This window comes from Peromyscus maniculatus, chromosome 4, assembly GCF_049852395.1.
Source record: "Peromyscus maniculatus bairdii isolate BWxNUB_F1_BW_parent chromosome 4, HU_Pman_BW_mat_3.1, whole genome shotgun sequence".
Classification (NCBI taxonomy): Eukaryota; Metazoa; Chordata; class Mammalia; order Rodentia; family Cricetidae; genus Peromyscus; species Peromyscus maniculatus.
Window position 1 is genome coordinate 128,366,891 of NC_134855.1, and position 288,358 is coordinate 128,655,248.

The window sequence follows — 288,358 nt, forward strand, 5'->3', positions numbered from 1 at the left end:
ACAAGTTCTATAGATTATTGTTATTTTTTTCTTTTCTTTGATTTTTATTTCTTACAGAAACTTGATGCTGATGAGCCAAAGAAGAGTCCTTTATCACTAGCCATGAAGCTTATCCTTCATCATTCAAAATTGGCACACACGGAAAAGACAAAACAAGAAAAGAAAAAAGTCAGCAAACATACTCTGAAGATCCCATAATAATCTTAATTCATTTCTACTAAAAATATGAGAAATATTCAGGAAAAGGGGTTAACAGCATCAGAAGCTAAAAAAGTAGAATTCTTGATTGCAGTCAATAGGTGTTTATTTGAAAGAGGAAAGAAAACATCAGGAAGCTTAGACAGGAAAAAGGAAGAATAGAAATGAACATACTTCTCTCCCACCAGAGGCCAGGCCAGCATCTTAAACCCTAGGTAAGACTGCCCCCACTATGCCCAGGCTTGCCCAGTATAATTCCAGCTGTGCCTCCTCTCATCACCATATTCTGGCCCACACTTCTGACAGAAGCCTCCTACCCCATCAGAGGCCAGCTCAGCATCCAGAACTGCAGAGGCCAGACTAGCATCCTGAATCCCAGAGACCAAGCTAATTCTCTGAAAACCAGGCAACAGCTTCCTACCCCACCAGAACCCAGGCCAGGATCCTAAACTCCAGAGGATACCCAGCCAGATCATAAACCACTATATAGCCAGAACTCTAGCCCCAAATCTGGTTATCAACCCTCTGCTGGACCTGAAGCCATCCAGGCCATCCAGAGTCCAGCCCCCAATATAGATGGAGATTCAACCACAGGCCTCAGCAGCCAAAAGACCAGAGTGGAAACAGAAATCAAGGAAGAAAACACGAGTCCAACAAGGACAAATGCAGAAATTGGCTCCTAGACCTATAATTACTCCAAACTCAGATGCCTAAACATGAGTGAAAGAACAAAAACAACAACAACCAGGGCAATATAACACACCAAAGTCCAGCCATCCCACTACAGCAAGCCCTGGCTATTCCAACACAGTGGGAGCACAAGAAAACAATCTTGAAACCAACTTGATGATGATAATAGAGGTCCTTAAAAAGGAGATGAAAAACTCCCTTAAAGAAATAAAAGAAAAGACAATCAAAAAATTGGAGGAAATTGACAATTCTCTTAAGAAATGTCAGGAAAACTGAGAAAAAACAAATAGTTGACAGAAAGGAATAAAACTGGCCAAGACCTGAAAACGGAAATACAAGCAATAAAGAAAACACAAACTGAGGGAATTCTGGAAATGGAAAATCTACGTAAGTGAACAGTAGCTACAGATGTAAGCATCAACAACAGAATGCAAGAGACAGAAGAGATCATCTCAGGCACTAAAGACACAATAGAAGAAATAGATATATCAGTCAAAAAACTGTTAAATCTAAAAAATTCCTGACACAAAACATCCAAAAAATTTGAGACACTATGAAAAGACCAAACCTAAGAATAATAGGAATAAAAGGAGAATATTCCCAGTTCAAGGGCCCAGAAAATACTTTAACAAAATCATAGAAGAAAATGTTCCCAAACTAAAGAAGGACATGCCTATAATATAAAAGAAGCTTACAGAACACAAAACAGATCGGAACAGAAAAGAAAAACTCCTCCCCACATAATAATCAAAACACTAAACACAAAGAACAAAGAAAGAATATTAATATCTGCAAGAGAAAAATGCCAAATAACATGTAAAGGCAAACATATAGAATTACATCAAATTCTCAGTGGAGACCCTAAAAGCCAGAAGGGCCTAGACAGATTGCTGCAGACTCTAAGAAAATAAACAGTATCTATCCACAAATCCAGCTCTACAGAAGGTACTAGAAGAAAAACTCCAACACAAGGAGGTTAACTACACCCACAAAAACACAGGCAATAAATAATCTTGCACCAGCATAAAACAAAACAAAGAAGGAACAGAGAGAGAGAGAGAGAGAGAGAGAGAGAGAGAGAGAGAGAGAGAGAGAGAGAGAACCACCATCAAGAACTACAACAAAATAAAAGGAATTAACATTCATTGGTCATTCATATTTCAATGGACTCAATTCGCCAATAAAAAGACATGGACTAACAGAATGGATGCAAAAGCAAGATCCATTCTTCTGCTGTATACAAGAAACACACCTCAACATCAAAGATGGTTATTACCTCAGAGTAAAAGATTGGAAAATGATTTTCCAAACAAATGACTCCAAGAAGCAAGCTTGTGTAGCTATTCTAATATCTAACCAAGTAGACTTGAGGCCCAAATTAATCAAATGAGATGGGGAAGAACACTTCATACTCATCAAAGGAAAAATCCACCAAGATAACATCTCAATTCTCAATGTCCATGCTCCAAATACAAGGGCATCCAGTTTGTAAAGGAAATAAACACTGCTAAAGCTAAAATCATATATTGACCCTCACACATTGATAATAGGAGACTTCAATACACAACTCTCACCAATGGGCAGATCATCCAGGCAAATACTAAACAAAGAAACACTGGAGCTAATAGACCTTATGACCCAAATATACCTAACAGATATCTATAGAACACTTCACTCAAACATAAAAGAATACATTTTCTTTTTAACACCTTATAGAACTTTCTCCAAAATGACCACATACTTGGTCTCAAAGCAAGTCTCAACAGACATAAAAAAACTGAACTAACCCCCTTCATCCTATCAGACCAGCATGGATTTCAGCAACAACAGAAGCTACAGAAAGCCTACACACTCATGGAAACTGAGTAACTGTCTACTGAATTATCACTGGGTCAAGAAAGAAATTAAAGACTTCCTAGAATGCAATGAAAATGAATGCACAATGAACACAAACTTATGGGACACAAAGAGAGCAGTACTAAGAGGAAAGTGCATAGCACTTATCACCTTCATAAGGATTTTGAAAGATTTCATACTAGCAATTTAACAGCATACCTGAAAGCTCTAGAACAAAAAGAAGCAAACACACACAAGAGCAGTAGTTGGCAGGAAATAATCAAACTGGGAGCTGAAAACACTAACATAAAAACAAAGAGAAGAATACAAAGAATCAATGGAACAAAGAGTTGGTTCTTTGAGAAAGTCAATAAGATAGACAAACCTTTATCCAAACTAAAAGACAGAGAGAGCGTATTCAAATTAACAAAATCAGAAACAAAAAGGGGAGATAACAACAGACACTGAAGAAATCCAGGGAATCATGAGGTCCTACTACAAAAACCTGCACTCGATAAAATTCTAAAAGAAATGGACAAATTTCTTGATAAATACCACTTACCAAAATTAAATCAGAATCAGATAAAAATTTAAATAGATCTACAACACCTAGGGAAATAAAATCAGTCACTGAAAGTCATGACCCTCCTCCCCCTCCTCCCCCCCCAAAAAAAAGCCCAGGACCAGAAGATTTGAGGGCAGAATTTTATCAGACTTTCAAAGAAGAGCTAGTACCAATACTCCTCAAATCATTCCACAAAATAAAAACAGAAAGAACATTGCCAGATACCAGATTCTTTTTCTCAGGCCACAGTCACCCTGATATGCAAACCACACAAAGACACAATGAAGAAAGAATTACAGACCAATTTCACTCATGAACACTGATGCAAAAATACTCAATAAAATACTGATGAACTGAATCCAAGAACAGATCAAAAAAGATCATCCACCATGACCAAGTAGACTTCATCCCAGTGATGCAGGGATGGTACAACATATGAAAATCTGTCAGTGGCATCTACCATATAAACAAACTGAAAGAAAAAGCTACATGATCATCCCATTAGATGTTGAAAAAGCCCTTGACAAGATCCAACACCCCTTCATGATAAAAGTCTTGGAGAGATCAGGGATACAAAGGACATACCTAAACATAATAAAAGCATTATACAGCAAGTCAATAGTTAATATCAAATTAAATGGACAGAAATTCAAAGCAATTTCACTAAAACCAGAAACAAGACAGGCTGTCCACTCTCTCCATATCTATTCAATATAGTACTTGAAGTTCTAACTAGAGTAATAAGACAACTAAAGGAGATCAAGGGGATACAAATTAGAAAAAAAGATGTCGAAGTATCATTATTTGGAGATGATATAATAGTATACATATACATAAGTGACCACAAAAATTGTACCAGGGAACTCCTACAGCTGATAAAAACCTTTAGTGAAGTGGTTGGATACAAGATTTAAAAAATCAGTAGCCCTCCTATATACAATGACAAAGGAACTGAGAAAGAAATCATGGAAACAACAACCTTCACAGTAGCCACTAATAGTATGAAATATTTTGGTGTAACTCTAACCAAGCAAGTGAAAGATCTGTATGAAAAGAACTTTTAAGTCTTTGAAGAAATTGGAGAAGACATCAGAAGATGGAAAGATTTACCATGCTATGAATCCATAGGCTTAACATAGTAAAAAATGGCTGTCTTATCAAAAGGAATCTACAGATTCAATATAATCTTCCATTAAAATCCCAACACAATTCTTTACAAACCTTGAAAGAACAATACTCAACTTCATATGGAAAAACAAAAAACCCAGGATAGCTAAAACAGTCATGTGCAATAAAGTAGTGCTGGAGGTATCTCCATCCTTGATTTCAAGCTCTACTACAGAGCTATAGTAATAAAAACTGTATGGTATTGGCATAAAAACAGACAGGTGGATCAAGAAATCGAATTGAAAACCCTGACGTAAATCTAAATACCTGTGGAACCTGATTTTTGTCAAAGAAGCCAAAATCATACAATGGGAAAGAAGGCATCTTCAACAAATGGTTCTGATTTAACTGAATATTGGCATGTAGAAAATGCAAATAGATCCATATCTATTACCCCACGCAAAACTCATATCCAAGTGAATCAGAGACCTCAACATAAATCCAGGCACTCTGAACCTGATAGAAGAGAAAGTGGTAAGTAGCCTTGAATGCACTGGTGCAGAAGATAACTTCCTGAATAGAACACCCATAGTGCAGGCACTGAGACTGACAATTAATAAATCAGATGTCATGAAACTGAAAAGCTTCTGTAAGGCAAAGGACACTGTCAATAGAACAAAACGGCAGCCTACGGAATGGGAAAAGATCTTCAACAACCCCACATCTGACAAGGGTTGTCAAAAATATATAAAGAACTGGAGAAACTAGACATCAAAAAAATAAATAATCCAATTAAAAATTATGTACATATCTGTGCAGAGAATTCTCAACAGAAAAAATACGAAATGGCTGAGAATCACTTAAAGAAATGTTCAACATCCCTAGCCATCAGAGAAATGCAAATAAAAATGACACTGAAATTCCATCTTACACCTGTCAAATCAAAAATACAAGTGATGTCTCATGCTGGAGAGGATGTAGAGCAAGGAGAACACTCCTCCATTGCGGTGGGAGTGCAAACTTGTACAGCCACTTTAGAAATCAATATGGTGGTTTCTCAAAAAATTGGGAATCAACCTACTTCTAAACCCAGCTATACCACTCCTGGGCATATACCCAAAAGAGGCTCAATCATACCACAGAGACATCTGCTCAACTATGTTCATAACAGGACTATTCACAATAGCCAGAACCTGGAAAAACCTAGATGCCCCTCAACCAATTAATGAATAAAGAAACATGATACATTTACACAGTAGAGTATTACTCAGCAGTTAAAAAAAAAACACAATGACATCATGAAATTTGTAGGCAAATAGATGGAACTAGAAAAAAAAAATCATCTGGAGTGAGGTAACCCAGACCCAGAAAAACAACCATGATATACACTCACTTCTAAGTGGATATTAGCTATAAAGTAAAGGTTAACCATGCTACAATCCACAGACTCGAAGAGCCTCAGCAACAAGGGCTCAAGGTGAATACTCAGATCTCCCTAGAAAGGAGAAACAGAAGAAATTTCGTGGGACAGGGGCAGGTGGGGATGGGAACACGAGGGATCAGGCTGAGGGGGGAAGGAGGGGAGAGTACTGAAAGAAATAACTGCAAAGTGGGAGCATTTTGGGATGAGGTAGAAACCTAGTGGAAGGGAAACCCCCAGGAATTTACAAGGATGAACCCAGCTAAGACTTCAAGCAACAGGGGATATGAAGCCTGATGTGGCCATCTCCTGTGACAAGACAAGACTTCCAGTGGAGGGATTGGGACACCAACACAGCCACCTAACCTTTGACCTACAGTCTGTCCTGCCTATGGGATGTGCTTGGGTAAGGTTGGCATAGGATTATGGGAGGAGCCAATCAATGACTGGTTCAGCCTGAGACCCATGCCACAAGAGTGAGCCTACCCTTGGCACTGCTTGGAGCACCAGGACCCACAGGCTAGATGATCCAGAGACCTAGGATAGAACCAAATATGACTGGAGGAAAGAAATGTCAATGTAGCGATGCCCAAGGTTATTCGGCTATACACGTAGATTGGTGCCTAGTCCAATTTTCTTCAGAGAGGCTTCATTCAGCAACAGATGGAAACAGATGCAGAGACCCATAGACAAACATTAGACAGAGCTCAGGGAATTCTGCTGAAGAGAGGAAGAAAGGATTGCATGAGCCAGAGAAATCAAGGACACCACAAGAAAACCCATACAATCAACTAACCTGGGCTCATAGGGTCTCACAGAGTCTGAACTGACAATCAGGGAGCCTGCATGGGACAAACCTAGGCCCTCTGCATATATGCGACAGTTGTGTAGCTTAGTCTTCTTATGGGACTCCTAACAGTGGGAGCAGGGGCTGTCTCTGACTCTTTTGCTGGCTTCTGGGACCCTATCCCTCATACTGAGTCACCTTGTCCAGCCTTAATACAATTTGAGGTGCTTGGTCTTACTGCAACTTTATATGCCCTGTTTTTTTCAGTGTTCATGGGAATCTTGCCCTTTTCTGAACAGAAATGGAGAAGGAATGAATTTGGGGGAGGGGAGGAGGGAAGAGGGACTGGGAGGAGAGGAAGGAGGAGAAACTGCTTTTGGGAAGTAAAATAAATAAATAAATTTTGAAAATTGAAAAAAAAAAAGAGAAATGAACAGCATGCAGGAAGCAAGAAGACATATTCTGTCCCACAGAGTGAGCCCAGGTCAAGATTGAAAGCAATGCTACTGTTCTCTGAAATCATCTTAAAGGAATGTGTGCACACTGGTGTGGGTTTATTTGGAGGCAAAGATATCATCTTAAAATGAAATGGTGTCCTCAATTTAAATTTCTCTATTTTCTTTCCTTTTATCTTTTTAGTTGTTTGTTTAATGGGTGTGATGTGGTGTGGTGTGGTGTGTGTGTGTGTGTGTGTGTGTGTGTGTGTGTGTGTGTGCTAGCAATCAAATCCAGTGTCTCTTAGGTGCTAGGCAGACAAGTCTGTCTCCTTCAGCCTGCTTTCCCGACATAATAAATTCAGAAAGTACTTTCCTGTCTCCTTAACAATTCTACTGTAAAATTATTTTTATCGTGTATTTTTTAGTTGATAAACGCATGTATTTATAACACAGTATTTTGAATCATAGAGACACTGTAAAATGACTAAAAATGACTAATTGGAGTATACTTGCTTATCTTTTTTTCAGTAAAAAAAATACAACTTATTTCAGTAATTGTGAAGAATACCATTGGGTCTGGAGGGATGGCTCAGTGGTTAAGAGCATGTTCTTCCAGAGGATCTGGGTTCAATTCCCAGCACCACATGGTAACTTGCAACCACCTGTAACTCCGATTCCAGGGAATATGACCTGTTCTGGCCTTTGCAAGCACTAGGCAGACAAGTGATGGAGAGGTATACATGCAGGAAAAAAACACCCATACACACAGAATAAAATTAAAATTAAAATAAAGAATACTATCCTGTTATGAGGAACTATTGGTTGTCAATGATTGCTAAGGGAGAGGATGTCATTTTTCTTTGGTGGTGTAGCCCATAGTAGTTGCCCATACTCTAGTAAGTAACTCTCCACCCATGGTCACACAACTTGTCAAATAACCATATTTTATTTGTAAGGAACACAATGCATTATGATTAACTCTAGACTCCATGCTGCATGATATAAGCTGTTGAACTTATTCCTCCTCCCAAATGGACTTTTGTCACACTCTTGACTCTAACATCCAAATGCACACCCTCTCCTCCCTGCCTCTGGCCAAGTCACACAAAGCCTCTGGCAACTACTATGACTACAGGGACTAATAATGATGTCAGAGTGAAAAATCATAACCTCTTGTAATAAATTCCTGTCACACTCTGTAGGTTTGGGCTCTAGTTTGTGGTATATGTCAGTGGTAAAGGACCTGCCTAGGAAGTGTAAGGCCCCGAGTTCAATCCCATTTTTGAAAAAGAAAAAAGAGAAAATGACAAAAAAAGAAAAAGAGATCTTCACAGAGCTGAGTCTCTAAGTAGGAACAATCAACTGTGTTTTTGATGTCAAGGCCCATGGGGAATCTCTTATGAGTGCTATGTTATTTTAAAGTTCCCAAATCAGAGTGAATGCCCTCTGTGGGAATACAACTCAATTTAAATACATTGACATTGTGACTTTATCTTTTAATAGTGCCAGACACTTTCCAATTGGCTTTCAAATGCACTGTCTCTTTTAATTCTCAGAACTATGCACAGAATCAATATGTAGTCAGTGTCATTATCAGATACAGAATGGGGAGTCAGTTGTTACTGGAAGCTTCACAGTCCCATACATGTGGACCCCAGGACAACTCAGGAGGAAAAGGTAAAGTATTCCATGGAGATGTTGCTACAGGCTAGTTCTGGAAGGGCTCACCAGAATATGTCTCCACTAGAGCTCAGCTACCCTAACACAGAAGGACCTGAATAGTCCAACACAGCTAAAGCACAAGAAGAGGACCTTAAAACCACCTGTATGAAGATGACAAAGGTCCTTAAAGAGAAAAATAATAAATCCTTTAAAGAAGTCCAGGAAAACACAAACATAAACAAACCCTCCAGTTGGATTGTCTCGTCCAGCTTTGGTGTGGAGGCTTTTACCTTGTCTTGTTGTATTTTGTTTTGTAGTGTGTAGTTTTTGTTCCTTAGAAGCCTGCTGTCTTTTGAATGATGCGAGAGTAGAAGCAGATCCAGGGAGGGAGGAGAAACTGTGGTTGGGATGTACTGTATGAGAGAAGAATTTATTTGAGAGACAGACAGACAGAGACAGAGAGAGATGAGGAGGGAGGGAGGGAGGGAGGGAGGGAGGGAGGAAGGGAGGGAGGGAGGAGGAAGAGGGAGAGAGAGAGAGGTGTTCCCCAAACTGGATTATTGATTGATGGGAATCTTGGATCCTGAATTATAAATTTTTGATCTCCAGTTAGTCATCCTCATTTAGTTTTCACTTACTATACTGGCATGTGTAAAGCAATCTCTGCAAGGGTTTGCAATTCTATGGTGAAAAAAATATTCATGGTAATAGCAGAAGGTCATTTAATAAATACTGTGTTGGCCTTTTTTAGAAATGAGATCACAGAGTAGGTACCAAAGTAGTCTTTTCATCCGTGGTGTGAATATATCATGCATAATAAAACCTATTTCATGAGATACAGAATTCTATGACATTCTTTCTCAGGGAGTGATTTATTTTCCACCCATCTCCCGGGTGCTGAGCAGCAGTGTTCTGTGGATATACGTGGCTCTTCCCCCCTATAATGGAGTTATTTTCTGTTGTCTACATTGTTTATCATGTTTAGCAATGTGGTGCTAAGAGATAAACTGTGGTTATCATATCTGACTAGACTGACCTTTCCCCTGCAGGTTTCCTGGTCATGTGCTTTACGGAGAAATCTCTAAATCACCCCTGCCTTTCTACCTCAATTGGAGAATGTGCTGGTAAAGTTCTCTAGAGTGTACTATATCAAATGAACTTCAAACAACATGTGCCATTGAAACAAGTCATTTTAATTTGCGAGGTGGTGTGCTTCTTTTGTCTAGTGAAAAGGTTCATATTGACACTACTCCCTTTGTGAAAAGGTTCATATTGACACTACTCCCTTTGCTTTCGCTTCCTTTTATATCCTTGAGCTCAATTAACAAGCAGATAAAATAGCTGAGTCCTTTGAGCTTGTTTGCAAATTGTGTGTAATGAAAAGTGAAACAAGAATTTTCAATCAAGAAAATTAGTAAAATAAAATTACTAATTTTATTTTGTTGCTTCATTTGCTGTTGTTTATGTATTGTACTGGCGGGGAGGCGTTGAACTCAGGACTTGATACACACTATGCAAGCACTCTGCCACCGAGCTCCAGTCCTAATCTTACCTTTCTACACCAACAAAGTACAGGTCTTGCTAAAAGATAAAAGACAATTTGAGGAAACAGAGCAAACATCAGAATTAGCCATGGCATATAATGTGATCAGATAAAGACAGTGACCTAGAACTCATCTGTAACCCAGGCAGGCCTTGAACTAGTAATCCTCTTGCTTCAGCTACAATGCTGATATCATACATTCTTGATCACAAACTCCTTTTCCCTTTTCAAAGAGACCTTTTCATTGCACTGTGCACATGTTTAACAAACATGGAGATGGTATTGTGATGACAAACAGGACAAGCCCTGCAAGTGAGGGATGCCTTTGGGAGCTATGTCAATAGGCCTTATAATTTAGGATCTGGCTGCTTGTCACAATGAAGCCCAGCATCTTTCAAAGTAGGAGCGTATAATCCAGGTTCCTATAACATGTAAATCGCGATTGCTGGCATACAACTGAAAAGTACTAGACATACAAAAGAATAAAAATTTTAAAAGCCCAATGGAACTATTTCTAGTCTAGAGAGAAAACAGCAGAAAGAGAAGACCAGAGAAGCACTCTAGGGTTGTCAGCATGCAGGCATTGGCTCATGCTGGAATGGTGATGTCTTGTTTGGGTCTGCAGAACCTTCCCCTGTCCCCACAACTTGCCTCTGCTGTGCTCATGGTCTACACCAGAACTTGACTGTGTTCATCTTTCAACAACAAAATCACAGGCTATGCTAGAAGGCAGCAAGCATCAGAATCAGACACGGCACAGGTGCTAAAAATCATCAAAGAACTAAAAGAGACTCTGACTAATATGCTAAAATCTCCCATGGGTAAACAGTTTGCAAGAACAGATGGGAAATGCAGCAGAGAGATGAAATCCTAAGGAAGAACCAAAAAGAAGTACTAAAGGGCAGAAGCACCATAGAAGACAAGGAGATGCCCTTCTATGGGTGTGTTAGTATCCCCAGCACAATTGAGGACAGGGTCTTTGAACACAAGAATGGCTTGGTAGAAGCTCCCAAAACTAAAAAGCACAGATAAGGCAAATTAAACAGAACAAATGTCAAAAAACTATAGAGTAACCACAAAAATGCAATGAAATACTAAAAGAAGAGGTAAACTGATCCACATGCATATAGCCAAATAATTTTTATAATGAAACCAAGACAGCAGACTAGTACTTTCAACAATGGTGCTGAAGCATCTAGACACTGACATACAAAACAAACCGTGAATCTCCATACAGCTCCTGTATCTTTAATAGCAATTGACTCAACATATATTACAGTCCTAACTGTGCAACAAAGAACTATAAAAACTCCTAAATGATAACACAGGAGATATTCCACGTTACCTTTGGTTTGACAATGACATCAAATCACAGTCCATGAAAACATTAATTGGTAAGCTGGATTGATTAAAATTAATTTTTTTCTTCTGTAAAAGACAATGTGAAGAGAATGAAAAATAAACTACAGACAAGGGAAACATATTTGCTTTCTTTCTTTTTTCTTTTTTTTTAAAGATTTATTTATTTATCATGTATACAGTGCTCGGCCTGCATGTGTCCCTGCAGGCCAGAAGAAGGCACCAGATCTCTTTACAGGTGGTTGTGAGCTACCATGTGGTTGCTGGGAATTGAACTCAGGACCTCTGGGAGAGCAGTCGGTGCTCTTAACCACTGAGCCATCTCTCCAGCCAAGGGAAACATATTTGCAAAACCAGTTCCAACAGAAGACTGCTAATTAAAATGTATAAGAAACTTGAAATCCAACAACAAGCATCTATGACCTAATTAAATAATTTCCCAAAGACCTTTGCCGTACAGTACAGCAGATAAGGCTTATGGATGGTAAATGAGCATATGGAATGTCCTCCACATTATATACCACCAGACAAATGTGAGAAGAAATGAGCCCCACCACCAGTACATAGTTTTAGAATGGCCAAAATGCAGAACACCAACAAGCCAAGCCACAAGCTGGTGACTGTGAAGCCACAAGGACTCTTGTTTGTTGCCAGTGGGAATGCAAATCAACACTTTAGCCACTTTAGAAAACACTTTAATGGTTTTCTCCAAAACCAAGCTTGCTTTCTTATACTGTGACTCAGCAATCATGTGCTTCAGCATCTAAACAAAGAAGTCAGAAACTTATGTATACACAAAACCGATCACATACATGATTATAGCAACTTTATTCATAATTGCTAAAGCTTGTAAGCAATCAAGACGCCTTTCAGTAGGTGAAGATATAAATACTCTGTGGTACATCAGACAATGTTAAAAATAAATAAATTATCAAGACATGAAAAGACATGAAGGAAACTGTGACTTCGCTTTCTTTCATTTTAATGAAATTCTTGAGATAATCAACTTATCTTTCTCATAAGGAAAGATTTATTCTGGTTCACACTTTGGGAGGTTTTAATCCATAGATGATTGCCCTTGTTGTATTGGGCCTGTTATGGTGAGGGAGCACTTGAGGACAGGACCCCATGGTGGAGAAATTCACCCATATTAATAGCCAGGATGCAAAGGAGAATTAGCAGGGAACCAGGGACCCATAATCTCCTTTATTGGTATGATCCCAATAACTTAAAGATCTCCTGCCAGGACCACCCTTTTGAAGGTTTCACCACTGCCTGCAAGTATCACCCTGGGGACCAAGCTATTAGCAATAGGGGTCATTGTACATCCAACTATAGAAGAAACAGAAGAATATATTAGTAAGTGGAGGGAAGAAAATGTGAAAAAGTTACATGCTGTGTGATTCTAGATACATGCTGCTCTAGAAAAGGCACAGCTACAAAATCGTAAGTCAGGGGGAAAGGGATGTGAAAGGGCAGGATGCAAATGATTAAGACAGTAAAGACACTGTATTAAACTCTGTAATGATGGACACGTGTAGTTATGTGATGGTCAAAACCCATAGGACGTGTAACAACCAGAGAGAACCCTGACGTAAACTGTGGATGTTGGAAGAATCATGAGCGTTGGGTTCACTGATTTTAACCAATGGAGATATAGAGGATATTGTGAGAGAAACTACGCCTATGTGTATCAGGGATTATGCTGGATAACTGCCCCTGCTCCACGGGTTTGCAGTGAACCTAAAACTGCTTTAAAATAATAAAGATGTTTTTAAAATAAACCATCAATAATCACAACATAGAAATTATCAGTAAAAACATCTAAGCAGCACTTATAAGTGTCTTTAGTGACTTAAGGGAAACATGAAAATTGTAAATAGAATCAAATGGAAATTCTAGAGTTGAAAATTATAACACATACATTTTTAATTAATTGGGATTTTATAAACAAATTAGATATAGCAGAAGAGCCAGTGAGTTTAACCACAGGTCAGTAGAAAGCATGCTGTCTAGATGTCTCAATCAGCAAAATTCTTTCCACGAATTATGAGGAACTAAGTTCAGTCCTCAGCACCATGTAAAAGCTGGCCATGGGGGTGCAGGGAGGCAACCTCAGAGATGGGAAGGTGGAGGGGATTTCTGAGGCTTGCTGACTTGCCCAGTGTAGCTGATAAATGAGATTCAGGTTCAGTGAAAAATAGGGAATGAATGAAGAAGACAGCCAGCATTGACATTGACCTCTGGCTGCCGTACTCATGTGTGCTCACATACATGAAAACATGCATGCAAAAATTATATTAAAAAGTATGCAATCTGAAAATTAGAGAAAAATGTTTGAAAACTTCAAGCCAGGCACAGACAAACCATGGCATGATATCATCTGTGTAACAGGATTTCAGAGAGAAAGGATAATGAAGATTGGATAGAAAACTATTTGAAGAAATAATGGTTGAAACTGTCTTTAAAAATTGAGAGAAACATCAACTTATAGATAAAGGAATACTGGCACTATCACAAAAATACATACTTGCCTATTTATAGCTATACATATGGGATTATTTACCTAAATGTATCACATGCCATAGTCATTTACCTATGACACATCAGATAATTGATGTAACATAAGTTCTAACTGCCGAAAGAGGAATCAAGTTGCATTAGACAACCTGTCTAAAATTATGTTAAATGTAAGAAAATAGCAACTTCTCAGTGTGACCAGCATTGAGAACAATGGCAATGTATGCATACAGGCAGAAAAGTCAAAGTGCTTTTAGAGAAGAAAGAAGTTAAGAAAACATAAAGTATCTGTACAATACATTCATTTGTAAGTAATTAACTAACATGGATAGACATATATGCATGTATCTTTACAGGATTTGATTTCTTCAAATCCTGTATACAGTCTGGGGGATAATCTATGCTAGCCATGCTTTCAGGTTTGAATGAGTGGGTTTATTAAGTCTATAGCAACCCAAAATAAAAGAATAAATAGCAAGTGACAGATGGATAGAGATAATAGATACATGGTTGGATAACATCAAACAGCATGCCCAAAACATCCAGCAGAAATTGACTAGGAAACACCATTGAGGCTGTCAGTCTATATTCTGGCTTTTCTCTCCCACTGTAGATACTTTTATATCATCGGAAAGTCAAGAGTAATGTCTGTAGAAATGACTTTCCTTCTATTTACATTCAAAGACATGGTGATTTTTACTCGTGGACTATTTTGCTGTTCTCTTCCCTACCAGTCACAGAATTGGTGAGAGATAGCCCATCCTCAAACAAAGGGTCTTGGGAGAGGATTTAGGACACACATGCTTGGGTCTGAAATAGGAGAAGTAATCCATGTGAGCCCAAACAACAAATGAAAACTTACTGGAATAATATACATTACAGAGGAAAATGAGAGTACCCTAAAAATGTATATATATATATATATATATATATATATATATATATATATATTCCCTGTCTGCCTCAATCTTGTGTTCATGTCTAATGAATCTTGGCAAGGGATCTATAAAGTTAATATAAAAGAGGAAATAAAAAAGTAATAAATTTGGAAATATGAGTATTAATGAAGTGCTTGCCCTACCAAATATGAAAATAGCCTCTAAAACTACGGTAATAAAATCTGTGTGACGCTAATAAAGGTCTAAACAAATTGAGAGAACAGATCAGATTGCTCAGAAATAAATTCAAATAACATGTAAGCATAGAACTCTGTTAAAACATTTATTTATTTTTATTTTATGTGTATGAAAGTTTTTTTTTTAATTTTATGTATATGGGTTTTTTATCTTCATGTGTATCTGTGCACCAAGAGCACGCAGTACCCACAGAAGCCAGAAGAGGGCATCAGATACTCTAGAACTAGAATTACAGATTTGTAAATCTTCATGTCGGTACTGGGAACTGAATTTGGTTAATCTGCAAGAGCAACCAGAGGGCACTTGACCACTTACCCATCTCTCCAGCCCTAGCATAGGATTTTTCAAACACGGAAAAAAAAAGACAGAATCCATCTAAAAAATTCCACTCCGTGCCATAGTAGGCAGCATATAAAAGCCCACAGATGTCTATATTTACATGACAAAGGGTCTTTGCAGGTGTGAGTAAAGTCCTGAGTATCAAAATAGTGAGGTGGGTTACACAAAGGCATACAGCATAATTACAGGAGACCTTAAAAGCAGAGGGTTCCTGTCTGGGGCTACGGCTAGACAAAGGGGAGGGGAGGATGAGCTGCTGCTGACATCAAGGTCAGAGGAATGAGTCAAGGAATGTGAGTAGCATCAAAAAGCTAGAGGACAGACCACACAGCCTGGCCTGTGAGCATGTGGGAAGGAAGGCAGCCTTCTTGACACCTTTGTTTCAGCCCACAAGAGCAATGTTGGATTGTTTGGGTTCTACAGAACTTTTATAGTAACTTTGTATTGATTTAAGCCACAAAAATGTTTTACTGATTTATTACAGCCACAAGACACAATAAATAAACTTCAAATAAACTTTGAAGAAGTGAAGAATTCCACTTCAGGTTACATTACAAATGTAAATTCTGGAATAACAAATAACAAACAAAATCAAACATCCGGTTAGACAGAATGCATATGGAGTCACTTACGTCATCCCTAGCAAAAGCAGAAAGCTAGGAGCTTAGGAATGAAGGGATCTGGCACAGGTAGGCTTGCCTGATAGCAGCATCACAAAGACTGCTAGAATAACACGGTCCTACAAAGTCACCACAGCCTCAGACGAAAAGTACCTTCACAGGGACATCTGCACAGGCTGTTCAACCAGAGACTGATGTCGTCTTTGTTATTAACCATGTGACCAAAGCATATTGTTTCAAAGTATCTTGTATAATCCTCCTCAGTTTTGACTTTAAAACTTTGCCTTCCCAATGTGCAGAGATGACCGACCACACTAGTGGAAGCCCATGAACTGTGGACTGGTGGCTGTGGAGCCCCCATGGGACTGGACTAGGCCCTCTGGATATGGAAGATGGTTGTTTGGCTCAAACTGTTTGGGGGGCACCAAGGCAGGGGGATCGGGATCTGTCCCTGGTCTATGGGCAGGCTTCTGGAATCTGGTGCCTGTGGTGTGACACCTTGCACAGTCTTGGTGCAGTGGAAAGGGGCTTGAACCTGCCTAGGTTCAGTGTGCTGGGCTCTGCTGACTCCCCATGGGAGACCTCGATTTGGGGGGTGTGGGGTTGTGGGGTGGCTTGGGAAAGAGGACTGAGGGGTGAGAGGAGGGAGGAGGAGGTGTTGTGGATAGTATGTGGAGTGAGTAGAAAAATTCTTAATAAAGAAAAATGAAAGAAAAAAAACTTTGCCTTCCCCTACCTGAACCTCACTAAATACCCTCACACTTTATGGATGTGTGCCTGTGTGCATTATGATATGCTTCCATCCCAGTTCCGATGCTGTTTCCCCAAAATCAGATTCAGCCTTGAGTTTGACCCCTGTATTTCTCTTGCCCAATAATACTCAGGTGCATACACACACCATTTGTACAATTGGGGCAGAGATAAAAGAAGCTTTAGTAGGATGTGTATATTTCAGTTGAGGAAAAACCTTGCAAGAACACATAAAATCCAGAAGCAATAAAGAAACAGAGGGAGAAATTCTATTTCAAAAAACAAAATTCCTCTGAATACAAAAAAAAAAAAAAAAAAAAAAGAACAAAAACAGATTGAGAGAGAGTCTGTGTTTTACATATGTAATTGGGGAAGTCATCATAGCTTTACCATATAAATCCAGGACAGGAATAAGCAAGAGATGTAATAGCAACCTGATAAGAAAAGCTTACAGAACATAAAACCAAGTCATTTCAAATCAGGAAGAAAATGGACTGCGGGGAATAGAGCTGGAGAGACCAGTACTTCACCCATCGACCTGCGAACCCTTCAGAGATGAGAGCCATCTGCTTCCTTTGTTTGCCCAGCAGGGATTGAACCCTGACCCTGAAGGTACTAAGCAAGAGCTCTACCACTGAGTCACATGCTCAGCAGCCTCTCCCCAACTTTTGGGAATTTTGAAACAGAACCTTGCTGTGAAGCCCAGGCTGCTCTTGAACTGGCCATCCTTTCACCTCCTGAATTGCTAGAATTACAGCAGTGTGCTCACCTCACCCCCAGTTCACTTAATGGTCAATGATTGAACATGACATTTGTTTTTCATGCATGGTATATAAATAATCTGAAATAAATATAAAAGTGAAACAAAGTGCAGCAAATCCTTTCAGTATATACTTTATGTCACAGTTGACTAATTTGTTTCATTTCTTTTTATTAGACAAGATAAACCTAGACACCCACATAGACCTGTACGTACATGCATCAGAGCAGATGAGCTAGGCTGGAGACACCAAAACCCATGAATAAGAAATCAGTGCAGCCTGCCTGAATCTGCTATTTGTGGAGAGCCATACAAGTCCACTCATATTTTTGGATGTGAAAGGACTCTCTAGAGGGATCTTTTCACTTCCACCAAGGTCCCCCTGCCCTGGACGCTGCCTCTGTGAATTCTCCCATACACTGGTAGGAGTACTTAGCTTACACCCTTTTTTCTTCCTTTAAAGATTTGAAGGGATTCTACAGGAAGAAGAGATGCAAAATTGATGGCTATAAAAAGGTAAATACATGGTTTTGCCTTCTATCCATCTAGCCCACAGGAAGCAGATATTGGAGACCGAGAAAGATAACCTCTACCATATAAACCACACTCAAGTGCAAGGTTGCAGGTGCTTTGAGAAGATCGCAGTCTGTTGTTTTTTCCAGCTGCCACCAAGCATCCCTTGTTTAGGAGTACCAAGAACTCAAGATATGTGGGATGAAGGCAAATATCAAAGTTCATCTCAAAATAAATTATAGAGCATAATAGTCTTTTAGATGTCAGCTACAGATGCTTTATTGGTAAGATTATTTCGCTTCTAGTAGTATAGGAACATGAATCCTCAAAAATGAGCAGAAAACATGCCACCGTACTGAGGAAGCACAGATCTGTGTTTTGCCAGTACAGAATGCTGGATGATATATTTTTCTCTGAGACTTGGCTATCTGTTTTATGGGCTTGCTAAGAGCATGAGGTGAATATATGTAATACTTCTGACACCTAACTCTTAATGAACATCTGTGCCTTCTCATTCCTAGAACCTCTTTCTGGAGTCAGCACACTAGCCCTCCTCCTGCTTTAGTAACTAAAAGGTCATGATTCACAGCCTAACTCATTTGTTTATGGAGTGTCTGTGGCAGCTTTTGTTTTGAGTGGCAGCAAAGCTGCCTATTTGCAGTGAAACCTCAAATATTTACTCTCTGGTCCTGTAAGAGAAACTCCTTGGACTGTGCAATGGTCTCTGCCACCTGATTTCCTGTGTCATAAAGCTATTTAGACACATAAGGAAGGAAATATCAGTACTAATTGCTCATATGCATTTATGAATAAGGGCCTTCTTTACACCTCCATTGCTAATTATATTTGCAATTTCATCTAAGTCTTTTTCTATGGAAAAGAGCTCCTGCATAGATGTTAAGAAACTGAATTTACATGTGTTTTATATTTTACACATCTTTTATAAGAAAGACCCAGATTCTTTCAGCATGTTCCTAAAAGGGAAGCTTACGTTAGGGAGATCTTAGCCTGTGGGATGTGTTGGCTGCAAGTGGTAGAACTGACGGCTAACTGTGGTTCAGATCAGCTTGGCTCAGCTCTAGTAAGAGATGGGTTACACAGTGTCTCCAAGGACCCTGATTCTTTCCATTCGTATTCTAGGCCATCCTATGGGTCTGGGATTTTCATCCAAATACATCATTGCTTCATGGTAACCTCAAGACAACTACTACCAGAAGCATGAAGTGGGTGGGGTAAGGAGAGTGACAGCAAGACAATGTTCCTCCTCCTTCTTCCCTCACTGAATAAAGAGAGATTTTCCACCACCCAGAAATTCTGCAAATTTCCAAGTTACTAGTCATTTGGCCAAACCTGAATCACAGGAACCCTCTTTCCTGCCAAGAATGCTGGGAAATGAGCATGTATTGTTTCTTCCTTTGTGTTTGGCATCTACAAAGACTGATCAGTGCCGAATGCCAGTTTCCAGCCCAAGTAAAGACATGCCTATTCAGGTAGGCCATGCATCTCAGGGTCTTCCTCCTGAGTAGGCCCTTGCCGTCTCCCTCTGACATATCTACCTGGAATTGAGGCCACTAGTTTGCAATGATCACTAGGAGGATCTCCTTGATGTGACCCTTCAAGTCCTCTACTATTTTGTCAACTGGATTATTTGATATTCTGAAATGAGATGAGCAAATCACACTTTTAAAAACTCTGATCATGGAGAATTTCAAAGGTAGTCTCCTGTAGCTAAGAACAGCCAAATTTGATGTAGCTAATTTGATCCTAGTACATGGAACTCAAACAGTTTTTTTTTTTGTGTGTGTTATTCTGTGCTTTCCTCATTCATTTCCCTGAAGTGAGAGGACCCCTCACAAAACACTGGGGCCAAAATCAAGAGTTCCTATGCCCAGCTCCCCAGCAAGGAAGTAGGAATGCCTTGCTCCCTCCTCACTCAACATCCTCTTGTTCCTTTTAAAATATGACATTCTAATAATTGTAACAGATCCCATGGCTCTCTTTCCCTTTGATCTATGATTTTTGTTTAAACAGACTTTTGCTAATTTTGGCCAAAAATCTTCTTTAAGATTTGTAAAGAAACTATAGCTCTCCCTTCAGGAACCCTGGGATACTGATTACAGGATACTGATTCACAAAATTCATCATGAAGGATCATGTCCCTTATCTGAAATAGTATAGTATACAGAACCCACACACATCTTCCCGCAATCTTTAAAACGTGTCTAATCTAATCTTAATTATGGCTCATCTCTCTTTGTACTTGAGACCACTGATTTTGACACAGTCAGTTTTTAAGTCTAATCACTTACAGTGCATAATATATTATAAATACCATGTAAATATTTGTTATACTGGGTTATTTAGGGAGTAATGATGGGATGCTCGTTAGAGGTGCTTGCTTTCCAATATTTTCAATCTTTACTTGGTTAAACTTGTAGATGCAAAACTTGTGGATACAGAGAATGAAGTTCACTATCTCTATGATACATAACAATGTAAAAGAGACTTCCAGTGCTTGGAAGTGGCTCTCATAGTAGAGATGAGGTTAATTCATAAGAGGAAATTTGGCTTGGTGACCATGAGTTATCAAATCCTGTGCCTCATCTCTGTTTGTACTTGAGGCCACTGGTTTGGGCCAGTTAGGAAACACCAGTCTTCAGTATGAACACAGCTCCTCTGCTCCATCAACTGGAGCTCTTGGTAGTCTGAGAGGAGATGAGCCAGCCTCTCATTGCAAAGGAATCATGCAAGATTCCTAGGGCCTCTTTTTCTCTGTTTATTTTTTTTAATTAAAAGCAATTTTTACTTTGAACAATTAATAATAATCTGATAAAGTGTCACCAACAGAATTAGCCACAAATGTATCCCAGGGCAGATGAGATTCAGGTAGGATGGAACCACTAACCATATTTTCTGATTAAAAATAAATAAATAAAATGAGGATATTGCTAGGGAACTAATTAGTGGAGAAAATTCTAGAACCATGACACATTTGGCATAAAATCATGACAAAAACCAGAGTGTTGATTTACCCCACAGCCTAAAAGAAATCCCTTCTGCCTTTTTTCTAGAAATGGCATCACGACAGAGTTATTGGAGAAAAAAAGCCCTCTCTTCTCTGCTGTAATCAATCAAACTGAGCCATAGCCAGTTTTTATTGAAACCATATATAGTTAAAAAAATAATAGCTATCATTTGCTGAGAACATACTTCACCCATTTCAGAGGTGTACTTAACCCTTCACACACATGCCTTTGATTCCTACTGAGAAAGAAATGGGTACAATGGACTTGCCACCTAACTTGTACTTCAGCTTAAAGTCTACCACTTCTCTGATTGCTTCTAAAGTTCACATTTTTTCTATAACTTGTGAAAAGACTCTTTAAAAATCAGGGTCATAATCCAGACATGGTGTTCATGCATATCTGTTATCCCAGCTAGGCCAAGGCAAGAGGATCATGAGTTTGAGTCTCATATAGTGAGACTCCTACACACACACACACACACACACACACACACACACACACACACACACACACACACACACACAAAGAAAAAAATACACATAAGAGCTAAGGCTGTAACTCAGTGATACAGCACTTGCCTAGTAGTGAATATAAGGGCCTAAATTCATTCCCCAAAACTAAACACATACAAGTAGCTCCACAATGTCTTCTAATTTGTTAAAGTTTCTTGGTTAATGTATTGGTCAGATCTCTATTAGCATAGCAAATGCCTGAGATGGTTAGCTTATAAAGGTAAAAGGTTTGTTTGTGTTTACAGTTTTGTAGACTTTACTTCATGACCACATACCAACCCATTGGGTTGGTACTGTGTTGACACAGCAGCACACCATAGTGGGAACAAGTAGCAAAAGGAGCCTTTTAACCTCAGGGCTGGAAGTGAAAGACAGAAATAGGAAGAGACTGATGTCCCACAATCTATCTCCCCCACCTCCCACCCCCAGCCAAGAGAATGCATTCAATGACTTAAGACCTTCCACAAGACCACTACTTCTTAGAGTTTCCAACACCTCCAAATAGCACTGTAAATTGGGAACCTTTGGGGGTACATTGGCTTCTTGAAGACATTCTAAATCTAAACCATGTCATAATGCAATGAGTTTAGTAATTATTGGTGATTTTTCTTTTCCCTGTCAACAAACACATGAGACAAATATTTAAGTATAGGAAGGGAAGTTGGAGATACACTCTGACTTTGGTTCAGCTTTACTGAGATCATGAGCAATTGTAAGAGAGCTTCCACATCATTCATTCATCATCCAGGGCCTAGCACTAGCCTGCAAAGCTTTGGGAGAACTTAATGTCTCTGTAGTTCACACTTCAAAGGCAGGTATCCTGAAGAACATACTTCTTAAAGACGTGGTGTCTTAGCATACTTCCCACACTACCCTTATCCCAGACAGCAATTTGGTGAAGGCCCTGATAGAAGTGACAGTGATCCCTAGGTGGTTCTTCACTCACTTACAATGTGTTGGGGTCTGATGGGTCAATTCATCCTCACACTGCATCAGATGGGATGGCTGAATTGAGGGAGAGGAATCCACCTGTTTGCTGGCTCCTTTGCTGTCTATCTGTTGATTGAAGATTACTATGGGCTGAACCTGAATGCAGCCTCTCGGTAAAACTGTTTAATTTCCTCATGGCATGGTTTATTCTAAGACCCTGTATGGTGGTTTCCCAAAGAAGCTTCCTAATGTTTAATAATTTTCCCACAGGGGTTCCACGGCTTTACTGTAGGTTCAAACGGAGGAGCATTGTATGGTGTGCAACCTGGGGTTTGGGGATAGTGGTACAACTGGCTCTGCAGAGTACCAACTGACATCACTGCTGCTGCTCTGAAGTGCTCCCTCCAGCCCCTTTGCAGGGAGCAAGCACTGCTCATTAGCTGTGCTGCTAAAGACACAAGTCGGAGGGCAGACAGGCACATGAACCAGGATGGAAAGGGAGGGTGCTAGTACCATCTAATAGCTTGTGCTAGTATCATCTAGTCGCTTGATTCTCAATGCTCAGGGAGTGTACATGTGTTGATTAGCTGGGAAGTCACTCTCCTTCCCCTGTAGTCTTTACTTAGTCTAGAGGCAGGCCACCCTCTTGTGATAGGTTCAAGACCCTAACTGACCCAATTGCAGAAGGTTAGAAGTGTCTGACTCTTCACTGAGCCTTTGAATGCAATGTCACTTTCAGTTAAGGCCAATTAATGTGATTTTTGTTTCTCTGTCCAGGTAACTGAAAGGAAGACGATAGTATGGCTACAAATCTGGAAAAATATCAATGATTATTTTGTCATCTGCTGTATCTTTGGATCAATAAACTATGTGCCATGCATTGTCATGTGATTCCAGTCACAGTGGCCACTCTGAGTATTCTCATAGCAACATGCATGCTGTAGAAACTTAGGGGTGAGGCAGGGGAGCCTAGCTCTTGCCTAAGATTATAAACAAAGCACTCAGAATGCAAACCTTCTTTAATGGGATGCTAAATATGTCATCTGTTCAATGAACTGACTGAAGAATGGAAAGAACAGCCCAAGAAGGAAGATGCAGAGTCCCCTTTAGAAAAGACTCCAGGTTACAAACATGGTTAAGCCATCTGGCCAACATGGCATTCATGCCTGGGGAACCATTTAAAGGGGTCTGTCTTCATGCTATTGCCACTCCAGACAGAGGCTTTGATGTCCTCTATGCTCTGGAGGGTACCAGGGATGGTTTTGATTGAGAGCCCTGGGCAGTGTCTGCTGAATGCTTTCCCAGAGCATCGGCTCCTGGAAGTTCCTCTCTAGGTCTGCAGAGAAGCCCTAACTGCAGCACCCTAGCTTCTTGCCTGAAAGAAGAACCATGCCTTTCCTCACACTTATCAGAGTGAGAACAAGGACTCACTCTGCATGCACATACCCCAAAACTTCCTAGGTAGTAAACTGGGGTCATATAAACTTACTTTCTGTAAAAAGGTAGAAACACGATAAACAGCATGCATTATTGAAACTGAAGACTGAATTCAACATCCCCACATAGGTGGCCAAAGCCCACCTTTAAGCTACCCAGTCATAATTATTACCATCCATGTGAGCAGAGGATATAGAAAAAAATAATTAAATTCTAAAATGTCTCTTTTTCCTGTTATTTTGGCATCCAATGCACCATATCATTGGTGAACTGTTGCCCACCTCCTACTCATGCATTCTATGTCAAAGAGTCACATCTGTCAATCCGAACAGTGTCTTTCTAATCTTTTCTCTTTTTTTTTTAACCAGTATTAGGCAAGTACCAGAGATGACCTTATTTACCAGGCAAACAGCTCTGGTGAGAGGCTATTATCAGATGAGGACTTCAGAGAGCCCCAGTAGATAATCTATGTAACCATCATGCCCAGGGCATGTCTGGGTGTTGTCTGGCTCTGAATGGGAAGGCAGGGCCTCTCCCATCTGTTAGGATCTAAGGAACCCAATTGATTGGGTGTACTGCCACAATATGGGCTTTCTCTCTGTCCATATGTTGTATGCTTAGTACATGCTAATAAAGAAATCGCCTGCCCTGTCTTGACTAATGGGGCAGTAAGAAGCACAGAACAGAAATAAAGCTTCCAGCTAAAGCTGTCTCAGCCTAGGGAGGAGAAATTCTGCACAGGAGAGGCTTACTGGTAAAGGAAAGAGTGTAAGGGAGTGATGCCAGAACTCAAAGACTTGAGCCCATTTTTCCACCATAGCAGTTTATGACCTCTTTGAGCTTCTGACACTTAACTATGAATATGGCTCTCCACGGGAACTTCCTCTGGGGAAATTTGAGTGAATGGAGCCATGCACATGAAGGATGCTTTTGGAAATAAGCTTTGATCACAGGGAGATGTAAATAAATGTCAGCCATGGCTGGGTTAGTACTGTCCAAGCACAAGCACTTGTAGGAGCCAGTGGGACTGCTGTAGGGCAGGCAAGCTTCCTTTTTCACTTAAAGAACTTCATCTAGAACATTTTCCTAGAGCCAGACGTGGATGTGGCAGAACTTCCTAGAAAGTTCCATCTGTTTCTTTCTCCACAAACTGAAGGCTACAGGTGTAAGATGAGCAACTCCCTAGGCAACAACAGAGTGGAAGTAGCCAACTAAGTGCTGTGATAATGTGGAATGATCTCCCCCAAAGTTTGCCAGTGACCTTGGGAAGCTGCATTAATAACCTCTTGATTCTGGTTTGTAAGCACTAGATTTCCTCTCCGTGAACATTGCTCTCTTGTCTGTAACAAACTTAGAACTAAGGACTCCCTCCCCACAAGATTCCAGCCCTATCAGGTAGAACAGATGTTCACTGCTTGTGGGTCAAAACCATGGCCTCTCACCTGCATCTCTTTCCTATGACATGAACAAATTCCCAGATGAGTGTGAGGAAACCACTCATTTACTTCTCCCCATGTCTTTCAATGATAGTTAGTCATCATGATGCTGGGTCCTCTGCTTGGGGCCCCAGAAAGGTGAAGACTGCCAGCAGAGAAAGAGTGTGCATCCAGAGCTGCTCAGGCTCCAGATATCTTCATTCCCACTGCTCTAGGATCAGGGGTCTGAGCTTGTCTTAGGGTTCTCTCTAGGCTTCTTATAAACCATATCAAAATTCTCAATACATGGCCTTCCACTGATGGAAGGCTTGTCTTCTGTTGAATCACTTCAATTTGTACATTCCCGACTTGCTTCTCTTGCTGTGGCCTGAAGTAAGATCAAAAGGCCCATCTGGGTGTGTTATGATGGACAAGCCCCCATCCTGAAGTCAATGCTGCATGACTCCTACCATCTCTGCAGAATTCTCACTGGCATGACCTCCATCCATGTCCTTCAGGGGCTTAAGGGAGAAGAACACAAGGGAGATAGATGGGGTCATCTCAGAATTCCACTCCCATGGCTTGCAAAACCTATTTAACATACTTCAGTAAAGGTACTGAAAAGATTCAAGTCACATCAGAAAAAAAAATCAATTGCTAGGTCCCTCTTTCCAGGAGACAAGATTTGCAAATGTCCCCAGCCTTAGGCTGGCTTCCTCAAAGTGAATGGATCCCCACATTCAAATAGTAATTCCTAATCCTGGAGATTGTGGCCTGCATACTTTAGGATAGAAGGAAGGGCATATACCTTCTACCAAGTTTTTCTTTGGATGATTCTGGTAGCACCAGTGGGTGTTTTCCTCTGGGAATCATAGAACTAGTCTGCACACCTGGAGGATTTGTCAAGAGTGGGCATAAATGGCAGCACCACCATGGAAGTTCACCTGGGAGATCCCTGATCCCCACACAAGGGCACTTCCAGCACATGCCTTTCCTTGGATTAAGGATACTTACTGCCTGATAGAATGAGGGGTCCAACAATAGAAAGATGAAAATCACTGCTTTACCCAGAAGAAGAAGCAGCAGATGATTTTCATATCTCAATATAAAAATAAGTATAAAAATAAGTTAATAAGTAGCAGTGGTCTATAAAGATGGCAGTGTATTTTATACTATAGAGACAATTTATAAGTTGAGTGAAGAGGAATCAGAGAGTCATCAACAGATGCCTTGAAACTCTCAGTCAATAGATATCAGCTGAGCCCGATAGAGCCCGCAGGAGCACAGAGAGATGAGAGGCCATGACAATGACAGGCAGCACACGCTGAGAGCACTAAGACATACATGGTCTCCTGCATTCATAGGGAATCTGGAAGGCTGTAGATGACAAGGTGTGTTTGAATCCGGGCTTCCACTTCGCTCCGAACTTCAGCAAAGGTCCTTGTTGAACAGCTAGCATGTTAGCAGGCTTTATTCACATTTGGGATGCTCTCTACAGCTGATTCCTACTCAGCTGTACAATAGGACAAGAGGTTGGCCTTCCTGGGCTGGGTGACTAAGGTCACTATTAAAAACTAGCCACTCATAAGACTTCATAAACAGTTTGTAAGTGGGATGTTATTGAAATATTAATTCATGCTTTGTTCTGGTTGCTAGTGAGCCCTGTCCTCTCCCAACCCCTCCCAAGAAGACAACTACACTTGGAGCTACTTGCCCACAAAAGGGAAGTAGAGAGGACTTCTGGTGGGATGCAGTTGCTAGGCACCCAAGAGAGATCAATCCTTTTTTCTGTGTTCTAGAAGTCCAGTGGGTCTGGACCAGACAGGAATGAAATTTGGATCTTCTCCCAAGCCTGGAAAAAGATCACCATAAGGGGCATTTCAGACAGGCACCGAGTGGATAGGGTTGCTTCCAATAGTGACAACATGACAGTACTGAAGCTGATGGCCCCTTCACTGACTTTGGTATATGGCCTACATACCCATGGTGAATTTAAGAGCTCCTCCTGGCTGAGAACAGGAAATCATCCATCTCCATCTCCATCTCTGTCTTCCTGAGCAAGATCCTGATGGCATGTAGTGGTTGCAGTGGTGTCCACTGCTAATGTCACCACCTTTAAAAAGACAGGACCTGGACAAGGTGGCTTGATTGATAAAATATTTGCCATTAAATGAAGGCCTGACTTTGGATCTCCAGCACCCAATAAAAACCCAGTAATATATGTCTGCAACTCCAGGTAAATCCTTGGAGCTTGGTGGGTAGTCAGACTAGCTGAATAACTGAACTCCAGGGTTAGTGAGAAATCTTATCTTAAAAGTGAAGTGACAGAGCTGGAGAGATGGCTCAGGGGTTAAGACCACTGGCTGCTCTTCCAGGGGTTCTGAGTTCAATTCCCAGCAACCACATGAGATCTGGTGCCTTTTTCTGGCTTGCAGGCATACATGCAGACAGAAAACTGTATACATAATAAATAAATCTTTTTTAAAAAAAAGTGAGGTAGACAACAACTGAGGGAAAAAAACCTGCTATTTACCACTGGCTTCCATATGCATGAATGAACATTTACATCCATAGCTACACACATGCACACATACACACATGCAACACATGCACACAGAGACTGAACTCATTGGAATGGCAGAGCCACAGGGCCACCGTCTCTGACTTTTCTGTGATGTTCATATTTGTAAAGGGAGTCAACCAATACAAATGTGGCTTCCTCGGGCTCAGCAGTGCCCTCCACATCATGCACCACTGATCATTCCACTGGGTAACTTTCGAATCACAGAGAAACTGGTGGCTATGAATATGTATCATCCTGCTCCCTCCAACACTAATTACTCTGGATAACCAAGCAAAGCAGTACCATAGCTGCCCAACACAATGCCTACACACATGGGCATGCCAACAGTGGTACAAGACCATCCCTGTGATAAATGGGATGTCACTGACCCAGCCTTCTGTGATGGACTATGATGTAGAAGAATAAATTAAAAAAAAAAAAAAAACACTTTCCTTCTCAATTTACTTTTGGTCACGATCTTTATCGCAGCAACAGAAAACAAACTGTAACAGGTACCTTTGCATGCACTTAGTGTTGTTCTGAGTCCTTATAAATAAGAGCCGTAGGCCACCAGCTCCAGCCACAGCATGAAAGAGAGAAGCCTTTCACTGCCCAGAGTCCTGGTCTCGACTCAGCAGCCACCATCTGACCATTTCTCATCTCCCATCATTTCCTGGGTTTTCTCCTCAGGCCACGAGCAAGCATGGGGCTCAGAGAACCCTACCTGGCCATACACAATCACTGCTATTAATCACCTCTACACACTGCTGTGCAGGGAAAACAACGCATAAGCAACCCATGGGGTGCAAAGAGGAGAAGGCAGCCAGCAAATATTAACAGCCCTTGGAGTCATGCCAGATTGCCAACTTTATGTTTTCAATTGCAGTGAGAAAGAAATGCCCATAGAAAATTCACCTAAGGTGTCCTAAAATGAGACTTTTGCTGTTTGATGGTAGTTTTTGCCTATGGATTATCTCACACTGCCACTCTCTAAAGATATCTCTCCCACATACACTGATTGTCTTTACATTTTTATTTTACTCTATTTGTAAGTATTCATAAGAACACACATTAAAACATGAAGCAAATCCCCTCGTGCCGTAATATGAATAGCTTCCTCAGAGGTCAGCGACTCACATCTTGGGCAGCTGAGTTCAAAACCGAGGTTTGAAGGAATTCTTCCAGGTCAAGATGAGATGGGACTAGCCAAAATCCAGCTGTTCCCTTTCCTCCCTGCCATGCCCTATATCTGGTGCCAAAAGGCCCTTTACATTGCTCTTTCCTACAAACGATTACCTTCAGTTCCAACTCAGCCTTCCATCTGGCCCACCTGCCAGCATTTCCCATCTGTAGTAGTCTATATTTTTATGTCAAAAACATGATCCCACACAAAGTGAGTTATAAGGAAAAAAGACATACTCGGAGTTCTGCCCCAAGGTCATGGGTCAAGAGCTGGTGATGGCTTTCGTGCTCATGGCAGAGTGCTGAGGTGACACAGGAAAGCACATGGCAAGACAAGGGGAGCTACTCAGGAAATCTAAGACCCAGATTTTAAAAAAAAAAATGTCTACCTAACATGGTTAGCTCTAAGACCTCCCTTTGCCATACCCATCAATGCAAAACTATTTTGCATAGATTCTGACCACATCCAATCAACTCACTTTCAAAGGGCTGCTTTACTAACATGGTCACCTGGCTAGATCCACTGGGAGCTGGTCTGTCTACTTATCTTTTTCCAGGTGATTGTGAGGAGTTGGGAGTAATCAGTATCTAGATGACTATTTTTTCTTAGGGCTGGTTGGAACAGGTGTTCAAGATTGATTTCTCCTGCCCCTCCTCCTCCCTCCCTCCCTCTTTCTTTCTTAGTATTGGGGATTGACCCCAGTGTCTCATGCATGCTAGGCAAATGTTCTACCACTGAGCTATAGGCCCACTTGATATGTCTCACTATATGATGATACAGCACAAAGGACCTGACCAAATGCCAGTACCATTGAGCTTCCCAGCCTCCAGAACCAGGAGCTAAAAAAGTCTTTATAAATGTCCCAGTCTTATACTCTTTGCTGTAGCAACAGAAAATAAACTAAGAAAAGATTTTTGTTTATTTTCATTGTGGTTTGTGGTGCTTTAAGTCAGAATTACATAGACAGGAATATGAGTAGAAGTAGCTTGAGGCTATATTCTTCCCATGGGATGTCCAGATAATCGGTGTTAGGAATTGGCATCTCTGAACATCCTGTGCTACCTCAAGGCCTCTAGCATGGACCACTTTTCTAGAATGTGCTAAGCCTTCTTTTAACAAGTGCTATTTGTGGAGTTTGCAAGATGGCTCAGCAGGTAAAGGCACTTGCTGCCAAGGCCAACAATCTGTAACTGATGCCCCCACATACACACGGTATAAAGGGAGAACCAGTTCCTGCAAGTTGTCTTCTAACCTCTTCGTGCACACTGTGCCATGTGTGGGTGTGAACACAGATAAACAAATGTTTAAATAAACAAGAGAGTTGCATGTAAGTACAAAGTATGTACACACATGCATACACATACATGCAAAGAGAAGAATCATGGGCCGTGAAGCAAGCTCTAGAGGGTGAGGGCCTGAGTGCCGTCGGTCTTTATGCAAGCCATCTTATAGCTGGTCATGCTACAATGCAGGGCACTTCGAGAGCTTTCCAAGCTGTTGTTCAGTGGCTTGGGTCTCCATACACTTTCAGCAACTCTGGTTCTGCTGGCAGGATCCAAAATCATGTGAGCTCCCCTGCCTGGCTCTAGCCCTCATCCCTTACCTCCTGCTACAGCACACATATGTGTTTCCCAGAGTACTTCTCTCCCCTGTCTCTCATGTTACAGTGTTCTTTTCAACATAACACTGTCAGGTCTGGCTCTTACTAATTTTTTTTCTCAACATGGGACCAATTTCTTGCTTTTCTAGGACATTTTGAATCCTGCCAAGTTTGGAGAGAAACTTAGTACACACTCAAATTCTTCCCTGCCCCAAATTCATGATGGTATCTAACTAAATATGGTACCTATGCCTCATGGTGGTGGTTGGTTAAAAAAATATATGCCCTGGATAAAGTAATAATTGAAAGAATACGTTGAGCTACACATGACAGCAGTGAGCTCCTCATACCAGCTTGCCAGCTACTGTAGCCACCTTTCCACACACACTCAAGCATATGTTCACATATGCACACTAGAATTTACACAGACATGTGTTTACTCACATGCAGAAATGTGCACACCCTCTCATATACAGTATTATACAACATATTCACACACCTCTCACACTCTCATACACAATGACACACAAATACACACTCACTGTACAGTCACTCACTCTCTATGGAGACTTCACACACACACACACACACACACACACACACACACACACACACACACACACACACACGCGAGCCCTTCCATACACATTTTGTGTTCTGTATCAGAGGTTCCTCACCAGGTCTGGATCCTGGGTTCCCTCACCTACCTCTGCTCTGCCTGCAATCCACCCTCCCTCCTGACTCATCTTGAAAAGAGCCCAATCCCTAACCCACTTCTCTAGGGGAGAGCAGGTAGAGTAATTGCCTTTATATAGGACAGCCTCTGGCTGCTCTTGGGAAGCGCCCTCATTTCCTTCAGGATAGAGGATACATTCACCCTCTGGCCCCACCTGGCACTAACAGCACAGCTTCTTCCTGTCCAGGCCTACAGTGAGCCCTGCAATGCTGTTTGAACTGCTCCAACACTATGGGGAGCAGGGAGATAGTTCAGCAGTCCTCTCATATCACCTGTGATGCTTAAGAGATCCCTTCCCACATCTTCACCTGCTATCAGAACACTCTCTGAGTTCTTCATGGTTGGCGGAACACGTCTAGTTCTTCCGGCCTTTACTGGGTCACCATCCTCTCACCCCTGGTCTTCTTGGTAGCCACGTGGCTGTTTCTCCTGTTCCCTGAGGTGTACTCTGGAGCAGCAGCCCATCCCCAGCAGTGGCCTTGCTAGATAGGTCCGGTCTGGAACCTGTTCTGTTGAGAGCCCACCCGAGTCCAGTTTTCAGCCAAGGCTTCTTAGTGTCATACCATCACCCAAGTCTTCGCTATACCCCCATGAAGTTCTACCCAGATGCCCATGTGCTCTCTAGATGCAGAGGAGCCAGGCAGTGTAGCTGGTTACACTGACTCACCTGCTTTCTGTGCTTCAAAACAATCCCAACTTTTAATAGCCACAGGACCTCTTCCCTGCCTTCTGTTATGTAGTTTTTCCTAGGGAAACAAGCATCTATTCATCCTAAACAGGGCACTAGTAACAGACCAAAGAAATAATTCCACCCAAGTCAATCATAGTGAACCAGTGTATTGGGGTCACTCACAGGAATATGAATGAGTCAAAGGCATCTGCGTCACTGAAAAGCCCACCCTGACAACAAAGCTGTATTCCTGGAGGTCCCTGCATGACTTGCAAACAGTTTCTCCAGTATGCCTCCCTCTACCCAGCAATTGTTACTGGTTATATAACAATGAGAAGGGCTTTGTTAATCTGTTCAGCTTAAGGGGCCTCCTGAGTTATAAATTTTATTCATTTCCTAAGTCTTTTTCTTACTTAAGAATTTTTTTTATTCATTTTACATACGAACCACAGATCCCTCTTTCATCCCTCATCCTGCTCCCCCACAGCCTTCCCACCCCCACCTCTATTCCCTCCTCCAAAGGCCTCCTATAGGGAGTCAGCAAAGCTTGGCACATTCAGTTGAGGCAGGACCAAGCCCCTCCATCTTGAATTAAGGCTGAGCAAGACATCCCACCAGAGGTAATGGGTTCCAGAAAGCCAGCTCATGCACCAGGGATGGATCTTGATCCCACTGCCAGGGGCCTCTCAAACAGACCAAGCAACACAACTGCCTCCCATATGCAGAGGGCCTAGTCTGATCCCATGCAGGTTCTACAGCTGTTGATCTAAAGTTCATGAATTCCTAAGAGCTTGGTTCAGTTCTCTCTGTAGATTTTCCTGTCATGCTCTTGACCTCCCTTGCTCATCTAATCCCTCTTCCCTCTCTTTGACTGGATTCCCAGAGCTCAGCCTGGTGCTTGCCTGTGGATCTCTGCATCTGCTTCCATCAGTTACTGGATAGAGGCTCTATGATGACAGAGTATTCACCAATCTGATTATCAGGGTAAGCCAGTTCAGGCACCCTCTCCACTGTTGCTAGTAGTCTGATCTGGGGTCATCCTTGTGGATGCCTGGGAATTTTCCTAGCACCAGGTTTCTCCCTGACCCCATAATGTCTCCCTCTATCACGATATCTCTTTCCTTGCTCTCCCACTCCATCCCTCCCTCAGCTTGACCATCCTGTTTCCTCATGTTCTCAGCCCCCATCCACTCCCCTCTATTGTCCTCCCCCATTGTCACCAGTTTACTCATGGAGATCTCATCTGCTTTCCCCATTTCCTAAGTCTTAACAAGCCTCCCTTCAGTGGGGTGCTTCATTTGAGATGAAACAGCCACAGGACACCTCCCCTCCACCTGGAAGACATATGGTTGCTTCTTGGAGCTCGGGACTGAATCTCAGGTCACTTCCCTTAAATCTCCTCTCCCCAGATTTGTTCTGTACATCATTTCCTCTCCAACCTTCTCCCAGTGTGTGCTTAATCTTAGTTATCCTTTTCTTTCCCCCATCACCCGGAAGTCCTTGAGTATGGGAGCCCAGTCACTCCTATATGTATTTTATTTCTAGAATTCAGACGTCCCTGGCACATACACGGCAGTCAAAAAATATTCGATAAAAATGAGTGATTGAATAAATGAGTGACAAAAGCCAACCTTTTCTGCAAGAGTCTCTTGACCTTGGAAGCACATTAGCATCACATATGAGGGTCAAAAAATATGAATACCAAGGTTCCATACCCAGAATTCCTGTTTTAATTATTCTGGGAAAGGTCAAGGCATTAATGTTTATTAAAAGCTCTAATCGGAATTAAATGTGCCCTCAGAGTTAAAAGTCAAATCCAAGTAGGGTCTGGTGGCATGAGTTTATAGTCCTAGCTACTAAGAAAACTGAGACAGGAGGATTTTGAGATCAATGTCTTCCTTGACTACACAAGTTCAAGACCAGCCTAGTAAACTTTCTGAAAATGAAAATTAAAAAAAAAAACCTGAAATTATAGGGAATTATAGGTCAATTGTAAAGCATTTGCTTCATGTGTCTTAGCCTTTGGGCTCAATATTTAGTGCAGAGAAACAGAGGGGGCAGGGAAACAGAGGAAGAAAGGAGAGAATGGCAACTTTAACGCAGGCTTCTGCCTTGGGAAAATGGTGATCTGGATGCTGATGATTCCCAGTTCCTCACAATCACCCAGGAAAGGACAGGCAGGCAGATAGGCTACCTATGAGATTATTGAGATGATTAAAATAGTAGAGAAGCGCCTACAAAGTTAGCAATTGATTGACACTGGTGGAGTCAATGCAAAAAAGAGGTTTCATAGAGAAACACGATGAGCAGACTGAATCTTAACTTCTGGCAAGAGAGATTTTCTTGGAGCATTCATTCAGATGATGGGTAGTTTGATTATTTTGCTTGGTCTGATGTCATTTAACACAGAGACAAGGAAGCATGTTGGTGAAAAGACAGGCTTGGGAGAAACTTTGATATACCAAAAAAGAGGAGCACTCAAAGCCAGATGTATGATAATTACTGCACTCTGGAGACTTAGGCAGGAGGATGGCAAGTTTGAGGCTAGGCAGAATTGTATGGCAAGAAACTATCTCCAAATAAAACAAAACAAAAGCTACATTCAGAAAACGTAGATGACATCCAGCTAGTCACAAGGAAAGAGGAGCAGGCACTGTGCAGGTGCTTCACCACCAGCCCCACCCAGAAAGTAGAATTTGGAAGTTTGCTGGTCTTTGGAATGCACTACTCATTTTTATTTTAATATGAGATCATTGTGTGTTTAATACTCTAACTCAGTCTATTAAGCACAGCTTAATGAACCAACCTAATATTTTTGTGAAGAGTGAGACACATTACAAATATGAATTAGTAAATCCAATGATTTATTCTAAATAATGCAGCACAATGATGCTGCATCCAATTAGAAATTAAGATTAGGAGACTGATTGCCGACATTCATTAAAAACGCTGATTTTGTTAACTGTGTAGATGGAGATAGGGCTGGGATAGAATGTAGTAATTTGTTTCCATCAGTGCTTTGCTGGAGGATCATAATAGTAGAGGGGAGACTGAAAAAGCCTGCATGAGCAGCATCCTGTACCATGCTCACAAAGACCCCCTGCCATATCCTTCCTCAGAAGTGTATGGGGGAAAATGTTGGCAAACACCAATTTAAACCTCAGCAAATACTCAATCACTTCCCTGAATATGAACTCTTCTTCATCATATTCTTAAATTTATGATCAAATAAGTGAGGGTTCTTTTTCTGGGAAAATGTTTTATATCAAAAAATCTTCAAATAATCACAAAATTAAATTAGAACATCATAAAACATATGATCTACATGTCTACATGGTCTACTGTGTTTCTAAACTGCTGAGGATCAACCCCCAGATCTTTACATGTACTGGGCAAGCGCTCTACCACTGAGATGCACCCCCAGCCAAGTAGGTGTGGTTTTAAACTTTTGCTTTTTTATTTAGACCAAATGCTTAATAACAAAATTGTTACATGATCACAAAGGACATGACTTCAGGGGTATGGGGTTGTGAAAATGAGCATCAGCTCCTTCTTTTGACAAAATTAGTGATTGCCTGGCAACCCAATGCCTGGGTCAGACTCCCTGTCTCTATGGGTTGGGGCTATGTGTGACACAGTTTCCATCCTGTGACACTCAGACCCCCTCTGCTCTTCCCCATTTCTTTGGAAGTGAAATAGTCACTCTGGTGGGGAGAACCCTTAAGGTTCTGAAAATAAGCAAAACTCACAAGTCTCAGGAAGTTCTTGAAACTTTCAGGATTCATTAACCCCTCTTCAAGGTCGTGTAAGGGTAAAAGTTGCTAAGGGGAGAAGACTCTGTAAGCAGCCTAGGTGACTACAAGTTGTATAAAGAGCTCAAGGGATGCAGGACTCATGTGTCATTGCCCATGCTGCAGTGGTCTTTCCTGGGATGCACTTGCTCTTTAGCCATCCATACTTCTGTAAGCAACCCCTCACCTATATTCCTGTAAGTAGCCTCAGTAAAGTCACTTGCTCACCAAGCTAGACTTGGATGAAATCATTTCTTTGGTCTGTCACTGATGTCCTGTCTTGGGTGAACTGATTCTCATCTGTGTCTCCACACCTTTTTCTTCTTCTCGACCCCACTTCTGGTTGTAATTCCTTGCCATGGCAGCTGTGTGTTGATCATTTGTCCTCTGTGGCATCTTGAGTTAACTGTTTGAGTAGTGAGTTGGGACTCTTGTCTGCCTCCTGATCTGAAGGCAGGATATTTGCTGTGGCCTCCGATCTCACTTTTAAAGGCACGCTTCACTTTGGGGATTGCTCATGTTCCTGCTCATAAACAGCTGGCAACTCAGCACTCTCTGGAAAAGTATGGCCTGCCTTGGGAATGAAAAAAAAAGGAGACAGGAAAATATTGTAGAAAATAGCAGTTGTCTTCAGCCCATTGAAATTCTGAAGATTCCCTGGGGATTTATTTTCTAAATGGCTTCTAATTTCCCTAAGTGTTTTGTCCTTTCTTTGCTTATGTGCGGGCATCCAATAAGCAGGCTCTAGTGCCATAAATTTCTGACATTCTCTCCCTGGAAAAATCCTCTAATTATAAAGCACTGCATGGCTACATAAGCCAGAGGGAAAAGAAAATTATTTCACTTTTGTTCCCACCTTGAAGTCCAGAAGTGGACACCTACTCTGCTCATCCTCCACAGGCTAAAGCCTTCCTCTGTTGACTGTTGTCAAAGACAGGTGCTGATGCTTGCTCTTCCTACTCTGTACACCAGAGATGTCTGCCTCTTTTTGCATCAGGAAGGTTCTGCATGCCTCCAGCTTCCCTTTGCAGGATATTAAGGGCAGCATCTCCTGTGGTGTGAGACTTTCCACCTGTCCCCAGCCCCAGACAGCCAAAAAGGATCTGCTGATGTTCTGGAATGGGAGGGTGGAACTCCACTAGGTACATCCTCAGGTGCCTTTAGGACTATAGTTTTAGTGAGAAAAACAGAAAGGGCAGAGTGGAGTGCATAGCAAAACCCATGTATTTTGCATGTTAACATAGGGTTCCATAGCGAGCACATATGTGCAGGATGCTATTCATCCTATCTACCGATCTATCATGAAGGGATGCTATTGTTGTCCCAATTTGTGTGATCAGATGAAGCACTTTTCCTAGGTGTTTTTCCCCCAACCTCTTGTTCACTCTCGTTCATTTGCTCTCACTCTCGCAACCTCAGGTTATCTCTTTCTCTAGCTCTTTCACATTCTCTCACTCATTCTCTCTCTCATACACACAAAGGCACATACATGCACATGGATAGGGTTACTGGTTGTAAACAGCCATTTTTAAAAGTAAGTGTGTGTGTGTGCATGTGTGTGTGTGTGTGTGTGTGTGTGTGTGTGTACATACGTGTAGCTGTTACAGGAGGCTAGAAAAGGGAGTATGATCCCCATGTTAGAGGCAGTGGTGAGCCACTTGACATGGGTGAGTTCAGGTCCTCTGCAAGAGTAATATGCATTCTTAGTCACAGAGCCATCTTTTCAGGCCCCTGAACAGCATTTTGACCCCATAAGTTCTAAGTTATGAATAGGATAAGGCCAAACTATCAATAAGAATTTTCCTTTGTATCTGTTTGGTTTCTACTTTTTGAGTATCACTTTTGAGATATCACTATGTAGGCCAGGCTGGCCTGGAACTTGCCATGCTCTTGTCTCTGTCAAGGCCCCCTCCCTCCAGCACTAGAATTACAAACGTGTGCTCCTATGCCCCACTTTTTGAATGGCTCCCTGAATGTGCAATCTGCACCGGTGCCTGGTGGAAAGGTAGTTTCACTGCCGCTCGGCATGATTCAAAACGCTCTTCTGCTGGAGCAGAATTTATTTTGAGTCAACACATCACCATCAAGGGACACCCCAGGCATCCTGAATATGCAGTTCCTACTATTTATATCTTCCAGCTATTGACATAGCACCTTCCATCACACAAGCACCATGCAGAAGTGCAAGCTCATTGATTCTCCCAAAGCCCTTGGGTGTTAGGAAAAATTTAAAAGTGAGTATCTCCATTTGGCAGATATAAAAGCTGACAAATGGATCAACTTGCCACTCCACAGACCTGGAGCAAAAGCAGCTTTTTATTGTGGGTTTTCTTCCGTAAGAGTTTTAACTTCCATTCCTCCCACCAAACCTGTAAGCCACTTCTTCCCTCCCCTGCTCTCTGGACTCTCTCTCCCTCCCTCCTTCTGTCCTTCACTTTCTATAAAAACGAATGGTTCTTTCTCTGAACAGAGTAACAAATGAATATATAGAGGTACAGAAGTTTCACAATGGACCGGAGCTGGTGTGCCTACAGACCGGTATTATGCCATGGTGCACACACCCAGGCACTTCCCGTGAGCACTGAAGGAACGGTACAACAGCTTGTGTACATTGTCCCTGACCCAGCCAGCAGGCCAAGTGCCTGTGCAGTGTCAATGGCCTGTGAGTTGTCATTTGTTCACTCTTGTCAAAGGCAAGATGGAGCCCCTCGAGGTCAGGGAGGCTAGCTTAGGCTTCTCCCTACCTAGGCTGTGGACAGAAGAAAAACCCGTAATCCAAGACCTCAGTTACACTTTCCACATGTGGGTCACCAGCTCTCAGTCCTAAAGACCAAATGGGCTCCATGTGCTATAACCCAACTTGTTCCTGCAGATGAAGAGTTCTAGGGCCAGCAGTTGATCAACCCCAGGATTGTTGGCACAAACAGATCTGAGACAGGACAATAAGCCCAAGGCCAAAGAAAGCAGCGAATAAGCAGATCAGTCGCTGGAGGGTAGAGGTCAGAAGGATGTGGACAAACACTGGGCTGCGATTTAGAGCACATCTGCTTTTTCTAAATGTGGGCTCTACATCCCCTAACACCTGGACCAGCTCCAGGAAGGAGTCTTAGAGACTCCACTACCAAAAACACAATATCTGTGTGGCCCTATATCCATCTCTTTGGACAGCAGATGGACAGCCAGCCAAGAAGCAGCTTAAGTGTAGGACCCAGATGGTAGTGAGCTCCAGGATTCTGGTGAGCCTGGGGCCTCAGAGGCTCCCCTTCCCACCAGAGGTATCTGTGAAACCAACAACAATGTACAATGAGAACAGAGGCCTGTACTGGGCATGCTGTTGGTAACAGTGCTATAGACATCCAGGTATTCGTCCTTTCAAACAGTGTGGGATGTCAGCTGCCTTTATACCTGAGGGTACAGCAGTCTGGAGCAGGCAGTCAGGCCAGCCTCTGCACTCCTGGATAGCAAGTGCAGCTTGCTCTGCCCTGTCCCATCAAGGCCACAAAGGGAGTGCCACCAGAACCTGCTGTTAAAACAAGAACAGTCAGATTGTTCTTATTTTGCTATTTCAGTTTTAGCTTATGAGCTATTTATAGGACAGTGAGAATTCAGGGGCCTGAAGACAGTGGCAGGCTTGGATAAAGGCAAAAGCCAATGATTTTTTTTCTTCACCAGCAGGACAGCATTGTTGCTAATCCACTCAGCTGGCGAAATGTCCCACATGCTCAGCTTGGAACTTCACTCCTTGACTTGTGCTGACCTTTTTCTGTCCGTGCCCTCTTGGATGCTCAGCTGAGAGGTCAGGTGTACATAGTCTGGAAAAGCCCAACAGAAAACACTGGGCAGGCACAAACCCACACTACTCATTGAGGAAGCAGAGCTGACAGGAAGGCTGGACAGGAGTGTAGCTGATCGCCTGCAGCACTCACATTAGCTACTAGACACCATGTTGTGCTGTAGATTTGGGATTGTGAGACTGTCACTGGTCTCAGCTCACAGCCCTTTCCTAAGGCTCTGTCACCCACACACACCCTGAGAAGAGTACTGGAGGGTGGGAGAACGGGGGAGGGGAGGTTCCTGTTTGTGTTGCAATAATGTACCTCTCTTAATAATTGGGGGGGAGGGGTTGATACTGTCATTGATGCAGCAATTGTTGTTTGGGCCTCCATCCAGTTCATTTGTTGGAGTTCTGCTCCCCACATTGTGGTGTTAGTTAGGAGAGGAAGGATCTTTGGGAGATACTTAGGATTAGATGAGGTCCTGAAGATGGGGCTCCCCAGGATTGGGTGAATGTCTATACATAGAATGAAAGACAGTGCAGAGGTCTCCTACAAGCCAGGAAGCATCACCGGGAACTAATGCACCAGGATCAAGATGTGCCTCCTCTGAATCTTACACTTCAGCTTCCTGAACTATGAGAAAGAAATTGTTTGTAAATACTTTGTATCTATTCTGCCAATTTTTAAAAACAAATTTTGCTTTATTTATTTATTTGACTTATTGACATGACAAATTATGTTATCATTAAATATTGCAAGTTTTTAATATACTTATAAATGAAAGATGCAATCCAACACACACACACATTCTAGGTAAGGAGAATTTCACAGGAAAACGTCCCTAGATATCATTGGAGTGCCATGTCCAGCTCTCATACTTTTTCACTCAGGATAGACACTGCTGAGATGGAAAATGCAGCCCTGAGTCACTCTGTGTGATTTCCAGTGCTTATCCTTATATATGTGCAAGCAATTCTACGCACTAGAGCACAAACACATGCAGCTATGTGTGTTCCTTATGATATAAGCGTTTTCAGACAGTGATGCAACCAGGAAGGTAGAACAGAAGTAAATTCAGGAAACATTAAAAAAAACATATTGCAAGCCGGGCGTGGTGGCGCACGCCTTTAATCCCAGCACTTGGGAGGCAGAGGCAGGCGGATCTTTGTGAGTTCGAGGCCAGCCTGGGCTACCAAGTGAGCTCCAGGAAAGGCGCAAAGCTACACAGAGAAACCCTGTCTCGAAAAAACCAAAAAAAAAAAAAAAAAAAAAAAAAAAAAAAAAAAAAAACATATTGCTAGGTGAAAATATCATTGTAGATGCCAAATAGTGCCCTTATACTCAACTAGAGGACATAGTATGCAATGGCCCAGGTTACATAGCACAGCTGGTTCAAGTTAATATCATGAATGTCATAGGCAACTGTAATACATTGGTACCAACCAAACTGGAAAGGAAGTGAAAGGGCCACCACATGTGCACATGTGTACACACACACACACACACAGAGAGAGAGAGAGAGAGAGAGAGAGAGAGAGAGAGAGAGAGAGAGAGAGAGAGAGAGAGAGAGAGATGATTTTCCTTTGGCAGGCTGAGGGCATGGCTCAGCTACTGAAATACTTACCTCACAAGTGCAAAGAAGGATCTGAGTTCAAGCTCCAGAACCCACCTAAAAAAGTCAGATCCTGAAGCATATGCTTCTAATCTCAGCATTGGGCTGGGTATGAGGGGTAAATACATGCAGATGTTCGGGGCTCACTGGCCAGCCAGCCTAGCCCACTTGATAAGTTAGTGGCCAGTGAGAGTCCCTGTCTAAAAATGGAAAGAAAAAAGTGTGTGTGGCAGGGGAAGAGCATCTGAAGATTGACACCTGATATCCCCATCCTCCACACAAAGATACATACATGTGCTTCTACACACACATGGCTTCTACACACACATGAACACATTATATATATATATATATATATATATATATATATATATATATGTAGAAAAGATTTAGAAACCGAATAAGTGTGTATGGTATGTCCCAAGAACAAATGATGCTGAGCCTGAGGTGGCTCCGAGGCATGAGTAGACTTGACCTACACCACTGCAGATATATCAATGCTGTGTCTAGGCTGCACTAGACTTATTAAAACATCTTTTGCTCTTCAATGATAATTAACTCGAGATTAATGTAAGTGTATAAACTTTTGTTTTATAAATCCTTTTATCTCTTTCGTCCCACAGCTTGGCTCAGATCACAAACACCCCAGAAAGAGAACTTTTCTACTTTCTGTGAACCCACCACTCCAGTGCTTATTTGATCCATTGTGAGTTGTGTCAGAGGCTCCAGACAGAAAGTGGCTCCACTCATAGTGAGATCAGGATGTAGGTACATCCTGAGGAAGATGACACATAACTATAATGTTAAGAAATACTTGAAGTTCTAGCTAGAGCAATAAGACAACAAAAGGAGATCAAAGGGATAGAAATTGGAAAGGAAGAAGTCAAACTTTCACTATTTGCAGATGATATGATAGTATACATAAGTGACCCCAAAAACTCTACCAGGGAACTCCTATAGCTGATAAACTCCTTCAGTAAAGGGCAAGATACAAGAACAACTCAAAAAAGTCAGTAGCCCTCCTATACACAAATGATAAAAGGGCTGAGAAAGAAGTCAGAGAAACATCACCCTTTACAATAGCCACAAATAATATTAAATACCTTGGGATAACACTAACTAAACAAGTGAAGGACCTGTTTGATAAGAACTTTAAATTCTCTGAAGAAAGAAATTGAAGAAGATATCAGAATATCGAAGGATCTCCCATGCTCATGGATAGATAGGATTAGCATAGTAAAAATGGCAATCTTACCAAAAGCAATCTACAGATTCAATGCAATCCCCATCAAAACCCCAACACAATTCTTCACAGACTTGGAAAGAAAAATACTCAACTTTATATGGAAAAACAAAAGACCCAGGATAGCTAAACGAATCCTATACGATAAAGCAACCCTTGGAGGCATCACCATCCCTGACCTCAAACTCTACTATAGAGCTATAGTAATAAAAACAGCTTGGTACTGGTATAAAAACCTACATACAGACCAATGAAATCGAATTGAAGACCCTGACATTAATCCATGCACATATGAACACCTGGTTTTTGACAAAGGAGCCAAAACTATACAATGGAAAAAAGAAAGTATCTTCAACAAATGGTGCTGGCATAACTGGATCTCAATATGTAAAAGATTACAAATAGATCCATATCTGTCACCATGCACAAAACTCAAGTCCAAGTGGATCAAAGACCCAAACATAAATCCAGTTACACTAAACTTAATAGAAAAGAAAATAGGAAGCACTCTTGAACGCATTGGCACCGGAGACCATTTCCTAAATAAAACACCAACAGCACAGACCCTGAGCACAACAATTAATAAATGGGACCTCTTGCAACTGAGAAGCTTTTGTATAGCAAAAGACACAGTCAATAAGACAAAAAGACAACCTACAGAATGGGAGAAGATCTTCACCAACCCCACATCTGACAGAGGATTGATCTCCACAGTATATAAAGAACTCAAGAAACTAGACATCAAAATACTGAACAATCCAATTTTAAAAAATGGGCTAAAGAGCTAAACAGAGAATTCTCAAAAGAAGAATCACAAATGGCTGGAAGACACTTAAAGAAATGCTCAACATCCTTAATCATCAAGAAATGCAAATCGAAACGACTCTGAGATACCTCCTTACACCTGTCAGAATGGCTATGATCAAAAACACCAATGACAGTCAATGTTGGAGAGGATGTGGAGCAAAGGGAACACTCCTCCACTGTTGGTGGGAATGCAAACTTGTACAACCACTATGGAAATCAGTATGGCGGTTTCTCAGAAAATTGAGAATTGATCTACCTCAAGATCCAGCCATACCACTCTTAGGCATATACCCAAGGAATGCTCAATCATACCACAAAGATACATGCTCAACTATGTTCATAGCAGCACTATTTGTAATAGCCAGAACCTAGAAACAGCCTAGATGCCCATCAACTGAAGAATGGATTAAGAAAATGTGGTATATATACACAATGGAGTACTACACAGCAGAGAAAAACAATGACAGCATGAAATTTGCAAGCAAATGGATGGAACTAGAAAATATCATCCTGAGTGAGGTAACACAAACCCAGAAGAACAAGCATGGTATATACTCACTCATAAGTGGATACTAGATATAAAGCAAAGAACAATCAGACTGCAACCCACAGAACCAGAGAGGCTATATAGCAGGGGGGACACTAGGATGACTGTGGCTTATAATAAGTTTTGATTTTACTCAATTACTGTACAAGCCTCGATGAAACATTTCACTATTAGGATAAGAATTTATACTGTATCAATCTGATAATACAAAAAAAATAAATAAAAATTAAAAAAAAGAAAATTAACACAGTAACAACAACAAAAAGATGAAAATGAGGCCATGTTGGAGATGTGCCTGTGGCCATGAGACATCTCCCTGAAGAGTTGCCCTGCTTGAGAGTCCAGAGAAAACCAGGAGCACAGCCACATCCATGGTTTCAGGTGTTTTGTGTGCAAAGCACACTGTAGAAAGTATGTGATAATGGTGTGTGGCTATTTTGAGGTTGTCACGAGAATTTTTTCTGTGGACCAACTTTCTGTGCTGTTTGTAGAAATTTACTCAGCCTTTCCCACATAGATCTAACTCTGTAAATATGTTAGTAAAAGTGGATAATGGTCTAGAGTGAGGACCAAGCCCCCTTAAGCCTGACATGAGGCCTCTTGTGATCAGACCACCAATCAGCCTATCCAATCTCCTTTTATACAACCTACATTTTGGTGCTTTGTGCTTCTTCAGACTTCAAAACCAGTAAAAACAACTTGACTCATGTTCTGCTCTGTATTTCATTCCTGTGATAAACTATTGACTAAAAGCAGCTTGGGGAGGAAAGGATTTATTTGGCTTACATGTCTATGTCACAGTCCATCATTGAAGGAAGTCAAAGCAGGGATTCAAGGAGTAAGCTGGAGGCAGGAACCTAAGCAGGAATCTAGGCAGAGAACAAAGAAGAATGTTGCTTGCTTGTTTGCTTTCCATGTCATGCTTAGCTTGTTTTTTCACACAACCCACAATTACCTTCCTAGGCACCACAGTGGCTGGGGCCTTCTACACCAAACATTAATCAAGAAAATGCTCCACAGACCTACCCACAAACCAATTTGATGGAAGCATTTTCTCAGTTAAGGTTCCCTCTTCCAAAATAACCCTAACTTGTGTCAAGTTGAGGCGGGTAGGGAATACCACCAGCAGAACCAATAAGAGTATCACCTTCTCCCTCTCCCCTGTGTGTCCCTACTTAGGCATTCTACATCCAGTTTTCTTGATCACTCCTTTCTTCCTGCTCAACTGGGACCCTGGCATCTTCCCTTTAGAGCAGTTGGCAGGCTACAGTCATTGCTGTTTCTGCCTGTGGGTAGGGCTGTGCCCTCAGGATTCACCTATCACTAATCCTCACCTGCCCAGCAGGAGACCCCAACAGATGTTGTTCCAGGAGAAAGTGTGCAGGCTGACAGCCTCAGAATGTTGCTTTATCACGGGGATACCAAAACTTTTCCAGTGCATGCATTCATGTTGTGTATGCGTACATGTGTGCAGATTAGTGACCAGAGGCTAAGGAGGACCTCTAGTGTTTCCACTACTACTTCCCTTTGTTTTTTAAGACTGGGTCTCTCACTGAACTTTTGAAACTTACGATTTGGGGATAAGCTAGATAGCCATTGAACTCCTAGGATCTGCCACCCTCTTCCATGCTGGAATCATAGCACATGCAGCCATGCTGGCTTTTCATGTGGGTACTGAGGATTTGAACTCAGGGCCTCATGCTTTCACTACAAGCACTGTTCACCACTGAGCCATCTTCCCAGCCCCAACTTTATTATTCTTTCTGGATCATTTTGTTTTACTCTTCCTTCCATGGCTGTGGTGGAAGGACATTCATCTCCTCTGACAAGGGGGTCCTTAGCTGGTGAAACTCTTTTTGGTGGGTGGTCATTGAACCAAAGGGGCCCTACTAGCCAGAGTATATTTACCCTGTACTCCAAACTGGAGAGAGTCCACTTTGCTAAGCATGGTACCTACTGTGGAAGGTGACCCTCAAGAGACTATCTTCCAAGTCACACAAAGAGGCCCTGGAGGCAAGGCATGATGGTGCACAGTCAGGGTCTCTGAACAAGTGGGGAGCCGCAGCAGGGGAGACAGGTGTTTACTGTTCTTTGCAGACACCTGTCTGAGTCCCTTTGTCTAGGAGTCATTCTTCCCCTAGAAAGCAAGACACAAACAGAACCACAAAAAAGAAACTGCTTACCCTTCTGTTTTCCCTCCAGCTCCCTCCGCATCCTCCAAGAGTACAGAAGATTATTTTTGCAATAGAACTTTCTCTTTTTTTCAGGGGAAAAAAGCAAATGCAGCAAAAAATATATTTTTCTTGAGCCCAAAATGAGTTCTTGGGCCTTCTAGAAATTGCCAGAAAAATCACGCTAATAAATAATGACACGTTTAAATGGGTATTTCTGCACCAGCAGTGTTTCCAAGAGTCCTCAGCTGTCAGTCCTTCACCTCAGACCTGATGCAGTGGCAGTGCGTGGACTCCTGTCACACAGCAAGGAAAACATGGCCTCATCTCATTTGAGTGAGGAAACAGAGGGCTCTGTCCACTCTAGAGCATGGGGTGGGCTGGATGTCTGTACCTACTTTTTTTGAGGTTAATGCTTTTGATTCCATACTTCAAATTTTAGCCTCCCAGCCTGCCCTGGTTCGTTTTTACTGTCAACTTGACACAGCCAAGAGTAAGCTGAGAAGGGGGACCGTGTCTCAATTGGGGGATTGTTCAGATTGGGCTATCCTGTGGCCATGTGTGTGGGGAACTGTTTCAGTTTTTAACTGATGTGGAAGGACCCAGCCCACTGTCAGCAACTGGTCCTGGGCTATGTAAGAAAACTTAGCATGCCTAAGTTTTAACCAGAGGGAGCAAGCCTCTGAGTAGTGTCCTTCCATGATCTGTGTTTCAGTTCCTGCTTCCAGATTCCTGCTTGAGCTTCTGCCCCAACTTCCCTCAGTGATGGGCTGTGACCTAAAAGTACAGGCCAAGAAACCATCTCTTCCCTGTGTTGACTTTGGTGATGGTTTTTTATCACAGCAACAGAACTCAAACTGGAGCATGGTTCATCCTGGTGGCAAGGATTTCTAAAGTTAAGCTTTTCTTTCTTTATTTCCCTCCTTTTCTTTTTTCTCTTCTCTTTTCCTCTCTTATTTTTACTTCTCCTCTCCAAAAGCCCTGGGAACGGTCATAATTTCCAATTTTGAGGTAAACTGAACGTTGTTAAATGATATTGATGAGAAGGATGCTGCCTTCTGTCATAAAAACAGGTATGAGTTTAGAGTAATCAGCTGGACCATGGAAATTATTAACTAGGAATCCAAGAATAAGTCATTAGCCAAAGCAGAACCAGCTGAATCAGGTAGATGTCTGGGGCATGCGGAGAGCAGCCACACAGATGACCTAAGCAGGCCACAGTCTCCATTGTGGGCAGGCTGTTCCTTACCTGCCATAGCCAGACACATTCAGGAGAATGGGAAGCCTGATCTGCCTGTGGGTCAAGTGACTAAGAAGGAGAAGTGAGTGAGCAAGGCTGGGAGGGAGCAGGATAGCTGCAGGTAACATGCAAGCTGGATGACCATGGAGAGATGCGCAGGCTGGAATTCACCATGGTGCAGGCCTTGAACTTGACTCTGTTACAGTATTCCCAACTATTTGGCACATAAAGGACTGTCCCACGGCAAAGTTCCAGAGTCTACCCCACTGGGCAGAGTAAATCAAACTTCTTCCCTTCATGATTATCTGTCATAACCTGCAAGGTTTTGAGCAGCTTTGAGTCCAAGTCGAAACACAGAAAACCTCTAAAATGTAAGATCAGGTGGACACCTAAGGCCTGGGGCAGAAGTGTAAATTGTGGTGGTCAAGTACTAGGGATAGAAAGGCAAAGCCTCCCACATGCTAGGTACACTGAGCTACATCCTAGGTCAAGAGGACATGTGATTAGCATATGAATACAGGCATTCCACACAGGAACGCAAGACAAACACCCTGGCTCCTAGTTACACATTTCTTATGACAGAGAACAGCTGCTTGACATACTCTAGGCCTTGCTCATGAAAGTAGCTGCTTGGCTGGGGAGGCATCTCAGTGGTTAGAGCACCTGTCACTCAAGCATGAGGACAAGAAGTCAGGTCCTTAGAACTCACAGAAACTCCAGGTATGTGGCGGCACACTTGTAATCCTTCTATTCCAGAGGCAGAAACGGAAGCTCTCTGGAGCAAGCTGGCTAGCCAGGACTAGCCATAAAGGTGAGCTCTTGCCTCAGTGAAGAAGGTAGAAAGTGGTTAAAGAAGATACTGTCAACCAGACACATGTTCACACACATATGTGTGCTCCCACACATGCAAACATGCATATATACACATGTGGACATCATACACACATGTGAATGAAAGTAAAAGAAATGTGAATGTTAATACCCTTTCCACCCCACAAACAAAGCTGGGGAGAAACACTTCCTCCTCATCTCTTGGCAGGGTGATTCCAAGAACCATTCTCTTAGGGATATTCCCAGGGTTGGAGAACTGGCTGTTCATGTGCAGGTTACTGGCTCAGGTGTTCTTCCATGTACTTTCTCCTTGTCCACCCAGTGGCCCCTCACTTCTTGGAATTATTCCCCAAATAAATGACCCACCTAAGTTCTAAAACTTAGGAAAATAGGCCAGACCAGGCATCATCTCCTAAATATTGTCTCACGTCTGCTTTTTCGAGAGGTGACAAAGTTTATCCAGTGAAGGTGTGTGAAGCTGTGAGCTGGACTGAAGAAAAGCATCCCAGCATTACGTGGGACAAGAAAGCCAAGCCAAATGGTAGCAGAGCCTATGATTTGGGCTCCATCAGGTCTTGAGGGAAGAGAGAGGCCTTGGAAGTATATCTTTGTCAGTACAGCTGAGCTCTGAGCTCAGGAAAACCACAACTTGTCTTCTTCACGCTTGCTGACACAGGTTCCTGAACCTGTCCTCACTGTCAATGTCATGATGAGCATTCTACAGATTCAAGGGCTGATGTTTCTACATGAGGAGATGGCTGAGTGTTGGATGAGTTGGTATTCAACCCAGCCCTGCCTGACTTGGGAACCTGCATCTTCTTTCCGACACCAACATAGGTATGTCAGGCTGTCTGTCTCTCCTGCTCTGGTTTTAAAGGGCTAGAGCTGTGTTTGTGTGTGGTGGCAAATGACTGTAACCCCAACCCTGGGAGAAGCAGAGGCAGGAGGATCAACACAAGTTCAAGATCAGCTTGGGTTAGTGAGTTCTAGGAGAGCCATGGCAAAATAATAAGAGAGGGGGGAGGCAGGGGGACTAAGGATTCAAATCCAACCTGGGCTATATGAGACCCTACATCATCTCTCCCTCCCACACCCCAAGAAAAATAAATAAATAGAAGGTCTAGAGCTGAGTGGAACAGAGCACAGGTCCTTGTGCTTTCCTAAGAAAAGTTACCGTGGTCTCAGGAGTAAGAGCAATGCTGCGGGGACCAGCAGGGCCAGGCCACTGATGGCAAAGGACAGGGAACAGGCATAGGGAATTGGCCAATTGTAGCTGCAAGTGCCTAGGCTGACGTCTTGAAAAGGAAGATCAAAGATGGAAGATGTCAGCCCCCCACTCAAAGGCTCTAGGCTTCTTATACTCTGAAGACATCAGGAGTCAGCAAGGCTTTGTGCCAAGGATCCATAAGGTACCACCAGTCCCCTTTGCTTCCCGGAATAAAGCACTCAGTAGCCTACCATGCTGTCTTTAAGAACAATAGCCAGTCAGATCTGCTCAGGAAAACACAATGAGTGCTCTCAACAGCTCCGCACAATGCCAGGCAGGTAATATCATAGCAATCATTCATATTTAGATAGAAGGAAACCTGGCTCTGCCAGTCAGGTCAGGGAGAAAGAAGGGGGCAGACACTTACTTCGGGGCCCAGGTTTGTTTTCCTCCTTGAGTTTCTAACCTTGCTGGTGTGCATTTAGTCAGCCCTTAGTTGATGCCCTCCATTACCACCCACCATTGTGTTGTTAAAGAGGGCACAAGTGAGCTATTGTACCACAGTTTACAACTTCTTAGTTCTTTGAGGTCATTCTTGGGGCCCCACAGAGCTCTGATTAAGAGTTAATAAAGAATTGAGTGTGGGATTTACACCTCTAATCACAGCATTTGGGAAGCTGAGGCAGGAGACTCTTAATGAGTTTAAGGCCAGCCTGGGCTATAGAGTAAAATTCTGTAACAGACAAACAAAATTATTTAACATGGAGCTGGAATATGTTGACACTGGTCTGTAAAATTAGATATTTAGGAGGTTGAGACAGGAAGAATACAAGTTAAAGACAGCCTGTGCTAAATAGAAAGTTCCAAGTCAACCTGTGCTACATATTGAGACCCTTCCTCAAAAGTGAAAAGAAGGCTGCTGGATGATAGTATGTAACTATAGTGCTTAAGGCCTGAGATTCAGTTCCCAGCACTGAAGGGGAGAAAAGCCATATGTATAAAGAACTCATCTCATTCCTGGGTGTGGCCCACTGCAAAACATGTCATTTCTAATGTCAATGTGACTTCTGTGACTTCGCCAGAAGGTGGAAGCCATTTCTCCCTCTTCTGATCCTGGGCTGAGTGACTAGCTCTGCTTCAGTGAGGCCCTGTGACATGGGCCAGAAAAGGCACTTGCAAAGGAGCTTGCTTTTCTTCCCTACTGTGGCAGACCTACACTGGTGAGGTCTGAAGACCCTGGCCCATCATGGAGCTGAACCTGAAGTTGACCACACCCAAGACCCAGCTCTTTCGTAACTGCTTAAACTGGGATACCAGGCGTTTGGCTAGATGATGACCGCATTCAACTAACATTCTAACATTCTATTTCAGTTTGTTTACTGTCCTAACCTCATGTCACCATTGTCTCTGATTTCTATTTAAAAGTTAGAATGTTTCCCTTTGTGTTTGGTAGCCATCTATGTCCCCTGTACAGGTTGGCCACCATGTTTATTAACATATCAATCACTGGAATGGCTATCTTTCTACCCTCCAAGTAAATAAGATGTAACCTTTACAAGACAGCCCAACCTTTTGATTCTTGGATCTCCTAAACTCAAGACAAACAACTTAATAACAGATCTTGGAAGAAGAGTGTAGTGATATATTACACAGGGACCCCGAGGGTATCCCAAGTATTCAGGGAGACATACTGGCATGCTGGGCAGATGACATGGAGGCTGGCAGGTGACCCACTCCATGTGTGCATGGCGGTGATGTGGCTGGTGGACATTTACAACCCAGATGCTACATCCACACAGAAATGGTTTGTTATAATAGAGAGATGGAGAGAAGACAGGAAAGAAGGAGAGAAGAGGGAAAGAGACAGAGGCAAAAGAGAGAGAGGTCGAGGGGTGCACACCTCGTGGGAGTGCAGAGAGAGAGGGGGGGGGAGGGAGGGAGGGAGGGAGGGAGGGAGGGAGGGAGGGAGGGAGGGAGGGAGGGAGGGAGGGAGGGAGGGAGAGGGAGAGGAAGAGGAAGAGTTTTTCCTTAAGAAGAGGCTTCTATGTTAGGACAGGGCAGCCCCAAGGTGGGGGATTTCAAGGGAGCAGGTCAGAATATTAACAAAGAGGAAAAGCAAACAAACAAAACCCTACCTTAGTGGCATAGCTTTAGAACTGGGTACAATAAAATTCTGATTTTATCTCCTTTGGCGTTTTGGTCAACATGAGGAGGCTGAACCTTTCTACCTACAATCTAAAGATGTTTTCTGAATGAATGCTGTTGACACCTAGACATGTGGCATAGAATGGTATGATACTCTTTATAACCCTAAACTCTGAACTTTTTAGTTGAATACACACTAAGAAATGTTTTCTCTCATCAAAAAACAAAAAACAAAAACAAAAACAAAAAAGAAACCTCTTAAGTCTGTGTTATCTTTATCATGTCCCCTATCTGTGCCATCCAAGGCTTGACAGCTTGTTCAGCACCTGAGTGACAGTTCCTCACAACACAGGGACTGGCCCCACTCACCTCTCAAAGCTCTGAGAATCCTGTAATCTCCTCTCAGAGATAAGCATTGTTGAGAAGGTTAGCCAATTTCCGGGAGATTAGCAATTTCTGTGGAGTCCTGTTCTAACCTGATACGTGACAGCTCTTCAGTAACTTTCTTGAAAGCCTTTATTTCGCTGCTATATTACAGCAAAATAAGCTATGATCACATTCTGAACAACAACCAGGGCTTTGCATGTAGGAAAAATTGTCCTACACATGTGCTAGTATACCAAATCAACTGAGGAGTTCTGTCATCTGCCGGGAACAGGTGGTCCCCCTGTTAACACATGATTCCTGACCGAAAAATACAGATTTCTTTTGAAACAAAATGAAAGGCTCATTTCGATCGCATAACCCTGTGTAAGTCTGTGCTTCCGTGTGTTTGCAGGTGAGTGCTGAGGAGGTGCTGTCAGGAGGAGATGGCAGCTAGCTGGGGTCTGGAAGCTAAATGAACAGCACGGGATAAATGGTGTGTAATTTTTTTTTCAAAGTGCTCATTTTCTTTAGTAGATGTTGATGTGTGTGTGTGTGTGTGTGTGTGTGTGTGTGTGTGTGTGTGTGATACTGGAGATGGAACCCAAAGCCGCATACATGGTAGGCAAGTGCTCTACCACTGAGTTGCACCCTACTCTGAATTCTACCTTTGGCAGTATAATCCAGTGTGGGTTTATTCATCAAGAACTATCACTAAATATTTATTCAAAACAGGGTGTGGCCAAAAAAGAGCTGTACTAAATATAAAATGCAGTCACTTTAGGGGCCATCCTTTAATTGAGAGATGGACATCCACTCCACAATTAGAAAGTAATATATTAAATGGCAAAGTGGATAAGGCAGAGAATTAAAGTCTTAGAAATCCTTTTTCTCAGAAATCCAAACACACACACACACACACACACACACACACACACACACTCCATTTTTTATCTATCTACCTATCTTTCTTTCTTTCTATCTATCCATCCATCCAATCAACCCAAACACTAGATAAAACTGTCCATCTGTGGATAAACTTCTGTGCTCATATGCCCTGGAAAGGCCTAGTAAAGCATCCATTGGAAACCGTTCACAGTACTAGAGCTCATGGAGACAGGTCACAGGGACTCAACCCTGGAGGACACTGCAAAGGTACCATCTTCCTTCTGCTCTCAGTTTGGAGGGAAAAGAGCCAACGGGGACCTGTGGTCAGGCTTAATACTGCATTCCACAAGTTACTTGCCTGCTATATCAGGGAAATTCTATTTTAAAATTCAAGCAGTCGTAAACCAGGCAGGTGCTCTGACAAAACTAAGCGTACCTCTAAAGCCAGCCTAAAGTCTGGCTATCAAGAAAGCACTGCCTTAAATATGGAAAATGAAGGATAGTTGCAGGTGACTCATGCAGTCTGGGAGCCATGGGGCTCCCAGTCTCTGAAGCCTCCGTTTCTTCAACTGACAAACAGCAATGCTGATTCTTCACCTCCATGGGTCTAATGATAAATGCTCAGCCTAGCAGTTCAGAGGAGAGGAGAGAAGATTCCTTTCAGGAAAGGACCAGAGACTGTAAGGTGTTTTACAGAGGCAGGGTTGGCATTTTCCTTCAATTTAAGAGCTGCTCAATGGGGGGGGGGGGGGGGACCACTCACAGTGTCCTTTTCAGGCCATCCCAGATAACGGCGTGTCCACAGCTAAGAGCAATCAGTGGAAGCAAGCCAGGCAGGCGCCTAGCTGCTGCAGAGTTGGGAATGAGTGCGATATTTAGATGTAAAAACCTTCAGGTGAACTCAAGCAAGGAGCTGCTGTGAACACACCTGGGTCAATTAATCAGCTCAGCCTCCTTCCTATGTCACTTACATTTGATTATTCTCTACACACTGCTGAGGGTCCGTGGAAGCCAAGGGCTGCGGAGGGCTCAACAGGCAGGACCAGAACCACTTTCCAGTTCTGGAGACTGAAAGCCCACTTGGCTAGACGCAGTGGGTGTCTGGGGCAAAAACCTGGTTTTCAGGCAGGGGGCGGGCTCTCTGTCTAAGAAAGCTATAAAACCAAGGAACCACTAGGGATAAGCAGCGTCGACTCCCCCAGGACAAAAGCCTGGATTTGACTGAGCTGAAGTACAGAGAGTCTTCCACTATTGGTGAAAGGGGGTCGCACAGACAAAACAACTTTTGATCCTGTTTTTGGCAAATTTTCTGGTTCCTTCTCTGTTAAATCTATAACGAAAACACACCCACTCGCGCCTGATTCCCTCAACGTTTGAAATGTAGATTGTCTCCGTAGGCGGCTCTCCTAGGGCTCCCCTCGACCTACTCCAAGCCACCACTCTGCCCCACCCCCAGCCCCAGTTTCTTTCCAGTGGATACTACTCTCAGGCCACCCGCAGTGCATCTACACCAATTCTAGGTCCGGGCTGCAGTCTGAGTCTCAGAGTATGGACTTCACGATCGCCCGCCTCTGTCTTTAATCCTGGTTCCGCTGGTCAGGACTTGGGCTTTCTCTGAACCTACAAAGTGGGTTCTTTTGAACCTCCAGTCGACCTGGAGCCTAGGGAGGCCTTTTAGGACCAAGGGAAGCCATCATTTCCACAGTCGGAGGCTAATTCCTGTCCTCCTAGTCCCCGGTGGCAGTCCCCCTCCCCCCAGCCTCTGTCGCCCCAATGTTTCCAGACACCCGCCTCAGGCCACCAGCCAGCCGTTATCACTGACGAGGGCACGGCTGGCCTGGGGCAAAGTTGGCGGCCACCTTCGCGCACGGCTGCTCCCTCTCCTCCTCCTCTTCTTCCTCCCCCGGGTCCCGCGGCCGCCTCCTCCCGCACGCAAGTCGCCAGGCTCGGTGAACCCAATTGAGTGGAGCGGCGCACTCCGGGTCACCCCTTGCTCAACCCGCGCCCTTTCTGCTCCCGGGGGCAAGAGGACCCAGCTCGGCTAGGGCGGCGGCGCTGCCCGGCTCCTGGAGCTGGGGAACCGTGTGCGCGGGGCAACCCGGGGCGCTGGCTGCGATCCAGGGAGGGGAGCGGCGGGGGAAGCGGCGCACAGGGGAGGGCAGAGGCGGAGAGCCACGAGCCCAGGAGCAGAGGCGGGCTCCGCACCGCACCGCGCCCCGCACGCTCGCCGGCTCCTGAGACGCGCGGGCGGCCGCCTGGGCGCACCAGCCGGGTCACCTTGTCCCGGAGGTAAGTCCGAAGCGCCGGAGCGGCGCGGGAAGACCGGGGGCTGCGGGAGTGGGCGGCGGCGGCGAGCGGGCGGCGGGCGCGGGAGGATGCCCTGGCGCAGGCGGGCGTCCTGCTCCGCCTCGCAGCTCGCAGACCAGGCGGCGGTGTGCCGGCCGCGGTAAGTCCCGTTGGGTCGCGGTCGGGGAGACACAGTGTCGCCCCGTGAGAGGGGAGATGGCGCCTGGCGGGGAAGATGCGGAGGACAGGAACCAGTACTATCGGCCCGGGCTGCACCTTGGCGCCTCGCCACCTTGGGTACCCAGGCGGCGTGAAGGGGCTGCTGTGCGACGTCGGTTAGAGCTAGCTAGTGAGTCTGTGTCCTGAGTGCGACGAAGCCAGGCTCTCGGAGCCAGGCTGGGGTACAAGAACACCAGCCTCGGTGATAACGACCAATCCATGGAGCGACCTAGCTGAGTCCAACAGGGACTGGTGAGCAGGGCACCCGCGGAGCTGGCACTGAGGTTCACATGGGACAGAGAAGGAACGGGCCAAAGGAAAGGAAAGGTAGAATTCAAGAGAATCTAGATGAGGTGGGGGGCACAATGTACTACCTGGACGGAGGACAGGACTTCTAGCGCCCCTTACCTCCGGCCAGGAAGAGATCGGGTTTTATGAGCTGTCCGGCCCCTGGCAAGCGCGACAGTCTGCAGCCTCCGAGCCGCCAGTCCTGGCGCCTAGATGGGGGCAAGCAGATGCGCTAACGGGGTTCAGAATCTAATTTTGTTGTCCCCAAGCGTGATTTCTACACTTCATTCGCGCTCTCCCTCTATATACTGGAGAAAGAGTGGACCACCCATGGAGTTGGACACTTTCCTTAAGAAAGGGCTTTGGGCATTTGCCTGTTCTGAGGACCCTTCCCTAGGCGTGGGGAGCCTTCCCTTGAGCTTTGTGGAGGCAGCGATCGCTTGGCTTTACTAAAAGATAACAGGAAGGGGTCTTCTGGTAGTCCTCATTTCCTGTAAGGTCTTCTGGCTGCAGAAGCTCTGGCACGCGGCACCTCAGACTTAAGGTGCGCACCACTCTCCTGCGGTGTTAGATGTGGTGGCGGCGCCTCTGCGCTGCGGGCAAGAACTGGGTTGCCTGTGCCTTCCCTAGCCTCACCAGGTTTTTGGTGCAGCAAACGGTGGTCCCCGCTTATCTGTTTGAGGGACGTAGGTTGGGGAAATACCGAGGGGTTCTTTTTCTGTTTAGAATCAGGCAGTGGGACGTGAGTCTGTGAGGACCTCTTCTACAGACCAGCGAGTTTGGTCAGAACCCTAACCCAGGGGAGGTGGCGAGCTGCACAGACCTGCAGCTTGAGACGGTTGGGTGACAGCCTCCTAACAAACCTCAGAGCCAGCTAACTTTCCTCTGTCAAGGTTTCTCTGCTGGAGCAGCAGGGGTGCGTGCAGAGAAGTGGTTTGAAAGAGGAAAAAGAGGGTCGCCAAAGTAGCGTCAGCAGTCTGGTGTCAGTTTGGAGGAAGGGAGTAAGAAGCTGAGCTGAGCGGAATTTTCAGAGGAGTTGCATGTACCTTTGACCGCCCTTTTGAAGTTGTAGACCACAGGTGGGGGGCCTGTGGATGTGTGAGGAAGCACCTCTCTTTTTTGCTTGCTTTCCTCATGCCTTCAAACACGTTGGCCCTTTGCTAGGGCGAACTTGGCTCTGTACGTGATCAGGTGCCCGTCTTTCTCACCCTGCCCCCAGTGCCTGCCTGTGCAGAGTACTCATAAATTAATTGGCCCTTTTCAGCTAAGGGTGTACTGCGGCATGGGGGCAGAGGGAGCGGGGAAACATTTCAAACTTTTCTATTGCAGAAATTTTCAGTGGTATAGAAACGTAGAGAGATGCCACGACCTCTCCTTGTTTCTCAGAGTACTGGAGGCCTTGTTTGAATAAAGACTTCAAAACCCATCCACCAAAGGGATGAGATGTGAGGGGAGAGATATGCTAATTAGCCTGATTCAGTTATTCCACATCATACAGCTAGATCATAACATCACTTTGTGTCCTGTAAGCTTATACAATTATGAATATATATATATATATATATATATATATATATATATATATATATATATATACAGTAACCAATAAAGCAGCAAATTCATGGGTTAAAAGTAATAAATTACATTGCTTTTTCAGTTCATTTTTAAATGACCTAGCAAAGTAATATGTTTACTTTGTACAGAATTTTCATGCATGTTTCATTTTGGTTTTAACCTTAAGAAGAAAAAAAGGAATTCTTAGCTGACTTCATCTGTCTGCACATGGTCCTGTCTCTGAGGCTGATGGCAATTCATGGCAGGTAGGCCTGGCCATCCGAAATAACCATTGTGTGTGTGTTTTGTTTCTATGCTGGATTGGATCCCAGGGCCTCACCACAAATGCAAATCATGGCTATATCACTGAGTTATGTTTTAGCTCCAAAATATGACTGTTACTAGTGACCCCAGTAGAGTACAGATGATGTTCAAATACAAGGGAAGGCATTGTTCTCCCCATTTATATCTTGGGGAGTGGGGAGACAGTCTTCTATTTTTCCTGGAGAACCAGGGAAGGGGCATTACAAGAGGAAAAACAAATCCAGCTACTAAGGAAAAGAGGCTTTTTAAATTTCCTGTACCTATCTACCCGGGGGCATGAGATTCTAGCTGACCAGTTGCTGCAAGAACAACAAAATAATTTTTAAAAAACGGTAAAAACTTTACTCAATTCATAAGTCATAAGCCATTTCTTCCACAGTTAGCAGTGACATGCATGTAAGGGCTGCAATGGACTTAACTTGTCCTTCATATTAGCCTCCTCGAGTGAGTCTTACTTGCTAGGAGACATTTGCTTATGTAAGTTTTCTCCCAGAGACATCAACTCCTCCGCTGTTGCTGTTGCAAGGCTCACTGAGAGTGCTGCATGCTCCAGGTGTTCGTTAAGAAACCTTGGGTGGGCATTCCTGTCACCATTACTGGGCCCTCAGAAAGGTGCCATGCCTGGAATTTGGTATCCAGTGTGGTTTTCGTAGTATAGAGAGGTGCCACACATACCAGAGAAGGCCAGGAGGGTCTGCAGGAGGAATGCCTTCCCCTGCAGATCCCCGCTGTACACCTCTCTATTTTCTTTGAGATAAAAGCCATTTCTAAAAATGTCAATGGCCTTCTTGGAGCTGGATAGACTTTGGAATACCTTTGTGAAGAGCACTGTATAAAGGGATCTTTGGTCAACCTTTTGTTAAGTGATCAACTGGCATGTGGGTGAGCGCGTTCACCATGTCCTCCCAGATAAAACCTTGATATTTTTGTTTCATGCCAGTGCAGGCCTCTTTCTCACATTGTCCCTTTCCAGTTTCCCCTGCCTTTTGGAGAATGCAGATCCCCAGGGATGGTAGGGATTGGCACAGTTTTGCAACCTGTGGTTTGAACAATACCAGATTTTAGAAACACCATGAGATGGAAGGATGAGGTGTCTACTTGTCAGCATCAGCTGATAGAAGCAAATTGGATTACATTGGAATGTTACATGGGGCTGTTATATACAGAAGTGTGCTCATGTGAGATATTTTGAGGGGCATAGCTTGTGCCCTAGTTTCACTGTACTGGGGACGTGGAGGCACAATGTCAAAAAGGTGGAAATATTCAAAAAAAATTGAAGGCAGGCTAACCAGTCTCTTACCCATGCTACCAGAAATGTAATAATGAAGATCAGCAGGTGGTTTTAGACGTGAATTGTCAACATTCTCTGTGCAAGACTCTTGTATGTTTCAAATGATTGCTCAGAGCTTGCAATCCTGTTTTAAAGAGACTTCGTGAGCAGCTGAGCACCACTCTGCAGCCCAGTTCCCTGGCCAGCATTTCTTACAAACATATGGTGTACTGGGGGCAAAGGGAAAAGTGAATCTTCTGTCCCCTGGTTGTCACTCTGTCCCCGCAAAACTTTCAGGTGCACCTGACCTGTGACAAGGTCAATCTTTCAAACTCTGGGCTTTCCCATGGAGCTTTGAACTACCTTAAAGAAGCCTCTTGCCGGGCGTTGGTGGTGCACGCCTTTAATCCCAGCACTCGGGAGGCAGAGCCAGGCGGATCTCTGTGAGTTCGAGGCCAGCCTGGGCTACCAAGTGAGCTCCAGGAAAGGCGCAAAGCTACACAGAGAAACCCTGTCTCGAAAAACCAAAAAAAAAAAAAAAAGAAGCCTCTTAACTTTTCTGAGATTCTGTTGCTTTTCAATCACATTCTCCTCAGTATTTTGAAAATAAATGTTTATGGTCATCACTGTTTGCTAAAGGAAGAAAGAGCTAGCTAAAGGATGCCTTTGAGTCTTATCTTAGTGGTCTATTACTGTGAAGAGACATCATGACCATGGCAATTCTTGTTTTGTTTTTCGAGACAGCATTTCTTTGTGTAGTTCCTGTCCTGGAACTTGCTCTGTAGACCAGGCTGGCCTTGAACTCACAGAGATCTGCCTGCCTCTGCCTCCAGAGTGTTGGGATTAAAGGCATGCGCCACCACCGCCTAGCCCCAGTGGCAACTCTTAACCAGAGGTTTGGTCCATTATCAGCATGGCAGGAAGCATGGCTGCACTTAGACAGACATGGTGATGGAGGAGCTGAGAGTTCTACATCTAGATCCACAGGCAGCAGGAAGGAGCAGTGAGAAACTGGGCCTGGCTCTGGCTTCTGAGACCTCAAAGACACCCCCAGTGACATATTTCCGCCAAAAAGGTCACACTTACTAATCCTTTCAAATACACCCCTGCCACTCACTAAGCATCCAAATATATGAGCTTTGGGGAGCCAATTCTTATTCAAACCACAAGACATTTTTTTTATTTTAAAAGAATTTTAAATTCATTTTGCATACCAACCAGAGATCCCCCTCTCATCCTTCCTCTTGTATTCCTCCCCTTCCCCTCCAACCCACTCCCATTCCCTCCTCCAAAAGGGTAAGTCCTCCCATGTTGTGGGGGGGGGGCAGCAAAGCCTGGTACATTCAGTTGGGACAGGACCAAGCCCCTCCCCTCTGCATCAAGGATGAGCAAGGTGTCATTCCATAGGTAATGGGCTCCAGAAAGCCAGCTCATGCATCAGGGATGGATCCTGATCCCGCTGCCAGGAGCCCCTTAAACAGACCCAAGATCATGATGGGTCAATCTTTGGAGACAACTGAACCAAGCTCATACAAACCACCACAAGCCTTAACTGGCTGTTTCTTTGGGCATGCTTACAGTCACTGGCTAGATGAGAAAACAGAGTGGGCCTGCCTTTTCTGTATCTGCATCCTATAACTGCTGCCTGGCAGGGGTCACAAGAGGACAGTATCTACACTTCCTGAGGGCAGACCAGTTCTCCCACAGGAATGTGTGTGAGACAGTCAACAGTCCTGTCTGCTAAAGATTTTCAGGGGATGTAGAGGACAGCCATGTGAGCAATAGTGTTTGAATATAGCTAACTTAACTAAAAGTGGATTCCTATCATATTGTAAAGCTTTCCCCATTCCTTGCATAAAATCCATTGCCTAAACCATCATAAGTCAGATTACCAATGAAAGTCAACCACCATGTGGAACGCATGTAAGCCTCCATGTGGCAAAGAATCTATTAAATCTATTACCCAAAATAAAATAAAATAAAATAAAATAATAAAATAAAGCAATAGAGAAAAACAATGGATGAGCATTGGGATTGGAAGAACAGTCAGAACCAAATAACCATAAATGGAAAATCTCTCAATCTCTCTCCCCGCCTCTCTCTGTCTCTGTCTGTCTGTCTGTCTGTCTGTCTGTCTGTCTGTCTGTCTCTCTCTCTCTCTCTCTCTCTCTCTCTCTTACACACACACACACACACACACACACAGAAAATAAAATAAAAGCCAGATCCCATCTCAAATGAAAAAAAAAATAAAAATAAACTAGGGATATAGCTCAGTGGTAGAGTGCACAAGGCCCTGCGTTCAATTCCCAGTACCACAAACAAGCAAATATTGCTTCAGAAAGCACAGAGACAACTTTGAAACCTCAGTTACATAAAAACAGTGTGTAGAGTCCAGTTAGCACTACTACAGAGACAAACATTTTGCTGCTGAAATTCAAGTGTGTGTTGGGGGGAGGGGGTCCTGTGTCTCTGTGTGTGTTTAAATGCCTTTATTGACTCTTTTTTAAATCTTTATTTTTATGTGCATCGGTGTGAAGATATCAGATCCCCTAAAACTGGAGTTACAGTCAGTTGTGAGCTGCCGTGTGGGTGCTGGGAATTTGGTCCTCTGAAAGAGCAGCCAGTGCTCTTAACTGCTGAACCATCTCTCCTCCCCCCTCAAGCGTGGTTAATGTGAATATTTTTGTTAGCTTTTAGTTCCTAGCTGGGTTTCAATTATATTACAGAGCACTTTGGGGATGTAACTCAGAGAGAGAAAAGTTAGATTGAACCTAAGATCCATCTTTTAGAAAGGATTTGCTGTTGAAATTCATATTTTGAACAATCATGATGTCTCATTTGAATCTATCGTTTGATAGATTGGGCTGCCATTTCAGATGTCTCTATCGGTTCCTTCCTTACTTTTTTCTTGGTCCAAAAGTATTTAAATCTAGAACCCAAACATGTTTCAGACACTTAGGACCACTACAGTTGCATTCCACTGCCTCAACTTTAAACACACTTCAGAAAGCAGAATGCGATGTTCTCACCTCCAACACATTTGGGATTCAGCCTTCTCCCTTAGGAAATTAAAACAGTGGATGTTATATAAACCTATTCCTCCATGGTGGGTATAATATGCATTTAAATGAGTTCCTGTGAGCTTGGTCCTCACCTGGTGGTGATGACTCTGAGCAGGAGCAGGTTTGAAATAAGTGGGATTATGTCCCAAGATCCACTCTCTGGGATAGAATTGGGACCAGTGCATATCCATGCTGAGAGGCAAGCTCAAGACTGAGTTTTAGTAGATTTCTAGGATACCCAACTCATCCTATGAGAGACTGGCACCAGCCCTACACTTAATGACTTGCAGAGTCTAAAAATGCATCTAGTAAGATAGAGGCATTTCTACACCCACCTTCACCTCCAAAATCTCACTTTCAGCCTGTCTCCCATATGTTTTCTTCAAAAGGGACCCTGTTTCTACCAGCTGAACACACCACAGAATACTGGTGCAGGGCTTCAGGGTGGTGAGAAGAGGTGGAGCCTTCACAGAACAACAATAGCAATGTGTGGTGACTGAGGTGGATACAGCAGGGCTGGCCGGAGCTTGCAGGTCAGCCATCCCTAGATAGATTTCTGAACTGTTTATCTGCTCTGCATGACCCAGAAAAGCTCCCTGAATTCAAAGTGACTGCAGAGAGGACCCGGAGGCTGTCCCCCACCTGGACCCCAGCCTTGAGATGCCTGTATCTGATCCGGCCTTTTCACTTCTCAGTGCCATTCCTCCCATCTCCCCTACACAGAACCAGGAACTGGCTGATTATTGTGCAAACTACTCCCCGCCCCTCCACTTCCAGGGCTTGGGTTCAGTCATTTCAGGGCTTTGACATAATATAATTCTCTAAATTCCCTGACAGAGATAGAATTTTTTTTTTTTTTTTGGTTTTTCGAGACAGGGTTTCTCTATTCCTCTATGTAGCTTTGCGCCTTTCCTGGAACTCACTTGATAGCCCAGGCTGGCCTCAGAGATAGAATTTTTAAGTTTAAGTACAGGGAAATAATTGGGTTTATTATGTCCTCACTCTCTCCCTTCCATTGGCATCCTGACCCCGCCTCTGTATGCGTACACATTTGTGTGTGTGGGAAGGTGGGAATGTGTATGTGTGTAGATGTGGCTTCTCTGACAACCAAGGTTATGTGACCTGCAGTACAGCTTCCACCAAAGGGGTCAGAAGCACCACATCCTGAGCCCCTAGCTACTTTCTCTGAGCCCCTTGTCCAGGTCCTGTTGTAATGCTCTTTGGCGCCATTGCTAATCTGACTGCTCCTACTGACGTGTCTTGGCTATGAAAAAGATCCCCAGATGTGTTCTACAGTGCTGCAGTTTATTCTGTTGTTGACTCAGAACTCGTAGAACGCTGTAGTTCCCTTTCTCATTGCTCATTTTCCCGGTACCTTTCGGAGAACTGCACACTTCAGGACCCTGAGTCACTGAGTGTATCTCCATCCCACATTTCAACAACTGCCCTGTTTGATGTGCGTCACCTACCTACATGGCCATGGACACAGGAAATGTTGGTGCAGACATGACTGGAGCACTGTGACCTCGCTCCGTCCATGCCTGGCCATGACCCCAGCCTCCACCACTCTCTTCTTTGTTAGAGGATGAACATTTTGAAGTGTCCAGGTTTTCTGTGGCCTCAAGACTGCATTTGGGAAAGTTGAAATTTTGATACTTGCTTCTCATCTTACTGGTTGGCCATTTTGGCTCCCCACACTAAGAGGCTCCTTTGCAATCCACTGATCTTTTCCCCTAGCCCTAGCCCCAACAGAAACCTGCACTGACTGTCTCCAGCCACCAGTCTTACCCAGGTACACTGAGGCCCAGAGGAATCAGACACATAGATAGCTGGAATATTTGGTATAATCTGTAAGCTAGCCCAGGACACCCCTGCCTCTCCTTGTCTTGTCCTCTAGCTATTGCAGTGACCTGTGGAGGCTTGCATCCAGTTTAAGACTCATCTCTCCCAGGGTTGGACAGAAAGACTGCCTGACAGGTGGGATCATAGTATTTCAGTATCTGGCATGCTTACTCCTCCAGGATCAGGACCCAGGAATGAGGGACAGGTTAACGGTAATCAGCTCATTCCTTAACTGGTGCTATACACCTCTTCTTAGCTACTAGGGCACCTCTGTTGCCTTGGATACTCAAATGCACAATGTAGATCCTTCCATCTACCCCAAGGACCTTCCCACAGCACTACCCTGCTAGGAAGTTCTGCTTCCAACCTGGGGTCCCATAGCTTTGGTGTCCTCTACTGTCTTTACACAATGAAAGGGTAGCTTAAGCACTAACAAAAACTTCACACTAAGGACTGGATATTTCTGGGATTCTCTGTTGCCTCCAGTGAGAAATCAGTCCCACCTCTTTAGACATTGTCCTCCATCTGAAATATATGTCTGTCTGCTGAGTGAGGGTTGAGGCAGCTGTGTGTTCATGAATGTATACGAAGGGACTTGAGGATTGGCAATGTCAAGGGAGTGGGATAGAAATAAGTGTAGTGTGGAGAAGATGGACAGGTGAATGGTGCCATGGCAGGGACATGGTGAGCCTTGATGGGGTGCATAGCAAGCGTCTCCTTCTATCTCAGCACCACTGTACCGTGGCAGTCATGAGGTTATCCAGGTGTCATAGAGCTAGGTTAGGGAAAACCATGGGCCCTCCATAGAAACTGAGCCTGTGAGAGGGGCAGAATCCTGAAGGAACTAATGGAAAGCTGGGTGCTGGCTGACAATGGGCCTCAGTCAGTCACTTCTGCATGGTTGAGGATCTTCCAGTCTCCAGGGGTTTCTGATTTTGTTTTCTAACCTTTCTGGTCCTGGGGTTTGTATTCAGGCTGGAGTGGAAATACTGGTTTGTTTGTTTTTTTATGTTGTTGTTTTGTTTTGTTTTTATTGGGGGGGTTGTTGTTGTTGTTGTTTAACTCCTCATTTCAGGGATGAATAGCTGTCTTTGAAGACATGTGGGTGACTTCTGATTTCACATGTGGTGAGCTAATGGATTTAGGAAATACAGGCATTTCTACTGGAGGGGCCAGACCAAGGCTTGTGTGGCTTGTTTGCATCATGTTATAAATGTTGGCACAGGAAAACTAACAGTAGCTTCAACTCTTAGGTCCTTATTGCTAGTGATGTCTCTCCCCGGCCAGATGGCAGGACCAATGAAGGGAATGGAGGAGCGAGAAAAGGGAAGGGGAGACGAGGAGTGTGCCTGTGACTCCATTGGTTCTCTCGGCACACCCTGGAGATGCCCCTCTTCTACATTTGGCCACTTGGCATGACCAAGAGAGCCAGAGGGTGCCAACCTGCTGTCCAGCCTTATGTTGCCAGAGTGGGATACTGCTGCAGAGGCCCGTCTTTAGAGTATCCTTGCTTCTTTGCCTGTCTCTAAAGGCCATGCTATCTCACCCTGCTGTGCTTGGCTGCAAAGTCCTCTTGGTATTGCTGGAACCTACAGTAACTGCTAGAACAGTTGCACATTCTGTGCAGAAGGCAAAGAGATGGAGACTATTCTATCACAGGGTAAATCCCGAGTGGAGCAAAACATACTTAGGTTATTTATCTCTGCCGTGTAGATGGCTTCCATGGGATACAATGCCTACAGAAAGTCATCAAGTGAGATATGGGACGTAGGCTAGGCATGACTCAGGCACTTAGGAGTCCAGGAGAGCAGAAATCACCTGCAGAACATCCAGGCAGCCAGAGGGGAGGTGCCTATCGTCTCCAGTGCCACAGGCCCCAGAACAACAACATAAACTAAACAGCACAGCGGGTCTACGCTTGTTCTTGTCTTGCTCTCGGCATTAATCTTTTCCCAGAAGATGGGATTTTTTTTTCCTCTGCAGATACTGCCCAGAAACACTGGTTTTCCTGGAATTGGCATTCAGAGCCTTGTGTATTTCAGAAATACATTTTAGTGAGTTGGACTCTGTCCAGTGGTCTTTAAGCCAGTACATTTGTAGGGGGGAAATCAGACATGAGCTTGACTGTCTCTGAAGGGCCATATCAAATCACATCTGTTCCTATAGGCTCTAGCTTAGTCCAGGAGAGGACCTTGGGGTCCCACATGTGCACACATCCATCCCTTGAGTCTCCTCCACTCCTGCCCTTCCTGCATGTTGCAGAGCTGTCAGGGTAAAGGGCTGTGGAAGTTATTTGACATCACTGTGATCAATGACTGGCAGAAACAATGTGAGTGAGGATTTATTTTAGCTTACCATCTCAAAGTTTTCAGTCTACAGGCTTTGACTCCATTTATTCTGAGCCCATGATAAGGAAGAGTTCCATGTTGCTGTGACCCACTTTTCCCATCTAGGTACCACCCTTTGAAGCTTTCATAACATCCTAAAGTAGGTCCCTAGCTGGGAGCCAAGGTTAAACATATAATCCTCTGGTGGTGTTTCATATTCAGACCATAATTGGAACTCCTAACCAAGCTGTCTGGTGACATCACTGTTGGTTGTGGATTTCAGATTTTCCTCAGCTTACAGTAGGGGTTCTGCCCTGAGAGACCAAGCCCATGATGGAATATGGTAAGTTTAAACTGCACTGAATACATCTGTATGTTACTTTGCTGTTGCTGTGATAAAACACTATGACCACAAGCAACTTATAGGAGGGTGAGTTTATTTGGGTTTATGGTTCCAGAGGGATGAGTCCATCGTGGTGGGGAGGCGAGACAGCAAGTGGTGGCCATCATGACAGAAGTAGGAAGCTGAGCCCTTGCATCTTTGGTCACAAACATGAGGCTGATAAAGGGGACTGGAAACAGAATAAGGCTCTATGATCTCAAAGCCTACCCCCAGTGATGTAGATTCCTCCAGCAAGGCTGCACCACCCAAACCTCCCCAAACAGCTCCACCAAATGAGGATCAAGTAAGTGTTCAAATACCTGAGCCTATGAGGAATATTCTTATTCAAACCACCACATCACCCAACCTGCCCAGCATCTAAATGGCTTGGCAACACACAGGCTGCATTCTCAGTTGTTTTCCCTTGGCCCTGCAGGACTCTCAGTGGCTGCATCTCTCTGCCCTGGACAGCAAGGTGAAAAAGAACCAGACACAAGAGCACCAGACTGCATAAGAAACGAATTCAAAATCCAGAATGTATTCATTGCTGAATACTTATCACTTCGCATCATCATAGAGTTGGGAAATCCTAAGCAGAGCCACTGTAAGTCAGAGATCACTTGCAGATGCAGCTGGGTCCCAGCTGATTTCTCTGTCCTAAGACAGTGTTCAAGGCTCAGCCTTCAGCTCACTGCACGGAACGCTCCTCAGTGGCCACATTCTCGGCAGGTTCCCTGCCATCCTCCAGCCCTCCTCCAACTTCCTACCTCCTCTGGGAGGGAGCCCACTCCCAGAGGCTTCATTTCTCCCCTCTTCTGGGCATAGATGTCCATCCTACCTTCGTAGCCACTCCTTCTCATGAATACATCTAGACCCATTTCTGTCCAGCCTATCACAGTAGCTTCCTGCAGCTCCTTCTGCCTGCCATCTGGCTGTGAGGATTGTCCAGGAGTAAGCTGGCCAAAATGCACGTTTGCCTCTGGCCCTCTTACCAGCCTTCCCTGGGCGTCTCCATTCTAGCCACACAGGACAGACAATTTAGAGAGGAGATGAAGCTATTGGAACAGTAGCTGTAGGCCCCCCAGTCTCATCAGTTTCCCCTAATACCAGAACATGGGGTTCCTCCTACCTTGTCACGTACTTGTACACACACATGCACCAGTGCATGTGTGCATACATGCCAGATGCCCACCTCCATCCATCTCTGGCTTTGTTTAGCTTCTTCTCACTAACTTCATTCAGAGCTCAACTTGGCTGTCACCTTATCCTGGTGGTGTCCTCCTCTCAAGGTCAGCAACTTCACTTCTGGGTATCTCTGGTACCCGGGCCTAACCTGAACCCTACTGTGGCATTAGCAGAACCACCAAAGATGAGATATCAAGAATTGACTACAACAAGATATGTTTGAGATCCATAGAGTGTAAACTATGTAGATTTCCTCATGGAGTAAGAGAGCTGAAACCCTCCATGGTGACTGGTAGGGCAGAGGCTGTTTAATCAGAATGTCAGTGTTCGTTGCCTTTTAAACTTGATGGTGTGAGTCACAAATTCATGAAAAAATAATGAGGCTGCAACGCTAGACATTTCTTTAAATGAAGAATTGCCCTACCAGATAATACAATCAAGTGGTAAAATCACATTAACTGACCTCACATCCAGGCAAGTTTTAAGAAGGATGTGGAGAAAGTGGACCCATATATGTTGTCAGATTGTAAAGTCAGGCAGCCACTGTGGAAAAGAAAATGGAGGCACCAAGGAAGATTAAACAGCCTTACCCTGTGATTCAGCCATCCTACTTCAGGCTAAGCATCCAGGGAAATTGAAGTCAGAGTCTTGAGTTTTTCATGCCCAGGTTCATAGCCACATTATTTGCAACAACTAAAACACAGAAGCCATCAACAGATGAGTGAGAAAAGTGTATGCATACAACAGAATATTAGTCAGCCTCTAAGAAGAAGGAAGTTCTGACATATGTTGTAGCCTGGAAGGACATTGGGGACTTAAGTAAAATGAACCAGTCACAAAAGACACATACCAGTGGTCTGTGTCAGAAGCTGGAAGTAGAGTGGTGGTTGCTAGAAGCTAGTGGGAGAGAAGATAGTGGGTATTTGTCTATTGGTCATGGAGTTTCAGAATACAAAACGAAAAGGTTTCAGAGATCTGTTACAGGCTAACAAGGTTGCACTTAATGCTATTGCACTATACAGTACAAAATGGTTAAGAGGGGAAATTTGATGGTAGTGTGCTTTTGGCCACAGTAAAAAAAAAATGAAAACTACATTTGAAACTTTTGGAACCTTAGTTATTGGCGAATAGTTTACAGAATGTGCTTATTATCTACTGCTGTGTGACAAACTTGTCCCAACTCCATATTCATGGCTCATTGGATTAGGATTGGAACAGGTGTCCATGGAAACTGTTTGTCACCCTTTGTGACTTCCCAGATGTCTGGAATTGGAGTGTGTTGGTTTGTTCTCCCCCAGAGCTGGGTCAGGGCCGTACATGTTTCATCTCGGAGCTTGCACCCAGCACAGTAGCTTTGGAGCAGTTGATGTCTTTGTGCTAAAGATGATGACGTGTGAACAGGAAGTCAGCCTGCCATAACATGCATCTCCAGTTCATACTATGTCAGCTCCATTCTGCTCTTTCGGTCAGTAGTAAGACTCTAAGCTAGCATAGACTCAAGAAGAGGCAAACTGGACCCTTTAAAGGGACCCTTTAAAGGATTTGCAATTACATTCAGTCTATCATGAGAAAAAATGGGACAGATAAAGCACCCTATAATATATTGCTGGGAGTCCAGTGTTAAGGAAGACAGTATGGGGGCCTGAGGGAAGCATGGAGCATGGAGGAAATAGGTTACTTAGGTATAAAGTGATTACATCTCCCCTCACACCCATCATCATACATTCTGAGTGAACAGAACACCATAGTAGTTCATATAAAGTATTCAGATGGTAAAATTTTATGTGATTTGGATTTTGTCAAAATAAAAATTAAAAACTACATTAGAAACTGTACAAGCCTAGGTACTAGGAAATCATCAACAGACCTTTCTTGTTTTTTGTTTGTTTTGTGTTGTTGTTTTGTTGTTGTTGTTTAGCAAACTGACCCCCAAACTCAATGCATATGGATCTGTGGGTCAGGAATTTGAATAAGGTGCAAGGAGATAGACTGTGTAATCATGTAATTCACAGCTTCTGAGGAATGTAACTCCCATTACAACAATCTCTGAATGAATATAAGAAGCATTAATAAAGGTATGTAGAAGGAAGCCTGGATACGTCCAGCCCGAAGCAGAATACCTTAGCAGTGACGCGTATGATATCATTGATACCATTGATAAACTAAATTTGTATTACATATTCTACATAAAGAACTGAAAGCGAGATTTAAACATACACAATTAGCAGAAATAAGCCCTTGCATCCGTGAATAAGAGTCCCGTTTTAGTCATGCTGTTTGCCCCTGCTCTGTGCCAGGATTCTACATACATCATGTGCTTCACCGGCGCACATACTTCCACCGCGTCTTCCCTCTTGAGAGAGCTGCTCTGGGTTCCCCAAGACTGCAGCCTGAGGGTGTCCCTCTGCTCTGAGTGGGCGTGTGCCTTCTCTTTTCTGTGGTTAGCAGACTTGGCTCACACCCCACAGCAGTGCACTTCCAGAGCAGATTGCTCAGCCTAGATTGCTGGGCTGGCAGAAGCTAAGTGTGGTGTTATGCTCAGAAACACAGCTGAGAAGACTGCGGGACACCCCATGCCCATGTAGTCACACCCAGGGTGTAGGCTGTCCTGCGCTGCCATGAGCACATGTGTAATGAAAAAGGTGGACCCGGGCCTGTGGCCAGATCTGGAAGTAGAATGCTGTGGCAAGAATCAGCCAAAACCTAAACATAAATGTGCTGGACAGAGGAGAGAGTCCAGGCTTCTAGGCAAAGGGAATGGGGCACAGAGGTTAGTGAGGCAGAGTCATGTGAAGTGCAGACTTTTGCGTTGGCTTTAGAATCCATTTTTGCACTGATGATGTGACTCGGGTTTAGGGGACAACATGAGAAACAGCAGGTGAGTCAGACAAGCTCACCCTCCCTGGCGATTTGTCTACTGCTGCATTCAGATTGCCTCAAACTTAGCGCATGAACACCTTGGAAGATCAACCGTGTCTTCTAGCACTAAGAGCATCTGGACCTGGAAAAGTGGGGACTGGGAAAGCTGGGGACCCTTCCACAAACTGCCACCCGAGGGTCCCCATTAGGCTACACCATTCTACCCCACAGCACAGTGTGGCGGCCTTAAGGTTGTGCACTTCTTAAATGACAGTTCAGGGCTCTAGCTCAAGTTTTCTGTCAAAGATACAGGTTACCCAAACTTCTGTTAGTCAGTCTCAAGAGTCATAAATATCACTGCTGGCACCGTCTCTCTGCTAACGTGAATTTCATCTAAGCAGACTCCAGGGGAGGGAGCAGAGACCCATGCCTCTCCCAGCAAAGAGTGCCAGGGCCACAGATAGTACAGATGTGGGATAAGAAATACTGTTCACCTTCAGAAATATGATTGAACACAAATACTACACAGGAAAATGCTAGTGTACACAATAAGCCTTTACATCACATAGAAATGAGAAGAAGAAGCCTTTCCCATCAGAGGATTGATCTAGGTCCATTTTAAAAATTACATAATTTTTCTTAGTCTTAATTATTCTCCAATGTCGGTAAAAATTGTTAGTGTGTCTGATTGTTCTTAAAAGCTTGGTCCAGAGTGTGATGCTGCACTTGAGTTCATAAGTCAGAAACTGGGACAGAGATGAATGGCACCAATTTTACATGCTGTACGAACACATTACTCATGAGAAAGGGAGTTTTAGGTCTTGGAATTCTTCAATTTCATCACTTCCAAATTCTTTTAGTGAAATGATAGATTAGAAAGATGGTGGGAAGATTGGACATGTCAGGTCATCATTGGTCTGGTGCGTCCTTCAGACTTACAGGAATTGGTGTCAATGCCAATTATTATCTACCTTTCCTGGGGTTTGTTGTTGTCGTTTTATTCCTTTTTCTCTTTTCTTCCTACACTGTGAAGTCTCCCTCAAAGCATGAAAATTTGAAACATGCAGATATGGTACAGGTTAGAAATAATAGAGCAAGAAGTTCTGGAAAACCTTGAGCACTCATCCCGTTCAGGAGCTGAGCAATCAAGCTTCTTTTTCCTACTAGATGTGACCCAGTGGAGTTAGGACTGTATCTCTATAATCTCATGGCCTTTCCATTGTAATGTCTATGTGGTTGATTGTACCCCAGATAACACCTATGAGGTCAAAGAAAATAGGGAAGGTGGACAGAACCTCCTAGGAGACACCTTAGCTAGATCCATGGCCACCAGAGGTTATAAGAAAGTATGGAACGAGCATGAAGATTTACCTTTTCTAGCCTCCTGAGGAAGGTGGGCAAGATGAAGGATTGACATTGAGCAGTGAGTGTTGCATTCAGCCAATGCCACCCCCCCCCCAGTGCATAGCCTGGGGCAGAGGTTTCAGGCAAAGATGGGTGTGTTTGTAAACTCAGAGAGGAACCTACTAGTGACAGGCTTGGCCAAAACACAAGGCAAACAGATCTGGAGTGGAAGTTCTCTGTACTTTGGGCAGTGCAACTAGTGAGCATGTGGCCTGAATTTCGCTATGACCAGTCCTTGGACCATACCTTGAAAGCACCCAGGTCCAGAGTGGCTCTCATATTTTGCCGACTGGTAGACTCATTTGGGATTATTTGAAAAATGCTTCACCTTCTGTTACAGTTTGAAAATGCTTACATGTTTCACTCACAGCTTTCTGAGCTAGAAGGTTCATCCCTGGTGTGGTGGTTGAGGTGATGGAACTTTGGGGATCTAATGGAAGCTTGTAAGCCTCTAGGGATGCCATTCTTCAGAAATGGATTAATGCTGGCCTTGCCGAGTGAATTGGGTCTCAGAAAAAAATTAGTTAGTTCCCAAAAGAATGAGTTCTTATAAAAAGTAATCCTGGTCCCTCGGGGTCTCTTGTTCATTGTGTGATGGTTTCCTCTTACATACGCTCCCACTGTAACATCAGCACCCCGACCAGAGCTGGGCAGATTCCAGTGCCATGCTCTTGGCTCTCCAAACTGTGAGCTAATTAGACATTTTTGCGTGTATGTGTGAAGTATCAACCTCAAGTGTTCTGTTATAGCAACAGGAAAAAGACGATGACACCAGAGAATACTGAGAAATACTGGTGGTTAAGTTGGGGAAATCCTGAGAGACTCGCCAGCATCTGTGTTAACTGCTGCAGCACTCAGGAGGCAGCATCTTCAAACCTGTACCTATGCCAGACACCCGGGCTCTGCAGACCTGCAGGCTACAGATTAACCTGTCTGGATTGGAGCCTGATAACCTGTGTCTCTAACAGGTGCCAGGTGCTGTTGGCTCACAGGCCATACTTTAGCAGCCAGGTCCTGAAGGGCTGAGGTGGAGGGGGGACTGGAGGGTAGGCAGGTATATTGGGGATATATTGCCAAGGGAGGTAGAAACCGTTTCAGCTGAAGATGCTGACAACAGCTTGTTGTGTTCCACATCTGTTTTTCCTTGCTATAAAGAAACTCACATAATCTGGATTAGGAGTCAAGGAGTATAATGCATTTGAGGTCATCTTCTGTAAGACTACAATAAAAACAAACACTTAACATCCATTTCACTTGCACACTTGGAGAAAGGGAATGAATGTAGAGTGCAGTATCTCTACTGTTCCACATCTGGTTTGGAGGCAGGTTGTTGTAAGGAGGCTTGTGAAGGACTGGGGCTTCAATGCCAGGTCTCTCCCTTCCCAGCCACACAGCCTACCTGAGTTCATTAATCTCTTTTCTCTGGCTTCTCTATTTCTGAACTTTAGATGAGCCCCATGTTCTCAAAGAAAGGGGGTGGAGGAATACTTGCAAAGACATATAGTATGTTCTTTAGCACACAGTAGAACCAGGTAAATAAATGAGCACAAATCTGCAACACACACACACACACACACACACACACACACACACACACACACACACACACACTGCCACATGTCCATGTAATAACTTCTTGTCCCTTCTGGAGGACTTGCTTCTTCTAGTAATGGTGGGTGACTGTTTCTGAGGAAGGTTTCAGCGACTCAGCTCCCTACTCTGCACTACCAATGCCTTTCATCAAGAGTACTAGTCCACTCCTCCATGTGACCTAGCCTGGGCCCCATGCCTGTCTTTGACCAACACATCTTATTGGAAGTGGCCGTGAATCTGTCCTGAACATAGTCTAGCTGACCATTCTCACTGTCAAACACATTAACGACACCACTGTGTGCCAAGGAGGCATAATAGAGCCCCAAGGTAACTAGAGGAGTGACCCCAGGAGAGATGCCAAGTACCCGGAAGCCCAGCATCACTCCACTAGTTGGGCAAGAAAACTCAGTAGCTGCTGTTTTAACATACCTACTAAGTGTTCTGGTCTATTACCTGGTGAGCGATGGCATATGGCTAGAGAGAAATGCAGTCCTTGGGCAAATGTTGGCAGTGAGCAAAACCTTCATTATTGAACTTTCACACAGACAGTATGGAAATCATTCAGACAGGGTCCTTCAGATCCTGAGTAGATGCTGTATTCACACCCACATAGACTTAGGAGAGCCAAACAGACACTTAACCACGCAATATGGACACAGGCAGTTCCTAGGCAGCCAACACTGATGTCTGTCTGCCTGTAACTGATCATGGCTTTCAGTCCCTGACAGGGAGCTGAGAACAGACTTCTGCCTGTTGAACCAGCACAACAGTGGGGTGGTCATAGTTTACCTGCTTCCTGTGATAAGCAGAGGACACTGTGGTCTCCTCCATACTGGAGCTGTGGCTGGGAGTACTAGCTGAGCCCCACTGTGCTTTGACTGTTTCCTGCCTAGAAAGTGGGTCCTGGTTCCTGGCTTTCGTGAGTACGCTATTCCTCAAGTGACCCTATGTTTCTTATCATGGGTCAGGCACTGTTCTGCTTCCACACGCACAGGGACCCAGGGAGAGCCTCTGCCATGTGTGCTCCCTCAGAAAGGGTGTCCCATTTTCCCAGTCCCTGGAAGGCCTTACAGTTTTCTTGAAGGGTTGAGACTTCACCAAGAAGCAACATTGAACAAAGAAAGTGTGTGCCAGATCCAAGGTGAGGGAGAGTTACTGAGGGGTGACCACACCCTGGGCTGGAGAGGAGTAGGATGGGTGGGTCCGAGAGTGTGGGTTCCACTAAGCTTCAGCTATGGACAAGACACTGGTGGTATCGTGCATTTTCAACCTGTCGGGTAAATTCTCAAATTCCAAAGGAAAAATAAAACAACAAAGCCTAATGGGAACCCATGCAAGGTATATTGGTCTGCTTATTGTACTATAATTAAAGGCCTGAGGCAGGCCAACTTTACACAGAAATATACTTCATAGTAAATATAGTAAATATAGAAATATATTTCATAGCTATGTGGACTGAATATTCACACTGTATTCACATGGCACAGTCTGGAAAGAACCCTGCCAGCAGCAAGTGTGCATGTGTGTGTGTGTGTGTGTGTGTGTGTGTGTGTGTGTGTGTGGTGTGTGTGGTGTGTGTGTGTGTATTGTGTGTTGTGTGTGTGTGTGTGTGTGTGTGTGTGTGTGTGTGTGTGTGTAGTGTGTATGGGGAGGTGAGGATATAATCATTCTGAGTGTCCACACCTTTGTGAGGACCTACTATTAGGCCCAGCCTGTTAAAGATTTCCCACCCACTTCCAGTGTGGAAACCTGGTGTCTGAACACACATAAACCTCTGCAGAGGAAACAACAGACAAAATCACCTATTTTCGTCAGAGTTGGCTTGTGCTGGTCTTTGCATATTCCTCATTCCCCATGACTGAGTATGTGCAACCATTCAACGCAAGTCCTCCCAACTACAAATTCCCTGGGAAGAGACTCACTAACAATCTTAGCACCTGGTAACTCAGAGAGCTTATAAAAACAGTCTTCCTGTTCTCACTCTTACATTAGGTCACATCCGGGCATGTCTGATCCTCCTGTGTAAAAGTAAGGTCCTCTAAGCCTTGAGAAATAACACATTTTACGGAATGGCAGGAATCCAGGAGGTGGACCCAATGTTGAGGCTGTGTCTATGTGGGATTAAGACATTAATTATGATAACTCTCCTCTGCTAACCCCATTAATAATTGATGCAGAGAAAGCATACCAGGCCCGAGGCTGGAGAAGCACTTTGCAAATAGAGTCTATCAAAGTGCTGTGATATCCTCAGAAAATGTAAGAAATCCTTTGGACATTGCTCTGGAAATCTTTCTTTGCCACCGCCAAAGCCAATTGCTTTGGCAGAATTATGCCAACAAATCTCAGTGAATCTGGATCAGTTTTTATTCTGGCAATTAGCACACATTTGTAAATTGACTCTGAATCTTGCTAAAGATTAAACAAATTTGTTTACATGGTCATAAGGACATGAATCTCAATTAACACACAATCTATCTACCCCACCACCACCACACACACACACACAGTGTACTATTCTAAAGTTTTTTCTTGATTTAAGTTGATTTATTTAACTGGATTTCCCTCTGATGTTACATATCCTTTGAAAACAGCTCATTAAAATGCATTGCTACTTGGGAGAGTGGCCCCTACACCTTGCCTGGGCAATACAGTAGAACTGGCCCTGAAGATGTAGGTGTGAGAGAACTAACTCTGAGGACTTGAAACCCTGAGAACTAGCCCTGCCCCTTGCTCATCACTGCAAGGGGTGAACTAGCCAGGGCAATGCTGGAGAGCCCAGCTGGTGGCAAAGACAGAGGAGAGCTGGGGGCTGACCAACCTTGCGACTACCCAGGCCCAGAGCCAGGTTTGTGTGGTGGGCCCACCCCAATATCCACCCCATCTGTGATCTGCTAGAGCATGATAGGGCTGGGAAGAGGTGGGGTCAGTCCTGTGGACCCAGGGCTGCAAGACACAGGGCCCAATGGGATGTCCAAGAAGAGTCCCAGTGAGAGCCCAGCGTCAGTGGCATAGCAGAAACCAGGGGTCTTGAGCCAGCCCAGTGATTCTTTACGATGAATGCTTGCATGTAAAGATATATGAATGAAGGGGTTTACTGTGTGTCTCACTGTGTAACACGGCAGCTTCCAGGATGAGATTTTCCCCTTCTTCCCTTTCTCCTCTTTTTCTCTTAAATTTTATTTTGTTTAATTTTGGGGTGTGGGGAGGATGGGAAGGGTTGGGAGGTATGATATGAAAGACATAAAGAATAAATAAAAAATAAATAAATAGAAACACATTGGCTAGACCTTAGGTCCCAAAGAATCCAAGGACAAAGGGCTTACTGTGGTACCTATTAGCATACCAAAGTGGATGCTAGCCCCAGGCTCATTCAGTGCTTGTGGTACCATCAGCTCTTCTTTCCTCTCCCCTCACCCTAAGCCTCCAGAGCCTGTGGGCTTTGCTTCTCTTCCCCAGCTTCTGATTCCTGTATGACTCTGCCATTTCTGCCATGCACTCTCTTGGTTCTCTTTGCCCTCCCCTCTTTTGATCCACTTTCTCTGTCTCTTTTGTTCCCTCTCTTTTCTCTTCCCTTTTCACTCTCTCCCTCCTCTCCTCCCATGGCCAGCCCAGTTCAGTCTGATGGCCATGTTTAGTCTACCGCTTTCTCTCCCTGCTTTGGATTCTTCTAGATGCCTCTGGCTGTACTCTCCCTCATATCTACACTAAAATCTTCCTCCTCAGCCAAACCTTGGAGTAGTCATATCCTCATTTCATTCAGGAGAGATTTTCAGAACATTCTTCCACAAAGATGTCACAAACAGGGCTGTTTTGACTGGTCCATGATCATTTAGGAGCACTGGCTTTTACTGACAGGACATGACTAACTAAGGTTCAGTCTTGGCAGTGGCCTGTGCCAAACAAAGTCATATAACAGTGAAAGCTTGAGTTTCACATTAGTGCTCATAAAAACCACAAGCAGAGCACATGTGAGCAGGTAACCACTATGCTGATGAGTGTCCCATCCCAGCCAGGTACATGTGTATTCCGAAAAGCATAGGTGGGTGCTTTTCCCAGAGGCTTAGTTTTCTCATCCAACCAATAGATGAGTGATTTGATGTGCCAAGTTTTACTCTGGGTGCATGGTATTCAAAAGTTGTGACTCAGACAGACTCTCAATGTGATGGTGTTATTTGTGTGAGTAGAGAGTTTGAGGTTGTGTGAATACTCAGAAGAAAGTTCACATGGTTGGTAGTTGGAGGGTTTGTAGAACAGCTTATGTGCAAGCTGGGAACTGAGTGTTTAAGGAAATAATTTTGTAGCAAAGATCCTGAAGACAAGAATGATCGCACCTTGCAAAGACATATACAGAGCATCAGAGTAGAGATGCTCAGGCCTTTGTATGGGACCCAAGTGGAAATCCAGATGGTCTGGTGCAGGTGAAAATTGGGCAGAGATGTGGTTGCCACTGGATAAACACACACTTGGAGAACCATCACCCAGCAACAATCATAAGAGATAAGCTCAGAGCATCCACAAGAGGTTAGATTGTCTCCTAGGTCTCAGATAGGCTGATAGGTTTGTACTTCATTCTATGGATATGGAGAGGGTTTAACAGGCTCTTTGCAGGGAGAAGATGGTGTGGTTGGCCTTTCTAAAGTGGTCATGTAAGAGAAGAATGAATATGGAAGTACTGAAGGCAGTGGGAAGCAGAGATCAGGTTACAGGTAATAGATGTTCTTGTCCAGATGATATGGGCCAGGCTTGAAACAGAGTATCAGCTATGGATGCAGATGGGTTGGACCCTTGTGCCTCAGGATGACTCTGGGGTTTCAGATGGAGTGACTGTGTTGTAGTATCTGTGGAGACAAGGATTGCTACCTGTTGTATCTTTTTATTCAGCACCTTGGACCTAAGACTGAGTCCCAGTGCTTAGAAAATGTCTGATGCTTCTGTATAGTTGAATGAATAGAAAGCATGATGAGCTGGGCTGTGGTAGCACACACCTTTAATCCCAGCACTTGGAAGGCAGAGCCAGGAGGATCTCTGTGAGTTTGAGGCCAGCCTGGGCTACCAAGTGAGTTCCAGGAAAGGCACAAAACTACACAGAGAAACCCTGTCTCGAAAAACCAAAAAGAAAGAGAGAGAGAGAGAGAGAGAGAGAGAGAGAGAGAGAGAGAGAGAGAGAGGGAGGAAGGAAGGAAGGAAGGAAGGAAGGAAGGAAGGAAGGAAGGAAGGAAGGAAGGAAGCGTGATGGAGGAAAACAGAATTCCATATTGAAACCTGTGTGAGAACTTTGTCTGAGTGATAATGTCAGCCAGTCATGCTCAGATGGTTGGCATGATTGAATGCTAAATGAAGTATGGAGGAACTATTAGCATCATAAGGGTCCTGGAGCCTTGGACTTGCCAACCTCACCCACATAGAAGAGGAACAGATTGGGTTCCATCATCATCTGAACATATGCTGTCCCAGCAGAAGACTGGCCATGGAAGCTGGATGAAGAACAGTAGATGCCATAGACTCTTGCCCTAAGTGGAACCTAGTCTGCAGGTGTCTTGCTATGGGACCAGAGATTGTATTTAAACATAGCAGAAGGCTCACCAACCATAAATAAGGCAAGGGATATGGCAAGGGAACAATGTAAACATCATTGTCTGAATATACAAAGCACAGGTTGAGTAAGACATGGAAGATTCATGAGGCTTGAGGTTGAGAAGTTGAATAGAGGGTGAAAGATGTATAACAGAGGGTTCAAAGTCAGGAACTGCCTAGCCTTGATACTCAGGTGAGTCAATTAGAAATCAAATATACCTACAACAGAGGCTTTATTAACGTGCAGCTGGAGGAGTCTGAGGTTAGCCGTGTGATGGTTTACAGTGTGATGAGCAGCTGAGGAAGAAAGAAGGAAGAGAGCCTTGGAGGTGAGATACCAAGACCAAGGAATGAGTTAGCAAACCCTGGTATCACAAAATGACATAACTCACAGTGAAGAGAGAAAACGCTAGGTAATTGCGTTCTTTCTTGACACTTGTGCTGACAGTGTGCTGGATAGTGAGCCCTAAAGGAAGCTAGGGACAGGAGGGGAAAGCAGACCCACTGGGACAGGTGCAGCCGACAGGAGAGGGGTCATAGAGTGGACATGGAACCCCAAGGAGCAGGTCTGCTTACTCCCACCTCAGTTCATGTAGTAAGTGTGGTTGGCCACCTAGAGAAACCCCACTTTGCAGGCAGGAGGGACCTGAAATGGCAGGAACCATGTAGTTTTGGATCCTACCCCAGGGCCCTTAGAGAGATCTTACCTAGCTCTATAAGGTTCTGCATCTATTTCCCTTCTTTGTGGGAGAGATGAACACCATTTCATTCAGGGTCTGAGAAACTCTGATGTCTTCTGGGTTTGTTTGTTACATAGATAGTTAAATAATGGCTTGTAGCCACAAAGACAATCATACATGCACTTGCTATGTTATGAATGCTAACAATTGTTTTATGGTATGCTATATAGATTTAAACCAAGACAAGAATAAGATGCCATGGCCCAAAGGGCAGACTTGCTCCACGCCTAGCATGGGATTTTTCAGTTATACTTTGTGGTCTGAACTTCCACAGCTTTCTCATAATCATCACAAGATAAAGTGTGCTCCTATTAGGGAAGAGAACAATGGCATGGTATGGTTTGTCTGTCCCTAGCTTGCTGAAGGTCAGCTCTAGACAACTTCAAGAGGTTCCTTCTCTTCAATGCTTTTTTGAAGAGGACACTCAGCCATCATTGTTATCCCTATCTTAGTTCATATATATATGAACTCCATGTATAATCTGAACCCATTTCTGATTGGCCAGCCAATGCTCTATTGAGTGATGACAGTGATGTGGACATCTCCTAGTCTATGCTTTTGAACTCCTATGCCCTCCAAAGGCCATCATGTAGAGCTCTTAGGAAGAAAGAGAACATGTCCTAGGTGTGGTCTAGAGAAAGGAAATTAGGCCATGGGAGGCTTACCCTTGAAGGTGATATTAGGATCTGGCCCCTTCCCCCTTTCTCTTTTACTTGCTGGCCGCCATGAGGTAGCAGCCTCTTCTGCCACATGGGTCCCTCCAGGTTGTACTGTGCTTCCGCAGGCCCAAAGCTACAGGTGCAAGCTATCATGGATGGAATCCGTGAAGCCGCATGCCGCCGTAAGTCCTTTAAGCTGTTTATTTCAGGTACTTTACCAAGGCTGACTCATTCACTGGGGAGGAGCACGAGGAGGACACCTTTGACTCACTGCACTGTGTTCCTGAGATGCACAGAGTGGCAGCCAACATCAAACTGATCACAGCAAGTCCACCAGAGAACAGCCTTTTTTCTATATACAGGAGGATTTATTTGGACAGAACTAGGCTCACATCTTAGAACTGGCACTCGGGCGTCTAAGTACACAAAGCAAGAGTAACACAATCCTTAAGCTGATGGGGATTCAAGTGGGATCATATCGGCAAAGTCTGTTAAAGCCTGGTAGTATGCCTGACAAATAGTGGCTGCCTGATAAGTGAAGCTTGATGTTATTTTTACCTGAGGAAAAAAAGCTATGTTGATGATAGGGCTCAGAAGCAACCAGAGTGTGACCCTGTCCCTTGCCTTTCCATGTGAATTTGGGGATACACTTGTCAGTCTCTGCCAGCAAGCCAGCTGGTATATCAACAGGGATGGCACTGAACCTGTGGTTCAATTAGAAGTACTGCCCTCAAAGATACAGGCTTTCTTGTTCATTGTCACAAAGTTTTCTACTTTTATTTAGACCCCTGTCATTTATCCCAATGACACCTTGCAGTCTTCAGCATACAGACGCTTCATATCTTTGTTAAACTTACTTGTATTTCTTTGCTTTTTTTTCCTATAAGTATGTATGGATGGATGCACTGGAATGGATGTGAGCTTTGACTGACGCTGGGAAACCTAGATATAGTTATTCACCAGGTTTTAACCCTAGGCAAGATAACTGGCTTCCCCGACCATCTGTTTCCTCATCTATAAAATGGGCACCATTATTCATCCCTGCAGGTGTTGGCAAGCTGTCCACCCAGGATGATGAGTGTCCATGGCTCAGTGATAATAAAGTCTATTCCTCCCTTTACTAGATTGGCCATAAAGCTTGATACTAAATCAAATGCTCCTGTAAAAGTTCTTGGTGGGTAAACGTGTTTGATTCTACACTGGAGATATTTAAAATAGTCTCACACTTACTTATCCTTTGGTGGCAGCCTCTGTATCTCTTTCTAACTCTCAATTTCTACCCACTTCCTTTATATAAAAAAAATTGGGTACTTTTCATTTTCTTCACTCTAAATCCAGCCTTAGTGAGCCTATTAAAGGGTTTTATAGTGTCTTCATAGGCACATGCTAGCTCATATTTTCTTAGAAGTATACAATTTTATTTGAATCTTTATTTTGTTTGTTTTTTATAGAAAGCCTAGGATGGTTGATGTCCAGACCTTACAAAACAACAATTCTGTCTTTTAATTCAGTTTTTTTTAAATCATAAATAAGATCCTTAGATTTCAAAATGATAGTAAGAGACTGAGTACCTGGTTAGTAAAGGACAGGTCTTGTCTTCCTTATGCACTACACTGTTTATACCATGAGGAAGTAACAGACAATTAGATGGTTTTGTAAAATCAAAATTTCCTCAGTACCATTGAGTCTTTGCTACAAGTTGACCTGATACTGAGGCTTTTAAGTAATCCAAGATCCATTGATGCTGAAGAGAAAAAACACAGGGAGCTGGTGAAACATCCCATTGAGGATTCAGAATTTAGCTAACGAATCCAACAAATATTTGAGGATTACACTCTATTTTTGTTTTTCTATATCATCTGTGGATTCGCTTCCACTGCAACTAGATGGGAAATGTTGGCTAAATGCTTACAATTCATGAACTTCCCAGTCTCTATTATCTATCTGTGGTCTTACACTAGAAGCCTCGTATAGGTTTGCATACAGAGAAGGCTTTGCTGTCCATGTGATACACTGAATAGTTATATCAATGATCACTCAACTATTTCTCAGACCTCAGCCCAGGGTGCTTACCACATGGTGATATCAAAGCCTGGACCATAAGAAACCATCCAGCTGGGGGCTCAGAAGAAAAACCCAAAGCACCCTAGTTTATCAAGGTATGGCTGGTACATAGAAAGTTGTGAGCATTGATGTGCCAGACTTGATGGCTAAGAAATATGTGGACCTTAGGCCATCAGTACAAGCTGGGCTGCAACCCACCCATCACTTCCAAAGCTCCCCTTGCCTTCTAGTAATTATGAGTGCTAAGAACACTTAACATTAGATAGTTGTTCCTAGCAAATATTTAGAAGTTTAATCCATATTATTATGTATGATTCAGTAGATATCTAAGACTTGCTCACTTTGCATGAGCAAAACTTGGTGCCTTTTGACCAATATCTCCTTGTTCCCTCCCCTGCAGTTTCAAGCCCCTGTCACCATTCTACTTTTGGCTTCTATAAATTTGACAACTTTACCTTCTCTATATCATGTATATGGTATTTATCCTGTGTCTTATTTCATTTAACATATGTACTCCAGGTTCATCCATATTGCCAATAGTTGGAACTGTTGTTTCTTTTTTTAAAGACTGAATTCTATTCCATCATGTTTGTGTAACCACTGTCTTTATTTTTTCATCCACTGAAGGACACTTAAGTTGATTACAAATCTTGGCTCTTATGAATGGTACTGCAGTGAATACAGAGTTCAGATTTCTGTTTCCAGAGCCCAATTCCATTTCCTTTAGATACATATCCAGTAGTGGGATATCTGCATTGTACAGTAATTTTACATTTCAGTTTTTGAGGAGTGTTCACACTGTTTTCCACAATGGCTGTTCTAGCCGGTGGATCTTGATATTCATGAATGTTGCCATTTGAAGGAGAAGTGGAAATATTTCTTGATCTGATGTTGTTCTGACTGGTTGGAAAGGAACAGGAAATGGGGCTTTGTGTTCTCTCATTATCCCACCTGCTGGCACACAGTTATTTCAGGAAGACATGGAAGATAATTGGTTCACATTCTATGGTCTGCCTCTGCTGCCCAGCAAGGCTGCATCACATGCTGTCCATAAACACAGTTAGGATGTTTACTCAGAGCTGTGGAGAGCTGCCAGTGCCTGCCAGCCTGTAGTGGCATAAGTATTTAAGGCACAGAATTTTTATTATGTGACATATATGTCTTGGGTTGGTTCCTGTCCACATTCCACAGCTTTTCAGAGGAATCTTGTAGTGTATAGCATCTCTTGGTGGCTTGTCTAAGTAAAGCTGGCTTGGTGGTAGAAGAAAAGGCAAAGACCAGATGTATTTGTAATAAATTAAGAAAGAGCCACTCTCCTGTCATTTAGAAATTAGGTAATAGTTGAGATCTTCATGAACAGTTTCCATATATATATATAAAGCTGACTCCTGATTATCAGCCAAGGGACTGAGGATCATCATTGTGTTGTAAATTATGTCATTGCTGTTTGCTTTTATTACTCTAATCAAAGCATATTTCAAATACAGATCTCTGCATTTTGAAGAGTTATGATCACCCTTCCCATGCTTAGTGGGAAATAAAATGACCAGGTGATAGGCATTAGGGATGGAAAACAGAAAGCAAGGGCTGCCTGTCTTCCACTGAGTAAGGTTTGCTACCAGACTCCAGTACTGGCGTCTGTGCATCTGTGCAGGCAAAACACCAGGACAGGCCCACATCCCTGCTGCCCCAGGGGATGTTTGATTCACTCAGTTATATCTTACCAACGGCACATGAAATGATGCCAGATATGATGCTTACATCTTTAAAAGTGAGTGAATACTGATGTAAGGTATTATTGATAGAAAGTGGCAGAAAAAAATAGGAAGACTTGAGATGCTACAAAAGGAAAGAAGGGTATACTTTTGGCAAATTCCAAGACAAAGTGACATGTGGCTATGCACTTTCCATTCTTGCCCCCATAACTGGGCAAGTCCAACTGAAGCCCACACACTCCATGCTTAAGGACCAGAATGAATGCAGTACAACACAAAATCATAAACTCACTTAAAACATTGAGTTGTGTGTGTGTGTGTGTGTGTGTGTGTGTGTGTGTGTGTGTGTGTGTATACAAGTGTGTATGTGTGTGTGTGTGTGTCTTAACCACATCATGTTGCAAGGGCAAAATGCTAAGTACACCTGACCTGAACAGAATCTTGTTTAGGACAGCAAACCTTATCCCTTATCCCTTCTCTAAGATTACCCCAAAAAGTCTCTCTTGGGAGATTAACCCCCAAGCACCTCATGGATGACTTCCTGTCCAATGAGTTGTAGCCCAAGCTTTCTCCAGAAAGTGATGAGGGATTTGATCCTACCTGAGAGGGACCCAATCCATATGTCCTGAGGGTTGTGGACTTTCAGAGGTGTGGAACCTTCAATCCAAAGTCAGAGACACTAAAATTTCAGCATCTGATGGAGAATGTCAACAAAGCTACCACCAAGCATCAACAAGTATCTTACTTGCCACCGAGTACTCAACAGCCAGAGCTCCCCCAAGATGCATTACCTCACACACATCAGAGAAAAAGCATCTCAATACAAAAGCTGAGGCTGCTGAGGCTGGAGGATGGCAAAATGTTCAAGACCTAGATTCCATAATGAGTTCTAGATCAACCAGGATTACAGTGTGAGATAATGGCTCAAAAACTAATCAAATACAAATTATATAGAAAGACCAAAAAATTAAAATTAAAAGATCTGAGGTTGAGTGTTTTCCACCAAAGGCACCTTGAAATACACCTTGGGCTTCACTGAAGCTACTTGTCCATAATGACACCTATTTGTGTCTCATCTGCCAAAGGCAGCAGAGATTTGGTTGCACATGGGTGGCATGATTCTCCCCATGCTGAAGAGCCTTCATGACTTTACAGGTAGCAAGCCCATCACGAGCAGCAAGAATGGCAGTGCAGCTGCAGTCCACTCGGACAATGTGGTCAAAAGCACTAATGCTGATAAATTCCGCTTCTAGGATGCCTCCTGTGGATCCTCATCAGATCTCCATACCACTTCCCAGCACCTACCTGGCATTGCCCACTCAGGTTCATCATGATGGCTTTCTTAGATGCTCTCAGGAAAAGGTTTCTTGGGACCTAGGCCAGCTCCACGGACAGGAACTCATGCCTGGTTCTGTACCCTTGGTCAAGAACCCTTTGCTAGGGAGGTTGTAGGCCATAGGGGAAATCTTTTACTACCAATATACTGTTGTCACACTGCCTTCTAAAGACTCCTGCTTATACCCAGAGACCAGTGTTGTGTCAAGTAGTCACCCGAGAAGATTTATACTGCAGTATGTAGAAACTCGCAACTGGTCAGATCACCTAGAATAGTGATAATAGAGTGTTTGGCATTAACAGCTATAATTCCCTCTCCAAGGTTCTGGAAAATCACAAAAGAGAGGGTGGGGAAAAGGTAAGGATCCAGGATAGGGAGATGTGCAGGAAAAATAAAAGTCTTTTGCATATAACACAGCCATTACACTTAGGAACTTAGGATTATTGTCAATTAACACTTGTTGGGCAGGGCTGTCACGTACTTCAACAGTGTGGCCACAGATAAGTTGCCTTTGCTCCACTGAATAACTTCCCACTCCCTCAAGAAACTAATTAAACTCAGTGAGCCCCAGATAAAAATAAGACATAAAAGCAGGAAGGGGACTCATTGAAAAGAAGAGTACCAGAGGGAGAGAAAGGGGAATGTGGGAGGAAAACAGAAGGTGAAAATAACTACAATTCAGTATATAAAAATATGAAACTGTCTGTGGTAGTTTGAATGAGAGTGGCCCCCATAGCCTCATGTATTTGAATTCTTAGTCTCCAGTTGTTGAAACTTTTTGTTAAGAATTAGGAGGTGTGGTCTTGTTAGAGGAGATGTGCCACTGAGGGTGGGTTTTGAGGTTTCAAAAGATTCTTCCCATTCCCAGTATGCTGTCTCTGCCACCTGCTTGTGGATCCAGATGTAAGCTCTCAAATGCTCTGCTCTGTTACCATGTCGCCATGACAGAATTCTCAAGATCGATGTCACATAAGAATGTGATGGTTTTGGTCATTGGTCTTTGTCAGTTTAGGTGGAAGTTCATGTAGGAAAGGGACCCTTTAGCTCATGGCAACCTGGAGGGGAGGAGGAAAGGGGAGAGAGAGAGGCAGGAAGGGAGGGGTGGGGGCTGTATTTGAACAGCCTCTTCGAAGAAATCTCCATAGTAATCTAACCCCACACCTATCCCCAGGCCACTTCCTAAAGGTCCACCACCTCCCTGTAGCACTATGCTAAATACCAAGTCTTCAACAAATGGGTGTTGGGGGACTTTCAAAATACAAACCATAAACTTATTTTTCCCATATTCTAACTCATGTGTGATACACCTGCAACAGAAGAGGAAACCAGAAACACTGTCATATCAGACATAGCAACACCCTTCATTGGGTTTAACTCAATGACTGGCTCAAAAAAATCCCCAAAACCAAAGCCTCAGTAAAAGCTTGGCTTGTAAATGCTGAACACCCCTAAGTGTCTACTGGGATGACAGAGACTACCTGATGAGGAAGAGAGATGAGGAATGTGTGGTTTATACTCATACCTGTGCAGAGGGAGATCCATTTCCCATTAAGCAAAACAGATTGCACTCCTGATGTGACTCTGACAGCCGCAGCTCCTGCAACTCCAGGGAAGCCCGAGGGGAATGTTTCTTAATTAGTGAAGAAAAATTGAAAATGGAAGAAATAGAAGCAAGAGAGCTCACTGCCATATAAACACACACACACACACACACACACACACACACACACACACAAATGAAAAGAAGTGAGATTTCCTCAAGCTGGCACATATACTAAAATAATTGGAAGCTTTTAGGAAAAGAAATATCTTCATGTTTCTAACTATGAAAACAGTGCATTTGCATATTTTATCTATTTATGTATACCATAGTTTATTTTATGTCTTATATTTCAGAAGTGCTTTGCTTGGAACACTGTACTTCCTTATACATTAAAATTCTTGAAAATTGCGGTTCCCTTGGGATCTAGAATGTTCTCCCTGTGAATCCTTTATAGAGGATCACCAGCCCTGGGGTCACAGTTAGGTCAAGGCAAAGAGCTGGTGGGTATGAAGGTTCAGAACAGCAGAACTATAGCAGATTTTGTCTCAACTTCACAGAAGCCCTATGCCAGCCTTCAGGTTTATCTCAGGCCACAAGTTCTCTTGTAGACAGTCTTTTCAGTAGCTGCATGTCTAATGGAAAGTCATGGGGAGCAGAGATTGGAAAGGAGGCAATGAGCCAGAATGGTTGGGTTCCCCTTCAGTTTTGTGTTAGCTACTCAACCATAAGCAACTGGGTTTACCTCCCTGAATCTCAGATCCTACCATGAAAGTGGTGACGGTGATAACAATGTCCACTTTACAGAATGATGGTGGCATACTCAGTTATAAGTGGCTTTACCTGTGTGCCTCTGATACCATCCATCCATCCATCCATCCATCCATCCATCCATCCATCCATCCACCTATCAGTAGGTTGTATCTTACAAAGTTAACAGAGGATCCTCCAGTGTCTCATCCAAGAGTTTTATACACTAGAACAAATAAGGCCATTGGCACAGGTGTGAATTATAGGTACTCACCTCTGTCAGCCCAGAGCTTCTTACCACTGTTGATCAGGGCTTTCTACCAGGGGTCTTATTTTCAGCAGTGGGAGACTGTCCAGCTCACACCAGTGAGGTACCAGAGTCAGAGATAGAATGTCCCAGAAATAGCTCACATCAGCAAAGGGCAGGAGGGTGGTGGACAGGGGGCCAGCTCTCACATTTCAATGGAATTCCTGAGTGTCATCTTCCAGACTCCCCTGCGGGACTGAATCTGGCTTCCTCAGAACCTGACTGAGCAGCATTTTTTCCTGTGTCCCCCACCTTATACGCAGCTACCTGCTCAGCTTTCTGGACTTGCTTCCTAAGTAAATTACAATCAGCCCTGAGGGTGGGACCCACATCTGTAGATTCAACTCTTTTGATCCAATCATAACTCACAATGTTTAGAAGACAGTTGTCTGTAGTACACATATATAGATGTCCCCCTTGTCATTGTCCCCTAAACTGCAGAATAGTATAGCACCTTCTTACATAATGTATACCTTATATCATATATCACAAACAAATCTAGAGATGATTTCCAGTCTATTGGAAGATGTGTCTCAGTTATATGCAAGCACTGACTTGGTCATCCACTGTCTGTGAAGGTGCTGAGTCAGCCCCACTGGGAAACTGAGGAATAACAGTGTCCCTACTAAAGCTGTCCTCTCCAGCCGACTTCTAAAGCCAGCCCCAGGGAAGCCGAGGGATGACTGACTATCCATGCCCCAGGCCTTCTTTTAGGTCAGCTTCTGGGAAACTGTGGCAACATCCAAGCATAGGGATTGTGGCATTGCTGAGAAGGTGGCCTGTTCTGTATCATCACCTTTTAACAGCAAGTGAATTTTGTCTCAGGAGAAGCATGATCTGGAGCTGATGTGTCACAAGGGAGGCAATGTCACTCGGAAAGCAGGTTTGCTTATGTGGGGCTCTGGCTCCTCGAATTCACGATGAATCACAGTGTGTGGAGAAGGCATGCTTCTCAGGGTACTCCACAGTGAATCTTCCCCTGCACACTCTCCCTACTTCCCTACTGGGGAATAGCACTGCCCTGAAATAAGCACTCTCTCCAACTGAAAAACTATTTTAGTGGCTTTTAAGAATAACAGAATAAACGTCATTCTATGACCATCCCATCTACATCTTTCTTAGGAACATGCAGATCTACTTTCTGGATCAAATGCACATCCTCCATGGTACTCGGCCATCTGGTTTCTGGTTAGCAGGTGTGCAAGCCTGGGGGGGGGATCCTCTTTATTAGAGAGAAAAGAATGCAAAGGCCACTGAGTAAGATAAGAGTGTTGAATTTGGTCAGAGGCAGAGCTCTGGGGTGTCTGGAAAACACATTTGAGGGATTTTCTGCTTATATTGACATTTGTCCTATCCTAAACTTAGACAAGATCAGATCTTCAATAGAAATTAACTTTGACCGAATTATATTTGATAGTCATTCATGATGTCCCAGTAATAAGGCTGTCATGACTGAGCTTGGATAGCACACAAGAGTGGTCCCATTGTCTTTAACTGAGGCGGGTGAGCAAGCTAGAGCCTCACCGTTTCTTCTTGGCTGCCCTTTCCTGATGACCATGGAGACAGGCTGGCTTTATTTTGTTTTTGCCAGGGGCAGCTTGCCAGTGCATAGAAATGATGCTGGGGAAGGGGCTGCTTCTGCCTGGTACTTAACACGCATGACAGATGTGTCAGAATGACAAGATGCACAGGTGACGCTAACAAGGTGGATGGAAGCCATTATGGAAAAATGAGATTAAACCAGAGAGAGGTCAGTATCCCAAATATACACTCTGATGTCCATGGCTGACTGTGAGCTCAGCAGCAGTGCTGAGAGACAATCAGTAGCATGACTCATGGTGTCCAAGTGGTAAAAATAGACCAGAGACTCATGAAGAGCTCATCTCCTTCTGCTCTTGATATGAGGTGCAATGAGCACCATCCCCAGAAACACCCACTGGAGATGCCTCCCGACCCACGCACTCCAGGCTCCCTCCTGCTGCACGGCTTCTCTATGGCTCTTATCCATGTCTCTCCTTACTAAATTCACCATCCGCCTCCAAACTTTGGATGGAGTGCAAGCTTTATGCAGACATGGGCTGCTCCAGCTGAATCCCCGATGACCCTAGAACAGCGCATAGCTGTGAAGTTACTAGGCTGGTGGAATTTCTCAAAAACCATTCCTCGCAAAGTAGATCTACATAATGCATGGCAAGAGGCTTCACACTTGGAGATGCTCTTTCACTCTAGTCTGGTGGCTTGTTTCAGCACCTTGTAGATTGTGACCCTGGGAGCAAAAGCAGGTGGAACATTAAAAAAAAGGACTGCATCAAGGACAAACTGTTTTAAAGAAGATGTTGGTAACTCCTCTCCTCTCCTCTCCTCTCCTCTCCTCTCCTCTCCTCTCCTCTCCTCTCCTCTCCTCTCCTCTCCTCTCCTCTCCTCTCCTCTCTTTTCCTCTCCTCTCCTGGTGGCACTTGCCTTTAGTCCCAACATTTATGAGGCAGAGGTAGACGGATCTCTGTGAGTTCAAGGCCAGCCTGGTCTACATAGTGAGTTCCAGGTCAGCTAGGCTATGTAGACTCTATTTAAAACCAAATGAATATGGAAGGAAGGAAGGTAAACAAACAAACAAACAAACAAACAAACAAACAAATAAATAAATAAATAAATAAATAAATAACCTTTGAAAGAAAACTAGAAGCAATCAGATCAGACATGCCAGCCATATTATCTACCCTAGCCTTGGGTGTCTGTCAATGGCTATGAAGCTGCTTAAGTAAGGTCTGAGTCTTAGAACTTTATTATCCCTATTGTGAAACAGGAGAGCAGTTAGTGTTCAGTTCTTTTCAGAATGCAACAGGGTACACACTTTCAAACTTTCAAATCATAAACCATAATTCTTCAAAAAATGTCAAAGAAGTCAGGCATAGTGACCCATACTTATAGTCAGATCCACATGGGAGACTTGTGGACCTCTTGAACTCAGGAGTTTGAAAACTCCCTGAATGACAAAAATAACCTTCTATCCTCCCAAAATGAAAGAGGGCCATATGTTGGGACATAGAAAGATGGGACCCATAAAGACAATGAGTAGAGAATCCGTAGGGATTGGTGAAGGAGGGTAACATAAGCCACACTAGGGCCTTTGATATGTTCTCCAGGCATGATGTCACTGCAGGAATTGACTCAGAAGTGACACAAGGTCAATTCTATTTCTAAAAGACCCCTGATGTTGTTGCACAAATCAATCATGTAAGTAGGGAGGTGCTAGAAGGTCCTTGATACAAGCTGGGTGAAGGATGATGCTATCTTGGTCTAGGGTGACAAGGGAGAAGAATTGGTAGTTCTTATCAGAGATTCACTTTGGATGGTTCATTAGGAAGGGTTCTTTACTGGAGTAGAATTGAGGTGTGTGTGTGTGTGTGTGTGTGTGTGTGTGTGTGTGTGTGTGTGTGTGTAGTGGATTAATAAAACAGCTTATAACATATAGAGGCTGGATAGTTCAACAATGGCTGCATTCCCACTGAAGAAGATGAGTATATGTTAGGTGTTCGGTACACAGAGCTGGATAGCTCAGTAGTCCCAATATGGTGCTGAAACCCGGGAAGATGACAGGAGTAGCTGCTGGCTTTTAGTCAATACTGGAGCCCAAAGAAACTGTAGTTTGATGGCAGCAGCAGCAACAGAGATAGACCACCAGCAAGAAGTGGAGGCAGACATGCAAGTAGCAGAGACTTTCCTCCAAACTCTTATGATTGAAGACAAGTGCCATGTACATTGGAGGCAGGTCTTCCCCATAGGTAAGCCTTCCTAGAAATGACCTCATGGATCTGTGCAGAGGCCTGGCTCTTAGCTGCCTTCAGATCTCATGTACTTGACAATCAAGATAACTATTACAGATGGAGTGAAAGAGTTGGTGAAAAATAAGCAATGGCATTGACACTTCAATTGGTGTACAGTTGGTGGAGCAGTTCACAGCACACAGTGCAGAGGACCTAGCAGAGGATATGGTGTGTGGTGACGGTCTCCTGATCATAGACACTTGGATCCAGGGAGATGAGAAATCAGAAAGAAACTGAAGCTTCTCGTGTAAAAATGGAGTAGAGGTGTGCGGAGCAACCTTAGTGGGACAAGAGAACCAGAAGCAGGTACAACCATGGTCCATGGCTGATGTATTTCTGAGACATTAAGCATGGTACAGCAGAGGGAGACTTCTCTTGTCTCTTTGATATGTAGGCTCCCTTCAGTGGGATAAGATAAGAGAATCAGGATTGTACCCATACATCCTCACTTGCGATTTGCCCCTAATTCCTCCACCCCAGGAGCTCAGTTTGGGTGGATGCCAGGACTCCACATGGAGTTCTTAGATGTCTAATTTGTGTATTAGTAGAGCTACAATATTTTAATGAAATTTAAATGCAATGTGATCTTAAGGAACTGTCTGTGTCTGTTATGCTAAAATACCCAGACAAAAGCAACTTAGGGAGAAAGGGATTGTTTTGACTCACAATGTCAGGTCCTTTATGGCATGGAAGTCATACAGGAAGAGCTTGAGGCAGCTAGTTACATTGCATCAGCAGTCAGGAGGCAAAGGATGAAATGCTTGTGTTCAACTTGCTTTCTTCTTTATACTCAGTCCAAGATCCCAATCCATGGGAGGATCTCAACATTTAAGGCAGTTTTTCCCACTCCAGTTAATCTCATCTAGATAACCCCTTACTTGCATGCCCAGAGGCTTGTCTCCTAGATTATTTTAGATCTTACCAAGCTGACAATCAATATTATTAATATATTAATATTAATATATTATTGTATATTTGTTGATTCAAATTGACTTTTCAAGTCTGCCCCAGCTGTTTGTGTTGACTGGATGCTTTCCAGAACTCTCCTTAAGGGACAGGGCTTAGAAAGCAGGGGATGGGGGCTGGACTTACTTCAGGATTGAAAATCCAGATATTAGGGTAAGAGGCTAAATTTCACCATTGCAGTACCTGAACCAAAGTGTTGAAACAATCTGTGGATAGTAACATGCCAGCTAAAGGCTTGGAACTCTTAGCTGTCTCCCTCTCCCTATTCTATGAAATCCTCTGGTCCTGTGATAAATGTAGGCCACCTGCATCACAGAGTTGCTGATGGGAGGTCCTTTATTCACAACATGGCCTAGGATGATAGAGCTGACAGAGGGGGTTCATACCATTCAAATGTTGACCCCAACAGCATGATACTCCCCATTCTTGGCTCCAGTTTATATCAAGGGCCTGAATTAGTGCTACAAGGCTCTATAAACAGCTCCAGAGAGAATTTTTTTATTTAAGTCAGCACATCTGTATCTGGGAGCTTACTGTTGCTCTGTTATAAGAGTCTGTTAACCCAGGTTTTTAAAGCCTGGTGAGTTATAGGACAAAATGCATGTAAAATAAAATTAAATGTTCTGTCCTCCTAGACCCTTTCCTCCATGCCAAGGACCAGGCCCAGACCTCACACATGTCAGGCAAGAACTCTGCCACAGAGCTGTATCTCCAGCTCTTGCTGTATTGAGACATCCTGTCTCTATTTACATAGCCCTGGCTGGCCTCAAATTTACTATATAGCCAAATCTGGCCATGAGTTTTCAGTCTTCTTCCCTCAGCTTCCCAAGGGAAAGGGTTAGATGTTGTGGGATATTTATACACCGTATGAAGATGTATTGCTGTGATTCATGTAATAAAGAGCTGAACAGCCAATAACTAGGCAGGAAAGAATAGGCGGGACTTCTGGGCAGAGAGGAATCTGGGAGGTCACCAGGGAGACACCAGCAAGACTCTGAAGAAGTCAGATATACAGTACAGGGCAGGAGTAACCGAGCCATGTGGCAAAATGTAGATTAATAGAGACAGGTTAATTTAAGTCGTAAGAGCTAGTTGGGGAAAAGCCTAAGCTAAGGCCATGCTTTCATAATTAATAATAAGTTTCCATGTCATTATTTGTGGGCTGGCAGTCCCCACAAGAAAGTACTACTACAGTTAGAGTTTTGTACCACCACACTCAGTGGGCATAGGATAAAGTTAATTTTTTTTTAAATATGCCAAGTGTCCGCACCCCCAAGAGGAGAAAAGGCAAGTACCACAGCCTTTTATAAGCAAACCATGCCAGCTACAAAGAAAGCCCCTGAGAAATGGAGAGCCCAACAGTCATCTTTCTTGAGGCCACCGGAGTTCAAGGTGGCCAGTATTTTGTGACTTATTTTTTCTTCTGGAAACTGAAGAATTTGCTCCCAGTCAGCTTTCTGAAAGTCATCTTAAGAGAAAGAATCTGCCATGTCAGGACATAACAACTAGGGCAAAGGAGAATTTGGCTAGAGCATCCAGGATCCACCGTAAGTCAAGCATTTGGGTGCATGTAGCTTTCTGAGAGGTAACTCCAAGATGCCATGGAAGTGAGATGGAGAAGACAACAGGAGAAGTAGGACTACCAGGATACGACTCATTGTTAAGAGCCACCACCATGTCCTGCTGGGCGCCCAGGGAGGCAAGGAGAAGCTCCTCAGACTGACTCTGCCTAGGGGCTGATGACAGTGCATGGTTCTCTCAAACTACCGAGGCCACATCACCGAGGCCCTGGCTTGACAAGCCTACAGGCTTCGATTAGGATAGTGTTTGTGTGTGCCTCAGTAAGACTCTTTAGCATCTCAGTGGCCTTCATCATCTACAGCCTTGAAGCTGTCTGAACATCTTCCTGTCCATCTTGACCCCCCTGTGGTTTCTGAAGGTAAAGGAAGAACAAATGAAACTCGGCACTATTTTACCCCTGGCTGGTGAGAGCAAGGGTCTTGTTGTAGAAGCCATATATAGCACACTGTGGGGCCTCCTGTGTCTAAATCTTTGTGTCCAGATGATTCCTTAATAGCCCTAGGAACCCAGTTTAGTCACAAGTTAGATGCTGCAAGCAGAGAGTCATCTCCAAGAGTGGCTGGTGAGACGTGGGAGACATGACGTCCAACAAACACAAGTGTGATCCACTCCTACAGAACACAACATCAGTGGGTATAGGTGGTCTCCCAAGCAGACTACGGCAGACTGATTGATCTGATCAAGTGCCTGGACCTCTTCGGGGTGCACAACATGATCTTAAAGAGAAAACCATAAGAGAAGACAGTGCTTAATGAAAGAGGGGGATAGTACATAGAGAAGAGGGTGAAACAATTAAGAGAGCAATACTAACAATGTTAACAGTAGGGCAAGTAGGAAATTGATACTGAATGGAATAATAGTGAAATGTCCTGTAATTTAAATGCTCAGATGAATAATGAGGTAAGGATAATAGAAAGAGATTAAAAATAAATGCTAAAATAAACAAGCAAAAGCTCACAGCCAACAAAATTAAAAGGGAAGTCTAAAAGTGAAAGGCTGTATTTTAAATCTAAAATAAAATCCAAATGAGCATGCAAAAGTTAAAACAAGAGCAGGAATTGGAAATGAAATAAATATAGCCCTTCAAAATGATTAAAAAAAATAAGACAAGATTTCACCAGCTCCCACTCCCACCTCCCCCACAGAACATCCTGGAATAATCTTGAGCAGCTATGGAAAAGGAAACTGAACAGAGGGGGAGGCCAGGAGCTTGCAGATTAGCAGATCCCCACCATCAGGTTAGGAAGAAGCAAGAAAAAGTGGTATTGCAGAGTTCAGCTGCAAGGTATGTTCAGAATGAGCCAAAGAAGGATGCAGAAGGAGAAGGCCAAAGATAAGATACAGGAGAAATCTCTAGTGTGAGCACTGATTCGCCACAGTGTTCCGAGTCCCTGGTGCAGATGGCTCACGTTCAGAGGTGACAACCTGATGGGCTGCGGGCATGCTTTATTTAGCCCCTAGAGGCAGAATAAGGTGTGTGTGTGTGTGTGTGTGTGTGTGTGTGTGTGTGTGTGTGTGTGTGTGTGTGTGTCACAGTTGCCATTTTGAAATGTATTTCTAGGTGACTAAGTTCGCACTGTCATCATTCATCTCCTTAACAACACAAAGGACTCAGAACCTTCTCCCCATTTTGTGTTCTCAGTCAGTGTTTCTGCTCCATCTAGATTTTGTAACACAAGTTCATCTCTACGATGGCTGTGGGTGCTGCTTTCTGTGTTCAGGGCTCGCTGAAGAGAACGAGTATTCCTTGCTTCCCTTTTTCTACCTGTGTCTTGTCTTCACTTTCTGTGATGGGTTCTAATTTTGTCTGAGGCACATCCTTTAATTATCCTAATGACAATTTTTAATAATCCTAATGACAGCCTACAAGTGGCTTTTTTCTTGGGCTCTGAACAAAGACATTTGTGAATGAAAGTTTAGCTAGATATAAAATTCTAGATTGAAAGCTTTTACTAAGGAACTTCTATATCATTTTTGAATTTATTTCTTTGTGGATTCCCGCACATGTGTGTATAGTTTCTGCTGTTGAGAAGTGCACTCTTGATGTGTTTTTCCACATAGGAATTCAACATTTTCCCTCTGAGTAATATAACCTTTTAGTCTTTGTTTTGGTGTATTCAGTGGGCTAGCTTTCCTTTGCCTGATGTTAAGTGTTCTGAATCTGTAAAGTACATCTTCCATCAGTTCTGAGAAACTCTCAGATCTCTTCAAATGTTTCATTTTCTCCACCTCTGTGTTCGTTTATTCTGGAATCCCTTCTCTATTCTTTCAGAATTTTTATTACTTGACTGAGAGATAGTCTCACCTCATCTTCCCACTGTTTGATGCATCTTTTATATTTTATGCTAAATTCATAATTCTAGTTTCTTAAGCCCCTCATCAAGTATTTCCTGTTGTTTATTAATGAATTACTATGTGTGAAACTCAGCATTTACTTTTATTTTAGGAAATTCCAATTTTGTTTGCCTAAGTATGTGTGTGTGTGTGTGTGTGTGTGTGTGTGTGTGTGTGTAGTGTAGTGTATGTACTTATGTGTGTCGAAGTGTGCACACCCATGCACTTGGAAATCATAGATTGATGTTAGATATCCTTCTTGACTCTTACTCTGACCCCTGTTTTTAGAGAGAGACTCCCTCATTGAACATGGAGCTCACTAATTTGGCTAGACTGGCTGGTTAGCAAGCAAGCCCCAGCAATCCTCCTGTTTTTGCTCCCTTAGTTCTAGGATTACAGACATATGACATCATATCCAGCTTTTATGTGGATACTGAAGCTAAAATTCAGGTCCCCATACTTGGGTAGCAATCAGTTTCAAGACTGCTTTTTGATGCTGCATTTTTACCTATTTGGACTTACTTTCTTGTGTATCTTGAGTATTCTAGAGCAGACTCATTTCATTCACTACCCTGAAGTTCTGGAAGACTCCTCTGTCTGTTTCTGAATAAGTTTTAAAGTTTTAAGTTAAGACTATCCTCAGTGGAATTGTAACTGAAAATTGTCAGTGGGGATTCCCTGATGTCAGGGTGTGCTTGACAGATACCGCTAAGAATTACTCATTCAAGACAACCTTTTAGAGAGCCTCAGTGTGGGGTTTCCCACCTGAAAATGGCAGGATTTCACACTGTAGAGCCACGTGCTATAGTGTTTCTAGCATAGAGATCTGTTCAGCCAGGCAAGTAAAACAATCTCCATTTTCTCTTCACTGCCCTAATGAGCAGTATCACTCTAGCCACTGGATGGCAAGTTAGCATGCCATTGGTGAGGAAGAGGCATGGGGACCACAGTGCACCTATATTGCTTCCAGTGCAGAAATGCTGGTTATGGAAACTGCCATATCCTACTGGGACACTGTATCATTGGCTACATTTTTAAAGGAAATGTTTTCATTAAATTAAAATCCTCATTTGGAAAGAAAGCTTAATTCTGTTGCTCCAGGCAGCAGGTAATCAGGGGAGCTCTCTAGCCGGCCACGCCTCTGTCCCAGCCCCTGGCTTCCTGCCCAAGATCTGATTCACAGGGTCCTTGCTGCTGTCAGAGGGGTGACTCATCTCTCTATTCACTGTGGAGCATTCCTCTCCGCTCTTCCTTTTCAGATTAAAACACCGTCCACAGAGCAAAACCTAGTCCTCAGAGTTCACCCAATAGAAATCCAAGTTCCTGTCTGTTGGCATGTTTTGTAATGAAGTGAATGAAGGGGCCTGATGTTGAGCTGTACCTCTTGCCTTCCTAAAGGCCTTCCTTGGCCAGGGGTCAGGTTTACCTTGAGTGGACTTGAGTTAGGCAACACATTCCCTGGAGTTGGTGCTTCAGCCCAGTTTGTGTCCTTGACCTTCACACCATCTTTGAAGGCCATCACAGGCTAGTAGAAAAATAATGGTACCATTACAGACTAGTAGCCAAATAATAATAAATGGCTATAGGAATAAATTAAAAATATTAGCACAGGAATGCTGGATAGCACTGAGAATCATTTTCTCATCAGTCAGAACTATGAGAAACTAATTTCAGCTACAGATATTTTCATGTTTCTCAGGCTGAGCAGGCCCTCTGTGCTCCATGTGACAGTCAAAGCAGGGTAAGCATTTACTACGTCAATGCCGTTCTAATTAGAAGGTGAATTCAACCCTAGCCCATGAATTGTGTATTTATTTCTGAATCTTCATGGTAAACAACTTGTAGTTTTGTATTGAACACACACATTTTATAGAAAAAACATAGAATAATGATTTCTAGTTTTATATTTTTTGTTTATTTGGGAAATCTGAGGTGAGGAAAAACCTATGACATAAGAAAAAGCAAGTAACTATTATTTTGTCTTTGTAGCCCAAGGATTTCATCATCTTTATTATTATTATATCACTGTCATCATGGATTGAACCTAGGGCCTGCACTCCAACCACCTGAGCATTCTTTAATAACATCATTTGTGATAGGAATGAGAGGCTGCCTGAATTACCATCTCTGCATTTGTTTATGTGAACTTGGGAAAGTGAGCAGCATGGGACTCTTGAAGCTTCCTTTACCCTTTCCCATGAAGTGGATCCTAGCCACAGCCAATTACATCCCAGGTCTGCCTTGAATATCCTCACTGTTGATACAGAAAGCCGCAGCCTCATGGCCTCTTTGATCTTTGGGTAATTTATATTCTTCATGAAACTGTGTCCCTTGGAAATGGAAAGCCTTCATGTGCCGTGCGCAAGCACACACACACACACACACACACACACACACACACACACACCTCACCATTGCCACAAAAACACTGATAAGATTGTTGTAGATTACACCCATTGAGTAACTGATGCAGACTTGGAGATTTCCTACAGTCTCTGGCTTTATTTCCCATTTACTCCATTTCCTGTTTCATATGTGATTTTTCCAACTCCATCATGTACTTTTATTCACATCCTGGGGCCTGGCAATCTTCATTTGAGCAAGTTCTCCAGTTAGCCTGATGCACACACACACATGCATCTGAGACCTAGTCTTTAATGAATCTTAGCTGAGAACAGTTCTTCGGTCACAGCTTCTGGGTGTGATTGTACCACACAGAATTGTCTGTGTGGTACAGGGGCAATCTTTGGAGATTTTCCTCCAAGCCAACAGTGTCTCACAAAATCCAGGCTCTAATTTTGCAGCAAGAGGATCATTCAGAACATCTAATCAACTTTAATGCCAGAAGTAATAGTCTGCCTGTTGAGTGTTTAATTTTCTCCAATGTATTTCTTTATTTCTAAAAGTCTGTATCTTCTATTTTTAGACACATTCAGCATTGTTAGTGTGTCATCTTCATCTGATGGTGTCAGCATCTGCAGCCTTTGTGCTTCTGATTTGTGGTGTTTTGCTTATCCTTGTTAATTGCATCTTATTTCCTCTTGCATTTAGACTTGTCTTGGTTTGCTCTTGATGCAATCACAAAACACCGCAGGTTAAATAATAACTAATACAAATTTATTCCTCCTAGTTCTGGAGGCTGGGAAGTCCATTATGCTGTAACCTTGGGGATTAAGTTCTATCATATTTATGTTGGGAGGGGGCAATTCATTCAAACCATGGCAGTATTTCCCTCTCTTTAATTTTAAACCCAGGTTCCTTTTATCTATGGAGAACTTCTGAGGCCTATCTCTAACATGCATTTTTCTAGGAGTTTTTGTTTCTGCCATGAACAGGGAAGGGGATTCCTGGCCAAAACATTTCTAAAAACTGAGGATGTGAGGATATCTGAGAGGCTTCCAAGTAGAAAGTCTCAGAAGAGAAGCTCCAAGGCTTTCTCCTTAAAACTAGCTTTGCCCATGAGAATTTATAGACCAAATGGTTTGGAGACCTCTTCTCTCTCTCCCTTGATGGGTAGTGACAGCCTCGCCTTACTGGCATGCTAGTAGCATCAATAATAGTACCACTGTGCACAGTGTATTGACAAGATAACAGGGAATGTGGTCAGAAATGGATAAAGGTTTTCTATTAAAGGTCAAATTGTAAGTATACTAAGCTTTGCAGGGAATATGGTTTCTATCATAACTGTCCTTGTGAGGAAGCTGCCATAAATAACTGGGAGTGAGGTGTTGTGAATATAGTCTAATAAAAGTTTGTTTACAGACACTGACATTTGTATTTGATGGCATTATCACATGCCATGGAGAATTCTTTCCTTCCACCACTTGAAAATGTAAAATCCATCTCCATCTTCTGGGCTTTACAAACACCGGTTGGTATTAGGTGTTTAGTGATAGTTTGCAAATGCCTGGTGATGTGCCGGTGTGGTGTTTGTGATGGTAATGGTGGTGATAATGGTAGGCTGGGGTGCTAGAGATAATGATGGTGGTGAGAATGGTAATGGTAGTATCCCACTGGAGGGGGGATGATAATAGCAGTAATGTGATGGTGATTGCAAAGTCACTAAGCAGTGATGGTGGTAGGGGTAGCATCCCTGGGGGTGGTGTTAGAGGTGGTCCTCGGAGTGGTACTGAGGCTGGTGGTGATGTTGATACTGCTTGTGACAGTGATAGTCATGGTGATGGTGGTGGTGGCACTTCTCATGGTAGTGATAAGTTATGCTCATGGTGGTAGTGAGGGTGCTGGAGATGGCACTGATTGGCATGTGGTACTGCTGGTGATAAAGAAACCTCCTCTGCCCACATCTCCCTTCCAAAATGCCATGCTGATGGAACTGTTAATCATTCTGATTTTGTCTGTTCCGATTGCATACATGTGTTGAAATATCACACTGTGCCCCACACATTCGCATAGTTATGTGCTTATACAATTTTTAAGTTGCTTGAGGAGATAGGAGAAATGTAGAAAATCACAAAGCTATGGGGAGTTAGAATGACTTTTAAAAGCAGCAATGGCCCAAATATGCCAAGTGTCCTTATTTCAGAATCCTATCATAACTGCTAGATTTCTTAACTTGATTTGTTAATGGCCAGAGATGTGGGTTGACCTCTGAGCAGGAAATACCAGGCCACATTGTCTATGTCATTTTCAAGGCAAGATGCTGTTCAGATGTTGGCCCCGATGCTTCATTAACTGACACCCCTACTGAATTACAGCCTTTTCCATTAGTTTGTACTAGAGGCAATTTTTAATAATAATAACACTAATAATAATAATAATAATAATAATAATAATAATAATAACTGACATGGCTTTGAATACTTCATTGACAATCCCCACTGCTAAGTCCCAGGCTTTTCCATGTATTTTTACTAAAGGTGAATTTTCTTTTTTAAATTTTTTATTAATGATTTATTATTATTATTATTATTATTATTATTATTATTATTATTATTTTACAACCTAACCAAAGTTTCCCCTCTCCCTTCTCCTCCCAGTGCCTCACCCCACCTCCCCTCTGCCCTCCCCATCCACTTCTCCTCTGTTTCTATTCAGAAAAGGGCAGGCCTCCCATGGGTATCAACCAAACATGGCATATCAAGATGCAGTAAAAACCAGGCACCTCCCTTATATTAGGGCTGGACAAAGATTGTTGAATAAAGATTTGCATTTTTTTTTTCTTTCAGCATGGGTATTGTCTGCTTAGCTGGAGGGGAGCTGGCTATTTACACACAAGACTTCTAGCAGTGCCAGGCTCAGGAGCAGCTGGCACCTGGTGCCCTTTGCGTGCTTTGCTTAATAGAGCAGCATGAGGCGGGATTCACAGTGTTGGGAGCTAGCCCCGCCCATTACACACCCAGGACGCTGGCTCAGCTAAGCTGCAATTACTTTCATTTCCTTCCTCATTTTCCGGGGTTGTTCCTACCTTCAGCTTCTGTTTGGGAAGCTGCTCCATAGGTTGAGTTTTGTCCACAGAAATCTCTGTTCTAACATTCCTGTCAGCAACAGAGATCTGAACATTAGACAGACTTTCTAACGTTCGCTGAATCCCTCACACAAATAACTCGTCAGAGCACCAGTGCAGGCCTGTCAACCAAGAAAGGAAGGAGACCAACTAGATCAACCAAGAAAAAAAAAAAACAGAAAAAGGGGGAAATACAGATATTTCTAAACCTAGAATTATTGATATCTTCAGAAACAAAGGAAAAGTCATATATGAGTTTTGGTGACTCTGTCTTTACTTTCTTATTCATGCCTTTGTTTGAAAACCATTATTCTTGCAACACTGATTTCCAGAATGTTTATTTCTTCTTGGTGTTTCTTCAGAGCAAAACTTTCTATTGAGCATTAGATCCATGTGTAAGAAAACCAAACTTGGAACATATAATTTTGATTCCTACACAGAGGGGTCCTGTGTAATTCTGCCTTATCCATGATGCAGAATGCTTCCCTGACAGGCTGGCCTGCAGGAGGGTTGCATGCTGGGTATGTGTGAGGAGAAGATGCTCATGGTGTCGAAGGTAGAGGAGAGATTTCAACAAGGACTGCCTTATATCTGCAAGAATCTAGCTCCATAAGGTCACTTGGTGCATGTGGTGTCTGGGTTTTCTGTTTCCTGTTGAGGCTGTGCCTGGTGGGGATGGTGTAGTCCTGCCAATGTTTCAGAGACACACTCCTCCCCAGCTGAGTATGAAGTCTGTCACCTGTGTTCCATGTCATTCCTTCATCCCGAAGGTGTCTACTGAGAATGTTGCAATATTGTTTCCTTTTAAAGATAATTTTATTCTAACTGTATGCCTACCAAAGGAAAGAATTATTTTCTCAGTCACTCACCAGAAGACTGAGATTGTAATTAACTCCATGTTAGTTGAGGATTTAATGATAATAATTAGCATATCCCCCCCCAAGTGAAAGCTGCAACCAAACACAATGTGTGCATACAATGAGATACTATTCAGCTATAAAAGGACCAAAGGGCTGTAGAATGGTCCACACTGAAAGCAACATGCTAAAGGGAAGAAGCCAATTACAAAAGGCTTGCATGATTCTGTGCGTGTGAAATGTCCATTATAAGCAAATCTAGAGACAGAAGAAAAAAAAAAGAGTAGCAGTGGCCAGGGGCTGGGCAAAGGGAGTGAGGTAGCCCATTGGGTGTGCCGTGTTGGGGATGCTATAGAATTAGTGGGGAGAGGTGTGCAGCTCCTAATAGTCCATGCCTAGACTCGGGACTGCACTTTGAAAGTTAGCTAAGCTTTAAGACTCCTGGATTCTGTCTCAATAGAGCAGCTGTTTTGAAGAGAACAAGAACTAGGGATGTGATTCAGAAGTGTAGAACAGCCTAGAATCGCTAGCACTACAGACAAGAAATGAACGCAATTGTTAATCGTGTTAGTTTGTTATTTTGAGCCTGTAATGAAATACCTGAGGCAGTCTATGGAAAGAGGTTTTATTGAACTCAGTTTTGGGGACCAAACACCGTGTCACAGAATCTTTCAAGAGCCACTTTTGGCTATGTCACCTCATAGAAGAGTAATGGTGAGAGAGGAAATGAAGGGATGAGGGTTGGGGGTGGCCATCAAAAATAGAAAGACAGAAAGTTCATGGGTCTGGCTCAAGCTTTTAATCCCATGCCACCACCACCACCACCACCACCACCACCACCACCACCCCGCCTTCTTCTCTTCCCTTTTTTCCTCCTTTCTTTCCTCTATCCTTTCTTCCCCAGGGCCACCTCCCTTAAAGTACCTTCCTGTCTCCCCAGGGTGCTCTGATTTGAACTAAAGACTTCACTAGGCCCCACTTCTCAAAAGTTCTCCCCTCAGTGCTCAAAGGACCAGACTCCCCTTACATAACCCTGGGGACAAACAAAAATACATTCAAGTTCGGGAGCCAATTGAAGTGTCCCACAGGTGTGTGGAAGCATTCATTATTTCAGCAGAGTTGGGGGCCACTCTCAGCCCCACAGCTTTTCAGTCTGAGGGCCAGTGAGGTGGGCTAACCTGGTCTGAGCAGTCCCAGGCTGTTCAGCTGCATCTTCAGAACAGTGAGACCACACCTTGGCATCACATGTACCTGGGTTGGTTCCAGTCCCACTGTCCCTCTTGCTAGCCAGAGTATTTTTTTCTTTCAGCATTTAGATCAACAACTGTCCTGTTGAGGCCTTTGTAGAATCTGAAAGACACTGCCAGGGCCACAGGGAGGCTGCATCCCACAGGTGCCCAGAGGCATTCATTATTTTAGCATTCAGTGAGCTGTGTTTTCTCTTGTGCCTTAAGGCCAGGAGAAAACTGTTGCCCAACCCTTTGCGAGAGAGTGCATCTTTCAGAGCAGGCTTAATTATTCCACCTTCTGAGACTGCTCTGTGGAACCAGAATACCAATTTATCAATTAGTGATGAGGAACTGTCCTCTTGGGGACCGAGGGCACAAAGACTGTGTGACCCCATACACCCTTTCCCTGTAATCAACAGTTTATGAATTTGCAGAGAAAACTTAACCATCTTGCAGACCTGGTTCTGATTTTTGTGGTAAGATGCCAACACCTTCTCCTTCCCCCTGCAGGCCAGCGTTCTTGCTTCTGTTTAAACTTCTGTGAGGTGCCTTCTGTTTGACTGTGTCAGGGTGGCTACTTCTCCAAGCCTGTGGTATCTGTACACATACCGGCCATACAGAACTTGTGGTTTTGCCACTTAGATCTGTAGGCCAGCAGTCTAGTCCCTGGGGCTTGTTCTCCAAAAGGCAAGCTCTGTGTGCAGCTCTACTTCCTTCCTTCCTTCCTTCCTTCCTTCCTTCCTTCCTTCCTTCCTTCCTTCCTTCTTTTATTAATTATTTATTTTACATCCTGATCGCAGCCTCTCCTCCCCCCTCCTCACCTCCACCCCCCATCCACCCCTCTTTTGTAATCACTCAGAAAGGGACACCCCCCCCCCAAGGACTTCAGGAAAACATGGCATATCAAGCTGCTGTAAGACCAAGCACCTCCTCCTGTCAGGCTGGTCAAGGCAATCCAATATAAGGAGTAGATTCCCAAGAGCCAGCCAAAGCACCATGGACAGCCCTGTTCCCATTGCCAGGAGTCTACCATAGAGACCAAGCTACTCAACTGTCACATATATGCAGAAAGCCTAGGTCGGTCCCATGCAGGCTCCCTGGTTATTGGTTCAGACTCTGTGACTTCCCATGAGCTAGGCTCATGGTTTCTGTGGGTCTTCCTCCAATGATCCTGACACCCTTGTTTCCCACAATCCCTCCTTCCTCTCCTCAGCAGGACTCCCTGAGCATGGATCCAATGTTTGGTCATGGATCTCTGAACCTGCCTCCATCAGTCACTTGACGAAGGCTTTCTGATGACAACAAGGGTATTTGCCAATCCTATCACAGGGGATGGTCAATTCAGACTGTGCATCCACTGCAGCTCTAGTTTCTGTTGCAAACACTACAGTATTTGTAAAGAAGAGAGATAAAATTAAGAATAATTTTTAAAAGAGATGAGTTTCTGCTTACATTTCTAGCCCAAGGTAGAGGAGACACATCTTTCTGGCAGAGTCATAAAGTAACACAGAGCACCCATCACATGGCAAGGTACAGTGTGTATGAGTTGAGTCAGTGTGAGAGTGTATGGATTTGTGCTTGAGTGGACAAGGGTGTTAGAGTATATGTTTGTGTATGAGGTATATGTATTTGAGGGTGAGTCAGTGTGAGAGTGTGTATAAGTGAGGATGTGTTTATATGTATATCATTGTGTGAATGAATGTGTGAGCGTTGGAGTTTATATTTCTATGTGATATGTGCATGCATTAATGTGTGTGACTGTAAGAGTGTGAGTATGGGAGATTGTGTAAGGACATAGAGTATGTATGCATGAGAATGTGGTAAAGAGTGTATGGGAGCTCTGTGAGTCTGAGCGAATGAATATGTATGAATGTGTGGGAATGAGGGTATGTGAGTGAGACTGAGTGTAAGAGATGTGTTTGTTTGAGGGTGTTAATGTGAATATGTGTGACCCTGTGAGACTAAGTGTGTAGATATGCATGTTTGAATGGTTTTGAAAGAGAGAAAGTGTGTGGTGTGTGTGTGTGTGTGTGTGTGTGTGTGTGTGTGTGTGTGTGTGTGTGTGTGTGTTTGAGAGAGAGGCGCGGGGAGTATTTGTTTGGGTACATGTGTATGTCCTGAAGTGAATGTCCCTTTTCTTACAAAGCTATCAAGGCTTGATCACAAAGCTTCACTCTAACAACATTCTACTCTTAATTCCCTTCCTAAAGTCCCTTTGTGGTGATATTTTAATTGTGCTGAAATGTGATTTTATTTGTATGTTAAAGTTTGCCTGGAGATCAGAGGTCACATAGCCATAAATAGGTGTCAGGCAGTTGTAGCACATGCCCTTAATCTGATCACATGGCAGGCAGAGTCTCTGTGTGGTCAAGGACATAGCCAAGTGTTGTGACATGAGCCTTTAACCTCAGTACCAACCATAGAGACCTGGAGGTCTGTATAGACAGTCAGTAACAAAGAAGTCATGTGGCTGGGCTTAGAGTCAATGAGAAGGCAAAACAGAAAGGCAATAAAAACACAAGATACCCAGGAAGAAGCTCTCTGGGGAAGCAACGGTGGCGAGGTGGTAAAATAAGGTAGTCATGGCTCTTTGATAGTTCTCTGATCTCTTTGGCTATTACCTCTGTATTTGGCTCTGTGTTTCTTATCTAATAAGACTGTTTAGAAATTCGTCTACATCACTTTATACTCTGCTGCGGGCCGCAGGAATATCATAAGAACTCAGCTGGTTATGGCAAAGTCACTACCTGGAGGAATCAGGGAATTCCTCCAGAGGAAGCCAAATCCCAAGGAGTTTTTGGTGTTACTTGGCTTGTTATATATCAGCTGTATTCTGTTATGAAAATCATGTGTGCCTTCATAGTTTTCCCAATTGATTTTTCCCTAAGAAGGGCTAACAATGTGGACTGATCACTCTCTAGACATACACATTCCAAGCATTTGGAGAACAGCCTCAGGAAAGGCTTTCTCTGGAATCAGATATCTCCCCTAGCCACTTTCAAGGACTAAGGAAGACATCACCCAGGTGGTCACCCAATTTCCGAGGATTAACAGTGATAACAACCCACAGGCAAGTCTCCTGACTTAAGGTAAATTCCACAAGGGGACACCGCCTAGGTCAGGTAGACATTAAGTAATAGCTTTACACAATTTAGCTCAGACCCCTCCTTTCTTACAGCCTTACTAACTTTATAGACCTCTAACTACTTACTTAACCACTTCTAGGAATATTTAGATAACCTTCTGTGCTAACAGCTATGCTCAGCCAGAACCCCAGTTCAAGCCTCCCTGTAATTATCATCATTGGCAGCATCCGGCCAGGTTCATCCTCAGATGGAGGAAAGTGCCTTATCAGAGATACCTCCATACTTTCTAAGAATAGACTTAAACATCCAGGCTACCTGTTTGAGAAGGCCTGGCGGATGTGCCAATTAAGCCTTACTTCCTCCTTTCCCAAACCTTACCTCCAGTTCCAGATCTCCCTTTAACTATCACCAGAGGCATCTAGCTGTACACAGGTTGCCTAGAGACTGGAGCACACTTTCCTCCACCCTGTAGAAAAACGGCAGACAGCTTGGACAGATAGGAGCCACAGGAAAAAAGAAGACAGTTTTATTTTCTCCCATTGACCTAGCAACTTATAGATTTTTAACATCTTTTACCAAACACATTTAAGATTATAGTTGTGCACGTAAGAGCCCTCTTCTTAGATATTACCTGAATTTAGCCTTTAGTTAATTCATTTCCCCATTGGTCACTTCCCTTTGGGGTTGCAAGTGATAATTAATGGTTATTGCCTCCCTGTGTGATTCTTATCACTCCTCCATTTGATCCTGGAAACCTGGCTTTGCACTGCTAAGGGAATACTGCTTGTAAGTGTATAAATACCAGAACTCCCAGGGCACGGGAGGACAGAGAGGAGAGAAGAGAATGGAAGAACTAGACGGGTAAGAACCTGAGAGGAATGAACTGAGATGGGGAAGAACTAGATTGAAGGGCTAAAAGAGAGGACTAGAGGAATGAGATAGAAGATGAGTAAGAGCCAGATGAGAGAGAAGGAGACGGGAGAGGAGCTGATAGGGGAAAGAACTAGATAGATGAGAACCTAGAAGGGACAGAACTAGATGAAGGAATTAAGAAAGAACATAGAGGGGATCGTAGACAAGTGTAGAGAGAAATCAGGCTAAAGATGACCTAAATGTGAGAGCAGAATATAAGCTTGTAACTGTCACAGAATAATAAAGTATATGGATTAAGGAGTTTCATGTACATAGATTCATTTCTTTTCATCAAAGATTAATTATCAGCTGGTTGTAGATTCTTCCCGGACCCTGGGAGGGGACTATCGAGGGGCTGGACCCCCATAGTCCCCGATAATACTCCCCCTATTCCACCCTATAATGTCTCACATTGGGGACAAATAATATAGGTTCCAGAAGAGGCGAAAACTATTTAAACTTCTGCACCCCGAGACAAGAATTTAGAAGGGTTAGGGAAGCAAGGTAAAGAGAAACTCTGAGTCATCCAGTAAATGATCTCCAGGGAGCTGAGGCTCAGGCCCCTGGAAGGCCAGTGGGAGCATTACCATACTCCAGGGATACTGGTGCTGGGCCATTTATCCATTGGCTAGATGAAACTGCAGGAGACACCATGAAGCACTGCTGGCTTGGCCTGGTTGGTGCCATCAGCTCTTAAACAGTGGAGGCTTGGGTATGGAGAGGCTCCAAATAGGTCAGCTCATCCAGTATGTGTGAACTCACCATCATGGAGTCAACTTTCCCTGTCTAAGGGTCTAATCAGAAGCAAGAGTCTTCAACACCCCCCCCCCTTCCTTTACTACACACTGAGAAAGATCTGGGCCTGGGGTGCAAGGCCTGAAGATAACAGGATGATGCTCCTGCCCTCATCTCCACCCCTCCTTTTCCTCCTCCTGGCCGGTGTGTGATCCAGCTGTCCTGGCCTTTTTTCTGTCTGTTCCCTGCCTTAGGGCCCTAAGCATATGGCATGGATCATGCCCTTCTCTTTGTGACCAAACTAACTCCACCCAACCCTTCAGGCCTTTCCTTAAATGCAAGATCTTTATCCGAAAACTAGGTCACTGCCCACATGCTTCTTCCTACCAGGCACATTTCACCTTGTCCCTAGCTCTCATCATACCCCAGCACTTGGGCAAACCTGTCTTTCTCCTATGCTGTGAGCAGCAGCATCCCAGCCAAGGTGTCCATGATCCCTCATCCTGCACTTTCTCAGTTGGTGCCACTAGATGCTTGTCAAGTGGATGCATGATTGTGTCTGCTCTGTCCTTGCCACATGCTGACGATTTGATGCATGGTCACTTCCTTCCTTCACCTGTTTCTGAGGGATAACCTGGAGTCTCCATTTTTACCCTTTTACTGGTGAACTTGCATTGGTAATTGAGTCTAGCTGCGCTATGAGAAGCTGGCTGGGTCCCTCTGAAGCCCATTGTCCACAAAGACTGTCTTTGACTTGCCTTACTTAAGAGATGATTCCCATTTGTAGGTTGATGGCCACCGTTCAGCTTTAGAAAGCTTCTAAAATCAGCACAATCTATGGTCTTTAGATATCATCAGCCTTAAATAAACTAGAGATTTGATGATGCTGTGTTTGAATGTGGTTCATTTCCCAAAGGTTCATGCATGAAAGTCCTTGCAAAGATCCTTTTATTAGAGATACTGAAGTACCACTAATAGGCCAGGCCTAGAGGAAGGTAATTAGGTCACAGGGGTTCTGCCCATATAAACAGGTCAATGCTATCTCTTGGGAATGGATCAAGACTGGATCAGTTCTTTCAAAAGCGTATTGTAAAGCCAAACCACCCTGTGCACTTGACCCTTCCATGCCTTTTTGCTTTCATCAAGAGGCTGACATCATGATATTTAGACCCTTTAGACACCAGAGTCATGAGCCACACAAACCTCTTTTTACAAGCTATCCAACCTCAAGTGTTTTACTGTAACAACACAAACCAGACTAAGATGAATAGATCACCTCCTTTCCTAATCAAGTTCATAGTGGCTTGATGTTCTCTGATGGTATCTGTGCCAACACCTTGTTGATGAAAATCAAATGGCAGCTTTTGTTGCCAAAGGCAAATTCTAGAAGATTGCTTGTTCTAGGAGATTGTATAGTAATATGCTTCCTGCTAAGAAATGCAGAACCTCTGGCTAAATAGCTTCTTTGGAAATGAAAGTTTTATTTATGAATCAAGAGAGGCCACTAGATTTCACAGTATAGTCTGAGATAGGTGATCTATTGCACAGCTCTATGGACCACTTATTGAGCAAGAGGTTTTTCTTCACTGAATAAGAGGAATGCTCCATTTTCATGAGGAAAGTTCTTGACACACTTACTGTGAGATCCATTGTTGACTATCATTGACCAAAGACTGCTTATTACTCTTCAAGCACTTGTGGAGCAAGGTGAAGGATGTAGGGCTGGTCATTGGAAGTGTGAAGGTGGCTGAAAGGGTGGGTCTGACTAGGGAGCTGTGTCTAGGAACATGGAAGGCACATTGTAATAGCTTGAGTGGGACATTGTGAAACCCTTGATGCTTGGCTCTCCTTTGAGAGAAAGTGATGTTTGAGGTGGATCACATGGCAATTACTGGGCAGAAAGAAATGGCATGGGAATTACTGGATGGCAGATGAAGGCAGGGTGGTAGATTCCCCCAAAAGAATCTCTCATACTCAAAAGGCCAGTTTGAAACATATTCTTGCTCCAGGAAGAATGAGCAATGGGCATTCTGAATCTCAGCCCATGAGATAGAGTTGGAGGGAGGTAAAGTTTAATTTGGGGCCTAGAAATGCAGTCATCATTCAAGAGAGTCTCTCAGAAGACCCTATGCCAGGGGGGACCTTACACCCACAGCCCTCAGGAAAGAGACGGTTGGCTTGATTGCCAGTGACCCCAAATGTCATTGTTCATGTATTTTTTAAATTTGCCAACATGAATAAATCTAGAGTTCTTTTATAAACATCTCTTCTGTTAATTATATTTTGATGAATTAAAAGTAACTCTCCCAACACAGAGAGAGAGACAGAGGCAGAGAGGCAGAGACAGAGGGAGAGAGACACACACAGAGAGATGGAGAAAAGGAGATAGACACACAGAGAGGGATGGAAGGAGAGAAGAGGAAGGGAGAGAGAGAGAGACCTGTCCTGTACAGGACAGGAACAGGAGCATCTGATTACCATATTTCTGATTTGTTAAAAAAAAAAAATCTGACCAGCTGGGCAGAGTGAGCTGAGTCTATGTGGCGTCACCAGGACCAAGAACAGGTCCTTGTCCCTGAATGACATCCAAGGGATGAAGCACAGGAAATGACATTTGAAATTAAAGACAGAAGGAGATCTATGTGGAGAGAGAGTCTAAGTCTAGACTAACAGCAGTAGAAGCATCTAGAATAAATAACCAAATATGCCACAAAGAAAAGAAGCAAAGGGGAAATGGAGGGGGGCAAGAACTCTGCCTCTGTCCACTCAGGTGTGTTCAGTTGCCCTTTGTTGCCTTTTATTTTGGTGGGTTTCTAGGGCAGGAAATTCATAACAGGTTTCCAACGATTCTTCAGAAGCAGTCTCAAGTAAACAGTTGCCTTACTAAGCTTAGTAGAAACTGACTGGGTTGGACTAGCTATGCTTTGAGTTTGTCTTTTCTGAACTGAGCCTGTAACTCTGAACCAGTGCACCATGCCTGCCTCCCACACCAGGAGCCTGTCCATGACAGAGGACTGAAGAAGCTAAACTGAGTCTTGTCAGCAGGTAGTTTTGTTCCCTAGGGAATAAGGGCAACTGAGGCGCTGCTCTTCTGGCATTAATCACGCTGGAGGAGACTCTTTGGCTTGCCTCATCATGACTTCTTTTCACATAGGTGGGACACAGAGCACGAAGAAACATTGCTGTGGCTCTCTTGGGTCATATAAAATCTCGTAGGATATTCTGTGCTTCTGAAGTCAGCTGAGTAGTAAAGGTGGTATTATTGTGGAGTACCAGATCTGTATTGGTATACTTTTCCTGGTACTCATTCCTCACACTGCTCACAGACCCACAGACTTGAATGCCCTGTGTGATGAGTGCATCTCACCCAAAAGCCTTTGCAATTCATTGGTTGTCTCTTTACACAGGGACTCAAGAGCCTCCAAGTAGAGGTAGGGAGGCAAGTTTAGTAATAAATTCTCTAGGATGTATCAGATTCAAGCTTAGATACCCAGCACAGAGAAACAAGTAAAGGCCTCATAGAAGACCCCACCCTCCCTCCTTCGTGTCTCGGTCCTCTCTCTGCTTACCTACCAGCACTCCCCTTACCTGCTGGCTTTGGCTTAATGCTGCTCCCTCTGCCTGCAGTGTCCCTTCACACACAGCTTCACTGAGTGGTAAAGATCTTCTTTATGATAGAAAACTGCAGACATACATGGAACTAGAGAGAATTATGTAGCAGCAAACCTATCTCATTGACCAATTTCATAAATTCCCAATTCATCACTAGTGTCGGAACTCACTTCTTCTATCTAGATTATTTTAAAAGCAGTCCCAGGAATCTTAGCTATTAATAATAACTATTAGTAGACTACATCTTGGGGCTGGAGAGATGGCTCAGAGATTTTTTTACTGTTCTTACAGAAGATCCAAGTTCAGTTCTCAACACCCAAGTCAGCCTGTTTACATCTTCCTGCAACTCCAGCACTAGGTGATCCAGCCTCCTCTTCTGGCCTCTGGGGACACCTGAATTCTCATTCATATGCATATATACATACACATAATTAAATAATAAGTCTTTCAAAAATGCATTGGACCTGAAGTGTTTCAGATTTCAGGTTTTTCTTCTTTTTATTTTTAAAACATTCATGCATGTGTTCAATGCATATTTGATCATTTCATACTTGTATATCTTGTGTTTTGTTCAGATTCAGGCTCTCTCTTGCTTCCCTCCCTCCCTCATTTATTAGACTTTTTTCTTTCTAGCTAGTCTCACTCTTATTTACATGTCTTCTGGGAGCAGAAGAGGTGGTTTTTTCCAGGGAAGAGCACACCAATTGGTTTTCTAGTACCAAACAATCATCCCTGAAAGCATCCATACATATAGCATTATATGGCCAGAATAGGTTATATTTACATTATTTATATGATATAAATATGTATATAAATACAATATATTTATATTATGCATGTCATAATAACCAATGAAAAAAGAGGCCATGAATTTTAAGGAGAGTGGGGAGTGGTATGGGGGGGGCTTGAAGGGAAGAAATGTAAGGAGAAAATACTGTAATTATGGTATAATCTCAAAAAAAAGAGGGTAAATAATCAACTATAAAACCAAGCAACTTGTCACATGATGACATTGCTACAGATTAGTGCAAGCTGCCAGGCGGTGGTGGCACACGCCCTTAATCCCAGCACTCGGAGGCAGAGCCAGGCAGATCTCTGTGAGTTCGAGGACAGCCTGGTCTACAGAGCAAGATCCAGGACAGGCACCAAAACTACACAGAGAAACCCTGTCTCAAAAAAACAAAAACAAAAAAGAATAGTGCAAGCCCCCTACCCATACTTACATAGCTCACCTAGCCTTAAGCCTTCATGTGCAGACTGAGATGCAGAAATCATATAAGAATGTAGGTTGTGGTTCAAAAGGTATATTATATTCTGCTGCAGTTTCTGTTCTGCATGTGTCCTGTGTGCATATGTGTGGAGCAGGGGATAGTCTCAGGACCCAATGTGTTCTAAGTGTGCTCTGTCTACCTGAGCTATACCTCAGCTTTTTTACATTTCTAACCAACTTCCAGGAATCACTGAGTCGTCTGTGTGTCAACAACACTTTGAGCAACAAACTAAAGGGATGATGAAAGAAATGCCTCAAAGCACCTTAATATTGAACCCACCTCTAGTTCATGGCCAACTCAGGGAGACAACACCAGGGCTTATTCTAATTGCATAATTCTGAAGACAGTTGACTTCAATACACAGTCTCTGACTTCATATGTGCCGGCTCCATACCTTGTGCAAGAAAGGGAAAATACGCCACTGATTCCTTGGTCGTAACTTCCTGTCTGGGTAGAAGAAGGATGCTGACCTCAGCAGCTGTCAAATTGGCACAGAAGAATGCAATGGGAATCATAAGGGAAAAAGTCAAGAAGTAGCGACCGCCACTCACCAGCCAATGGAAATGTTCCTTCTGGTTGTCCGAAAGCATACAGTTCAATGGATGAAGCTGAAAGGCTGAATTTGAACAAGTGTAATCAGTGTTTGCTAGAAAGATATTTACAAGGTCTGGGTAGATGGAACTCAGGCTGAGAAGCTGGGTCTTCAAGATTTCTCTAGGCTTGCTAATACACCCACCAGACCACACGTGATACAAGGGACTCAGTCAGCAGGGCAGGCCAGGTCCTACTCTGTAGAAAGAGAAAGATGGGACCAGAAACACCTCAGAAGCACATTGTGAATGCCTGGAGAACATGAAGCATAGAGGTGGTCCTCAAACAGGTTACCCTTGGTATGTTACAGTCACCCCTACAGAATCTCTCTTCAAGCAATTTAAGTCAAGATTTTAGTTCCCAAATAGGAATAACATCTCCGAAGATAGACATGTCAAACCCACATAAGCAGAGGTGATGGTGCATTGTGACCCCTCTCTAAACCGTACGTGGTTTCACATTAATAATTCTAATTATTTCTCGGGGCTTATGCTATAGTTTGACCTCGCTATTTGAACCTGATCTCAGAATTCTCAATTAGTCACAAAGGTCCTCTCCACCACTCTTCCTTTCATCAGAGTGCAATTTTAGAATACTGTATTTACCACCACATACAATCAAAAGTCTATAATTAGAAAATACTTAAGCGTTATAGAAAATGTAGTGCTAGAGGAGCTCGAGATGAAATTTTGTGTGGGTATCCATATTCTTGTGCATGTCTGCATATGTGTGTGCATGTGCTTCAAGGTCAGAGCTTGCTCTCGCATGTCTTCCTCAAGCATTGTCCACCTTAGGGTGTTTGAGACAGGGTCTCTCACTGAACCTGGAGCTTGCTGATTCAGCAAGACTGGCTGGCCAGCCAGCTCCAGGGATCCTCCTGTCTCTGCTCCGCAGTGCTGGGATTAGAGGATTGAGCACTTTTCTTTTATGTGGGTTCTTGTGATCCAACTTAGGTCCTCACGCTTGCATGGCAATCACTTTTCTAATTGCGCTGTCTCCTCAGTCACACGAGATGTTATTATATATAATGGCTATTAACATGCAATCTGAGGAAATGCACTTGTTACATTTCCTAGAACTTTAAGCTCTGGTCTTCTTCGTTCTTCCTTCCTCTCCCTCCCTCCTCTTTCTCTTTCTTTCTGCATCTTTTGGAGTCAGTGTTTATTTATGAGTGCAGTGCTCATCCTACTAGGTACACAAGAATGCACTGGTATGTACATAATGTATGTCCTCAGTGTGGAACTGTGCCCACATACCATCTAGTGGCATGGTCTTCCTGCCACTAAGTTTTTGTCTGTGCAGGGTATGGTTTTAAACTGTCTTCCCTTGGTGTGTTTTCCTGCTTGAATGAATGGTTGCATACTTGGAATAGTCAGTCTACACTACAGACACACAATTCTATTTCTCTGTAGACCATTGGGATGCTAATGTGATTGAGTTTCTCAGAGTTTCAAGACGTCTGTTGGCAGGCAGGGGCTTCTGTAGGGCTGCAATAGATCCAGTTCCTGCAGCTTCCCCCATTTGGAAGCAAAGACTTCATAGAGATGTCTTCATAGGTAATCAATTTCTGGCTTAATCTGGATGGCGCACTAATGGGGTCTTTTTGAAATTAACAGAACAGGATGGACTGTATTTATTTGACTCTGTAGCTACTATGCATGTCAAATGACTAATAAACTCTGACGCAATGTGGGTCTGTGTGATGAACTTTGCATAATTTTTACTTTCTCTGTTTCCTGCTCCTTCAGGGAAATGGGTCCTATGGGGCTCGTGTGACCAGTGAATACAGCCTACTAGCCTGACGCCCAGCAGGGAGGGAGTCTACCATGGATGGCATCATTGAGCAGAAGAGTGTTCTGGTGCACAGTAAGATCAGTGATGCTGGCAAAAGGAATGGCTTAATTAACACCAGAAACTTCATGGCTGAGAGCAGGGATGGCCTGGTGTCCGTTTACCCAGCACCTCAGTACCAGAGCCACAGGCTGGTGGCCAGTGCAACACCAGGCAGCCTGGAAGGAGGCAGAAGTGAGCCAGTGCAGCAACTGCTGGACCCAAACACACTGCAGCAGTCCATGGAGTCCCACTACCGTCCCAACATCATCCTCTACTCAGATGGTGTACTCCGCTCTTGGGGGGATGGCGTGGCCACTGACTGCTGTGAGACTACCTTCATTGAGGACCGGTCACCCACCAAAGACAGCCTGGAGTACCCCGATGGGAAATTCATCGACCTCTCAGCTGATGACATCAAAATCCACACCCTGTCCTACGATGTGGAAGAAGAAGAGGAGTTACAGGAGCTAGAGGTCAGAGGATGTCCTTGGTGGAGACCTTCTGGGATGGGGGCAACGGGGTCTGGGGATTACTTGTGAGTGCCCGGGAGTGAAACTGTCATGCAAAAATACAGAAAATGTTCTCGGTGCCACTTTACTCCTGAGCATTTGTGAAGGATGGAAAATGACTGGGAGCTGCACAGTGATTCTGGCCAAAGGTGACCCCTGGCGATAGCCCTGTAGGCAGGGCAACAGACCCCAGCACTGCATGGCTGGGCATTCGAGGATACTGCCACCTATGAGACGGAGAGAGAGACACACATGAGGCTAGAGACATACGGTGTGGGAACAATTGGAGAAGTGTTTTGCTCTCACAGTGGGTCCCTTAGTTTGACATCTGAAGTTTCTACTAGTAGATCATTTCCACCTCACAACTCTCCAGGAGAAACAACAGAATTTAAAAGGAGGAGATAAGGGAATTAAACCTGGGACCTCTCAAATCCTGGGAAAGCATTGGTCCATTGAATTATGTCCCTGAACCCCAACATGCCTTACATCTTTAGTAGTTAAGACAAGTGGGGGGGCATCTGAATGACACACACAGAGAGACATATAAGCAGGACTCTGTGGGATAGGGCACAGAGATTGCCAGCCATGTTATGTGTGAGTCATGGAGGGGCTGCTGTAGTACAGGAAGAACAGCAAACAGAGGGTGTTCACCTGGGGCTTGAGGACAGTGTTCAGGAAGGGAGCTTATGAGGGCCACCAACAGGTCTCTGAATAGCCACCTCCATAAGCAGAGACCTCTATACCATCTTATGACATTAATGGGAAGATAAGAGCATGCAGCCAGCCAGAGCCTGAGGGAAGCTAGATGTTGGTGCTTTGGCTTCTGTGCTAATGCCTGTTGCAAGTACTTGCTGTTTGCCAAAGTCTCGGTGTTTGCCAGTCTTGTATGAATTGGAGAAGCAAGCATCACAAATGCAGTTGGAATTTGACACAGAAATTCTGATGAAAGAGTGTCTCATTGGCTCTGAAAACAGTCCCTGAAGCGGATGTAGATCTGACATTGGTTTGAGTGGGAGGCTGTCAGAGATCATTATAGAAGTGGAAGCACTTTCCTGTATTTTGAGACCAGATATATGGAGGCTTGGTGGGTTATTATGAGAGAATCCCAGCCCTAGGAGATAAGTACAGAAACAGCTGACCCTGAATAGAACTGAACAGAAATGTTAAGGCCTTTGGAGATTGGTGAGTATAGAGGAAGCCTGCCTGAGCAGAAGCAGGGTCCTACCACTCAGAACCTTAATCATCTAAGGGAGACCAGATTCAGGAAAGTCATACACTAAGCTATAAGACAGAAGGGAAGATTGACAAGCCAGAGCTTTCAGGGATAAGGAGCAGGGCTGGGGAGTCCAAGCCTATCTGTATCTTTCATGTCTCTTGACTTCTCTGCTGTGCCACATCCTGTGGGCCAAACATCTAGATTCCAATGTAAAAAGTATGAAGTAGCTGAGAATCAGAACCTTCTAGTGCTTAATCTGCAAAACAGCACAGAGCAAATGGGATACCACATGGAGGACCTGAGGCCTGTAGGCTGCAGGCATTGGCTGTAGTAGAGAAAAATGGAAGATTTCAGGCAAGAAGGCTGTGACAATGTGCTGGATAGTTTTGTGTCAACTTGACACAAGCTGAAGTCACTTGAGAGGAAGGAACCTCAATTAAGAAAATGCCACCATAGGATCAGGCTGTAGGCAGGCCTGTAAGGCACTTTCTTAATTAGTTATTGATGGGAGAGGGCCCAGCTCATTGTGGGTAGTACCAGTCATGGGCTTGTGTTCCTGGGTTCTATAGGAAGGTAGGCTATGCAAGCCATGAGGAACAAGCCAGTAAGCAGCACCCATCCATGGCCTCTGCATCAGCTCCTGCCTTCAGTTTCTAGCTCTGCCCGAGTTCCTGCCCTCACTACTTAAAAAACAAAACAAAAAAAAAAAACAAACATTTTTATTGATTCTTTGTGGATTTCACATCACACATCCAGATCCCACTCATCTCCCCATTCCCTTGCTTCTACCCTCCCCAAACAACACAAAGTAAAACACAAATCTCCTTGTGGAAGCTGTAGTGTGGCCTAGTGAGTCATACAGTATACTCCTTAGTCCATACATCTTTACTTGTTCTTTGCAATAGATTAATGTTTGGCTTGAAGCCTCTGGCTTCTGCTACCCTATTGATACTGGGCCCTCACTGGGACTCCTCCTGGATAGCTTGTTGTTGTCCTATGTCCTGTGGATCTGCAGATCTGGCCCCTTCACATACTCCAGCCATTCATAGATAATGTGGATGTTGTGGTGGGATAATCAACAGCCCTGGTTGTGAGCCTGGGAGGAAGCTGGGTTCATCAGCCAGCGAGTCTCCTTCATAGTCACCACCAGGGTGACCTCTCCAGCATTGCCCCATCTAGCTTGCCCAGTGCAACAGGCAACAAGGAGCAGGGCCAGTTTTCCTGCTCTCACACCTTCAGGTCTGGCTCTCCTGCACTCACACCACCAGGGCCAGCTCTACTGTTTTGCTCAAGCAAGGTGTATGACCTGCTGTCTGGATTGCTGCAGTTGGTAAGACAAAGAGCCTTCGCTTCTGTTCTCATGTCCCAGAAGCTGGTTTTCCTAACTGCCGCAGTTGGCAAGGGGTGGAAAGGGGGTATATTTCCCCCACCCACGTCACTACATGGCATATGAGGGAGGGGGCAGGTGCCATTCTCCTGTTCTCTTGTCCACAGGACCAGTTTACCTGTTCCCCTGCCAACAGGGCCAGCTCTAGTATGATCCCCAGGTGAGGTGCAGGGCCTGCTCTCCCATGTGCTGCAATCAGTGAGGGGCAGGACCTGATCTCCAGCTCCTCATGACCCTGGGAGACAGCTCTCCCATCTGCCACAGGTGGCAAGGGGTAGGGGGCATCTTTCCCTTACCCATGTTACCAAATGGATGATGAGGGGGTGGGGTCAGCTCATCTGTACCCACGCCATCAGGGATAACTCTACTGTGCTATCCAGGTGAGGTGCAGGACCTACTTTCCCGACTGCTTCAGCTGCCCTCACTACCTTTGGTAATGGAAGGTTATATGAAACTGTGAATGAAATAAACTCTTTCTTCCCCAAGTTCCTTTGCTCATGGTGTTTCAGCACAGCAATATTTAATCCTAAGACAGACAAGATGTGTTTTTGAGAAGCTGCTCTAGCTATAGAGTGAAAAGAAGATGTGGGAGAGATGCAGGGGGACAGAAGGAGGAGATACAGCAAATTAGAGGCACAGAGCCATCTTATCATAAGGAATGGCAAGGAAATCAGGACGACATTTGGCAATGGGAAGGGCATACTTCAAAAGTGAAATTTGTCATTGACTGGTGATAAAGTAAGGGGCCCACAGAGCATGTGCAGCTCTGGTAAGGGTTTTGGGAAAATCAGCTCCAAGGTACACTATGTCCTTGTAATTATGGTGTGGGATACTGGCTAGATTGAAACTGTGAAAGAAATTTCTGATTATCTCCATTATCCTTTTTCCTCTTATGCATGTATTATTTCCTCTTCACTCTTGACATATTCATATACTTTCCTTGAATAATTGACTTGACATAATACGTCAAGATCATTGAGAGCTGAAGAGGTAATTGTGTATCTTCTTAGGCCTCAACCAACTTCTTTTCTGAGACTTCAGAAAGGCCTAAGAATTTTCCTCCTTAACACTTGTGTAGGTATCTGATTGAACTTGCAACTAAATGACCAATATTTAAATGCAGTTTGTATTGATTAGTGTTATGCCTGGATCTACATTTTGACAATCCATTACCAGCTGGGCCCCACTTTATTGCAAGTTTTTCACACAATGACCTCAGCTTGTTGTTTGTTTGTTTGTTTGTTTGTTTGTTTGTTTTAGAACTCTGCAGAGATTTGACATCTATCCAGAAAAAAATCTCTTGGGTTAAAAATTAGGAGGTGATGTTAAGGGGGACAGACTCACTTATCCTGATAAGTACAGGGCTTTGATGGGTAGCACAAGGGCCTGGAGAAGTGAGCTGTACCACTCAAGTACTTGTCTCTGCCCTCACAGTGGCCTTGGCAACTGAGAAAAACAATTCTGTTAAGAATCAGGTAACTGGCCAGGCGGTGGTGGTGGCGCACGCCTTTAATCCCAGCACTCGGGAGGCAGAGCCAGGTGGATCTTTGTGAGTTCGAGGCCAGCCTGGTCTACAGAGCGAGATCCAGAAACCCTGTCTCAAAAAACAAAAAAAAACCAAACAAACAAAAAAAAAAAAGGATCAGGTAACTGGAATATTTAGTTGTGGTATTACTGTGTGTTTATATCTTAGAATGGCCTTTCACTACCTAGTCACTACCTGATATTTCTACTTTGGTCAGATGAAGGGCCTTCTAAATAACATTAATGGAACAGCACGGTGTTCAAACTGTTCACTTGGGCATTTAGACGGACTTTCTGGTTAAACTCTAAGGAGCTCACCCAGACTAAGACATTCCCATCCCTCACAGACTCTGAGGACAAGAAATCAGGACATAGTATAGCCACTCTCAATTTCTCAAAGCTGTTTAAGACCCCAGACATGTGTTGGTTAGATTTGCTGTGTAACAAATCACTTCAAGACTTGGTGACTTAAAACAAGCTTTTCTCATGAGGCCAACACTGAGTTGAGCTTAGCTGGTGACTGGTCTGCTGGTCCCTCTGACCTCACTATTGCCCATAGTTAACTGTTGGTTGATTGATTTGGCAGCTGTGCTTGTTAATGTTGGCCACCTGTTGGCTGGAGTGATGGAGTGATAGGTTAGAATTCTGTTCATCAGGATGGTTAAGAGCTGGAGCTCCTGGATGCTGGCTGGCAAGATGCTCATCAGCTCCTCTTTTGTACAAGGCAATCCTAGATGCAAGACAACCTTTCCCACAATTCTGAGACAAATTGTGGAGTCTTCCATTTGCCTTTATGTTTTTGGAAGTGTCATGCATGGGTCCCACCATTAGTTTCAAGAAGACTCATGGAAGGATTTATTGCTCCATCAGATGTTTGCATTATTTCCTGCTACTGGTTACCAAGGGGAGCAGGATGTGGTTTGGCAAGGTATGAGATGAAGCTGAGGGACCTCCCAGGGTTTTGAAGGATTGCTCACTACACATTCACACTAGCCAGGCACCTTACTGGTTTCTTCAGGGCAGTCTGGGTGGAAATAATTTGGCCCAGTGTCCAACCCCTCAGGACCTCCTTTCTGGCAGAAGGAAGCTGCAGGGTTTAAGTGAGGGCTGGGAATCAGATGAAGCAATGGTCACATACCAGGAATTTGGTATTGGTATGTGACCATTGCTTCATCTGATTTCCAGCCCTCACCTAAAACCTGAAGCTTCCAGGAGCACCAACAAGAGGAAGCCACTTCTCATTTCATACAATTAGGCTCAAGCAGCGAGATTACAGGGGCACATAATAAAGCAGTTCTACAAAACATACAATTGCAGTTAAAGCCATGGAGTGAGCTGAAGTGGTTAGAGTCCACAGTAGGAGGGCTTCAGTGACCTCCTGCTGTCATCAGTGATGACCTGTGTCAAAAGACACATCACTGCTGACTGATTTCTTTCAATGCACATCTGTTCAGACTCAGAAGCACATAGAACACTGTCTAAACTGGCGAATGATGTCTGGACCTTCATTTGTAGGTTTCTTTCTTCATTTATTCTTTCTTCATTGTAGTAAAAAGGGAGAGACCAGTGGGAACTCACAGAGCACTGGCTCCATTCCAGGCACTTTGCAAATTGTGACATATAATGCTCACAACACTGGACATAGGGAATACTAAGGTCTCTCCCTAGATGAGGAATGACATGTGCTAGAAGTCCTTCCAGCATCTCAAGGTTGGATTTGCTAGAGCCTTTGGAGCTAAGATAGATCTGCTAACTCTGGGTTCTTGTCTCTAATGACCATGATGGCTTTATTTTTTATTTATTTTTTTCTTTCTGTACTGGAGGAAGGGTATACTATGGCAAATTCTATGTCAGTATTGTGCAGTGTCTGCAAACTGATCACAAAGAGACAGGTCTGGGATTATCACTGGCCACTTCTTGGCTTCTGAGAACCCCCAGCCTGGGCCCTCTGAGACTTTTGTGTTTGTGCTTCCATTCAGAAACTTGTGGCTTGTGTGACTGCAACTACCATGGAGATTTTCTGCAGTCATACATGCTTAGGAAAGCAGAGAGCCTTCAACAGACAATTGAGGAGAACCAAACGATGTGAAGAAGACTGGACAATAACATGCAGATTCGTTGACCCAGAAGAAGCAAAACATATTTAGAAAATGATAGTGGTTTTGAAAATTCCTGGCTTCAGATATGAGGGATCGATCGTGTGATCATATGGAGAGGGGAATTCAGGCTGATTTTGGTAGGGAGTTTTTAGAGGATTTGTTTGTTGTTGTTTGTTTGTTTGTTTGTTTTTGTTTTTTGCTTACATCATTGCACTGACTAGAAACCTTTAAAAAGAAAAGTGATGAACCTTAAAGAATGATAGTTATAATGAACAACTTGCTTTTTTTTAATCTTGGGTGAGAAAGGAAGAGGATTTCACAACTAAGGATGCTGTTAGCTGTTGTAAATATTCTGGTATGCTCTCCACTCTCCTTTAACGTTGTTCTTTCTCTGTCCAAGTTGGATACTAGATCGGTCTCTCAAGTATGTAGATTCTTCTGCCATGTTGAGTCTGTCTTGAGAAAGATTTTTATTATTTTATTTTAATTTATTTCAGATTACATTTTTAGTTTGCCACCTAGTGACTCAATAGTAATTTCTTTTCCTTTACTAATAAGATGCTGAATCAGTGTCATCATGCTCTCTTTAATTTTTAAATATGACTTCCTTTATTCTAGGCATATATTTTCAACAGCTGCATTGGGGTCCTTCTTGTCCTGCCCAGTGCACATCTACCCACTCAGACGTGTTCTCCAGACTGCTTTTTTTGCTCTGAATATGGATCATGCTTTCTAGCTGTTTACTTGGAATGTGGGTTAGTCCTTAGTCCTTTCTGTTTTTATTTATTTTTATTACTTGCTTTGTTAGTGACTTTGTGGACTAAATGTGTACAATCTTTTTTTCTTCTGTGGAACTGGCCAATGAGATTACTGCAGTTGTGTTTAGTTTTTTGTTTTTGTTTTTTTTCTCCCTACTTCTGCCCTCTCCCTCTCTGACTTCCTGGGATTTAGCTCATTACTGGTTAGAACTGTGTCCAGATAACTCCAGCAGACAACGTGTTCAATGTGCCCACAGCACCTGTGCTGCCGGGGATGTACTCCAGCAGCTTCCGGTTTTTCCAAGATTCCACTGTCCACCTTGTTCCCCTCTGCTTCACCCCTCACTTTGCCCCAAGGTCGGCCAGGATGAGAGGTGAGCTTACACAGCCTGTCTGTGGTTCTCTCATTTCCAGGGAACGCTCTATCAAATTTCTGACTAGACTCACCTTGACACTTGGCCCAAGACTATATAACCTTAGACTCCCCGTCTCATAACCAGGCATGGGTCTCTACTTCTGCTTCCATTGGTTTAGTCCTTCCCACTAGCAAAGCTGCTAGTTTCTTTAGACAGCCCTGTCCTCAAAGAAATGCTTCAGGGACCACAATGAGAGCAGGCAAGGGGCAACCCACAGGAACAGAAGATCCCATCTGTTCTTACTCAAAATTTGTTTTACACGGATCAACATCTTTGGTGTTTTGTTGGCCTTTGTTGAGCTTAGGAGCCCTGACCTGGCTGTTGATGACTATTTTTTGAGTTTCTCGAGATGGGATTTGACTTCTTCCTACCTTGCTTCCAAGAACTCTTATGAAGACTTGCTGAAACATTATGTGAAATTCTGGATATGGGTATCTCAGCATGCATCAGATGTGGCAGATGTGGACAGAGGGTGTTTACATGTGAACAGGTAGCATACCAGTTGGTTTTTACTGCTAACAAGCTGGAGATACCTGGGAAGAAGAAACTTCAGTTGAAGAATTTTCTCTACCAGATGACCTGTGAGCATGTCGGGGGTCGTTTTCTTGATTGCTGATTGATGTAGAAGGGCCCATTCCACTGTGGGTGGTGCCATCCCTAGGCAGGTATTTCTGAGATGTGTAAGAAAAGTAGCTGAGTAAGTCAGAGGGAGTGAGCCAGTAAGCAGCAGTCTTCTGTGATTTCTGCTTCAGCTCCTGCCTCGGGCTTTCTTCTTGAGTTCCTGCCTTAGTTTCCCTTGATGATGGACTCTAACCTGCAAGATAAAAATACATCCTTCTTTCTTCCCCAAGTTTGTTTTGGTTAGTGTTCTTTTGTTTGTTTTGTTTTAGATTTGTTTTAGGTGTTTTGTCTGCATATATATCTGTGTGCCACATACTTACAATGCCTCTAGAAGACAGAAAGAAAGTATTGTATCACCTTGAACTGGAGTTACAGACCTCCCTTTGTGAGCCACCGCGTGGGTGCTAGGAATTGAACTTGGGTCCTCTGCAAGAACAGCCAGTGTGACCTTAGCTGTTGAGCCATCTCTCCAGCTCCTTGGTTGGTGTTTTATTGTAGCAACAGAAAGCAAACTAGACCAGATGGCTTTTGGTTAGGCTAAGAATTTTAATTAATTTAAATTATCTTTAAATAATGTGATAAATCACTACTTATGGTATTAAAAATTAAGCTATTCATGTTTTTCCCTTGGGACAATCTACCCACGAAAAAATGTATTTAGACACTTCTGTTTCTTTGAGATCAGTGTTGTGTCATATACAAGGTACTATTTTATATCATTGTGGTCCTATGTGATTTTCTAGTACTGGAGCTGAACTTCCACCTTGTTATGTGAAAAAGCACTGTGCAAATAACTTTGGCTCACCCAGGAGTGAAGTTTACCTTTAAGAAAATATATTTACCAGTCTAAAGATTATACTAAATGCAATTTCCATATAAATTTGTGTGTGTGTGTGTGTGTGTGTGTGTGTGTTTTCCTCTTCCATATTGTTTCATACAGGTCTCAAATTGTTTTTCTTGGTTTTTTTGTTTTTGTTTTTGTTTTTGTTTTTGTTTTTGTTTTTTTGCTTTGTTTATTTTTTCTTCTGCTACATATGCCATGCTAGCTAGTCCATAAACTTCTGGGGTTTCTTCTGTCTTAACCTTCCATCCCCCTTGTAGGAGCACTATGATTATAAATGCATGTTCTATCATGTCCAGCTTATGTGTATTCTGGGGATTCATATTGAGGGTTTCATACTTGCATGGCAAATACTTTACCCATTAAGCCATGTACCCCACTCTTACCTACAGAGGAGAAATATGTATGTATATGTAGCTGAGGTTATCCTGTTTCTGTCCGGCCCCCGCAGCCCTCAGACCCAAGCAAACACGGAGAGACTTATATTATTTACAAACTGTAGCATGAATCTTAAAAGTTCTTATTAATAAAATTGAACCTGAGGCGAGTTATTGGGGTCAATGCTGGTAGATCAGAGAGACAGAACAAGCCACAGCTATCTCACCTTGCCAGTTCCTCAGCTGGTCCTGTTTCCTCAGACTGGAAGCTTCTGTGTCCTCATCCCAATGGCTCTCAGCTGAAACTGCTGCTAGAAGCCTGAATGCTGAACCAGCCAAATGCTTAACCAGCCAAATGCTTCTAGTTTCTGGTCCTCACGCCTTATATATCTTTCTGTTTTCTACCACCACTCCCTGGGATTAAAGGCTGGCTTTCTGGGATTAAAGGCGTGTGTCACCATGCTTGGCTATTTCCAATGTGGCCTTGAACTCACAGAGATCCAGAGGGATTTCTATCTCTGGAATGCTAGGATTAAAGGTGTGAATGCCACCATTTTCTAGCCTTTGTATCTAGTGGCTGTCTGTTCTCTGACCCCAGATAAATTTATTAGAATACACAATATTTTGAGGAACACAATACCACCACAACAAACTGTATGGCCTAATGGCTCAGGCTTCTTGTTATCTGTTCTTATATCTTAAATTAACCCATTTCTATTAATCTATAAGTTGCCACGTGGCTGGTGGCTTACCAGTATCTTAACATGTTGCTTCTCATCACAGCGGCTGGCAGCATCTCTCTGCCTCAGCCTTCCATTTCCCAGAATTCTTCCAGAATTGTCCCACCTATACTTTCTGCCTGGCTACTGGCCAATCAGCACTTTATTTATTAATCAATCATAGCAACACATTTTTACAGCATACAGAACACCCCACAGCATGTATATTTACATATATATATATATATATATATATATATATATATATATGATTAGAATAGTAGTATGACACTGATTATTTTAATTAGGGGTATAAAAACTCATCAATGTATAACTTGGTCATGTTTTTCAAATAATAATAACCAACACCCTTGTGTCTATTATGTCTCAGGAAATCCATATATCCAAAAATGAGCTTAAGCTGGACTATAAAGGATTTCTGACAGTTAGATAAAAGCCAGCATTCCTCAGTAACTTGTGAAATGAGTTTTCTGCATGCCCCCCTAAAAAGGAGTCATTTTCCTTATATCTATCAGAAGGGACATATGGTTCTCCAATTGACATACACCTGTGGTGCCTATCAGCCTACCAGGATATTAAAGCCCAAGCTGGTCTCCATGCTTCCTCAGTATCAGAAGCACCTTTTATCCATTACAAAGTCCATAATAGCATCCCAGCCCTTCTTATCTTCTTCACCCCAAACTTCTTCCAGCTCACTGGCTTCCCTCCCCCAGCTACTCATCCTTTTTATAACCAACCTGGCTAACCAACCAGGCTACTAGCCCTCTTTTGCTATTCTCTCTCTCTCTCTCTCTCTCTCTCTCTCTCTCTCTCTCTCTCTCTCTCTCTCTCTCTGTGTGTGTGTGTGTGTGTGTGTCTCAGTCTCTCTCTCTCAGTCTCTTTCTCTCTCTCTCTCTCTCTCTCTCTCTCTCTCTCTCTCTCCCTGAGTGACATTCTTTTACTCTCTCACTATGCTCTCTGTTTTCTCCTTCTTGCTATCTCACTGTCTCTACTATTCTCTCCTGCTCTCCTACTTTCCTAGCCCTGGCCATGTCCAGTCTGCTTTCTTTTCTCTCTACTCTGAACTCTTACAGATGCCTCTGGATACTCTTTTCTCTCTTATTCTCAATAAATCCTTCCCTCATAATGGAGTGGTCACATCAGCAGTTTCCTTACTGAACCCCCTCGCACACTGTCACCATCTTCCATATTTTTATCATCTATGTGTCAGTAGAAGCACTGATGTTGTAATAAAGCTGTTTGATGGGAAGGGGAGACTTGCCCTATAGTATATCCTCTTCTCAGAGAGATTGGGGTCAATATTCCTATTCCCTTTTAATGCACCCCCACCACCAGCACTAAGCAAAGCACAGGCACCAACCAAATTTGCTGGAAGCAGAAGAAACTGTAATTGGAATACGCAATGTGCTGGTCAGCAGCCTCCATTGTGACTACTGGGTCATTGTCAATCTCCTGAGTGGCTGAAGGTCTGTTACAGCTATGGAGCCAATAAACAGAATCATCACCAGAGAACAGAACCTCCTGTCCCTGCAAGATGATCATTACTGTCATGAAATCTGCCCTTTCTTAGCTACATGCTTTTTAGCATGGTAATTGTGACAAATGGAGTTTGAATAACAATGAAAAGGGAAAGCCCATAACTGACAGATCCTCTTTCATACTCGGTTTTGAACAAATACAAAAAGAATTCTAATTCTAAATGAAATTGTAGTTATATTAAGTTTCCCCAGTGTGACTAAAGTCTTCTTGTCTCAACACTCAGAAAACTCTAGGACAGATTGTGCTGGTTAGTTTCCTTTGTCAACTTGACACACTAGAGTCACTTGGGATGAGAACTTTAATTGAAGAATTGCTTAGGTCAAATTGGCCTCATTGGCCTGTGGGCATGTTGTGTGTGGTGCATTGTGTTGATTACTAATTATAGATAGATAGATGATAGACAGACAGGCAGGCAGAGAGAGACAGGATTTATTAGAATGACTTACAGGTTGTGCTCCAGCTAATCCAACAATGGCTGCCTATATATGGAAGTTCCAAGAATCTAGTAGTTGTTCAGTCCATGAGGCTGGATGTCTCCGCTGGTCTTCAGTATACATCAGAATCCCGAAAAAGTAGGCTCTAATGCCGTTGATGGAATGGACTTACCAGGAAGGTGAAAGCAAGCAGGCAAAGAGCAAAAGTTTGTTTCTTCCATGTCTTATATAGGATGCCAACAGAAGGTGTGGCCTAGATTATAGGTGGGTCTTCCCACCTCAAAGATCAGAAAGAAAAAACAGTGACAATAAGCACGAAATTTAAATAGAAGATTGTTATTTGAATTGAAAGAAGTCATTGAAGCCGAAAGTTAAAGGGGTTTGGGGGGTGGAGATAGCTAGCCAGATTAGCCAAAATAGCACACTCCAGGATTAGTGAAAAAACCTGTCTCAACTATGAGGGAAGATACCCAGTGTCAACTTCCGGCCTCCATCTACATGTGCCCATACACATTTGAATATGTGTATAAGCACACAGGCTACACATGTATACATATGCTAAAAAAGACGACAAGACCAACTCCCTCAAGCTCCAGTTCTGTGAATTCCCTGCTATGATGAACTGTAACCAAGAACTGTGAGCTAAATAAACCTTTCCTCCCCTGTATTACTTTTGTCAGAGTATTTTTATCACAACTAGAAAAGAAACTAAGCAATCTTCATACAAACACATCTTTATATTATGATTCTGATATTACTGGCCAGACCAGCCAATACTATTGACAACATGCCATGAAATACATCGTTAAACCCAAAGCTGAGCCTACATTTAGCTTAGTGGATAGTCTTCATTTCTCCTTTCACAGCTTATATCACAGTATCTTCTGGCAGCATCAAAGAAATGTGCATCGGAAGCAGCTTAGTTTGCTTAGCTTGGGGTGCAGCATTGAATCACGCGTTGAAGGGAACTCTGGGAAGTGATAGATGACACAGACCTATGGTTGGACCTCCGCAGTTTTAAAAGCTAGACTTTTGAGATGGTGAGAAGAGCTTTGCCTGTTAGAATCATCAGGTGCTGGAGACAGAGGCAGACCTTACAGATAAATACCAAACCCTCTGTGCTCAGTGTCATGCCCTGCAGCCAGCATGGCTAGTACTTTTCTCAGAAAGAAACATACCATTCGAGAACAGAAGGATGGGAGAAAGACACCCCCCTCCCATTGTGAAATGCATGCTGAGTGGATCTTTTCTGGGCTTTCTTTAATGAGAGCTGTATTTTCACTCACAAGTGAAGGCCAAAGGAATAGCAGGGAGTCTGGATACTTTAGAAGCTGGAGTTTCCTATAAGATTGCTGAAGAAAGGTTTTTTTTCTTTCTCTCTTTTCTCACAGAAAAGGAAAAATAACATTGTTTCTCATGAACCAGTCACTAGGGAAATGTGAAACCTAGGGAGGAAAAGCAGCCGCCATCTAATTTAAAAACCATATGCTCAAGACACGAAGTTCACGTTGTGGGTCGCTGGTGTTAATTGGAAAACATCCCCAGAGTCTGTAGCAGGTTTTCACACTGCACCTCAAGTGCACTTGTAAGCGAAGAGTCAGTGTACAGCAGTGCCACATGTTAGACCACGAGTACTTAGAAATCCCCCTGTTGGATAGGTGAGAGCCACGGGGGCCTGTGTGGGGAGTTAGCACCGCCACGAAACCCGTGGACTACAGGCAGCAAGGGAACAGTCGGCGGAATTCATTCAGAATCCTTGAACTGTTGAGAATCTTAAAGACTAGGAGTGATGTTCCCAGTCCAGCTTTACTCTGTGGAGCAGAACATGGAGGACTGCACAGAGATGGCTATTTCAGAGAGGCTGGTGGTACAGTGTATGGGATGAGATGAGTGGGTACTATACACCTAAGGAAGAGAAAAGGGGGTAGAGTGGGGAAGAAGTGAGGGAGAGGGAGAGAGGTGGGGAAGGAAGGAAAGGAGGGAGGGAGGGAGGGAGGGAGGGAGGGAGGGAGGGAGGGAGGGAGGGAGGGAGGGAGAGAGGGAGGGAGGGATGGGAGAAAGGGAGGGAAGGAGATCTACCAGAACCCTAGGCAAGCATCTGGCTCCAAGGTCTTAGAAACTCATTGTGCTTACTAGAAGGTCAGAACCTGCTATGAACATAGTATGTTCCTCCAAGTTCTGTGTGCGAAAGACTTAGTCCAAGCCTTGGGGCTGAGATACTTGGCTGTTATAGGGAGTTCAAATCTGCTATACAGTGTTTCCCTGAGCTTGGAGGATTGTGGTGACCAGTCCCATTAGATATTTGATATTTATGGCAGCTGCTGGAGGCAGGTGCTCTAATTTTGCTTCAGGGAATAACCAGGAAGTCATAAATGGGCTCATGAAAGGAACTCAACATGGCTCTTTCCTTGGTTAGTACATTGAACCATCTGGGTCAGCTACAATTGCTTCCTTTTAATATCCAGGCCATCTGTCATTAGCATGGGCTGGAAGAGATGTGAGACCCTTCAACTCCTAAGGCTTAGAGATCACAGGATTCTGTCATTTTAGGGGCTCACTACTGCCCCTCCACAGTATAATTTCTTTGTCACACTTAGGATCTATCCACACTGTGAAAGACTAAAGTTGGGGTTATCAGAACTTGAGGTAAAGATGATGAGGACTTCCAGGAGAGTTTTGAGACACACACACACACACACACACACACACACACACACACACACACACACACCACATCTTCCAAACAAATAAGAGGCACGAGTTGTCCCAACAATCCTGTTGGGTGCTACAACTATAGATCAAAGTCTCAGCACAGGATTGGCATGGATTAAATGTGGTCCCCACAATTTATGTTTCAGGGGCTTGCTTCTCCATGTGCTAACATGAGAGGTGTTGTCACTTCCAAAGAGAGTTAAATGGCTCTCATTGGTTGGTTCTCAAGAGAGGGTTATCATAAAAGGGGAAGACCTTCTCCTCCCCGCTCTCAGGATTCCCACGTCACCATGGATGTCCTTCTCACCACAAACCTGTCCTCCATGGTGTTATGTAGACAGGAGCCCTCACCAGAATTGCTGTTTGAACTTGCATCCTCCAAAAATCTTCTGTCTTTATAAAATCTCATGTATTTTGTTACAGCAATGAAAAGTGTAATAAATTCCTATATTTTTATACATACTCAGAATGTGCTTCCAGGTCACAGGTAAAGGTGGTCACAGTATTTGGTGTGCTAGTAAAGGCTGAAGAATAACAGCAGCAGAACTTTTTGACGTTCTCTTTGAGATGATGCTGTGCTTTAACACAAAGTTGTTCATCTGAATAGAAGGTAGCTCCATCCCCACGGTTCACATTGCTCCCTCAGTGGTGTCACCAGTCACCAACAGCAATACCTGACAGACTAGAGTTCTCTAGGGTCACAAGAACTAGCTCTGGGAGTCCAGGAACCTTTGATGGGCACAGAAGAGCTTCTGTCTGCCAGCACCACACTAACCCACTTGTGGAATGCCTCATCTTATATCAGGGAGATGTGCCTCCTACTACAATCAACCTGTTGACAGCAATGTAGGCACAAAATGAAACCAGATTGGTCACTATGCAGGGGGTGCTGGAATGTCTGCAAACTGACTACTGTCTCTCTTCACCCTTGGCTGGGAGTGTTCCACTAGAAAAGAATAAGGCTGTGTGAAAGGAAAACAATCATATCCCATAGAATGACAGATGACAAAGTAGATGCTCCAGTCACTGCTTTTCTACCCTATCTGCATGTTAAATTCACATACAGAATCAGGTATAATATCTCTGATATCCTATGGCATCATGGTGTCTTGACTACAAGAATAGCTCATACCAAGGAAATTGGTGACTTGACCCAAGGGTCGTACAACTAGGAAAGAACAAATCAAACTTTAATACCAAATCCCATTCTTTTTCTTCTTTTTTTTCAAAACTTTTTTTTTTTGTATCTGAAGACCATGCTGATCCAAATTAGCTGGATCAGAACTAGGAAACATCAGTTTTCTATTAAAATCATATTTTTTGTAAATTTTACTACTTAAAAAAAGGCAAGTAGAATACTGAACCTCAGTTAATGGTGTGTATACTGAAGAGTTCAAGGAAATGGCCATGGCTCACAGTACTGTGCATCTAGAAAAATAAGAAGAGAAGGGTGGGTAGAAAAGTGAGCAGATGGGCAGACACATGATGAAGCCAATTGTGGAATCTGAGTGGCAGCTATGGGAGGATTTGCTATAGAATTCTTTTAACTGTTGGTGGGTCTTACCTCCTCAAAATATATGTTGGTGCAAAACTTAACACAGGTGGTTTTCTTTTTGCCATTTATTAACTAACTACTCTAACCTGTTTCAAAATTATCATGAACTGACATTAGTGGTGTCTTTCACATTGGGGATTAGACAGTAGGCATATTTGTTCTTTTAAATAAGATAATCTAGTAAACATATATTAGAATTCTATTCTAAAAATAAATGAGTCATTACACCTACATGGAAAACATATCATCATGAAACTTTGGAAAAAAAACATAGAAACTATCTATATAACCTAAGTATTAGATGAAAGAGTTTTAGATATGGTACTAAAAGCACAATCCAGATTAATGTTTTTTAAACTCTACAGAAGTCACTATCAAGATGATATAAAAAAAAAACAAGTTGCAGATAATACTTGAAAAAACATCACATACCCAACAAAGACTTAGAATGAAGTGTTCTCAGTTTCTTTTCTAGTTGTGATAAAATATCCTTACAAAAGTAGTTTAGGGAATAAAGAGTTTATTTTAGCTCACAGTTCATCATGGCAGGGAGTTCATAGTGGCCTGAGCTTAAGGGAGTTGATTTTGTCATATCCATAATTAGAAACAGAAAGCATGTGTACTTGTGCCCTGCTTGATTTCTTCATTCTTACACAGTTCCAGATCCCTGCCTAGGTAATGGTGCCACCCACAGTGGGCTGGGTCTTCACACTTCAGTTAATAGAATCAAGACAGTCCCCTACAGATACGCCATAGGCCAACTTTATCTAGACAACTGTCACTGAGACTGTTTCAAGGTGATTCTCAATTGTGTCAAGTTAACAATTAAAATAAACTTCTTAGCAGAGTATACATAAATTACTATGAATTCAAATGTAACTAACCAAACATTCAGTCTAAAATGGGCAAAATATTTAAAGACACAATCAAACAGCATAAATAGATGGCAAATAAACACACACAAAAGATGTCCAACATCCACAGCCATCAGGGAAGCACAGAGAAAATTCATAGCTAAATATCACCACATAGAGGGACCAGAATAAAAAAGAAAGGAAACAAACAAACAAACAAAAAACTGACACCACCAGGTGCTGGTGAGGATGCAGAATAAACAGTTCTGAAAATTACTGCAAGCTCCAAGAAAGGAAGTGACATGAAATCACCCTTCAGGAGAATTGTATTAGGAGAGTTACAAGCTCATAGCCATAACCAGCCACAATGATGCCCATGATAAGTTGGGAGTGCCTTAGAAGAGTTAGAGCATTGCACTGTAGACAGCTAGACGGGTTCTTGAATGAAAAGGGAAGACTTCAATTCTGTAAGGTTCCCAGTTATTGACGATAGAAATGCAACCTGCTGCAGCCGCTCTGAATAACAGTTTGTTTTTTTATAAAGTTAAACTAATCCTGTCTCCGTGGTTTTGTATGTGCGTGTTGGAGGAAATAAAATCATACATCCACATGAATTTCTGAACAAATTTATCCATAATATTTGCTTTGAATAGTGAAAAAACAGAAGCAGCCAAATGTCTTCAGTGGAGAAATGGATAGACACAGTGTGGTACTTCTTTCTCATGGATCATTATGCAGCAAGAGGAAAGGCATGATACACCCGACGCCTGGATGTATCCCAGGAGTGTTACACTAACTGTAGAAGGCCTGTCTCACAAGACTATGTGCTGTGGGATCCCTTTGTATGACATTGCCAAAAGACAGCGCCGTAAGAACAGACAGTAGTTCAAGGTTGGTCAAGAGCTAAAGTTGAGCAGGCATGTGATCTGAAGCTGAAGATGAGGGAGACTCCTAGAAATGATGGACAGTTTCTATCTCTTGGTTACTGGTGGTTACATAAATTGTGTGAGTACCTGAATTCACAGAACCATCACCACTGACACAGAGGACAGTAGAGAGCAGGTGGCTGTAGTCGGGCCAGCATTGAGTCACAGGCACTAAGTCGATGTCACTGTGTGGGGTTTGATGGTTGGTTATGTAAGGCATAAGTCAGGGCATGTGGGGACTCTGTTCTATCTTTGCCATTTCTACAGGAACTCTGTTCTATTTTTAAAATTTGTATGAGTGTCTAAAATTATTTCAAAGTGTATATATATATACATGTTATATTTCAAAGTGAATATATACTATTTCAAAGCATATATATTTCTGTGTATTATTTCGAAGTATATGCAATCAGCATACTTTAAATAATTTAAGCACATATATATATATATATATATGGCAATTGTTAATGAATTTTAATATTCATTCTATAGTCTTCAAATTCTAACTAAATAAATGCTTTCTTTTAAATCACAGAATGTTTCAGAACACCTAAGAAAAATGTAAGTTAGAGAGTTGTTTTAAATGGCTGATACCCAATCACACAGAATACACAGCCCTTTCTATGAACACAAAGGTTTACTATAATTGGTGCTTTCACAGAAGCAGCTGCTGGCTTAGAAAATAATTCTCTGAATGAAGGAGCCCACCTGCACTGTGGGTGTTTCCTCCATGTGGTGTGTGTGGCCCCTTGGTCAGCTGGGAATGGCCGACTAAGAGCAAAGATGGCTGATCACATCTGGGTCTGCTGGAATATAGGACTCTCCAGCTCCTAGGTTTTGAACTTTGGCCTCCCTCCTGGTTGCAAAGATGAAAGATGTAGACACCAAATCCTAAAACTATCTAGAGCTAATGCCGCTGGCCGATACCTGGAATTTGGACATGGTGAACAGACATCAGATTGCTCAGGTGGGAATCTGTTGCTCACCTGATCTGGACCAAGCGCAATGAGATCCTCAGCCCAGACAAATAGCACCCTGGGACAGAAGACAGGGCTGGCCAAGATACAGGGGTAGAGATGGCTAGTAGTCTTGTAAAGGGAGGGGCACCGTGGAGTTCCTTTCCCAGGGCATTCCATTGCAGGGGCATAGAGACTACTACCGAGAAGGTAATCGTTGTGGATAGATAAGTTTCGGCTTCCCCAAGCTTGCCTGAGCTCTAGGGAGGGCCGGCATGCTACTTGGCTGCTGCCTCTCCCAGCCCACACTCCTTACCTGCAGCCTGAAGTTGCACTCCTGGTTTCTGGTAAGTTCCCTCTAGTTCACACCAGTGGAAGTGTTAGGTAACAGAGCTTGAGAATTCAACCAATGTCCTGTGGCTTAAACAACTATTTCTCTTCCAGATGCACCAACAGCTCTTTGCTTGGTGGCCCTGCAGTGGGTGCTCATTTTCTGTGTCCTTTGAGAAGTCATCCTGACCCCAAGGACCCCACTTTGGTTTGCTTGGCTCAAGCTCATCCATTGGAAGTGTTTGATGTCTTCCGTTCTCGAGGGCAGATGTGTGTACCACTAAGTAGCCACTAAGTAGCTTCCCTGTGAAAACACAAAAAGGACAAACAGGATGAGATGCCAGATTGCTATGCTGAATACATTTTCATGTGTCATAAAAAGGAATTCAGTTTTTTCTTTTTTCAATTTTTCCAGTGGCATCCACATCAGCATTTCCATTAAAGCACAATCAGAAGAAGGAAAAATTGTATGCAATGCTTAATCCCCAAAGGAAAAGAATTGAATTTAAAGTAGAATTTTCTGACTGAAATAGAACATTTCTGAAGGGACTTTTGGCATTTTATGTTTAAGGTGATAGCAGACGTAAAGTTTCAGAACTAATACACAAGTTCCTGAATTCTCATCTCCATATTCCTCAGGCTTCATGCATCTTCTCATGCTGGCTTTACTATTCTGTCTATGGTCATTTATTTTCTGTGCTCTTTGGAAGTAAGTTGCAGCTATGATGTTTCTTTAATCCTAAATATATTATAAGTAGAAAAATATATGTAATTCATACAAACACACACTTGCGCACATATTCTAAGAATATAATTATTAGGAAATTAGCAGTTACAATACTCTTTCCTAATCTATAAAGTGCATCTCTCTCTCTCTCTCTCTCTCTCTCTCTCTCTCTCTCTCTCTCTCTCTCTCTCTCTCTCTCTCATTTATTTATTTCCTTTCTCCATATATTGCTTGTATAGCAAAGGAAAGGAAATTCAGGTCCAGTTCCCACACTGTATATATTGGCATAGCCCTGTTGTCTGTTCTTGTTGGTCGTGACCTTGACTTTTGAAGAGTATGGGTCAGTTACATTGCAGGCCAGCTGTAAGTTTGGGCTTGTCTGATTGACTCTGTATAATTTAACTTCAGCCACAAAAATGATGCCATATCTCCCAGTCTGACCAGTCAGGATACTAGAAGCATTTTCTTACCTTTTACCAGTGTGGGCAACTCTGATTTCTTCCTTTGGTGACAGCCAAATGTCTCATTGACCACAGGACTGTGTTGCTTGGTAATCACTGAGTAGTTTGCAGGGAGGTACTCATATTAGTACCTTTAGACAAATGCCCAACTCCTGTGATATTTGTGGGTAGACTTGATTATGATATGTATATTACACAGCAACATACATACACACACACTTGATAACCAGATGCTTCTTATAAAAGACACTATTAGGAAATTTTATTGTGCAAACTTCATAAACTGGACTGACACTAACTAAGATGGCTTCAATGTCACTCGAAATAATATTCTATGTGACCATCATAGCATATGGAGTCGGTCACTGAGTGAAGTGTCATGGGTTACAAGCTTGTGTACTTTTCTATCTCTCTATGGATATGGTATTTATTAATATTCTCTTCTGGACTCATCTATCATTTTCTACAAGCTTCATTATGTTCTCCTGTGGGGCCACAGCACGGTTCATTTACCCACCTGTCCTGTGGCTATTCCTTCAAAATTGGAACATTCCTTCCTGGCGCGAGGAGGGAGGCACATATGACTCAGGAGCTACTCACAGAACTTACAAGACTCAGTAAGCTAAGACAGTCACAATGCCTCTGGCCAAAGTCATATAAGCAGTACCAACTGCTGGTAAGATAGACACTCTGGCCAGCAGATCTATCTGTAGATCGTACTGGGAGCCTCAGGGATGCAGCCTTTGTGAATCATCATCCATTTTGAGTGGGCTTTTGGGTATTCAGCTGCCTGTGTGCTACCCATGCTCCTGTAAGTAAATACTCCAATGAACTCATTGGTTCACCAAAATAGAACTGGTAGAATCAGTTCTTTGGTCTGCCATTTGCCTATCAGACATATGTAAATATTTGCTTATGTCTATCCAGGAAGACATGCAACATCACCCTTCTTTGAATGAACATTCAAGTTGAGTTGTTTCCAGCATTTTGTAGTTACTCATAACATTGCAATGAAACATCTTGTGCTCATGTATCTTATGCTTTTGTTGTTTAATCCTGCAGATCAATTCCTAGGACTAGGATTGTGAGACCAAAGACTAAAATCTGTGGTTTTGGTATATCCTGACAGTTTGGCTTCCTAAAGGTTGCCCTGATTGGCATCCTGTCTGCCCATTTCTTTGCAGTCTCACCAACTGCATAGCTGCTCATCCAGCCTTCAAGCAGGGTTTGTTAAAGTTTGGCAGTGTGGTGGGGTCTGGAGGGAAAGCTTCAGCCTCTGCAAGAACAGAGCCTGCTCTTTTAAGGTCCCTAGTGAGGGAATGAGAGGTATAATGTCACAGGGAAGTGTGTTCAAGACTAAGAGACACTGCTTTCTTGCAATTAAGGTCCAAGGCTGGAGAACATTATTGGATGCGTGACATCTGGAAGAACAATGGGGCTAGTTAATATGTGATGTGACAGTGGTCACCTGCCTTGCCTATCGTTTTTCTCTGTTCAGGACTTTGCTTTCAGGAAGGGAACATATCCAGGAGAGGGAGAACAGGTTCTCCTATGTGATGGGACATTTCAACTTTCCATGTGAAACCAGTAAAAAATAGTAAAGAGTAGACTGATTAAGCTCTGAGCTCCCCAGACAAACATTACAAACTAGAGTTAACAAATTCTGAAATAGGTACTTGTCTCAGAAAATATGTATATGGTTATTACATGCTATGAAGAATCACCTGTATAAATGACACAAATTTAAAGCTGGGGTGCATATCTACTAACTGTATCGACAGTCAATAGCTTGACCTGTAGTTTTGAAACCAACCCTCTGATTATTTCCCTATTACTTCAGTTGATGTAAGATATGTCTAGTTTTTTCAAGCAGAAGGGTGTGGTTGGCTTGTGGCATGGGTTAGATGCAGGCATTCCTCAATCTCACCTCATGCTGTGAACCCTAACTGTCCACAGCCCTGAGCCCACTGTCAACCTATGGCCTTTGCACGTGCTGATCCCTCTGCAAAAAATTCCTTTACTAAGTCAGTGACCATCAGACTGAAGTCTCATTTTCTTCCCAAATCCTGGCTTTTGTTGTGTATGTTTAGTATTTTCCAAAGGCCATGTGTTAAATTCTTGATTCTCAGGGTGGCAGTATTGTGTGATGGTGGAACCCAGCAGGAAGCCAGTAGGCCATTGGTGAGCATGTCCTTAGAGGAGACAATGAAACCTTGATCTCTCTCTTTCTTTCTTTCTTTCTTTCTTTCTTTCTTTCTTTCTTTCTTTCTTTCTTTCTTTCTTTCTTTCTTTCTTTCTTTCTCTCTCTCTCTCTCTCTCTCTCTCTCTCTCTCTCTCTCTCTCTCTCTCTCTCTCTCTCCCTCTTCCCTGTCTTCCCCTCTCTCTCTCTTCTTCCCTTGCCCCTCTACCTTCTGTTTTGCCTTCTGGCTCATCGTGCAAGTGAGTGTGATCCACCATGATGTGCTTCCCTGCCACAGGCCCCACTTAAACCCTCAAAACTGAGCCACAGTGAACTTTTCCTGTCCCTAAGTTATCTCATGTGTTTTCTTACAGTGACAGAAAGCTGGCTAACACAGCACGCCATGAGTTTGTGTCCATAACAAGAAATGCAAAACATTACCACGGCTGCATGAATGAAATGAGGACATGACCACAAGGGATGGTCGAGGAGAAAGAGTTTACTGTAGATATAAGGGAGAATACCAGGCCATGAGAAGAGAGAGATAGGTGGGGAAAGAGAGAGGAAGAGAAGGGACAGGCACAAGAGAGAAGCAGCAAGTGAACCAAGAGACCAAGAGAGCATGTGGCTGGAATGGCAGATTTTTATAGGAAAGAGAAGCTGTGGGAAGTGAAGGGAGTTCCTGGACTGTTGGTGTTCAAGGTAGAGGATGTGGTAAGAAGAGCTGAGAAGTCCACAAGTATCGAGTGAGCCTGGAGGCCCTTGTGCATTTTGGTATGGCAATAGGCACCACAGTTAACCATTTGACCTGGGTCTTTTGGAGACCCGACACAACACACATTGCTCTCCTGCTATGTCCTGATCACTTTTGTGTGAATCATGCTGCGTCCTTCACACCTAGTCTAGGCTGGGCTGGTTTTGCTTTCACAACAAGGTTTGCATTTATTCTCTGTACCCATTTTCTTTTTTAAAAAAATTTATTTATTTATTTTTTAAATTACATTCATGGTATTAATCACATTTGTGGTATTCATAGATTACATTCACAATATTCATTCAAATATATATATATTATATATATATATTATATAATATAATATATATATTATATATATATAAAATTTTAAACGTTGAATGTCATTTCTTGAAGGGGGTAGGAGGTCTTAATTACAGGCTTACAGCACAATGGGAGAACCCCGGAGGGCAGAAGTTCGCTACTGATGATTTACAATCTTGCATCTAAGCTGTTAACGCCAGTTATTCAGGATACACAGATAAGGAACTTCCCTTAAGCGTTCAGGAGGGTGGAACCTGGCAGGGAATTATTAGCATTGGGAGGATATCAAGGTCAAGGTCTGCAAGCAAGGCAACAGTTACCCAAAACGGGAGCCAGGGCCCTGCAGGTCCCCCTTTTATTAAAAAATGAGCTTCTGACTTGGGTTGCATGGGACATCAGCAGGCCACCTTACCCGTCATGGAGACGCCTGCCCAGGCCACACAGGTTCTCTGTCTTAGGTTGGTGAGTGCCCCCCAGGTATTACCCGTCTCTGAATACTCATTATCATGCCGGCTCAATCATGTGTGAGCTGCATGGATAATTGCTGCCAAAGATCTCAAAGTGGCACTGGGCTTGCAATCTGTGTGTTCTATACAGAAAAGACCTATCTCTCCCATAGCCAGTAGGCTAAAGGCAACTGAGCCATTCCTTTCCTTATCGAGCCATACTTGTACCTATTTTCTTGGTGATGGTGATGGTTCTTCATCCTGCCTGACCATGGTCTGTGTGTTTATCTCATCTCTCAAGGTTGCACTGAGTTTAGTGGGTTTTGTTCCTTAGTTGAAGTTTGGGGGTATCCAATACCCCGAGATTATCCACAGGACTTAAGGTAGTGACTTAGTTCCTCATTCTCTCTCAGATAGCACTCTTGCAGGTGAGGTCCCCTGCCTGACCTCCACTGACCTGAAGACTTTCTGTTTCTTAATCTGCTCTATAAATTGTAGAGGAAACTATCCCCCAGGAAACTAACCACTGTGACTCCTGCAAGAGGTTCCAGATGCCCACAGAGGCTGTACTACTCCTGCATTGACTGCAGTCTCTGACAGTCCTCCACATCTCTTCTGTCTCATTTCCTGGGGGTGCCTCCACATTAGCTCATCTTCTAATGCTAATAACCATGCCATGAAAACTAGGTAGACTTTGTCAAAAACAAACTTATTTGTGTCTTATGGTTCTATGTCAGCTAGCAGAGGGACCCCATCTGACAGTGAGCACCTTGATGGCAGAATGCCTAGTCAGAACAGGATATCCCCCAGCAAAAGGCAGGAAGTGTGTGGATCACTTCCTATATCGTCCTCATCCTAAAAAGCCACCAGGATACAATGAGGATACCACCCTAATTGTCTTATCCACTCCTAGTCATTCCCACCTTCAGACACTGCATCCAGACTGTTTCCACTCTCTTATTCCCACTGACTTTGGAAATGGAGTTTATAGCATGAGTTCTGAGAGACAGACATGTAGTGTTTGAATGTGAGATATCTCCACAGATTCATATGTTTAGACATTTGGTCTTCAGCTCGTGGCCCTGTTAAAAGAGTCTGCAAAACTTATAGGAGGTAGAACCTAGCTGGAGGAAGTGGTCACTGGACAGAGAGCCTTCAAAGGTTAGAGCCTGGCTTTTTTTCCAGAGCAAGCTCTCAGTTTCTTGGTCTTCCAAGACATAGGAAGTGATGGCCACAAAGTCCTACCAGCGTAGATTGAGCCACTCCGGTTTCCACGCTTCCTCATCATCATGGACTCAAACTCCTGGAACCAGGAGGCATTTTACACCTCTCCTTCCTTAACTTGCTTCTTGTCAGTTATTTTATCATGGCATTAAGAAAAGTAACTGATACAACACCCAAACTATGTAACCTTGCAAGAACATGACTGCACCTGAACCCTTGAGATCCCACACTTAGATGGGTCTGAAGACGGTGCTCGCCAAAGCTGCCTTCCCAGGGCCCTAAGCACTCACAGAACTCAGGAACAATGGCAGAACCATTGTCTTATACATAGGTGGGGCTTCTTATCCTAATCAAGCCATTGGTTGCGTATGGAGCAACATTCCTCTGCCATAATTGTATGCCTTATCATCTTTCTCCACCTCCATGACCAAAGACTTATCAAAAGCTGCACCAGGGGTGAATCTTAATGAGTTAAGCTTCCTTTGTCTCCTGATTTCAGGACTCCAAAGGCCTTAGCCATCCTTAGATGCTAACTAGACACTTTCTTATGAGCAACGAGTTTGGTTTTTGCCCACAACAAATGCTTATGAGCAGAAGATTCCCTTTTAACCATTGCCCTGCATGCACCAGCTCCTCTCACAGTCTTCCCCATGGGAACCTGTGCCTGGTGCAGTGACGACTTCAGGTATGTCTTTCACAAACATGGGTGGGGATGACAGCTACTTACAGCTGGACCTGGTGCCTGCTCCAAAAGTCTAAACAAGCATTTTACAGGAAGAACTGAAATCGCATGCAAAACATGTTGATCCATGGGAATGTGATCTTCATGGGGAGCTGAGAAAGTTGGAACTAGGATCTACAACCAAGAGGAATAAAACCAAAGCAGGACAAAATATGAATAACTTGAAAAAAGGGTGCCTCTCCTGGTGGTGAGTCACACATCGGTGTGTTTCAGCTTCCTCTTCAGCTACACATTTACACACTAGCCAACATTCGGTCAGCCATTCCACAGTTTGCTGGTAAATTGTTCTTCAGGTGTTGGAAATCACTTGAGCACCAGTAACAGGGGTGCAACCCAATATGGCAGGTGGTGCATCATTCCTTTCCTGCCATCTAGTGAAACTCTTTTCCTTACCCACATCCCTTGAACTCAGTGGTTCTCAAACTTCCTAATGCTGAGACATTTTAACATGGTTTCTCATGTTGTGGTCACACACACACACACACACACACACACACACACGTCATAAAATTATTTAGTTGCCACTTCATGACTGTAATTTTGTTCATAATGTAAATATCTGATATGTGACCCCCAAGAGATTGTGACCAACAGATAGAGAAGCATTGCTTTAACTTTCCTGTTTCTCTGCCTACTTCGGTTCTGTCTGGCTCGGAATCACACTGAGAGTTTCCAAAGGAAAGGGGTTGGTGATAAGCAGGGAGATGACAGGACCCTCAGCCTCATCTCTTGCAAGACAAGCCCAGGACAGCAGGCAGTAGGGACTTCATCCCATCCCTTGCAGGACGTGCACGTCACCTGTGTTTTATTTGTTTTCCTCCTAAGTTAACTTTACTTTTTACTCCTTCACTTACATATTTCAGGATTTTAATCAGGTCAATGTCTTCTAAAATCATAGAAACTCTCTTCCCAAGGAATATGCCACCATTTATGGAACATTGAACTATATGCTACTGGAAGGAATAAAAATAAAAATGATTTGCTTCTGAGTAGATCATTCACTTACTCATTTCCAAAGTTTATTAATAACTGTTATTTCTTTTATAAAAAATTATCTGGGAACCCAATATGCAAACAGAAAAAGGACCCACCATGCTCAGTTTATGTAGTGCTGGGAATCAAAAACAGGGGTTTGGTACATGCTGGACAAATACATTACCAACTGAACTACATCCTCAAGCTGTTGCGGGTTTAGTTTGCTTCTTTTTCACTACCTCATGATACAGTTTCAATCTATGGGGAACCCAGGGCCAAACAGGAGAAACTAAACACATGCTCCTCACATATGCCCAAGATGGCTAATATATTGTTTAGGACAATTGTACTCGTATCCTGAAATGGGCCTTCCTGTATTCTGTGTTTGTGAGACTCCAGATCTGTGAGCTATGCGGGTACCATACAATATGGCTATAGGGGATATCTGGCTTTTAATGTGACTTGATTTTGAACAAAGCAGAGAACACAGACTTTTTATTAGCTTTGTTTCTATTGATGTGATAAATACCATGACCAAAAGCCAGAGGAAAGTGTTTGCTTCATCTTTGATTGCATCAACTCCAGACCACCATGACGGAGGTCCAGGCAGGAACTCAAGGTAGGAACTGAAACAGAGACCATGGAAGAATGCTGCTTACTAATTTGTTCCCCATGACTCACTCAGCTTGTTTTTTTTTTTTATACAACCCAGGACCACCTTTCAAGAGGTGGTACCATCCACAGTGACTAGAACTTCCCACATCAATCATTAATCAAGAAAATACTCCACAAACTTGCTTATGGGCCAATCTGATGGAGTCATTTCTTAGTTGAAGTTGGTGTTTCTGTTGGCTAAGGCCACAGGTGAGTTCTTTAACCAGCAAAGGTTCACTGAGCCCTCCCTGTACTAGGAAATACCTGTGATCTTTGCCTGCCAGGAGCGTAGACCAAGTCAGATAGTAGGCAGCAGCACTGCAGACAATCTCTAGCTAGGTCATGGAAGACTGAGACAGTCTGTCAAGTGTTGGAGAGTCCCTGATGAGAAATGACATTCGGGGAGAATCCACTAATGTATTGAGCTAGTGAGCTCTGCGTGAACATGAGAGAAGTGTACTGACAGGTACTGCACACTGTGGCTTCTGAGTAATGGAATGTGTGGTGAGTCCAAGGAGCCAGCTGTTGGCTGTATTTAATGCTAAGTGATTTAGGTTTGCATGGGTCTATGTGGCTAGCAGCTGCTGGCCTAGTATAATGAACCCGTCCAGAGTGCCTCCTAAGACCAAATGGTGACCTTCTTGCCCAGATGACCAGGTGGAGGAAGAAGGATGACTCCAGGTCCCCACACTGGTCATGACACCTGGAGGGAGTCCAAGTAACAAAGATGAATCAAACTTCGCTCCCTGGAAACAGCGGGTAGCACTTGCTCACTTAGCTGCAGTGAGTGTGGAACTGGGTGAAGATCAGCACAAAACTTGACCTTGTGACTATTTAACAATAAAAAAAATAATAATATGAGGCTTGAGACCCATCAGCCTAGTGGGGGGATAGGCCCCTCAGGGGACCGCCCAATCAGGGGGCCCAGGCTGCAGAGCCAGCAGCCCGCTTGCCTCTGCCTCGCTTCCTGCAGCTCACCAGGAGACATAACATGAATCTTGAACTTCTGTGAGTGTTTCCCATCTGCTGCAGATGTTCCAGACAGTGACCTAGGGAGGGGATTTAAAAGACAGCTGCCCTACAAGCTGAGTCTCTTCTGCATGGGTGGTGCAAATTTCATCTCCTTGGCTGAAGGAATCTGCACATCTCTTGGGCCAGCTGTATCTCCTCCCCTCCCTGTTTGGTGGCTCTATGCCCATGGCCACTTAAACCCATGAGGACCCAGATGGAAGAGCAAAGGAAGGATTACAAGCCAGGATGTTCTTATCTTCTCTGTAACTTTTCTTGAATTTTAAAAAATCCATTTTAATCAAACTGATTAATTATTTTTGATGTCATGCAAGAACAACTCCATAACTTCAGTGTGTGGTTCGATTAAGAATCTGCAGAGTATTTATTGTTCTGAAACCCACTTCTTCACAGAATAGGGACAGTGATGTAATTCTTCAGAGACAGGTAGAGCCAGACACTATAGTCCTAGCATGCTTGGGGGGCTACAGAGCGGCAGATTCCAGTCTTGATTGTATGGGAAAATATCAGCACCTCTGTGGCTGCTGCCACACCTACACAACCATCTTGGCCTACACCAATTTAGAAGTGAGATGATCAGAATCCCTGGTGGCCGGAGGGAAGCAGCATATAGACACAGGTGAAGCCAAACGGTTTTCTGTGCAGCTGGCTCTGAGTTCAAACACAGCACAAAGCTTGGACTAAACAGTGAGGGGCTGGCTGTTCAGTGCCATTGGCAAAGGTGTCAACCTTCCCCAGGCTCTGCTTTGTCCATTATAAAATGGAAATGGCAATAAAAGTTCAATTATCTCCAGAGGTGTTATGAGGCACAATGACCTCAGGAGCACAAAACTCTTCATAAGCTAAAAAAATCAAAAGCTAAGAATCTAAACAAGCATGCACAGATTTGTGGCCCATACGCCCAAACCTCCGCTCACATCAGGGCAGCTTTGACCTGCAGGTCAAGAAGGTGAGGATCTGAAGAAAGAAGATGGCCTTTGCCCTCTGATCTTTAGACCCTTGGTGGATTTGTCACAGGCTAAGCTCTCAGGCACTTCCTGCAGAGATGGCCCTCCAGCACAGCAGTTCGAGTGCACAATGGTGGTCGTGGACCTCCTCTCCGCATTCCTGGTTTTCAGAAGGAACTATAGAGGATCTAGAGGTGACAGGGCTGTATGTGAAGGGGTGCCATGTGACAACAGGAGCACGGGGTGTGCTTCATCCTAATAGGTGGTCCCATGCTATGCAAGGCCTGGCCAGTGCAGTCCTCGAATCCTGCATGAATTATGCATCCCTGCCGGCTGTTTTGATTTCCATCTCAGATAGCCATAATGATAGTAATTTTCATTTTCCTTTACTGTTCTGGAGACCATATGGGAGATTGCGTACAGAATAAAATGACTTAATTCCACAGATGTAGTTCTGTGGAAGGGACACTGTACAGTCCCAGACACTCAGAAGGGACACCGTACCAGGCAGAAGACTCATACTTGGGCAGAGAGAAACAGTGATCGGCAGGACAGAGACATGGTAGGGAGCTGGCCTTATGACCTCCAGAGGTGACTTTTGCTCTGGGGAATGAAGCATGGGACCCCTGGCCCTCAGGTCTCCCTGTGTGTGATGCGGAGAACCAGCCCTGTCCGGGCAGTGGGTTATCAGCTTCCATGGCAGGGCCACCCAGAGAAACCCTTGTTTGTTATGTGAGTGATTGCAACAGCCTGTGCTTGTTTTCACTATTCACTACAGAGAAACCAAGTTCCCACATACAGTCCCTGACCTCTCAGTGCAGTGCTCTGCTGTCTGCCTGGTGACTAGGGCTTCCAGCAGTTTTATGTGTAAAATTATACACAACACCGTTTTCATTTGGGGGATTTTGAGCATCTGTGTATGAGTGGCTCCAGGCTGCTGGGGGGATGGGTGGGTAGGTAGCCTGATAGCCTGGTGTGGCAGGTGTCAAGTGGAATCATCCCACAGCCAAGCTCCGTAGAACATTTTCAAGCTTCTCCAGGCTGTGGCAGGATCGGAATGATAATAAGCTCTTTGAAGAGGAGATGCTCTGTTTCTTTTTTGTTTTTAGAAACAGTGTCTGGAGTAAGCTAGGGCTTCATCTTTGTGTGAAATAAACAGTTGGAGAAGGCAACCTTGGTTTTTGATGAGTCAGCACAAAGGGCATGGCATATGCTTTGATGAGATAAAATCCAGTGAGTGGAGCCAGCCAGGGGTGTCCATCCAACATCCGGGAAGCAAGCATGTACAAGCCCTACGAGTTAGCTAGGTAGTGGTTTTAAGTCTTAGAATCATCCTCGCTGGTGTTCCCAGCCCACCCACCAAACCACCTACATCAGATTCCCAGGAAATTCTCACCAGGTCTGTGAGAGTCCCAAGTGCCACTGTATCACAGTGAAGGGAGAGCTACATTCACAGGCAGCTGCTCCCAGAACAGCTGTCACATCCTCATGAGGGAGGCTGTACATCTGGGTGGAACTTGGGCTCCTCATATCCTGACTCTGATCAGCATCAAAGGAAACTTGAATATATCCAGAGACAGCATCCTCCCTCTGTCCACACTAGCCCCACCCTGTCCTGAGCACAAAAAGCAAGATACAGGTAGGGCATGCCTCCTGAAAGTCCTCAAGGGTACCATCTTTATCCCCATTACCCCACACCAGGATCCCAGAGATTTCTGAAACATGATTTTCCTCACTAGCCTCCCATTGAACCCATTATAAGTCTAAGGTGTCCTAAGTCAGGATGGATTTAACACCTGGAGAAATCAATGGTAAACTAAAACAAAGATAAAATAAAACAAACAAACAAACAAACAGTAAGTTAAACCATGGTGAGCTGAAGACCTTTTGTATCACCATTGTTTTCTGTAACATGGAAAACAGCCTACTATTTCGATGTCTAAGAGATTTGACCAATTTTTCCAATGATGCACCCTTATTTGAGGTTCACACTTGTTGGTGATCATGGTACCAAGAACATTAGCAACAGCAGCTGGAACAGCAGCCAGGAAGGGCCTGCTCCAGCCAGGTGGCATTCCATTACTCGTTCACTGAACTTCCCCCCTGTCCTTCCCACTGTCTCTGCAGAGTGACTACTCCAGCGACACAGAGAGTGAGGACAACTTCCTCATGATGCCCCCACGGGACCACCTGGGGCTCAGCGTCTTCTCCATGCTCTGCTGCTTCTGGCCTTTGGGCATTGCGGCCTTCTACTTGTCCCATGAGGTAAGGCCTCTGTCAGCTGGTTATACACCCTACAGGGTGAGGATGTTCACACAAGCACACCATCACCAAGGGTAGCCAAGGAAGCCTGGCCATTGTCTGCCATGAGGGGTGTCTGCATGTGATAAGCTGGGGGACCCCCAGAGAGCCAAGTAGGGTTGTTAGTTGGCCTTACCCGCTGGTCACTCAGTTTTGTCCTTGTAGAAATGATACTGTTTCAGAAACAGAACTGACGACCAAAGCAGGCATCCACCTACCAGAGGACAGATGGCCTTTGGAGGCTTGACCTTTAAATGAAACTTGGTGTGTCACTTGTGGGGAAACATCTGGTCTAGGTTAGAGATACCACTGTAAACACTGAACCTAGCCAGAAAGGAGGGAGCAGGGTTGTTTTCCTTGTCAAAGGCTCATTTTTGTAAAATATTCATATAACAGAGCCTGGTCTCCAACAGCCTATGTAGATCCATGCTGAGTGGGAGATCCTAACGGCACCAATTCCCATCTTATCTTACTATATATACAGCATCCCATACTTTACAGAATTCAGGTTTTGAAAGAGGTTTTTCCTAGCAAAGAAAGAGACAGCTTTCACAGTCTTATTCATAAAAGAAAAGCTTTTCAATGCGCTAATTAAAGCATGAAATTACCATCACCATCACCCACTGTCATTGTCCAACCAGAAGAGGGAGAAAGGCAGCCCCATGTAGTGGAATGCTAGAGGCTCTAGTGCATATGGAGGTTCTCCGGGTACGAGATGACCCCTGAGGGATGCTAGGATACCCCTGCTTGCTTGTAGATTCCAAGACTGAGGCTGTCAACAAGTCACTGGCATACTTGAAATAGCTTTTTCCTTGTTTGAACATGGCTTTCCTGCCTGAACCAGAAGTTACCTCTTGATGGCTTCTGAATTGATGAAGCTGGGACTGGTGTGGTGAGGGGAGCCTTGTGCCTAGCTCTCTTTGTGCCACCAGCATGACTCCCGCAATGGCCAGCTGCCTCCCTTTCCTAATATCCTAGGAAGAGCAAGGGTTGTGGTCCTCTTGAGGACCAGCACTTCTTTGCAAAGACTAAGAGGCAGAGAATTGCCTCAAGGTAGGAGGGAGGGTACACTGGACAGGATGAGTGTGTGGATGGAAGTGGGAAGCCTATGGAGTCAGACAAGGAGGGTGGAGCAAGGCACAGCTCCGGTTCTGGGCTGCTCTTTGGTCTAAGTTCTGAAAGATAAGCACTAGGGTGGGTGATCCTGGACCCCTAAGGCCACGCTGAGAGCTTGTTCAAGGGCCAGCCCTGGCCTGGAAGGTCTTTCTAGGTGTCTCCTGTGAATGCTCTATGCATGTTACAGACCATGATTGCAATCAACAGTATAAACTTGTGTGGAAAGCCAGATTCCTGGGCCCAGGCAGCTGTGAGTTGAGGCAGGCTCAGATGAGCCTTACCTCCAAGGCTTACCCAGGCACTGCCCATACTGCAGACACAGGTACATGAGGGTTTGGAGAAAGACCTGTGTGCGATATTCATGGTGAGTGTAGTCTACTCCTGCCTTTATAAGAAGCACCCTAAGTCTGGACTAGACAATACGCCTTACTAATAAAGGGGAAGTCAAGACAATGAAGTGAGAAGAGCCAGCTCCTCACCCAGCTAGGGCATTGTGGATCTATCTTATGAGTTGAATATGGTACCAACTGCATCTAGACCCAGGATCTTGCACTTCATGTCTGTGTCATCCTAAAGTAAGAAGGATGTGGCTCATCTGCCCTCCTGGGCACAGGTGCACAGGCAGCAACATGTGAAAACCCAGAGCTGAGATTTGTCATCAAGTTTTGGAAAGGGAATGGTGTTTTTACCTCATGTTCTGCTGAGGGAGGTGTTACCTCTTCCGAGGGTATCAAACACTGGGACCTTAGATAAATGGCATGGGTCAAGGAATGGTAGCCTGTGTGTCCACATCAGAAGCCAGCTTTCATGAAACCTGCTAACTATCCCAGCCCGATGGCTGGCCTGCTTCTTCACATATCCTGCAGCGAAGCCCCGTCCTCTTCTAAGCAAGGCGAGTTGGTACCTGCACCTTTGTCCCAAAGGTGTTACAGCACTCAGAGTCTCATCTCAGACATCAAGCTGTCTCTTTATATGATAAGAGCTTCTTAAAGTTGGGTCTCAGGATTAGAGGTGTTGAATGCCTTTGGTGGTCAAGATGGTTGTTATTGTTCAGCAGGAAATACAAAGCATACCTTCTGTGCCAGCTTCTAGTGACTTCTTTTGGAAGGAAAACTAAAACACTTGCAGTGGGTAGGTGTGGGTCTGTGCTGCCGGAGGAGGAGGAAGAGATGCTCCCAGGTCCTCTCCCTCCGACCCAGCTTCCCTTTTCACTACACTCAGAGAATGGGTTCCCTGCTGGGGAACCCAGAGCTGTTTTGCTTTTTCCATTAGAAATGTCTGGATGGAGTCCCCTTTGCAGGGCCTGTCTCCAAGTCCTGTCTAGATGGGGGCTTCCATGCTCAAACACTTCCCAGAACCTCAGCCCAGCCAAAAGGCTGCTGTGCACTCTGTTTATGCCTCTGCAACCCAAACTGCAGACAGGAAAGAAATCTCCAGGCCATTTGAGGAGAGCAGGCAGCTGCCAAGAGGAGAGTGCACTCGGCATGGACTAGAACAGACACACTCAGAATCAAGCTCTAAATTGAATCAAAGCTGGCCTGGACATGGCCAGCTGGGACTTCTAATCCTGGGGCCTGGAGGGAGAAGCCCGGTGCCTTCTCTCCCTGGAGGTTCTTTGCAGATGTTGTCAAGGCCCCAGAGTGCTCAGCTGTGGAGCCTCAGAGGAGCTACAGCCCAGCACAGTGCTATTCAGAAGCCAGGCTCCCCAAGGCTGTGGTGATGCTCACAAGAAATCTTTGGCATCCACGTGTGGCTTTAGTTGGTTTTTTTTCTTTGTTTGTTTTGTTTTTTGTTTTTTGTTTCTTTTCCTTTCTCACTGAACCTATTTCAGTGTATCCACTGACGAGTCAACTGTGCTTTTCTATTGTCAAAGCAACTCTCAGTGAGGTTACAGGAATGCTACACAGGGCCATTCTGGGAAAGCGAAGCAGGGGAGGGGGGAATTAAATCAGTCAGTAGTGAAAAAAATGAGTCGCTGTTCTGGGCTTACAAACTTGGGCTTTTGAGGTTCTGTCTGTCCTCTTCTAAGCAGATCCTTGTCTATAGGCAATCCCTCCATGTTATTTCCTGGTCCACAGCATGTCATCAAAATGATTTCCACACCCAAGATTTCCCAGAGGGAGTTAGGACAGGGAGCACAATGGTACCCTGCTGGGCACCACAATTGCCCAGGCACTGTGGATCTGTAGGCAAGTGGATGCCTGGACAGAGGCAGACAGCAGACAGGAGCTCTAAAGCTGTGAGAGCAGACTAACAGTAGTGACAGACGGCAGGAGTAACTTTGGTGAGCACCCACTATGCGCCAGAGACTGCACGCCACACAATGTGCCCCTGCTTAAGCTCTGGTCCCTGTGGGAAGAGAATGCTTTGGGAATGCACTTTTCCTCTCCAGCACAGACCTACTCTTGTGGAGTCGGGCCTGGGAACCTGCATTTTAACAAGCCTGCTGCCTGATTTCCTAAGCACTCAGTGTGAGCACTGCTTTCCACCCAAGTGACTTCATTTGGACTGGGATCACATATATCTTGTTGTGGCTGAGGCTGGACTCAGAGAGGTGGAGTGCCAACTGGAGGACAGGGAGTTTAGGATAGAGAACCTGGCCAGGAAGCCTGCCATCCAACATCGTGCCCTGAGCTGTAACAAAGGACTTGATATAGACACAGAGTGGGGGCCGATAAATGAAGCTTGCTGCCCGCTTCATTTTTGTGATGTCATCTGGCCCTCAAAGAGTGCCAGTTCTGTAAACCGGCTTAAGGAGAAAGGTGTGGAATGCAGATTAAGTTAGAAACTGGTGCTTCCAAATGATGCTAAGGGTAGAGATAAATCCCACAGTTTGCTGAGTAACTGCTGTAAGCCAGTTAATGCCCACACTTATCTTCTTTAATCCTCCAATAAATCTAAAAGTGAAAAATTAATATCTCCGTTGAAATGGAAAAAAAGTTCCAAGGATTAAAACAACTTCTATATCTCATAAAGGTGTAAGTATGGGGGCGCATGAGGCAGAACACCAGCACTTCTATCCTTTAAAACACAATCTGCTGCAGCAGAACCCCTTTGTCTATGTGCAATCACTTCTAGAATCACAGGACTCCCTCCTCAATCCTCTGTCCCCACCTCCCACTTCAAGAATGCATGGCACAGGGATCCCAGGGGAAACACGGTCATGCTTGACTTTGTGGCCCTGCACTCTGTCCCTTGGAACAGATGGTGACCTGAAACTGCAGCTGGACACACTCCCCAGGGGCCTTGGGTCTGGATCTGCACCACAGGCCCTGAGGTTACATGTGTGAGGTGACTAGCAGAGTTTTCTCTTTGAGACATTTATTATGCCTTGATTTCATTTCATTTCATGAAATGCTTCTTTCCTTTACTAACTGCAACATTACAGCAATAATTAAATGAGAGATGGGTACTTAGAACCAGATTAGGAATTTCATGAATAGTGCCAGCAAAGGGAACCAGGAAATGAGGGGGGAAGGGAACCTTCTTCTGGGGGAACAGGGATCCTGCAGAGCTGGTCAACATCGCCTTGAAATGTACCCATGAGTCTGTGTTTATTAAACACACAGAATGTGTCAGCCCTGATCCAGGGATCTGCAGTAAACAAGACAGGTCAAGCTCCCCCTTCATAGAGTTGGCATTCCAGTGAAGTCAGGCAGTGGAAAAACAAAAATAAAACCACAGGAGTATGCAGGGGAAAAATAACTTTGCAAATGGATATGGGAGATAAATTTTAAGGAGTGACCACAGAGGGACTGCTAAGGAGGTGACATTTCATGACAAAGCCATAGGCCTAAGCCAAGAGGTGCTCTTGAGAAAAGCCTTGCTGGCAGAGACAATCAGTATAAAAGCTCTGTGATAAGAACTATACTGACACACATGAAGAATGACCTGGTATGATTGAAGCCAGGAGACTACTGGATGTGAGAGTTGGAAACTAGGACAGAGGAACAGGTAGGGGTGTGTAAGTAGACCCAAGGACCTTGTCTGTTAAAATGAGTTGGGCTCTGATTTGGGCATGAGGAGCCATGTGATGTTGCCTCAGAAGGCAGTAGGCAGCAGAGCCCTGAAATTAAAGGTGTTACCATAATCCAGAAGAAAACCAGTGGGGCTGGACCACTTCTGCTACCAGGGATTTTATAAGTAGACTGGAATGTCTTTTAGAAGAATTACCTATGAGTTTGTGTTGTGACATGAAGAGACAGAGGGATGGGGCCCCTGGAGGGGGAAGATTATGCAGCAGGAAGGGAGGCATGTAAAATGAGCAGGGCAGGTCTTGTCTTGACTTCAGCTAGTGTGTTGGCATGGAAGAGAGGCACAGAGCAGGTGGATTGGATGTGTGGCTTGGGTTTCAGGGGAGAGGTCTGAGTGCAAACATGAGCCAGGACAGAACTAAGCCTTAAGCACTAAAGGGACCAGTGAAGAGGTGAGTGATCATTGGAAAGTCCTCAGGGACTGGAGGGAGGGGGCAATCTGAGGAGTAGACTCCAGAGGGGATGGGACAGAACCCTTCCATACCCAGAGAACCATGCCATGGAGAACAGAACAGTAGGCCCTGCACAGGAAGGAGCCATAGGTTCTGGGGCATTCTAGTTTCTTGACCTCCCCTGGAGCTCTACCCATGCCTATGATGCGTACACTTTTCTGTAAGTCTCTCGCACTTCACTTAAAAGGATGCAAGCATACATGGGAGATAGAGATTGAATATGGTGCACAGAGCAGCATCTTTTGAAGTTTGCTGTTTTTAGAAATAGGGTAATATTTGATGTTACTGAAGAGATGTAAATAGCAGCCTTTTTTGTTTATTTGCTTATTTAATTTTGTAATGCTAGGCATCCAACCCAGGACATCCAGCATACTAGGCAGACTACCACTGAGCACCACTTTAGCCACTGTTTGTTGCACATGTATGTACAGTGTGTGTTCAAAGAAAGCAAACAGAATAAGACATGGGTGTTCAATGTAGGAACTGATGGGAGAATATTGCTGGAGAGATCCTATGTGATAGGAGTGGGCAAGCATGAGAAGTAGAAAGGTCATTGTCCTCAGAGTCCCAGGATTTATCCCTAGTCATAGACAGAACAAGAGCATGGTAGATGTGTGAGGGAGCTTGGAGAAGGGGAACCTTCACCTAGAGGTGCTGGTTTCTGGACAGGCCTGAGCTGAAGTGAAGAAGTCTTCCTAGGAGGAAGAAGGGAGTCTGAGTGGTAGGACCTGAACAAGAAGAGCACAGGGTGGGAAGAAGGGGCTGGAGAATTTAGAAACCAAGATGCTGGACAGGGAGGTGTGCACGTGCCAGGCTTACCCCAGCTGTGCTGATGGGCAGAGGGCCACAGTCTTGTGAGCAGAGAGTGATCGATCCTTCTGTACATTTGCTAGGGAGAACACAGAGCTCAGGGCAGGGGCTCTGTCCTAGTTAGGGAGGCTGAGCCACAAAGTAGGGGAGGAAGGGGGAGGTAGGGAGGGCACTAGAAAAATGGAGTGGCTGGTCCCAGAATCCTGTCCACAGCTTTCTTGGACAGAATCTTGTCCACACCTTGGGATTAGGCTCAGTGAGTTCTGAACTTGAGACTGACTTGACCCACAACTGCCATGTTAGAGGAAGCGTAAGTCTCACTTTAGACAAAAGGTGTCATGTAGAGAGGAGAACGCCACAGGTCTATATACCCCTTCCCCTTATCCCCAGGGAAATAACAGCCCTAGCAGGAGCCTTCACAGCCTCATGTGTTCTTACCTCTCAACCCTGTCTGTTCTGGGTCCTGGTAACTAACAGGAGACAACCAAGTTAAACCAAGTTTGATGCCAAGAACTAAAAGTACTTATGCTTTCTCTGGAGTTTGACACTCTCTACAATGTAGAACAAGCATGCCCCAGCCTCCCTCTAAACAAGGCTCCACAAGTTCTTAAAAGGTGAGGAGAAATATCACATGGTTTGAATGTGAAATCTACCCCCAAATATTCTCTAGTAGACCACATCAAGAGGGACATCCCCATCCCCAAGGGACATGAGTGTGTGTCCCTTCTGTCTTTACCTAGACACTAATGCTAGTTCCATTTGGCTAGTTCATGAGATTGTCGGTGTTTTCAGCCCATTTTCTGGAGAAAAAACAAAGCCAAAGGTTTCTTTGGACTGCCACCAGGACATTGCCTAGAGAGTAGGTGTGGCTCTTGACAGAACACCAGATGATGCCATCTGTGCCTGGGCTTTTGCCCATGTCTAGTCCATGCTGGATTGGTTGGTGAGCCAATCCACGAGGGTTAGGGCTGGGATTGTGTGGGGATGTGCCACATTTGCCAGTTTTTTTAAATGGAAAAAAAAAATGCGAGGTTGGTAAGATGCCTTGAAAATCTATTAGAGCAAATTGTTGGGACTTTTCCTCCATTTGCCAAACTGCAGGCAGAATAACTCAGGTTTCTTGTGTTTATTTATGTGTTTCTTTTTGCCAAGAGCTCCTTTCAAAAAGATTGAACGGATGTCTCCAGTGATGGTCTTACCCTCACCTGAGAGTTTTGTCTTCAGGGATTACTCTTCCTCACTGCTTGTCTGGTGGACCCCTGTTCCATCCACAGTTCTACCGGGCACCTGGACAATCACTTCCGGTTCCCCGCTCAACCTCAAGCCCCATTCTTTCTCTGCCTTGTTTGTGAGGTGTCACTACTCACACAGTGCCCACAAGCCTGGGGAACAGACTCTGCAGGAGTGGATGGGTCTAGCCCTTGTCTCTGGGATGCAAATCTCCAAGGAGACACGGGAGTGTCAATGCCTGGCATAGGTATACTGAGTGCAGAAGGTTCTACACCTTCAGGAAGATCAGGGTGAAGATCTGTTTGCATTCTCTTCCTTTCTTCCTTCCTTCCTTCCTTCCTTCCTCCCTCCCTTCCTTCCTTCCTTCCTTCCTTCCTTCCTTCCTTCCTTCCTTTCTTCCATCCATCCTTCCTTCCTTCCTTCCCAAACAATGCCCCTGCACCCTCTCTCTAGTCCTCTTCTACAACACATTTGGAGGGATGGTCTGGCAATGCTCCCCCCCAAAAAAAAACAGGTGATGGAGGTTCACTCTGAAGTTTGGGAGGGGAGGCTGACTTTATGCTCTGGAAAGGGGTTGCACATGCTTCCTTATCCCTGTGCTGAGGTCTCAGGGCTTGGCTTCCTTCCCAGGGCTCTGTCCTCCCACCTATCCTTCTCTATTAATCAAACAGTATTAAACAGTATAGTAAAGCATTGCATTTCTTCTAATGTTTCTTCCAACTTTGAAATTTTCACCTTGACCTAGAGTTAAACTCTTTCCCAGAGAGGCTAAGTAGGTCTTCAGAAGTCAGAGCTGGTGCTCAGGCCACTGTGTCTCCTGGGGACACTGAGATGTCCCTTGTGCTAAGTAACGAATGAGCTAGAATGAATGAGCTAGAAATGGTGAGCCCTAAGAAGAAGATCAATGTGCCCCAAAACTCCTCCAGGCTCCTCACAACTGCAGCACTGTTGCACCTCTACTGACTTACTTAGAGGTGCATATTGAGGCCAGCACAGTGAAGGACAATGAAAAGAGGCTTGGGAAGAGAGAGAAGAGGGAAGGCTGGTACTTACCATGGTGGTACTGAGTCCCCAGCACAGCCTGCTACTGGCCACCCACGGTCTCATGACAAACTTGGCAGCTTAGGGCTGGGGAGAGAAATGATAATCCAGGTCCCGAAGGACACATCCAAGGTCTGGCCCTTAGGGACCTGTGCCCTATGCTCCCAGGCTGCACTATCCAGCTCCTCCAGAACCTAGGGGTTACTTTAAAAAGGAAAAGGGGCTGAAAGGTAATAAGTTTTCTGTATAATGTGATAATAAAAGGTTTCTCTGCTGATACAATATGCCAGATCAAGTCAAATTTAAAAAGTGAAAGAACAGGTATATTTGAGCAAAGCAACTCCCAGGTGAGCCCTCTGGTCCCAGAGATTGGGGCTGGAGAAAGTTACACAACGGAACTAATGCAGGGAGCATATATACCCTGTAGGCGAGGAGTGATGACGTGTCCTCCACAAGCTGGGTTTGTAAAACAGTGACTGCTTTAGGCAGGGTCCTGGGCTGCTGACAACTTCAGGGGAGGAGCCATCATAGCCGGCAAGAATTCAGAACTGGGCTTTTTGGCACCTTTTCTTTCTTGGAGATTCTCTGAGAGGGCGGAGTTTAGAGAGAGGGATGGGGCTCCCCGGATCAAATCAGTGGTATTCTTGCTGCTTTCTGCCTGTGTCATCATGTTCGTGTGTTGAATACAAATATAATTATATTAACTAAGAAAATACTCATTCATTTATTTACTTTTACTTATTGGGAGACAGGACCTCATTATGTAGCCCAAGCTTGCCTTAAGAACGCATACAATCTTACTCCTTCTATATCCTGTATGCTGAAATTAATGCTGTGCCATCAAGACAGTTTATAAATTGTCTTAAAGCAACTGGCCAAGTAATCATCACTAAACTTAAGAAATAGAATCCTCCTGAGATCCTCAGGATGGAAGAACTGGGTGCCCTTTCCTAGCTTCTACCTTATCAAAATCCTGAGCCCAGCCAAGCTCCTTAGGGCTCAGATGCCTCCTGAGGCGGTAATGTAACCGCTGGATCCTGCAGGCGCCTGTCTGCATTGTCTTCATCCTCCAGTTGGTTTGATCTTCATCCTCCCGCAGTCTGTGACCTTTCACTTGATGGTGCCCCACCTGCTTAAAGTACGGCTCTTGGAGTTTCCCCTCAATTGAATCTGCTGGTGGTGAATCCTCTCAGTTCTGTGCCTTTGGAACTAATCCTCTTGTCACTTTGATCCTTGCAGGTGTGAGTGCCTGGTGTGGAACTCTAACCAAATCTCTCTTCCATGTCTCAACTTCTGCCAAACCATCCCCAGAGTGATAACCTTGGGTTTGGACTTGGACGAGTTTTAAGATTTCTGTTTCTGCTTCCTCAGCTAGGCTTTTTCTGTGTTTCACTCACCTTCCCAGATTTCTGAGCCATCTCTTGATCACAGTTTCTTGATCATAGCGAGCAGGTATTTTATAGACGTTGCCTGACGGGATTCAGTTCCCTTTACCTCCCACTGCTTAGCTCTCCGGGGCTCTCAGGGCAGTGGCTGTTTTTCCAAGATCACCCTTTTTCGTGAGCTCCAGACTTAAACTTGTATCTCTCCTGTCCCACAGAGTAGCAAAAACATACCTTCTTGGGCACCTCTGTGGGTGAAGCAACAGTGTCCCCATGAGTCTTGCTCACTCCTCTAGTTTCCTGGCCTCTCCCTAATCTTGGCCTTGCAGCCATTCATCTTACTCTTTGCTGCTTGCTAAAATAGCTTTTATTTTCTCCATGAGATTTTTAGAGGCCATCTATTAAAAGACTACTCGTCTGCCACTACCCAAAGCAGGAGTCTGTGCTTCTGTCTCTTTATTTAAATGAATAATATCCTCCTTTTCCAGTATCATTATTTTAACTTAGACTGGTGAAGTCTTAGATGAGGGATTTCAATTATCTGTTGCTCAAATTCCTGTCCCTTTTGGTGCTAATTGAAACTTAGGCTGTGCTGCCCTGCATGGATAACCACGTGCAATCTACTGGGGCTGAACTGTGGGACAAATCTGGCAATCCCCAGTACTTCTCATTCAACAGCCAAGGAGGAAAAAGTCCCTACTTCAATAATACAGAGAAGCACCAAGCCTCACTAAGGACAGTCGTTTGTATCTGATGTAGAGATCAAAGAACGGTGTCTGGTAAGGGTGTCAGACATAGTTGAGCAGGGCTGGCTACAGCAAAGAGCAAATCCAGCCACCGCAGTGCTCTGAGTGAAGGCCTTATGGAATACAGTGGGCAACCAGCATTCACACCACTGGGGCCTCTAGACCTTTCGAGGCAGAGCCAGTGTGTGTGTTCTCTAAGCTATTCCCCAGGAAGGAGTAGGCTGCTGGTGGTCAGGTGAAACTAATCCGAGAAGATCTAAGCCCTTGGGCCTTCAGTTCCTTCCTGGAAATATGACCGAAGTGACCAGAGTCGGACATTGACTTGAGAAGGCACACTTTATGTGGTAGAAAGTTGACTGACTAAAAGGTGGGGTCTGAGAGCCCTACAGACAAACAAGAATTGTCCCTGATGGGCACAGCATTTAAAGCCGGGTAGAATTCCACTGCAAGAACAGCATCAAGAAGCAGTGGGTGGAAACAGAGTTTTCTGAAATTGACCTAGCCAGGAAAAGAGCAGAGCCCCTGGTCAGGCCCTGCCTAGGCGGGTACTGTGTAGACCTAAAACACACCTGGACTTGCTGAAGATGGATGCTGAGAGCGCACCGCTCAGGCTGTTAGCGCCTCACCTCACTCCATGGTGTACCTTTGACTAATACCTTGGCCTCTCTCAAACATCTAAACCAAAACTGACAGGATATTTTCAGAAACTATCACCTATCTGCCTTTTTCTTAGAAAAACAAGGAAGTATGTTTATGGTTACCTCTCTAAACCTGGGCACAGAGACAGGCTTAAAAATACTTATTATTTTTTATTGTTCAATATTGTGGCTCAGAACTTGTGACTCACATGAACCTGGAGGCTATGTGCTCCACTCTGGGATAGTGTGTGTTACAGTCACAGATCTTCGGAGGCAATGCCCTTTGCACCCCACCATCTGCCTCCTGTGACCTCGAGTGTATTACTCTTCAATGTCACTAGATGTAGAGTAAATTGGATCCTATGGCTGAATGCACCCCATAAGCGCTAGCTGATTTCATCAGCTCGGGGTTTAATTGTGCACCTGAGAGCCACAGCCATCCAGGCAGGGAGTTGGGGCTTGTCTTCTGAAAGCCAGGAGATTGCTGTAATGGGAAGAGAAAGTGTCCCAGCCCTGAGAGAGGTGGGGAACAGGAGACAGGGCAACTCTGGGAGATTGTTGACAAGGGCAGAGACAAGGTGGGTCGAGAGCTGGGATACCTCAGCCTCCCCAGGCAAGTGACACAAAAGCAAAGGTGACAGTGAGGAACAGTAGTAGCCTTTAAACCCAGGCAGTCTCAAGAACAGCACTGGGTCTTCAGGCAGGAAAGTCGAAAAGCCTGACAGGGGACGGTGTGTCAGGTGGACATGTCATCCCTGCATCAAGAGACTGCGTTCAGCTCAACAGGCATCGACTGTGAGCTCTCTCTCCCCTCCCCTCTCTCTCTCTCCCTCTCTGCTTTTCTTCCTTCCTCTGTCTCCCCTTCCCCATCTCTATCTCTGTTTCCGTATGAATATTTAATATGCTGATTGTAGCATCTAAGAGTTGTTTTGCAACTTCTGGATTTAAACAATTCCACATACATATTAATGGCCTGATATAGCCAAGACAGATCAGATTTCTGATTCCCACCTCCTTCCACAGAATCTAAGCGGTAGATGAGGCACTGATTTAAAAGAAAAAGAAACTTGTTTGGATGAAGAAGTGAATAACCCCTGTCTGTTTTTTCCCTGTGGTATGTTGAACGACTTTTTTTCAGTTGTAGGAAAGCTTTGTCTAGATAATTAGTGCTGATTTTGTGATTAGTGGTGTATAGTAGAGAAGGAACATGTGTTGACTGTTGAAGGCAGGGTTGGTGCTCTGCGGACATTTTGGCACCCAGAGTTGAAATATTGATGTGTTACATTGTGTATTCTTCTGTCTAGGCTTAGGGCTTGCTCTGAGTGTGTTTCCAATGTGTGATATTTTTTGGTAAATGGTGTCACCAAAGCTATTAATTAGAGTTTAGCATGCCTCCAGCAACAGAGGGGTTCACATACCTCTTTTGCATCTCTTCAAACACTGAGCCCTCTGGATGGGTCATTTGGCACCATGAAGGCACAAGCTCCTGGTTTGGAGATAGTATCGTTGACCATTTCTGAGAGTGCTAGGTCCTGTTTAGCCAGAGCCTGGGACACACTTGCATTCAGGAATTCTCTGATTGGTTACAGCCTCCCCAAAGCATCTTCACAAGTGTCTCTTGCATAGCACCATGGACTCCCATGCCAACATCCACTGGCCTATGTCTGGTCTCAAGGCTCTGTCTGTATTCAGAGACATGGCTGTGATGCTGTGATCAATGAATAGATATTCTTGCCTTCTAAGCTGGTGTGGCCACCAGGATTGGCCTATCCTACTACAGGCAATGACCCACAAACTGCGTTTTATAGAAGCCTTTTGTCCTGAAATTTCAATCTTAGGTTATTATAACCAATTAATGTTTTTCTCCAATAGGTAAACTCACATGAATAATGCAGAAGTAATATAAAACACTAGCAATGTTGTCTTCTAAATCCGACCTCAAGAGAGAGGATCCATCTCCCACCTTAGGACCCACTTTAAACAGAAACACTCAAAGGTGCTCATGTTCAAACCACTCTCACAGAGTTTACAAACTCTGGGAAGAGGCCCAAACACATCGCATTTGGCAGGAGCCTACAGGAACTTAAGCATGCTTTTTGTGGGTGAGCCACTGATTAAGAGGCCATGGAAACCACTTTTCCTTGCGGGAAGGGAAGTTTTCAGGCATGCATGAGGTAGTAGGCTCCAACAGATGTCTCTTGGTGTGGCCAGGAATCTTAGGAGAGACTAGGATGAAAAGCAACACAGTCAGGATGCAAAGATTGCCAGCAGTGGTGAGAATACAAATCCTGTTCTCTTAACTACTCCCAAAACTGAACTGAAGCTAAGGTCAGGGCTGGGGAGATAGCTCAGTCAGTCAGGTGCTTGCACATGGGAGGACCTGAGTTTGAATCCCCAACACCCACATAAAAAGCCAGGCAAAGAGTGAATATCTGGCTTATACACAGTGTGCTGACACACAAGAATATGGAAATGCACCATATCTATTCACACATGCATACAGGCTCACACACACACACATACACACACACTCACATGCACACACACATTATAATCACATCCTTCTTGACAATTAGGTTTTTACATGATTTTGTTGCTGGTGTTTGGGGTTAGGTTTAAGTGTTTCCAGGTTCTTGACCTCTTATTCAAGGAAATTAATTAAAGCCCACATAGATTTACAAAAGTACCAAGAAACTTTACTTAAGGCAAAGCAATGAGAAAACCCCAAACATACTGCAAGGGAGCAGAGACCATGTGGGCAAAAATGTTTAAGAGCTCCAGTTATTGTTTGTGGCTTTTTATGGGGTTCAAGAGAAGGAGTTTAGTTACTATGGTTTAATGAGCATGGATCTCTGTTTTGACTAATAAATTATGTCATGTAATCATTTTTCTACTACCATATTCCTCCCCATAATTCATCTGACTTTAACCATATACATGCCAAATTATGTAGAGCTATAAAATGATAAATAAAGGATTATTCCTAAAAGTTTACTTCAGGCCTTACTGAAGTTTACATGTGCCTTACTGCCCATGTGCCCAAAACCAGTTCAGCCTGAATCCTACCCCTGATACTCTGTTCTGGAATGTATTGGGAATACATCTGAATAGAAACTGACCAAACTTGATGGCTATTAAGGAGAAGAGAAACTTATCCATGTGCTGAGAGAGGGGTGTATCAATGGCATTATGCAGGTAGGGATTCAAGGTTACTAAGTACATTGTTCATAGAAGGGGAAGTGTGCATAGTACTTCTGCTAATAGGCTACCAATTTCATTGCTAGTAAAGGCAGTACGTAACCCAAACCAAGTACAGTGTCAAATTACTAAACTATTTTTTATGCTTGCCTGCCTCAATTGGTTTGAGAACATTCTGAGTTGATATGACAGAAGACAACCATATCTCAAAAACCCCTTGCTAGCTCACACGGCATTTTATGTATATTGATCACATTGCCACCTGCCAATCTGTGCTGAACCATACAGAGCAAGAGTTTGCACCCAGGCTTAGCACGCCTTAGCACTCAAGGTAGCACTCTTGGCAGGGCCCCTCCCTCCTTGCCTCCTGGCTCAGCTTTAGCATCTTCCAGCATTTGAGAGTTATGAAGAACCTAGACTCAGAGTCTAGCAAATGTTGATTTAAAGCTGACAAAACCATCTCAGGCAGGTGCTGTGATCTGAGCATGCTGCCATACCCTCACACCCCTTCAGTTTTTCTGTTGTCCTTAAGACAGGGCACTCAATTGGTAGCCTGTCCAGATGGTGGGTCAAGGAGCCATGGCTTCATGAAGCCCACCTTAAGCATTCATTAAGGTTGGTCCCTATGAACATCATCTAAGCATTGTGTATCTAAGGCCAGTGAATAGTGAGCCCTTTTGTACCTTTGATTTTGTTTCATAGTTGCTGTTGTTGTTTTTTGAGACAAGGTCTTAATGTAGCCATTACTGGCCTGGAACTCACACACATCTCCACATAGTTAGATTCGTGCACTACCTGACTACCCTGGACCTTCAGTTTTTTGTTTTTGTTTTTGTTTTTTTTGGTATTTCGAGACAGGGTTTCTCTGTGTAGCTTTGCGCCTTTCCTGGAACTCACTTGGTAGCCCAGGCTGGCCTCAAACTCACAGAGATCCGCCTGCCTCTGCCTCCCGAGTGCTGGGATTAAAGGCATGCGCCACCACCGCCTGGCTAGTTTGTTTGTTTTTTTAAGGCAAGTGGGGAGTTTTCTTGTGATTAATTACCTACAGCAGGGTGTGATCTATTATGAATGAGTGCTGAGACATGAGAGAGAGTAGCCTGCAATCAGCTGATGAGGGGAGAGGAGGAAGACAGAGTCTTGTGCTGTATTCCTCAGGTACTTATAAGTGTCTGTACTCAAAGCCTGTGTCCCTTCCAGGGGAGACAGGATGAGCTACAGGAAGGGAACCTGCTTTACATATCTTGCCTCCTAATATGAGATGAGGAAAGGTCCTTATCTTCCTCAGATGCCTCCTGACCCTACACTTGCAGGCATGGGAAGAGCTGGCATCTCTTTCAAGTCAGGTCTGTTTATGCCTGTGTGGCCTAGGCAGGGTTCCTGATGGACCATATGGAATCCATTCACTTCCTCAAAGCTGGTGGCTCTCAAGCTATTCTCTAAGTGAGTTTCCTTCATCTGTTGATGGAACTGATATTTACCTACAGATAAGACTCCACAATACTGCTGAAAGGACCAAACAGACACTGTAACAGGCTGCTCAGTCTTCTCTCAGAGTTCAGGCCTCAATTTCAGTTTCCTGAGACTGAACAAGCAGTTTCTGAAAGAGTCACAAACAAAGGACAATCAAATCTCCAACACCCATGACAGCAAGGACAAAGAGGCCTGGTATGTGCAGTACCAGGCCAGGCCATGCCTAAACCATAGTCAGCAGATAACCAAATAAGGACAAAGCCTAGAACTTGTCCAAGCCTACTTTAAAAAATGGAAAAACTGTAGCCTTAACCAGCCCTTGCTAGCCCTAGTCAATTAAAACATACTAATATGATTACCACTTGCCTAAGCCAATCATATCTAAAGTTTCCTAACTGCCTTAGGAGCTCCCCTTCAGCTGTGCTTAAAAGGATCCTGTGAGCTCCTCTTGGGGTTGTGGCCATTTTGCCTTTGTGTAGGATGGGTGATCCCAGCATGCTGGAATAATAAACGTTCTTGCTGACTGCATACATTGATGGTGGTCTTTTGTGGGACTTCTCCAGGACCCTAACAACTGTGCCTGTCATCCTATTCTTCAAATCCAATCCCTTTGAGTGACTAGGTTCTCACAACCAATCTCTTTTCAGAGCCATTAAATTAGTGTTCCAGCTCACAACCCTGTTTATAGCACCCTACACTTCTACTGTGTCTCCCAAAGTCAACAAATTAGTATGCCTGGGGCAGAGAGGCTACCATTATCCAAAAGCACACAGATGCCATCAGCTTCCTGTGGTCTCTAGCCAGGGTTCCCTCCTTCCCAAAACCTGATATTTCAGTCCAGGCCTAGCCACCCTCACACCCCATTCAATGGACCTCAGTTCCTCTGGTGTACCTGTGCCCTACCCTCTGACACACATGAGACTCGTCCCACCTCTCCAGGGGCCTCTCCCTCCCCTGCTGCCTGCCCTCCTGCATTCAAGCTTTCATTTCGCCTATGCAAGGTGCTCCCCTGACCTGTCCCTCATAGCCAAGCTGTGTTAGCTTACCATTATTGCAACAATAAATACCTTAGGTAATGACCCGAGCAAAGAAAGAGTTGCTATGCTTCATGGTTTCAGAGGTGTCATGCGGTGGCCAATTGGTTTGTTGTTTGGGGGGCTGGTGGCAGGTATTGTGTAACTCCTATGTTTGTGTTTCCTATAGTGTGTCCTCCTACATTAAAACGTTCCCATTTGGATTGAAACGTCTTAAAACAGAATGTAAAAAAGGCAGTGAAATAACACTAAGTTCTAAGGGAAAGTGAAACACTCCATTCTGCAGGGAAGCTCATTAAAACAGTAAACAACTCAAAATAGCCTCAGGAAGTCCCTAAACCTGACCAAATTCACTAGGCTCCTCCTTCTTGAAGAGCAAATAATAAAGGCTGCTGAGTGTCATTCTTAGACAAGCTGAGCTACTTAAAAGAGGCTCAGACCTTACCACCTGAGTCTTTGGGGAACAATAATTCAGATTATTATGGTACAGACCATCACCCCCTGTGATTCCTTGAGGAAACTCTGCTCTTCTGCCTTATTCATCTCAAGGTGCCAGATTCATTATGAGGAGCAGCTATGGACTCAGGAATCACAGAGATTCCCACCAGACCCATCTTCCTGTCAGCATCAGATGTGATCCCCAAGGTTGAACAGCCCTGTAATTCAGGTGTTCTGGAATAAAACACAGCCGTGGCTTCTGACTTGAAATGGCATGTAGTAGCAAGGGGGTTCTTCCTGTTTCCTGTTCACTACACAACTGCCAGCAGTGACATAACCACTTCATGGCAAGCAAGAAAACTGAATCCTGATGAACAAGACTTAACATATCCAAAATCCTACAGCCCACGCTTAGGTAGATGCAGACAGTTTGGCTTATCTCCATACTTGCATAAGAGGCTCTCATGAGAATGGCCAGTCTATTCTAACCACCCCCATACACACATACTCACACTTACAAAATGAATAAATGCATAATTTTTTAAAGTGCCCTCCAGATGCAAATTCTAGTTGTCCTCTGACCTCTACATAAATGCCATGGTGTGCTCACTCGCATACACTTAAATGTATAGAATCTTTAAAAAATATTAAAACGCTGATATTTTTATCCCAACCTGAGTGACACACAGAAGTCTGCAAATATCACAGCAGACAGTCCCCTTTTTCAGGGCTGATGTGGGTTGAAAGGGGGATCATGTCCTCAATTTTCAGAAAAGACTTCTCCATGCAGTAATGTCCAGTTGAGAATATTGTGATGGTCCCTGCCCACACAGACATCCAAGCCACCCTGTTTTGAAGCAGGGGAGGAAATAATCACACCCTCATTATCCATGGCATGTAACATCCCAAGCTCAAGGACTAACAGCCGAGTCTGGCAACAAGGCTTAAAGCAGACTTGGCACAACCTTTCATTAACCTGAGGAAGGATTAATTTTATTCCTCAGTAACTACACAGAATTGGAAAGCTGGGGGACAGGCTCCAGCAGAACCACCTCAGACATGTTTCTAAATATAACTTAGCTTAGAAATATCCCTTCTCAAATCTGGCACAGAACAAGAAATGTTCTTCATCATAAACAGCAAATGGGGTTCAGCTCTCAGCAATCTGAGAACTTGAGGTCTGAGAAAGACCCTGATCTAGACAGCACAGTGGGCACTCAAGGACATTCATGTGTCGTGTGGTACTGAGTGTGTGCCTTAGACACAGTCCCCCACCCACCCCCGAACACTTACAGGAACCAAGTGCCACATTAATCACATTAATCAGATGTCCCTCTTCACAACTGAGATGAGAGAAGAAGGAATTCTTTACAAAGTAACTGAGTCTCAGGGAGGAGGGAGGGAAGACAAGATGCAAAGTCAGGGTAGAGACCTGGCTGCAAAGCCAACAAACAGTCTTGCTATCCTGCTAAATTCCCCACCTCAAAGTCAGTCAGAAGAAGCTATCACAGCCCCTATTTTTCAAATGTGAGGGATAGGTACTTGGGTTGGGATTCCAAGAACTACCCTGGTGACATCTGCTCTAACTGAGACTAGGCCAGTTACTCTGAGTCTCCTCGAGGAGACAAGGGAAAGTATAAAGAGCTGGCATTGTCACACAGTGCTCCACAAAACTGCCGTGACAGTGGGAGCAGGGAATGTGCTCTGTCCATTGGAGGGATGTCGTTCCCAACTGCACAGCTTCTGTCTGGTTTTACCCATCTCTGTTGGAGAAAGGGGCAAGTCATCTCTACTTACACAAGTTTTTGTTCTTGTTGCCGTTGCTGCCAGTCTCTACTAAACAAAGCTGTGTCCTCTAACACCTTTTTGCTGGCCTCAGACCTGCCCATGGCCTCCAGGAGAGGATCCTAGTTTGATCTTGTCTCTATCCCACCCGCAGCATCCAGCCAACACCCTGTATCCCTTGCTTCCACCCCCTGCATCTCTGAAAGCTGCACCTCTGGGCCTCAACCAGTCATTCATTTCCCTCCACTTTCCTCCTGAAGCTGTGCCAGGAGCACTGACCTAAACTACTCAGAACACCTCTATTGAGCCCCCTCCAGACTAAGGAATTTCCCTCCCTGTTTGATCCTGCAGCTCAGGGCACAGGGGACAATCACCTCTTCTCTGGTTCCAGTGAAAAGACTTAGACATTTCTAGTTTCAATTGTGACCTCAAAGGGTTGGGTTCTAGATGGTAGTAGGCAGGATTTGGAGTCAGGAGCACATGGGAAAAAAGCTTGCAAGAGGAAGCCAGTACACCATGCTGACCTTCTGCCGTGGGGTAGGACAGGCAGCTGAGTGCACATGCCAATGCAGGATTATCAGGAAGGACACACCGGCCATCAGTGAGGCCATTTCACATACCAACATATTATAAGACCTTTTAGTATTTCTGCACTGTAATATGCAGCTTGGTAAAGGACTATAAAAATGCACCTTTTGTGTTTTCTATTTGTTTGAATGAAAAGCAGGGCGGCAGCCAATAAAAACTGAAAAGAAAGAACTGAAGGGTCGGGTCAATGGTTAACAGCATTTGTTACTCTGGCAGATCCCAAGTCTGGTTCCCAGAACCCACATGGCAGCTCACAACCATCTATAACTCCAGTTCCAGGGGATCCTTTATGGCCTCTGTGGGCCTTACACATACTTAGTGTGCATACATATATACATGCAGACAAACATTCATAAACATTAAATAAAAATAATAAAATCTTGAAATCAGAAGGAACTAACTTGTTAAAAGCCATTCCCCCCCCCCCAAATTCTCTGCTCATATTAGTTAGAAAGACAGTTTCAGGAAGCCAATTAGAAGAATTTTAAATCATAAGTAAATATACTCTGATACCAGAAGCTAAGACTAAAAGAATTCAGTCAGAAGATATAAATGAGTGGTCAGTTATATAGGAGAAATGGACTCTAGCTCTCAGCCTCTTGAAAACTGCTCATAACATAAATTTGACTAAAGCCTTAATCATTGATGCCTCGCTGTCAAAATAGAAATCTTGATTTGCCTTGTAGGTGCTCAAGGTATATTTAGAAAATTTACCATGTGTAAATTAATGTAATTGGTGAGTTGGGGAATTAAATGAACCTAGTTTAATAACACCTCCTAGTTGGGATCAAGTGTGGGGGAAAGCCCTGAATTGTCAAATATTTTAGTATAACATTATTGCTTTCAAGTACTCTCATTCCTTTACAATTAACTAACTTATATGTCAAGGGGTTCTTTGAGAAGCCTGCTTTAATAACTGCAAACCTCAAGTTGAACGGAATAACTGATTTATACACACTTATCAAAATCCTTAAAGCTTTTCATACCTGAAGAAGCTTAGGCACTTTCCTTGCTGGAATTTGAACCTCCCTCCCTGTAGTTGATCTACATGGCTTTTCTACATCACCATAGCCTGGCTTGCCAATATGATGTACTTTCAAGTTTCTGCTGCCCTAAAAGCTATCTGATGAACCCAGAAGGAGCATTATTCTAATATCACAGATGAAACTGAGAGTCAGAGGTGCCTGAAGCCACGAGGCAGTGAGGTGTGACCTGGAGTTCACCCACATGTCGTGTCTGAATGTGAAATGCTCTTATGAGCTCGTGTGTTTGAACACTTGGCTTCCAGGTGTAGACGCTTTTTTTTTTTTTGAAGGATGTAAAGCATTTAGGAGAGAGGATTTCTCAAGAGAAAAATAGATCATGCGGTATGTGCTGATGAAGGGAGCTGGAGGTTTGAAGGCCAAGCCCTACATTCTGTCTACTCCATGCTTCTGGGATTGCAAACAAATGAAAGATGACCAGCCAGTTCACACCCTAACTGTGCTTTCCCAGCCATGGTCACCTGTATCCCCTTTTAAACAGTGAGATAAAATAGAACCTTCCTTCCTTATAACTATTGCCAGGTACTCTGTGTCAGCAAAGACAAACGTGACTAACACTCAAGGGCTTTGTACCTTAGCTTCTGCCCTGCCCTCCACTCCTTCACAACAACAGGGCTCCATGAGGTAGGGATGCTCACCTTTCTGCAATTGTTTGACATCTCCATGTGGTCAGCGGGACTTTGAGGAGATAGAGGAGTGTGAGAAGTTCATGCTATACCCACTTCATCTGCCTCATGGACCTGGGAATTTATAGCTTCTGTGTCCCAGGTCCACCCCAAGTCCTGTCCATAGGCAGTGGCAGAGGAAACTCAGGTACCCAGTTTGCCCTGTGTTTTGATCTCTGAAATGAGCATCTAGAAGAGGGTCAGCGTGGTCTTTCCTCTCATATCCTGCTCTAGCCCAGAGGATTGGAAGTTCTTCCCTTGTCCTACCCCTGATATGGAGGAAGACCCATGAAACCTCAAGGCCCCTAGCATTCATCTAGAGCATGCAGAAGCTTGGATGGGAAACCAGCTGCATCATTATTTTTACCAATGTCTACTGGAAATTTGCTCTTTCCTCCAACCTTACAACACAGCTGAGTGTGTTAGACTTTGTGGACAGTGGAAAGCAGTCAGCTTCACTCCACAAGGCAGATGTGGAAGGAACCCATGATGTCTTTTCCAGTACTACTATGAAAACAACCTCTCATGATATTTTCAGTACTTTAATAATGTAGTCTGTCTATTAATATGCCCCATCTATTATTTTCAGTACTTTAAAAAGCCCATGTCATTATAGTTGGTTCTTGGTCTAAACCTTTGTATCTTATTTTATACATTTTACAACACTCTTCAGGAGCTAAGGGTGTGGCTCAGTGGCAGAGCACATGCTTAGTATGCATGAGGCCCTGGATTTCATTACTAGCACTACCAGAAAACAAATAAATAAAAGTTAGAGCAAATAAAAATGCACATCTGGGGATAGAAAGTTAGCTCAATGGTTATGAGCACTTGTTGCTTTTATAGAGAACCTGGATTTAGTTCCCAGCACCTACTTGATGACTCACAACCATTCCTTACTCCAGTTCCAGGGGATCTAACACCCTCTCCTGACCTCTGCAGGCACCAGACAGGCAGGCACATAGTATAAATACATTCATTCGGGCAACATACTCACACACATAAAATAAAAATAAATACAACAAAGCATATTTTAAAAATTCAACTCTGAAATGTGTCTACCACACTACAATGGAGAGTGCTCCTCCTGGGCACTTTGATATGTATGTCTATCCTGTATGTGCTGCCTTCTACCTAGTTCAGTCTTGCCTCTCTTCATTTCTACCTGGACCCCTTCTGGGGCTCCCTTACTTGACATGCATCCCCCCAGTTCCACCTTTGGGGGTGTTAACTCAAAAGAAACTGAATCACTACAATCCCATTCTCTAGAGAGAAGTCATGATGCCAGTGTACAACCCACCTGTCCTGCTGTCCCCTCCATCTGCCCTGCAGCCATGGCCCTACCCTTTATCCTCAGCAGTCACACCACCAGAAGTGCTGGAGCTGGCTTGTGAGGACCACTGCTTCCGGAGGGAAGGCATACCAAGTCTTCATGGCAAAGCAGAACCACAAAGAATACCTCGCTGCGCACAAAGCAGGTTAGCTGGATAATGTGGGCCCACAGCCCTCCTACTTGGCAGCATTCAGCTAGAACTTGCAGAGAGAGATCCTCTTTGTAATGTCTCATTTGCCGTCCACCACCTCTCTCTGTAAAGTGTGTTCCTCAGAAGTGTGAACTGAGCACTTACAGATGTACCAGCCCTGCACATGCTCAGTGTTGGGATCTCATCAGAAAGCAGGACACAAGCCTTATATTTGTTGTAATCCAGGTAGTGCCCCAGGGTCCAGCATTCAGTGTTTGCAACTCTCATTTCCTTCTCCCTTCACTGCCCCTGCCTCTAGGGCCTCTCTTCTCCTACATCTTCTCAGGTACCCTGGGCTATACACTCCTCTCTAGGTCAGGGTCGGTTCTTCGTTTCCAGAGCTACTGATGTCAGCTTCCCAGCACTTGTCCAAGCCAGAGACTTTAGGTTTACAGATTATCCAGACAAGATGCAGACAATCTGATGATGGGTAGAAGAGAGGCAGCACCACCACTGAGCAGCCCTTCCCTGACACCTTCTCATCGTGGAGCTGGTAACCCAGTGAGCTGCCTCCAAATCAGGCTCCTCCTCCTGCCAGCAGCTCCATCAAGCTCCTGCTGGCCCTTCTGTATCATCCTGCCCCTCATCTCACCATCTATTAAACCTTTAAATCTGCATTTGGTACTCACTTGCCTTCCTCCTACACATCCTGTCATCACTCTTCTAGCATGCCTTCCTTTACCCCTGTGGAGCTGAGAGGAGCCTCTTAGCCTACTCCCTGAAATAGAGGCCATTCCTTGTGCCCACTGAAAGCAAAGATGGCCTTCCTTTATCTCTCTGTTCAAGTTAGCTGTGAAACCCAAAAGACAACAACAGCTGCTTGAAGTCATGGAGGTCATAGTGCAGTCTTCCCAATCATAGTGCATTCTAGATTAGTCAGGATTCTCTAGAGTAACAGAACTGCTAGAATGACAGTGTGTGTATGTGCGCGCGCGCACGCGCGCGCGCGCGTGTGTGTGTGTGTGTGTGTGTGTGTGTGTGTGTATACACATATAGGTACATACATACATACATACATACATACATACATACATACATAGAGGGGATTTATTAGAATGATTCACAGGTTATAGTTCAGCTAATCCAACAATTGCTGCCTATGAATGGAAGGTCCAAGAGTCCAGTAGTTAGTTGTTCAGTCCACGAGGCTGGATGTTTCATCTGGTCTTCACTGTATTCTTGAATCCTGAAGAAGTGGGCTCTAATGCCAGTGAAGGAATGGACTTGCTGGTGAGGCAAAAAGCAATGAGGCAAAGAGCAAAAGCTTCCTTTCTCAGTGTCCTTATATAGACTTCCATCAGAAGGTATGGCTCAGATAAGAGGTGGTGAGTCTTCTCACCTCTAAAGATCTGGACTAATGTCTTCCCACTTCAAAGATCCAGATTAGAAGTGGATCTTCCCACTTCAAATTAAGTAAAAATACATCACAGGTGTGCCCCCTCCACTTTTGGGATTTAGCTAATTTCAGATGTAATCAAGTTGACAACCAAGAACAGCCATCACACCTTCTTTGGCAGGACAGCAGCACTGGTGTCTTAGAAATGGGATATTTACTGGGGTCATAGGCAATGCCTAGATTCAGCTTTGAGCTACACTCCTTCTTCTTCCAGATACTCCAAGTCTAGGAGAAGACATATGTGATTCCTATAATAGAAGGACTAAAGGATACTCCAGAATGGAGGGCCTGAAGGATGCCCAAATATGGAAGGCCTGGGAGGTGCCCCATGATAGAGGACAGGTGTCCAGATGGAGGATATGAGCAGTACCCAATGATGGCACACGTGAGGGGTGCCCCAGGATAGCAGGTCTGAGAGATGCCCTGTGATGAAGGACATGATATGTACTTCATGATGGTGAGCCTGATAAGTATCTGATGATGGAGGTCCTAAGAAACTCCCAGAATGGAAGGCTTTAAAAAATTGTCCAGGATAGAGATCATGAGGGAACTCACAATGGAAATGGAAGACCTAAGGAAAGACTCATGATGGAAGTTCTGAGGTGATTTCTCCCCAAAATGGAGCACTGGAGGGCTGCTCGTACAGTATGCCTGCAGTATCTTAGGAGTCAAAACATCAGGCCTGGTACCTGTTCCAATACTGTGACCTCATACTGCTCTCTCCTGTAGTTGATGGTAGACTCACACTGTTCTTCTGGCTTGTTCCTCACCCAACTTGCAAAGCTCCCAAAGAGAAGAAACATCATATCTACCATGCTTTCACGGCCTTCCTATGTTAATCTCCTCTTCTGAAGCTAAAAGAAGGATGCTCTGTATCCAGTCACTCCTTCCCACAGTGCACAGCACTAATGCCCCCCACATAATCACAATAATGGAATGTTTTACACACCAGAAATAGCCACTGTGACCTTTTCTTCTTACTGGTAGTCTTTCATTTTCCATCTCACTCATCTCACCTTGACGCTGGCAGCTGCCTCTCCTCTCCCTCTATTTCGTTCTCCTTTCCTCCCCCTCCTCTTCTTCCATTACCCCTCCTCCTTCTCCTCTTCTCCCTCCTCCTAGTCCTCTTTTTCACAATACTTCAGTTTTTTAACTCCTGTAACCATGCTCCCAGGCCATCTTCTGTGATGAGTTTCCTGAATTGAAGCAACAACAAGAAAGTAAACAAGAAATGTCATCAGATAGGTAAGGAATGAAAACCACTTGCTTTTCCCCAGATGTGACCTCTGTGCACCCTCAGATTCTTTGATGAGGAGATGGAGGTCTGGGAAACAAGTGGGAGGTGAGATTATCCCCAGACCCAGATGGCAAGGGTAAGGTTCTTTAGCTTGAAGCCTAAAAAAAAAGCTTGAAAAGCTTGGGGGAAGGCTATGGTGTTGGGCTCATCCACTTTAGTAATAGGAGAGTGAGTCTGGATCCGCTCTGACCTCGTGACTGGTAGGACCTTCAGCCATTCTTGACCCTGAGGGTCTCAGGGATTCTTTCATCAGAGTATGAAAGAAAGAACTGGCAGTGCTGGGGCCATTTGTCTGTGTGATCCAACACAGACAACTTACTGCACAGCGACCCTGCTGTCTCTTCTTTCAAAACTGCTCTCAGACACGGAGCAGCAAGTCACTTTTAGGGCACTAAGCAAGTCCCCATCAATTCACCTGTGTTTAAGAAGTCACAAGAGAAACAGGGCAGAAGTGGGATGATCATACCAGACTCAAGTAGAACTTGCCTTGCCTAGGGGACGGTCTGAAGGATTGGACGAGAGGGACAGTGCACTGGTCAGCATGAGTTGGCAGCCACAAAATTTCGTTCTTCCAAGGATTCTGCTTACTACAATGAGAAAAGAGTGGTGGGAGCACTGAGGCGTCCAAAGTGGCAGCAGCCATACAGTGCAAAGCACAGCAGAGGAGCCCCATGGAGCCAAGGAATGGAAGACAAGCCTTCCCCTCCCCACATCTTTCCTCCATCTACACACACACACACACACACACACACACACACACACACACACACACACACTTGTTCTTAGGTGATTCCCATGGAACAGAGGCTGATCTTGTGACACCAACAAGATCAGGCATTTGGTACACCCCACACATGTACACACACATGACTTAAGGACCTTACCCAAACACTGTGCTTATTTTTTACATTAATAAATATAATTCGTGTTGTCATAAACAGCTGCTGTGATTTGAATGTGTCTCTCCAATGTTCCTGTGTTGGGAACTTAATCTCCAGTCATATGTTAATAGTATTTGGAGGTCTGGAGGTTGGTCCTTTGAGAAGTGATTAGTGTTGTTAATTAGATAAAACCAGAAGTGCTCCCATGGTGGTGTTGCCAGTCTTCTAAGAAGAGAAACCTGAAATGCATACTTGTTCTATCACCACATAATGCCCCTGGACATGTTATAATCCTAGCCAGATACTGAGCATATACCATTCCTTGTTCTCGGAGTTTCCAACCTCCAGAACTAAGAGCCATATTCACTTACCTTTATAAATTGCTTGCTCTCAGCTATTCTGATACAATAGAACATGGACTAAGCCAATTGTGTAGCCATTACTAACTATAGTACTCTATTCTGTGAGTACTACTGTACTGAAGTGCCACTGATAAAAGAGAAGTTGTTTCCTCAATAGTGTCCAGAGCATGCAGCCTCCAGACCCCCGATGATATGACCCAGTCGAACAGTCCTGTGTAAAGTCATAGCTCAGTATTTTCCAGCTGAGAACTTCAATGTAGTTAATCTTGACTGTCAAATTGATTGGATAAAAGATGCCCAAAAGATTAGTAAAGAATGCTCTTGGGTGTGCCTGTCAGGTCTTTCCAGAGTTGATGAGATCTTGAAGGCTTTGATCTAATGAATGGATTAGCTCCTTGATAGATTCATAATATGATGGCCTTGTTAGTAGGTAAGAGGTAGGTAAAACCTGGAGCTTAGTTAGAAGAAGTAGCTCACTTAGGCTTAGCCTTGGGGACTTTCTCTATCCTGGGGTCTCCGTGTGTTCTCCTTGTCTGTGCTTTCTTCCCCCCCCCCATGATGTTGAATTTTCTGCTGTACCATACCTTCTAAGACATTATCACTTTACTTTTTTGAAATAATCCATCCAAGTAACTCTTTCCTCTGTTACTTCTGTCAGTTATTTGGCCATAGCAACAAGAAAAGTAACTTATGTACAAGATGAAACTAAGCCTTCTGGATTCAGAACCTGAATGAGGCAAGGTTCATTATCAAGCTTTACACAGAACACAGGCTCCAAGGACTTCCGCATAGATCCAGAACTACACTAACTGTTAAGTAGTTAGAAATCCTGACCCAGGCAAGAGCTTCCATAAGACTGTAGGAGAAAGTGAAGTCTATGGCAGGTTTAACGTGGATCAAACTTTGGCCAAGGTCTGCATAGCTCTTGTTGATTTTATGGAGAAAATTATTTATATGGAATGCTTTCTCCCAGGTTTCCAATAAAGCTCAAAATGTTATCTAGAACACTGATGCTGCAAACCTAACCCATCCATACCTTTTAGCACGAAGCAGCACCATCATTAGGCTCACAGTTTCTGTGTATCCAAGGAGTTCAGTAGTCACTGTGAGGTGAGCTTCTCTCTGCTTGGGGAAATCTGGGCCCTCAGCTGGGCAGAACCATTGGGAAGTCTCTTCTCTCATGACTAGTGGTCAGTGTTGGCCGTGGATGGGGCTTTCACCAGGATGTTGGTGGGAGTGGCTGTTCCCTTCCCTTTCTAAGTGATCTTTCTACTGGGCTAATGTGTGCCGTCTTATAGCACGACAGCTGAGTCGCAGGAGCAAATGTCTCAGGTTACCTAGAATCCCAAGACTCCTATGTAAGACCACTTGCTATGATCTGGCCCCTAAAACCATGCAGCATTGCATATGCTTGACTGCAGCTAGTTGACGTATTCATGGGATGCAACAAAGACGCTGGGACACTAGGAGAGGTTGAGGGATGGGATCCATCACAGCAGTCCCTTGGGATTGTACAATCTGTCATATGCTATATTTCCAAGGATGAAAAAAATATGATGCCAAGATAAATGTACTATAACGTATATGAGAAAATGAGCAAGGACAGAGCAACTTCCTTTATTCCTTTCTTTCTTTTTTTCTAATTGAAAATATACTCATTTTCATACTATATATTCTTTTTTTTTTTTTTATTTTCGAGACAGGGTTTCTCTGCGTAGCTTTGCACCTTTCCTGGAGCTCACTTGGCAGCCCAGGCTGGCCTCGAACTCACAGAGATCCACCTGGCTCTGCCTCCCGGGTGCTGGGATTAAAGGCATGCGCCACCACCGCCCGGCCTCATACTATATATTCTGATTATGGTTCCCCTCCCCCAGCTCCTCCCAGATTATTCCCACCTACCCACCCACCCAAATCCACACCTGTTCTTGCTCTTTCATTAGAAAACAAACAGGCATCTAAAAATGAGAGAAAGAGAAAAAATAAGTTGAAATAAAAGCCAACAAACCTGAATGGGAGAAAGCAAACAATCAAACAAAAAAGAACCAAAGAAAAAACACAAGAAATACATACAGACACAAAGATACACACATTTGCACACACGTAAAGACACAAAATTGGAAAGCATAATATATAAGCAAAAAACCTATAGGGTAAAAATAAAAAATTCCCAGACAAAGCATTATGAGACCAAAAAGCCTTCAAAAATACCATTGAGTTTTTTGTTTTTTGTTTTTTGTTTTTTTTTTTTGTTTGTTTGTTTGTTTTTTTTTTTTGTGTGTGTGTGTGTGTGTGTGTGTGTGTGTGTGTGTGTGTGTGTTGACCATCTACTGCTAGGCATGGGGCCTTCCCTTAAGTGTAGTTTGTAAACCCAGTGAGATTCCACTGGAAAAAAACTAATTTTTTCCTTTGTAAACAGTTACAAATTGGAAGAATAATCTATATAAAATTGACAAAACTTCTCATACCTAAAGGGCTTCCAAGCTTATGAATACATAGCATTATTCCTACAAAAGACAAGACACTTTTTCTCTCAAAACTCATGCTGTCTACCAAGGCTCCCTATCGGGTACTCTAGCAATGGTAACACATCAAGAGGAGGAGGGCTGAGAAGCTTGTGAACCTTCAGTCAGCAAGGCAAGCATTGTGCTAGCAATGTCAAATGAGTTTATGGAATATTCATAATGTTTTAAAACTAATCTAAGCTAGTATGTTCCTTCAAATGTTGGTGGTCATGTGTTGCTTGTACATATAGAAATGGAAATTGTCTCAAAAAAGGCACTTGAGGCATTTGCTCATCTCCAGCATCCATCTCGTTTGTTATACTAAGACCACAGTGCTGAGGAAGCATATTATTCTCACTTTTGCAATTTAAGTAAGTAAGATGTGCCACCCTAAGTGCATGTGCTTAGGTGACTGAGTTTTCCCAGTTTAGTACTGGTTAACATCAGTTTGGTGTGCTCTCCTGATAAGTGGCCATCTGCAAAGTGCATCATCTCAGGTTTGCTGAGACACTCTATTTTTAATTTGCATCTACTTATATTTTAAAGCCTCTTTGTGAATAGGCCTGAGGTGTGTTATTTGTTCCTCTCTATTTGTGTCTCTAGTAAGACGGTCTTCAGCATGCTTTTGATAAGGACGATGTCTACTCTGAAGGAGAGACAGGTTGAGTACTGAACTCACATCACTTTCTATAATGCACTCCATGGCCATAGCATACTACAAAGATAATAACTGACCAGAATATCAAGAACACCTCTTCTTCCATACCATACCATCATGTGAATAAACCTGCCCAATAATTATAGATTTTAGCTGAGATATTTGCAAAATACATATTCTGCCTGATGAAGAGTATATCCCAAAGCCAAAAGGGTAAGGCATTACACCTTAGAGAAGTTAGAAACTTCTGGTATCTAGCTATAGTAAATGCTATATGCAATACCCTACCACTCCTGACCAAAATAGTGGCTTATTTATCTCCAAATTTACCATCCTATACATGACTCACAAAATAGTACATTTTAAAAAAGTATACTGTACTTCAAGAGTCAAGATTCAAAGCAATCATCACAACTCAAGTCAAATATGACTCAGATGGAGTTTACAGGGAATTTAAAACAATCTCAAGCCAGATAAAGTCCTAGCAAAAAGAGGGGAGTCCTATCCCTTGTGGAGGAGGTATTGGGAGTTGGTAGCTGTTGGGAGAGGGAGAGTTGATTTTCTTTAGAGGTGTGGGTCCTAGAAGGTTAACCACACTCCAGTGGAAGACCCCATGTCTGAGAGTGTATGATCAGCACAAATTTAACTTGATGGTTTCATTTTTTTAAAAGATCACAAAATTGAGTGGGTAGGGAAGGGACAGTGGATCCAGATGGATCAGGTGGTATGATCCAAATACATTGAATGAGATTATCAAATAACTAATAAACAACCCACAAAAATAATAAATAAGGACATTAGTAATCTCATGTTTTTGTGTTACTGCCTAAAAACATATAAATTACAATGAAATAAGTATGGTCAGTATGTCCAAAAGTCTAATGAAAAAACTGAGCAACATACAAGGATGTGTGGGTGGTGCTGCTAAAGAGAGAAAAACTAAAAGAAATGCTAGAAATGAAAATAGTAAGAGAAGCTAAGGATTCTTCTCTTGGGCTCACAGGATGACAACGGGACTGAGGACAATTGGATGTGAAGACAGGCTTGAGGAATGATCAAACTAAAGCAAAGAGAGCAGAGATCTGGGGAGAGGAGAACCAACATGGTAAAAAGCCTGTTGAATAACTGAAGGAGCATCAGGAGAGATGCCTGAAGAAGCCATGCTTTAGAGCCATTCCAGATTTGGGATAGACACAAAGCCATTGATTTGGAAAGAACAAAAGCCCAACCAAGTGAATATCAACCTCTAAAACCTATGTATTTCATATTTAATTTGTAAAAAAAAAATTTAAAAAGAGAGAAAGAAATCTCAGAAGCAGATGTCCTTTACAGTATTTGGATAGGGAGACATCTTACCTAAACAGAACCAAGGATAAAGATTCCTGCAGCTGTTTTATCAGACACCAGGCATTTAAGAATGCAGTAGAGTGTAATCTTTAAGAAACTGAAAGAATTTATAATTAAATTAAAAAAGAAATTTTCCAGATTAGAATTATATATCAAGAAAGTATTGCAGCAAACTCCATGTTCCTCTACCTCTTTAAGTTCATGAAGCCTCAACCCTAGATACTGCAGGCAACTAATGAATGTTGAGAGTGAAATAGTCTTCCATAGGGAAGTACTTACCAAGTGGTTAACCAACACCAAATGGTCAGCCCTGAAACCATACATACAAGTAACAAACTGAGCAAGTTATATTTATAAATATATGTGTATATGCCTATACATATGTGCATGCAATAGCAATTAATGAAAAATGAGGGCATGAATTTGTTAGAGTGCAAGGAGGAGTATATGGGAGAGTTAGGAAGGAGGAAATGTTGTAATTATATTATATCAAAAAATAAAAATTTTAAAAATAACAAATGTTAAAAAATTACATCAACTGTAAAAATAAAAAAGAAAGAAAATATCCATCAAAGACAAATACAAATTCTCAAAGAAGTGAGTTGATAGCTAGCAGAACTGAGTTTATAAGAAATACTGAATAAATTTTTTTAGGCAGAAAGAAAATTATATAGGTAAAAACATGGATCTGTAGATAAAGAATAAATACTAGTAAAATACAATCCTGTTCTTGCTCTTCTTGATTTATCTAAAACAAGAATCGAGCTTATGGACAGTGAGACGTGGCAGGACACCCCAAGGGTAAGAGCAGAGCATGCTGCTCGAAGGACCTGAAATGATGCATGAAAAGACAAGGTCTTATATGAAAGTTAGTTTGTATGTATTGTATATCCTGGGCAACCACTGAAATAGATGTACCTATCAAGTAGGATAAATGAGTCAGTGGTTGAGACAAAAAGGAATGATACAAAATGTTCAACTAAAACCCAAAAAGGCTGAAAAAAGTGAAGAAAAAATGGAACAAATATACCAGACATTTAGGTGATATCTGTTAGTGTGATATTGCTAATTGCTTACATGTGGATCATCTAAGGATATCCTTAAAAGATAGAGATTGTCAGAGTAGATTTTTAAAACAATTAAATCCAACTATATGTTAATTACAAGAAATTTTAAACATAAAGACACATAAACAAATGTAAAGGAATAGAGAAAGATAAACTATTCTAACACAAGTGAAAATAAAGCTAGCACAGTATTCCAATTTAATTTGTGTTGCTGTGTCAAACTACCTAGACATGGTTTACTTTGGGTCATAATTCCACATTACAGCCTATCACTGCAGGGAAATCACAGCAGCAGGAACTTTGACAGCTGGTCACATCATAGTCAAGAGCGGAGAGAATGAATGCACACATACTCACTTTCTTGCTTGCTTGTTCTCAGCTCAATTTCTCCACTCTAGTTCTCAGGACCCCTTGCTTAGGGAGTTCTACTTCCAGCTATGGACTGAGTCTTCCCACATCAACTAACTTAAGACCATCCCTGCCAGCATGCCCACAGGACAATACAATGTAGAAAGTTCCTCATTGATAATCTCTTCCCAGGTCATTTTAGATTGTATCAAGTTGATGATTAAATTTAATCATCATAAGTAGCTATGTTAATTTCAGGCAATGAAAATGTTTCGATAAAAAGATACATGATGATAAAAATACCAGTTTCCCAAAGCGATATATACTGGCTCACTAAACATATACACATCTCACTATAGAGAGTCACAGAAGAGACAGACACTGGTGGAACTGAGGAGATGTAGATGCAATTACAGTTGGAGATCCGGCTCCTGTCGATGGCTGACAGATTGGAGAGAAAATTAGGAAAGATAGATGACTTGGCCACCACTGTCAATCAGCTTGACTTCATTGACAGTAAAGGAACATCTCCTGTAACAGCAGAATACACATTCTTTTCAAGTGCATAGGAAGAGTGCCTAAGATAGCAACATTGTGTGTCAAAACAGTCAAACATTTAAAAGAAAAGAAAAATTGTAAAGGATGTGGTAGACTCTGAAATGTTACTGCATTATTCAAGAAATAGGAATAGCACAAATGTGGTTCATACAGGTACACACAGCATTGGTGAATATTGTCAGCCTATGATATCATAACATTGGAAGTTAATGGCGACGCTTATATATACCATAAAACAATTCTTTTTAAGGAGGTTAATAGAAAATGAAGTTCCAAAACTTTTTAAAAGTGCTAGTAATAAAACTATAAATATAAGGGCTAATTGAAAAGCTGGAAAGCCACCTATAAAATAAGATGGAAGAATTAATACAAGTATAAAGGAAAATTAACAATGAATGATGGAAAGGCAATCAATTAATAAGTAAGCAAACAACCCATTTTATTATTTTTAAACAATACAATATATAATAAACAATTTTTGAAAGGAAAAAGGAGAAACTAAAATATACAAAATAAGAAATATAATGATGAATAAAATGTTTACACAGTTAATATAAGAAATACAATCCTTAGGGCTAGAATGATGGTGGCTGTGGTTATATGTGCTTACTGAGCTATCAAAGGACCTAAGGTCAGATCTTAATACCCACAGGTAGGTGTCAGTTCACAAATGCCTGAGACTCCAGCTCCAAGGGACATCATGCCCTGCCTGCCCCTATTCGGTCTTCCTGGTATACACCCCCACCATTGGTTGTAGTTGGAGTTTTCTCCAGTCCTTCCCCGGGCCCACAGCCACTCAGACCCCAAAACACACAGACGCTTATATTATTTAAACTGTTGGGCCTAATGGCTCAGGCTTCTTGCTATCCAGTTCTTATATCTTAAATTAACCCATTTCTATTAATCTATAAGTTGCCATGGGGCTTGTGGCTTACCGGTACTTTTAGATCTCAGTTCCTCTGTGTCTGGCTGACGACTCCTCACTCAGCCCTCCTGTTCCCCAAATTCTCCTCTCTCTTTTTCTCACCTATACTTCCTGCCTTGCTACTGGCCAATCAGCACTTTATTTATTAACCAATCGGAGCAACACATTCACAGCATACAGATAACCACAGCAATTGGTAACCCTATGCCTGTGAGTAAAATATCCCAGATAAAAATTTTCAATGCCTTATGAACACAAACTCTCCAATCTCAGCCACAAAGAACCTGGATTTTCTAACCTAAGAAACATTGGCCTTCCCTCTAGCCTCCACAGTGTCATCTAGGAAATGTTAACACCTATGCATCCTGCCTGGGTCCTTCTCCTAGCAATTTTTCTGGAATTGGACTAAAGTTCAAGTTTTAGAACACCCCTCCTGGTTGTCCTGACAAATTGATCCTGCATTGTTCCTATTCTGATATCATTTGAGCAAAAACATATTACATCTTAGTGTATCTTTCAATAGTCAAAATTTTTCCATAGTCCTGGAATTCAGCCCAGTTTTGACAATCAACCAACCAGTTCTCATAAAAACAAACAAGACCCACAGTGTTCTGCCACCAAACTTCACAGGGAACACATCAATGAGCTGAATTTGAAAACAGGGCAAAGAAGGCCCCAAAGGAGGAATGATTTTCAGCCCTTCCTCAGATCCTCACTGGAGCAGATCCCCTCCTCTCCTGTGACATTATAAATGTGTTGTCATAGCACCAGCTACTCCCCACTGTGTGGCACACACATTGACCCTTGGACAGCAGGGTGGCTGTGAAGAATTGAAGAGCAGTCCCTCTCAGTGGTGGCCAATCTGTGGATCTTTTATTCATGTCTTTGGTGCACAGCAGATGTGAAATCAGTGGATCATTTGTACTTAACAGCATTCAGATGAGAGCAGAATGGTCCCCAGCTAGGAAGGAGGAAACCCAGTGAGAGAGGCAGACACTAGTAAGTTGTAAGCAGTCCACTCAGCCTGTACTTATGTAAAGATTCCCCTGGATGGGCTGGAGAGATAACTTAACCAATAAAATGTTTGCATGAGTTCAACCCAAAGCAGTCTATTAAAAATCTGGAAGAGGTGACACATAATTATAATCCCAGCACTGGGGAAGCAGAGACAGGTGACTGGAATCCCTGAAGCTCACTGGCCAGCCATCTGGTCACCCCAGTGAGCTCTAACTACTAATGAAATACACTATTCGAGAAAAGCAAAGCAAGTGTCTCTTAAGGAATGATACTCATGGTTAACCTCTGGGCACATGTATACATGTTCATGCATATAACTCATATGCACCTGTACACACACACACACACACACACACACACACACACACACACACACACACAATTCTCTTAGAAGAAACAAGGCCAGAATTAGCTGTGGCTGCCAGAAGGCAAGTAGAAAGCACTCTGGCCCTGCCAGAGCCTGAAAGGCATGTTGGCATGTTGTTTACCCTATTCTCAGAAGAAACAGGGGTGGCCATGACCTTCACAAACTGAAGTGACTGTCTTTCTGCAGTCTGGCTGTGACCATAACTCCACAATATCAGAGAAAGGAGGAGATCCCAAGTGACTAGTACTCTTGATTGTTTACTGGAGGACCCAGATGCTGACTCCAGGACTGTTTTCATGTGAGGACAGCCTGTATTAGTACATAATGACCTGCATGCACACAATTCTTCCAGAGGATGACTCCCTAGAGCTAAAGACTCCTTTCTGTTCCTCACTGAATGAGAGTACATATGTGAGTGCTCACAGGCATAGGCATGGGTGTCAGAGTAATGGTTCCAGTGAGTGTGCCCTCTTTGAGGTGGCTATCCTTGTGAAGTCAGCATCCATCATCCCCATCTGTTGACCACATCTGAAAGCTCTCTGTCATTGAACATTCTCTTTCTTTTGACCTTCAGGAGAGAGAAGTAAAAACCACCCAGGTACAACAGAGCCTGCAGCTGAAGCTGAGCCCAGTCCATTCACTCAGATATATAGTATCTCAGGACTCTGAAGAGCAGGAAGCTAAGGATTCAGAGGGCCTGATACCTTGTGAGAAAAGCTACCCTGCCTGTGCTGAAAGAGGACTTCTAGAGTTCACATAGGCACATCTAGCTAGAAAGAACCCCTGAAAGAGAATCTCATGTCCTTCCCATGGATGGAGAAGCCAATCCTAGTGATGCGTGGCAGGCCCAAATCATGTGCACAGCAAGTCTCTGAATGACATCTCTTTGGCCTCACCATTGCTCAAAGCACTTCTCTTTAGATATCAGCCACAGTCCATAGGACTGTGGCCTGTGTGGTCCATGTAGGCTAACTTCCTGCCTGAAGTAGGAGCAGTGTAGCCACTTGGAAAAGGGATACAGCTCCTGTTGAGTTATGCACAAACCTCTGCAGTCTTCCTCAGAAAGTTCTAGTAAAAATCAAAGATTGAGATGAAAAATACAAAGCCAAAAGCAGGAACAGGATGTAATATCTTATCTTATACCTAATTTACTTTCTATCATAAATATTAAAACTTTAACTCTATTTCGTCTTCAACTCCATCAAAGACCCCAGTAGGATGTAATATTACCTAACAACAGAGATATCTAGCTGCCTGAATAGTCACCCAAAGTTCCTCTGCAATGTTGGGGCAGGCCTAGAATATCTGACAGACTTTTCAGTAAAGTAGGAAATTCAAATGACTGTCCGTCCTACCTTGTATTGGCAAAGTGCATCATTCTCTTCCTTCTGTGTCCTGCAGAATATCTAACAGACTTTTCAGTGAAGCAGGAATCTTGAAGGTCTGACCTGCCTTGTGTTAGCAAAATTCAACAGTCTTTTTCCTGTGTTCCACACTTGCCACAATGAAAGTAAACTCCATATGGAGTTTCTTCAGTGTCCATCATCTTTTTATGAAGTAAATTGGTGCTACCAGGACAATGTGTCTCATTGTCATGAGAAACCTTAGGTTATTAATTTGTCTTGAATGCCATATTCTGTAGGCTTTTAAAGTGTTTGAAAATCATCTGTCTAAAATATACCTGTTTAACCTTAAAAACATATTTAATGTGGCTGTAAGTTTGATTTTTATAGATTAACTACTAACCTAATTTCTTAATTACACAATGCATTTTTTAATGAGCTGCATAAGCACACTATCTCAAATAAGAGTAGAAACATATATACAGTGTAACAAAAAAAACTTTAAATTTGTATCAATATACCAGAATGTATGCCACTGCAAAATATCTGAGATTAATAGTTGTCTTTTTAATCCTATATTCCTATATTCCTCTAAATGATAACAAACATCCATAACCCAACAAATAACCAACAAGTACCCACCCCACCTCTTAGCAAAGTGGGTGATATCTTCTCTAGACTACTTCCTGTTGTCTGTGGGTGAAGGCATCTTTAGGATTTGCTGAGAAAATTGAGATAATGGTCAGGTCCTGGGAAGAATAGCAGTAACCTTTGTTGATATATATCACCTGTCAAGATTCAAGAGGTCTTCCCCAATCAAACCTGATCCATATCAACTCTGAAGGAACCACAGCCTCTTGTTTCCTGTAGAAATAAAAGCAAAACCTCTTCTCCAAAGCAATGTGCTTTTTGAGTTCCATTTTAAAGTTAAGGCATTCTTAACATATCAAGGCTTGTTTCTTTCAGCAGTCCTTCTTTCAATTCTATGTCTCTTAGCAATTGTCATTTGCTTATCAGTAATAAAAAAAATTCAAAATCTGCACAATACTATATAGGATCCAGACTCCCTGTGTATTGTTCATCTTTATGTGATTTATTCTTTTATATTACTTTTACTATCTCTTTAAAGACTTAATTATTTTTAAACTTTTTATTTCTTTCTATGACTGTCTATACTCTTTTTCTTTTCTTAAGCCTAAACACATTGTTAAACACACTGTAACCTGTTTAGAGGCTTTTTTCCATCTGGACCTCTTTTACTGCATATCTTTTAGCCTTTTTGACCATGTGAGCAAACTTTAAACTGCTAAGCTACAGCTGAGTCCTCTGGACAGCTTTATCAGCTGGTTCTGCCCTCTCCTTGTGTCATGAACGCCTAGTCTAAAAGCTTGAAGCCTGGTCAGAGGTGCATTTGACCAGGAACTGCATTCAACTCCCTAGAGCTCTAGAATGCTGATGCTTGTGATGTGGCAGGCATTTTTTGTTTTGTTTTTTGTTGTTTGTTTTGTTCTTTTTTTTACTTAGTGTACTGGCTGCTCAGAGGTTTGTCGTAAGACAGAAACTCTAAAAGGAGTCATGTCGGGTTTGTTTTGTTTTCAGCTTTCTCACACTATAGGAGAATATTCCAACCCCATGTTGGGTGCCAAAATGTAGTTGTTTTTACTCTTTGGGAACCTTCCACCTAGCTCCCAAATAAATACTCAGAGACTTATTCTGATTTATGAATGCCTGGCCTTAGCTTGGCTTATTTCTAGCCAGCTTTTCTTAACTTAAATTATCCTGTCTACCTTTTGTCTCTGGGCTTTCACCTTTCTTTATTCTATATTCCTTTCTTTCCTTCTTACTCTATGGGTGGCTGGGTGGCTGGCCCCTGGCATCCTCCCCTCTTTCTCCTTCTCTCACTCCTCCCTCTTCTCGCTTTATCCTATTTATTCTGTCTGCCTGGAGGGCCCACCTATCCTTTCCTGCCAAGCTATTGGCCATTCAGCTCTTTATTAGACTATCAGGTGTTTTAGGCAGAGAAAGTATCACAGCTTCACAGAGTTAAACAAATGCAACATAAAAGAATGCAGCACATCTTTGCATCATTAAACAAATATCCCACAGCATAAACAAATGTAACACATTTTAAACTAATATTCCACAACAACAGAGTACAGATGAAGTTACCCCAGCATAGTCCCTTGCCACACCTATGTCAGCACCATGTGTGTGACTCTGAAGCTGGTAGAAAGAAATCAGTACTTAGAAGGTGGTAGCACACAGCTAAACGCTCATCACAGAACATGTTCCAAAGAAAGATGGCAGCATCCTTCTGTACCACCCAAAATATGTGTCTCTTGGCTTCTGCACACATAGTGAATACTTCCACTAACACTAGAAGGACTCCATAAGAGTGGCTCAGGTTCCTCTGTACAACTCCAGGAATGTATGCTGATGCCTCCCTTGGTGAGAACCTGGTGGGAAGGAGAAGGTCCTATATGGATGATACTGGAATTGACAATGCCTGTGACTTGCCTCGGGGCCTTTCAGAGAATGATGGCAGATTTGAAGCTGACAATATATAGGGTAGGAGGAAGGAGTGGGGAAAGAGGCAAAGGGGAAGGACAGGAGGGAAGGGGAAAGGAAAAGACATGAAGAAAAGTGAGAACCACAGTGAAATCATGGATATGCACTGAGGCCTTCCAGAATCCAACAGCTTTGCTGTGTCAACGCCGAATAAACATGCCAAAGAAAGGAAGTGAGGCACTGCCTGTGCCATGTGTGCTGTGGGAACACATAGAATCTGAGCCTTTCCACATATTTATAAAGCACTGCGGCTTCTGAGCTAGGAGTGATTTACAATTCTAACCATGGCAGGCTGCCAGCAAAGAGAAGTGACGATGATACAGCTTTGGCGAAATCTTTTCAAACACAGTGGCAGGGATGACGGATGAGAGGGAGGAGTGCAGGAAGCCTGGAGGGGCCAAGGTGATGTCAGCAACCATGGCAGACACAGAACTTCTAGTTCTGTGCAGAGCATCCTGGTAATGGGGTGATAATTTGGCTGTGGGGATTGAGTGGAGAAAGGAACCAGGAGTCTTTTTGCCTTCTGGCCATGTCTAATGCATGTTTGAAGGAAAGAGGATGATAAATAGCTGGGGATTTCAGCAAGTCTCCTCATGCTGGGAGGGCACCTGGGGTGGGATATGGTCCGAGGTACACTATTCTCCTCCCTTCTGGAATACATTTGGAAGAAGTCAAAACAGAACTTGAAAGAAACAATGGCATTTTGCAGAGGTGCTGGAGGCACTGTCTCTGATGCTGTGAAGTTTCCTTATTTCTCTTTGGTCAGCAGAGTTACTGTTGGCTCCAGCAAGCACAACACAATCTTTCCCATCTTTTCCAACCATTCTTCACATTCTGCTCCAGTCCTCAATGCCCTCAGGAAAATTAGAAGTGAATGAATTGTGTGATATGAACATAGTGGAGTTTGCTGGCCTTCAGCAAGCTCAATGCCACACTAAATCGTCATGGTAAGTGGTGAGGAGGCATGTGCCTAGAAGCAGCCTCCAGCCACAGTTCATCCGCAAACTGGAAGGTCCTTGTCCTGCAATCTGAGTAGGTGCCACAGTCTTGAGTGCCATCATGGGATCAGAGCCCACTCCCAAGCTCTGTCACCTCTCTGGTACCTGCTTGTCTCCCCAGTGTCACAACAACCCCATAGATTACACTGTGGCATGTGATCACCATGTGAAATCCACCTGGCTCCTCCTCTCTGGATAGAGCTAAAAGGACCCGGTACAGGAGCAGTTCAGAGGTGAAGCAAAGCATAAGCATGCATCGATATGGACTCATCACCAGTTATCTTGGTGAAGGCAGTTTTTCAGTGCTCTCCTAATTCTAGTTTCTCACCCTGGAGGAAGAAGTTGCACAGTTTAATCAGAGGATTCTGCTTTACTGGCTCCAAGGGTAGTTCTTCAAGTGCGGACCCTGAGCCAGTGGCATCAGATTGTCTTGGAATTATGCAGACTCTTCACTGTTCCCCAGATCCTGTGAATGAGACCTTCCAGAGTGGAGCACAGGATCTGAATGGACAAGTCTGTGAGATATTGGCATAGCTCATGTTTGAATCTAGGCTTCTAGGATAAAGAAGGCCAATGCTGGCCTTTTCCTAATTAGCCCGTCACTTTTGTTAGTAGCCCCAGTGCACAGGGAGATATAGTGAAGGTGTCTCTTCTTTAGGACCCTCATCAGCAATAGCTGCCATTTCCCAGATCCAGCCCCCTTCAGCTCACCAGCATTGCTGCACTCTGTGTCCCTCACATACAGTGGAGCATGTTAATGTTATATGCCTCTACTTATTCATTCATTGTCTTTTTATTCACATAAAGAGCCCCTACCATTAATACGAGGAGAAGAAAGAGGAAAAAAATTAAGTGAACTTCTCTCTCCATGTCTTTTCCTAAAGACAGCCTTCCCAGGAGACCAAGAATTTACAAACATGTTCATGAATAAAGTTTTGTGTTACAAATAAGAGAACGTCGAGATCTACTGTAACTTGCAATTTTATATAATATAAATACTTTTGTTCTTAGTGCACAGTGTTCAGTATTGATATTTTTAATGATTTTGTAGCATTATGATCTATGAATGTATAATAATCTAATCAAGCCATTTCCCCCCAAATGGACATATAAATTATTTTCAAATTCTCATTTTGTATTCATCTCAGCAAGTGAAATTTCACTGAACCAAAAATTATTCATGTCCAACTTTAGTCAGATACTGTTAACCATCCTTCTGCCACAGGCATCAATTTTTACTTCAAAGAAACAAAATATGGAATGCTTTTCCCTCCACAGTGCTCAGTGCGGGGTTCAGTGTTCAACTTCTACCACATGATAGATGGAAACAAAGATCTTACTGGTTTTCAATTTTCATTTCCTTGATGACAGCAATGTTAAATATATATATATATATATGTATATATATATATATATATATATATATATATTCCTTTCATTATTTTTACTTCTTCTGTAGCTTACTAGTTCACACCTTCCCCTACTTCCATAGAGTTTTTATACTTTATTGATTGTAGATACTGTTTTCATATCAGCTATTTGTTTTGCCTATGAGCTGTATCTCCTGTACTTGCTGTTGACAGACTTGTCTGTCAAAAGTGCCATTTGCCACACAAAGCAGCCCTGAAATAGTTTCTTCTGTGGCTTGGAGAGGAATGTAAGCTGAGTGGGTAGAATCTTGGTGTCCCTTGGCAGAAACTTGTACTGATGGTCTCCCAGGCAACATCACACAGTCCAAGTCTCCAGGCAGCCTGGATACCTGACTCAGCAGCATTCAGGCCCTCCCTGCTTCAAATAAGAAGAGAGCACAGCCTCCCAGCTATCTCTTACTCTGTTGGCACGGAGACTTTTGAGACAAGGGAACCAATGCCAATAGAGACCTTTCTTGTTATCCTGAGCTGGGGGCCTAGGGCTGGCTTCACAGTGTGTTTCCTGAGCATATGAGGAAGAAGTATGCTTTCTTTCAGTCAAGAGAAAGGAGCAAAAGAAGAAATAAAGTGGAACTGAGTCCTTAGTCCTCGGGTAAATGCTGGGTAATTCACCTACTACACAGAATCTCCCACCGAGGCAGCTTCATTTTACCATTTGAAGATCTCTCTGGCTTTCTGCTTTTTCCACTGACATCCTTGCAACTCTGCTGGCTTATATAAGTTCCTCTCAATGTGCTAAAGAGTGGAGGTTGTTGTTGTACTAAAGATGGGCCTGAGACCAAAGGACATTGCCTCTCTTTTCAAATAGAATATAAAGTAAGCAGATCTTGTGCTGGGCAGGCCTTTCTCCCAGTTTCCTTTCTTTTTTTTTAAACTGGTAACTATTCAAGTCTCTAAATTGGAAATACATCTTGAGGAGGAGGCCAACTTTATTGTAAACTTTGTTTTTCCTTACATTCATACAACATATACTTTTGCACAGGCAAACTGATGCAGTTATCTATAAAGGCGTTGTATTTTGCTGCCTGTTCCCCACTCTGTGTGAGATTGGGTCCCACTGGCTCCATGTATGTGTGGTATTTGGTCCACAGGTGACCAGTACTACTTACCTTGACAACCCTTCTTGCTACTTCCATGAGTATGCACACAGTTTCATACATGTATACAATGTATTGTGCTCAAATTCACCCCATTACCGTCTTTATCTCCCTCCTAGTCCTGCAAACCCACTTACTTCTTCCCAGATAGTCCCCTCCCTCTCTTGCCCTCTGCCTGCCTGTGTGTGTGTGTGTGTGTGTGTGTGTGTGTGTGTGTGTGTGTCTTGTGCACAGGTCTTGTGCAGATAACCACAGCTGCTGTGTGTTCTGACATTTCACAGTTAACTCATGTGTTAGTCAGCCTTCCACTGTGTAGACAAATGACTGAGATAGTCAACTCACAAAGAGAAAATGTTTACTTTTCTCCTTTTGGAAATGGAGCACATCCATGTCTGTGGAGTTATCTCCTTTTAGCTGCAAATCTGGAAAGTGACTTTGCACTGTAGGCAAAAACCTATAAAAACTGTGTAAGTATACTTAGATGTCCCTATGACACAGGTACAAATTAAAAGCTGTGATGGAGTCCTCCAAAGATTATCCAGTGTCACTTGGGCATTTGCTCCTAACAGCAGTCATTGCTTGGATGTTCTCTTGGAGAACTCCTGGGCAAGAAGAAACACGTATTCGTCTGCCCCTCCTTCCACTCTAACAATTTTTCTAGGTCAAAAGCTGTGAACCTAGATAGATAGGAAACTAGACCTGCAAAATAAATCCTCCTGTTCAGAGAGGTCTGTCCTCAGGTCCCACCTAGCATGGGATCCTCTTTATGGAGCCTCTTGCTAACCTAGGAAATCCTAGCACAGTGTAGGGTCCTCAGATTTCTACCACAGAGGAGTTATCCTGAGAGCTAATATCCCTGGATATGGCCCATTCCAAGCCATTAATATTGAGTATTTAAATGGAGAGGACAGACATCCAGAAACAAGACAAAGAGCAGAGCAGGTACTCAGCCAGCAGGCACTGTGTAAAGGCAAAAACCCATGTTGGGGGGTGGGAGTGGCCATGACTGGCTCCAAAGTAGGAATGAAAGTAGCCAGCAGTAGAGACCATTTGGCTTCCTCTGGACCTCCTTACTTCCAAACTACCACTCCACTTCCTGCTGTTGGGACTCTATGGATGCAATCCCAGACAATCATAAGAACACCTTGGAAACTGTTGTGATTTGCTTAAATGCTTCTGTCAAGGCAACAGATGGTACATGGCCAAGGCTAAAATGTCCAAAGAAGTGTTCCTTCCAGCCAGTACATTGTATTGCCACACGCAGTTATGAAAGATGAAGGTGAATGGGTCACCTGAGTACAATAGCTGCTGTTCACCCCTCATTTTAAACAAGAAAAGAGTGAGTATAGAGCATCCCTGCCACTGTGTCCCAAAGTCTGAGATCCCATGACTGTGCATGGTTGAAGAACCATCTCAGAGCAATGTAAAGCAACAATGAAGGGAAAGGGAAAAGATGAGTAGGGGAAAAGTCGGGAGAAAATATGCCACGTATACCCAAATTGCCAACACTGAGCTACAGAAGACTAAGCCAGACACCTGGAGTACAGCCGTGTGCTAAGAGTGGTGGAGTGGTCAATGGGAGGGTACCTCCTCTGTTCTGAAAGGTGAACCACAAACTCATTTATCCTCTAGTAACATGAGAGAGGAAGCAAGTCATCCATGAGATACTTTGTTTGTGTTCTGACAAATAAAGCTTGTCTGGAGATCAGAGGACACAGCTAGCCACTAGTTATCCATAGAGGCCAGGCAGTGGTGGCATACTAGCACTTGGGAAAAGAAAGATCAGGAGTTCAAGGCCACCCTGGGCTACATGAGAATGAACCAGTCTAAAAGAGAAACAGATCTAGGCAGTAGTGGCCCATAGCTTTGGTTCCAGCACTAGGGAGGTGGAGACAGGAATATAAGGCAGGTGGAGCCAGGATCTACCCCATTCAGTCTGAGGACTCATAGAGACAGGCCGACCCATATAGTCTGAGATTTTGTAGAAGTCTGATGGCTGATCTTTCAGTTTTCATCCTGATATCTGAGTCCAGGCTTTTATTGATTAAGACTGATAAGGATCACGCTTCATACACCTTCCCACCAAGCCCTTCAGTGATGCTGCTTCATAAGTTGGTAAGGCAGTTAGACCTCCTGTCATAATCTGCATTTCATTCTGGTGTCGTCCATCCCCCCCACACTCATTTTATTTGTAAGCACTGAGACAATCTCTATGCTTAAGTTTCCTGAGCTTTGACAGTTTATGTGCCAAGCACTGCATACCCACAATGACAGCATGTATGTACAAGACAGTTTCTCAGATACCCCAGCTTCAAATAAGAAGTATTATAGCTTCAGTGTAGAGTCTATTTGGGGTGTGTGTGTGTGTGTGTGTGTGTGTGTGTGTGTGTGTGTGTGTGTGTGTGTTTCGAGACAGGGTTTCTCTGTGTAGTTTGGGTGCCTGTCCTGGATCTCTGTAGACCAGACTGGCCTCAAATTCACAGAGATCTGCCTTGCTCTGCCTCCCAGGTGTGTGCCACCTGGACTCAATGTAGACTCTTTAAAATGTGGTCTTCAACATAATCATGTGCTATTGGCTTTTCCCTTTTGCCCTGTAACTGCTGTCTGAATTTCTCAACAGAAAAGTACATAAGTCATCAAACACAATATCCTTGCTTCCATCCTGAGCACTGACAAAAGCGAAAGAACATTGAGTGGTAATTAACTTGTGAGGCTTTATATATTTCAAAATGTAAAAGTTATAGTTTATACTCCCAAGAAGAATGCAGAGTCCCGCAGACTAGCTACATTTCATTGCCCACAGGGATGTGGGGAAATCAGCAGCTGGTCCTGGATTCAGGACACTTCAGATTCTGAACACATTTTCATTTAAGTGTATGATTTTTAGCAAATTAATCTTCTTTACCAAACCTCCATGTGTTCATCCCTTAAGCAGGGCTATTATTCATCCTCAGCCCTCTGCAGCACATAAAGATTCTAAGACGAATGTAATTTAAAATGACTTTTTACTCACTGTGGCAATCTGTGTTTTCCAAACATGGCTACACTGACATTCCATTTCACTCTCTCTTCTTCAGGGCAACCTTGCCCCTGCTCTATCCTGGGAGGAGCCCAGTTCTCGTGGGTTCACTTAGCACCCTGTGTGTCACTGAGAATGTAGGAAGGTAGCGCTGTGTGAATTCTAAGGCCAGGGTCACTGAGGTCCTCCTGCATCTTCCTCATATGCAGAGATGCAGTTATTATTTTAGAGACCCAAGATGCTGTGCAAAGAATTAGCCCCTATGGGACCACCACGCTGAAAGCAAGCTAGGCTCCATGGAGAGGCCACTGGTACTAGGCCCTTGAGCCATCTCAGCTCAGGCCATAGATGTCTAAAAAAAATTTTCCAAATTGGACCTCCAGTCCATTTTCCTTGTGCACACTATTGAGAACCCCTGCTGAGCCCTTCCTAAACTCTGGTCCACAGCATCCATGAACATCCCCTGACTAATGCCTCAGCCCCTGGCATACTTAGCTGCAAAGTGACTCATCACCAGAGCCCTCACAACTACACCATAGTTACTATTCAAAAATTGCTTATGTCCAAATTCTAATGTTCCCAGAAACTCCATGACATAGTGACTCATTATCTCCAACTGACAGAGGAGAAGACCAAAGCTCAGGGAGGGAAAGAATCTTGCTGAAAGCCACTCGAGTGGTAAGCAGTGAACTTAAAATCTGGACAGTTAGGGAGAAAAGCTCTTGGGCTCCCAAAATGCTTACAGACAGTTGGGGAAGGAACTATTGGAAAATTAAAACCGCCTGCTTTGCCTTCAGGATCAGACTGTGGCCATAACCCTCTTCACTGCTATTCTGTCCTGTGAACTGAACCTTCTGTTAGGATGAAGACACCAAACAACGTGTCTTTAAAGATTTTGCCTCATTTCCAGGAACAACGCCCTTGTTAATTATATTTATCATATTATTTTTCCATTGAAAGCATCTGAACCTCTTAGATATAGATCATCCGAATAGGAATGGAGGACCACTTACCCAAAACACAAAATGAGCAGACCAAACTAGCTGGCTTCCCAGTCATTGCTGAGAACCCAATGCTTCCAGTCAGGGCACTCACAGCTGAATCAGCAGTTTCTGTTGCCGTGGCTACAGTTTCCAGTGAAGTAGCTTAGCAAGGATAACCAGTCCATGCTACTGATGAGGGAGGGGGAGAGGGAACTAGCATAGGTGGAATTGATGGTGGGGAGAGTCTTCTTCCATGTGTGATAGGATTGGAGAGTCTCCGCTGTGAGCTCTCGAGGAGACTCAGCCCTCTGATTCTGCTGTCCTTCTGGCCCACAGGGCAACACTGGTGTCACTGTCAAGTGGCAGAGGCTGGACCAAGAAGAACCTCACACAACTACTCCATATGACCATGGTTTCATCTATGCAGTATTCACAAGGTGGAAAGTGCTCAGCAGATTCTCAGGGAGCAGCATCCCAACAGACCCCAAATGCTAAACCTTCAGATGTGGGCTCTCCCCTTCTACTTTGGAGGTTTGCAGTGAGGGTTCCCCATGCTGCCTCACTCCAGAAATTTCTGGCATAAATTGAGATACCCTCTAATCAAGATGTAACTTAAGTTCACACTTTACCTTGGGTACTAACACATAACCTCATCCCTCATGGAACTACAGAAGGAGGCAGATGCAAGCTCTGTCTCAGGAAATTTTCATATCTACATCTGAGCTACTCCTCTCCCAAAAGGCGATATCTGGGGAGAGACCTTCCCTTTCCAATACAGCATCTCACTTGGAACCCACAAACATTTCTAACAAGCCATGCATGCCTATCAGACACCAGGTCTACAGGCAGATGACAATGTGTTCACATTGAGCCATATACAGTAACCTCCAAAGGGACAGGGGACGCTAATTTCCTTTGTATCTTATTCTTTCGAGTCTGGTTAAAAAAAAAAAAAAAAGTAAATGTCCTATCTTTGCCTTTGAATCTATTCCAAACAAGGAGCTTCTTGTTAGCTTGTGTCTGAGAACTGGCACTTCATTAGAAGCTCTAATAAAGAAGTCGATGTAGGCATACTTGTAATTTTGCATTCTGCTTCCAATCAGGGAGCCCAGGGGACTACATAGAGGAGGAGTGCTGTGCACACAGGCAGAGCAAATGGCAGTCTTCTCAGCATGTCTCAGCATCCATTCACCTGAGCAGAACCATAGAGCACACCACAGAATCGTGTCTGTTGTGTATACATGTCCCATCAAATCTTGCCTCGTAAGTAAGGCTCCTTTCGATTAGGATGGGCAAGGCAATGCTACAGGGACATTGTGTGTGAGCCAAACACTTTCACTGGGAAGGATGATGGTAAATATTTCCAAGCAGCACAGGTACATCCATGGGCACTGTCTTCCTTTAGCGTTTCTATTTCTGTGGTAAAACACCATGACCAAAAGCAATTTGGAGAGGAAAGGATTTATTTCAGTTTACAGTTATACATCACAGTCTAGCACTAAAGGAAATCAGGGAAGGAACTCAAGCAGAGCAGGAACCTGGAGGCAGAAACTGATGCAGAAGTCATGGAGGAGTGCTGCCTGCTGGCTTCCTCAGCCTGCTTTCTTATAGCATCCAGGATTACCAGCCCAGGAATGGTACCATCCACAATGGGCTATATCACTGAATATACATGAGTCATCCACAATACATCAATGATCACTGAAGAAAATGCCCACAGGCCCATATGGCGGGGGAATTTTTGCAATTGAGTTTCCTCTTCCCAAATGACCAGCTTGTTTCTAGTTGATATAAAACCAGCCAGAACCAGCACCTTGCTATGGGTTGGGTGTGAAATAGCTTCTACGGGCTCATGTGTTTGAACACTTGATCCCTGACTGGTGGTACTGTTTTGGGAGATTGTGAAACCTTTGGGGCCTACTAGAGGAAGTGAGCTGAAGGAAGGAGGTCTTATGGGTTATAACTCAGCCACACTTTTGGTCTAGCCTGTCTGTTTCTTTATCTTCCAAGACGTGAGTCCCACTGCCATAAATACCACCAAGATTTCACTGTCGTGGTGAACTGTATCCTGCTCATCCTCCTCCTCAAGCCAGAATACATCCTTCCCCTCTGGAGTTGTTTCTTGTCTGGTATTTGGTAACAAGTGCACATTGGTTAGGAAGATGAGACATTTTCCACTAAAGGGTGAAGTCTCTCAAAGAACTAGAAGGAGCAGAAAATGCTCAAAGACATTTCAAAGACAATCCCAGTGGAGACAGACAATCAGGCTAGGATCTGGCTCAAAAGAGGAAGTGACTTTTTCACTTGGAATAAGAAATCCCAGGACATAAATTTTGCACTAGTAATTAGGTACATATAGGGATGGTTTGTGGAAAGTGGAGGACAAAGTGAGCAGTTCGCCTGGACAACTTCAGCAAGAGAATGTAAACTGTGTAGAGTAGGCAATAGATATCCTTCTGTTGGGGCTCTGGAGGATGGGAACTTGAGGTCAGGTACCAGCAGGTTCCACTCAGGACTCTTTTCTATGTTACAGGCAGCCATCTTGGTCCTTGTGTCCTACCTGGAAGACTATGATGCTTCTGTTTTCTCATGTTCCTATAAGAGAGTTAATATCAGCATAAGAGCTTCACCTTTTGACCCCAAAGGCCTCACCTTTCCTCCTCATTGGGAATCAGGTTTCAACATAAGGACCCAATATGAACATAGACATTTAATCGATAGCATTTTGGCTCACAGATACACCTCCATGAAATAGTTGACTTTACTAAAGCCCTTCTTTTGAAGTGAATATTTGGTAGTAAGAGAGGACATTTATGTGTGTTTGTGATTTACAGCCTTTCCTCTTGTGGCTATGTCCTGGACTCACCAGAGATTTGAGGACACAAAGAACACAGTGCTTACCATAGGTCTACTTCAGTTTTATTTCACCTGTCAAATAAATTCTGACATCTGACTCCCTTGCTCCCACTGTATCATCAAACATTTGGTGTTAGTTTAGGACAAGAACTCTTGCTGCAAGAAATAAAGACAAACATGCTGCCCCCCAAAGAGCAGATTCAGAGGAGTGCATGCCTGGCTGGTAGACTCTGCCCCCAGTTAGAAAGCAATAAGATCCCAGGGAGACCAGAAGCCAAGTATGAGCCCAGCACCAGCACAGCATACCTATATCCTGGCTGCATGTACAAAGCAATTAAAGAAAGTTCATATCTAACACCTTTGCTAAGCAAGCCGGAACACAATGAGCCAAATATCTGAAATTAGCATTGAAGTTGAGTGCAGCAACATAGAAAACAAGCCATTGGTGCCAAATTCAATTTTCACAGTCAGTACTAGGATACTCCTAGCTGATGGGGGTCAGCACCTGCTATATTTATATTATCACTGGGCTGTTTTAATCCATGTTGGAAAAGGTGGTTCCCAAAAACAATTTGATCCAGCTGCAAAATAAAAACTTGTGAAAACCATTCATTAAAGGAGTAATGTTCAATGTTACCCATGAGCAAGGTGATATGCTAACTATTGACAATTAAAATATGAGTAACAAAGCAGCCTCTATTCCTTGGGACATTACGGTCCAGTGGAGAAATGAGCATCATTTCAGTAACTGGTGTGAAAAACAAGCATCAGTTCTGTGGAAGCATGGCATAGGCAGGCATGACCAGAAATAGTGTGTGAGGAAGACTTCTCTAGGATTGAATACCAGTGTTGAGATTGGGAGACATCCTCCTGAGGAGATAGGCCCAAAAAAAGCCCTGAGGCTCAGGGAGGAGCCAAGAGAAGTGGCCAATGAGGTTAGACAAAAAAAGAACCAGGACAGGGACAGGTGAGACAAGGCTTGCAGGCTTTGGAGGCCCCCTAAAATTGAAAGGCTTTTGAGGAATATTCTGAGAAGAGGCAAGATAATGTGGAAAGGGAAATAATGATAGGATGTGTACATTTTCGCCATGTCCCCCAATGCAGCCAAGATGAGAGTAGGACAGAGATTGGCCGAGGCGAATATGGCATCAGAATAACAAAGGGGAGTCTGAGCTTAAAGCTGTCGGGCCAAAGTTTCTGTTATGACAAATCATCAGGTGAAAGGGTGGCCAGAAAGACTGATTGTGCTGCCAATGGCCAGCTAGGGTGATGGCAAGTTTAGCTGTGGTTTTGACGAGGTAATCAAGTACTGGAACTCTGATGTGTATATGTGTATGGGCTGGATTTAGGAAGCCAAGGTTCAGTACATGGAGACAGTAGTTGAATCTGTGGGTTTTAATGACTGGTCAAGAGTAAAATAACGATAGGAGGGCCTTTGAACTGAGCCTTTGTTGATCCAGCCTGTGCTCTGCAGTCCCACCATGACGACTCCATGGCTTCACTCTCATTTATTCTACTCAGGACTCAGTGAACCCCTTCAGCCTGAAGACTCATCTCCCAACCCAGTTTGGACAGTCCCCAGCCGTTGCTTTGAGCACCCTTTCTACCCTCCTCTCTCCTGAGTGCTTTGTCTCCTCAGGGTTTTCATCTCTGAATCTTTCTGTGCTGCCTTGTTGACATTTTTAAATCTGTCTTCCAGAACACAAATTCTTTCTTCAGCTGTGCGTAGTGAATCATCAACCATAAGTGAATTACAACCATAACTCGTTCTACTCTTTCACTTCTGAGAACTCTTGCTGCTTCCAATTTTAGATTTGTTTTAATGTGACCTATTACCCACTATAGATTAATCATAGTTTTTTTTTTGTCCTTCTTAATCACTGAAATCGTTTCAATTATTTTGAACATTGAGATTGCCATAGACCTCTCCTCTAGTTTCTACAAACTCTACAATTCTTCTCCCTTAGATCTCTATGACTAGATTAAATAGAATTGCTTTGAAAGGATGTGACTCGGGAAGTAATGATTCTGTCTCACCAATCTCTTGTGTCTCCTGCAGTTTATAATTTCCTATTGTGGGTTTAACTAGAACCAGGTTTACATTTTTTTCTCTGCTGGAAACTCATGAGCTCTAGCTGTGAATTGTCATTGTCCTTAGAGACCATCTTTGTGGTGTTTTTTCCCCCAGCTTGAGTGCTGAATCCATTTGTATTTTAATTTCTCAGCAGGGCACTTGTGCCTTGAATATAATAAGCACAGAGCCCACACCTCTGATTAGCCTGGACTTGGTTTGATTGCTTACTCAAGGGCCAGGACAAAGCTTGCTGACTTACCAGCATAGAGGAGTTTCCAGACCCTTGCAGAGAGAGAACTCTGTTTTTGAGTTTCTGGTTTCATGCATGGGCTCTCTTCTTGCCAAACACTTTATCTTCTCTCCCCCTCAAAGCATTAGAAACAGCCACAGCCCATAGACCTATCTCCTGGATGCACATTACCCACCAACTACATGTTTTCTGTTGGAAGGACAGGCCAGGTTACCATCTTGAAATACAAACTGGATTCTTTCACAGGTGAACACCAACCTCAATAACAAAGGCAAAAGACTCTTAAAAAACAGGAAAATCTTAGAAAACAAAAGTACAAACAGAAGTGTAATTCAAATCATGGAGGGATATAGGGAAGGGGATGAATCTGGTTGAAATACATTATATGAAATTCTCTAATAATTAATGAAAACAGTTTTTTAAGTAAGTAATCATTCCTCCCTGTGGCACACATTCATCTTTGGCCTACTCTATGCAGCATGCAGGACTGGGCTCCCCTGGGCATGGAAGGTCCAGCTAGAGCTCCCCATCAGTCAGCTGGGCCACATAACCAACATTTCTACTAAACCTGCACAGGTTCAGTGAGCACAGGAGTAAGGGCAGGCTCTGGATAAAAGTCGCCAACACAAATCTTACTCTTAGAAGTTCTTGGTTCTGCAACTCTGCATTTTTCTCAGTCTCTATTTGTTGTTTAAAGGCAGGTAAAATCAATTCCACAGAAGTGAGGCATCTCTACAATGTTGCTTCTCCCTTCCAGAAGATACTACATTTAAAAATAAAAAGATGCAAGTTTGCCAACTGTACTACAAATAAATGTTTTGCCTACCCAGTACTGGGGCTGCTGACGGTAACAGTCAAGGGTCCATAAAGCACTGTATCTAACCGTGGGTCTCCATTATGGCTCCTGAATTGGGGCTTCTTCAGAGCTAGATGGTATCAAGACTGGCTTTTGTATATGGAGAGAGGGAGAGGGAGAGAGAGCTCCTGGTGGAGCAGGCATCCTTTCCATTCTTGTTTCACTTGAATTAAAAAGATTCAGCCCTAAATGTTGTATGAATTCTCCAAGTAAGCAAAAAGCTTGCTCTCAGGCATAAGCACTGAATCTTAGGTCTCACTCTGGCCCGGTTGCCCAGCTGGGAATCAGTGACTGCTTTAGCATGCTGATACCAACCACAGTCAGAAGTCAGTTTGCAATTTCTATTTAAATTGGCTATTTCACAATATGAAAACAAACACCAGTTCCTTGAAACTGCAGTACACCTTGTACCTCTTAGAGATCACATTGGCCCCAAGGCCAGCAAGCTGTGGGAGGTTGTCCATCTGCCATGGCCTGACTCTATTTTTTGTATTCTATTCACATTTGCTTTTAATGTGTCTTCTCGCCATTCTAGGTTCTTTGTATTTGATCACGACTTTATTTAAAAATAAACACATTAGAATTTGTCAATTTTTGTTTCCCTGCAGAGGAACTCTGCTAAAAGCTTCAGTGTCTCAAACACCATCTTGAGACCATGACCACAGCTACACTAAATGTCACAAATGTCTGTTTTATTTTTTAAAAAACATTTTAAGCAGCAAGAAATTGTGGGTTGATTGATAGAATCTTGCCCCACCCAGGAATAATCTAAACGCCCTATGTTACTAGCAGGGCACACTGCTCTTGAGTGACAAAGAATAAAACCCGAGCCTGTGTGAACCACAGTAATGATGGCATGAGGAAAACTATAATGTTTTTATAAATTATAATGCACAGTTATTGGACATACTGAGGTGGTTTTGGCAGTATACTTTCTCTGTGCTTGGAGTTGTTTTTGACATGTATTTAAAACAAGGGAAATTTACTCAGCGGCCCAAATTAGAAGACCGGCAGTAAGCTGGGGACACTTCTTCATAGACAAAGACTCCAGAGCATGGCTATGTATGTGGAAATGAGATGCTGAGGAAGGAGGTCATCGCTGTAGATGATTCTTGGCATGCCTCCCAGCAGTGTCCTCTTCCCTAGAACCTGAACTGGCCCCAGTGACTCACCTGTAACCCAAAGGACACAACATCAGGGCTCCTCTGAGTCTTCTGTGGAGTTTCCTCTTTCTTGGCTCCCATTTGGGGTCCTAGGGTGCCACTCAGGAATTGAAGTTATCAATGGCCATGATGGTGGAGAGGGAAAGATGCTAGGTATGAATGAAGCCATCTTGGACCCTTCAGAGGAGCACAACCACAAGTTAGAGATCAAACAACCCCATTTAATGTCAATGTGATCTGACCTGAATTCCTGATTCTAAAATAATAGTTTATCATCAAATGGTTGTGTTACACACCACTAATTCTGGAGTCACTTGTTACCCAGCAACAGATAATTAGGACAGTCAGTCCCCTCTACCCACAGGGAAGTCCTCAGTGGGGAATGAAATGTGAGCAGGTAACCCAGTTCTTGGATGGCATTCCAGAAGCAGGTGATTGACTAGGAAACCAGGCAGAGTCCGAGAAGGGGGAGGAATTAATGAGTGAAGGCTTCTCTAAGTAAGATGAAGGGTAAGATCAAAATGACACCGATCAATTAACTTTTCCCTTGACCCCTCCTACAATTTCAGTTTTCAGTTCCAGGGTCACCCTTATCCTAGGTTCCTTTAATACACTTTGCACTGCTCTATCTCCTAGCTGTGATCCTTACCATCACCATAGATGTCTACAAAACCGAGGTACATCAGGAGAACTTTCTGACTGCATCACACCCTTGGACCTGCCCAGCCTGTAGCTAGAGTTTTTCTGCTTTGCCCACAGTCAGGACAAATCTTTGTCACCCGCCAGTCCCACAGCCACTCAGACCCAACCAAGTAAACACAGAGACTTATATTGCATACAAACTGTATGGCCGTGGCAGGCTTCTTGCTAACTGTTCTTATAGCTTAAATTAATCCATTTCTACAAATCTATACCTTGCCACGTGGCTGGTGGCTTACCGGCATCTTCACATGCTGCTGGTCATGGCAGCAGCTGGCGGTGTCTCTGCCTCAGCCTTCCGCTTCCCAGAATTCTCCTCTCTCCTTGTCCCACCTACTTCCTGCCTGGCCACTGGCCAATCAGTGTTTTATTTGACATACAGTCCATCCCACAGCACCAGCCCTCACCTAGGTCATTGTTGGCTCTAACTACAGTAAGCTTAGTCTTTTTTTTTTTTTTTTTTTACAGAGGTTCATTATATAGCTCTGGATAGTGTCAAACTCCTGATCTGATCCCTCTGGCCCAGTCTCATGAGCTGGGATTATAGGGATGTACCACCACATCAATCAAGAGGACTTTTGCGAGTCATATCAGGCTTGGCTGAAGCTAGCATTTTCCTGAGAAATCCAAAGTGACCCAATGCAGCCCATCTGTCAGCAGATAGGATATGGGAGATCATGGAAGCAACATGAAGCAACTTTTCTGGACACCACAAATGGCGTCAGTGTGACCTCCACATACCTTGGCACTCAAAGTTCTCATTGCCGAGGACCTGTGACTACTAGAAAGCTCATAGCAGAGTGACTAGTCATTGGCTGGGGAGGGCAGAAGTATGGGGGAGTCAGCTCAGGAAGATGCTTGTCCTCAGCACTGGTGGAGGGAATTGAACTGAATATCCTAGAGGTTTGCCTTCAGGAAACGTTTTCAAAATATTCTCCAGATATCTTCAGTAAGACCTACACAGCCGTCCCCTGCTCACTGTCTGGCCATACCCCGCTCTTAGCTTACTTTTCCTGACTCCGTGGTCTCAGTGACCTTCTCTGTGGCCACCTTCACATTATTCCTGCACTTAATCCTTGTCTCAGCATCACTCAGGGAACCCAGCCTGACTGGAGTGACATTTAGAATAAAAGGATATATTTTCAGTGACATATGCAGCTAAAGCATCCCCCACTATCTCAGTTCTGTCCCAAAAATGCTTTTAACAGTACAGTCAGAGGAAAAGGAAAAAGGAGATGGAGACATTGGAAACAAAGATGGGGACATATCACACAAAAGCTGTGAGCAGACCAGAGAGGGTACAGTGCAGACAGTGGAATCTGACAGGCTCCCAGGAAAACCCCATGAACATCAGCCCCGTGGACCAGTCAGCCTTGTGATGTACTTAAGTGTGAAATACCATCCAACAATTGCCTGACCTCTGAGAAAGCCTTTCCCCACCACACCCAAGCCCCAGATGAGACCTGAACAAGTGGAGGGGCCTTTAGAAAGGGGCTGGGATATAGGCACATTCCGGAAAAAGAACATTTTTAATTGTATAATTAGTATTTTCAGGGAGCTAAAAGGTAGAATTATTTTTCTGAAGCAAAACGAGAAAGTGAAAATGAAGCCATGAGAGAAGAAGAAGAGTCCTTGGAAATACAGCAGGGTGCCACTCAGTGTGAAATTCTCATAAAAGGCTTGAAGGAGCACTAAGGATAACTCTCCTAGCAAGGGCAAGCAGTGGACCATAGTATATGCACACACACACAAAAGAGACAGGTGGAAGGTTAGTTCAGCAATTGAACAGGAAGGACTTTCACTTTAGTGTTTTAGAATACCAGGAAGAAAGATGCCCTCATACATTACTAGAGAGAAGGGAAGGTCCACAGAATTATACTGAGTGCTGCTGATGCTGGCCTGGAAATGAGAAATGCATGAGAAAAGGGTGTAAAAATGTTAAGGGAAAAAAGTTCCCACATTAATTATATATCCGGCTAAACTATTAAATAATCAAATAGGTAGAATATGGTGATTTATAGGTACACACAATCACAAGCATGGCTTTCTAGGCAACTTCAGGAGCACATATTGTAAAGCTATGTCTTCCTGAGTGGAGGCTGGAGACCAGGAAATAAGAACTGCAGCCCTGGAGACAGTAGCAAGAAGTGGCTCTCACCTTTAACCCCAGCACTCACGAGTCAGAGGCAGGTGGATATCTGAGTTTTGAGGCTACCCTAACCTACATAGCGCTAAGGCTACCTTGTTGAGGAGGTGGGGTGTCAGATTTTTCATGAGGAACAGGTCTGCGCCAAAGAACAAAAGAGCAGGAGGAAAATACTGCAAATTTTGAATTCGGGTTTTTGCCCAGGCCAGTGGTCTGTGGTACAACTCTCACTGGTGGCACTAGTCAAGCAGGCTTGACCACAGATCTCAGACAGCACACATCACAAAGGGACACAGCAGACCCTCCACAATGCGCAGTCTGGATACTACCCACAGCTAGGGACAGAGGTGCTCTAGGGAGATATCTGAACATCTTGGCACCCAGGTCAAACGTTCAGGATCTCAATGTACACAGAACACAACTGTGAGCACTTAGTGGCAGTCGAGGCCATAGACTCGTGGCCTCCCTATCACAAAACTGATGAGCTGCTGTTATCAGGCCCTTCTTCGTGAAATATAGAAGCCACCAAGCCCTGGAGTGCACTCAGCTAGACTTCCTTTGTGGGGGTTATTATTATATGTTCTTTATGCTGGCCCTGGACCCGTGCAGATGAACCTACAAATCAGGGTCAGCATGCCTGGTGGGAAAGGGGTGGTGTGCTGTGAGGCAGGCTGCCCTCAAGAGCCTGTTCAGGGAATGTGAGATCTGCTGTCCTGTATCCAAAGCACTGTCCTATCTCAGAAGGTGTCAGCTGAGGCTTTTCTCTCCCTGTGGCCTCTTCCAGGCCAGAGTTGGGCTCCAAAGCCAGTGTATACCCACAAATTGTCTCAGAGTCTGTTAGTGAGCCTGCTCTACTCAGGACATGCCAACTTAATGTGGCATGTTAAGGTGTAACAGTACTCAAGAATGCAAGAAGTTTCCCTGTTAGACCACAATTGGAGATGGAGTGAGCATGGGGATAAGTGCCTGATTTTCAGATCTAACCAGTGGTAAGTGGCTAGACATTTTTTATTCAGATTTCCCATCTGTCCCTCATTCCTCTTAAACTTTGTGTATATGGCAGCTAATGTTGGAATGAGCTGCTTGCGTCTAAGGACCATCCCCTTCTGGGGGCTCATCATGGCTCCCCTGTGCTCCTCCCACTGCCAGTACAGCTCTTGGTGTCTTGTCCTGGCACAGTGGATGTCAGCTGGCAGTAAACCATGGAAATGACCTTGAGAATGCAAAGACATGTAAGGCAGCCAGGTGCTCATACCAGAGGAAACATGGGCAGTCAAGGTGCCCACAGTGTTAGTAATTTTCAGAGAAGTGGCTGCAAAGACTGTGGGAGCCTGTCACAGACTCGAGGAGGTGGGGTCCAGCGTTTGCTGCCGAGGCCCTCATGCTGTGCGTGACCCAGGACTCTCCATGAGCAACCAGCCGCCTGGCTGGGTAGATGATGCGGAACATGGAAGTATCTGGCCTGAATGCCTCCTTCCCTTTAGGATAGTAACTACAGGAAGAGCAGAGCCGCAGGGCACTCCTTCAGAGAAAATGGTGCTTTTTTTCCAAAACCTCAAACTAAGCGGTTTCCAGGAGAAGGAACTGGACACTTTGAGAACTGCTTGTTAAAATTTTAATCTAGAGCTAGAGAATCCTCAGCACAGGGTCGGTCACTGGCGCACTGAAAGACCAGAGCCCAGGTACTTCAGAGAACACAGCAGGAGACTGGGTGTCCTCAAGGCAGAGGGTGCCATGGTGTTGCTGAAAACTGGGGTCCCTGGATGTCAGTGAGTCTCCTGTGAAACTTCAAATTTGAGCACAGGTCTGTGGACACTTGTGATGTGGAGATACTGGAACCGTGAGTTTCTGCAGATATCAAGATCCCTTCCTTGACTCCATAGAATTTCCTTCATTTTGAAGCTATTTCACTGTGTCCAAATATGGGGGACCAGGAGAAGAAAGGAGAATATTCCAGCCTGTGAAACTATGTTAAGAAAAGTCAGTTGGGTAACTCAGGGACCAGGATCTTCAGCACAAAGAGGAGACATTAGGGAAGCTAGGTGGGGTCTGCTTACAGATCTCCAGGTCTGGAAATGTCTGGACCCACTAGTAGACTCAGCAGGAATCCTGGCAGAACTGCCCTGCTTCCCCCATAGAAAGCAGTACTTATTTTAGATTGAACCATCACCCAGCCCTTGCCCATGGATGAGCTCTCCTATCAGCCAGACAGGGCCATTAAAACGACCACCCAAGAAGAAGAAACAACCACTTCTCTGCAAACTTGGCATGTCTTACCTCGACAATTAGAGCAAAGTGACCATCACATGTCAGAAAGCCTTGAGTTCTTTCACAGGAACACAGTGTGTTCCTTTGACCCAGTTGTTGGGTGGCCACAATTCTAGCTAAAGAGACATGAACGGGTAGTGGCAATTTTAGCCAATGCACAGTTGTCCTCACCAAGAGTTCTCCATTTTTTATATTCTTAGTTTAAGATTTTATTTATCCGTTCATTTCTTTATATACTTCTTTATTTCATCTATTTGTTGGGGGGGATGGGATCCAGGGAGCCAGGCATTGCAGGCAAGCCCACTCTGCCGAGCTCCATCTCAGCCTTCTTTGTCTCAGCTGGAACTGCTTTTCATTCATGAAGGTGAACTGCTTCCTTGAGTCTTAATAGCTGCTTTTGCTCTCTGATTTTAAGATCAGATCTTCCTTGTGTCTTTACAGCCAGACAAAAGAAGAGAGCTTCTTATCTCAGGAATCAGAGTGTACACAGTGCTCTCTGCATGCTCAGCCCCTCGTGGTTTAGGTGGTTTCTCCCTTTCCAGTTTTGTCTAAAACCCTGGGCTTGCATATGGGCCTGCATTATAGTTGCTTTTTTCTCAGGCCGTGTTCTCTCTCTCTCTCTCTCTCTCTCTCTCTCTCTCTCTCTCTCTCTCTCTCTCTCTCTCTGTGTGTGTGTGTGTGTGTGTGTGTACATGTGTTGATGTGGATGGGCACATGTGTGCAAAAGCTTGTAGAGGCAGAGATCAGCATCAGACGTCTTCCACAATCACTTTCCATTTAATTTTTGAGACAGTCTTTCACTGAAACTAGAGCTTACCAATTTGGCACAAAAGGTTAGCCAACAAACCCCAGGTTCCTCTGGTCTCTGCCTCTCCAGCACTAAGTTTCCAGGCACACACTGCCACAGCCAACTAGGGCTTGAGCTCAGGCCCTCACTTAACACAGTAAGCCCTTTCCTTTACAGACTAAGCCATCTGACCAACCCAGTTTCTAAGGTTCTTTTTTCCTGTGAGTTTATCTGTGGGCTGAAATCCACCTGTACAGTGTTCAAGAGTAGAGAAGCCATGGCTGCTGGCCACACTAAGGCCCCTCCCTGTGCCCTCCTCCTCCTCCTCCTCCGGCACACAAAGGTGCACACCGAGCCACTGCTACTCCAGGCTTGTGAGCCTCCGGCACTTTCTGTTTTATGACAGACATTACTCACAACATGTTGGCTAAAGGGCAGGGAAAGAAATACCCAGGCACAAGGGAGCTTGTTCTTAATCTACCGAGGAAAGAAGGCAGCAGCGTTCTCACCACAATAAGCATAGGCTTACGGGGCTTCTCGGGGCTGTGAATCATGTCTTTGTGGCTAGGAAGGTGTACTCACATGGGTAGGGATATTCAGTGCTTACTACACACTGTCACCTCCCTCTTGTTCAGTCTGGTGACTTTCAAAGTTCTGGGTTCTAAAGTGGCAGAGGAAGACCCAAAAGAAAGCCCCCTGTTATGACCCTCCAGAGGTGCAGCCTCTTAAGCCCAGGAGCCTGAATTTGGTTACAATCCAAAGGCTGGTTGAGGTCAGATTCCATTCTGGCTAGAGGAGCCCCAGGTAGACATTCTGCATGTGCCTCTGTGGCAGTATTAGTTACCTCCTCCCAGGGACCATGTGGTGGTTTCCCAGTGGCTTTAGGGGTGTAGGGGTAGCCTATGGTTTGAACCTTCTAGAAGCAAAGATTCTGAGCTACAGTGAGGATAAACAAGTTGTCTATCTGGAAGATGATTCCATGTACCTGGTGATGAGCAGGACCCTGAGGAAGGATCAGGAAGAGGTTGCCAGAAGCCACTGAGGGCAGGTGCTGAGTACTGCATCCTGAGGAAGAGTGAAGATTCAGCGCGAGGAGAGCTCCACAGGACTGGGAAAGATTCCCAGTCTTTCCAGCCCAAGAAGCAGACATCTTCCACAGGACAGGAGATGACCACAACAGAATCCAAGTCAGACTGACAAGCCAGTTCCTCTAGACCTCTGACCACAAGAACTGTGGGACATAAGTGAGTAGCCTTGCTTATGGCCACAGAGGTTGGAGATGTCATGTTTCTTAGCAACAGATGACAGACACAGCACAAACTTCTAGACTGTGAGGGCTGAGGCCTGTTCTGGTACAGAGAGCAGCAGGTCAGGCTGGGTCTCAGGGAAGCTGCAACAGGTAGGTGGCTAGTTCACATACAAGCAAGCAGTGTTTCCACACCCATGGGATACTCTGAGACCAACTTCTTGGGGTGCTTTCTAAATACTCACCTTTGCCACAGGAGTTTCCTGTGTAGATGAGTATAGACACATCTAGTTATTTGGGGCACTCTTCATTCCAGCCAATCTCCCCACCCCCACTGTGTCTCTGTTGCCTAACGGCACTGGTTACATCTGTCCCTTGTCCTCATCTCCTCCTTCTCCTTCCCCAAAAGAGTCGTCAGGAGCAGCTTGAAGAATCCACTGAGCTGGGCCGGTCTGTTTATGAAGCAAACACTTGCACATAGTCTTGTCTCCATCATCTGCAGACAGGCTGAGCACTCCTACCTTCATGCCTAGCAATTAAGCTGTCATAGAACCCTATGCTGTTAGCCAGGAGGCAGGCATTTCTTGCAGTTTGTCCCCTCCCAAAGGGTCAAGAAGAAGGCTGGTAGCCACAGTTACCCACTTTCCGAGATGAAGGGTTGGTGTGGAATCCCCTTCCTGAGGTCATGGGGTAGGTAAATGGCAGTTTTTCTCATGGCTTTGGGACTCCAGAAACTCTGATCCTGGGAAAGGGAAATGTGAAGGGAGCACACCATGACCTTACCTACCTGATGCTTTCTTTGGCCATCTCTACCACACCATCCTCATGTTACACCCCTGGTGTTTGTTGGAAGAAAAAATACTCAACAACTGAGCAACAACAACAAAAGAGAAAGCAAGGTCTTCTAAGGCAGACTAGGAGTAGGAAGGAGTAAGCCTGATCCTCAGACATGGAGACTTGGGGTATGAGTGCTTTGGCTCCCTATGCTCAGAACCTTCAGTACAGGGCCAGAGTTCAACTGTAGAGATGGGCAGGCCACTACTCCTTCCCAGGGAAGTCACCCCTGAACAAACAAAGATCAGTTACTAAGGGCTAAACCATGCACAGCTTTTGAAGGTGATATTTCAGCATTTGCACACTTGGTCATCCATTAATAGTTATTGACTGCCCACCAACATTACCATCCACCTCCTATGGCCATGCTCTAGGTTCCCAGTTGACCATAGAGGAAAAGGGAAGTGCAGGCCCTGGTCCATAGTAAGTACCCACAGGTTCAACTCTGATGAGTCAGGGAAGTGGCACTCAGGAGATCTTCTGGAAGGTTCTTGATCAGCTAAAGTGGGCTCTGCACCCACCCTCCAGGCTTCCTTTGTCTCTCCTCCTCTATGCTAGCCCAGGCACACTATACCATGTGAAGGCTAGGATAATGACAGGCAATGGTTAGCTGTGCTGCTTGCTGATGTCCCAGGGCTGTTTGGGGTTAATGCCAAGAAGGGCAATTACAGTGAATTATGTTATAGGACATTGGAGTGTTTGGGAGCATTGCTATGTAAAATGAAACCCAGCTAATTATAGCTTAATTAATTAATTACTGCTGTCCTTTGAGGCTTCTCATTTTAAATTCCCTCAACTCCGCTTCATCAGAACCTTGTCCACAGTTAGCTTCCAAGCTCAATGCCAAGGCAAGAAATGAGGGAGGAAAAAATAAAACCCAGCTTTGAAGATTCAGAAGCTAGCGTCCAAAGAAGGGGTTCAGTGTCAGAAGAGGGTCCTTATGAACACATCACAGATTTCCAATCTCACTAAACCAGCATCAGGAGATTTGGAAAATGATTTTCCCACTCACCAGTTATCTCCAAGTCTGGCCTTCTGTATAACTCATGGCATATGTTATTGCTTTTAGGTTAAGTGAATAGTATGTCCTCCTGTACCCACATATAATCCAGAAATATCACAGATGCACCATGAAAAGTGGGACCAGTGAAAATATACAGCTTTTTAGAGATGGCTCATGAGTTAGGGGATGCCACAGAAGAATGAGCTCTACCTTTCTGCTGAGCAGTGAGTCCTCTGCTCCTTAGGATTAGCCTTCCTCTGCATCACTAAGAGTTACAGGGGATCATGTGTCTCGGCAGTATCCACTCCACTAGCCCATGAGCCATGTGGCTCAGGAAGTCCCTCCATATTGCTACAACTTAATCCAACAGTGCTCTACTTCCTGAATCAAGGAGCATGCGTAGTATGGCAAAGAGTCCCAGCCAGCCAGTAGAATCTGAACATAGGAATTCATGCTCCTCAGCCAGCAGATCTGGGACAGGAGGTTTCTAAAACTAGTTCACAGGTCTCTCAGTGTTGATATGAGCTTCCATAATCACCTCTGGGATTCCCCACAGCCTCAAGACACCCACTATATAGATGACTCCATGTCCCCAGGCAGGAAGGAGGAGTGTGTCTTATGTAGTTTCATGGCTTATCAGAGAAGAAAATACATCCCAGAGTTCTTCCAAAGATGAATGAGACCTTCCTACAACACTCAACTCCCCTCTCTGGATAGTGTGTTTAGTCTCAATTGTGGAAGGGATTAGGAAGGGAGGAATTAAAAAAGGATTTACAGGGTCTGCCCTCAAAATGCTGATTCTGAGCCAATATCTAATCTCAACATCACTGTTTACCTCATGACTCCAGGAAGTTTAAACCTAACCCAGCTTTTTCAGGGGTGGGAAGCAGTCAGGAATCAAAGGTGCCGCAGCACATGGTGGCTAACTTCTGAAGAATGGACCTCAAGACTTCTGGGATGCATTTAATAATATTATGCCCTACTTTTCTCTCTGAGAAATGAGAGATACAATTTTCTTCTCCATACTTCTATTGGGCTATGGGGATTGAAAATGTTCTTTAGAAATTGTTTTCCTAATAAAAACTACACCATTGTTGAGTAGGAAGCATGGCGATAGAGATGAGAGCCTCACCCACCCCTGGCATATCATTCCTGAGACCCTGCCTTCACATGTGTGGTCTCACTGGGATACTTCAAGATGTGACTTCCTTAAAAAAAAGACAGAATGGGAGCTTTGACTCCCTTGACATGTGGGAGCAGTCACAAATACCAACCATACACTCCTTTAACAGTTAGGGACTTACCAGGTGCCCAGTCGTTATGGGAATACTTGCTGTTCCCCTGTGTCCTTGCCTGTATTGGCACATCCTCTCCATAGTCCAGTGAAGTTGAATGTCGGGAAGGAGCCAAGCAGAACCCTTTCCTCACCATCATTTCCAACTTGTTCACTCTCCCTCTGTTTTTCTCTGCCAACTCTGCAGACAAACAAAGCTGTGGCCAAAGGAGACTTCCATCAGGCCAGCACCAGCTCCCGGAGGGCCCTGTTCCTGGCAGTGCTATCCATCACCATTGGAACTGGCATCTACGTGGGTGTGGCTGTCGCCCTCATCGCCTACCTCTCCAAGAATAACCACCTGTGAGCTTCCTAAAGGCTGGCAGAAGGAGGGGAGCCAGGCCACGTGTGTGAGGGTGGCGAAAAGACACCTGTGTGATACTGTACAGTACAAGTGATTGCCAAATGACTCCATGATGGCCCTGGAATCTTCTACTCCTGGACTATTTCTTCTTCTTTTTTTTTAATCCTTCCATTTCATCTTCAGCACTGTGCAGAGCACCAGGCAGCCAGCAATGCTGATTCTTCCACATGGAAGCTCCAAAGATTCCAGCCCAGTGGCTGAGCCTGGATGGATTCTAATGGATCGATGATAACCCAGCTCTGCAGCCTGCCAGTGCCTGGACCGCCACCCCATTAGCAATATACAAACAGTTAAAAAAATATGTTTATTTTTTATGGAATATGGTGCAATAGGCAGAATGCAGGAGACATGTCACCACTAGCTGTGGCCCGCTTAAGTCCTCTGTGTCCCCCATCCTTGTGGCTTCCTTTCAGAAACAAGTGAGGTTGACAAGGAAAAGAAAACACCTGCTGGGAGATCTGCTGTCTCTGTCCACAGATGGGTCCTGCCTGAGAATTCAAAATTAGAGGAGCATAGCGCCTATCCTGGCCCTGCTCAGTCCCAGCACGCTGCCCCAGCTTGGAGCATCGGGCTCCATGCAGATACCCAGCAATACACAGTTCTGGGGCCTCGTTAATCTTCAAAGGGAGGCAGCCATAGCCCCGCCTCCCTCAAGAACAAGCCCAGCATTTGCCCCAGGAGCCTGAAGGAGAGGAACTGTGAAGACACACAGGAGGTTTAACTCTTGGACGCTCATCCTGGTCATGAGCAGCAATACTGGGATCCCGGAAATGAGATGGGCCTTACTCTGTCGACTAAATGAATGGCTATTTTCTTGTCATTTTTTTAAGTGCAACTCTTGCTTCATGCTGCTTCAGTTGCCAGATGAATGCTGAGAAATAAGTAATCACAGATGTTTTAATACCATGTCATTGCTGTTTTACGAGTGTTCATTATTTAACAAAAATTATCTTTTAGCTTGTTTGCTTATGACTTTTCTTTCTGATGAATGGTGATGGTTGGACTCTGTTTTGATGATTTACCTCATGTTTTACTTGTGGAAGAGCCAGCCAGCGCTCAGCAACGATGGTTAGGTGGCCCTGCAGGGAAAGAGTCATGAATCACACAGCCCTGGCTGCTTAAATGTCCATCTTGAGCCATCAAAGGATGCAGAGGCACTCTGTTTGAGTTCTCCCTGCAGCTTTAAAATATTCCCAGTCTTTGGGATCCTGGCATCAAAGCCCCAGAAATACTGACTTAACTAGTCAGAAATTCAGCCTGATGATTTCAGTGGATACTACAGGTGAGAACCCTGCCTGGAATAATGATAACAAGTTTAGTCTCTCCCATTTGACACTGCCCACCTTGATCTTGAACTTTAATGTTGTCAAAATTACTAGCATTGTTTTCCTTAGTTAAACACAGAGCATTCATCTCAAAAAGATAATCCAGAACATTCTCTAAGGCCATAGTTCTAGGAAGAATGTATAGAAGATGCCCAAATGCTCCCCAACGAGAGTTGAATGAGCTGGCCATATAGAAAGTATAGGATTGGAGGTCAACCTAACCTGGATTCAGATTCAGTCATGTTATTTTCTCATTGTGTGATCTTGGACAGATGTCTGCAACTCTTTGAACTGTGTCCCTGGGACAGGATAATTGAAATGTTTATAGGACTTTCATAGGACTGCTGGAGACTATCCTGTGTCCCTGGGACAGGATAATTGAAAGGTTTACTTCATAGGACTGCTGGAGACTTCCTGGGGCCAAGAGAACAGTGATGGGTATGTCTCTGGTTACTGTCAGAATTATTCATAGGCCATTTCATAGCTTGTTTTCTATCATTTTCTCTTTTAGTTCCACCTCTCAGGATTCAAGCATCATGAACCATTGTATAAAATAGGGAGGGGTGTTGGTCTTGATGCATTTTAAACTCAAGAGATGCCCAAACTTCCATCTCTTAAGATTTGGTAAAGACATAGTTTCAGTCTGTCTAGGCAAGTTAGTCCACTCATGCTAGCCCAGCTACCCACCATATCCCAGTTTTGTCTTTCCAGATGGAAGAGCCTTTGTTTACAAGGCTGCTGCCCTTGCTATAGATTCTCAAGAACTACTACACCCATATTTCTCCAGGGCAAGGAGACCAAGGCCATTTCAGGCATCATACTGGTCATGATCAAAAGTGATTGTGTGCAGAGTTGGAACTAATGGATTGGGGCTGTGTTGCTCATCAGCATATTTAGTGGGTAGAACAGTCCAGTCAACAGCACGGCTGTGGTGACTGTAGGGGAAGTGGCTGAATGTTATCCTCAGTGGACCTGTTAGTATCTGCTGCAAAGCAGAACAACCTTCCCACAGCTCGTACTTCATTGGATCTTATTATCTTGTTTGTTGTTCCCATCACTGACTAATACTGCATGGGCAGCCCCATCCTTGGGCACATGGACACAACTTCATATCAACATCCTAGGAGAAACATAGTAAGGAAGGATGAAAACTGCAGGTCAGAGAAACGAGCATATATCCACACCACATACGTAGGCAGGTGTTGTGAGAGGGCAGAGCTATACCTGGAAAGCCCCAGCCTGGCTTACCCCAAGGGACAAAGTGCCGCTTCTGGCATTTACATCCTTGCCCCTGCCAAGGAAAAAGTGTCTTTTCCATGCCAGCCTATTCAAGCATTGTGAAAAGTCATTCTCAAAACCATATTGTTGAAAAACAGAGACCCAGAGTACATAATACTTTTCCCAAAGTCCTATAAAGCCAAGTAGCAACCCTACTCTACTCAGTTTTGTCCATGTCTTAGACCTCAGCTGCAAAACGTGGCAAGAGAAATGGCCTGGATCACAGAGCTCATAAGACACAGACACAATGCTTAGGGACATGGAAGATGTTTGGCTTCCTATGTTTCCAGATGACTATCAGAAATTTAGGGAGCAGGATGGAGAGACCTGAAATGACATCAATGCATAGGAAGTCTCTCTTCCAGTGGCTGGTTTCCATGCTCCCTTCTTTAAGATGGTGGTGGTACATCAACTCGCTTCTCCAAATGTTGCTATTCCATTCCTGAAAAATAGCTCTTTCACCTCTCATTTATTCTTTTTATTTTGCTTGATAAGACTGACTTTACCAGGAGTCCTCACTTTACCGGATATCCTCAGAGCACAAGGTCTCCCACTTTATGAAATATCTTCTCACCACCAGGTACCCTGCATATACTAGGTGTCTCATCTTACCAGGTATTTTACACACACACACACACACACACACACACACACACACACACACACACACACATATATACATCATACATACCTCACTAGGGTCTCCTGTGATATCCTATGACCCCCACACTGGAGTCCCCACTCTATCAGATAGTTAACCATACCTAGAACTCCTTCTGTATTAAGTCTCTGGAATACACAATAGGCCCCCATTTTATGCATATCTCAACTTACCAGGCATCTCCACCCTCCAAGTGCCCTTCCTTGATCTAAGCAGGCATTACATAACCAGCTACACCCATTTGACCAGGTATCCTAGCTAGCCTCATGAAACTACAGTGAGTCCTAAGAACATGATGATAAAGGCCATATCTGTAAGTACTGATTTGTAAGTTACTGGTTGGCTGCCCGGTTCCTCCAGACAGGCAACATGACTAAGTAGGAGAACATGAACAGACTCTTCTGTCCTAAGCAGGACATCCCTCAAGCCTGGCTAGACTCCTGCCCTCTAAAAGCACTAGAGGCCACCTGGAATGCAGAATGAACTCTGAATATGAAGAACATCAGTGGACACCCCTCCTTGGCCAGTAACTGTTTCATCTCCTTGAATATAAATGCTAAATGGCCACCACAGTTCTGGCCATGGCCAAAACTTGATCTGATTTTCAGAGGCTCTGAAGCTCTAGTGGTCTGGTTAAAGTTCTAGTCTCTTCTGAGGACACACTTGCGTTTCTACTTGCACATTTATTGCCATGCATATTGACATCTCTTGACTCAAGTGCAAATAAACTATGGCACAGCAACTCTGAACCTTAGTCCAAGCAAGCTCTTGGAAAGTGGAGTAGACCTATCTCTTAAGAGTCCAGGCTGTGCATCTGCTCTGCTCTCAAACATTGGGAATATTAGATGCACCAGACGGGGTGATCATGGTTGTGATGTCCCCAACTAGTTACATCCCTGGTCATCAGGATAAGTTTAGCTGACCAAGGGGCACAGAACCAGAGGCCTTTGTGCTCCAGGGTTTAGCGTCTTAGCTCTACAAGATAACAGTGGATGTTAAACCCACAGACACATGGGGCCTGATGATGGCTGGCACCCTGCCAAACAAGCTTGTAAATGGAGTAATGAATACATCAGCCTGCTGAGCACCCCAGGAAAAGGTCAGGGCTTGGAATCTCAGAGCATTGTCTGTCGCAGCAGGAATGAAGGGTGGAGCATGGCAGCCACAGCCTTGGCCACACTGGAGGCTGAATACTGCTGCCCCCACACCCGGGACAGGGCACTGGACAAGGAGCTCCACAGCTCTATGTGGTCGAGTGACTCATGGCAAGTGAAACCTTCAAGGTAATGGGAGGTGATGGAGTAGAATGTAGTTGTCTCCTGCGAGAGGCTATAGGCTGGAGGCATTTCTAGGGGGTGATGCCTGCCTGGGCTTTCTAAAGCTTAACAATGGCAAGAGGGACAACTCAGGATCATAGGTGGACCTGTATCTTCTTGAGGCAAAAACTGGCAAGCAAACCTTGGTACCAAGAGGAAGGTCAAGAGCTAATTCCTCAGGGTTTTGTCACCTCTAGTGTTACTGTTATCTTATGGTTTTCTTTGTTTTTAAATAACAGTGTGCAGGACAGATTTCTTACAGAAAGCCTTGGAAGGCCAGGTGACAGTGAGATGAAGTCAGGGCTGAGTCCCTGGCATTGGTATCATGTGCCACCTCCTCCTCCCTCCCTTGATGTCTTCTATGAGGCTGCTGCCAACATCCTGTGAGGGCTGCCCCTGGCGGGACAGTTCCCTTTTAAGGCTGTTGTTGGCTATTGGTAGCCTCAGGATCTATTGTGATTCTCCATGACCACACCTGTGGAAGACTCCATGGAAGATGAGAATTGCTGGGATGCTAACCCATGAGAGTCCCTAAAAGAGTTTGCTTGTCCACTACGAAACCTTCACTGTCATGGCACTAAAGCCACTTCTAATGAGTCACAGGGATGGAATGGTATTGTCCTGACTCTCATACTCATTGACATTCACCGTAGGCACTGCCATTGCCTGACATACATCTGCCCCGTTAGCTATCACCAATCAGCACAACTGAGATATGCAGGCCACAAAGCTTCCATACGTGCTTCTGAATCAATACCTTGGGCTCTCTGCCTCCCTCCTTGTCAGGATTACCATTGAGTGACTGAGCCATCAGGCCACTGCTTTTCATAGCCACTGCACCTATCCCAGCTCCGCGGTGAGCACAGTAGCCAGTCTCTACTCTCATAGCCAAGCCCTTTGCTCCAGCACAGTGTGAGCTCAGGTCTGCCTCCATCAAGACTTGAGCGAAAAGTCTATGTGTCTGCCTAGCACACAAGCATACATCGGGAAGCAGAGTAAACACAGGGTGTTTTGCCAGTGAGTGTCAGTGAGGACAGTCCCTGCGTCCGCCAAAGCTACCTACTCTGCTTTTCACTGAAGTCAGGTCATTTGGGAACGGTCCGAATCTAGATGGACAGAGAGCAGAGCAGTATGATACCAACATATCTGTGTGTAGGGAACAGAGGTACCACACATCAGGATCAGCATGCAGCTCTGACTTAATGTAGAATGACTTAATGTCCTCACCGTGACATTCATGACACCTGGCTCTAACTCACGATTCCAATTAATAAGAAGCAGCGATTTGTATCTGTTTCTACTACATAATGAATCCATCTTTAGGTTCAAATTATTTTCTTCAGCAAATCAAGATGTTTAGCCAAGATGCTTAGTGCTATTCTAAGTCGCATGAACTAACTAACATCTTTGTCACCTGGATATGATTCCCACACATTTTAAGTGACTTCTGTTTTCTGATTGCACTGGCGGGTGAGGTGTACCTGGTGTGTAGGCAGGATCTGTTAAGATTGGCTTTGTACTTACTGAATGCAGAATTAGCCACCCATTCACAAAGAGCTGTGCAAATGCAATCTCCTGTTAGCGTGAGACAACATTCCTATTTGTTTCCTCAAGAGACCCTTGGGTAATTAGAAGTAAGAGGCAGTGGTTGACCGCTGACAGTCTTTAATTCAGAAAAGAGACCAGGCTCGTTTCAGCTTTATAACTCAGTTGACGAGGAAGTGGGGGGGGGAACCCTCACAAATGAAGCTCTTCTGGTTTTTATTTCAAGAAAATCTTCAGCTTCTTCCGATATCCCAAATCAGCTCTTCACATGGCATATTTTGGATTTCTTAGCAACGGGTCTTTTAAAATAACATGTGTCTTGCATTTGGGGAACGCATTGCAAAGCCATTGCATTTCACATTTGTAGCAGGACTTTGCCACCCTTGTCCCTATCTTCAGTGAAGCGTTCTCCATGTCACCTTCTGGGGAAAGGACAAAACAGAGCCTTGGGCTCAATCTAGGAGTACTGAGGCCAGTGTCCTCCTAGCAATAGTCAGAGACAGCCTTGGGTGTCCCCAACTGAGGTCTAACTGAAATTTGGGCAGCAAGGACACCCAGTTGTGCCCACCCCCACACAGAGCACCCCTTTGAGAGACCTGCAGCAGAAGAAAAGCTGGAGCTACCGACCTTCTCATGCCCTGTCCTGTGACTTACCCTAGAGCAGGTGTGGACTCCAGACCGGGAAAGGATCATTCTCTGGACCCCTCCCCAGATGTCACCTGGCACTGGATTTGTCTAAGTCAAGTTCCCAGAGAGGGAGAGACTGGGGTGTTTGAGAGAAAAGTCACAAGACCAGAAGGGCATAGGATCAAAAGACAGACACAGCAGTATGAAGGTGTGACAGAGAACGAAATCAACAAACCAGGGGCAACTTTCCACCACTGTGGATATTTGTCAGTGTCTGGAGACATTGTCACAACTGTCTGTCTTTTAGACAGAGGCCAAGGAGGCTGTAAATGAAGTCATGTTTGAATAGACTACAATTTAAGCAGTATAAGGGAAGGATCAGCCATACAGGCAGAGGGTCACCTGGCTGCGGGGAGCCTGAGATCTACTCACAGACCCATGAAAGGCTTCACAGCTTAGCAGGAGAGCAAGAGAAGTGAGAGGGTAGAACCAGAGGAGGGGAGGAAGAAGCCAAATGCCAGAGCAGCCCAAGGCACAGCTCTGCCTGCCTTTACCTGTACGTACCTTAATTGCAGTACAAGGTAAGCAATAAGACAATGATGGCCCTCACACTGGTTAAACCATGGCTCCAGAAAGGAAGGGTCTGCATCACCCCAGAAGGGCCACAACGCCATTCACAGATGGCAGAACCAAGGTTCTCTGTAAGGCAACTTTCCCAAGTCAGCCAAGGGGGTAGAAAGGGACTCCAGCCTTCCCATCATGACTGGCTGAGCTTCCTTCCCTACTGCTCTGCTAAGGCAGGTAAAGGATACTGTCCCAACCCATAAGACACACGCATTGCTGTCTTCTGGCCCTTTGCAAGATGCTCTTCCAGACACTGTCACAAGTGTCTTTGTCCTAGTCCCCTCTACTAGAGACTCCTGGTCTTAGTGCTTCTAGTTTGCAGACCTTATACCCTACTAAACATATATATATATATATATATACATACATACATATTTATGTAGTGTGTGTGTGTGTGTATGTGTGTGTGTGTGTGTGTGTGTGTGTGTGTGTGTGTATTGCTTCCTAGAGAAACCAGCCTACCCCAAACCCATGGACAAGGGATAGGGAAATGAAAGCTTAGGCTTTCAGTCAACCCTATGTGACTTTCCATAAAAAAGCAAGCAGCCCACATACCAATTATAACATCCCTCAATACATCACATTATGGTCCCCCCAGCCTCCTTCTCAGGGATGGGAACCCAGCCTCCACCATAGCTTCTGTGGGACTTCTCTGTGTTACTTCACCTGAGACCTGTAGCCATCCCCTAGTGCTATTCATCTGGTCTCCTAGTCCCCTCCCTAGTAAGAACACTTCTGCAGTGTGCCACTACCTGGAGGCTGCTATCACAGATTTGGCCCCTGCAAACTCACTGGATGAAGACAAGTTTGACAGGCTTGCCAAATTTACCCAGAACTCACAGCACAGAGAGCACTTGTCCCCCAGCCCTGGAAAAGAGACTGGGCACAGGTTTTGTTTGCAGAGGCTCCCATTAGCAGAATGCAAAGAAGGGTAGAATGTGTGGCATGGACGTTTGCAGCTAAGATTTGTGTAGCACTGAGACAGCTTGTATTCCTGAGATTACCTGCACACTTTGAAAACCCACAAGTGTTCACTTGCAGATCACATCTGAAACAGACTTCCTCTGGACTATGCTCTGTTGTCCTGGAAGCACTTCTGAATTATGATGGTGTGGCTGGGAAAGCAGCCTCCACTTCTAAGTTATGTACCAAAGACGTGCATAACAATTTTTCAGTTTGAAAGCTAAAACAGAAAATGTGATTTGTTGGAAAATTAATCAAGTGAAGCCACAGCTCCTAGAGATTAGCCCAGGAAGATGCAAAATGGCAACACAGGCTTGAATATAGGTTAATCAGACCCCAGAAACCCAGAAGCACTTGTGGTACCTTTAGCCACTACTCCAAGACATGGAGAACCCAGCACCATCCCCAGTCTCTCTGCTGTACCCCCAGACTGAGCAGAGGATAACAGCATCCCCTGTATCACACACAAGGGCTCCTTACACATAAGAATCTGGTACACTGCTGGCCACACTGCAGCCGGTGCACAGCAGTCCAGCTGTGCTGGCTTAACCTACTGGTCATTATTATTGTCGTATCAGATCTTCCAGCTGTCCCTTGCCGGTCTTCAGTGACACCAGTGACCTCTTTGATTTTACCTGGAGCACAGCAGATAAACCATGGACAGGGGCTGCAGCATCCCGTTCCTCCCCATCTCTCATCAGCGGCAGGAAAACTGTAAAACCACTCCACTCAAGCGTTCTTTCTGCCAGTTTACTTGAAATGCATTGATTTCCCCAGGGTTGACTGGGTTTGCTGCCTGTGGGTAATGTTCATTGGTTGAAGCTTTCATTTCCACAGTGGCTTGCCTGCCGGTTCCACCTCTGGAGCTCTCTGTTTTTCTGCATCACGGAGTGCTGGTCAATGAAATGCCTTTACAGTGAGATCTGCCCAAGTGTCTAGAATGATGTGCAGGAAAGACTTTCGCTGGATGTGTGCTGAATTTGATTAACTTGAATTTGTGATTTTATACACAGTCCGTGCTTTCTCTCTCGGTGGGCAGTGAGCGATATGCTGTCTGTCCAAACTTCAATGAGAGGCCTGTCATAATGTGAGGAGGACCAGAGAGGCAGGAATGAAAGCTGCCTGGTAATGATGGGCTGAGTGCAACGGCATTCAATTATGAATCCTGGGGATTGTTGTCACTGAGACCCTCTCCACTCCTCCTCTAACAACAGAGTGATTTTTGTGTCCTCCTTATCTGGGGTCACACACACTTTAAGGTGGTGGATGTTCATTAGGGAAGGAGGCATTGAGGGTGGCAGGCAGCAGAGGCATGACTGGAATACTGGCAATCTCCAGCTCTCAGGATGAGAGGGGTAAAACTACTTCGAATCATCTTAAACTGTGTGTGCACACAGTACACAATGTGTGTGTGTGTGTGTGTGTGTGTGTGTGTGTGTTGCCCATACACTTGTATACTCATATTCGTAAACATTTGTGCATGTGTGCACACTGTGTGTGTTCCTGTGTTCTGTGTGTGTATGTGTGTGTATCTGTGTGTCTGTGTGTCTGTGTATGTCTGTCTGTGTGTGTATGTGTATAGACCAGAGGTTGACATCAGGTTCTTCCTCAGTTGCTCTCTGCTTACTTACTGAAGCACTGTCTTTCACTGAACCAAGAGCTCACGGATTCTCCTAGTTGACCTACCAAGCTTGCTCCAGGGATCCCCTGCCTCCACCTTTTGAATGCTGGGATTCTACAGGGGAAGCTGTGCCCATTTGGGTTTTATGTGGGTGCTGGGGATCCAAATTCTGGTCTTCATATTTGTGCAGTGAGCACTTTATCCAGTGAGCCATGTATCCAATTGACGTACGTGTGTGTGTGTGTGTGTGTGTGTGTGTGTGTGTGTGTGTGTGTGTGATTTAGGGTTGGCAGACATGAATGGGGAATTCTGAAACCCAATTCACCAACATCAATTCATCAAACATCTCTGAGCCTCACTTGCTCCATTTTCACAGTGGGAGAAGCAGACACCTGGTACAGAAGCACTGAGAGACAACACAAGGGACAGGCGTGATGCAGGGGCTCCTGAGCAGCAGCCGTGGCTGCTGTCTCATTGTAAATGTGATTCCCATTCCAGCCCTGCATCATGCCATCCACATGACTTCAACTCCCTCTGTATTTGAGTATTTATTTTAAAGCAGGTATTTTACTTTATGTATTTGTTTATTTCCATCAGCATTATTTGTTTGGAGAAAAATACTAGGTAGATGTTCTTAGACCTGATTAAATCTGATCCCATTAATAATGCTCTTATGAAGTATGTAAATGGGAAAGCTATTTTTAAATTTGACAAGAAAACTGAGGTGCTCAAAGTTCAAATATAGATTCTACTCCATAGAGTAGTTCCTCTTCTTACAAAGTATTCCAAAAACCCAAAGGCTGCTTTCCACATTTGAAAATCTCACCCCACATACAAAAAGAAAAGACCCAGTTCAAATGTTCAGCCAAGGACACTCAGCACCCACCGCTCTTCAGTCCCCAAAGTTCCTGTCAGCCTTTTAGAGATCCTGGAGGCTGTTACTAGGGAACTGGGGAAACTGCTACACTGAGAAAAACGTGTGCTTGAAAGCTGAAAACTCTCCTTGGAAAAATTTTGATTCACAACACAGCTGTGACAACCTTCCTTTCATCTCCAGAGAGAAGGGAAGTGTGTTCTTTGAAAGCTCCACAGAAAGAGGTGAGCTTGGCAGCCTCTGTTCCCAGAGACCGGAAGCTGTGTGTTTTCACTTCACCCCTGAGATGCAGCAAAAGGATTCCAAAGGAAAGTTCTGAGGTCTGGCTTTTGATCAGCATCCGCGGCACCTTCAGGTTTCCTCTGCCTGACCTCTGTCTGCCTGAGATGTCTCCCTGACCCCCAAGTGTGCTTGCAATCGTGAGGGTGGAGGCGGGGGAAAAGAGACGCCATCTTCTGTGCACTCTTTCACGTGGGTGTCCATGAGATCAAAACTAGAAAATGAAAGAATATGTTCAACAATGTTTCCTGACAAGGCTTCTCCAAAAAAGAGGAGTCAATCCTACTGTCCTCCTCAGGGTCTTCTTAACAGGCTGAGTCTTCACGTCTCCTCCCCTCCTATGCCATCTCTGCAAATGATGAAAGACAGCCAGATCAAACCCATGACACCCAGGGAGCAGCTCCAGCCAATAGCCATGGGAATTAGTGGACAACTGTCCCAGTTTTCTAAGGTCTTGGGGGCGGAGACTACAGGCTCTCAGGGTCCCTCATGAGGTTAAGCCTCAGCTAGTCACGGCCATTGCCTGATTTTGCAGGTAGCCTCTTCTAGCTCCAAACCCTTTTGGATCTCACATCGCCTCCCCAGTGCTTCCTGGGATTGTCTCCCAAGCAAACCACTGGCACTACATCTGTTGAGGGATCTGCAGGGGTGACTGCCCAAGGCTTCACCTTCCCGTCCTCTCTCCCCCTTTCTAACGCAAGAACTGACCTCCACAACTCTGCTTGATTTTCTTGCATCATCACTGTTTTACTATCCCACTGCAGTAGGTAGTGGGATTACTACTGCCTACCATGGCCATTGTAGACATGAAGTCCTACACTGCACACGGCACCTCAGGGAAATACCATGCACTTCTGTGCTTGTGGCTTCTGCTCCAACAAGCTTGCTGGTCCAGGGGCCTCATGAATATAACAGCAATCATACCTGTCTCTGTCCTTTACTGTGAGCCTGAAGTTGACCCTTTTTAGTGCATGGTTACAGAAGTTTTAACAATAAACACTGATAAATAAGAGCCATCACAGTCAAAGATAGTTCATCACCCAAACCCATGTACTGTAGGAAGCAGAAGATGCCTTGAGTGAGTGAAGTCCTGAGTGAATGTGTATTGTTGACATGGGCACAGCCATAACAAAGACCAGGGCCTTGGACCCATGGCAGATTGGCAAAGCTATCTCTACATGAGCCATGCTCAGAGTTGTCAAGACTTCTTTTCATCTGGTCCAAGAGTTTACAGACAATTGATTGGTGTGTGCAAAAACTAGTAACTGAAGCTCCCCCCTCCTCCTGGATGATAACCATCTGAGACAGTTCACCTACAGTCACCTCCTGCCCCTGTACTGTACATAATAAACATGCTGAGGGTCCAGGGTATGGCGGTACATCGGTAGGTGCCTCTGCATCAGAGTGTATACACTCTACCTGATCCCAGCTTTTCTGTACATGCGTCTGTCCTTTCTTTATTCTTTTGCCACTCCTAGTCAAGGTTCCAAGACCCAAGCCATGCAGAGCAGAGCGTGCATGTTCCTAGGAGCCTCTGCCTGTCCCACCCACAGTCCATGGGAGCTACTACCTGGTCATTGCCTTTTCAAGAGTACTACATGAGTCTGGCTTCCCTCGGCCTTCCTTTGAGATACCTCCAGGTCATTGCTGGCATCCAACTTTATTCATTTTCATTACTGAGTACTGCTCCATGTTGTGGCTGTAGACTGTTTTTCCATTCACCAGCTGAGGATCATTTGGGCTATTTTCAGTTTGGGGCAAGTGTGTGCAGGGTTAGACCAGTAGTGAATTACTAACACCTCTATGTCGTGTGACTTTTCCCTGTCTCGGGTCTGCATTGCCTTACTTGTGCGTCCTTCAACCACTGTCCCTTGTCTTAGGTGTGATGTGGGATACCCAGCTGAAGCAGTGCATGGCTATTATACAAAGTGGAAGTTGGGTGAGATGGGACACCACATAGCAGTGCTGGTTCTGAGGGACAGGTGTAGTAGACAAATGACGTACAGAGTCCAGATACATTATTTCCTCGGGGGGCTTCTTCGTTTTAGCCAACACTGGCTCTCAGCACAACCTGACTATTTTACATGAAGAAGTTTTCAGCGAAATTTAGACCCCTGGTGGAGAATGAGTGGCCCCACTTTTTCTATGTTGCAATGACTCCTTTTTTTTTAATTTTATTTGCTGTTTTACAAATCCCATAATTTGGAAAAATGTGAAAATTATTCACAATTCTTATTTCAAAAATTACTTCCATTAACAGCTGTGTTCAGTCACTTCAGATATATCCTGTACCTAATGGGAATTTGTGTTTTACTCTAACAAGTAAATCATAGATGCATTCTTCTCAACCACTCAACAATGACCTTCCCTTTCTGGATGAAAGGACACCGCCATTTTTGATGTCTGTATCTTGTCCTTCCACACTTTCTAACTTTGCCTTATTCCACTAAAAGGTGAAGGGGGTATTGTTGTGTTTTACTTTTGTTGCTGCGCTAAAAATACTCTGAACAAAAATAGCTTGGGTAGGAGAGGATTTATTTGGCTTGTATTTCCTCATCCCAGCCCATCACTGAGGGAAATCATGGCAGAAACTCAAGCAATAATAGAGGCAAGCACCATGGTGGGAAGCTGCTTCCTGGCTTGCTTCCCATGACTTGTTCATCCAGCTTTCTTTCTTTTTCTTTTTTTTAATTAAGATTTTTTTTATTCATTTTACATAACAATCACAGATCTCATCTAGCTTTCTTATACAACCTAAGATCACCAGCTCAGGGGTGGTACCACCTCCAGTGGGCTGGGCACTCCCACATCAGTAAACTATCAAGAAAATACCCCACAGACAAAATGACAACAGCCCAGTCTGATCAAGGCAGTACCTGAGTTGAGACTCCCTTGGGTAACTCAGGGTTGTGTCATGTGAATAAATGAAGCTCCCCTGTGTTTGAGGGGTACTGAGGCTCCTGGCTTGAGCCTTTCCTGGTACCCGCATTCATGGAGAGAGATTTCAGTGTAAGGCATCAGAGATGTAGCAAGAGTCAAACCACAGAGGCCCAATGAAGACTAAGTGACAACTGAAAAAGGGGTGGGGGAGGGGTCTGAGATCTTCAGGAAGATCCAAAGATACCAAGAAAGAAGCTCAGATACTGTCAAGGACATGAAGCTGAGCAGAAACATCCCCCTTGCATACATTCATTTATCTGGATTGAAGGATGCCCAGAGTGCCAGCCTTTGGAGTCTATAGGTTTTATGCCTAAGAAAACACATTAGAAGCTTGTAACCAGTCCAAGGTTTGATTGTGAAGTAAAGCTGAGGAATGTGTAGAAGACATAGCCCTTGGGTACAAACAGCAAAATGTAATAAGTCAATGTCATGAAAGTACCTTCCCATCCTTGGTAAGCCAAAGTCCAAACCATGCTTGTCTCTGACATCATTTCCTCTGCCACAATCCTCCTCAAAACAAAAATGGAACCCATTTCCAAGGGACATCAAAGTCAGCTAGAGATGCAGAGGTCAATGTGAGGGAAATCAGCAATCAGAAGAATGAGAAAAGCTTCTGAGGAGATGCCAGGCGTGGAGGGGCGAGGCAAGTAGACAGAATGACAGTCCTGAAGATGGCTGCTTTGGAGAGCAGATGTTTAACGGGAGGGAAAAAATCCACAATGTAGCTTCTGTGAAACACTTGAAATGTCTTGGGAACAGTCAGTAAACATCCTTAGTGATGTTGGGAGGGTAGGCCACATGTGCTCCATGGTGTACAGACTGGTCCTGATTTTTTCTGTGCTGCTTGTGAATGGCACATGCTTTTCCATCATCTGAGTGATCCAAGCCTTGGACCTGCAAGACCTACAGACCATGCTACAGTATGTTCTCTGCCTTGGATTATGAGTCTGTGGAGTAGGAGTAAGGTCCATAGATTCTGAGGAGGACCAGGGTTTAGAACCTACAGGATAAGAAGACACCAAGGCTCAAAGGCATGGTTGTCCTGAGGGAAAGCCTGATGTGAATCTGTCACAGAAGTGCCCTGGGAGTCTTCTTCATGCCTTGTCTCCATCTGCTAAGTCTGCTGGGCTGTGCAATGAGAGCTGAAGGAGTTATTGATGCTGTAAATTTAAGGAAATGAAGCATTGAAGAAGATAATTTTCTTTTTGATCCCAAGCCAAGCTTCCTTTGAAAGGCTGCTATAAATCCAGTGTCGCTGCAGAGTGCCTTCCATCCTCTGTTCCTGACACCTACCTCTAACTGTGACTGAGCTGCCTATCCAGACAGAATGCTTGGAGCCTCCTGAGTCCCAGGCACCCCCGGGACGAATGACTTTATTTGTTCAAGCACATGTGGAAGTGCTTCTTGCCTCTCCTTGCTGCCTGCTTTGCTTATCTGGACCCATTTTCACTCTTTTCTTAGTTTCATAAAAATCCCTTCCACAACTGCCCTTTTCAAGCTTCACAGCCAACATCAGAACGGCTTCCCACTGAAGCACTGGCAGTGGGTGAATGCAGTCAGAGGGTGCTCTGAAGGCTACGGCGTGACATAGAGCACATGCCAACTCAATGGCCAATGTCTCAACCCAGCCCCCAGGTTCTATGAGAACCAACCATAGGAAATTTACAAGAGGCATGGCAAGTGATAGGTTCAGTATGCTTGATTCATAAGATAGAGTTGAAATACATGGATTCTTGACAAGTGCATTCATTCTTCATCCATCCATTCATTTACTCACAAATTCCTTTTTAATATATTTTATTATTTGTAGCTAGAGTTTTCCTGCCTGGCCCACAGTCAGGACAAATCTGTCACCTGCCAGTCCCACAGCCGCTCAGACCCAACCAAGTAAACAGAGACTTTTGTTGTTTACAAACTGTATGGCCATGGCAGACTTCTTGCTAACTGTTCTTATAGCTTAAATTAATCCATTTCCATAAATCTATACCTTGCCACGTGGCTCGTGGCTTACTGGTGTCTTCACATGCTGCTTGTCACGGCAGCAATGGCTGGCAGTGACTCTCTCCGCCTTCCTGTTCCAATTCTCCTCTCTGTTAGGCCCGCCTATACTTCCTGCCTGGCCACTGGCCAATCAGTGTTTTATTTATTGACCAATCAGAGCAATTTAACATACAGACCATCCCACAGCAATTAATTATTTAATATGATGTATGTTGATCATATTTACCCTCACTCCTCTCCCTAACTCCTCCCAGATCCACCCATCTCCTACCACCTCCAACTTCATGTCTCACTCACTTGTAGTGATGCTTTCAACAAACACGAGTAAGAAGGAGGTATAACCCAGGCACTGTGCTAAGAAAATTACATCGAGAGGGAAATAAAGGATGGAAGAGGTGTGTGTGTGTGTGTGTGTGTGTGTGTGTGTGTGTTATGAATTATTTAGTGATAATAATATGATTAAACAAACATGGATGGCCATCTAAAAATGAAGATGCATTTGCCCTAAGAGATGTAGTGTGTTGTTCTTCCTCCTGGAAGAGCATTTTAGAAAGTGTCTCAGAAGACCCCATGGATGGCAGGCCTCCTGGCCACAGGAATTCTCTATCATATGCCCCAAAGCAAGGCAGTAAGAGGAGGGTGGGCAGTGCCAGCTGCTAAAGATGGCATGTATCCCCAAGTGCTATCGGTCCTTCAAGCCCAGCATCCCCTTCATCCTGAGGGCCCTGTGCTGGAACGAGGCCCTGGGATATGATATAATGGAAACATTCCATATTATTTATGGAATTCGATATGATGGAAACATCCTTAGCTAGATTCTGCAATGAGATTTTTGTGCTTTTTGCTTTTGCTTAACAAGCAAGAAGGGCATGTGCTAGGACATTCATATGACTCCATTCCTCTTCTTTTCCTCTTGGGCAGAATATCCCTAGGAGACTGCCACAGCCAAATCCTGTACTTGGAGGAAGATGGCTCAGAACTCCTATCAGCTAGGAAAGACATGAGTTAAGAAAGTTTGGGTAAAAGGTTAGAGTACTAGAATAAGGACTCAGAAGCCCTTGCAGAGGTTAATGGGGAAGATTTGGAAGGACTTGGCAAAATAGGTGAGGAAAATCAAAAGAGGAAGCCCGGATAAAATCTAGTGGGGAAATGAAGATGGGGTCAGGGTCGCAGGGAAGGGCAGACATGGCCGAGGGGATGTGGAGGAGGGTTCTTTCCAGGACTCTTGGGGTGAAGGAAAGCTATCTGATGACAAGGATGTAACACTTTGCACTCTTTAATGAGCACACATAATGGTTTGTATTTGGGGTTCTCGACCTTTAAAATCTTTTGGCTCTAGCAGCCAGGATTGTTTCAATGAATATGGGCCCAAATCAGCCACAAAGATTCTTTTTTTTTTTTCAATATTTTTTATTTAAAAAAAATTTATTCATTTAACATACCAACCACAAATCCCCCCTCATCCATCTTCCCGCTCCCACCACAACCACCCCCATCTCCTCCTCCAAAAGGATAAGTCCTCCCATGGGAAGTCAGCAAAGCCTGGAACATTCAGTTGAGGCAGAACCAAGCCCCTCCCCGCTGCATCAAGGGTGAGCAAGGCATCCCACCACAGGTAATGGGCTCCAGGAAGCCAGCTCATGCGCCAGGAATCGATTCTGATCACACTGCCAGGGGCCCCTCAAACAGACCAAGCTGCACAATTGTCTCACTTATGCAGAGGGCCTAGTCCAGCCCCATGTAGGTTCCACAGGTGTCAGTCTGAAGTTTATGGGTTCCTATGAGCTTGGTTCAGTTGTCTCTGTAGATTTCCCCATCATGATCTTGACGCATGCCCGCCCCCCACTTGCTCATATAATCCCTCTTCCCTCTCTTCGACTGGAATCCCAGAGCTCGGCCTGGTGCTTGGCTGTGGATCTCTGCATCAGCCACAAAGATTCTTATGAGGCTCTCTGAAAGAGTTCTGTTCTCAGGACCCGGTCACATTGCTCTCAAAGCACATGCCTTGCCAAGGAAAGAAACCCTGAGCACCCACTTGTCAGCCCCAGGCTCAAAGCTCTTCCTCCAGCCTCAAGCCACAGGCTTGTGGTGACGTAACTGTCCACACTCTAGAGATCCAGCCTCTCTATGTGAGTATCTAACCATGCATTACTCTAACCTCTGACATTATTAAGGCTAACAGCCCTATATGAAATCTGAAGAAGAAGAAGAAAAAGCAGTGATTTTTTTTTCAGATGATTACATCTGGCTTTCATGAGAAGGACAAGAACAGCAGGAAGGTGACATCAGTCCTGGAGGCTCCAGCCTACTTCTCATTGCCTCTGCTGAGGACACGTGATTTGCACTGTAGCCCAGAGTGCCTTCCCTACTACTGCAGCTGGTACAGACCCACTACACATCTGTGCTGGTTCCTGGGCCATCCCTATGTGGTGACACAGATCAACTCAATTTACTTCTGCATGGATGCCCTGCTATGGCAGGGAAGGTGTCTGGCTAAGACCCCTTGACTGAAACTTGTCCCACTAAGGCATGACCCCCAAATCTCTCCCTTCCCACAAGTGCCAGGGTCCCCGGCAGCATTTCAGGGTAAGTAAAGATAGGCATGTCCCTACTATGGCAACCTTTAAATGCTGGGCTTGAGATTAGAAATGTATAATATAGGTTAGGGCCCACTTCTGCTCCAAAACATGGATTCCTGACTCATGTACCCCACTGCTCTATGACCCAGGGGAAACTACACACCATTCCCAAGCTTCTCTCACCACCTGAAAAACAGGGTGATGTCTTATCTTTTTTATTAGTTTCTGGGATGCTAGGTAACACAAGATACATCTCAACTTATTACATAGCCATAGAACTACCCAGTATCATAAACCTCTTCACCAGACCTGGAGCCTGGACAGTCAAAAATGAGCTTGTATGAGTCACTCTCTCTGAGCCTATTTTTCTTCTGCCTGGTGATTTGGTTGCTTCTGCCCGGTTCTTGCCTGGCAGTGTCCCTTCAAGGCATAGAAGTGACACAGAAGCTGGAACAAAGCTAACCAGACCACCCACTTCTACCATGGCTCATAGTCATGGAGACCTCCAGTGACTCTTGGAATGTGGCAGGAGGAAGAGGCTCCAGGATTGCTTCTGGTAACTGCTATAGGTACCCAGGGCTCAGAGCATAGTCACGCACTGCCTGAATTATACGTGGACATGTGGAGCTAATGTGGAAGACAGAGACCTGTGACCATGGCAACCCTCACCAGGAGCCGCATTTGAGGGTGATTAAGACACATTTGCATTAATTAAGCATCCACATATCTACATTGTCCAGGCAGAGCCATGGCCTACACAGCTTCTCTCTAGCCTTTGTTGCCCTCTGCTGGGCTCTAAGTAAGGCTGCTGGGCATGAGGAGGCAGATGTCTGGCTCTGTCCTTGGTCTCCCCAAAACTGTTCCTTCAATATCTTCTTCCCTCCTCATTTTCAGCCCCCTTTGTCAGCAGTCAGGCCCCTACACACAAATCATCAGGAGTACCATCCAGCTGCTTTACCTTCAAACTCTCTAGGAGCTCATCATGCAGCGGTCTAACCTCCAACACCACTAACCACTGTCCCTTTTCTATTTGAACTCTATGGTCTAATGTGCAAAGTCAGAGTCCCTTTGTGGCATGTGGGGACATATGACATCCTACAAGTAGGAACAAAAGACTTCTGAGACATCCCCAAATGACGATAGTGAGCTTGGTATTTATGGAGGGGGAGCTAGGGTTCCAGGGAGAGAGGGTGATGCTAAAGAAGAAGATAGGAGTCTGCCAGCTGAGCCTGAGTTTCCCAGGAGAACCTCACACTCCAATACAGTTTTTTTTTTTTGGCCTGGAAACTACAACAGAGCAGGAGCAGGGTCTAGTTGAATAAGCGGGCTCAAAGTCTGGACATTGTAGGAGGAGCACCCTCCCATGAAAAACACATGATGGACTAGACCCTAGACACAGTGCAGCCCTCTTCTAGGGCCCCAGACTACAGCTTCTCCTCATAGAACATCATCTTGCTAGGTATCCATGTAAATAAAATTCTCTCTAACACCCAAATACACCCAGTCTGCCTCCCTGCCATGACCTGATCTAGTCACTTGCTGCTTCTTGAAGACAGTATTCCCAGTCTTCTAGTGCTATTTATGAGTTCAGAGGACACAGGAAACTACCTCAAGGCATTGGGGACTGAGTGACAGCTACTTCTATTTGTATGTCTCCTCAAGTTCCTGATCTATGCTTTCCATTTTGAGGGGATATGACTTAAGAGCAATCCCTTAACAGCCTAGCATCTCCTAAAAGGAGTTCCAGACCCTCATGCCATCCTCCCAGGTGGGTATATTGAGTGGTCAGGGCTCACCATGGCACAGCCAGGAATGACCAGTATATCCTGTTAGGACTGACCAGCTAGGCAACACAGACCTACTTCCAGCCTTTTCTCTGGCTTGTCATGGTATTTGTTTGCAGAAAGTCGCAACAGGCTTCCAGAAGGAAGACTATGGTATGAAGTCAGAAAATTCCCACAGGGCTCAGAGCTACAGACTCGCAGGAATTGGTCTTTGGCACAGAAGTCCTTTGGCTAAGGGAAGAGGTTAAGAGAGACCTCAACTCTTGCTAGGGCTCAGCCTTTTTGACACAGCCTAATACCAGACCCTTCCACTTTTCTGGTTTTTGTTTTGTTTTATTTTTGTTTTGTTTTGTTTTGTTTTGTTTTGTTTCTATTGCCATTGTATAAATGATCCAAGAGGCCCACATCAGCATGGAATCACTGCCATCATCCTCTCCATCTGCTACTGGGCGTTCCAATTCCCACTCAAGCCCCAGACATGGACAGAGTCAATGGGCCATAGACCTTCCATGAACCCTGCAATGGTGGAGCACCTAGTTTCTTGGGAAACCCTCTTCTAAGGAATGTCCCCAACCTCTGCATTCTCTTGTCCCGGGACAAGTTCCTATGTGTCCAACTGCTCTCATTCCTGATGTCACCTTTACCTAACAATGGTCCCAGTCAAGACCTTCAAAGGCAGCTGCAACAAGGTACATCCATCCTTGTGTTCTCACAGTGTGACTCTCAGCTGCCACTGGAAGGGACTATCTGTGTCTCCTGGACCCAAGTGGACTGTGTGCCTGTCCCGTGCAACATATCAGCAGAAGTGACCCTGTGTGGCTTAGGGGGCAAGCTACCTCTTCCCTGGGTACTATGCTTCTTTGAGACAGATGACACCATATGACAATACCCTGGAGTTTTCTCTGTTTGGGATCATGTGGAAAAAAAATATAGGAGCTCTGATGTCATAGAGCTCTGGTGCTCGGCTGTCCAGATGATATGGTCTTATGACATGGTCTGAGGCAGAGGATCCAGTGATCTGCTCTGGGTACAAACTTCTGACCTACCGAGTCATGACTGTAATAAATATAATTTACTAGATTTTTAAAGGTTTGGGGTGGTTTGGCATCAAGCATAGTGACTAAAACAATCTAGCTTCCCCAAGGGCATGTTTGCTTGTTATGCAGCCTATGGGCCATGAGTTTGGTAGGATTATTGTCAATCATAACACAAGAGGAGGTGGTACCTCACTTCTTTGTGGAGCTCTGTTTGGCTTTGCTATTTCACATCTTTTTATCCCTGCCTCACCTTAGTGTCTTCCATGGCAAGTAACAGCAAAGTAGCATGTGTGCAAGCATCAAGCAAGAAATGTATGACATTTCATTCCTACTTGCAGCAAATAACAGGAGCAATTTTGCACAAATGAGTTCTCTGTACAATGTTCTGGACGAGGGTTTGCCCAGGTCGCAGAGCTGCCAGCCTGTTGTAGGAGCCTACCATGGGAGACGTCAAGGAGCTAGCAGGCATCTAGGGCCCTGGGACTCCTGTTCTTGTACCCAGGACCTCTGGATTTCAAAAGCATGTCCAGGAGGCCTTTAACGATGTGAATCTTATGCAAAGGCCAAATCAAAGGGATCAACTAAGCAGATTACAAATGCATTATAGTGACTTTAACTTTATTCATTCATGAGCACTCCATTCATACAGCTAAGGTTCATGTACATGGATGCCCCTGAAAAATTGCCTGCAACTAGTAATTCTGGGCAGAGTCATGTCACTCTCATATTGTGTAATTTATGTCTGTCTGTCCATTCTCTCTCTCTCTCTCTCTCTCTCTCTCTCTCTCTCTCTCTCTCTCTCTCTCTCTCTCGTGTGTGTGTGTGTGTGTGTGTGTGTGTGTGTGTGTGTGTGTGTGTGTGTGATAGATAAGTATGTCTAAACTTTCTGGAAAATATAGAACACTCTTTTGACATGTTTTTGTAAGCTGGGTTTTCAGAAAGACTCTCTGTTCAACTAGATTTCCAACAAGCCATGGCTTAGGAGAAAGACCGTGGCTTTTTTCTGTTCTGAATCTTGGTCCTCAGGTGGCTGGTGGACAAGGTATATAAGCCCAACATCGCTTCTGTTGCTGAACACCTGGCCAGAGCAGAGTCAGGCAACTCTGTGACATTAAATACAGCATTACTCTGAGTGGGGGTTACAGGGGTCCACTCATATACTCAACAAAACAGCCTTGGATTTCAGACCAATAAAGCAGATCTCAGCAAGAATTTTATACTGGTGATTTCCTAGGCAAGGTAACACCAAGGAACAAAGAGCTGGAGTTCAGAAAGAATGAGGTAGAGAAGGTGAGAGACCAAACCCCACAGAGTGCATTACAAGGTCCACAAAGAACTTTTAGCAAGACTGGGTACCTCACTTGCTTCAAACAGTTCCTGGAAGTCAACAGACTCAGAGAAAAAGAAAGCCACACCTGGATCCTCTTGTCCCTGGCCAGAAATCACCTATACATAGCAACCTTCCATTCTTCTGGTCTGCACCATCTAGCCATCCTGAACATCTCAAAGGGACAGACCCCAGAAGTGTCTTATCTGTACCTCTCAGACACATCAAGCACCAAGACCAGACTGACCCTTGCAACCAGGTAGTGACGGAATTTGTGAGCAAGTACCCTCCCTTGAGTTACACATAAGAAAAAAAGGAAGAGAGGGAAGGAGAGAGGGAGGGAGGGAAGGAAGGAGGGAGGGAACCAAGCAAGCTCCCTGAAGGTCATCAATACTGCTAAGCTGAAGACTGAGATACTGGCTCCATCTCTCAGCACAAGGCCAGTAAGAACCCGTAAAACCTCAGCTTCTTTCCACATGCCCCATAAATTGTTGACAGTGTGAGGTACTGCATACATCATGTAACACAGGCTGAGCACTTTGTGTTCTTCTGGCTAGGAGTTTTGATACTACGGCTGGCATTAGCATCACTACAGGAAAAACCACTTCCCAGGTATGGTGCATTTGGCTCAGGCAAGCACAAGGGAGTCACTGTTAAACCTTCAGCTGATAGTTAATCAGGAGACTGAAGTCTGCAGTGAGGGAGGGCTTCCACCACAGAATCAGAAGATGCTGAGTAAGGAAGGGGGGGCGGGGTTTAGTTTTTTGCTTGCTTACTTGTTTATTTTTTCCTTTTCCTTCTGGATTGCTGGTTCACTAAGATTCCACTGCAATAAACTGTTGTTGTTGTTGTTGTTGTTGTTGTTGTTGTTGTTTCCAAAGAAAACATTAAAAGTGGTAATCCAGCAGTCTCTGTAGGATGACCTTGCCACATGAAGGTTCTCCTGTAGTAGATTCTGCATGTGGGCCTATGCATTGAATAGAAAAGGTGACGACTATATGTACATTAATAAGAAGGAGCCCTGCCAGCCTTGCAGGTAGTGAATCATAGTGAATCATAAGGCTCAGAGATGTTCTCAACTGAAGCTTCAAATCTCTCAAACATGACATTTCCCCTTCCCACTCCCTCCCTTTCCCAGGCAGTAAAGCACCACTTTGACGCTTTAAGAAAGTCTTCCTTATGAGTGGGTACATACCATGTTTGTCTTTCTGAGTCTAGGTTACCTCATTCAGGATGGCTTTTCTAGTTCCATCCATTTGCCTGTAAATTTCTTGATGTCATTGCTTTTTACAGCCGAGTAATACTCCATTGTGTGTATAAGTGGTTAATAGATATAAAGTAAAGGATAATCAGACTACAACCCACAGCTCCAGAGAAACTAGGAAACAAGGAGGACCCTAAGAGGGATTCATGGATCACCTTGGGAAGGGGAAACAGAGAAGATCTCCATGAGTAAACTAGGATGAGTTGGGGGGGAAGAGGGGAGGGGATAGGGAATGAGAACATGAGGGAAAGGGATGGTTGAGTGGCGGGGGAGGGATGGAGTGGAAGAACAATGAAAGAGGTATCTTGATACAAGAAGACATTATGAGGTAAGGCAGAGACCTGGTGCTGGGGAAATTCCCAGGATCCACAAGGATGACCCCAGATTAGAGTACTAGCAATAATGGTGAGGGTGCCTGAACTGGCCTAACCTGGTAATCAGAATGGTGAATACCCTGTCATCACAGAGCTTTCATCCAGTAACTAATGGAAGCAGATGCAGAGGTCCACAACCAAGCACCAGGCTGAGCTCCAGGAGTTCAGTCAAATAGAGGGAAGAGGGATTCTATGAGCAAGTGCATCAGGATCATGATGGGGAAATCTACAGAGACAACTGAACCAAGCTTATAGGAACCCACGAGCTTTAGACTGACAGCTGTGGAACCTGCATGGGTCTGGACTAGACCCTCTGCATATGGGAGACAGTAGTGTAGCTGGGTCTGTTTGAGGGACCCCAGTAGTGTGATCAGGATCTATCCCTGCTGCATGAGCCAGCTTTCTGGAGCCCATTACCTATGGTCAGACACCTTGCTCACCCTTGATGCAGCAGGGAGAGGCTGAGTCCTGTTTCAACTGAATGTACCAGTCTTTCCTGTCACCTCATGGGAGAACTTGCCCTTTTGAAGAAGGGGATGAGGAGTGGATCAGGGGAGGATTAAGTGGGGGGGGATCAGGAGGAGGGATGAAAGGGTGATCTGTGGTAAAATAATAATAATAATAATTATTATTATTAATAATAATAATAATGATGATGATGATGAAAAAGAAAGTCTTCCTTCCTGACACTCAGATGATGCATGGCCTCCTAAATCCTACTTTACTGTATTTGACATGAAAGCGACAGTGAGACCCCTGATGGATGAACATTTCTCTTTGGAAGACTCTGAAGGAATGCAGAGACCTCTCCAAGCACAGGGATGTGCAAGGTGTACTGACTCTCACGTTCTTCCTGCTCCAAGCATGGATCAGGAGAGTGGAATCCCTGGGAGTTTACAAGTGTGATCCCAAGTGCAGAAAACATAGGAAATCTTGATAGAAGACAGATCAGAATCAACAGATAGGAGGCAGGAGCTGAGATTCGAAAAAATCAGCACACTGGAGGATGTTATGTTGCTGGTCGTGGCCCTGCACATTAAGTCCTCGGGGGTCAACACTGGCTATTCCCCCCAGGATTCTGAGACAGGAGTGACACCATGGCAGCTGGAAAGACTGTCATTCCTTCCATAGTTACTTCTGCTACCTTTCTTCAGGTCTGTCTCAGTTAGGGCCACTGGCTCCTAGCTTTACTTTACTCCTCTATGCGTGACCAAACTTTTGGACACTTAAAAGCTAATATAATAATAATGAAATTGAGCCATGGCTTAGCTTGCAGTTTTCCTCTCTGGGCCAGGACTGTGGCATCAATACTCACAGACCTGGAACCACTCTGCACTAGAGCTGAGAGAGCAAGACAACAGCCAGACTTTAACTCCCTCTCCATGTGACCTGGCCATGGGATGGCTCCAGTTTTCACATCCTTATTGGTAAAATGGTCCCAACCCATGTATAATCTTGCAGGGCACTGAGCATTCATGAGGAAGAATCATAAGAAAACAACTCCACCTACAAGTGTCCCCAAGTCTCTGCTCAGAGCCATATTTGCTAACATCCCATTCCAGTTAGGTTTTTTTTAATTGCTATGATAAAATACCATGAGCAAAAGCAACTTGGGGAGGAAAGAATTTATTGGCTGACATGTCCATGTCATCGTCCATCAGTAAGAGAAATCAGGGCAGGAACTCAAGGCCAGAACCTTGAGGAAGGAACTGGAGCAGAAACTATGGAGGGAACTGCTTACTGGCTTGCTTAGTTTATTTTCTTATGCTCTCTAGGGGTGCCACTTCCCAGAGCACATTGGGTCCTCTTGCATCAATCATCAATCAAGAAAATACTCCCCTGCCGGGCAGTGGTGACACATGCCTTTAATCCCAGCATTTGGTTTTTTGTTTGTTTGTTTGTTTTGTTTTTTTGTTTTGTTTTTTTTGTTTGTTTGTTTGTTTTTGTTTTTTGAGACAGGGTTTCTCTGTATAGCTTTGCGCCTTTCCTGGAACTCACTTGGTAGCCCAGGCTGGCCTCGAACTCACAAAGATCCGCCTGCCTCTGCCTCCCGAGTGCTGGGATTAAAGGCGTGCACCACCACCGCCCGGCAAATCCCAGCATTTGGGAGGCAGAGCCAGGCACATCTTTGTGAGTTCGAGGCCAGCCTAGTCTACAGAGTGAGATCCAGGAAAGGCACAAAGCTACACAGAGAAACCCTGCCTCGAAAAACCAAAAAAGAAGAAGGAGGAGGAGGAGGAGGAGGAGGAGGAGGAGGAGGAGGAGGAGGAGGAGGAGGAGGAGGAGGAGGAGGAGGAGAAGAAGAAGAAGAAGAAGAAGAAGAAGAAGAAGAAGAAGAAGAAGAAGAAGAAGAAGAAGAAGAAGAAGAAGAAGAAGAAGAAGATACTCCCATACTCCCACAGACATGTCCATGGGCCAATCTGATACAGGCAACTCCTCAACTGAGGTTTCTTCCTTTCAGGCATTTCTAATTTTTGTCCAGTTGACAGAAATCCATCGGCACAAACTTCATCCCAAACAAATCACCCAACATCATCCAGACTTAGCAAGGAAGAGGATGCCCTAAGAGTGAAGATTGAAGATATAAGACAGGGCACTGGAGTCATAGATATGACCATCCACCAATGCCTCTCACCACCTGTTCCTATACTAGTGTTGATTCATCAGTCCTTTGCCCAAGGTCAACTGGAAATTATGACACCCAAGAGCTCATTTGGGAGAGTCTTGGATCTTGGTAATTATCTGAGAACTGCTTTCTGAAGTCAGCTTCGTTAGAATATTTTAAAGGAAGCAGTTCATTAAAAGTTCAAGAACTCTCATTGTCATGCAAGCTGCTGAATTGACAATTAATTCCCTTAGTCATTTTTTTAAATGGAGGAGTAATTTAATTCTTTGAAAACTATGACAAATTCTGCTAAATCTCGACAGTTGTGGGTTTTAATCACCATTCTCACTTCAGAAATCACTCTCCAGGCTCAATTTTATTATTATTTCATGATAAAAGCATGAGCAAGAGGCCATTGGCAGAAAGAGAACTGGGGGCACCAAGTTCAGGTTTGTATTGCTGCTTACAGGGTGACAAACTTGCCACACCCCACCCCATGCCTGTCCTAGCAGGAAACTCCACACAGTTCAGCCCCAGCCAGCAGCATATATGACATCAGTGACTAAGGTTTCAAAGTTGCCCCTGATGTTTGCATCTGGCTAGCTGATAAGAAATAACTCTGGGAAGACTATTTTGAAGTTTTCTGTAAAATGTTTTGTCTATTTTTCCATTTTAAAATGACAAGAGCATGGTTAAAAATTATTCTGAGAGATCATAAAAGACAAACAAAAATGTAATAGTCTAGCTTCTTCCCAACCCACTTGCCTGAGTAGCAACCCTCAGCACCTCGGAGTGAGTCATTTCTCCTGTGGCCACAGCATGGATGATCATGCACAAGGTGGTATATGTGCACACATATCCACAGTCTTTACCCTCTGTACTACAGCAGGAAGGGGATTGCACCACATTGCTCCAGCTTCCCCACACAGCAGCAGTACCTTCTAGAAGATGCCATGTCATCTGCAAATGGCTACCAGCATCACTTCCAATACTTCTTTAGTATAACCTGAGCAAATTCTCAATTTATAATGTGGCCTTTGAGCTTTTAGGCTCCTGGGACCTTACGGAGTCAGTTTCATTGGTTTATACCTTTCCAGGAAATCCTTAAATCCATAAATATTTTTATATGTAATTAAAACTAAGTATATATTCTTTTGAACTTGTATTTGACATTTCTGTGGTTTATTCACATTGTCATTTTTCATGTCCTTTCATCGTGCCATTGATTTTTATTGGGTGCATGTGCAGCACACACAAATGTATACATACACACAACTGCTAGTGAGTTCTGGGGATTACTGTGTGCATTGCTTATGTGCAGCATCTGTGCAAAAGTGAGCTTGCACACACCTATCTTCAAGTTAGTTCAAGAGGCGTTTGCTCCTTACCATTTCCAGTCACCACTGTTTCCAACTCTTGCCTTTAGAGCACTTAATTTCCTGTGTTTCCTTTCTAAGGCTGATCTCATCTTTTGTTCACACATTGAATACGTATTTTCTTTTCCTGACTTATGTGAACAAGATGTCATTTAAAGCTTAAAGATTTTGTATCTGAAGGAATAGTTTTAGTTACATAACATCACTTTTACTGTTTTCTGTCACCTTGGGTGTTAGTTTTACTACATCACAGTAATATAATGTGATAGTTGATTTTAAAAAAGAAAAGAAAAGGAAACGCAGAAATGTTTGGTATTTCAAGTGCTTTTTTTGAATCAAAGGAGGCCTCTCATGGCTGGTGTTGAGATTTTTTTACATGGTCTTTGCCTCTTGGAGAGAGCATTGTCAGCCCAGATGAGAAATTTTCATCTAAATTACGTGTGTGTGTGTGTGTGTGTGTGTGTGTGTGTGTGTGTGTGTTAAAAAAAATAAGTCCTTATGTTCTTTCATTTAGTTATTATTACTTTAACTATTTTGACCCCTATTACCTTAACTATTTTCACCTTTTCATGTGTTTTGGGTTTAGTTTGCTACTATTATTTATAACTTCTTGAAATGAATAGTTATATCATGGATTTTATTATTTCTGCTTTCTTTAATATATGCAATTAAAACTAAAAATTTCCCTATAGACACTTTTGGCTACAACCCAAGTTTTAATGTGTTATAATTTTTTAATTTCAAGATATTTGCTCATTGCTCTTGTTATTCCTCCACATGTCTATGAGTTGTTTCAGAAGTATGCTGATTTATCTCCAGGTGTGTGGAAATTTCCTGGTAGCTTGTTATTATTCTCTGCCTCAGATGATGTCACATAATACATCCTGGATGTTCTCAGTCCTTTGACACTTGGAGAAGCATACTTGTGCCTCCCTGCACCTTGGTTGAGTTAAGTTCTTCCTGCAGAAGTCAGCTCAAGGTCTGTGGCATCAGTTGTCCCAAGATTCTTCATCTTGTTTAATCAATAGTTGACAGAAGCATGCTGAAGTTGCCCACAGTCTGTGGCCTTAGATATTTCACCATTTACTTCTACTAGTTTGGATCCTATATAGTAGAATTATATTAACAGGTAGATGTAAATTTAGAGCTATTACACATCATTTAGTGTTATGGCATTTTAGTTATTATTAAATGGTCCTCTTTGAAACGTGCTTTGTCCCTTAGAGTGCACATTGCCTGCTATTACACCTGTACGTGGTTTCTTCAATTTGCAGTTTGTTATGTGCTCATTCTTATTTTGCTGAGTCTCCATTCCATCAAAGGTAGGAGGCTCTCTTGCAAGTAGCTCGTGCTCTGCTTTGGTCCTGTGACTGCAATAGCAGGTGAGTACTAGCTGGTTCTCTGGCTGCCTCACTTCTTGTTGAGGATTCTGTCCTGAATGCAAGGTGTTCTTTTGCCTCTGTTCTCTTATTTCTGTTTGACCCAAAAGTGCACCTTATTTTCCCGCTTCTCTTTGAGGGAATAGAGGGTTTTCCAGTTTAACTGAACTTTGAGTCTCTGCCTCCGTTCTGTTTGTCCCTTGCCTCTGGGTTGCATTGTCAGTCATTATCCTTTGGAAGGGCTTCGCCTGAAGAAGGAGCAGTGCCCTTCTTCCAGGAAGGAGCTCTTGGTCTGGAGAGACTGGGTTACCCAGAGGGTTGCTTCAGATCATGGCTGTCCTCATGCTCTATTTCCTCTGCTCACATGTGCTTACTCTTGCCCTACCACTTTCTGCCATGAGTTGGAGAAGATTGAGATCTTCTGTGGGATTACAGGAGTGCACTGTCACACCCAGGGCAATGTCATGTGGTCATCTTTGAATAACTGGGGCATAGTCCCTTCTAGGAGAGACCCACCCACCACTGATATCAGGGTACTCAGTAGTGGTGTTTCAGTTATTCTTGGGAAGGACCAAGGCCAGGTGAGGGAAAGATGGTTTTGAAAAGCTTTGGTCTTATCACTGTTGAGCTTGGCACCATGACAGCCAGTGGCACTTACTGTGTGGGCACTCACGAACCCATAACTAAGTGCATTTGTAAAAGCTCACTGGTCACATGGGTGCCCTAGCCTTCCCCTGTAGAGTGAGGATAGGTGATGGCTTCTTCCTCATAGGATGGTGCACGGAGATGTGCATCTTTCTACATTCCCTGCCCTTTTCCTGGCTTAGAAAGGGCCACCACCTTTGTCCTTTCTCATTTCCTCAACTGAAGTTCCCTCTCCATGCACAGTAAAGAAAGACTTTAAACTGGGCAGGCTCAGTGAGTACTGAACTCAGGAACCCTCATCTTCTTCAAGGTGCCTCAAATGTCACTTAAGCTGGACATTCTCGATTTCTGTGGTGCTTAGTTTATACACCCACCATGGTGTGTTTTTACCTCAGCTTTGCCATACAGTGTCTTGACTCTGTAACTACTCACCCTCTATAGCTGTGACCTTCTGGAAGGTGTGGTCTCATTTCAGCTTTCACCATCTGCCCACCTCCTCTCCTGATGTATTTGTTATTGCTCTGTTGCTGTGATTTTAAAAAAAATCACCAAAGCAACTTATAGAAGAAAGGGTTTATTTGGGTGTTTGGTTCTTGGGGGTTAAAAGTCCATTGTGAGTGTTTTTATTTTTATTTTTTATTTTATTTATTTATTTATTTATTTATTTTTTGGTTTTTTCGAGACAGGGTTTCTCTGTGTAGCTTTGTGCCTTTCCTGGAGCTCACTTGGTAGCCCAGGCTGGCCTCGAACTCACAGAGATCCACCTGCCTCTGCCTCCAGAGTGCTGGGATTAAAGGCATGCGCCACCAACGCCCGTCGTGAGTGTTTTTAAGTCATCCATATTTTACTGATCGTATGTTTAGTTGTTCTGCTCACTCTTTTAAAAATGGCACTAGACTATTGTGACTGAATCACGATTTCTCTAATTCTGTCAGTTGTTTTTAAGGGGTTTCCATTTTATTATTATAAAATGTCTTTCTATGTCTCAACTAACAGTTTTGATCTTAAAGTCTGTCTGTTTAGTCTGGTTTAGCATACATAATCTAGTTCTCTTTGGGTTGTTTTGCATGCAACACATTTTTACATGCTTTTATTTCAGCCTATTTCTGTCTTTGAAATTAAAGTAATTCCTTTAGAATCCTGGTCCTGCCACAACTTGATATGCCATGCTTTGTGGATTCCCAAGGGAGACCTTACTACATTTGAATGGAGGAGGAGGGATGGATGGGGGGGGGGGTAGAAGGGAGGAGGGGGCACAGGAGGTGAGGAGGGAGGGGAAAACTATGGTTGGTATGTAAAATAAAATAAAGAATAAAAAGTTGTTACATTTTTGAAGCAAATTTTACCCATTATTCCATTCTTTGCATTTTGTGGATATATGTTTACCTGAATGTTTGTGTACGAAAACAGAGGCCAGAGGATAGCTTTGGGTTTCATCCTCAGTAATGTTGTACATCTCCTTTGGAGGCAGTATCTCTCAGTGGCCTGGAATTAATTCATCAATTAGGTTATCTGACTGGCCAGAGAGCCCCAGGAATCCTCCTGTCTCAGCCTCCCAAGTAGTAGGGTGATGTGTGCACCGCTGTGCATGGAAGTTTTATGTGGGTGCTGTGTTCAGTGTCAAGCCTTTGTATTTGCAAGGTAAGCACTTTACTGACCAATCCATCCTAGCAGCTCCCATTCCCAGTTTTTTAATAGAAGAGTTTAAGATATTTCTAAATCTGCCTTCTCCACTAAAGATAACAAGAATATAACACTTATTTTATTTTCTGAGCATATAATATAAACTCTTAATTGATTTGTCCCAACCAAGACATCAAAAAGAAACTATCAAACCACTAAAACCATACCTCTGACAATTGATTCTCTTTCTGGGTCTCAGCTTCTTCATCTCTCAAATAAGAAATTGATGCAGACTTCTAATACTCTTTTGACAGCCAGTGTTCAGACAATGCTCTCCATACCCATTCAGGAATGACCTGATTCTAGATTTCTTCCATGTATTCCATGGCTGAAATTAAGAGACACAGACATATGCATTTTCAGTTGTGAAAATATAAGCAATAACAACAGGATCTCATTTTTTGCTAAGCCTAAAATACTTAGAGATGCCATCTAAAGACTTCAGCTTGCCTCTAATATCTTCCACAATATATGTGCCTGGGCAATGAGTCACACACTTGAGGCTGGACCCTGTCCCTCCATTCATGCCTTATCACAGTGTGTCACTAATACCTGTTAGTTCTACCTGCCAAATATTTCCACACCACCTCCCTTCCTCCATTCTTCCTCTCTTGCCTCTTCTGTCTTCTCATTTCTCAATTCCTAATTTCTCTCATCCTGCTTCCTGTCCCTCTGCCCTCTCCACATGCTAATTGGTTCATTGTTGTGGCACCACATATACCTTCTAAAGTACCCTGTGACACAATTGGTCACTCTTTCAATTCCTCTAGGAGCTCCAGAATCCTCTACAGCATCTTGTTTATGGCCTTTGTGATTAGTCATCTTCCTACTTGCTTTTAGATTTGGTCTTCTCCCAAACCATATCCTTCCATAGCATCTAAAAGAACCCAAGTCATGTTAGTGTCCTGGAAACAGCTCTGTCTTGTTCCATCTGGCTCCATCTGGCTCCATCTGGCTCTGTGTTCCCATGGGACTCTTCCTAACTGAAGTTCTTACTCCTTGGACCACCAATCCAACCACTGAGTTCACACCTGTGAAGATTTTGAACAAAAGTAGGGAACTAGTCTCCCACATTATAAAGTAATACTTAACTTTTCTACATAAGTATTTAATTTTTCAGATATTTTACACACTAGTATTTTAAAATAAAACTATTATGAATCTCCTTAGATTTTATGTAAGAAAAGAAAACATCCCAGTTACATAAAATCCTTTATTATCTATTTGTAAGTCATGTGAACAACTTCCAATCTAGCAGGGAGAAATTTCACTACTTCTTCAGTTGTTCTGTTTAAACTCACAGTTACTACTTCCCTTGTGGAATTTTATCTTAATGTTATGAATTTAATATATTGAAAGTACTGTACTACTATCAACTCATAAAATTTTGTAGCCAACACATGTATACAAATTGAAATTATTTTATTTCCTCTGACCAAAAAGCTCAATGTGATTAAATATTTTCTATATTAAGTTAACATTTTAAAAAAAATGGTTGTTGATACATAATGGGGCAACTCAAGATAGATACTATAATTTCAATTTTTGTTAAATCATTTTTGGTAAAAAGTAAGACTAAGCCAGAGTGGATTATGTATCTGTTCCCCTAAGGAGATGGGGCCCAGAACTGGCTCGGGGGTCTAGAGAGAGCTAAGAACTCCTCCCAACCTCTGTGGCTCATACTGATCTGAATTCACCTTTGTTTTGGTGTATAAATTGTGTTTTCATTTAAGGTCTTGCCTGGGTGAAAAGTGTTTATCTCTAGAATTAACAAAGAAAGATGCTATTTTGTCTTAGTTGGTTTGCTTTAGACTTTTTGTTTGTTTGTTTGTTTTTGTTTTTTTGTTTTTCGAGACAGGGTTTCTCTGTGTAGCTTTGTGCCTTTCCTGGAACTCACTTGGTAGCCCAGGCTGGCCTCGAACTCACAGAGATCCGCCTGTCTCTGCCTCCCAAGTGCTGGGATTAAAGGCATGCGCCACCACCGCCCGGCTTTGCTTTAGACTTATAAACACTAAAAAGTTGATCCACTAGGTTTCCATATCACCCTCAAATGCCACTCAACTCCAGCTGTCTCTCTCCATGATTCCCACCTCAACCCTATTTCCCCTCCAACTCCCTACCTGGTCCTCCAGTTCCCATCCCTGCCTATGGAAACTTCCTAAAATATATGAAGGTAATCCTAATGCAGTTTCCTAATAATGGGGGATATGGAGTCTCAAATGGCCATCTCTTATCACCAAACTAGGATTCCAGTGCCAGGACTGGGTTTCATTCAATTGAGTTGTTGGCCAAGGGGGCCCCATGAAAATCCCCAAACAACTCAGGCTGTTGCTAGGACAATAGATTGCTCTCTGCAAACTGAGAGTGGGGCACTATTGTTGTGGACAACACCTATACAACTCATTGAACATGGAAAAGTCTAGCTGGTGCCTACATGGAGCCTTCACCCCTACATTCTACTATCTTTTGCATGGGAAGGTACTCTTCAGATTACTAAAAGAGAAATGTGAACACCAACCCAGCCACAAAACTTTGACCTACAATCTGTCCTTCCTGCAGGATATACTAGGACAATGGCAGCACAGAACTTATGGGAGTAGTCTGAGTTGACTCCACAAGATGGAATCTATACCTGACCAAGAACCAGAGACGACATATCCCTGAGACAAAGGGTAAAACCAAACATTACTGATCTAAAAAAAAAAAAAGTATCAATATAATGACTCCTAATGATGTTCTGCTATACTTGTAGATCACTGCCTTATTTAGTCATCAGAGAAGATTCCTCCTGCAGCAGATGGGAACAGATGCAGAGACCCATGGCCAGACATTACACAGAGAGAGAGAGAGAGAGTCCTTGGAACACACAGCTCTAAGTGGGATGTCTCCATTAAATCCCTCCCTCAGAGCTCAGGTAATTCTACAGAAGAAGAGACAGAAAGAGTGTAAGAGCCAGAGGAGATGGAGGACACTAAGAAAACAAGACCCTCTGAATCAATGAAGCAAGGCTCACATGAACTCCCAGAAGTGGAAACAGCAAGCACAGGGCCTACATGGGTCTGCAACTGGTCCTCTGCATATATATTATAGCTTTTGGCTTAGTAGTTTTGTGGGATTCCTGAGTGTGAGAACAGTTGGGTCTCTGATTCTTGTGCCTACACTTGGGGCTATTTTCCTTTTGTTGGGTTGCTTTGTTCAGTCTTGATGTGATGGTTTTTGTTTTATAGTATTATATTTTATTTTGTCATGTTTGGCTGTTATCTCTTAGAAGCCTGTTCTTCTCTAATGAGAGACAGAAAGGTAATAGGTATAGAGGAGAGGGAAGGTGGGGAGGAATTAGGGGGTAGTGGGAGGGAAAACTATAATCGAGATATATTATGTGAGAAAAGAATCTATTTTCAATAAAAGAAAAAATTAAAAAGCTGACTCACATCTGAAAGCAGGAGAGAGTTTTGTTACACCAGCATCATTCAGTTCTTAGACCACATCTTGAGTTACAACAATTAGATCTGTTTCCAACTTTGTTTAAGGCAAAGAATGGGAAACATGCCTTTATAAAGGAGTTGGTCCAGTCATTCAAAACAGTCTCACTCTACAATTTGGAAGTCTACCCAAAAGACCTAATTTTAGAGCCCTCAGAGGATTGCCATGTTGGCCTTTCCTCTTGCATTCATGGGCCTTTTCTTCAGATCTTATTTTAGCATATGCTTTGAACAGGTTTTCAAGAAGACATTAGGGATTAGCCAGCCTCCAGAGCAGGCCTGGAAAGCCATCTTTCCAGCTTCCATTGACTGAAGTCAACTGTCAGATGTGACTTGCTGTTGGGTAAGGGAGTACATTGTTTTTCAACTCAAATAAATGTGCAAGTTGTGTGTTTCAAGAAATAGCACAGCCGGGCGGTGGTGGCGCACGACTTTAATCCCAGCACTCGGGAGGCAGAGCCAGGCGGATCTCTGTGAGTTCGAGGCCAGCCTGGGCTACCAAGTGAGTTCCAGGAAAGGCGCAAAGCTACACAGAGAAACCCTGTCTCGAAAAACCAAAAAAAAAAAAAAAAAAAAAGAAATAGCACAAAAATTGCTAAGAAACAAATTGTGAACTCACAAAGATGATTGAAATCAGTCAAAGTTCTCAAGAGAATACATGCAAATGATCAGTAAATATAGGGGAAGTATTTAAAATCCTTAGCGATCAGGAAAACAAAACTACATTGAAACTCCATCTCACTTTATATTCATTCATCTCGTCTTATGTTCATTCTCTTATTTGAAACCAGTAAAAGAAAAGCATATATGAAAGTAAAAGGAACACTGTGGAAGAAGTAGAAAATGCAATCTAAATGAAACCAGAGGGGGAAAAAAAGGGTATTGTGAGAAAAAGACAAATCTTACCTATGCCTTTCATATGTGGAGTGTGTGTTCCTGTGTGCGTGCACGTACACAACACAAGAGTAAGAGTAGGAACATCTGGAGGGAGGAAGAGGACCAGAAGGAAAGCAGACAAGAGGAGGGAATAAGGATTTACATAAGGAAGGTATGGAATAGATAAAGTGTCATGATGAAATCCATTCAATTATCTAGAACTTTTAACTAAAATATGAGCAAAATGATTAAAATGATCAAAACCTAATGCAATCTGTCATATTTATTTTATTATAATGTGTTATAAGATGAAATATGTATACTCTGTTTTGCTATTAAATCTGTCACAGTGACATACCATGACTCCAGGCTACCATTTATGAAATAACTGCATGATAGCCTCATCAGGAAGCCCTTGGAAACTTTTTAAACACTTTGGTTGTCTGGTCTAATGCTGAAAATAATTGAAATCACCTACTAAGATCACAAATACCTTTATGAAGTTTACTAGACATAATAATCCAAAATTTTCTGAATATTTATTAAAAAAAACTGCTAAAATGCAGACAGGTATGATGCCTATCCATAAATTTATTTATTTTTATTAAGAAGGATGAAATGAATGTGGTTTGTAATAAATGTGAGAACTGCTGTCAGGATAAGCATATCACTCTGATTTGATAAAATTAAGTTCAATGTTCCTTGGAAATACAAAAAAATTTTATCAGAAAATTTTAGCACATGTATCTTGAAAAACATTAGTGATCTTCTTCCTTAAAAGTCTAACTATGTTTAATCTAATTAAATTATAGTATACAACAAGATATAAACCATAGTACTTTGGTTATTCAAAAGTCTATCTTTCTGGCCAATGAGGTCCCCAAATGTTAGGCATGACCGAGAACTGAAAGGGAGCTACTTTTAAATCCATGGGGGAAAGAATTCGGCCACTATTTCTCACCAGGTTCCCTCAGCTTCAACCCTGGGGCCTCTGCAGTTGTTAGCAATCATCTAAACATGGAGGAAGCTGTTCATAAAAGGTGTGTTCTGCTCTGTGATGACTAAAGATTAAGAACATTCCACTGTTTTCTCTGTAACAGAAGAGGCCAAGGTCAGAGAAAACCAGGCTGGGCCCAAGCCTCTGTGTCAGTCTTCAGCCTTCAAGTATCCCTGCCATCTACACAAAATGCTGAGGAGTGGGATGGTACCATTGCCAAGGAACAGCAAGGGAGTCAATCATGGTCACCAAGAATATCAAACTTTGGAAGGCCACTGTGAAGATACAAACCTTATCTATTGCTAAGAAGCATCAGGAGTCAAGGGTACCCAGGAGAAATGCCGCTATCTTTCCTGCTTCTCAAATCAACATGGAGTCCCTGTTTCCCTTCAGGCTACAACTCTCTTACTACCTTACCCAGACATCACCCAGCATTCAAGAAGCAAGTTAACACTTGCTAAAAGGCCAGGTATGCCCTATCCAGACATAGACAGCAATCTGAACTTGAGACTTGATGTTACCTTAATTCTGGAGAAAAAGATAAAATGCCCTTGTCTAGCAGGGCCCTTCTTACCTATCCTGGCCTTTCCCCAGCACAAGCTATGGAAGAGTACCAGAGTATAGGTAATTTATGAAGAAAAGAGGTTTATGTGGGCTCACGTTCTGGTTCAAGATCAAGGGTATACATCTAATAATGGTCTTGCTGCTGGTGGAATCCCAACCCTACAAGAAATATCACATGTTAAGGGACAGGAACTATGTGAGACATCTAGACAACACAGCCTTCATAGCAGACCCAATCTGGAAACATTTCAATGACCCATTGATCCATTAATTTAGTAAGTGGATTCATCCATCCCATCCATGAGGGCAGAGCCCTCAGAGCCTCTACACATTCCCATGGTGCCACCTCCTAACATCTCAGCATGTATCAAATTCCACCACGACTTTTGGGAACAAAGCATAGTGAAACCATAATAGGCAGAATGATATCTTTTCTCCTCCCCAGTGCCTAGAAAATTCTCTCTGTCAAGAAGCAGCAGACTCCAAGCCTGTCAAACTTGGCCTTTCTCATAAATCACTCACCAACTTTCATCTCCACTGGTATTTGCTTTCCGTTAATTGAATAATTAGATATAATTAATAACCTCATGCATTACCATAATCTCAACATTATAGGTGTCAGGGGGATATGATTTAATTAGAGGTTAATGTTTGGGGTTCTGCTTCAGATGCCTAAGTTAACTATCTTGTGCTTCCGCCATCTGGGAAAGCATTGACTGTCTCCTTTAGGTTCAGAAGCTGTGTTTCTAAGGCCTGGAAAAGCAGATAAGAAACCCACTGGTTTCTGGGGATTTGGTGATTTAAGAGCAATCTGAGAACCCTGTGCTGGTGTTTGAACAGCAACAACTGAAGATCTATCTCACATGAAGGACATGCTGGTCACTCAGGGACTTAAAAGTATTTCAGGTATGACTCCCTTTTACCCCATGGCCAGAGGTAAAATGGGGCATGCACAGTTGTTCTCAGAGGAGAAGGAAAGAGTGCCGATGCACATTATCATTACCTGAAATCAGAAAAGTGAGTGCTTTTTGACAAAGATGAACTTTTTTAAATTTATTTTACAATACTATTCAGTTCTACATAATAGCCACAGATTCCCTTGTTCTCTCCCTTCCTGCCCCCTCCCCTTCCCCCCAACCCACCCCCCATTCTCACCTCCTCCAGATCAAGGTCTCCCCCAGGACTGGGATCGACCTGATAGACTCAGTCCAGGCAGGTCCAGTCCCCTCCTCCCAGATTGAGCCAAGCGTCCCTGCATAAGTCCCAGGTTTCAAACAGCTAACTCATGCAACGAGCCCAGGACCTGGTACCACTGCCTAGATGCCTCCCAAACAGATCAAGCCAATCGACTGTCTCACCTATTCAGAGGGCCTGATCCAGTTGGGGGCCCCTCAGCCTTTGGTTCATAGTTCATGTGTTTCCATTCATTTGGTTATTTGTCCCTGTGCTTTATCCAACCTTGGTTTCAACAATTCTCACTCATATAAACCCTCCTCTTTCTCACTAATTAGACTCCCAGCGCTCCACCCGGGGCCTAGCCATGGATGTCTACATCCAGATTCCTCAGTCCTTGGATGGGGTTTATGGCACAACTATTAGGGTGTTTGGCCATCCCATCACCAGAGTAGGTCAGTCCCAGCTGTCTCTCCACCATTGCCAGCAGTCTTTTGTGGGGGTATCTTTGTGGATTTCTGTGGGCCTCTTTAGCTCTTTGTTTCTTCCTTTTCTCATGTGGTCTTCATTTACCATGGTCTCCTATTCCTTGTTCTCCCTCTCTTTTCTTGATCCAGCTAGGATCTCCCGCTCTCTTTCCCTCGACCCTCACCTTTCATTGCTCCCACTCATGTCCAGGTTGTTCATGTAGATCTCATCCATTTCTCCGAGTCTTTCTTGGGGTCCCATTTTCCAGGTAGCCTCACTGGTAATGTGAGTAGCAGTCCAGTCATCCTTGTTCCACATCTAGCATCCTCCTGTGAGTGAGTACATACCATATTTGTCTTTCTGAGTCTGGGTTACCTCACTCAGGATGATTTTTTCTAGATCCATCCATTTGCCTGCAAACCTCATGATGTCATTGTTTTTCTCTGCTGAGTAGTATTCCATTGTGTATATGTGCCACAATTTATTTATCCATTCTTCAGTTGAAGGGCATCTAGGTTGTTTCCAGGTTTTGGCTATTACAAACAACGCTGATATGAACATAGCTGAGCAAGTGCTCTTGTGGTATGATTGAGCATTTCTTGGGTATATGCCCAGGAGTGGTATAGACAAAGATGAACTTTTAATATACACACTAAGTGATCTTTTTTCATTTGCACCTTGCTAAGACTTTTCCTGTGATGAGTTTTTTAGGTCAGGAGAGGAAATTCTGTCAAGACTGGCTCATGATTTCAGACTTAGATGATATTGGAGGGAGATAAATGACAGACTAAGGCAGTGGGGGTGAACTGAAGGAGTAACACTGGCTGTCAACAATGGTGTTGGAATTCTCGGTTGGAAGTGAGGGACCAGCAGTGGAAGAATCACACTTCTGTTTCCAGAGCCACAGGCTGCCTAACAGTACTCATTCTCATTCATTTGCCCATCCTCCCTCCTCTCTTTCTAGTGAGCAAGTTTGTCCTGTATGAGAGGAGAGCTTAGGCCAGTGTACCATCTCCTGCCATACAGCCCCCTAGATCCTGATGTCTGGTCCATCAGTAGAATGTGTAGCAGCTTATCTGATTGTTTACGAAGAGCAGGGTAGAATGCTAGGAAGGCTAGGAAGACCTGTGCGTTCACAAGTGGTGACTGTCCTGCGTGAGACACCATAAGGTCACATGGGAAGGAAAGACTCATTTAGAGGTAAACCAATAAATGTCCTGCTCATAAACACAAAAGAAAGGATAACCTTGGCCTTTAGTCAAGAGGACTGCATGGTTTCCATAAAGTTGTATCCAACCCCCTAGGGGCTTGTCCAGCTCTGCAAAGAACAAATAGATGCTATGCTTTCTGCAGCTAGGGACAGGGAGGGACTTCCCCCAAGGTTCAGTTGTGGTTCAGTGTGGGTCCTCACAGCAGAGTGCTCCATCTGGGAGTACAGCTCATACAGTAGTGTTAGCCCCAACATCCAGCAAACCCCTCCGTAGTCATCTGTGAGGGTCTGGGGGGAGTCTTGTTATGCTTTATTCTGCTAGGTAAGCAATCCACACACTAACAGGGGACAGTGTCCCCACATTATCACTTTTATTTTGATACATCACTTGCTGCTTTTCTTCCAAGATTGAGGAAGTCAATGGAAACCTTTTTACAGGTTTCTGGGTTCTCTGAACAAGAAGGACAGCTACTCCCTGGGATGGTTAATTAATAAATAATTCTGTCAATATGGATAAGGCCCAGAATTACCTAGAAGACAAACCTCCAGTCATATCTGTGTGAGATTATCTAGATTATATCAACTGAAGTGGAATCACCCAGTTCAGCTGTGGGCACTACATCCCATAGGCTGCGGTTCCTGTGCTGAAGACAAAGGAGAAGAGGAGCTGGGCACAAGCTTCATCTCTCTTTCCTTCCATACTGCAGAAGCTGGGACCATTTGCCCCGAGCTCTTGCCAGTGTGACTTTCCTGCCATGCAGGACTGTACCCTAGAACTGGGCGACAACGCCTTCCTTCCTAAGTTGCTTTTGTCCCGTTTTTGACACAACAAACTGTCAAGTGACTAGTCCACTCACATTTGGTCTTAGAACTGAACTGAAAAGAAAATAAAGGTCATTAGCTCACTAAGGACTGAGGGAAAGTAGGGAGTTCTTCACTATCTCCCTGCAGCTTGCCCATGCAGACCTACTGATGTCCTCCCTGGAAAAGGCAAGAGATATTAGCTCTGGTCTAGGGAGCAGGAGGGCGGCGGAGTTACAGTCCACCATGCTGAGCAGGGCAGTGGGCACATGGCTGCAGAGAGCACTGGTGACAAGATGGAGTCAGAGTTGGAAATGACTGGGAAGAGGGGGGGAAATAGTGTTCCCTGCTACACTGACCCTCCATGCTTTATTAATATGTATATATGGTCATATCAACAATATTAAAAGATTGATTGATTGATTGATTGATTCTGCATATGAGAAAGCATATTTGTCTTTTTGAATCTAGCTCATTTCACTTAATATAATGATCTCTAGGTAAATGCAAATGATATAATTTCATTCATCTTCATGACTAAATAAAACTATTGCATGTATTGAACCATATTTTCTTTTATAAAAAATATTTCATTGAAAATAATTTTTTCATATAATATATTCTGATCATGGTTTCACCTCCCTAATCTCCTGCCAGCCTCATATTTTCTTTATCTATTCATCTGTTAATGGGCACCTAGGCTAGTTCCATATCTTGACTATTGTAACTTGTTCTATAGTAAATGCAGAAATGCAAATATCTCTGTGGCATGATTTAGATTCCTTCAGGTACACCCCAAAGTGATAACCGAGGAGTATGAGGTGTGGTGTGAAAATCTTTATCTGGTTCTGCATGGAATTGGATGGAGCAGGCAAAGGTATACCCAGGGCAGATGCAACTGCACTCTCAGAGACCTTGGAAAATGGTTCCCCTGGGATGCAATACTCCATTTGCACTGCAAACCCTTCCTTAATAAATCTGCAGGAATGAGATCAAGAGCAGAAAGAAAGGTTATATATGGTTCATGGCTATAGGGTCAGGAAAAATAAATAACTGAGTTATTTAAAATACTAAGAAGCTTAGTGATTTGTTTTGCATTGACGAAAAAGTTGAGCCAGATGGTAGATTTCATGTAGAAAGGATAGGCTGACACATGTCCCCCGGATTCCAAGGAGGCCATGTACTTTATACCCACACTAACTTCACCAGAGAGCTCAGGACAAGGCAGGATGCCGGGTGGTCTCCCTTCCTCGGAGCACCTCATCTATCTGAATTTCCTGGCATTTATTTAACTGTATTCCACTGTTCTGCTCAACAATGCCACAAGTAACCACCTTATCAGCAGGTGGTTGGCTGTGGGACTGGAGGGCTGTACATTTGAGTGATCCTATTTGTTTTCATCACAAGGTCATTTTAGCATGTTTTTGCTGGGTGCTAGACTTCAAATAAAAAGGTAATCTCTCATCTTAATTTCTGTAGTTTGAATATTGTCTCCAATTCAACAAGGTGACATGATAGGATCATTTTTTTAAGGTTAAAATTTTAATTACATGTACATGGGAGGCTACACATGCATTATGTTCCCTGGAATGGATCGCTGTGAGACACCAGATGTGCAGGCTGGGAAATGAACTTGTGTCCTCAGAGAGCTCCTGAGATCCACTTGTCTCTGCCCTCCAGGGCTGGAGTTACAGACATGCGTATCTACTCTTGGCTTTTATGTGAATGCTGGGAACTCATACGCAGGTCCTGATGCTTGCACATATCCACAGACCCCAAACTATATCATTAAAAAAATTACAAAACTGCACACTCATGGGTTGAAGGAGCCAAGGGAAGAGCATAAAACAAGATGTGACAAGGCATTCAACTCTCAGGAGGAAAAGGAGGCCACGCAACACGCTAATGAAGACTGTGAGCACCAGAGCCAGAATTGAATTAAAGCACCAGGTTCTCATCTTATAATGGCTGAACTTAAGACTCAGCGCTCCTCAGTTTTATTCTCATCTTTACACTGAATGGGGTAGGGATCTCTCAGAGCTGTTTGATAAGAACAAATATAGTGATGTCAGCCAAGTACCTAACCCAGGTGAGCACCTATCTGCTTAAATAAACATTAGTTGCTGACTTTCATATTTACCTATGGGATAATAGACTTGGTTGAGTATCTATAATAGCAATTAGCTCAAACGTTAAAAACACACTAAATATTTAAAACAACTCTGTCCTATGTCCCCCCCCCAATTTTTTATGTGTCTGTATGTGGTGTGCATGCCTGCTTGTGCATATGTAAGTGCATTTGTTCATGAGTGTGAAAGCATGCAAGGGCATATGCACATGGAAGCCAGAAGTTGATGTTAGATGCCCTTTTCAATTGCTCTGCTCTTGACTGTCCTACCCTGCCAGATTTCCCTGGTTATGCTTTGCCTCTGTCTTTGGAATCCACCACGCCTGCTACCTTTGATTATGAGCAGAGGGGATCCGAATTCTGGTCCTACCCTTTAAGCAACAAGTGATTTGGCTACTGAACCATCTCCTCAGCCCTGCCATAAAAATTTTAACGTGGTAGTTTGAAATCCAGACAGCATCATTAAAGCAGGTCCTTGCACTTGGAAACAATATAAAATTCCTTTGTGAAACACATGTTACAATGTTGGTGCCAGAAAGGTGGCAGAAGAGTCGTTCCTTGGGGTAGCCACCTCATGTAGATGTGACTATTGTGGCAGCTGATATTGGCAGGAGCTGTGCTATAATGAGCTGAGAGAGGTCTCCCCAGCATCAAAGAGGTGATGAAAGGCTCCCAGCACAAATGTTTGAACGTGGCAGCTTGGAATCCAAAGTCTTTGAAGCTTCAGAGCCGGCCAGTGAATGTAACAAGGGGTTGAACATTTGCATTCTCCAGTGAAGCTCACAGCAAACAGTAGCTGAGTCCCACACATTGCTGCCAGCTGTTCTGTTGTCCCGCCAGGCCTGCCCACACCAACCTACCACCCCTCGCATCTTTCAAATGCAGAAACAACGCTGCCTTTTTCCTACAGCTCTTCTTCCAGAGAGACAAACTCCTTCCCTCAAGGTGGTAGCATACTAACCTATCTAGGGGAGCATGGCAGCCTTCAGAACCTGCTAAGGAGGAGCCAGGCAGTTCTGCCCAGCTGTGCTTGCTGGCTATGCACCTGCATGTAGGATGGAGGGATCTATCATTGTGCTGTCTGTATGTAGACTTTCCTGCCTCTATTAAAATGCCTCTCACTGGGCACAGAAGCAAGCTCTATTCATTCTTACACACTAAAGATTACACCAGGAAAACAAACTACTCTATCCCCCGGAGACCATCCCTGTGCAGTCACTGCCAATGGTAGCAGCATCTCTGAGATGCACAGAAGAGGGCAAACAGAAGATGTGGCCACCATTGCAAGACAGAACTGGATATGTACTTCATAGTCTCAGTTTCTATTTCTAGATCATAGATGCGATGTCTTTTTAATTGCCTTGGCTGAGAAGCCAACAAGGACATTACTTAGCCACAAGAGGCAGGCATGTGGATGACACTTTCCCACTGGCACTGGCTCAGTGGGGCTCTGTCTGCAGCACTGGAAACACAGGGAGATAAACCAGCAATGTGTGCCTCTGGCTGTGGATTGGGAGAGAGACCTGAATCAGGGTCATAGCTCTGCCTGCTGAGAATTTTCTTTGCAGATCTTGAATCTGGTTCTAACACCAACAGAGCCTTCTGCTGGTAAACAATCCCATATTTATACACACAGCTGGTGTATTAGCTAGGGTCTCTATTCTGTGATAAAATGCCATTGCCAAAAGCAACTTGGAGAGAAAAGGGCTTATTTCATCTTACAGCTTATAAGTCAGTCATTGAGGGAAGCCAGGACAGGATGTCAAGGCAGGGACCTGGAGATACAAACTATAGCAGAATCCATGGAGGAGAGCTGTCTATTGGCTTGTTCCTCATAGACTGCTCAGCTTACTTTCTTATACATCCCAGGAAGCTCCAGCTACAGTGAGCTAGGCCCCTCCACACCAGTCATTAATCAAGAAAATACCCCACAGGCTAATCTGATGGAGTTATTTTCTCAATTGAGAATTATTCTTCTCTAGTGACTCTAGTTTAGTGACAAAAAAGAGAAACCTAACTAGGACAGCTGGTTAGTCTAGTCAACTACACTATCTCTTTGAGCTGTCTATCTCATATGCTGGCTTTGGATTTTCTATGCCCTGCATGCCCTACCCAAGTCTGATTATGTGAACATTGTCAAAATAATAGGTCTGTTCTCAAAAATATCAAACTAGTGAAAGACAAAGAAAGAAATCATTCCAAAAGTAAAGAATGAAGTGATATATGTAGAAAGGACTCATGATTCATGCTTGGAACCCACATGGAGGAGGCAACTGACTATGGGCATTGCCAAGAAAATCAACAAACATTGCTAGAGAACACGACTATATTCAGTTTCCCAATTTGACAGGTGTGTTGTGGCTATGTAAAAATGTGTGCTATTGGTCCTAAGAGATACACTGAAAACTCAGGGAAAGAGCTAACAAGATGTCCCAGTGATTAAAAACATTTGCTTAAGTCCGAAAACCAGCATTCAGGCACCATGACCTACATGGAGTAAGGAGAAACTCAACTCCCAAATGTTGTCCTGCAGCCTACACACACACACACACACACACACACACACACACTGTGACACAAGAGTAATGCTGTACTTCCCACCTGCCCTCCCCCAGGAACACACACAAAGTAAGTAAAATAAATGTAAGCAAAGGGCTTTGGGCTAAAGGTATAATGAGTCCAACTTTCTCTTAACTGGTCAGAAAGATAAAATAACATGAATTACTCATAGATAAAATTATAATGAGCCAAAAATGTAAGCAATTGGTGAATAAGGTAAAGGTTATATAGGTAAATAGATCAGAATACACAACTAGAAGATAAAATGTACATAAACACTATTTGTGATCAACACAATTATGATTTATTATAACACACACATATATATGTATTATAAACCATATCTTTACATCATTTAAAGCTTCCAGAAAAGGGTACAAATTGAGGCAACTGTCTCCCATACATCCTTTACTCCATCCCACAATCATTTGATTTTACATCATCATCATTTTCTGTACGTTCATCTAATATTACTTTACATCCAATTTCCATTTGTCATTTACACCTCAACAAAACTTGAAAACTTGTTGAAGGTACAGTTGTCATATGGACTGTTCTTACCACTAACAAAGTGAAAATAAAAACTATGGCAACTGAACCAGGGGAGGTTCCAAGCACATGGGAGGCTGAAGCAGAAGGACTATGGGTTCAAGGACACCCCAGGAAATATGGTAAATCTAAGCTCAGCCTGGGCATCTTCTCTATTTAGACCCTGTTGAAAGAGAAAGAGGAGAGGAAGGGGGAGAGGGAGAGAGAGAGTCAAGACACCTAAGATATGTCTATTACCTTAGCCATGTTGATGGTGTCACAAATTCATCTGAGTGAGCTTGATAAGCACATGGGAGGTTTGTGCACACTTAGACCTTGGCAAAGTCAAAAGAGCACTTACAGGAAAGAAAGGAAGAGAGCTGGCAGAGATGACCAGGCCTTTTCTTAGCTAAAAACGTCACTATCACCATGTGCCCCTGGGGAATGTGCATAAATAGGCTTCTCCACCTAGACCTGGTGGCACGGCCTATATTCCAGCACCCAGGAAGTTGAGACAGGAGGACAGCAGAGAGGCTTGAGTCATTCAGGGAGACCTTGACTTCAAAAACAAGTCCACAGAAATAGTCGCTCCAGCCTGGGTATGGCTTATGTGTGCAGCCTAAAGCTTGCCACGTGGGCAGTGGATGTCTTTCCACCTGTGCCCAGCTTCCTGCTTTCTTTACTGTGATTCACATGCCAGGTCACTGGTCTCAGAGCCTTTGAGAGTCAGAGTATTGTTGTCACCCAGTCTGGAGACAGTCTCACAATAGCCTGTGGTTTCTGATGTTATTTCCAGCCCATGCAAATTCAGGTCCCAGGGAAGCAGGCTTCCAAGATCCCTAGGAAAAGAGGGCATACTAAATAGGATTTTATGAAATGGAATTTAAATCAGTCACTTGAATGCTAAGCCATGAAATTACAGAGGACTCTGCTTATTTTTATCATACCTTGGGAGCTGAATATTTTGGCATATTAATCAGTCTTCCAAAATGGCATTTACATCAAAATTGTGATTGCTTTTGATGAGACTCTCTCCATTATCATAGCCTAATCTCAGCATTGGCTGATGCAGTCTCAGCCTTGACAGCTTGCTCCAGAGTCAGGCTCACACTATGTGCCATCCATCAGCTTCCCGAGAGTGCTCCACCCACCTTGAATAGGAAAAATTCTCTTCCTGAAGAAGCTTCTGGAACAAGTGTCAAGAAATTCTTGATGCTGATATCTCAGGGGTAGAATGGAAGGCACAGCTTATCAGCAGTTCCTGTAGCATGCCCATGGGGCAGAAGATAGATACTGCCCTGTCACTGATGGAGCCTGTGGGGGTCCTGGAGTCCTGGCAATAGGAGATGATGTCTCCAGCAACCCTGGGGAAGGCAGACAGAGTGTCTGACATAGCTTTACCTCAGTGCTTGCTACCTACCAGTCCTACACCATACTCAATCACAAGCTGAGGCCACCATATGTATCCACAAGAAAAGCTAGAGAGCAAATCAGAGTTCTCAAATGTTTATGATGGGCCTAGAGACCATGCTCTTATTTCAGATTTAAGTTCAGAACCAAGACATATTCATTGCTATAGTTTGAACCAGTCTCCCTAAGTTTGTGTGTTGTTTTTCTGTTGGCTTAGTGGCCACACCTGAATCTACTGATATTTTTAACTATGGTCTGCAGCCAAGGCCCTACAGTCAGCACCCTGCAGCTCAGACCACAGCCTAGCAGGATTTCCGGTCCTGCTGGCACCTGCTGGGCAGCCGCCAAATGTAAGTTTTAACTGAGTCTCTATCATTCTATTTACCAATAAAAACTCAGGAGTCAGATGTTGGGGTGAAAACCTGCTAGATCAGAGGAGCTGAGAAGCAACCAACTGACCTTCCTTTTTGGCCAAAGACCCAGCAAGAGAAGCATCTCTCTAGCTGTCCTGAACCAAAAAAGACCTTGAATATCTAAGTCCCTCCCTATTCCTTCCTGTGTGCCTCTCTATCAGTATGCCTGGCTCCTCTGTCCTCTCTATGGCTAATTCCTGTCAACTAGTCACTGGCTCCACCCCCTGATCCAAGGTTAATTTTATTAGCACAGTCTCGGAGTTTCACAATGTGATCAAATTATCCCACAGCATTCATGTGTTTGATCCTCAAAATCTGTTTTTGATGGTGTTTGGAAAAAAGATGGTTGGGTTAGTCCATTTATAAAAATTCTTTGCTATGGGGGTACTCTGGTTCTGATATCCTACCTCCACTCATCATTTGATGTCTTTGACCATGCAATGACCCACCAGAGGCTAAGCAGAGGACAACACAATGCTTTTGGATTTCTCAGCCTCCAGAATCATGGGCCAAATATACCTGTATTCTTTATAATCTATCCATTGTATAATGTTCAGTTATAGCAAGAAGAGGACCCTAAGAAAGACATAGGGATCACCCAACAACAGAGAAATGGATGAGATCTACATGAGCAAACTAGATGTGAGAGGGGGTAGTGAAGGGCAAGGGTTGAGGGAAAGAGAGCTTAGGGCAGCGGGAGATCCCAAAGAGGGAGAACAAGGAAAGAGAGGCCATGATAAATGAAGACCCCATGGGAATAGGAAGAAGCAAAGTGCTAGAGAGGTCTCCAGAAATCCACAAAGATACCTCCACAATAGACTACTAGCAATGGTTGAGAGAAAGCTGGGGCTGGAGAGATGGCTCAGTGGTTAAGAGCACCGACTGCTCTTCCAGAGGTCCTGAGTTCAATTCCCAGCAACCACATGGTGGCTCACAACCATCCGTAATGAGATCTGGCACCCTCTTCTGTATACATAATAAATAAATAAATCTTTAAAAAAAAAAAAAAGAAAGAAAGAAAGAGAGAAAGCTGAACTGACCTACTCTGGTGATAGGATGGCCAAACACCCTAACTGTCATGGTAGAACTCTCATCCAAAGACTGATGAAAGTAGATGCAGAGATCCACGGCCAGGCCCCAGGTGGAGCACTGGGAGTCCAATCGGCGAGAAAGAGGAGGGAATGTATGAGCAAGAATTGTTGAGTCCATGATTGGAAAAAGCACAGGGACAAATAGCCAAACTAGTGGAAACACATGAACTATGAACCAATAGCTGAGGAGCCCCCATGGAACTGGACCAGGCCCTCTGGATAAGTGAGGCAGTTGATTAGCTTAAACTGTTTGGGAGGCTCCAGGCAGTGGGACCAGGACCTGTCCTTAGTACATGAGCTGGCAGTTTAGAACCTGGGGCCTATGCAGGAACACTTTGCTCAGCCTGGGTGAAGAGAGGAAGGGAGTGAACCTGCCTGGACTGAATCTACCAGGTTGAGCTGAATCCCCAAGGGAGTCCTTGCCCTGGAGGAGATGGGAATGGGGGGTGGATTGGGGGGAAAACAGGGGGAGGCGGGAGGAGGGAGGACAGGGGAATCCGTGGGTGATACATGAAATTAAATTAACTTATAAAATTAAAAAAATTAAATTAAAAAAAATAAGTGGACCAAAACACTAATAACCAATTTCAAAATTCACTGAAACACAGTTCTAGAGTCAAAGGTTTGCTTTGCTACCAAGATGGCCCATGCATGGGGCACAGGTTTCCTGACGTATCCAAGATGAGGTTACTTCTCCACTAGGGATGGGAAATAGGATCATAGTAGGGTCTTTTCTGCTCACCAGAGGTTTCCTGAAGGCATAAGGAGGCAAACCCTGCATGTCCAGTTCTTTCTCCCAACACTCCCCAATCTAGATAACTCATCCTGTTTCCTGTGGAGGCAGGAGAAAGTGGGTATAAGAAGGAAGAGAATGTTAATTTAATGAAGAAGAATGTCATGAACAAAGGACCAGGGTATATGTGACAAGGCCCAGAGTCCTTGACTGAAGCTCTATTCCTACAGCTCTGCTTCCCACTGCTTTAATTTTGGACTGCTCTCCATAGCCTAGAGCCAAACTGCCCAGGAAATCTCCCTAGATTCCATGATGTACAGTTGTGGGATAACTCATCCCTAACAAGCTTGAGGGCCAGCTGGCCCACCCAAACCAGTAATCAGATACTTTCTGAAAGCCAACCTGGGTCTGCCTAAGGGCCTTAGCAACAGCAGCTGAGACATGATCTGGAGATGACCTGAAGCAAATAGAGGCAGTCATGTTACACCAGCAGATGTATATTTATCAGACCTTCCCCCAAGGTGGGGTCGAGGGTATAGAAAGCTTGCCTCTTCCTGAATAAACTGAACTTGTTGTTTCAGCATTCTCTCAGATTCTGTGTCATTGACTCTGTGCCTATTTGGCCCCTTCCCACAAAGGGAGCACAGGACGCTGCCACATACAGTGGCATCATATACTATTGAATAAACAAAAGCTTAACCAGTACCATCACTACACACACACAGGAAAGCCAGTGGAAGAGAAGTTCAGATGCAGGCAAGGTCAACCATACTTAGGGGGAGATGGATGTAGCACGAATCTTAAAAGGGCTTATTAATAAGAACAAACCTTAGGTAGGTGTTGGGGTGAATGCTGGAAGATCAGAAAAGCAGAACAAGCCACAGCCACCTCACCTTGCCAATTCCTCAGCTGATCCTGTTTCCTCAGACTGGAAGCTTCTGAGTCCTCATCCAAATGGATCTCAGCCGAACTGCTGCTCAAAAGCCTAAAAGCTTAACTACCTCTAGTTCCTGGTCCTCATGCCTTAAATAACTTTCTGCTTTCTGCCATCACTTCCTAGGATTAAAGGTGTGAGTCACCATGCCTGACTGTTTCCAGTGTGGCTTTGAACTCACAGAGATCCAGATGGATCTCTGCCTCCCAAGTGATAGGATTAAAAGTGTGAGTGCCACCATTTTCTGGCCTCTATGTCTGTCTAGTGGCTGTTCTGTTCTCTGACCCCAGATAAGTTTATTAGTGTTCACAATATATTGGGGAACACAATATCACCACAGATGGAGGCAGGAGAAGGCTCATTCTTACATCACTGTAGTGGGTACCTGTTCCACCTATGACCTTGAGATACCAGTCCCTAGGGTGTAGCCTCTCAGCTAGTTTAAGACCTGAGGGCCACGTATGCATGCCCTTTCTCTTCTCTCCCTTGTGGGCTTGGATGGTGGGGACTGACTCAGGCAGCAGAAGCAGCATGGGACCGACCATCAGCCTTCCAGAACTGTGCAACTGATTTGCCTTATCCTGTTTAATGAGTTGTTCCCCTCAATATAATTTCTTAATAAATAGTTCCTTCATCAGTATCTATGGATTATCAGCAATACATCACAATGCTTATTATTCAAGTGTGATGAAATTATAAAGGCATAGCCGCCCACTCTTCATGATAACTCAGTGCGTTCCCTGCCCCCTTGACAAACATGGTGTGGTGGGATGGGTCCTAATCACCAGGATGGGCCCATGATGCATGTCTTCCCTCCTTCTTTAGTACCATACTGAAGCTGAGTGGGGATGACTGCCAATATCCACATATGTCCCTAAAGATGCAGTCACTGATGTGTTCATACAGAGCAAGGACATCATGGGTGTTGGGCTTTGAAGGGTTGTCCTTTAACCCATGGAGAATATAATTGCACTAGACTGGGATTACAGGAAACAAACATTGAGGCCAAGATCTGAGGGCAATAGGCTTATTTGGGAGGGGTATCAGCATAGGCCAGTGATGAGATAGAGATGAGATGGAGTAGAGAGTTAGGCTACACAGGATGTGAGAGCAGGTCAGATGGCAGCACAGGTATAGAGGATCTGTGAGAAGCCTGAACAGAACACCTGCCTCCAAATTAGACCACCACCAATGGTCAGGTGTGGTTTGTTTGTATTTTCATCCTCCCCTCCTCCAGCTCTCCTTTCTCCACCCCTCTAACTCAGTCCCTTGCTCCCTGTCTCTTCTTCCCTTGTCTCTCTCCCTGGTCCATTGATCTACTTCCATTCCTCCCCATCCAATGTTTCTTTCCTCTATCCTTTAATCCCTCTAGCTCTCCTTCCTCAGTCCTTCCCCCACTCCATCCCTCCCACCTCTTTCCATTATCTTTTCTGTCACATCTTCTAGCTCTTTGTTCAAAGACCCCTTCTCAGTGAGACTCCCGAGACATCTCTATTTGAAGTCCATCCCCTCATCTACTCTCATGTCAGAAACTCCCAACATCTAGCACCTTACACTTTTTTTCCTCTTTATCTTGTCTGCATGTTTCTCCTTCACTGGAATGAGATCTTTCAGGAATGAGTATTTTTGTTTCTCTCACCACTTTACCTCCATAAAAATGCTTTGGACATCAGAGCTTCTGGAGATGCATTTGTTGAATTAATTGACAATTTGACATAATTGAAAGAGAGTACCTAAGTGGTCTGGGGTGGCTTATTCATGCCCCTGAGCTAGGGGAGGGCCTGGTCCCACCAAACCAACCCAGAGGAGAAAACATAATCCCTAAAAGGGAAATCAGGGTGCAGACAGAATGGAATGTAGGTGCTGCCCACACACTGCCAATGCACAGAGCAGTGCAATGGTGACAGTTCTGTTTTGATTCTTTATTTTCTGCTTCTCTGACTACACCAGTAGCCTTATACCAGGCCAGGTGTACTGAAAGCCATCATTATGCACTGTGACAAAATACCTGAGATAATCAACTTATGAGGAAGAAAAGTGTGTTTTGACTCACAGTTTTAGAGGTTTCAGTTCATGATCAGTGAGCACACTAATTTGGGTCTGTTCAGAAGCAGAAGCTCATGGTGGTGACCTCATGCTAAAGCTTCTCACCTCATAGTAGCCTGGAAATAGAGAGAAGATACCAGAGACTCAATATGCCTTTCAAGAACTTGCTCCCAATGGACTAACTTGCTTATACTTGGCCCTACCTTCTAGTAGCTCCCCAGAATGGCAGCAAGCTTTTATTTGTTCACTGTTTGGGAGGATGGGGGTACATGCCATGGCATACTGATGGAGATCAAAGGACAACTTGCAAGAGTTGGTTCTTTCCTTCTACCATGTGGGTTTGAGATTAGTTCTCAGGATCTATTGTAAGTGTAGGCTGAGGTTTTTGTAGGTGCCAAGATCAGCTCTGTCCTATCAGCTGCTTCCCAAATAGCCACTTGGAGATTATAATTATAAATTATATATATTATAATTATAAATGCTTGTCGGATAGCTTAGGCTTGTCTCCAGCCAGCTCTTGCAACTTAAATTAACACATTTCTATTAATCTATGTGTTGCCCTAAGGCTCGTTTACCTCACTTGTGAGCTTCCCATGTTGCTTCTTCTGCATCTGGCTCAAGACTCCCCAGACTCTTTCCTTCTTCTTCCCAGCATTTTCTCTGCCCCAAAAAATCCTGCCTAGCTATCAGCCAATCAGGGTTTTTTTAAAGATTTATTTATTTATTTATTTATTTATTTATTTATTTATTTATTTAGTATGTATACGAAAGAGGGCGCCAGATCTCATTACAGATGGTTGTGAGCCAGCATGTGGGTGCTGGGAATTGAACTCAGGACCTCTGGAAGAGCAGTCAGTGCTCTTAACCTCTGAGCCATCTCTCCAGCCCCAGGTTTTTATTAACAATAAGAGCAACACATTTTCACAATGTACAAAAGGATTATTCCACAGCAGGCAAGTACTTTTACCCACTAAGTCATCTCACCAGCCCAGCACAATGGTCTTTGGGGGACATTCTATACCCAAATTCTCTACCCAGCACTGCCTCCTTAATGTAGGGACTGTGAATGCTGTGTAACAATCCTTTTCTACAATATGAATATATATTTCTCTCATTGGTTAATAAAAATCTGACAGGCTGGTAGTTGGGCAGGAAATTAGGTGGGAAAACCAAACTGAGAATGATGGGAAGAAGGAGGACAGACTCGAGAGAGATACCAGTCAGCTACCCAGGAAGCAAGACATGCTAGAGGACAGGTAAAACCACAAGCAATGTGGTAATACATAGATTAATAGAAATGGGTTAATTTAAATGTAAGAGTTAGCTAGTAACAAGCCTGAGCTATTGGCCAACATTTATAAATAATATTAAGTCTCTGTGGAAATCTGGAAGCAGCTACTGGGATGGGGAACAGGCAGTCAGGATGGGAAAACTCCACTTACACTGTGACATGCCTTCTCTAGAAAGCAATGCCACACAGTGCCTGCAAGGTTGTCTGCAAACATCAACCAGTGCTGCATGTGAAATGATCCCTGCAACGAACACAGAACTCCAGGCAGTCTTTGCATTAGGAAGTACAACCCAGGCTTTGTTTACCACTGTGTTTAAAGATTTCTAATTTCCCACAATCTTTAAATAGCATACATTCTTTGACTGCAATAAATGGAGAATATGTGTTTTATTATTTTGGATTTTTCTGTAACCACATGTATTCAGCAATTAGAGATACCAGTGCTGCCAACTGACTTGGAAGAAAAATATCAATGGCTGGGTAATGCTGTGCTTGTGGTTGTTTTATTAAACAGAGACCCAGATCACAGTGGCTTTATTCCAAATCTTCGTTCCCAGAGTAGTCCAGTTAACTAGAAGATAGAAAGAAAAAAAAACACTTTCCCCCTCTTATTTAAGTAGACTCTGTTCCATAATTCCAAGAGATCAGTCATCTGCTTTCAAATCATCCAATAACAATGGGTCCCTCCCAGCACAGGCCCTGTGGGTACTGTCCACACCACTACCATGACCACAGCCTCTGACAGTCCTCAGGCTTCTCCCTCCTTCCTACAGCTGTCCTCCTGTCTTAGAGCCAGAACTCCCTTCCTGGTTGTTGACCAGAATTGGAGGGTAAATGGTTCAATCTCTGACTTTTCAGCTCAGAGCCTATTCCATGGACTAGTAGATTGTTTGTTGCTGAGCCCCAGTGGTTCAAGTTTTAGTTGAACCCCTCACTTCCAGTCCCAGCACCTCTTGAGATCACCTCCCTGACACAGTATCACATCCAGACCTGTCTCCCTTGTTGTCTCCCAGCCACTGTCCAGTTCTTGGCAAATAGAGCCTTTTTATCCTGCAGCTCACGTGTTACCTGGCCAAATAAGAAGGAAGCTCCCAGTAAAGATGGAGGATGAGGAACATTCAGGGATGGGGAGTGATCCCCACAGGGCAGAAGCAACTCCTTCTATCAGAAACAAGAAGGAAGCTGCCTTTTACACAATTATCTTCAGACTCTCTGGGCAGCTTCATAACCTGCTCTGCCCCTGTCCAGGAGTCTGCTCATATTGGCTGGTAGACATGGGCCAGCCTTAATGAGAGCCATAAAATCACACTCCTCTTTCCAGACATTCAGCAGCCTACTGGGGATGGGATCACCAACAGGCAAGCCTTGTATGGGGCAAACTGGTAGGCAGGGCAACCCAGGCCTGCTGTGAGGGTGCTCAGCGCTGAGGAGACACAAATGTCTCTCTCCCTCCTCCCCTCTATCTCTCTCTTCATCTCCCTTTCCCTCTATCCTTCCCTCTCTATCTCTGAGGCAAATTTAGGCAGTCAGTATAGCCTGATGGATACTTTTGCTACTGAGAGAAAAATTTTCGTCTTCTTCTTTTAAATTGTACATTTTAAATTCTAAGAGACACTGATTAAGCTTCCGTTAAGTGAATGTATTGACCGATTTCGTTTATATTTCCACGAACATTTCCTTTTGCATACAGGTTTGTAAACATTGTCCTTTTTGACAATGAGAGCTGTTCTTAAAATCTGTGTCTCTGAAGCACATAAGCTCCTTGTCACTTGGGCTACAAACATTTCCTTCATCTCACAGTTTGCTTTTTCTGGTGATATTTTTCCCTCAATTTATTTTAATTTTCAGACAAATACAGAATATCACCCTTTTTCATCAAGCTTCTAAATCTATATCCTAATAGAAAGTCATTTCCCCCTCACAATGGTCAATGAATTCACCTTTCCTCCTCAGAATCTTGGTTTCCCTTTCATTTGTTCTGGTCTCAGCCGCATTTAGAATCGTCTGGGTTGCTGGGACAGTGGATCAAGGGTCAGTACTTCTCCCAATAGGCAAATGTCTCAAACAGTAATTCCTCTTTGACCTTTTGATTTGAAATGCCATCTGTCACATAGACAAATTGTGAATATTTCTTATGTGTTTTGGAGCCCTATCTGCTCCATGAAAACTCTCAGCATCAATAAAGTCCAGCTATTGGACTTTCATAACACATCTTATACTTAATAGGGCAATTTTCTCCTTATTATTATCCTTTCTATGGAGGTCCCTGTCCATTCCCCACACATAACATCAGTATTTGAATGGAGATTGCACTGTACTAGTGGATATTTAGTCAATAGTCAGTTCTGCAGCAATGATTCATTATCACTGATGAGACATTTGTTTGACATATTCACTTACATTTTCAAGTCAGACAATATAACGTCATCTGATTATAACAGAATTCTCAAGTTTTTAATAAATTCTCAAGTTCACATAAATCTTATATATTTTTTAAAAGTTTGGGCCAGTGAGATGTCCCAGCATGGCCTCTTTAGTCAAGAGGACAGGTAACTCATTTTGAACTGAACAACCCTTTGAGTGATGTCTCATATTCTATTGCAACCCAGTTGATGTTGTTGGCCATACTTTTAATCCCAGTATCCACATTAGTATAGACATCTTAGCTTAGGAGGTCAGCTGCACATGGTACTTTAACTTCTGTATAAAATTTAGATAGAACTTTGACATAAACTAGACATAAATAAATTCTAATCTTGTTAAGACTCAGTCTACCAAGCAGTTATTTTGATTGGGCATATACTTATTTTATAGAGAGCAGATCAATAACTTTAGGGAATGCTATTGCTTTAAATAGAAATTTGTTATTCACTTGTTAAACTTTGACCTCAGAAATTTTAATATCATACATACATCATTGTCTGTGTCTACTTGAGATTCCCATGGCTAGACTTGAGGATGACTGACTGAAAGCCTGTCCCCACAATCAATTATGTTTCTTTTATAAGCATATGTATATAATATGTTTCAATTATAATATACAATCAAATAATATGTGGAAGCAACCTGAAAAACTTAGTAGGAGTACTGTCCTCTCTCCAACAAAAAGATAATACTGTGACTGATAATTTCTTTTAGATGTTGCTTTTCCACTGTCTAGTTTAAAGTCAGGCTAGGCTCAGATACAGAAAATTATCAGACTTCGTTTTTTGAGGTCTATGGTTTGAATGAACAACAGTGTTATCCATCTACAGGATCAAAGCAGATGCTATAATTTCTTCTTCTGTATCCTTTGCCTCTCTCCTCAGGGCATTCCTCAGTAATTTTGCCTTGCTCCACCCCTTCATACCTGGCTAATAGAGGAGATGAGGCCTCTCAGGCAAGTTGCTCTCACTGATGTGGCTTTTTAACACCTTGTCCTATGACCTTGATGCCTCTCACCTGATTAAATAAGCCAATGAGTAGAAAAGTGTGGAATATATTTGAGAGACAAATCAATAAATCTGGGAATCCACAGTAACCTGCACTTTTAAATTCTGGTGTTGGCAAGAAGCAAGGCTTAAGGGGTGGCACACTCTCTCCAGTTCCAGAGATTTATTAATTAGTGAGGATTAAGCTTCCTGACTGACTGGCGAGATTCAGGACATAGAAGTTGTCTTGATTGGCAGGGATCAAGCTTTACTTTTTTTTAATAGAAAAACTACAATTGTCTCTCTTAGATATCTCATTGCACTCCATCCTGCACAAGCTGTAGTGATCCAGGAGGAAAACCAAAGATCAAAAACTGCCTGATTGTCGCTACAGTGTGTTGGAGGAACATGGCCTCAGAGGAATCTCTAAATTCCCCTCGGGACCAAGTAAATACATTATATAAAATAACTGACTCAAAACCAGAAGAATACACTCAGGGTTCTGGGATTACCTTAGTCTGAGATAGAGACTACATTGACCTTATCACATGACAATAAGAACATTCAGAGTATATTACATGAGTATGATCACCCCTTTTTTAAATAGAAGAGCCTCTAAGCAGGATACGAAAGTACAAATAGACATGCCAGTCTGGGGCTCTCCACCCCAGGATGGAAGGAGACAACAGGAGCCTGCCCAGTGCCATAGAGAGTGAGCAGGAGACAAAGATCCACATGCCAGCCTGGGCCTCTCCTCCCTGGGCAGGGAGGAAACAACACTGGACCACCCAGCACCCTGAGGCAGATCTGAAAAAGTGAAGGCAGAGAGTGGGCTGAGGTGGATGGCCTGCTTGCCACCCAGGGCCATGATGATATCTGAGCCTGGGCTGCTGCCAGGGGTCATGTCTGCCACTGTGGCCTTGCCACAGCCATGGTCTGTGTTGATGTCTGCGGCTCCTGTCACCACCAAAGGCTGAGTTGATAGGGCTGCACAGAGTTGGCCCTGCCTCTCACAGGGGCACATGAGAAAGTGGGTCCTTCCTCACCTGGGTAGCACAACATAACTGACCCTGTCAGCAGGTGTGAGGGCCAGCTGGGCCTAAGGGTGTGAGAGTGGAAGAACTGGTCCCTTCCCTCTGGTCTGCCATGTGGCAGTCTGGACAAGGGAAAGATGCCCTCCATCCCTTCACCCCTCTCCACCTATGGCAGGCAGGAGAACTAACCCAGCCCCTCACCAACTGCAGCACTAGGGAGAGCAGGCTGTGTTTCTCACCTGGGCAGCACAGTGGAACTGACCCTGTTAACAGGGACATAAGTGAGCTGGCCCAGAGAATGTGAGCATGAGACATCTGGCCCCGCCCCTCATCTGCCATATGGTGGTGCCAGCAAGGGAGAGATGCTCTCCAACCCCCCCTGCCCTTCACCACCTGTAACAGACGAGAAAGCTGGCCCCAAGTACATGAGAACCAGTGAGCTGGCCTGGCACTTCAGGGGCTGCAGCACTCTGGAAAACAGGCCCTGCACCTCACCTGAGCAACCCAGTAATGTTGACTCTGCCGGCAGGGGCTCAGGTAAGCAGCCCCAAGGGTGTGAGGGTAGAAGAGCTGGCCCCACTACTCCTCTGTCATGTGGCAGTGTGGGCAAGGAAGAGATGCACCCCCTTGCCCCTTACCCCTTGCCACCTTCAGGCAGGAGAGCCAGCCCCTGGGTCATGAGACTGGAAGAGCTGATCCTGCCCTTCACTGGCTGCAGCACTCAGGAGGTTAAGCCCAGTACCTCACATGGGCAGTACAGTATTGCAGACCCTGTTATCAGGGGTGTGGGTGAGCCTGACATGAGGTTATAAGAGTGGGAGTGCTAGCCCTGCACCCCCTTGTCTGCCACATGGTGGCTAGGGTGAGGGAAAGATGATGCCCTTCCTCCCTCACCCCTTGCCACCTGTGGCAGATGGGAGAACTAACCTTGCCCCTTACCAGCTGCAGCACTCAAGGGAACAGGCCCACACCTTGCCTGGGCATCACAATAGAGCTGGCCCTGTCATCGGGAGTATGAGTGAGCCTGCCCTGAGAACATGAGTGTGAGAGATCCAGCCCTGCCCATCATCTGCCATATGGTGGCATGAGAGAGGGAGAGATGCCCTCTCCACCCCTCCACCCCCTGCCCATCACCACCTGTAGTGGGTGGGAGAGCTGGCCCTGAGGTCACAAGAGCTAGAGAGCTGGCCCTGCCTCTTACCAGCTGCAGAACTCGGAAGAGTGGCCCCTGCACCTCACCTGAGCAACACAGTAGAGCTGGCCCTGCTGGTATAGATGTAGGTAAGCCAGTCCTGAGGATATGATACCAAGAAAGCCAGCCCTGCACCTTGCTGCTTACTGAATAGAGTGAGCTAACCTGGATGGTGCTTGAGAGCCCACCCTGGTGTTGAGGATAAGGGAGAGCCTGTGGGCTGACTGACCCAGCAACCCCCCAGTCCCAGAACCAGGGTTATGAGTTGGTCCATCCTAACATCTACCCCATTGATGATCTGCTGGAGCACATGAAGGGGCCAGTCCTGCAGTCCCAAAGTTGTAGGATCTCCATGACACAAGACAACAACAGGATATCCAAGAGGAGACTCAGTGCGGACCCATTGTCAATAGTGTAGCAGAAACAGGAGGCCTCAAACCAGACCAATGACTCATTACAATGAACACTTGCAAGTAAAGATGTATGGACTAAAAGGTAAACTGTGTGACTCACTTTGTCATACTACAGCTTTCACAAAATTTTTCTTTTTCTTTTTTTCCCTTTTTCTTTTATTTTAATTTTTATTTTGTTTTATCTTTGGGGGGAGGGTTCAAGGGCAGAGAGAGTATGTGAAGTGATGGGAAGATTAGTGGGATTGAGATACATGATATGAAATCCACAAAGAATCAATTAAAAAAAAAGTTACAGAAGAAAGTAAAAGTAATAGAACAACAGCACATGACACAAGGCACACAGTCCCTAAGTAGGAAGGGTCCTACAGACAGACACAAAAGAGTAACAAATTCTGTGGTCTCTATGCAAGAAAAGGGAGTCCATGCCTTGCCATCACTATAAGAGGAAACAACAAAAGATAGAACTTGGGTTTCATTTTTTTGTCATTCCTCAGCTCCTAGGTTCTTGTGTTTTTGAGCTATGTTGAGATAGGAGCCCTGGAAAGAAGTGGGAGGAATGGAAAGTGTGTCTAGCATCTGTAGGTTCTGTTGATGCTTCTCTGCTCTCCCACCTTTTCTCTCAAAAGCAAAGTGATGTCTTGATCACAGTTCTACTGATGGACATGTATGGGGATGAGTACTCTGTAGACTTTAGCCAGTTTTCTTCAGGATAGACTCCAATGTAAGATCAACCTGTGCACTACTGGAGAGTTAATATTCAAGATTTCCTGGGATAACCCACAGCAATGCATTGTTTAAGGCAACATCATTACATCCATCTGTAAGAACTCATTCCATATTCCCTGTTGCTCCCTGACAGAGCAGATCCACCTATCACCTGGGATGGTTGGTCCCACTGCTTCCTTTGAATTTGAATGTAGAGACAAAAAGGCCAAAATTAACAACAAAAATTCACATACTTTAACAACAGATCCTGACTACTCAAAGTCTCCCCCAATGAATTGTCATAGCTCATACACATATCTAGAGATACTCCAAATGGCCAGTCTCAAGAGAGATGCACCCTCAAACAAATGGCCCATGGAAAAAATAACCAAAAGTCAACTACTGTAAAAAGCATCCAGTGCCTTTCAGCATCACTCTGGGATTCCTTCTCCCCTAATCACCTGCCTTACCAAGATGTATTTGATAATCTTTCTACTCTACATTTTTCTGTTGCTTTGGTAAATGCACTTATAGCCTGCATATCACCAACCTGCCATTGTCCACAGCATTTAACAAATCACATCACGGGCATTTGTTAGAGAAGATGACCAGAAAGAGCCTCAGAAAAGGAGCCTCAGGGTAGAGATGAGGTATGCCTGTGCCTCCCCTCCACCCCACCCACCTGTAGAGCCAGCCAACTCCCAGCTTCCTCTCTACCAGTGCTGTTCCTAGAGGGCAAGAGTTGAGACTGAGTCACCCTTTGAGCCTCATAAGTCCGTCCTTTCATGCCTCGTCTTCAAGATCAGACCTTGAAATCATCATCTCAGTATTCAGTTTACTTATTACTCAGTAGCTCAGAAACCCAACTGAACATTCAACGAGCCTCACATAGATTGGTTACATGCTTTCTTCTTTCTCTCTGCTCATCTTTACCTAACCTACAACCTCACTGTTCATGAAACTTCAATGAATGAATGGAATGATTCATGGATTGAATACACTGTGGGGCTCATAAAAAGGGGGCTTAGGACCACTTTCCAGCCATGCCCAGTTAGTTTCTTGTCATTTTAACATGAGCTATGGTTATCTGGGAAGAGGAACCTCAACTGAGAAAATACCTCCATCAGATTGGCCTGTATGCAAACCTGTAGGGTATTTTCTTGATTAATGATTGTTGTAGGCAGTACCACTCCTGCACAGGTAATCTTGGGTGGTAGAAGAAAGTGAGCTAAGTAAGCCAAGGAGAAGTTGACAAGCAGTGTTCTTCTGTGGCCTCTACTTCAGTCCCTTCCATGAGCTCCTGCCCCAACATTCCTTCATGATAGACTATGACTGAAATGTGTAAGCTTAATAAACCCTTTCATCCCTAAGTTGTTTTTGGTCATTGTCTTTATCACAAGAATAGAAAGCAAACCCAAGCCAGTACAAGCCTCTTTGATCCACAGAATCACACTCCAAGGAGGAAAAGCAGGAAGAAAACTCTGCCAAGGACATCTCCAGCTTCTGAGCCAGCCCCAGGGCATGGCTGCTCATCTTGACACCACTGGGCTGCTGGGGACACCATCTTTTGCTGTAACTGCAGATCAGTAATTAACTGAAATGGCCCACAGAGGTGGTTCAGAACAGGACACATTACAGGGAAGAAGATGCCCTCTACTGGGTAACAATAAATAATCAGGCTGAGCTCCAAAAAGCAGGGGTTTGGACTTCTAGTCAGGAGGGGGTACCCTGCTATCTCAGATAAGCAGAGAATGTGGGGACCCCAGCTTCTCCTGCGGCTGGAGTCTGAGTCAGTCTTCCTGGCCAACCCAATAGCCAACAAGACAGTAAGAATAACTGTGAATGGATGTTCTCATGGTTCCCTCAGCCTGCACAAGATACTATATTCACATTTACTCCCTATTTACTTTAAAATAAACCTCTTCTTTGATTGATGTGTAAAATGAATGGAAAATTTTTCTTAACAAAAAAATGAACAACACAAGAGAAATAAATAAACAAACAAACAAACAAACCTCTGATAGGTGGACCTATCATGGTCTGGATATTCCCCCAAAACTCATGGTGTAATGGAATAGCCACTATGATAGTATCGGGGCGGGATGCTTAAAAGGCGAACAGTTACAGGGGGATGGCTTAATACTGTTACCGCTGAACCAGGTTGATGAACACAGGAGTGGGTCCCTGATGAAAGGATGAAGGGGGGGCCGTACTTCTCTTGTGTGCTTGTATCTTTTGATCCTGAGTGCTGCAGATCAAAGGCCCTCGTCCTGAGTTTATATGCCTAGAATGTGAGCCAAGTAAACTATTTCTTAGCAAACACCTGGTTACAGATCCTAAGATTCTTGTGGCCCACCACCATTCTGTGTCTACATTTTCCCCACTCCCTACCTCAATGCTGCTCTCAGCAGCCTCCTTTTAATAAAGTTCCTCTATTTATTTCACTAAACTTAAAAAAAAAATTAGTCTGTAACATTCTGTTATAGCATCAGACAACCCTGTGATTGGTACCTGTTTACACGCACTAGTATTTTTTTTTTTCCTCAGAAGCTATCTGTGTGGCTTCAGATCAAGAGCTGGAACACTGTGGTCCATCTCACTCCTCTCCACTCTGAAGACAGAATAGGGCACAGGGGAGGGATGCCTCAGTGACTGCCGGTTCTCTCAAGGCACTAGTGGTCCAACACCTTCTCTCTTCTCATGGATAATGTGCCTCTGACACCAGGTGGGGTCTCCTGAGCCACAGAGCCAGGTGAGACCAGGGCAAAGTTGAACACCCAGCTTGATACTTTTGTTCCCCTCTGTGCAGCTGTCATGTGGTCTTACAGGCTCACAGTGGTCCTTTGGGCACTCCCTTCTCTCTCCCCTCCCCAGGGAAAACAAACCTCTTCTGTTCTGGCCCTTCCCGCCTTGCCACACCTCATTTCCTGCCAAACCCAGTGCATTACCACTGGTGGCTCCTGCATCTGGGTCTGTTATTGATTTATGAGCCACAGAGACAATGACAGTATTATGTGTTGCACTGTGGCACAGGGCCCTGGCCTCAGCTCAGCTCAGCCCCATGCTCAAGGTCTCACCAGGTGCCTGCCAGATTCACAGGCATATCAGAGGTTCAACTGAAGAAGTGTCTCACTTCTGCATTCTCCGGAATCACTGGCAGAACTCACTTCCTATGGTGAAAGACTAAAGGCCTTGACCACCTAGCCGGGTGCTCTTGGAGTGCTGACACAGCAGTCTTCTGTGACAACAGAGAAGCAGGCACACCCCTGGTTACTGTCTGCCATTCACAATAGCTAAGATGTAGAATCAACCTAGATGTCCATTAACAGATGAATGGTCAAAAAATGTGCTGTGTGTACGATGGAGCATTACTCAGCCATATACAGATGACTCCCTGCCCCTCATGGCAGAATGAACAGACCTGAAGGACACTGAGCTGAGTAAAATTTCAGATCCAGAAAGACAAATACCACATGTGGATGCTTTTAAAAGCCAAACTAATGTAGACTAGAGACTATAGAGGCTGGGGGTCAGGGTAACTTACAGTTAGATAGACGTGGTAAACCAGTGTTCAACAGTGCCATGTGTGCCTTAGAGTGCATAAGAACCAGAGTGGAACTTGAAGGCTGCACACACAGTAATGATGAGGACATGAAAGTGTAAGTTGCCTCTATTAGCCAGTATATCTTGTGCACAGGGATTGAAATGCCACTTTGTACTCCATATACCTATTGATTGAAATAACTAAAATTAAACAAAAGCACAAACCAGGTGATCTATTTAAAAAATAGAATAACAGATGATGGGGAGTTGTAACAATAGCTAAAAGGTGATGAATGCTGGCTGCTCTTCCAGAGAACCTGGGTTCAATTCACAGTACCTACGTGAACTATCTGTGATAGCTCACAACTATCTGTAACTTCAATTACAAGGAATGTGATGTCCTATTCTGGCCTCTGTGGGCATCAGGAATGCGTGTGGTAAGAGAGACATAAATACAGGGGAAAAACTTACACATTTACAAAAGAAGATAACAGATGGAAATTTCAAGATAGGATGAAGCAAGGAAAGGATAGTTATACCAAGAGTCGGGGTGGGGTGGATAGCTGGAAGGTCTGGACAGGAAAGGTCTGAAACAGGGGCAGGCCTTGGACCTGTGGATGTGGACAAAGGGCATCCTGGGAGTGGATGCAGTTCTCTCCAGCCAACTCAGGGCTAGAAAGAGCTCCAGCAGCATTGTTTCTTGAGAGCTGGGCCTGACACTCAGCCTCCATCTCACTTATTCCACAGCTCCATCTGTGGGAGAACTTCAGTCTCATTTCAAATCCAACTTTCATGCCACACCAGTGTGAGCTACACCTTCTGTACCCACAAACATCCAGACTACTCCACCCACCTTCAGGACCCATGGTTCCCAGGCCATTCCACCCACTTCCAATATTCAAATCTTCCCATACCACTCCACACACCTCAGAATACATGGCATCTAAGCCATTCCACTCCTTGAACAGCTCAGCCTGCCCAGGTTCCACACAGTGCTTCTAACTTTAAGACTCATTCCATCCAGGGTTTTGGTGCTAAAGATTCTCATGATTGTGATTAGTCTTTGAAACTCAATTTATAGAGAAACAAATGTTAAACTAAAATAAAAGCTGTAATAGTCATATCTTTAAAAATGCTGCATTTTTGCAATAATATGTATTTGCAATCTAAGACATTTTACCTCAGGAAAAAGAAGTTGAACAATAAGCATCTAACCAGCTAGCAAAATTTACTTTCAACATTTCATTTATTTCAAAATCAATTTCATTGCAACCAACACAGTAGAATTAACTATACAAAATAAAACTTATCACCTGTTTGGAAGAGAGGAATGTGCCACAGCCATGCATTGCTCTAGGGACTTGGACTTTACTAAGGTGGCAAGGAGATAGAAAAATGACAGACACACAGAAAGTTGAGACTGGATGGTCAGGGCTCTCTGCTGGAGACATCTCAGCACTGTGAAAGCTCAGCGTTCTTATTATACAGAGTTGAACAGAGAGGTGGGATTATAGCATACAGTTTCACATACATGCAGATAAATAAGGAGGCCAGGTTTATGGTATAAAGCTGGATCAAGAAGATGGATTTAGGTACCTTGGTAGGTGCAGTCTCTACAGGGGAGCAGTCTTCATGCTGTAAACATGGGGGAAGGGACTATGGTGGCCATTTTTTGCACACACTGTCAACACTAGCACTCAGCTCCCCAAAGAAGGCTTTGCCATGCCTATGCCTATGTGCCTTGCCCCATGGGGAAGGCTTTGCCATCTCTCCATGGGTTTGAGGTTCTGAGGTCTTTGACATGGCCAGGCCTATGTCAACAACACACACACACACACACACACACACACACACACTTACACACACTTAGGACTTCACTCAGCCAGGGCTTCCTCTGCTCCCTACAGGGACTTACAATTTCTGCAACCATAGCTTACTCGCTCTCACACACAAAGGACCTACAGATTGACAGCGGGGAAACTTAGCCCTTCATCCTGAATCAGGAAACATGGTAATGACAAGGTTGACATTGGTGGAGCATTGAAACCCCTTTGTATACCTTCCAGCAGCCTCAGGAAGTGGGAGCCAGCAGCAGGGAGGTGATGCTCCTTCCTGAATGGTAATGTACTCCATATCAATGGTGAGGAGAACTGGGAGAAAGGGGGAGGGGGACAAAATGAGGAAACAGGGGTAGTGAGGGTGAGTTACACTCTCACTCGATGTGACTAATACTGAAGAGAAACAGTTTAGAGAAGAAAACCTTTATTTCAACTCAGTTTCAAAGATTTTGATCCATGGTTGTCTGGCTCTGCTGTCTGGAGACAGTGGTGGTCTGAAAGAAAATGGCCTCCATGGGGAGGGGCACTATTAGGAGGTGTGGCCTTGTTGGAGGAAGTGTGTCCCTGTGCAGGCAGGCTTGGAGGTCTCCTATCTGCTCAAGCCATTCTCAGTCCACTTCCTGTTGCCTTCTGATCAAGATGTAGCCAGCACCATGTCTGCCTGCCGGCTGCCATGCTCCCCACCATGGTGATAATGGACTAAACCTCTGAAACTGTAAGCCACCACCCAAATTAAATGTTTTCCTTTATGAAAGTTGCTGCAGTCGTGGTGTCTCTGCACAGAAATAGAAACCCTAACTAAGACAGAGACCATGGTGAGGTATAAACCTGAGGTGTAGGACAAGGCAGAATTGTTCACTTCACAGCAGAGGGAGAGAGGTAAAGAGGGAGGGAGGGAGGGAGGGAGGGAGGGAGGGAGGGAGGGAGGGAGGGAGGGAGGGAGGGAGAGAGGGAGGGAGGGAGGGAGGGAGGGGATCACTCCTAAGAGTGACAAGAGTTTGACTTCCTCGTACATCCATGGGGCAAACTTGTGGTGATCCCATTTCCAGAGATCCTGTCAAGATTCTGTCATAGCTACCCATGTGATAGGCAGGTAGATCCACTTTCACTCTCTAGCTGTTTCCTCCCTTGAATGGAGAGTTCCATTTCCCTGCCCGGTATCTGATCCCTGTCCTCTGGATCTCCCAGATCACCCCTTGTAAACTTCTGACTGCACTACAATGTCAGGGCCTGCTTCCAGGAATGATGGCTGCATTGTGTTGAGTGGAGGAAGGTAATCTTGATATTTGATGCAGAGTCTCTACAGTGCAATCTAGAAATCCACTATTAACCAACCTCAGAACCATGGTGCTGACAGCACACTCTGTCTGTAGCAAGGTACACTGGCCTGTGGAGTTGCAGGTTGTGACGTTCGCCCATCTTGAGGTGCTATGTTAAATGATAACACCTGTCTAGCCTGCAGTGCTGTGGTCAGAAGAGTACACCTGCTCATCCTGAGATGTTGCAGTCAGTAGAGCACACTTATCTGTTCTAAGGTCCTGGGGTAAGCAGAGTACTGAGGTATTGGAATCAGTGGGTTATACTTGCCCATCTTGAGGTGCTATGGCCAGTGGAGTATATAGTCAGCAAGGTACACATGTCCATCCTGAGGTGCAATAGGCAGTGAGATACACAATCAGCAAGGTACAGCTGCCTGTTCTGGGGGGCTATGGTCATCAGTGCACACCTGTCTATCTTGTTGTACTAGAAGCAGTGGAGTACACTTGTCTATGCTGAAATTGTCAGGGTATAACTGTGCATCCTGAGGTGTCGCTAAGGTGTATGGCAGCAGGGAGCTATCTGGCCCCTACCTATTCCCCCATGTGTCTACCATCCTTTTTTGCATGTATGACCCACACACAAGCTCCTCGTGTTCCACACAATCCTCCTCTATCTCGGAGTCCTTCCACCTTACACATACACTTTACATGCATTGTTAAGGAGATTCCCAGCCACCTCTATCATGCTCATAATGGGAAATGGACGCTATTACTGTGACTCCAGTGTGAACCTGCCCAGGCTCAGTCAGATCACTCTCTGTGGCTAGGACGTGAGTGTTAGTCTTAGCCTACTTTGCACAAGATGAAACTGAAGCCTGAAATGTTTCTATATCTCCAGGGTTGACAGCTGCACCTGATCAGAGTCAGCCTGACCCAAAAATCTTTACATGCCAGACAACGCATGTCAGACCTGTCAGCAACATGCTACAGAGAGACCGTGAGAGCCTAATTTTGTAGGGAAGTGATTCCCATAAGTTACTTCCACTCCTGACTGAAGGTGTCAACCTTATTTCTCTGGGATCCCTTCTCAGAAGAATGTTTTAATGAATAAAATAAATGCATTGAATTACAATGGGAGTCAACTGTACTGAAATAACTATCAAAATATTTAAACATATATTTATGCGCTTGTGTATGTGCTTCTATATCAAACAGAACGTTGGAAGAGGGCCTTCGAAATACTGGGGCTGGGGCTGGGGCTCCATGTAGAGCACTTGTCTAGCCACAATGGGGAAAAAAGAACTACGCTGTGAATGAGAATTCCCAGTTCCAAGAACCCCAAAGCCTAAGAGGCAGCCACCAAATCATGATAGAAAGAAGCCTTCCTGGGGTCAGCTAGTGGCCAGCCAGCCTTCCAGAGTCCCCTGTGTCCTCCTTCTGCAGCACCAGTGACTGCCAGAGACAGTGGCCACGTGTTCATCCTCTCTGAGGAGAATGAGAGCAAACCAGACTGCCTCTCATGTTCCCAAGCCTGTTCCACAGCCTTGCTCACTAGCAGCTGCCTTGTGAGGTGTTGCTAGTCCCAGCTTTGAACAGGCCATGAGGGAGCACTATCCTTAAGGAGCAGCACAAGTTAGGTCCTGGCTAGGGGAGACTATGACTGGGGTGGACAGGCGGCAGCTGTCTGTTGTATTTGTTAGGCCCACCTAGTGCTACCTTTGTCGACAGTGGGGAGACTGTGGTGGACTCCGATGAAAGCTGAATCTTAGCCACCAAGAGCGTTATTCAACCCTGGGTTCTATGTGGGACCCTTCACAGCTTAGCCCAGCAGTGTTGCAGACACTCAACGTTCCCCTCAGATTTGTACCAAAGGCCCATGAGCCCAGGATGTGGGAGAAACCCAACTTTGAGCATGAGCCAGAGCCCAGGTCCTAGCTGCCATCATTCCTCAGGAACTAGCACAAGGAAGTTAGATGGGAAGGAGTACGCGTGGGCATGATGCTAAGACTTCTGCAATCTTTCTACCAAATGTATGAAATTAAAACATTTTCCTTCCAGGAACCTGAATTTGGATGCACAGTTGAGGGTGAAGCCCTCTATGCATAGCTGTGCTCTCCTCAGGGACAAGTATCGTGTTGTGGACCAGGGCTCTATCCACAAGCAACACGATAGGTATGTTGATGGTTGGCATCCCCATAGGGATCTTGGGGCAAGATGGAGATATCTCACAACTTAGAGGCTCTCATAATCAGGACAGTAAGACCGCCAAAAAAAAAAAAAAATGTTGAGGGTATGAAGGTATGTGAGCAGAGGGCACAGGAGGCACCAGCACCCTGGCCTTATTGGCAGACTGGATGGATGGAACACTCTAGAATGGAGATGAAGACTTAGTTGGCTCCATGTTTTCATCCTCATTTGGGAGTCAGGTCATGGAACGGTACCTTCAGATATGAGCAACAGAGTGCTCACCCAACAGTCATCACTGGGAGAATTGTGCTTCTGAGGTCCCATCCTTCATGGGCGGCAGGTGAAAGGCACAGACCCAGAAGGTGGAGAGAAACCCATTCTGGGGGTGTTTCACCTGAGGTGCAATGAGTCAGCAGCAGATGGGAATCACCAAGCTGGTCCCATTTCCCACTACAACCTGCCCAGACGTATGCCCTCTCACGGCCTGTGGGTACAGAAAGAGATCAGAGAACAGGGCTGAGGTCACTGTCCACAAAGGCTTTTGGAGGGCTGGGAGGCAACCCTGAGTGGGTCTGAGGATTTCTGCAGCCCTCACAGGAGCCTTCTGGGTCTACACTGCACCAGCAGTGAAGTATGCACCCAGCATCTCTCCTGTTCTGGAGTCTGGAATTTGGCAGGGTGCCATCTTCTAGTCCTGAGCCAGGAATAATCATATCACCTCAGCCACTATGTGGAGAAGGGGAGAGAAATAGCATAAGAACATTGAACCCCCTACCCCCACACATCCTGGGGACCAAGGTTCTCAGTTGCAACTAAGCAGCCAGATCCAGAGACAGCAACACTCACTTGTACTTTCTGAATGGTCTTAACTATTAGAGCCCACTGACCTGAAGCAAAGCTCCATTTGTCCCTGAAGAATGTATTCAGTCCTAAGCTATTCCCTGTTCTAGTCACAGATCACAGTGGGTTCTCTAAGAAAGCGGGCTGAACAAGACGTAAGGAGCAAGGCAGTAAGTAGCATCCTCCATGGACTACACATCAGCTTCTGCCTCCAGGTTCCTGCCTTGCGTTCCTGTGCTGACTTCCTTCAATGATGCACAGTGATATGGAATTATTAGCAAAACAAACCCTTTCTGCCCCAACTTGCATTTGGTCATGGTGTTTTATCACAGCAAATGCAACCCTAACCAATACAGCTTTTTAAAGATTTTTAATATTAATTTAAATAAAACTATATCATTTCCCACTTCCCTATCTGCTCTCTAACTTCTTCTATGCCCTCTCCCTCCAACCTCTCCCATGTCTCCCTCACTCCCTGTTTTGATTTTTTTTAATTTTTCAGTTTTGAGATTATAATTTAATTACATTTCTCCCTTCCTTTTCCTCCCTCTAAATTTCCCATATACCCATCCCCACTCTCCTTCAAATTATAGCATCTTTTTATAAACTAATTGTATATATTGAATATATACATATATATATACATATTCCTAACTATAAGTTGTTCAGTCTACATAATATTACCTGTCTGTATGTTTTTAGGTTTCACCATTGGCAACCAATACATGTTCTTCTTCCTTGGGGAAGACCATGTCTCCCAATCTCATCTTTCTGCAGTTGCTATCATTCTTTGTGTAAGACTGAGACACCCTGGGCTTTCCCCCAGCCAGTTTGGCATGTCACCCTTGTTCAGTTCACATTTGGGCAGTCACGTTGGTAAGACTTTGTGGGTGTAGGTTCTATATTACTAAGAGACACAGTCTCACAGCAAAATCCCTGATCCAGTAGCTCTTAAAAATCTTTAAGCCCCCACCCCTTCCCCAAGCCTTGGGTGTAGGAGTGTTTTGTAGCTGTAACCATTGGGACTGGGCTCCACGGTTCTGTATTTTGATTGGCTGTCAATTTCTGCAAGGGTCTCTATCTGTTTCAAGAGAGTTTTCCCTGATGAGAAATGATGACTGCACTGACCTGTGAGTAAAAGGACAAGTATTTATAGATTGTTGTTAGAGGTTAGGCTGATTTAGTAAATTAGGGGGCTAGATTCTCCCTCGACAACACTTCTCTAGCATTGAGGAGTTTGCTGGGTTTCCAGCACCAGGCACAGTCTTCCTCTTGTTTAGTGGGTTTAAAGTCCAACTAGAGAGCTTAGTTAGAGCAAAGGTACATGTGCCACTACCACACCCTTACGGTTATATACCATGCTGGTTCTGACATGGTTCATAGATGTCATAGCTGGGTAGGACTATTGGTTGCCTCCCTACTTTGGAAGTTTGCATGACACCTTCTGGTACCATGAAAGCTAGACCCCAGACTCCATTTGCCTAAGAATTAAGGCCAAAATTGACAAGTGGGAATTCATGAAACGAAGAAGCTTCTGCACAGATAAAGAAACAATCAACCAGGTGAGCAGGAAGCCCACAGAATATAAGAGAATCTTCACTAGCTCTTCATAAGACAGAGATTTAATATACAGAATAAACATAGAACTCAAAATCAAAGTGAAAAAAAGATAAAGGAACCATTCAATGAATGGGCTGGAAATAGAGTGTTCTCAAAAGAAGGAAAAACTATATGAGGAATATATCAAATGTTCTTTGAGCCAGCCCAGCACTCGGGAGTCAGAGGCAGGTGGGTGTCTGAGTTCAAGGCCAGCCTGGTCTACAGAGCAAGTTCTAGGCTCCAAAGTTACACAGAGAAACCTTGTCTCAAAAAAAAAAAAAAAATGTTCTTTGAGCCTCAGAACACAATTCAAAGCTGCCTGAATCTGTGTCTCCCTGGTTAAAACCCTAATTACAACTCCAGTGTTTGTGACCAGGCTGATATGCCTGTACTCAGAGTCACGTGCTTATGGCATGAGACTCAAAAGAGGAATGTGTTGTAAACATACAGAAAGAAACCCGATGCTACTGGAGAGAAGCAGTGACAAGGACAGAGGAAGACACAACAGTGAAAATCTCACTCTGCAGATAAGGTCCCCAGGGTGGCAGTCATCAGGCCACCTGTGTTACCTGCGTCTGGACAGGTGTCACATGTCCATCCCTCATTCCTGGGAAATGAACATTCCCATGGGGATGAGAGAGCTCAGAGAACCCCATTCAGATTGCTGTTTACTTCTATTGCAGATGCAAGTCCTGTACCAAAGGAGAGCTGGTTCCCACTTCCCAGTCTATTCCTACAGAAACTCAAGATCAAGTGAGCCTGTGCCCTTCTGCTCCATGGGAGGCTTCTGCCCTCCCAAAAAGGTCATTTGTCCAACCCGCTGGATTTTGGCAGTTTCCTTACAGATCTTGGATCTGTTCACTTTCTGTGGGGAATCAGCCTTTGCTCATGTCTCCCCAGGAGTAGTGTCCCACAACTGCTAGTACCTTTTTCTCTTCGTGGAATAGACAGAGCTTAAGATGCTCGCTCTTACATGTATGGCCTTCTGCTTCTCTATGAGCTGAGTGTCCTGCTGTCTCACGGAAAAGCCACAACATCACCATTCTCAGGCCAGCCCTGACATCTAGTGGCTGATGCTGTTGAAGTGAAACATGGCTCTTTCTCCACAAGGAGTGAGAAACTGTGTATTTGGAGCCAAATGCCAGTGGCTGTGCCAGGGAATGTGGATATACCCTACCATAGGCTTCATCTGTCCTATAGCAAACAGAGCTTTAGGATTGGAGCGAGCTAATGACTTCCTCAAACAC

The 288,358-nt window shown here is 44.0% G+C and overlaps 1 protein-coding gene and 1 long non-coding RNA gene across 4 annotated transcripts; one reads left to right on the forward strand and one right to left on the reverse strand.

Annotated features, from left to right (window-relative positions):
* Window positions 1-55,094: 55,094 nt before the first annotated feature.
* Window positions 55,095-215,186, forward strand: Syndig1 (synapse differentiation inducing 1). 3 transcript variants are annotated; one of them, XM_006985533.4, is made up of 4 exons: window positions 55,095-55,224; window positions 116,429-116,986; window positions 148,876-149,013; window positions 214,065-215,186. In XM_006985533.4, exons 2-4 carry the CDS (start codon window positions 116,507-116,509, stop codon window positions 214,221-214,223), a joined length of 777 nt encoding a protein of 258 aa, XP_006985595.1. In that variant the 5' UTR covers window positions 55,095-55,224; window positions 116,429-116,506; the 3' UTR covers window positions 214,224-215,186. The 3 variants fall into 3 exon arrangements, with proteins under 3 accessions (XP_006985595.1, XP_015859465.1, XP_015859468.1); XM_016003979.3 differs by lacking the exon at window positions 55,095-55,224 and adding an exon at window positions 55,280-55,381; XM_016003982.3 differs by lacking the exon at window positions 55,095-55,224 and adding an exon at window positions 55,550-55,767.
* LOC143272775 (uncharacterized) lies at window positions 197,853-210,672 on the reverse strand. The gene is made up of 3 exons (XR_013050363.1): window positions 210,486-210,672; window positions 203,610-203,777; window positions 197,853-198,996 (listed from the first exon to the last, which is right to left on the reverse strand). It is a non-coding gene; the product is annotated as an uncharacterized LOC143272775 (long non-coding RNA).
* Window positions 215,187-288,358: the final 73,172 nt, after the last annotated feature.

Bases quoted from the DNA above. Each gene is read 5' to 3' on its own strand.
- Syndig1 (XM_006985533.4), top strand. From the start codon at position 116,507: ATGGATGGCATCATTGAGCAGAAGAGTGTTCTGGTGCACAGTAAGATC. The intron at 116,987-148,875 runs GTCAGAGGATGT...CTGTCTCTGCAG, and splicing joins AGGAGTTACAGGAGCTAGAG to AGTGACTACTCCAGCGACAC. The intron at 149,014-214,064 runs GTAAGGCCTCTG...CCAACTCTGCAG, and splicing joins CCTTCTACTTGTCCCATGAG to ACAAACAAAGCTGTGGCCAA.